Genomic DNA, 288,358 nt, shown 5'->3' with positions numbered 1-288,358 from the left:
CTGAACCACTTGCTAACCGGTTGTGATCTGAGCTACAGCATGACTTCGCAGACCAGCCTGTTGTGTTGGTACAACTGCTAAACTTTCTAGCTAACCTGGTTGAAGTCTAAATACAGTATATCTTGGGGGAATGGGTACCAAGTTGGGGAAAGCTATTGTAGACTACAACTTGCTTCTTTTTTATTTAATAAAACATTCCTTCTGGAATAAATGATGGTCTTGTTTAACACAGCAGATAACTTGATGCCAACCAGCAGAATGTACTGCGGTCCCAACAATTGCATTTCCCTCTAAAACTGTGGAAAATGCATTTAAAAATCAAAATAAGTGGCCATTTTTGAACTCTTCTTCCATAATTTATTTAATTTAAAATCTACTGGCCATCATCAGTCTCTAGGGAGGGAGTTCCATAAATAATTTTCATGCTATGTGACGAAGTACCTCATTTTTAATCATTCTTGAATTTCCTGCCAATCAATTCCATTCAATTATTACAATTTTTAAATTTTCCACATTGCATTATAATTCTCAATCATGTTTCCTCCAACTCTTAAATTAGCAGACCCTCTAATGTTACAGGGAAGACCTATCTTCCATAATACTAGGGTATCAGTGGCAGTCACCTAAGTTTTGTTTAAATATAAGGAAAAACTTCTTGGTTTGTTAGAGGTGCATAACAGTGGAAGTCTCTCTCTCTGCTGGTTGTTAAGAAGAATCTGGACAGCCAACTCTCAAGGATGGCTTAATTGTTTTTCCTTCACATTGGACAGCATAGGGCTCTGATGATTCCTGTGGTTCGTTCCAGTTCTATAATTCTATAATTCTTTTTTTATGGGGGAATGGAAGTTATTGGGATAATGCAAACAAAGCCGGAGAATTGTGTGGTCTCTATCACAGCACTGCAATACTGGCTGTTTTCACTGTGATTCCTTCATTAATAACCTCTGGCATGGAATTAGCCCTTTTCATAGTGGCTGCGGTTAAGCTGAGCTCACCATCGCATCTGGGCATCATTGCCCATTCATACTCCATTACTGTATTAGCAGCAACAACACTTGTATTTATTAACAGTAGTAACAATAGTATCAGTGGTAAAAGCAGCAACAGCAGCAGCCGCCGCCAACATTTAGCAATAAAGAATGGAACTAGAAAAGGAAAATCAGCATTTCAGTAGCCCCTTGTTTTTCCTGACTGATGATCAGGGCCAGGTTGGCCTCCCCTTTGAGCTGAATTTTTCCTGAGAAGAGGAGGGTGCTGCCTCCCAGTGGTTCATGGTGAACCACTGGGCTGTAACCTAGAACCGTGCTAATTTTTATATTTTTAATGATTAATTAAATTAAAAATACATACGTTGTTCACATGTATATACTCTACATAGCAGCCTTGGAATATATGGGACAAAGCTATATCATCTGTCTACATTTAAATTGGTTCACATCCTGGATTATCCTCAGATTATAGGAAAATGAGCCAAAAGAGGTCACTCAGTGTCACACATGCACCTAGATGGGTTTTTAATGACAACGTTTACAAAAAGAAAAAGGATTTGGAATTTCTTCAATCACATCTAGGCAATGTGTAGTGCCAAAAACAGATTAAGCCTCTTTAAAAAAAAAAGCAAAAGCATTTAGGACATGGCTTTTGAGTCTCTCTGCAGGGAGAAATCTGTTTGACAAAGTTTTATGTTTCAATGAAAATCAGAGGAATTAACATTCCAACCCTTTGGTGTGTCTCTTTTTTATTATGTTCAAGTCCAACCCAAACTGGCATTTGTGGTCAGCATAATTGGATACTTGCTGAGATGAAAAGAGAGCAATGCATTAAGCCAACATTGTCATTATTCTGAGAGTACCCAGGAAATTTGAATATAATGCTGACAGAACTATACTTCTCTAAATTCTTTATGTACACTGAAATAAACATAATAAATAATTATGTTTATCTGTTTTTCCACTTGCCTACCTTGTCTGCTCTTTCTGACTCAGGAGACCACCAATGAATCAACCAATTTATAAACTTTTGAAACACAAAAAACCCCAAGTTCCCTAATTTTGCTTCAAGAATGCCTTACTTTGTTTGTTTGCTTCAGATCCCTCTCTATGAATCCTCACCTAAAAAAATACCTTGACTGAGTTCAAAGTGAAAAGATCAACAAGCATTAGTATTAATCTAATGAAAGGCCAGTTGGGTGCTTTACTGCATTTCATCTGATGAAAATGCAAAATCCAGCTGCTTTTCTTTTCATGTATTAGCCTGGAAAAGAAAAATATTTTTGTACCTTCTCTGGAGTGAAAATAAAATTAAGGGGCCTCCTAGGAAGCACAGTTTAATCTGAATTTTGCAGATGTCCCAACAATGCAATCCATAGTGTATACAACATGGATTTATAGTGCCATTTATTCATATTTTTGACAGCAGGATATTTGCATAGGGCATATTAACGTGATGCTGTCCCTGTCACCCATTATTAATCTAATTCTGTTTGAATTATGGACTATGATACATTGGGAAACATATATATTTATGAAATAAATAAACAACTTTTAATAATTTCCCAGTCCCTGTCAAGTATTTGGAATCAATATGAATCATAGTTCCTCCCTCCTCATATTGCCAGTCCAAAAAGATTCAAACATGACGATTACCATCTCTGAAAACATGAGTTCCTTTTATACTAAATCAATTCTAGTTACTGTTCAGGAGTGGTTTCCTCTGTCCTTCGTATGTGTTTGGTTGCAGCAGAGTTCTGAATTTATCCTAATTACTGGGATCCTTTTAAATACCAAGTTGCAATATTCTTTTCTCATTGATGAGGATGTTCACATAGATCATTTTAAATGTATTATTTTTTTCATAACACCTTAAACCCCCAGTGTGACTCAGTAATGTAGCTAGAGGTTTGCCATTTTTCCATTGCATGTTTATGAGGGACGGGGAAATTTTAATTCTGTTAATTATTGTAAGGATGGGACTAGGATGACACTTATGCCACTTTATACAAGAATATGATCTAGAGAGTTTTCATATTTGCCAAATCACTCATATCCATCTAGTTTATTACAGTGTGGCATTCAGCCATCCTTGTATTTTGGCAAACTGCTCTGAATGACAATATTAATATTATGTCTTACAGTTTGACTCTTTTGAATTAACATTTTCTTCCTTGTCATAACTCCTTAGGGTTACTACTTAAAATACGGTTTTAAAAAAGAGGAGACAGTTTTGCTTAAGTGAGTATTTTTGCACCTAAATATATATCTGAATATGTAGAAACAATAATTGAAATAAACACGCAAGACAGCTCACCAGAGTGGGGAAAACTAAGCTCAGCATGTTGTCAAAATGCTAAGGGTTGATAGAAAAATGTGCAGCCCTGCCTTTCCTGATACTTAAGGTTCTTTCGATCAGACATTTCTTTAAATGGAGGACCGTCCTCTATGATACAAGTCTCATGTCCACCCTATTCACAATGCAGTGGCACAAACTCTGCATTTCTCCCTACCTGTCTTGGAAGGCAGGATTGCTGTCAGGAAAAGTATGATAATTTAGGGCACTTCCCAAAATCCAGCCTTCCTGTTCCCCAAAGTATCTGATTTCACAATAAAAATGAAGCAGGGCTTCAGTGGGCTCCTCTGACTATTTATGGTTATCAGAATGCTAATGGAATGGGCACCTTTACTTCTTTGTGAATCTGCAGCCCTCACAGAGAACCAACAGCCAATCAGCTGTGGCTCACAGAAGTGATAGTCCACCCACTGAGTTCTGCACTAAAACAGAAATTCCTTTCCTTTCTATAAAAAAAAAAAAGTAAAAAAAAACAGGCTTTGCAGTACTCATCAGAGTGGCAAACTGACGAACTCTATCAGGAAGAGCTCTTAATTAAGTAACTTTTTTTTTCTCGGTAGCTAAGGATACAAAGAGATAATATCAGTATCTGAGGGGAAAATGTAGTTGGGTGCCCAGTGCTCCATAACCACACCCACCCCATAAAATTAAATGCAAGTCTGTTTTTCCATTCCTACGTCACTCTGTAAAGATACACCTTTGCTTACAGAGTAATAAATGTAAGGCTGATAACAGCTTGTAAAATTATGGACCAGAAGATTAAACTACATGCACATGGGTAAGAAAGGCTGAATTTACCCCACAGCTACTTCATGTTTCCCATAAGCTCTTCCATCTCTACTCTCCACCCAAATGCTTTTTGTTTTTGTTTTCCATGAAACACATGAAGCTCAGTGGGGTTGGGTTGGATAACGATGAGAAGGAGAATGCAGGGAATTAATCCATAGATGGAGGAGAAATTAGATTTTCCTTATATCATTTACCTCTTTACTCTAAAAGCAGCAAACGTATTTCCTTCACGAATGAGTGGAGAGAGCCAAGTTTGAAAAAGAACCAATTTGCCATACACTTGGGTATCAAAGATTTAAAAGAAAAGTTTCCCACACCATTTCTCCACCATGAAGCAAGAGACAGCAAGGAATTGTTTAAAGTGTTTCAATTGTTTAAATCACTTAAAGTGTGCTTGTTTTCTTGCAAGAAACAATCACGAGGGCAGATAATAAATGACTGGAACTTGGTTACTTCTCACTGAGTCAGCAGTGTGGACACAATGAAACTGAAATACTTAGCTGCAGAAATTATTGCTGAAATCAACTGCTGTTGTTTTGAGGATAGGTGGAAAAGTGTACTAGGCAGAACTGCAGTTTTAGGACTCCAGGAGATGAATAACATCTGGGATCAGGAAACCATAAGCAGTTGTAAGAGTGTATAAAAATATCTGTTCATAAAGCTGTCATATGCTGAGTCAAATCCTTAGGCTATTTGGCCTCTGCATCCTGTTCATTGTTCATCAGCATCATGTGTCCTCACAAACCTCCCATGTCATTTGTGTTCTCAGTCTCTCTTCATTTTTTTTTTTCATTTTAAAGCTTAATTAAGTTCTTCTAAACTAGCCAACTGCATCCATGTCCAAAGCCATCTTCATTTCAAGAAAACCTCTGGGCTCCAGATGGCCCTCAGCACATTCTGTGAAGAGAAAAATGGTGGATATTTATACTCCTGAACTTGTTCTGAATTTTGTCACTCAGAAAAATTGTTCCATCAGGGGGTAAAAAAGGATATACTGCCAATGCTAAGAAGTATCATGCAAGCCAACAGCAGGCGATAAAGGAGTATCTGGGGAAATCTTTGTTTTTTCTGTGTTTTATCAGTGTATTGGGGGGAAGTGCATTTCTGTTTTTGATTGCTACCATTTTTAAAATGTTCAAGCATGTTTTGGCTGAGCTTTCTGAGCAAGTATTTCTCTGCCTACCATCAGTTTCTTTTCTCTGAAACTGATATATTGTTGAACCATATTGTGGTATATCTTCGAACTTGGGGCTCAAGCGTGCTTTTCCTTTTCTGTCATCCTCATCAGTTTCTCTTTGGCCAGAGCAGAAAATGGTGTGATGAAAAGCAAAACTTTTGTGATTTGGAGTCAGACCCTACTCTGTTTTGTACTTCGATTGATTTTATTTAATCTCTCCATTTGCCTCCAGGAAATTAGATGTTTTTGATATCATGATGTCTAACATGGCTACCATTGGGTGAATGGGCAAATAATTATTTCCCTTAGCAGCTATTTTGTAAAAGCCTCCACCACTGCTTTCTCAAATTCCAGATGGCCCCCTTACTAAAAACAAGAGGTAATCCTGCTCTGCTCCAGCATCTACAAACAGAAGGTATCTGGAGGCTCAGGAAGACTTTTTTCCCCCATTACTATGTCTGATCCTGAAGACTGGGATTGGTCAAGGGACTGAATCTAGCACGAGCTGTACTACTGAGCTAGGGACCGTTCCCACAGGGACAGTGCTTAAACTCGGAAGGAAGTACAGGGAGGTAGGGGGCTGGACTCTCAGACACTGTAGCACTTCTTAGATTCCCAGGCAAACCAAGCATTCACAGCCTAAAACCTAGATTTGCCTAGGAAATATTGGATGAATCACTAATTTAGATTCATCAGTTAACAAGCACCACACTGTAGGAGGAGAGCCATGTTAGTCTATCTTAGCAAAAAATCCAGAGATTAGCGGCACCTTTTCTTACTAACCAATTTTTTTAAAGGCAGAAGCTTTCATGATAAAATAAAATAAAATTTTAGTCAGAAAAGATCCTACCAAAATCCTTCTGATGTTCAAGTACAACATGTATGCAGATTCCTGTCTTTGTCCTCATGCGTGCAGTGCGTAGCTTCTATATCACAGCTGACCCCAATATATCTACCTCAGAATTCCACCCTCCTTCTCCATGTTGTCTTTTGGCATTCCCTTGGCCTTACTGTATTACACTTTTTCTTTTTGGTATTTGCATCATAACATAACTCTGGTGCCAGGGTGTGGGGGAACCCCAAAGGGAAGACTTGGAACTCATACTTCGTCTATACTAATACAAGCTCTGCAGTAAAGATAATAGCACCAGCATTTGATAAGCCATTTTTGTTACTAATTTGGGAGATGTCTTCTTGGAGAAGTGTGGGAGCTGCCACACTTCTCTGTTGTGCTTCTTCCCCTCTCCACAAAAATGTGACTCTTAACCTTTCATCATTTACAGACCAGATGAATATTGCCTTGAAACCCTTCCAAATGACTTCACAAACAAACCCTTGACCTCTAAAGAAAGTAGAAAGGTATTCTTAGAAATAAACTGCTGGGAACCTTGTGGAGGGGTGGTGGCGGTTACAAATCTGTCTTTTCCACATATATTTAGTGGATCTTGATGATTACTGTGCAAATATTTTGAAAAGAAGCAGCCAAACAACCAAGAGATACACAAGAGGCCAAAGCCATTTTAAATTCCCTGTAAGACCAATTTTTCATGGTTGCATATACTAGTCTCAAAGGATTTGTTTCAGCAAGCCATGAAAAGAAATGTATTGCTTTCCAGCTGATTTGGAAAAAAAAAGAAAGAAAAAGAAGAGGCTTTGTGGTATAGACCAAAGGATGTAAAAGCAGCTAGAGAGAAAGTGTAGAGCCTTTTTTCTTTTTTTAAATCATTTACGTGTTGGATGAAGCTGAAAGCTGCCAGATAGCTTCTTTTCAACAGCTTAGAGTTACTGTTGGGAACAGATCCATGTATGGAAGCAAAAGCAGAAAAGCAGAGATAAGCTGCTATCCAGCTATGCAAACCATGTTTTGAGACACTTAAAGGACAAGTATGCAAACTCCTTTCTTTCGGGTAAATTTAGAGAAGCGATCATATGAGGCTTTTGTTCTATTGAACCTACGCAGAACTGCTGAGTCTTGACAGTGGTAAGTGAGGAGAGAAAAACTCATTTGTGTTACTTTCTGTGAATGTGTAGGCTTTAGTAATCCAGAACCCCCAGAAGCAGCATTTACTCTTGAGGCTTTCAGATGTTTCATAAGAGAGAGCTTTTGGCTGAGACCTAAAGGAATGGCAGGAGTTGGCTGCTCCCCGAGAGGCAGAGAAAGTTTCTTGGGGTTAGTCTCTGTTGAAATTTCTGAATTAGCAATTTCCAATTCCACTGTATTGGGAATAAGACAGAAACCTACTGTTGTATGATCTTTTATGTGTCAGCACAATGTAAGAACCTTAGCAGTGCAGAGCATCTTTGCTTTCATTTTAAACCTCTAGCTGAACACTGAATACGTTGAACAAAAGAGCTGTAGGATAAGCTTTTCATTTTCATCAGGAACCATGTGTCTCTTGGAGTTGAGGCACCCTTTCTGAGTACATCCTGTTGAGAAACACTGTCAGACTGCTCTCATGAGCATTGTGCTGTTGCGAACAAGCGAACTGGTTTAAAACTGCTGCAAACATCTTGTCATGCTCCTCTCTATGCGAAGATCTCAGGAGTGCTGGTACTTCTGCAGGAATATTTCTCCATGACATGCTATATTTTATATTCTGTATAACACTATTTTTTTAATGTTTCTATGTCACAATAGTAAGAAAGACTCAGTCCAAGTATCGTAGGATTATTATTCCACAGAAAACCTGTCTTTCAAAACTGTATGTATACTAAGGAACTTCTCTTTGTGTGTGTGTGAGAGAAAGAGAGAGAGAGAATAAAAGTCATCTTTTAATTTTCAAAAATCTTAAGTTAGACAGTTCTGATTCTTCATGGTTTTAGATGTGGGAGCATGAAACACTGATGGAGATTTAAAAAGCTGTTCTCACTGAATTATTAGTACTACAGAAAGGTGAGGAGGCAGTCAAAGCTGTGTGTAGTAAAGGGAGAGTTTCCTCTTTATCCTTTCTACAAAAATCAGGTATTGTCCAGATATGCTCCCAAATTTCTGCTTCCATTTTGAATTCTTTGTTGGGCAAGTTTTAGTGCATTGGATTCAGATTTAAACATACTTTGAGCTGCCCTATTTATAACGATTAGTCTTACATTAATCATGACTAAGTAACTTCACTGATTTCAGCAGATGTTATTTATGACTGTCAAGATCTAACCCTATAGCTCAAATATTTACATTTTCTGTGTCCTAAAATTCTTACTTTATTCTGCCAATATTTAAAATATATTTTTGCAAAGGAAAAATGTATTTTTCGAAGCCTTACAATCTTCCTTCTTAATAAGGCACACACATTTCTGGAGCCAAATGTTATTGGTCACATTGGCTGGATTTACCAAACAAAATATAGGATTACACAGCACATTAAGCTATAAATCATGGTTTACAAAACAATGGTTGACTTCAGATAACACACTAAGCCAAACACAAATAAATCTCATTATGGCTTTATGTCTATGAAATGCATAGACAAAAAACCCCCTATAAATTAATGTAAGGTATTGTCTCACAGATGAATCTTAATCCCAAAAAATAAATAGCAAAGTCTATTTATTTCATTGACTTCTAGGAAAGTCTCTTTAAAATTATGATTTCAGACCCGAGAAAGTAATATTTAAAACACCTGTATCCTAAACTTGCTAGGCTGCCCCCTGAATGCATTTTTAGTCCATCTCATTCAACTCTCCAGATTCCCTGAGAGATAGGTCATTTGTAATCTGTAGATCTGGACTAACTAAGATTTTAAAGTATGAGATTATGACTTATCCCAATTAAAGCTGAAAAGTTTACATTAGGCTGCATAAGAGCACCACTCATGGTGCACTGTAAAGTATATAGTCTGGAAGGCCAGATCCACATAAGCCCACCAAAGCTTGCCAATGTCCTTCCAAAAGTTGCCATACAATTGTCATGTTTAAGGTGACAGAAGAGGAACATTCTCTAATTTATAGAAAATAATCATATTGGCTGAAATGTGGGGGTTGTCCTGTTCCTGCCCATGTTGGGGGAGGTTTCCAGCATTTAACATCCATGTGTCCTAGAGAGAATTATCTCATATTTTGGATGTGCCTCATAGTGTGTTTGTAAAAAGTGCTAATACTCTACTCACACATATGAGAAAGCAATGTAATCCTGAAAGAGAATTACATTGCCTCTTAACTCAACACATTGGAATCAGCTCATGGACTCATGTACCTGTTGCTTTTTAAAAACTTATTATTTGCATATTTTAAAATGTATTTTCTTTGAATTGCTTACAAGAGTTTTGTATAACATATTTTCCTCAATGTTTAATATATTCAGGTTATTGCTGAGAAGTATTTCTGAAGCTGTGGCAGATAAATTTGCAATATGTCTTCTAAATGACTACATAAAATAATCTTGAAAGAATCTGCTGCAATAGATGATTTTGAGTTTCCATCTAGATTTAGGAAAGTTCACAAAAGTATCTTAAAGCAAAAAAATAATTTTAATTCCTCTATCTATTTTGAATTGATATTATTTATTTCATAAATAAGAAGAAAACTTGGATATAGACTAAAAATTTCCTAAGAGCAATTACTGCTTCTTATGGGAACTGTATGAATATATGATTTACAATTATCCACATTAGCAACTTATAGTGTCCTCCAACAACCACTCTGGTGATATTTCATAATGCAAACAAACTTTGTATTGGCTCAACAATTAGACAATGCTATAAAAAAGTAGTGTGGACAGCCCTTCTTGTTAACTTTTTCTGAATGAGCCCTATAGTCCATACAGCCAATTATTGTATGCATTTATTGGCCCCAACCAGACACCATCCAGATGTATTTTTTTTTTATTTCAGCCCATGGAATTCCCCACTCAGGATAGCCATTAGACATGGTAGTTGAACATTCTGGAAATTTTGGCCCCACTACAATGGAGAGCAACAGGCAGAGGAACATCTGGTTTATTTTAAGTGGCATCTGTAGGCTCTCAGTGGGTTTTGTTTGCTTGTTTGCTATCTCCTTTTATTTAATTAGAAATAATCTACCCACCTATCTCAAAGTTTCCCTAAATGGCTCCCTGTCATTCCAAAATTGCAGCAGAAATGATGATTAAAGTATGGCAACATATATAATGGCTATGTTTACAAAATCATTCTTGAAAGCACAAGATGTTGACAACAGGAACTATGGAGACTTTGCAACCTTTTTTAAATTGAAAAGGTAGCACTTTTTGAAAGATGAAATAAGGGAAAACATGTAGACATTCAGTTTGACTGAATTCTACTAATGACTAGAATTCTTTCATACAGTAGTTGATTTATTTTTGAGGTCAATAGATTAAACTCTAATGAGGATGTCCAAAAGGTGGCAATATTTTTAAACAATGCAAGCAATGAAATTCTCCATTAACAGCTTTGTCAGATCAGAAAAAAAATGATTGATTACATGCCATCAAGTTGTTGTCAACTCTTAGCAACCACATTGATAGGTTTTCTCCATGATGATTTATCCCTAACCTGGTCCTTCAGCAATTTCAACAGTGCACTCATGGCTACTATAATTGAGTCCACCCTACTGGTCATCCTCTTCTTCTCTTTCTTTCCACATTTCTCAGCATTAGAGCCTTCTCCAAAGAGCTAGGTCTTCACATAATGTGTCTGAAGTAGGATAATTTGAGCCTCGTCATTTGTGCCTCAAGTGAAAACTCTGGGTTGATTTGTTCAATGATCCATTTGTTTGTTTTCTTGGCTGTCCATGGTATTCTCAGGAGTCTTCTCCAGCACCAAAGTTCAAAAGCATCAGTACTCTTCCTATCTTGCTTCTTCAAAGTCCAACTTCCACTTCCATAGAGTGTCACAAGGAATACCATGGCTTGCACGATTATGATCTTTGTAGGTATAGTCACATCATGGCATTTGAACATCTTTTCCAAGGCTTTATGGCTGTTCTACCAAGTGTTAGTCTGCAGCATACTTCTTGACTGCTTGTTCCTTTACTGTTGATGGCTGATCCTAAAAAGCAGTAGCTATTCACCAGTCTGATATCTCCATTGTCAATTCTAAGGCCGGTCGTTCTACCTGTTGTTATTAGTTGGTAATCTTTATATTTAATTTTAGTCTCATTTTTTTCACTGTGTGTCTTGACTTTTATTACTGGGGCTTGCAAATCCTTTGCATTTTCAGCTATCGGGGCTGCGGCATCAACATACTGCAGGTTATTGATGTTTTTTCCTCCACTTTTAAAACCACACTCATCTTCTTCCAATCCAGCTTCCCTTAATATATATTCATCATATAGGTTGGATAAATAAGGGGAGAGTATACAACCTTGTCTCACTCCTTTGCCAATCTATTTAACCATTTTCTGTCCATACTGTGGCTTCCTAACTTGTACATAAGTTTCTCATGTGGATGATAAGCTGTTCTGGGATTCCCATTTTTTGAGCACTTTTCACAGCTTGATGTGAATAACACAATTGAAGGCCTTTCTGTAATGAATGAAGCAGAAAAAATATATAACCAAATAATTAAAAGGTTTCAGAACTACTATGTTTATCAAAGAAATGAGAGCTTTCTGAAAGGTATGGTATTCATACAGGATTTCAAAAACTGGATGAATCATTTTCAATGTATTTAACTGCCTCTCTTTCAAGTGATGTTAGGTAAAATATCTCTTCCATTTCCACACATCCATCTTTTCCCTACATAGCTGGGAAGGAGAATACTCTAGTTTTCAGGAGGAGGTGACTTCATAAAATGATTATCTTACCTTAAATATATAAGTTGTCTTGGACCTGCCTGCCTGCCTGCCTGCCTTCCTGAAAACTCTGTTGACACTTTAAATGGCATGCAAGCTCTCCAACAACATTCCTGCAGTAGGACCAAATGCACTTTGGAAATAGCTTGATTTTGTGCAGGATGAGGAGCCTGTAGATTCCAGATGTTTTTAGATTACAGTAATCTTCTCCCCATAGTCTGCTGTGCCTATAATGGGACATTTCAGATTCTACAGGGGGGCTCCAAGTATAGGCTGTGACCCAGTTGCTAGAGTTTGCTTGTCCCATTCCAAAATATACATATATTTTCCTGTTTTTTAATAAAGGGAAAGTTGGAATGATTATATACCTTTAAGTATTTAGGATATTTAATCTTGCTTCTCCATGCACTACACACAATTTATCTTGAATGTGGTCAAAAGCCCTGCTTGATTCCTTCCAACAACTTTTATATGGCTTATCAACAGCTGCTGCTGTTTATTGAAAGACTTTGCATATCTTTCTGTTTAGCCATTAGCTTGGTTTAGCCTTATGGTTTCATTGGCCTGTGACTTCCCCCTCCTAATAAGAAGACAAACCAACCTCATGAGATGCTGACAGATAACATACAAAATTTAAGCAAGTTAGTGCCAGATGCTTGCAAAATTTGCAGGGCTGTTGAGAGGAACCAGTGAATTTGGAGCATGTTCATGACAAGCCTTAAATCAAGGTGAGCATGCAGTGTAAACATGATAATGAGTTCACGATACATCTGTGATGTGGCTATACACCGGAACCCAGCATCATCTCTTACTGAACTTCGAGCCAGTTGCATTCCTCTGTGGGGTCATACCAAAGTGATGCAACCTGCTGCTTTGGTCTGCCTTTTTAAAAATATATGTATATGTTTGGGCCAAGGGCAGCCTGCCATAGATCACAAGAAGACACTGCTATTTATGAATGTGCTATGCTGCAGGACCTCTTAAAGATAATTTTTGCCAGCTGACATGTAGTGTGAGAAGATCTGCTATACTTTTTCTCCCTTTAAATGAATCAAATCTGTATGTTATAAATTCAAAAAAGAAAGTTTAAAATGATTTCCTTCTTTTAAAGAATGTACAGCTTTGGAAGGATTGTACAGTACATTTAAGAATGATATTTTCCAATTCCTAAATAATATAGTATTTGGAGGAAGACATTCTGTGTGTGTGACTGCTTGTTAATAATATTATTTCACTTTCTTCCAGTGCTATTATTTTTGCAAAAGAAAGAACAGAAACTAAAAGTTAATAACAACAAAAGAGTTCAAAAAAATAATCCAAAATAAATAAAGAACAATAAAGAATTCCGAAAGGAACTATAAATGTATGATCTTCAGCAGAAATAAAAACATTTTAAACATCCACATTCAATATTTATATCTGAAAAACTATTTGTACAAATACGAGTAATCTACTAGGAAAAACATCATTAATCCTTTTGTCAATTTGTTAGCCATGCCAAACACTGCGTGGGGTTAGCTAGGCTGAGAGAATGACTGCCCCAAAGTCACCCAGTGAGTTTCCACAATGAGTGGTGTATTTCAATGTGTCCAAGTCCAACACCTTAACCATTATTTCACATTGGCTTTCCATTATCTTCATTATCAATTACTGATGACTTGCTGAAATAAACTTTAAAAGATTACATAATTTTACAAAGAACTCTAATGAGAAAGAGATTTCTCAAATTCAGAACCCAGATTGTCTTTCCAGAGTGTTTTGAGACCTTCAAGAGAAACTCTCATGGTTGGTATAAAAGATCGATATAATGTTGATGAAATTATCTTGCCATTAAATAAAGTACTGTAGATATACGCCATTCTTCAAATGTTAACGGTTCTGGCTGACGCTTGATAAGACTGTTAATAGGTATCAGAAATTGTACTGCAACTCTTTCTACTTCCTCACCCTCTGCTACCTCCCTTCATTTGACAAGTTATCTGCTTCTCCTAAAGTGGAGCATAGCTGTAAAACAGAGGTCTGAAACTCCTTAATTAAAGCCTGCTTGCCAGCCAACATTCCAAACAGAACAGCATGTGAACAAGGCTAAGATCTGCATTAAGGATATACTTGGCATTCCAGAGTAAATACATGGTATATAGCACTGTGTCTGATGTTTTGCTTTCTGTTTTGCATCCTGCTGAGAAATATTTTCAGACAGGTCCTTGGCAGAACAAACTCTTCATTTTGTTAGCTTTCCTAAGATATAGTGCAAGCTTGGAAGTAAGGTTAGTTATCTGATTCTTAATATATTTATCTACTGCAATTTATAAGCTACAGTATTTTATGCTGAAGTGGATAGAAATCTTTGATTTGTGTGTGTGTGCCTGTGAGCAGGTCCATGTATGTGCATGCATGCTGAAGAACATGAGAGGCAAATCATATTTTCAGAATTATGCCTTGGAGTAAAACCACGCTATGGCTACTAGTCAGTCATGAGTATAATTACATATTACGTCCAGACTAAGAGAGGCAATGTGTTTCTGAATCACAGCTGCTGAGAAACATGGATGGCACAACTACATTTGTAGGCTTCCTGAGGTAATGTTTGTTGGTTTCCAGAAGCATCTGATGGGCCACTGGGGGTACAGAGTGGTAAACTCTTACGAGTTTCAGTCTGATCCAACAGGGCTATTAAACTGTTGTAGGTTTATGCAGACCTTTAAATTTTACAGCAAATGTTCATCTCTCTTTTACCAGATTATTGGCAGCTTATCCCTCCTTCCTTCCTTTCTTCCTTCCTAGAATATTACAGTGAATTTGTACTGAGCTTCATTTCCAAAGCACTTCCCAATCAGCTCAGCTCCCAGCTACAAAGAGCAGTGAGATATTGCCAGAACAGTGTACTAAAGGGAGGAAATCTTTGATTTAGAGAGAAAAGTGTGTATGTGTATCTGCTTAACTGTACCTAAATATGCAGTCTGGAAAGAGCAAGATTCAAAATTGGGGTCTCACAGCCCCCTTTTCCTGAGAAACACAGTGTGCCGCACCCCTGAAACTTCCTCAGAGAATGAGTCACATCCTCTACAGTGGAGGAAACAGCCCCAACCCGAGCAAAAGACTGAAGCAGACGGTGCAGCAGCTGATGCTGCTATTCCTGTTTTTTTCATAGGTGCTGGATAGGGAAAGAGTCAGAGCAGGAGAAAGAACATTGGTACAAACTGCTACCAGACTCCATAGCTAAGGCATCACTAGCCATGGTCAGTCCTGTGTTTCCCAAAGGGTGTCAGTGAGATCCCACATGACTGCTGCAGCTTTTCCTCCAACCAGAGGATATAAGGTACATGTCCTTGTGAAGAAAAAAGATGTGGAGGAAGTTTCTCTCTGAGTGATAACCTTTTCGTCTTCCATAACCTGGCACTCAGAAGCAGCTCTGCCTACTCCTATATCTACCTGTCATTTTCCTCATTCTATGTAAACAACATCTTGGGATTTTCTGGAACACGTTTTTCTGGTGGGATGACTCCTCCAAAGCTGTAATTGTCCTGGACAGTCCTCATGTATGATTAAATTCATACACACATTCACCTACCAGCCTTACTTAACCTTAGGACGAGTACACAAGTCTGTGGTTACTTCACACCTCATAGGCTTTACAAGTATGCCTAAAATTTTTAAATTTCAGCTGTTGACAACTTCTGACAGACTTTGTTGGAAGGAAGGGCTTGAAAGCTAAACAGGGAGAGCATTTGGATTGGAAACTACCACAGAATACCAGGGCTATAAACTAGACTAAGAGAGCCAGTTTGGTGTAGTGATTAAGGCTCCAGGCTAGAAACTGGGAGACGGTGAGTTTTAGTCCCACCTTGGACATGAGGCCAGCTGAGTGACCTTGGGCCAGTCACTCTCTCTCAGCCCTAGGAAGCAGGCAAGGGCAAACCACTTTCAAAATCTTGCCAAGAAAACTGCAGTCACCAGGGGTCGAGACTGACTCGAAGGCACACACACCCATAAGCTAGGCTGGAAAATCAAACTGTATCCTCAAAAAAGCAATGGCAAGCCACTTCTGTATAGCTTTCAAGAACATCCTGTGACTAGAAGATTTTATCTTTACCCCCCACCTCCCAAAAAAGTACATACAACAGCAAAATACAGCTGTGAGAATGGCAAGGAGAGATAAGCCTTAGGTTCCTCTGACCTCAAGTGAGCAAAATCCCCCCAACTCTGTGCCTTTTGTCCTTCCTGTGCTTGAGGTTCTTAAATTCACACCACTGGTGTGCTATCCACACTTACTTTAAAAACACATAAGCCTTTATTTGATGATTGTGTCTATAGAATCTCATGAATGAGTAGAATGAATTCCAGCTCCCACAACTACCCCTAGAACTTTTTCAAAGTTTTGCTTAAATCAAATGCATGTTTAATTTGATTTAAAAATGGCTCTCCTTGATCTTCTAGTTGACATTAACAAGACATCCCCATGGCTCCAAAAAACAGAGAAACGCAGAGTTGCTTTTTAATGTGAAGTGTGAAAATGCCTTTTACTGTAAATAAACCTTGAGCTGCTTTCATCTTATTCAACAGCTAAAGCACATCACATTACATGTATTTCTCACTAAGGCAAACAGTACGTAGCTAAGAGAATAACAAGTATCAGTTGGTGCCTGATGAAACTAGTCGAACAGAGCAGTTATCACAAATCATTTTCTCTTATCACAGCAAGCAGTTACACAACACTGAGTGGGTGGGTGGTAAGGCAATAAGCCTTATAAATGTTATTTAAACTGTTCTGAAAAGGTAAGCTTAATTCCTTCCCAACTCAGTACACATCCTCACTGTTTTTATGAATTATAAGATGGCAGCTGTTGCAAAGATAAGGGTTTGGGGGTTCATCAGTGGGGAAAGTAGTCTGGTGGGCACATGTGCCATTTCCTGAATGCATATATTGTTACATGCTTCCCACATTCTTGAGTGGTGAGATTGTCTAAGGACAATGCTACCAGGATTTTGTTTCCTTTGAAAGAGAGTGCATAGGAGATTTGCAGCACTTCTATAATATTTGGCTTATTTACAAATATTGAGGGAACGTAGGTGGGAACAAGCAGCATAGAGACAACAGGCCTAGCTATAACAGAGGTTCTAGGAGGTCTGGCCCTGAATTATAGGAGTTAATCACCCATTCTCAGTTTCTATGATTCTCAGTCTCCAATTGCTGTTTTTCCTTATAACCCTGTATCAATCTGTTTTTCTTTGTTTATAGTGCTGGAAATTTATTTATTTGTTTTAAAAACTTACATAAGTTTTTAAACTCATCTTACTGTATGTACCATGACCCTAGGTGGCTCACACAACAACAATGAAATCATAAAAAACATAACAAACTCCTGGAACCCCAAAAGCAACACTTCCCCGTATATCCACATTCAACTGTGCTGGGCTCAAGCCTCACTCTACCTCAATGCTAGGAGGGTGGGGGGCTGTTGTATCTCAGGGGGAAGGCTGTTTCACAGGGCAGGGGCTGTGGTGGGGAAGGTACACTTCCTGAGTCCTCTAAGATGACAGCATTGAAGGGAAGGGATCTGGAGAATGCTCACCCTATCAGACCTGGTGGAATGGGCAGATACCCTCAGGAGAGATGGTCCTGGAAATAATCTGGTCTCGTGCCATTCAGGGCTTTAAATGTGATAATCTTGAATTGCACCAGGAAAGAAACTGAAAGCTAGTGCAACTCGCACAGCAGCAGCATAATTTGGGAGAACCATGGAACACCCAGAACTGCATATACTGCTGCATTCTGCATCGGTTGTAATTCACTGGGGATATTTAGGCAGAGGCTGAGAGTTATCTATCACAAATGCTTATTCCATTTGCATTAAAGAGTGAGCAGGAGCAGATGATCCCCAAAGTCCCTTCCAGTTACAGCATAAGCACTGTAGCAATCCCCAGTAAGCAATTAAGACATCATCTTCACTTCCCTCAATACCCATAGCCTGGTCATAGATCTCCTTCTAGTTAAATGGACATTTCATTTTCACCTAGTTCATACCCTGCGTACATTTAAGATTCCTTCCATGTGATGTTACTTTGCCTTATTGAGAACTCTCCCTACCCTTAAGAAATGAGGAATCTCTGGAAGTTAGGCAATTAATCAACAGGGATATCACTTTACACCATTCTAGCTCTTCTAGGAAATCATGGTTTCTTTCTTGGGAAATACTTGTTATAAATGTGTGTGCTGATTTTTTCTCCACAACGTACACCAAACTCTGATTTGGATAAAACCCTAACGCAATTATAAAAGAACAGTGTTCTCCATATGGGGGGAAAAATCTGGGAAATCTGTTGATTTTTCTATCTCAACCTTCTCCTCAGATGCTCCCACTGAATTATTTTCAGGAAGGAGGGACTGCCTCCACAGCCCCTTTTTCTTATACTATATCCACATCTTCAGGCCTGATATCCAAGTTGGCTAGGTAAAACAAATATAGGTGAACTGGGGCTGGCTGCCTCTGTCACATTTTTAATAGGGTGATTAACTTTTAGCTGACTATCTAAGCAAATAGTTGTAGGTCAGGGTTGAACTGTGGAGTCCTTGGTGCTCTCTGAGCCTTGTTGTTTTCTTGCAGATGTTTCATTGCCAGACTAGGCAACATCTTCAGTACAAAGAGGGAGTGGGCCTTGCTCTCAGTTTATATACTGTGGCTTGCCCTGCTTGTGTTGGTAGGGGTATTGTTCTCTCCTTGGGAGTTCTTTGATTGGGCTGTTGTTTGCTGCTTGGCTGATTGCCTGAGTTAATAGTTCCTTGATTCGGGTGTATTGTGCTGTTTGATGGTTCATCTGGTGTTAATCCTAGTGTTGATTTTTGCATATCTGGGTGTTGATTGCTGGCAAGGGAGTGTACTGGTCTTTTGGCTGTTCTATTGTCTCTTATGAATGGTATGTAAATGTTGTTTACCTCTATGTGTCTATTGATGGCTGCTTGGTCTGAGTGCCAGGCTTCCAGGAATTCTCTGGTGTTTTTGGATTTGGCTTGGTTTAAGATGCTCAGTTTCCCAGTTGAAACTGTGGTTGAGTCTGTCCATGTGTTGTGAGATTAAGGAGTTCTCATCATGTCTTCTGAATGCTAGTTGGTGTTCGTGGATGCGCTCTGCTAGTCTTCTGCCTGTCTGTTACAGTCTTTGCATTGTATATTGTAAATAACTCCTGTTTTTTCTTCTTGGGCTATTGGGTCTTTTGGCTTGCTTAATATGTTTTGAAGAGTTTTAATTGGTTTATGTGCTATGGTGATGCCATGTGGTTGTAACAGTCTGTTGATGGTTTCTGAGATGTTTATTGAAATTTATTAATTTCAATAAACATTCTTATTACCCTCCGTCATCCCCACTCCAAATATTTTAGGGAACATTAGGTAAAACATGGAAACTTAAAACAAAATATGCTATTCATTGCTAAAAGGAAAGGGATCCAATGTTATTATCCATGTTATAGTGGTACACTAGAAATAAACAATTTCCATAAATAAAAATCTCATCGACTGTAAAAACTAAATGGGTTTGTTCATTGCCTGGATGGAAGACCACTTGGAAATGTTAAATATTATATTTTGAGATCTATCATGGAAAAAAAGTGAGCTATGTCTTTGCCAACTATCAGGCTCATTAATTTATGATTGAGCCATTCAATAATAAATCAAAGCATTGACTGAAGTCTAAATTATGCATAATTCTGAAATGCAAGATGGCCCCTATGCTACCTAGTCAACTGGACAGAGCCAATATTTCTCCCTGAAAATGTTTACTAACAAGATATATAATAATACACTTCAAGAGCAGAAATAAAAAACTGCAGCCAGTCATATTCCAAGGCACCCCCTGAGATACCCTTTCCTTTGATTTCCAGAAAAATCCCATTTGCTACTTTTGCCAATGCCATCTCTAATCATTTTCAAATGAAACCCACATACTCTACTTAAGTCCTCTTGCAATTAAAAATCTGCTTCCTATCAGACAAGTAAACTTAGATTTTATTTCTAGCATTTACCTTCCCAATATATATTTTCCGATGCCTATGTAAAGCCAGAGAATGCCTTATAAAAATCCCCAGTGGATCTTTGAACATACATTTAGAGACTAAAGTAGAGGTCTGCCTGCCAGTGCATTAATTTATTGAACAATTGAAGTAATACAGTGGGCCAAGGAGTGGGATGCAGGGGCCACATAAGTCCATTGTCCCATGGCTAGCTCCAGGACAGACAGAAATTCAGTGGTAGAGAACGTGCTCTGCATACAGAAGTTCTCCCAGGTGCAATTCTTGGCAATTCCAGCTCAGGCTGCAAATGGCATCATGTCTGAAACTGTCATGAGTGCCGTTGAGCTGAAGACATCAGCACAATGGCACACATGACAATAACAAGGAAACAGGGGAAGGGGCTCAAGATAAGTAGCCATCAACTTACAAAGACTAAAGGACAAGAGACAATGGCTAAGCGGATCGCGAGGCACACCCAAGCTGTTAGCGCTAGCGCAACGGAGATCGCCCAGCTGACAGCAATCACCGGAGGAATAGGGAAACCGATGATGGGTGATCCCGGAGCGCCAGCGGGGCCTCGCAACCCCTCACCTACCGGCAAGACAGCGTGTTGGACAAAGGGGGGTGACGTAACCGCGAGTGAGGGGGCGCTGACCGGCGCGGGGTATTTAAACCCCGCACCGGCGCGCTCCTGTCACTCTCAGCTTTTTTCCTATACTGTATCTACACTGCGAATAAACCAGAGCCTGTTTCACGGAATCAGCGTCTGTGTATTACTCGGAGGTAGGCAGCGCATGACAGAAACCATGGAAAATTGTTGCTCATTCATGTATAGAGTACTAAATTAGATTTAACAGTTGTGTAAAACAGCTTTCTGTGTTCTAAAGAGTATGAAGGAGGAACATTAGGACTGGTTCAGAATAGGGGTATGAAGATAAGTAGAAATGTAATCCCTATTACTGTCTCTTTTAGTAAGACTGTATTGTGATATGGTGGGTTTTTAAGAAATTAAAGAAAATGAAAATTTCATAGACTTTTATAATATACCAAACCTTTGTACCCATTTTATCCTAACTTATATATTTGTCTGAAAACTAGGTTTTTTAACACAATTTTTTGTTTTTTGTTACATAGATTTCAGAATAAATATTAATATATTTTTCTGATATAAACTCTTTTATGGAACTATTATGGTCACCAATTCTCAATAGCATACCTCCTTTTCAGAGAAAGACAGATCATAGCTTGACTTCATTTGATGGTAGTAGTGGGAAGTCTCACTGGAATCTGTAGCTAAATTCTTTTACTGTATATGTTTACTTCATATAGTTAAATTCAGAGAGGGAATTCTGTATATTTTAATACAGGGTTTTTTCAATTTTCTGTGCTACCTGTTACCTGTTTTGGGTTTCATGTCCTAAAGAACTGGGGCTACAGATTGCTGTCTGTTGGGCTCAATAGGACAGGTCGCCATTCCTATTTTTTCCTATTTGGTGAACACATGTCATAATGCACCAAGCCATGAATGAAACAAAGGCATTCTACAACTTTGATAACCCCATCATATCCACTGTATGTTATTTAACCTCGACAATGGAGAAAGAACAATATTACCTTGATGTAGAAAAGGAAGAATGTAAGTTGGGATCAACAAGTCGGCCAGTTGTATCCTTTGGGGCATGCTGGCGGAGAGCTAGGAAGAAAGGCAGAGAAGCCACTTTGGCTACTGACACACTTCCGGTGCTACTACAGAGCAGAGGCAGAAGGACAGTGTGTAGCTCTGTCACTTTATTCTTCAGGCAGGACTGGGTTTGACTGTTCTACTTTGCTGCAAAGGGTAGGATGTCATTAGCTGTGTTTGCAACTTTTTAATCTTTGGTGATTTATGGTATACCAATGAAGGTTACTGACTCTTGATACCAGAATGCTAACAAGTATAATTAAACGTTTTTTAAAACTATGTCTACTGTGACTGGCCTTATACTAATTGTCTATCTCCTAGACTCAATGTTTTTCATTTGAAAAAAATTAATATTACTACAGTAGAGTGCCTTTGATAGGTTTTTGTCCACTGTGAGAGAGTTTTGAAGGGGGTAACCAACTTCCCTGTGCTGACCATTCATTTGCACAAGCTCTTATTAGTGGACCTCAGGGTTCAAACCAGAAGTCCAAAGCTTATCTGTTCCTACAATTGATTCCTTTGCTGATCTCTGTGTGCCAATGATTGCATATCTTAATAGTGTTGGTACTAGAATTTGTCTAGGTGTTGTTATTGTTAGATATATTCTCTTCCCTATTGAAAATAGATTATTAATTATTACTAGAATTCTCTGAATTTGCTGAAAATGATGTTAGCTTCTGACAAAGAAATGTACAGACTGAGTAATATTTTTTAAAATGTAAAAATAGCAAAATCCTACAAAGACCCCTTTGAATTAAAAGTCATATGCAGTTGGATCTAATAAACACATGAGTGGAGAGCAGTTTACACATCTGTTCTTCCTGTTTCTCCCCCCCCCCCACTCCCCATACAGCCTTATATCCTCCTTCGATCCCAAAAATAATTTCCACAGATTCAAGAAGCCCTCTTGGAATGCCATGATTGAGTTGCTCTGAACTATTGGTATATTGTTTTCTGCTACAGATTAAGGTTACTATGGTAACTATTCATTTTGGCCAGGTGAAGAGGTTGAATTTAATTGTCCTCTTTTTAGGTGTTAATAGTTGCATAGCCTGAAGCAAGGGCAGTTTGCTTGTTACTTAGTTCCTTCTCTTTAGGCTTGCAGAAAGTATGCAGCAGAGAGAGATCTCTCCTCTCTGAGAGCCTGTGAAAATGCAAAGCCTGTAAATATGTTTTTGTGCTTTCTGTAAATAATTTTGTGCTTTCTATAAAAAATTTTTATAGAAATGCCTGGTATGTGACTTTTCTGATCTCTCCTGGGCAAATGCTTTCTAGCACTCTGCCAACATGAACTCCTGTGGGAAAAATAATCACCTAAACTTGGGCAGAAGAATCTTGAATCATTATAAAAGGTCTTTGGCATTGTTAGAGGTCACAGCAAATCAGCATGCCTCATTAGTATGTGGATGAGTTCGGTCTAGGATGCAATTCTCCATGTGCTTCTGGAGGAAGCTATTTGTTGTCCCTCCCACATTCTTTACATCCTACCTTCTTCTACCATCTGAGAAGGAAGCATGATGCTGCTCCTCCTTCCATCTGGGGGCCATGCATGGGCCTAGAGTCAGGAGGTTCCCCCTTTCTGCATGCAGCCTTTAGCAGCAATAAGGGCTAAGGGTTAATTCCGTTTAGGGAAAGAAAGAAGAACAAAAATCATTTTTCCTGAATGGATGTAGCTGGACCAAATAAATGAGTAAGACCTTTTTCTTGCTTACTTTTGAACCTACTTTGTCTAAGTGTGTAATTCTTTACGCTTGGGAGGGCTAAGTGTGTAAGATCAATAACCTATATTTCTCTAATGTGCTCATTAATGCTATTTTAGATAATATTCTTTTCTGTGCGCATCTTTTTGCTGTATTAAGCTCTGCTCCATTCAGTGGTCCTAGCTGTCCACTAATGGCTTCAGGCATGATTTTAGGTTGCCACAGTTCCATGCAGTGAAGCTCAAACTGCTTAAGTGTGCTCCACTGTGGAATGTGGCCTGGCAGTTGGGGAGGGGGGCAGGGGGATGAGGTATCAAGGATCGCAGAAAGGGAAAATTCAATGCAATGAAGAGAAAGATTAGTTGTATAAACTATCTTCCATCATCAGATGTCTTTGGTTGTATCCCAAGGTAGACTAATTTTTCCTAGAGGGAGTACCTTGTAAAGAGATGTAAGAGCCATTTTATAGATTTTCTGTCCCCTGCCGTTCCCTCCATCTCCTGAAAATCAGGCCTAGAATGTTGCAAGATGCTTTGGAATAGGGGTGCTACCAAGAAGGGAAGTAATCAGTGAAAAAAATCCTTTTTCTCTACAACTTTTTATTTTTGTTCATTCACTTCACTCATTCTGTTTACAAGGCTTATCAGTTACTCCAACTGAAAGTACTCCTCTGTTACTTACAGTTCCCAGTTCCCTGTACCTGATTTACACGGAGTACAAAGTAGGAAGGTAGAAATCATGAAGGGTGATTTTTATAATCTCATAACATTGCTTGACCTGCATCTTGCATTTCTCCTTAGGAAAGGGATAATAGGATGTGAGCAAAGCCAGTAGAAACTAATTCTACAAATGTTCCTGCAGAAGTGTTGGAAGGACTGTCTGATTTACCCGCAACCCACTTTTTCCTCTCAAAAGGGAAGAAGTGGTATGAGTGAAATAAACCAAGACCTCAGTGCAGAAGGTGAAGCAAGTGGAAGCCAGTGCTGTTAGAATTCCTGATCCTGGGAGAGGTTTCTATGTTTCTTATAATAGTGGGGGGGGGTTGTTTTTTGTTTTTGTTTTGCTGTTCAATCATGTCTGATTCTCCGTAGCTGTCTGGACTAGTCCCTGCAGTTTTCTTGGCAAGATTTCAGAAGTGGTTTGCCATTGCCTGCTTCCTAGGGCTGAGAGAGAGGGACTAGCCCAAGATCACCCAGCTGGCTTTGTTCCCAAGGCAGGACCAGAACTCACAGTCTCCTGGTTTCTAGTCTCATTCCTTAACCACTACACCAAACTGGCTCTCATAACAGTAGTACCAGAATAAAAATGATGACTGTACTACAGTGGCATCTCCACTGTCATCCCTTTCAAAGAGCCTGTCTCTTGAAGTTGTTTGCTCTGCTCTGCTCTTGTTTTCTCTGCTCTAAAAACTACACTCCCTTATGGTGGGGCAGGGAGTACAGTTGTAGGATACAAGACAAAGATTGATCCATTGATTCTCATCTATATAATGCAAGTAATAAGATTTAATTAGGTGGTGTTCTTGAAGACTTTCTAATATTTTATAATACTGTACCTTAACAATGTAAGATGGACTTCTAACCAAGAGGTTAAAACCAAGAGTGTTCATGTAAAACCTCATTAATCAGCTGCATGAAAACCCCCGGAGCACCTGCCAGACCAAATGGCAGAACCTTATATTGAAAAGACCCCAATGGGCAATTAAAAGCTGTCTTCCATTCATCCCCCTCCCTAATGTGAATGCGATAGTAGGCCTCACGGAGATCCAATTTGGAAAACACTCTGCCCGTGGACAGATGTGCGAGCATGTCCTTGACGAGGGGCAGAGGGTATTTGTTGGAAAGTGAGGCGGAATTCAACCCACGGTAGTCCGTGCAAAGTCTCAGGCTGCCATCCTTCTTCTCCCGAAATAAGACGGGAGCCCTGACCGGCGAATTTGCCGGTTCAATGAAGCCACGAGCCAGGTTCTTGTCAATGAACTCCCTCAAAGCGGAAAGTTCCTTCTTAGTCATGGGGTAGATCTTAGGCTTGGGCAAGGGGACATCTGGCAGAAGTTCAATGGAACAGTCCGTCTTGCGATGGGGGGGTAACTGGCCGGCCTCCTCCTCCCCAAAAACATCAGCAAACTCGGAGTAGACGGCAGGAAGACCCTCCAAAGGGGGTGGGGAAGCCAGAGCGGGAACCACTTCAGCCCTCCCAGCGGTCGGAGGCATGGCACGACTCAGAAGAGGTGCTTGATAGAAGCCATCCTCAAAAGTAATGGAGCAGGACCGCCAGTTGATGTAGGGATTATGAGAGGCGAACCAGGGAATACCCAAGACAACCAAAGGGTTCCCTACTGGGGTAACGATGAACTGAATGAGTTCGAAGTGGGATCCCATACGCAAAGCCACTTCTCCAGTAAAGTGGGTTGCCGCCCCCCCCCCCCCCGCAGTGGAGCCATCAAGCTGCTGAAAGATTAGCGGCTTGGGGAGGGGAAAGCACGGTAAATCCAACTCCTTGACCAAGTCAGGATGGATTAAACATCTGGAACAGCTGGAGTCCAGTAAAGCCCAGACTTCGACGGATCTGGATTGAAATCCCAAGTCGATTTTGACAGCTAGGATAGGGCAATCAGCACTCACCATGTTAGAGTTGCGCCCAGATTCTACCACCTGCCCAGCGGCGCCGGTTAGGACAGGTGGAAGTCGTTTCCCGCCGGCTGTTCGAACTCTCCCAAAACATCACCCGTTTTGTAGATGTCCTCTTCCTCAGTGGTCACCAATGCTCCCGTCAGCCGCCTCGGGGGTTTGGTAGTTTTTCTTGGAGGCTTTTGCGGTGCTTTGCTGGGGCGTTCCGGGGCCTTGGCTTTGGGGCAGTCAATGGCGCGGTGACCAGGCTTTCCACAGGTGATGCATTGCCCCTGGGCAAAATGCCGGTGCCGTTCCGCATCCCATCGCGCGGTCGGCGGCAGTGCCGGAGCACGGGTAGCGGAGACAGGCTTGTCTTCTTTGGTTGCCATCATGAAAGTGCGCTGAGCATGTTCTGCTTTACCAGCTAGGCAAATCCAGTCATGCAAAGAGTTTGGATCATCACGTCCAAGCGCCCAGCGCAAGACTTCGCGATTGAGGCCATCCTTAAAGCGATCAATCAGGGTGGCCTCCGACCATTCAGGAACTTTACCCGCCAAAACTTTAAACTCAAGGGCATAATTAGCGACAGTCTGCTGCCCTTGCACCAGTTGTTTTAAAGCGTCCTTAGCCCTTTCCTTGGCTAAGGGATCCTCAAAATAGCGCTTAAGTGCAGCTAAAAAGGTGTCGAAAGTGGCTAGCGCTGGTGCCCCAATCTCCGAGAGCTGCACATACCAGTCAGCAGCCCTGCCCTTCAGCTTCGTCGCCACAACAGCTATTTTCTCTTCTTCCAACGGGAAGAGGTGCCCATGGCGTCTCATGAAACTGGCGGCATTAGTGAGGAAGAAGGACAGGTTAGCAGGGTCGCCATCAAACTTCACCGGGAAGTCCCAGGGAGGACCCCCAGCCGGAGGAACTCCAAGAGGCGGCCGACTAGGCGCGACCCCTATAGGAGTGGAACCCTGGGGACCCAATGGAAAGTCCCATGGTGGAGTTCGACTGTCAGCCCCCTGTGATGGGGAAGGCAGGAGGCTAGGCTGCCTAATTGCCACAGGACCACGGACGATTTTCACGAGGTCCCCAAAGGCAGCAGACATGGAATGGAGAACGTGTTCCATGGATTCAATCTTGGATTCCAGGACCCTGATTCTGTCCGGTGTAGCGGAATCCTCCAGCGCCGCCCCCTCCGGCTGCAGGCTTCTCAACACCCCGGGGTGCACCTCTGATGGGGTGTCCAGCCAGCGGAGCTTCCATGTGGTATGGGACGTGCCGGCCCGGGGATCTACCAAGGCATCCCACAGGAATTGTTCCTGACCCGTCACGTCGTCATCCGGGGGAGGGGGAAGCCGCTTCTTAGATCCTGCGGTCGAAAAAGAATCGCCCGACGGAGGTGTAGCTTGGGCAGGGACAGGGCTTGGGTCCCGGCTCGGGAAAGTTGATTCTGGCAGCTGTTCCGTCTCCTCCTCAAACTCCACAGGATCCTTTCCGCCTTCAGCCATCACTAAATCCCCTTTCGCAAGAAAATTTTCCGGTAAAGAGTAGCGAGGTCGGTTAATACAATGATTCTCAGCTTTATGTGATGATTGCCTTAATTCAAATAAAACTCCCAGACTCAGAATCTTGATTCAGGTTCTTGGTTTATTTAGAAAAGAGTGCAAACAGGTAAAAAGCTGAGAATGAGGAAAGCGCGCCTAAACTCAAACTAAATAGCGTCTTTGCAAACCTCACCCCACCCCCTCCCTCACAGGCAACCCTCCCCACATTCCCAGGTGCTCCTAACGAGCTCTGCTGATCAACGGGCTAAAAGATCTTGACATTTCAGAGATAGTCTAAACACATTCCTCTCTGGCACAATTCAGCACGTCTCCTGTACAAGGTTCCCAGCAGCACCCTCCCAGCCAGTACACGTATCAGCACCATGGCAAGCGAACCGTTACGATGTAGCAACACCGGAACGGTGAACATGACAGGATAGCCCTACCTCCAACCTTACATAGACAGGAGATGCCTAGATTTATTTATTTATTTGTTTGTTTGTTTATTTATTAAATTTATATTGCTACCCATCTCCCCCAAAAGGGGGACTCTGGGCAATTTAAATAAAACAAACAGTTATAAACATAAAACCATAATTTACAATAAAAACCATCATTATGAATAAATAGATATAAAATCCCTATGGTGATAAGCTCTCATTCAATAGGGAGGGCACTACAGCACCAGTCAACCCCAAGATGAACTGGTGCCCCTCCCACCCCAAGCGAGGCAGCAGAACCAGGTTTTCAATTTTTTTCGGAAGGTCAGGAGTGAAGGGGCCAGCCTCACCTCCAGGGGCAGAATGTTCCAAAGGGCGGGCGCCACTGCAGAGAAGGCCCGCTTCCTGGACCCCGTCAGATGGAATTCCCTTGCCGACAGGGTCCATAGCATGCCCTCTCTGCATGACTGGGTGGGATGGGACGATGTTCTGGGGATGAGACAGGATAGATATTTGACAAAGGAACATTGCTTTATCTGTTGGATGTTATCTGACCACCTATGTTTGACGTTACTGCAACCTGACAGTGAATGTTTTAATTCTTGTTTTATATATACTGTACTCTGCTTAGAGTCACTTTGAACACAGTAGGGTAGATTTGTTCAATAAATATATAAATAACCTTTACATTTCATGTAAACCTATAGCAACCTATACTGTAGCTCTATGATGCATGCATGATCCATGGGATAATGTAAATTAGATAACCTGAAATTAATGGTGCATTAATTTACATATTTATGTTCTAGGGAAAGAATAAAAGAAGTCTAGAACAAGTCAAATTTCTATCCCACACACATATACATCACACCACCATTACAACTCTACATATCTCATTCCATTATGTCCTTCTAACCACTAAGAACAACAAAATAGTTACTGATTTTAACAGCAAATCTACTGATGCCGAGATGTACAGTAATCTAAACTGGAAATAATGCTACCCTAACAAAGGAAATTACCAAAACAGAGCCAATATAATTTAAATTAAAGATAATTTTGCAAAGACATAATCAATGATAAGTGAAGATATCTACTTCAACAGAGCAACCATCTTATAATGGAAAATTCTTCATGAAAGTGGTGAGTTGGGCAATAAAAAACAAGCATCCCACTGGTAGGATTTCCATCTAGCAATTTCTATTACTGCTGGGCATCCAAAGAAAGCTACTCATTGTTAGTAATATTTGAGCATCTCGCCAAAGCTAACAGGAAGCATCCCGTTGTAGCATTTGGCTAGTCTCAAAATTTACGCAAATTAATCAAATCATCATCAAATTGGGTGGTCACCAGCCATTAAGGAAGAAGACACTGGTCCACAAAAAGCCTAGCACTGCTATAAATTAAAGATAGAAGAGACTCTGCCGTCACCTTGTATATATTAGAAAAGAAATGCAATTCCTGTCCCCCCTCACCTCCCCCCACCCAAAGTAGAAATATAAGCCTAGCTTTGGTCCTATTGCCATTCATCCTACCATGGATTCATTGATTCCCAAATTCACTCCCAGCAGGATCGGTCACAGAATTCTATTCACTCCCAGCAGGATCGGTCACAGAAGTTAAAAGTCCAGAAAACCTGTTGTTTGTCTGATAGTGCAACAATTTTGCTAAGTCACAGGATTTCTAATACATAAAAAATTCTGCACTCCAGTATATGCATATACAGTACATCTACAAGGGCTCTTCCAAAGGAGGAAAAAGATCCACAAATGCATTTGTTTGTGCACATGTAAATATGCTGTCTCCACTGGAAGAAATAGTGCTATGAGTCAATAGCTTGGTGGATATATTTGAGTACAGGTAGTTCTCACTTACCAACTGCTCGTTCAGTGACCGTTCGAAGTTATGACGGCGCTGAAAAAGGAGATTTATGATTGGTCCTCAACACTGATCCTGCAGTGTCCCCAAGGGCATGTGCTTTGGGATGTTGACAACTGGTGCACATTAACAATGGTTGCAGTGTCCCATAGTCATATGATCACCCGTGGCCTTCACAGCCAGATTCTCACAAGCAAAGTCAGTGGGGAAGCTGGCAGGAAGTCGCAAGTCACGGTCATGTGACATCGCCCTTAACAACTGCAGGTGATTTGCTTAACGACTGCAACCCAAACTGACCTTGTAAGTCAGTGCAGATACATGATGTTTCACTTTATGACCATGTCACTTAGTGACAGAGTTACCAGTCCCAATTGTGGTTGATAAGTGAGGACTACCTGTATATTATTTTTTTAATCAATTACATTCTAGAGTGAAGGAAAAAAGCATATTGTCTTGATTTGTAAAATTTTAGAGTAAAGTATGTGAGATTTCAATATCATGGGACCCATATAAGGCTTAAAAATCTGTTATAGTATTGTTGCTGTTGTTTTGTTGTTATAGATAGTTCTGACTGGATTTGGTACTTTTGACTATCAGATCCTTCCCAAGGATCTAGAATAGTTAAAGATAACATTGTAATATATGTGCTGTATGCAACTTTTTGTAACTGACAAGTTGAGATGCTATCCATTCCTATTGTGTCCAAGTGCTTTTGGTATGGCACCAAGCGCACTAACCTTTATTGGCATCACTGCTACTTTTTTTTTCCACATTTACTCAAACCCTATTTGAAGGTCTTTGTATTTCCCATTTTTTCTAGCTTTTTGTCCTTGACCCTTCTATCCCCAGCTATTGCAATGTCATTATTACTATCATTATCATTATCACTATTCCTGAAATAAAATTCTGCAACATGGAGTGTTCCCTGTTTCAGGTACTAGCCATGCCTTCCTCTCTGATACTTATTTTCCCCTCTCCCCATATTTCTACTCCCTCCCCCCCCAAAAAAAAACCACATGATGCCCATGCAATATGCTCAACACTCCTTACTGGAATCTTTTGGGATATTCTTTACTTTTCAAGCAATGACTTCTTGGGTTTTTACAAACTTTGCAATTTGTTCCCAGACTTCACTGCCTTTTGTGCTTCAGTGGTAATGCTTTGGCTTCTGAAGGATTCATACTGTTTCTTCTCCTTGGACATTCAATATTATGGCAACATAAAGATCTTAAATATTTGTTCATAATAATAGTAACTTTTATTTTAAGATCTTTACAAATTACTTTTCTATATAGTATATATATTCAAATTATGCGAAAGTCAGTGGATTTCAGTAGTTAGCTTTGTGCTTGACTTTTGTTCCTTATGTTCCTTTTCATGTCAAATTCTTTGATTGCCCAAAGTGTAGCTTTTGCAATACAAATTGTATGAATTTCCTTTTTAAAAAGTGAAAATACTTACTCAGTCCTGGAAAACTAATTTTATGTCCTCTGCTGAAGACATAACATTTGCAGTTATAAGTTCCATGAGCATGTGATGAACCAACAAAATGAAAATAGGATGCATCCAAAGCGGATGGCTGTGGGAAAGAAAATATTCTTTCAAGGTGAGTTGATAAAACCAAAAAGGAAAAACAGATCAATCCACTTCCAATTCATGTCACTTTCACCCATATTGCATTGTTTATTATGTTCCATACCATTTCTTCATTAACGTCCCATTTTTAAAAAATCTGGAGATTTTAAAAAAAGAAAATTGTATTTGAATATCATGTAAGTACACACTTACAGGGTAAACACATTTTCTCACAAAATACACATTTCCAATGGATTTCCAATAGGTTTTGGAAATTTTGGTTTATACTAGTACAAGCAAAACCTATCATTATAAGCAGAATATTCTAGATAAGCCCAGAATGGAAAGTTTCTCCTGTGGTCCATGCTAATCTGGATCCAGTGATCCAGTTGTTTTCCAGAACTTCAGAATCCTCTGAACCAAAGGTGGTTTGTAGTATTCCAGACAGGCTTCATCCCCATTCTGTCCAGAACTACTTCCAGTTCTGAGGATTCACTTCTAGAAAACTGCTAGCTGTTAACTTCAGAAAACATTCCTGAAGCAGCCAGATTGGTGTGGTTAGGAGGACAAATGGAACATTCTGAAGTTCTCCAGATGTTCTGTTCCTGTAGTGGAAGGTTTTGCATACACACAGATTATGGATATCAGGAGTATCTAATCTACGAAATAAAAACCATTTAGGATTGTTTGTTTATAAATTCATTAAAATAACTTCAAAAATTAAACACAGTATAAAAACTTTCATAGGTCAAATATAGTATAATTTTAATAAAATAGTTTAGTAAAATATATTTTTTAAATGTTCACAACTTTCCCTAATACATGCAGCTTTGGTGCGCAACTTCTCCTCATGAATATAGTTGTTAATATGAACTCCCCAGGAAACCTCCTTTTAATGCAAATCTCCCTGATGTAATTCTTCATTGTGTAAATCTCCCTAATGCAAGCTTCTAATGAGTTTTCCAAATGTGTGTTTTTTTAATGTAACTATCCTTTCTTGTATACCTCTTTGAAAAACATATGTGATATTTCAGACTCACTGTTATTTAACTTGGGGGTGGGGGTAGTAAGGAAAGTCTCTGTTCAATGCAACCATTTATGAAGCCATTTTTAGAAACATGCAAATCCTCAAAAACTAGTAACTTTCAATGGTTATGAGTTTTGATAACAGGGGCATCCACAGGAGGATCAAAAATTCAAGATGATGGCCATAATCATATTATTATTACTATTACTATTCTTTTATCATTCATATATATACACACACACACACACAAACACACAATAAATACACACACACACACATACTGTTTGTATATATGTATGTATATGTGTGTGTATATATCAAGGCGGCAAACATACCTACTGCTCTTGCCTGCTGTTTTCCCCACAACCACCACCCTGTGAGATGGGTTGGGCTGAGAGAAAGGGACCAAAGCCCCAAGTCCCCCAACTGGCTTTCAGGCCTAAGGCAAGACTAAAACTCACAGCCTCCTGGTTTCTAGCTCATTGCCTTAACTACTAGACCAAACTGGCTCTATTCCTTTTTTATGGGCATCCCATGTGCAATGTCTGGAAAAAAAAAGGTAGGGTTTCAGTTTACCAAAGGTTTGAAAGTATTAAGATTTCACTGTTTTCCAAGGCTTCATCATGATGCCTAATTCATATTACTTCGCCTAATCTTGGCACAAATGTCTATTTCTGCCATACTTTTCATGGCACAGTGTCTCCATGAAATGGTTTAGAAGTGTGAAAGTTACAAATATATGAAAGCAAAATACATGTAGCAAATCATAATTAAAATAATTAAAATCATCTACAGTTAAAACTCTTGGCACAGCACATCTGAGCTGAGATTAAAAGTTTTTAAAGCCAGAAATGATAAGGACAATCCAACCTGTCTGAGGAATGACAAATATCTGCATCCATCACTGGAAATTCCCTATTAATTAACTTTGGCAGACATTTGGAAGGAAAAACAAAATGTTTTCAGATCCCAAGAGAATCTTGCAGGGGACTTGCATGGGAATTTAAAGCCAGGTCTAAGAGTCTGGCTCCAGAATTCCTTTGCTATGCTGAAGAGAGGAAATGAACACTTGGATCTAACCTTCCATCTTTCAATTAAATTCCAGAAAAGTATATTTGAGGAATCTTTATCATGGCTATTTATTCTGTGACCTTCATAATAAGTTGAACAGTTTAATCTTCTTCCTTTCCATTCTTAAACAAAGGGCTTTGTGTCACTACAGTAGCACGAACACTTAGACAGAGATCCATTGGCATAGGAGAGGACCCCCCAGGAGGATACTTGACTAAAACATCTTTGAAAGTTAGCCCTGTCCCTGAATATGAGTCCATATCATTTTTTTCTTCAATAACCTTCAATAAGAAGAATCCTGTATTACATGGGCCTTTCTCCTGAAGACACTTGAGCTGACTGTGCAGTACCTGCAAGAGCCAGGACTGCAGAAGGGATATTGGAGAAGGATGGAAGTGGTCTGTCCGGAACATTCACTGGTTGAGCATTCTCATATAATAGTACCTTAACAGGACTAGCTGCTTAGAGCAATTTGTGAATCCATTCATTGTGAACAAAGAGATTTTGAAATTAGGTTGCCTGGCCCAGCTGATCATAAGTCACCTTTCCTCTTGGAGAAAGCAAGAGGAAGTTCCAGCTCTTTGGGCTGGGCTGAAGAGAGCATAAGTCTGGTTTAAAAACAACAATAACATGGCAGTAGTAATTAAATACAATAATAAAAAATAAACAAAGCATTACTATTGGTTATTGCAGCCCATCCTTCTTTTTAGTACAACTCAGCAAGGGGAAAATAGTAGAAAAAAGAAAATAAGGATGTGTTCTGATGAGATAAATACAAAGAAAATCATTTACAAAACCAATGAATACGGATCCATTTGAGGCTTCAGCACAGCTTGGGAAAAAATAGCTGAATTCAGTAGATGCTTTACAAAATGAATTTGTGGAGTCTCTAGAACTTGTAATCTGATGATTTTAAAAATGTTATGTACAATGTGCATTTTGTCACCTTCAGAAATTCATTCCATAGCTCTATAATTGGGCCAGGCACTACTTGGGGCAGCCACACTCAAATCTAGGCTTGGGGACCTGATGCTAGAATGCATCCAGTAGATGAGGTGCCTAGGTCAGTGTTTCTCAACCTGGGCAACTCGAAGATGTGTGCTGGCTGGGGAATTCTGGGAGCTGAAGTCCATCCATCTTCAAGTTGCCCAGGTTGAGAAACACTGGACTAGGTATACCCTCTGCCTGGGTAGGTTTTATGGGTCTTAGTTAAAATAACATTGCAAATATTTAAAGCAAACCAACTTTCTTTAATTGGAACCACAGAAATACAGAACAATGCAACAACTGCCATACAGAGTTATATGGAAGGGTTTGAACAAGGAATAGTGGTAGTCCCCCTCAGTCCAAAGAGAAAAAAGTGGAAACTATTTGTAGTCTGCCAGTACAAATATATCACCCATCCTTTGCAAATAGCTCCAATCCCAAAAAGACAATCAAGCACAACAGACAGCAAAACTGAAACTGGAAGGAGATATAATTGTTATAACACAGTTTTGGGAGTTGAAGTCCACACAGCTTGAAGTTGCCAAGGTTGAGAAACATTGCTTTATGCTGCTTGGCCATTTCCCCACTAGTCACTTACATTGTCTTCTAGCATCACCTGTGGAGTAGAGAGGCAGCCCTGGGAAAGGTACACAGTAGCTGTTTGGAAAACACACGCTTAGCCCAGAAAGACCGGAAGGGGTGAAGAAGAAACTCAAGACTGCCCACCTTGACTCTGTTTGGCATAGGAAGGAGGGAAAACAGCTTTCAAGGTTCTGTTATTTTACCCTATAATTATAAATAAGAGTTCCAGAATTGATGTCTATTTCCAAACCTGGCCTATCTCCAACTGTACTGCCTGCTCAGTACATGTCAGCAGAGTGGGTACGCTCCAGGTCCCCCCCATTAAACATTGCCATCTTGTGGGACCTCAGAAGCATGCCTTCTGTGTTGCAGCCCCCACCCTCTGGAACAGCATCCCCCCAGAGATAAGGACGGCACTCTTTTTCCTGGGGTTCCAGCAAGTTTTGAAAACCTGGCTTTGGTCCCATGCCTGGGGTTTGTTCAGTGGCCCTGGTTTTGTTCTGTTGTTTATGCTGTCTATTAGATTATTTTAGCCTGGGCTGCCTGTGTGATTCAATGTTTTTAGCTGTTTTTATGTTTTCCCTAATTTTGTCTACTGCCCAGAGCCCACTGGAGTTGGGTGGCCAATAAATTTAAATCATCATCATCATCATCATCATCTCAAAGGCTGATGTCATCCAACCATCAGCAAGGCAATATAAAGCTTGTCCTCAAGACAATGACTGGATATCTCTGGAAAATGTTGCAAGTAATTTGAGACAAAATGGCCTCTTGCAGCTTGAAGAGGCATATGCAGGGGCAGGCTGTCCTTCTTGTTTTAAGCTCAGAAGAACAGTCCAGTAACTTCTTTGAGAACAACTGAGCAGGAGCAGTACTAGCAGTCATAGGCATGGGAGTGAGGGAAAAAAGGAGAGGCAAGTGATGAAATGGGCATTGCAATCTTGTGATGCAAACTCTACCCCTCATGTTAAAATGGCACAAGCACCCAGCGACACAACACATACTTTGGCATCACTGTGGCTAGCTGCAGATTCCTGTGCTTGCAATAACACATAGGAATGTGTCTCCACGCTGTAAGAAGATGACACCCAGGCCCCAGCTTGTGCAGCGTAGGGCAGTTTAGGCTTAGGGTAGCAGGGGAGGGGGATAAATTTAGGACTAGAAAAGGGATAAAGGGCCATACCTTTGTTTCTCTCTCTCCTCTTGCCATCTGTCACCAAATAATGTTGAATTTCTCTCTATAGCCCTACAGAAAGAGGGACCCTCCTTCCTGTCCTTGCTCTATTTACCTGCTGTCTCTTTGGTCTTTTACTGTATCACCTTTATCTAACAAACAAATCAAACACACAAGCAAATAAACTCAAAGAATGCAAAAATAGGATTTTTTAAAAATTATACCCACATATTTGTAGGATAATTTCTTTTTTCCAAAACTGTCATTTCAGACAAGACAGCGTAAGGGCCGGCACTTACAGTAGTTCCCCATGGCTGGTCACCAAACTGTGAGCCAGACTCATTAGTGGGATCCCTGGCGAGGCCTCATCAGTTGATTTTAGAACAAGGGTTGGGTGGTATTGAGGTAAGTGACGTCCTGGGCCTTGTGCTGTTCAATGTTTTCTATGCTAATACCAGTGTCTTCACATTGGGCACAATAGCCTATAGGCCAGTGGTTTTCAACCTTTTTTCATCTTATGGCACACTGACAAGGTGATAACTTGCACAGTCGCACATCTCATAGGTGGGACTTCTGGGTCGCAAAATCAGAAGTCCCATGATGTCACAGGTTGCGGGACTTGGGAGGGGAAATGGAGGCAGGGTTCTAGGTGCACAGCACTTCCTATCACTTACTTGTGGCTCACTGATGCAGCACACCTGTGGACCTTTCGCGGCACATTTTAGGTGCCGGTGCAGCACTTTTAGGAGTCATTGCTAAGTAGAGTAGCCATTTAGCTACCCTACTTATCAATCAAGCAGCTGGGTTCTGAACCAGTTCTACCTTTTGTAACATCTCCAAAGGTGGTCCTATGTATAGTACATCACAGTAATCAGTCATGAATTTACCAAGGCATGAATCATACACATATGTCAATAGGAGCTTCTCTCCCATGTCAACCACCAGCTTCATGCAAGTTGGTTTTTCTGTGCACAGTAACACAGAAAGAAAGCAGTAAATTAAATTAAAGCCACTCCAATCTCCGTGCTTACTATTGTGTTAATTTCACCCTAAACCGGAAGTAGACAACCTTTTTCAGCCTGGGCCCATGCTTTCCATTGTTCTGTTCTTGGTGCCATAGGGAGCAGAACTGATGACCTGGGCAGTTATGGGTGAGAATGGGTGCCCAAAAATGGCCATTTAGCCCTTGAAGTTTGATGGCAACTTTGGTGACTTAGGATCTGGAAGGTGGCATGTTGTTTTATGCCGTTTTTCACGTACATGTATTTATATGCTACCATAACTCATTTACTGGCCCAGAAAGTAGGAATATACTTTTGAAGGAGAGAAAACAAACTCATAGACCTTTCTTTCACATTCATTTGCTATAAAACCAGGATAGCCACCCTTAGAGAAATTAAATAGTAACCTCTCACTTTTGTGTGGGGTCATCTTGGTTGTTTTCCTGGAATGGAAAGGGGTGCCCTTGTTTAAGCAGATTTCCTTCTTGTGGGCATGGCAACCTGGTAATAACTCACGGCTAGGAAACTCTGAGGCAGCTGCCAAATTTCCCATCTAGCATTGTCCTATAACCCACTTGGTTAGACACACCCACACTATAAACAAAGCAGAAGAGTAATCGCCCCCCCCCCACAATCCGGATGAAGCCTGATTAGACCAGTTGATGGGCCATTAAATCTTACTGATTTAGATTACTACTGCTGAGGCTGTGGAAAATTATTTGCTGTGAACAGGGGAGTGGAACTGGAGGGTTTACTTGAAGAAAATGGTTTAAGGGGACAAAACAAGCACAAATTAGAGAATGACAAGGCAGGAAATAAAGCAGAAATCCAATGTGGTAAGCAATGCTTCAATCACTGGATGACCTTTAATTGGTCACTCTCTCACTTTCTCTCTTTCTCTCTTAGCGTAACAACATTCTTCATGGGTTTATTGTGAAAAGAAATATGTAGATATTCTGGAATAGTATCCTTAGGGGAAGAAATACAGGGTCAAGAAAACTGGACTAAATGGATTTAGCAGAGATACTGTGAATTGTGGGCTCCTCCGTCCCAATCCTTATTTTTACTAAGAATGAGAATAATTTCAATATAGGTCATGTAGCGTAGAATTTCCTTTTCAGTGTCATCATTTATTTCATCAACTTTAGTTATACTTTTAAAATAATATTATTTTATGCTGCATGGTGAAATGTGGAAAGCTTTGATGCTAGACATACTTTACAGACATAGTTTATAAATTTTACCTTCCTAAAGTATAATTCACTGATAACTATACACAGATATTCATCATAACATTCTGTGTACTCTAGATTATATCTGCCCTAAGTCCTTCATGTTCATGCCTTCCAAATCCATTAGTATCTGGTAGCAACATTACTTTTTAGGAATTCAAGAAATTATTCCAATACATCTAAAGGGCATCAGCTGGAAAGACTGAATGTAAGGCAGATATGATCTAGCATGAGACCCTGTTTCATAGGAAATAGTACAAAATTTGGAGGATACTGCAGAAGGGGGTGATGATACACTTGGGATACAAATCCTATTGACAGACATATTAGTAAAATAATACAGGTGTGCCAGAAAAGCAATTCTAAAAGAAGGAAAAAGCGAATCACTTGGAAAATCCTTCCCAAATGCAGTAACTATTAATTTCTACACACGACTGTAGCAATTGAGAAACTGAGGGCATAACAGCTGCCTCATCCTGAAGATATGGGTGACAAAAAGTAAGAGAGATAATGATATTCCAAAAATATGGCACATGAATTCCTGATATTGCCATAGGAGGGAAACAGTGAACCAAAGAGTCAGGGCTATAATCAAGCAAAGGCCAGAGCTGGACAGATGCCAAAACATGGTTAGCCAGTTACAGGGAGGGCAACTTGCATTTTTATAGGGTGCATAAATCCATCCTCAGAATCTTTTAAATTCACAACCAAACATATTTCCTTGGAAATCAAGCCTCGTTCACTGCACAGCAACTTTCTTTCAGGTAAGTATGCTTGGTTTTACAGCCTATAGCTGCTGTTCTTATTTTCTGTTGGATTCCATGCTTGCACCCTACCCAGCACAATGAACTCCAACTTACGCTGCAACCTTTCAGTGTAATAACAATAATAACGATGATCTGTGTTTCTTCTCTCATCTGCCCTGCTTGAGCCTGGTCCTCCCTTGCTGGGAGAAACTTGCACCCATGTTGGGAAGCAAGTGAAATTTGAACTGCCTCATCTTCTCTTCTCTGTGGTTTCTGGTGTTTAAAAATCAGCAAAAGCAAATACTGGCATATGGCTCTGAACCTTCACACCCTCTGGAACTGGCCAAACTGGAGCCCCTGGGTGTTTGCAGAAAGGGCAGAAAAATAATGGGCTGTTCATTGTAAAAACATAGCAGCCCATTTCATTTTGGTCAATAATAGGTTTTTTTCACTCCCTTTTGGGCACAGTGAATTTTGTTTTGCTGTGATTTTATCCTTTTCTTTGCCTTCTGTACTTTTTCCCCAATATCTCAGCATTCTTTGCCATTCTCCTCCTTTCACTCTCCATATCCTCTACCAAATTCATTTTTAACCCCTTCACATCTCCATTACCCTCTAACTATATGTTAGAGTTTACAGCCTTGTTAAGTAGAGCAGATGCATTAGAATTCATTGTTAATTACATGCCACTGAGACAGGTTTGACTTGAAGTGACTGCATGGACAAAGCCTTTTTCTTTCTTTTTTCTTTTCTGGAAGCTGAAGTTTTAATATGATGCAGAAATAAAGAGGATATGGTATTCTCTTATAGGAACTCTTTATCCATTTGGGGTTGCTGTTCTTATTTAGTATGCAAGGTTGAATATTCAAGCGAACAGTGGCTCTGTTTGAACTAAGAATTACATTCCTTTTTACAACCCGTACCATCTAGTCTGCACTCCCTATCCCTGTTGATTACAGGTGGTCCTTGACTTATGACCATTTGTTTAGTGACTGTTCAAAACTACAACAGTGCTGAAAACAGTGACTTACAACCAGTCCTTGCACTTATGACTGTCACAGCATCTCCACAATCATGCAATCAAAATTGGGATGCTTGGCAACCAGCACGTACTGTATTTGTGACAGTTGCAATGTCCTGGGGTCATATCATCACCATTTATGACCTTCCCAGCTGGCTTCCAACAAGCAAAATCAATGGGGAACTATGCGATTCACTGTACGACCAAAAAAATGTAAAATCAGGTGCAGTCACGTGATGCCTCAATTAACAACCACACTGCTTAATGGTGGATTTTCCAGTCCCCATTGTGATCGTAAGTTGAGGACTACCTGTACATACTCAGCCCAGCTATTCATGCCTCTGGTAGAAGAGGTCCATTTACACATGCAAACACCTTTAGGTTGTGCCAAGACAACTTCAGGTAACCACATCCCCTCCCCTCATAAGCTCCTAAGTTATTGTTTCAATTTTAGTTGTGCACTTAGACAGAGAAAAGCATCATACACTAAGCTTTTTAAAAAAATAATCTAAGAAACAGCAATTCTCAATGTGTCAAAAAGAGCCTGCTGGGTCAAGCCAACAGCCAACAAGCCACCTAATCCAGCATTCTCTGCCACACACACCTTGATTCTCATCACTTAAGACTGTTGCTGTCACAGAGACAGGAAGTCCTTGGTGAACTAGCAGGTTTTTCCATTCCCCAGGGCAGGAGGAGAAACTAGGTAGAGTCATATAATTGCACTTGTTTTTGTATAAGAATACTCTGATGTTCTTGCTAAGTTCTCAGATTGGCCCATGCCTCCTGATCTTATTTATTTGTTTATTTATTTATTTATTTATCAAATTTGTCACCGCCCATCTCCTCCCACCAGGGGGACTCTGGACGGTCTACAGCATAAAACAATAACTATACAATAAAATTCCAATATAAAATATAGACTAAAACAATTTTAAAAACTACCAAATATAATAAAATCCTGATGACTATGGTCTCATTCAATCCTTGCATAGGAGGGGCACTTCAAGGCACTAGCCAACCCCAAGTATGATTATTCTCCTCCCTGCCCCAAGCCTGATGGCAGAGCCAGGTCTTCAATTCCCTCCGGAAGGCTAGGAGCGATGGGGCTAATCTCACCTCCGGGGGCAAGATGTTCCAAAGGGCGGGTGCCACTGCAGAGAAGGCCCACCTCCTGGACCCCACCAGATGGAATTCTCTTGCAGACGGGGTCCGCAGCATGCCCTCTCTGCATGACCGGGTGGGACAGGCTGATGAAGTGGGGAAGAGGCGGTCCCTCAGGTAACCCAGTCACATGCCATGTAGGGCTTTAAAGGTGATAACCAACACCTTGAATTGGACCCAGAAGCAAACTGGTATCCAGTGCAGCTCGCAAAGCAAAGATGTTATATGCGCCCTTCTAGGGGCACCAAAAAATAGCCCATGCGGCCACATTCTGGACCAGCTGAAGCTTCCAGATACTCTTCAAGGGTAGCCCCATGTAGAACACATTGCAATAGTCTATATGGGAGATAACAAGGGCATGAGTGACTGTCCGAAGGGCCTCCCGATCCAGGAAAGGGCACAACTGGTGCACAACATGCAGCTGTGCAAAGGCCCTTCTGGCCACAGCTGCCACCTGCTCTTTGAGCAGGAGCCGTGAGTCCACAAGGACCCTCAAGTTACACACCAGGTCTGTCTGGGGCAGTGCAACCCCATCCAGAGCCAAAGATGACGAAGTCCCGAATACGGCAGAGCCCTTAACCCACAGCCACTCCGTCTTACCAGGGTTCAGCCGAAGCCTGTTGTTCCCCATCCAGACCCCCACAGCCCCCAGACACTCAGAGAGGGTGGTCAAAGCATCACTTACTTCACCTGGGATGGAGATATACAATTGAGTATCGTCAGCATACTGATGATACCTCATCCTATGGTGACGGATGATCTCACCCAGCGGTTTCATGTAGATGTTAAATAGGAGAGGAGAGAGAACTGAACCCTGCAGCACCCCACAGAGGAGGGGTCGAGTGTCGGAACTCTCACTCTCAATTTCTTCGTCAGAGGTTAATTTTAGAAAGTAATGCTGAGGGACATGTTCAGCCCCCAAACATTGGCATATGGTATTTCTCAGGATTCAGTCTTTCTCAACATTATGTAACATCTATGTGAAAACCTAGAGAAAAATGAAGAGGAGATTTGGAAGTCACTCCCAACACTATGTAGGTGACATGCATCTTTATTTTAGTTTTTTGTCTACTACCAGCTATTATCTAGGATGCTGTTGATACTCTGGATCAAAGTCTAAAGGCGGTAATGGCTGGATGAGGCTAACAATCTGAAACTTAAACTAGATAAGACAGAGTTGCCCCAGGTCTGGATCTGAACATGGGATTTCATCTAATTCTGGTGGAAGTAGTACTCATTCTGTAGTTTCCCATCTGGGCTTGCTTCTGGATTCAGGTTTGCTCTTAGAGGCTTAGCTAGCAGCTGCAACTAGGAGTCGTCACCCACCTTAAACCTATTTGCCAACAGCATCTGCCTGTAATGAGTCAGGCATCAACTATGGTAGTACATGCCTTAGCTATAACTAGACTGGATTATTGTAATTACAGCACACTCTACTTGGGGGCTACCTTTGCAGAATCTCAGGAAAGTGCCATTTGTCCAAAATAAAACAAGGAGAAGGTTGCATTTGTTTCCAGGCAGACTTCAAAGTCACTGATGGTGACTTTTGAAGCCATAAAGGATCCAGAATCTCTTAGGGACCACCACTTCCCTATCTTTTAAAGGAAATGTTGAACTTAGTTTAATTATTGTAAGCTGCCCTGAGCAGTGCATATGCACTAGAACAGTGTTTCTCAACCTTGGCAACTTTAAGGTATATGGACTTCAACTTCCAGAATTCCCCAGCCAGTATTCCCATGGCTGGCTAGGGAATTCTGGGAGTCGAAGTCCACACGACTTAAAGTTGCCAAGTTTTAAAAACATTGCACTAGAAGGGCATGACATAAAAATTTATAATATATCAAGTAAGACCAAGGACACATGTCTAACTTCTCCGGTAATAAGGTTATATTGAAAAAGAAAAACAACCAATAGCTCCTTGATGCAAAGAGTATTTAAGCATTTGGGGTCCTTCCAAGACGAGATACCTTTTTGCCCAGTTGTGATGTATTACCTGTATCCTTTGGAAGGGTCTTCCTAAGTTAATGCCCTCTAGATGTGTTTGAGCACAGCTCCTACTATCCCCTGACAATAGGGTGAGCTGCTAGGTGAATGCCTGCCTCTGTCATGGGCAGGATGAAACAGGAATGTAGCTCAGGTAAACATGTTCTGTCCGTGGTATTCCACTGGAGCATACGAGGACATTTTTTAGGATATAACTGGCAGGACGATCAATTTTAGTAACATGTATATATGCAGTGCTCATCTACTGTCAGAGAACGTAGTGTAGAGGACTCCCACACAAGAAAACAAAGTTTTGCAAGCTATCTAACCTAGTGTTCCTTAAACTTCTCAAGGCCACAGAACACAAACCATTTTTAATTACTATTTCTTTAAAAAATTAAAGGGAATATAATACCCTTTATTCTCCCATATATTATATGAAGTGTGATGGAATATTTTGAGTGGGATTTGTCAAAGAAAGACTTAGATTTGCTGTGACATTCAGCCCATTGATATTTGGTCTAGGCTGTATTAAGTGCTGAAAACCCATCTTCAAAAAATAGGTTGAAAGAAAGGCTATAGGACCTTTAGTGTCTTTTCATTTAAAGCTCATATTCTCTAGAAACTTTCATCCAAACATCTTCTAGTGTTATTTCTTTTTTGCTGTTGTTTCAATACAATGTGTGAGAATGGAAATCTACCAGTTTCTATTCATTCATTCATTCCTTTTTTTTTTTTTAAGCTTCTCAGGGCTGCAGGGGAGTGGCCAAGAAGCAGTGACATCATCAGGGATGGGGCCATTCTTCCTTTTTTTTTCAGGTTCAGGTTTAAAAGTAGAAAATAGGACTATAAATTATGCTACTGAAATTAGGGTCAGTCTAGAAGCTGTAAAATGGGGTCGGAAGACCACATGTGGTTCTCAGATAACTTATCCTTGCTTTAGATAATTTTTTCCACTGGCAAACTCTTATTATTGAATTCTCTTAATGTTTAACCAAAATCAGTTCCCTGTACTTACATCACTACAATCCTGTCCCCGAAGGACAGCAGTGAAAGTCTTTGACCTTTTATTGGTGACAAGCCTTCATATTCCCTTCCCCTTCTATTTTCCCTCCAGTCAGCATACTCAGTTCCTACAACCTTTGCACATGACACTTTTTCCATGCTGCTGACCATCTTCAAGCAATGGTTATGCAACACGTGTTGTGTGGTGTATGCAAGCTGAAACGCTGACTTGTGTAACCCAAATACATCGAATCTACTACGGGCATTATTGTGCACAAGGATCAATAATGTACTGCAGGTAGAACTCGCCTCTGCCTCGTGGGTGACACTACACTACATAGGAATACAGACGCCCTAGCCACTTTGCAAAGCCATGAGCGACTCAGAAAAACATACTTAGTCCGAAACTGCATTCATTCACATGGTCCAATGAAAGAGTTCTTTGGGGGTCACTTGAGAAAACTCCCTTGCAGCAAGAGGAACGCGTGCACGTGCAATGGCTGTGGCCATTCTGAGGAGTGGGTGGGAGGGCCTCGTATGCTGACGGCGGCGGGGGGGGGGGGCTTTCCGTCGCCTTGTATTTCAAAGCTTCTGGCAAACAAGCTGCTGTTCTTGCGCTATAATAGCGGCAGGAAATAATTCTCTGCAGCACCGACAGAAGACCCGCCCACCCAGCCACCCACTCCCGAAAAGAAAAGGAAAGGAAAAGAAAAGAAGCACGGGCAGGGAAAGCCGAGAGAGAAAGTAGCTGAGCTCTTTCAATCCCTCTCTCTGAGAGCCGGAACGGCCGCCGTTATACGCGCGAAAAACTCGCTGTAGACTTCAGCTCAATTTGCAGACACGTGGAAAAGGCGGACGACGGTCGGTCCTCCGCCCGCTGCCCGCCTGTCCCGTCTGCGGGCCAGGGCAACATGAGGGAGCGGGGACGCCCTGGCTAAATCTCGCGTCGGGAAGGCGGGAAGGGACGCACCGCCTCCGGAGGCGCGAGGAAGGAGCTCGCCAGTCCTGCGGCGCTCTGAGAGGAACGCCGCCGCCGCGCCTCCTTTAAGCGCGCGTCTGCCCCCGCCTGCGACTCCTTCCTTCCAAGGAGGGCGCTTCTTGCTCTCGTCGCCGCGCTGCATGGGGCGCCAGCGCTTGGCGCTCTCCAGATATGGTCTCGGTGGTGGTGGAGGGCTCTCTGTGATCCCGGCATCCGCGGTGTCTGGCCCGGCGGGCGGAGGAAGCGAACGAGGTAGCAGAAGGAGGCGCGCTCGTCTGGTGCCAGAATCAGCCAGCCGGGTTGCTGCGGGCGACTCGGTCTGCAGGTAGGTAGGGAGAACGGGAGGCTGAGAGGAACGTGGAGAGCCTTTTGTGTCCGGGCCACAGCGCTGCCTGATCATTAGGAGGAACCTGGCGGGCGCATCCGCCGGCCCCTGGGATGGATGGCCCTCCTTCCCTCAAACGTCCCTCTGTCTCTGAGTGTAGCCGGACGCCTTGCAGTCCAGCCAGCCTGGAGCGAAAAATGCGGACGTTTCGCGTCGAATGAATGGAAGCGCTCGCTGGGTGGCTCGCGGTTGCTAGCCTGGCTGACTGGGCAGCCATCATCACACAGCAACCCTCTCCCCCTTCCGTGCTGCCGAGAACCCACCCATTGCAGCTGTGTGGGTGCTTTTATGAGTGTGCAAGAGAAGCTTTCGCGTGGCCTCCTCCTGCTCCTCCAGAAGTGCTCAACTGCGGAGCCCATCGCCCTCAGCCAGTAGGCTTTGTGCTTCCTCGCTACGGCTGATGGGCATTGTAGTCAAGACCTCTAGAGGGAAAAATTGGTCCCTGAGGGAAGAGAAGCACTTGACCCAAAGACCCAAGGTTGTAATAATATGTAGTCATATTTAGAAGGTGTGATGATAGCGCCGTTTATGGGATTGAACTGTCTCATGATAAGCTGCTCCGTGGAGATACTGGTTAGTGAGAGAGAGCCTTTCTTGGAAGTTCCCAAATAAGAAAGACAGAACCGGGATAGAAAATCAGAGCTAGACAGGCGTCGGGTGTGGATGCTTAGTGTCAAATTGGTCCTGTTTAGAAGGTCCACTGGTTCCTTTTCAAGTCTGCCCCCTTTTTTTCCTTTGCACACATCTCTTTGTAAACACACCCACTTCCCCTCCCATCTTCCCTCCCCTTTCCTCCTCTCCCTTTACTACCTGTGTAGCTGTCCAGGGTAGGAACTTTCAGGGGATTTGTGCTGCTGCTGGGATTCTCCCTTGCATCCTAGGGACCTCTGCTGCAGAGAAGGTAAAATAAATCCAGCTGGCTGTGGGGATTCCATGCCTGTCTTTTGGAAGAAGGGACCATGCTCAGCCTAGGATTCCTCGGGCAGCTTCTTCGGGCATGTTTTCTCTGTGACAGTGCTGCAGCAAGGCTGATGAATGGTTTGGAGCAAAGATTTGTATTTCCTTCCACCGTGGCAGGGAGGGAAAGTGGCAAGTGTGTGTGTGTGTGTGAAAGGATAACAATAGCAGCATAACAATAATAAGAAACTCCTTAGAGAAAATGCGTGCACGCGCACACACACACACTGCAACAAATTAGAGGTGGTAGTGCAGACTTTGCCATGACTGGAAGATCTGTTTATGCAGATAATATTGCGAAGAGGGTTTTTAACTGCAGGTTTTAAGCAAACTCTCTAGAGAATCATAATTTTCCTATTCTTACCGGCTGATTTGATTTGATTTGATTGTCTGCAGAACAGGGAGGAAAAGCATGCGATCTGCAAAGGGAGGCTGTGGGTGTGCGTCCTATTCTGGGGAAGAAGGGGAACAGCAAACAAGAAATGATAATCCTAGCATATTATCTCACTGATAAAGACAAAGGGAAGGATGGGTTGGTTTCTAACAAAAATGCTCTGCTATGAAAGAACAGTGAGCAAGCATCGATCCAGGTAGCCCTTTCCAGGGTGTCTGCAGAACACACCCACTGGAAGGAATCCCCCTTTCTGCGCTCCTCCCCCCTCATCCCACATCTCGAAATGGAAGAGTGGTTGGATAGCACTGCTGCATTGTGGAACTACTGAGGGGCTGGGGAGGGGGCATGGCTGGGCTCCCTTAGGCTGGGTGATGTGAATGCAGTGCTTCTCCCAGACTGTAGAAGAAGGGCCGGGATACAAAAGGAAAGTATTTCACATTCTTCCAACCTCTCAGGAAAAAAATCCTCATAGCTGCCTTGTCTCAGTTGTGCTCTGACTTCAGTGTGTAAAGCATTAAATCGGCACTGAGTATTCAAAGGTAGACTTGCCTAGATGCAAACCCGCAACAGAGCCAAGGGCTGTAGCATCACCATGCTTTTACCAGATAGTAATATCCATGACTGACACTTGAAGGTGGTTTTCAGCCCTGCCCCAACCATGCTGAAGCTCATGGACGACAATGCACAATATTCGATAGATAGATAGATAGATAGATAGATAGATAGATATGTGTGTGTGTGTGTGTGTGTGTGTGTGTGTGTGTTAAATATGCCTGTTTCTAGTAAGATGCTTGAAGTGACATCATCCAAAGTGTCTGCAGATACTTCTTTAAGCAAATAATCAGCAATTGCCATGCCAGTTGTATGCTTGCATGCATGAATTGGGTAAAGAAAGCTAACCTGTACCCAAACCTGCAGAGTTTTAGTAGGGTAAGTCTACTTCTGAGATAATGTTTGCTATTTAATTAGCTATATAATGCAGGAGAGAGAAAAAATGAGAAGATACAGTACAAAAGTCCAAAGAAAATGCAGAACTTAAAGAGAATGTCAGTTTTTTACTATAGGATGAGATCAAGTTGAGGATTAACTAAGAAATGTTATCATGTCACCATGGTTTACTCCAGTTTTCTTCATTTTTCTACAACAGTTACTCAGCCTTACAAGCAAAAGCAAACTGCTGTCTAAATCTTGTTAATTTTGCTTAAATTAGCACATTGGACATTTTTTCCCTGTGTGGTAAACTCACTAGCTTTCTATCCTTATCTTTTTTTCACTTTAAAGTATTTATTTAAAAAAAACTCCTTAAGTAAAGTAAATAATTAGAATCACCTGCAGCCTTGAGTTCTCTTTCTAAGTAATGTGAGATTGGTGTGTATTTGTTTGTTTATCAAATTTGTATAGCTGCCCATCTCACAGAAAAGTGACTCTGGGCGGCTTACAATTGTGTAATCACAATTACAATAATGGTGTTATTCGGGTTCTATTTTTGTCAAGGAAAACCTTGCATAGGTGGCAGCATCTTATTAATAATTTTAGTTTTATTCTGTAATAGCAGCCTGATTGGTTTTTTATCTTGGCTCTGTGAGACACTTGAACCATCAGAGGTGGCTGTAGGTGGTGACAGAAGACTGAAAAACTTCTGTAAATTGATAAGGGACAAGAAACAAGCTATTAAAAAGAAGTGATAACTCCAAGGATACATTTAATGTTGCTGCTTTATTCATTCCAACTTTATAGATAGTCTGTTCAAATGCCTTCTTATATACACAATCAATCTCTTTATGTCTGTCTTTTCTCTTTTAATCAGCTAGGTAGATGGCTGATCTTTTCCTCCCACTTTCCGTCTGTTTGATCTATCTGTAATCTATGCCAAATTTGCATTTGTCCAATGTATTCTGAAAATAAGAGTCTCTTATAATACACCAAAATCTAATACCTAGCAATTGATGCTGCCAGACGTCCCACACTTTTCTGTGTGATTGTATAGTTTTCCTTCCCACCTTGGGGCAAAATATAGAGTGCCATGTTGGCATCCTATAAAGAAGTTCCCAGGCTGTCGTTACTTTACCGTGCCTTTCTGTGTCATGAAACACCAGGATTTTGTTCTGTGGTTTACCTAACTCAGTTCTGATAATGGCCAGTCAGCTGCCTCAAGGACAAATGCTGGAAAGATTCAGAGGTATGGATTTTTCTTTAAAAATCAGCTGTTGTAGCTCCTGAAAGATGAAACATTAATATTTGAAATATCCTGCCCTGGGCATCTAAACATTTTATTTCAGTGTGTAAGAATATTTTTGCTTATTCTCTTTAGGGAAGATCATAAACAGGGAACATAATCCACCCACTGCCATTGTTGCCCAGTAGCTGGTACTTAGATATACACTGCCTTAAAGAAGGGATGTTACGACTTTTCCTTTTATGTGGCCTTTGACAGCTGTTTAGAACTCTGATGTGCTCTAAAATAGCTTGAGAAGGCAACTTCACAAGGCCAGTAGTGGTGATAATTCCTTCCTTGAGCTTGAATGGTGCTGCTGCTGATTACAGTAATGAGCAATTATATACTATAATGTGAGTATCTGTAATGTTTCACATGTCCTATTTCAAAAATATTCAGGGGTGGAATGAGCACAACTTATAGGCAGTAACCAATGCTCTAGGCAGCAGCTGGCTTTTTTAAGCCTGGGGAATTGCCTAGAATGGTGTTTCTCAACTTCAGCAACTTTAAGATGTGTGGACTTCAACTTCCAGAATTCTTAAATCATCTTAAAGTTGCTGAGGCTGAGAAACACTGGCCTAGAATATGCTTTCCTTAATGTGGTAACTTAAGGTATTTGGGGGCTGCAGCTCCAGGATTCCAAGTGGTATAGTTGGAAAGCTGCATTATGTGATGATGTAACATAACTTTGGCAAGGTACTAACCTCAGTCACAAAGCATTGGCCTTGGTGGCTTCTGGGTAAAGAAAATGGCAGGTGCTAACTAGAACTTACTAACAGGAACACCACAAGTTTTTTTTTTTAATTTAATTTTATTCTCCTCTTCTGACAAACTTTGGCCCAAAATTGGCAGTTTATTCATTTTATATATGGCTTTTCCTCCTAAAGTGGCTTGGAGACATGTATAAAATGGTATACAATAAAAACAGTATAACAAGAAAATATATTTATTTGTATGATGACAGTTAAAAGCCTATCAGCATTAACAAAAATACAACTATATAGAAAATGCTTTTTGCATTTCAGAATATGCCTTTCTTCGGTCCCAGTGCAATCTGAATTAGACACAGATGGATCATGGCCTTCTTCAGTTGAATGTTCATATATTCCTCAGTATCTCTAGATCTGTGCTTTCTTGGTTCAGGTTGAGGTTACATTTGAAAGACTTCTTCATGAAAGTAGTACCTTTGCTAATACGGTACAACCTTAGACACAGCCTACTTACAACTATTGGCGTGCTCTTGAAAATGCAGCCATTATTTGATGAGTTTGCATGTTGTGCCAAACCACAGTTTATTTAACCATGTTAAGTTAATAAACCATTCATATAACATACTAAGCCATAAGCCATGGGATAAAATACAGAATGGCAGGGTTCACACAGCATGGTGAGCCAAAATCAAACAATCTACATTATGGCTTAATGCAGGATGCAAATAAGCCATTAAGTTAGTGAAACAGATAGATGTTGTGGGGTGGAGAGGTGATGGTACTATCATTTTTTTCTGGCACTATAAAGTTGGAGAGTAACTGGCCTCATCTTATAACTGACATAGTTCTCTGGAACTAGAACAGGTATATTAAATGATACTTATACTGCTCTGCCATATGGATGAGGAAAAGTGAGAAAAAGTGCCAGCAGAAGTTCCAAGTACAGTGGAATTATGTCAGTCAAGCCGAAGAAGTATAGAGTAGCACCAACTTGTCTTTATATACTTGGGGTTCTTAGATCATGCTTCTTGGAATGAAGAGATGGGACCCTCTAATTTTTACTTCTAAAATTTTAGCTATTACAAACTTCTTTATGGTCAGAACAGTTACATGTTTTGTGAACAGTTCAGCGTCTGTTCAGAAAAACATGGCATTTGGTGCAAAATTCAGCTTCCTTTCAGTCATAATTTAAAACCATTTAAAGCTGGAAAACAATTCAAGAACCAGGCTGGTGACTGAATAAAACTTCCAGTGTTCAAAGATTATTGCTGATTATTTGTGCTGTTTTTTTTCTAGTTCTGCTAGCCAAATAAATTACAGCAATAAGGTAACAGAAATTTGAATACTGATACATGTGATTTACATGTGATGGGGGGCATGGTGGCTCAGTGGTTAAGACGCCAGGCTTGTGGACCGGAAGGTTGCAAGTTTGGTGGTTCGAGACCCGAGTGTCGTGTGGCGGAGTGAGCTCCCGCACTCACCCCAGCTCTTGCCAACCTAGCAATTCGAAAGCATGCAAATGCAAGTAGATAAATAGGTACCACTTTGGCGGGAAGGTAACAGCATTTCCCTGATTGTCATGCTGGCCACCTGACACGGAAGTGTCCTTAGACAACGCTGGCTCTTCAGCCATGGAAATGGAGATGAGCACCACCCCCTAGTGTGTCATTGTTGTTGTTTATTCGTTTAGTCACTTCCGACTCTTTGTGACTTCATGGACCAGCCCACGCCAGAGCTTCCTGTCGGTCATCAACACCCCCAGCTCCCCCAGGGACGAGTCCGTCACCTCTAGAATATCATTCATCCACCTTGCCCTTGGTCGGCCCCTCTTCCTTTTGCCCTCCACTCTCCCTAGCATCAGCATCTTCTCCAGGGTGTCCTGTCTTCTCATTATGTGGCCAGAGTATTTCAGTTTTGCCTTTCATATCATTCCCTCAAGTGAGCAGTCTGGCTTTATTTCCTGGAGGATGGACTGGTTTGATCTTCTTGCACTCTCAGAATTTTCCTCCAACACCACAGTTCCAAAGCATCTATCTTCCTTCTCTCAGCCTTCCTTACGGTCCAGCTCTCGCAGCCATATGTTACTACGGGGAACACCATTGCTTTAACTATGCGGACCTTTGTTGTCAGTGTGATGTCTCTGCTCTTAACTATTTTATCGAGATTTGTCATTGCTCTTCTCCCAAGGATTAAGCATCTTCTGATTTCCTGACTGCAGTCGGCATCTGCAGTAATCTTCACACCTAGAAATATAAAGTCTTTCACTGCTTCTACATTTTCTCCGTCTATTTGCCAGTTATCAATCAAGCTGGTTGCCATAATCTTGGTTTTTTTGAGGTTTAGCTGCAAGCCAGCTTTTGCACTTTCTTCTTTCACCTTGATCATAAGGCTCCTCAGTTCCTCTTCGCTTTCAGCCATCAAAGTGGTATCATCTGCATATCTGAGATTGTTAATGTTTCTTCCAGAGATTTTAACTCCAGCCTTGGATTCCTCAAGCCCAGCATGTCGCATGATGTGTTCTGCGTACAAGTTGAATAGGTAGGGTGAGAGGATACAGCCCTGCCATACTCCTTTCCCAATCTTAAACCAGTCCGTTGTTCCGTGGTCTGTTCTTACTGTTGCTACTTGGTCGTTATACAGATTCTTCAGGAGGCAGACAAGATGACTTGGTATCCCCATACCGCTAAGAACTTGCCACAATTTGTTATGGCCCACACAGTCAAAGGCTTTAGAATAGTCAATAACACAGAAATAGATGTTTTTCTGAAACTCCCTGGCTTTTTCCATTATCCAGCGGATATTGGCAATTTGATCCCTAGTTCCTCTGCCTTTTCTAAACCCAGCTTGTACATCTGGCAATTCTCGCTCCGTGAATTGCTGAAGTCTACCTTGCAGGATCTTGAGCATTACCTTACTGGCATGTGAAATGAGTGCCACTGTTCGATAGTTTGAACATTCTTTAGTGTTTCCCTTTTCTGGTATGGGGATATAAGTTGATTTTTTCCAGTCTGATGGCCGTTCTTGTGTTTTCCAAATTTGCTGGCATATAGCATGCAAATATAGTGTGTCATTAGACACGACTAAATGGTAATCTTTTACCTTTTTTTTTTACATGTGATTTATACATGGTTTTTCATTCCTTGGCACAGAGTTTGGTTTATCAGAACATACACTGCCTTGGACATAGTCTTTTGCGCAGTAGCATGGTGTTAACCTTTTTTTAACAATAATCAGCATTCTGTGAATATAAAATGTACTCTTCTAATTTAATTTTATTACGATATAGTTTCATAGTAGACAAAAGTGCAACAAATAGAAACATTACCAGCATTACAGCATCATTTTTTTTATAACAATTGAAAGCAATTAAATGAAAGCAATTAAAATGAATTCTTAGCAAGCAGAAGTCTGCAAATGTATGGAAATTGATGAATGGTGCTAAATTTACATAACTGCATTCTGGAGGCACACATGACCTTATTTGGATTTGCTTTCTTGTATGGTGTGCTGCAGTGTTGCTGGGATGTTAGTTTTAAATGCACAACAATAACAGTAACCACAACAGAGATTAATTATGGATATCAGGTCCTTAGCCTAGTCAATTTGGCTGTGGTTCCAGTAGAGAGGATGTTCTAAACTTTTAATTTTGCATGCTATATCCATAGTGGGTCATATTTAGGTAACTATGTTTACATTTTGCTTGTTGATTTTATTTTGAACAGTTACGACAGGCAGGCAGGAAGGATGGACCTGTCATGGCTTGGTAATTGCTCTAACATAAAATATCCAATACAGGAAGAAAAAAAGAAAGATTGTCCAGAAATGTTTTAAACTGAAATTATGTTCAGTGAGCTCTGGGCCTTTGTCCATTTTTGGAAAAAGCTTGGGTGGTTATTTTTATATAAGTCTTTGCTTAATTTTGGTATTACTGAATTCATACAGAAGATAAGATTGCAAATGCTAACTGTTCCATTTTTGCAAGTCCTAAAACTGCTATCTTATCAATTGAAGAATAAAGGTGATTGGCAGTGGGGTGAGTGGGTGAATAATGCTTTTTCCATGGAAAGTTGAAAGTTAGCAATGCTAAAATGTTCCAGTCTAGGTATGTATTCAGCAAAAATTGTCAAATAGCATGATTACAGTATTGTCTCAATAATTTATCTCTAATAAATTATTTTCCCAATCATTTTCCTTGGGTGAAGCCCGTAATCTGAATCTATTACAATCTGGGTTCAAGCTCATTTTGCAACAGAAACAGCCTTGCCTTGATTGCCTTTATAGATGACCATCAAGACACGGATAGGAGATTGCCTCTCTGTTAGTTCTTCAACAGCATTTGACCTAATCAACTATGATAGCCTCCTGAGACATTTGGCTGATCTTTATTTATTTACTTGCTGGATGCATTTCTATATAACACTGCTTTTTATCTTGAAGTTGTTTACATCGTTCTTTAAAAAATACAGTAAAAAACAGTTAAAATGATGTAAAACATAACACCTAAAATGGTCTGAGGAAAAGGAAAACTAAACAACCATTCAATATTCGTACAGGGAAGCATGTAGGTAGATATCTTTACAACCAGAAGGAGAGCTTTCCAGAGCATGTCACTAGAAAGAAGTCTCACACACAAATAGTCACAGGATGACATTCTGCTGTTCTTAGGACACAAATAAAAATTACATATCTAATCTAGATCACTGAAGGTGGTTACAGCTAATTCAGTTCAGTAGTTCAGCAGAATGTGCATAGCCAGATAGTTCAGATAGCCAGTTCAGACTCAGCAATGTGATTGTCACAAACAATACCAGTAGTTACTTCCGAATTAAAGGGAAGGGTAACACCATATGAGAGCCAGTTTGGTGTAGGGTTTAAGGCACCAGGCTAGAAACTGGGAGACCGTGAGTTCTAGTCCTGCCTTAGGCACAAAGCCAGCTGGGTGACCCTTGGGCCAGTCACCTTCTCTCAGGCCTAGGAAAGAGGCAATGGCAAACCACTTCTGAAAAAAAAAACTTGCCAAGAAAACTGCAGGGATTGTCCAGGCAGTCTCCAAGAATTGGACACAATTGAACAGATTAAAAAACCCCCCACCATATATAGCAAATTATAATAGTCCAATCTGGATTTACCAGTATGTAACCAGCTATAGCTAGATTATCCCATATCTATATAGGAAGTCTATATAGTTAGATAACAAGTGAAGCTGGCAGTAAGTGCTCTTAGCCACATAAGTCACTTAGGTATACAGTAACAATGAATATAAGAGAACCCCCAAATTACATGTCTGTTTTTTCTGAGTGATGCAAACCTGTTTAGAACAGATAATTTCCATTCCTTTTTTATAATAATTTTATTATAAATTACAATTAAAAAGATAAAAACTAATACAAACTAAAAAAATAAAAGAATAAAAAGAAAAATTAGGAAGTGCAGAAAAGAAAAAAAAATTGAAAAGAAAGAAAAAAATAAGAATATAGTAAAGAAAAAGAAAAGAAATATATAAAGAAATTACTTCCCCCTTCATCACAACAAGTATGAACAATTTTAGTAACTTCTCTTAAAATACAACAAATGATCTCTTCCTCCCATATCCCATCTCTTATCTGTAAACAAATACTAAACGCCTCATTGTTCAGTCCCGATCAGCAAAAGTCCATTAAGGGTTGCCAGAGATAACAACATATCTATTTTAACCTTGATCAAATAAACCAACTTTATATTCCTTCCTTTTACTTCTAACAATCTTGATCTTTAGTCCCTTCAAATAATGTTGTAGGACTTGATTTCTTTTCATTTTTTCTTTGTCCCTTCTCACAAAATTCTTCAAAGCTTTAACAAGCCTCTTTTGTAAATCCAATATAGGAACGTTACCCAGGTCATTCTTGGTTTGTTATTTGTATATCCCTTTTAATTATTAAGACATCAGCCACTTTCATTTGTGAGTCCAGTGTAGCAACTTTTTCCAAAAAAAATGACTTTTTAAAATCTACTTTCAGATCAGTCTCAGTTTTGTCCAGTAAAACTTGTTCCACTTCCATAACATCTTTTAAACCAGTCTATCTGTAGAGGCAGACACACTTAAAATTAACTTCTGGGTCCATTGTTCAAAAATATATTTCAATATGTCCAATGTTAATATATTTTGCTCCATTCTGTATTAGTAAGTCAAATATACTTAGTGTATAAGTCTCTCTGGTGAGAGGAGATGGGCGGTGACAAATTTGATAAATAAATAAATATTTAAGTATTCTTCTCCTTTAATTGTAATCTTTAGTTCTTTCTGGTTTCTTCTAGTGTCCAACCTTCAAAGTCTCATCCTATCGTGTTTTTTTAAGAGTGTTCAAAACAAAGGCATTTTCCCATGGGAAGGATTCTTATAATTAATTCCAAAATCTTATTTCAAATCCATCTGGACACTTAGTCCATTTGTAACTTTCCAAAATCAAAGTCCCAATCACCCTTTTGCTGTTTATTCCAAAAGAAAAAAAAATTAAGTCCTTAAACTTGTATTTAAAACTTCTTTCACTAAGGATTGAAGGAAATTCACCCAGTGCTATAAAACCTGTCAGTCCAAAGGTTCCTAATAGCTGAAAAGCAGTTAACAAGCAACTTCCAAAAGTGATAAGAAAAGGAAGTATGCAAACCCTGTGTCCTTTTGAAGGAGCTGACTGCAGTTTGATCAAGAAGATGGCTATTCCCTTGTCTCCCAAAGCTCTAAACCCGCTGGAGACTGCTGTCTTGCAGTCTCCTTGTGAGGAGCAACTGTATGGAGCACTTGTGGGCCATCTCAAGTCCTCTCCTTGTCTGGAGAAGAATTACTAAGAGCCAGTCTACTCACCAGCTCTTCATTCCACCATGGTTGTCGGCTCCGCTTTTAACAGAACTGCCTTCAGTTTGCCATTTCTTCTGCGGAAGTCTCTAGAATGGGTAATTTCCATTCCTGAAATTACCCACTCATAAAGTCTCTCTCTTGTCAAGATTCAGTCTTCTATTATTGGCCCTTACTCATTTCATCATTGTGTTTGGGTATTGCTTCCAAACATGCACAGCTTCTTTTGATTTAGCTGTACTGAGAAGAAGAACTGAGTGTCATCTGCATGGTGGTGATATCTACTCAAGAAACTCCTCATGACTGCCTCCCACAATTGCACTGAGGATAAAATAGCTGCCAGAATGCAGAGAAAACTCACATGCTACTTCTCTCTGAGGCTATTTTTACAAGTAGAGGTGGAACTATTATAATCTAGCACCTTCAGGTCCAGAGACAGCCCAGGAGAATTCTGTAGTTAGTGATATCAAAAACTGCTAAAAATGAAGCAGGATCAATAAAATCCCTCTCCCTTTGTCTCTCTCCCACATGAGGTCACCAATCAGGCAACTAGGAGTGGACTACTGTATCTGTTAAAGTCTAGTGACACTATTAATTATATAAAGATGTATTTAGTAATCCTTGGATCCACTCAGTCCAATTGACTCACTCAAATAAGGCAAGATGGGCAGAGGTGAAGACAATATGTGGTAAACCAGACAGGCACAAGCATCTTGTCCACGTTCTCAGACCTCAAAATCTGAAAATGTTCCCAAAGAATTAGATCTGTGGAGTCCTTGGTGCTCTCTGAGCCTTGTTGTTTTCTTGCAGACATTTCATTGCCAGACTAGGCAACAACTTCAGTGCAAAGAGGGAGTGGGCCTTGCTCTCAGTTTATATACTGTGGCTTGCCCTGCTTGTGTTGGTAGGGGTGTTGTTCTCTCCTTGGGAGGTCTTTGATTGGGCTGTTGTGAGATTAACCCACTACAACCCAACCAATGGAAACTATGAAAAGGATAACACTGCCATACATCAGAAACATCTCAGAAACCACCAACAGACTGTTACAACCACACGGCATCACCGTAGCACATAAACCAACTAAAACTCTTCAAAACATATTAAGCAAGCCAAAAGACCCAAAAGCCCAAGAAGAAAAAACAGGAGTTATTTACAACATACAATGCAAAGACTGTAACAGCCACTATGTAGGACAGACAGGCAGAAGACTAGCAGAGTGCATCCACGAACACCAACTAGCAGTCAGAAGACACGATGAAAACTCCTTAATCTCACAACACATGGACAGACTCAGCCATACTTTCAACTGGGAAACTGAGCATCTTAAACCAAGCCAAATCCAAAAACTCCAGAGAATTCCTGGAAGCCTGGCACTCAGACCAAGCAGCCATCAACAGACACATAGAGGTAAACAACATTTACATACCATTCAAAAGAGACAATAGAACAGCCAAAAGACCAGTACACTCCCTTGCCAGCAATCAACACCCAGATATGCAAAAATCAACACTAGGATTAACACCAGATGAACCATCAAACAGCACAATACACCCGAATCAAGGAAGTATTAACTCAGGCAATCAACCAAGCAGCAAACAACAGCCCAATCAAAGAACTCCCAAGGAGAGAACAACACCCCTACCAACACAAGCAGGGCAAGCCACAGTATATAAACTGAGAGCAAGGCCCACTCCCTCTTTGCACTGAAGATGTTGCCTAGTCTGGCAATGAATTGTCTGCAAGAAAACAACAAGGCTCAGAGAGCACCAAGGACTCCACAGTTCAACCCTGAGCTACAAATATTTGCTTGGATTGGGAGAATTAGATCTGATAGTGTACTAGATACCTCAGTGAGAAAAAACAGGAGTTATTTACAACATACAATGCAAAGACTGTAACAGCCACTATGTAGGACAGACAGGCAGAAGACTAGCAGAGCGCGTCCACGAACACCAACTAGCAGTCAGAAGACACAATGAGAACTCCTTAATCTCACAACACATGGACAGACTCAGCCATACTTTCAGAAGTAACAAGCAACATTCAAGTCAGCATGAAAAGTGATTCTGTCCTCAAACTGCCTTGCAAATCTGTCACAACAAATACTTAAGGCCTTCAGTAATGTTTTGACTCTGTCTCCTCTCCGTGCAAAAGCCCTGCTGTACAGCTCCTTGAAGATGTAGTGGAGGCCACAAAATAGGCCTTCCTTGTGGCCTTCCCTGCCACACAGTAGACAGGACCGTGCACACTCATAGATATCTGGTCTGTGTTCCATGGTGGATCTTTTACCATTTGTATTTTAGCATCTCTTTGCATGTGTTATTGCCCAAAGCAGCAAAGAATGTCAAAGGCTACCAGGCTTCATGGTACCAAATATTGTGCAGGTATGTCAGTGACCCATTTTGTTTCCCAGTTCCATAGTCAATAAATGTCACAACAAGATAATCAGCTCTGGTGTCTGGAAATTCTACCAGAGCATTCAACAATCCATCAGATTCCATAAATCCCCAGGGCAAACCATCTTACTGGGTTACTGAATCCTTCAGGATGGAAATGATGCAGTGAACCTAAACATCACCAAATGGTAGTCTGGCCATGATAATATGGTAACTAACTTCCCCCATACATAGGCTATCTTCAATACTGTCTCATGGCAAAAACGAAATTGAGAATATTCCCAGCCTTCTCTTGGTTCAGTGACAGTTAAAAACAGAGTCATGGTTGCCATCCCAGGTTGGCCAGTGTAGGGCACCTTCAACTTACTTAACAGTTCATATAGCTATCCACCTCACTACTGTGACTCTAGTACAATGGGGTGGGGGGTACTTAAAATAGAAAAAATGCTTCTATTTAACAATTTTAAAAATTATTTTGAGTGCATGAAATATGTGATTTCTCAGTTGAAAGTGCTACCTTGAAGAAGTCTGTGTAGAAGGAATATAACAGAGGTGTAAAAATAAATATGATTGTGTGGTCTGGTTCTATGATAATGCTGCTAGAGAAACTGTGATATCACTAGAATTAGCAGAAGCATTTTACCGGGGAAACCCCATGCAGCTAATTTCTCAGTGGAACCAGATACATGAGAGAACAGGTAGCCTTACTGTGTTCTGAATACAGCCCTTTTAAGCAGTTCCATATTTCCTATAAATATGTGAATTGAAGTCCTGACTTTACACAGGAGCCAGCAGAGTTTGGTATCTCTAGTGTGCCTAGTTCAAGCATGTTTTAAATAGACACTTTTGTAAAGTGCATATTAAGATTTCTATTTATTTCTATATGTGAATCAGTGTAATGAATCTCTAAGTAGATATTCTTTTTCCAAATCTTGCAACTGCAACTGAAGTACACCTGTGAACTCTCCCCTGGGAAATGGCCTCCCAGGGGAAACTTGCCTGGCACCTGCTTTGTTATTCTTCTGGAGCGAGACACATACTTAAAAAACAACTCAGACTTTTAAACCCTTTTAAGTTTGATTTCATTTTATTGATTAGGCTTGTGTTTTTTAATTATCTAATGTGCTGTTGCTAGATTGATTTCTCCCTTTTGATATTGAATATTATATTTTGTTCTGAGATTGGCATTCCCAAAGCAGCTTACAATGTCATACTGAAGAGTGTGGCATGCATATGTTGAAGATTAACAAAAATGTGCTGAACTTTAATATCTATAATTTTTACAGTAGAAAGCTATTGTAATGTTTGTTAAAAGGAAGAGAATTCCTGAAGGTATTGATGTTTATGAGCCACACAATAGAAGTGTTTTTGTATGTTTGTTGTGAAGCTATGCTGCCTTGAAGTTTACTTTTCTCTAAATGCAGACACGGTGACACTTAAATAAATGGCCTGGATGTCAGCTTCCCATCTATGAAGTTTATTTATCTTGCAGATTCACCAAGCACAGCTTGAACATCTTCTAGGAACCGTAGGCTACATTCTCACACTTCTGCACTCAGATTCTGACCAAGAAATATGACTGGCCTGGTGAACAAATGCAGACAGCCTAGTGATTGACTGTTTTGTTCCAAAAATGCTTTTACTTAAGCTACAGTTTAACCATGCAATATTCCCTATTCCCCCAAACTTTGCCGACCCAATGAGAAAATGACTATGCCTTCTTCTGCTTTATGAAGACACCAGTTTGCTGGTGGTTGAGTACCCCTGACTAAGTGGAGGAAATATTGATTTATAATCCACATCCTTAAAATGAACATTTATGTTTAGTTTTAAACTGGGTTCATCATTTGTTTGTTTATTCATTTATTCAATTTATATGGCTGCCCACTTGCCAGGTGACTCTGGGCAGCTAATAAGGGTTAAAGACAATAAAAGGAACATGGCAGAAAACAATGAAATATTAAAAAACATACTGCACTGGGGACTAGACAAAGAACCTATATAGTTACAACAGGCTTATTCTGGCCCAGGCCTGGGAGAAGAACCCAGGTCTTCAGGGGCTTTTTAAAGGCTGACAAGGTCAGGGCAAACCAGATTTCAGGAGTGGACTATTCCATAGGGCAGGTGCTACAACAGAGAAGGCATGTCTCCCAGGTCCCATAAGGTGGAATTTTTAATTGACAGGATCTGGACCATGCCAGATCTATTGGAACTTAAAGCACAGAGATAAGTAGAGACAGCCCCACAAATATCCAGGACCCTGTGCCGTGAAGTCATGCTACATCATAGCATATTTAAAGTGTATTAAACCATAGTTGTATGGGTTCTTACGACATCCTAGACCAAACACAAACAATCACATTGTAATTTACCATGATGCATGTACCTAGTCATAATAATCTTAAAAATAAGGAACCATCTGTCAGTTCATGCTTGGCAGTTCAAGACAGGTTAAACCATTGTTTTGTTTTATTGCATTTTGGCTTTGTGGCATACTGCTATGGGAGAATTTTAACTTATAAAGGGTCATTTATAAAATGCTTCGATGGATGGATGAACCAATGTATTAAAGAATATTAGCATCTGGTTTTCAGTTTCAGCCTTATTTGAGTCCTATCAGATTCTGCTGGACAATAGTAAAAGCAGTGTCTTCACTGTGACTGCCTCAATCTGTTGTATCATATAGATTTTGTATAGGTGGCATGCATGCATGATACAATGCAGCATGTCAATGCATACGAAAGCCACAATTTTCCTGGATTATCAAGATTAATCCATATACATAAAGACAGAGATGAAAAAAAAAATAGCAGTGAGCCCTGCAGAGGCATGGGAAGTAGGTCAAAATTCTTAGGTATCCAAGCCATACTTGTAGGCAGCTGTTTGACTAGCTGCTTAGAATTTTTGCAGCATTGCCTAAAACATTGATTCCCTCCCTGTTTGCTATTTTATTGTTTCATATTTAGTAAGACCAATTCCAGCTTTGCCCAAATCACAGTAACAAGACAGTGGCTACACAAGATAGTGGAATTTCAGCTCATGAAGTCTTGAAGTAGCACCAGTCTCTTGACTGTCTTTCAGAAGTCTGTAAAGAATTTGTGTTCTAGAACTATAATACTTTGCCTATGTTTAAGTTATGTATACATTGTTACATATTTTAGTTTAGCATTGTCCATGTTCAATTTGCAGAATTAGTTTGATTTTCATCATTTAGATGTGTTTAAAAAAGAAAGTTTCATGAACTGTAGCTTGTTTTGTTGCCTGAATATGACAAATTGTGGTTAGTCCTGAGTGTGGAATTACTTTAAATAAGTCAATTTCAAATGATGGACCATGAAGCTAGATTGTTTCAAGAAAACATAATTCAGTTTAATCATGATTTAGGGATAAGATATAATGGTTAATTATGATTAATTTCAAGAACCAGTTTGATGTAGTAGTTAAAGCACCAGGCTAGAAACCAGGAGACTGTGAGTTTTAGTCCCGCCTTAGGCACAAGGCCAGCTGGGTGACTTTGGACCAGTCACTCTCAGCTCTAGGAAGCAGGCAATGGCAAACCACTTCTGAAATCTTGCCAAGAAAACCACAGGGACTTGTCCAGGCAGTCGTCAGGAGTCAACACTGACTTGAAGGCTTAAAAAAAAAATGGTTAATTTAAATTGGAAGAGATAGCTACTGATCTCCTTGCAGCCATGCCAGAGGAGAAGAGGGATGCACATGAGCCAGAGAATTGCCTTGGCTTATTCTAATCATGATAAATCATAGATTATGACACTGTCTGAATGCAGTTTTAGTGTGAATTGCAGTTATATGGCTCTCCAGGCATTCCACACCAGTAAGAAACTAGAGGTTGGATGTAGAAATCAGCAAGACGGAAAATTCACTTATTTAGCTTTTCATTTCATATTTGGTTTTACATAAAATGCTAGTATGTAAAATTTGTAACTGCAAAGAAAGCTTTGATACAGAAGCAGTCTGAGGTTACTGTTTCATCTGGTATATGAATCAGGAACCATCTGCATGCAAAGCATGTGCTGAGTCATTGAGCTATGGCTCTTTCCACAGCATAGGATTTCACAGGAGGCCATTAGTATCTTGCATACAGCCCTGACAATCCTCCTGCCCCTCCCGCCCCAGTTAAAAGGAGTATTGCAAATTTAACCAATTTGCTAGATTGATCAGATGTATCCAAGATGCAAATTTCTGCATTATTTGGAGCATAAATATCTGGGACAGAGCACACTGAGATCCAGAGTTCACACACTACTTTTTTCCTCATTTATTTTAACATCTTTCCTTCTCTTCCTCCTGTCCAAAGGGGATAACAGAAAGGCAGCTAAGAAGGTACAATGTCTTTTATAACTTCTGTCAAAATTTGATTCAGAAAGTTCTGGGATTAAAGTGACTCACGTAAATAAAGCTCCAAACAAAGGTTGAGGTGATTTATTCATCAACAATTTTGGCCATAGCAATTTTGGCCATAGATACATAGGCCAAATCTTTTAAAGGTTATGGAGTTGGTCTAAATTGTGTTATAACTCTACTCATTTTATACCACCTTACATACTGACGTTATATAAGTGCAATACTTCCTTTTGGAACTTCTTTCCATTCTTGCCATAGGGATTTCACATTAGCACCAGCTTTGCTTCTTCAAAATTTTGCATAATTTTGGGACATGCAAAGAGGATCTGAGCAAATGTATCAGAAAATGTACAATGTTATAGTCAAAGATAATTGTACATGATGGCCAAATGCATTATTATTACTGAAGATAATTTATTTAAATAATTTCCTGTGCTAAATTGTTTTCTCTTTCTTTTCTTTCTCTCTTTTTCTGCCACTCACTCAAAATCACTCACAGAAACACACAGCTACCAGTTAGAGCTGATTCATTATATATGATGCAACTGAACACCCAAGCTTGTAAAAATAACTTGAGATGTTATTATGTTGTTGCTATCATGTTAGTTCAGCTACTGAAATGAAACATAACCAGAAGCATCTACAGCTGCATATAAAATAGCCTCCTAGGATAGATAGTGGGACAAAATATTCCTTCCATTATTTCTTTTCAACTACAAAATTAAAGCATGGAATTACTCTCTCACTTTAGATGAGAAAATGATTGCTACTTCAGTCATCATTTTGATAGCTTCCAAGGTAGCAGTCACCTTCCATTTTCTTTTCTCAATACAGTATCTGAATTTGGATAGCATGAATTTTAGAAGGATCATCTCTTATTTTCTGTGGAGCTCCAATTTCCTCAGGATAAATCTGCTGGAGGCTATATGCCAATAGTGGGAAGGTCTAAAGCAAGTGGTGGCTGCAGCCAAAGACAAAAGTAGACGTTAGAACTTTGGACCTTGTCAGTGATCGACCCATACTCTGAAAGGCTCATCCCAAGAGATGTATCTAACCCTGGCTCCCCTTGCTTTTTCTTGGCAAGACTTTCGGAAGTGGCTTGCCATTGCCTTCTTCCTAGGGCAGAGACAGTGACTAGCCTAAAGTCAGCCAGCTGGCCTTGTGCTTGAGGCAGGACTAGAACTCATGGTCTCCTGGTTTCTTGCCTGGTGCCGTAACCACTACACTAAACTGGCTCTCTCATGTACCAACATTACTAAATTGAAAAAAAAAGTACCTATTCACTTTAAACTCTTCCCACTGTTGAGTATATATAGTGAAAGCAAAGAGATTGTGTGGTGCTCTAGAATTTTCCTGGAAAAAGCTATATAGTGACAGACTTTGAATGCAGCCTTTGCAGACAGACTTTGGATGCTTTGAATGTGTTTGTCATGACTCTTAAATACATACTACAGGAAATAGTCTTTTCCAAGCTATGGACCCAGAGACAGCTTTAGGCTAAGTCCAAGTAGGCACTGGCCTAGGGTGCCAAAGCTTAGGGAGTGCCAATACTGCTCCTCCTTCTGAAAACAAAGGCCACATGAAAAATTGTTTACATTTCATCTACCTTTAAAGATCAGGTTTTCATGTTGTTAATACAGGATTTTAGGTATTTTTGCAACAAGGCTTAGCAATTTTCAATAGACAATAGTTGGCAACTCTGCTCTGGTGCACTGATGGACCAAGCTGTAGCTGCCAAGATCACATCATGCAGAGCAGATGTTAAATTAATCATTCTAAAAACATTCTAAAAATGCAAGTCTTTGCATCAGCAGGAGATGGCACCATCAGTCAATGTGGCCTAGGGGTGCCATATACCCTTGAGCTGATATTGAATGGACATGAATTTGATTAAGTGCTAGACTGACCATGCTTTACACATCATTCTCACAATTTGTACTAAAAGAACAGTGTGAATAAAAGTATTACCTCTGTACTCTATGAGACAGAGATCTCAAATCAGTATTTTAATTATTATATTTGGACTCTGGCTTTAAAACAAGGTGATATTCTCTTGTATTTTATAATGGCAGAGACCTTCACTGACATCCAACACAGTCCTTAAGGTTTTTTTCCCTCTGTTCTGAAGTATTTGGGACACTGTACATCAAAAAGTGGCATTACAGTAGTAGAAATCTGAACAGTAGAGTACTATAACTGTGGTTCTGCAAAGTAGCAGATATATAAAGGCTGAAATAAGGAGAAATTTCCTGACTGTGAGAGCTATTGAGAAATGGAACAGCCTGCCTCCTGAAGTCATGGTTGCTCCGTCACTGGAGGTTTTCAAGAAAGGATTGGACAGCTATTTGTCCAGGGTTGGTATGAGGATTCCTGCAAAGGGCAGTGGGTTGGACTAGAAGGTCCTTTCCAGTCCTATGAGTCTACAATTCTATGTCTGCATACAAGTCTTCTGCAACTTGTTTTTGTTAAACTGCAGCTGCTATGCTTTCCTGTGGCCCAGAAAATTTGAGAATTCAGCAGTAGAGGATTATGTAATGTTTGATGTGTTGTATGAATGTCATGACAATGATAGCATACTACAATTAATCTGGATTCATCAAGCCTTTACAGTAACAGAGCATCCCAACTTGTGTTTTGCTAATTTAATATAAACTAGAATGATACATCATCAGCAAATGAAAGAAGGATCCTTATGTTTTCCCAGTATCCCCCCCCCCCCCCAGTGGATATAGGATTTAATTTTGATTTCAGAGCCCCATCCAGGTAGAAATTGCTGCGGAAACAGTTTTAGGATAGAAAGAACAGGCTTAGGAAAAGTAGGCATAAAGTCAGTGTTGCAATTTAACATTCCTCTCCCCCCTCCCCCCATACAAACACATATTGATATTTTATACTAAACTCTGGCTTTAATGGACTGGCCTATTGCCATTTGTTGTACATTTGTTTTCCTAGCTATGCCAGTCACAGTCTGTTGCAGGTTAAGTTTACAGACTATGCTAATTATGAGTTTTCAGTTCTCTTCCATTTGCAACTACTTTCCAGGTATATTTTCTGCCATGTATGTTTGTATTTAACTTCACAAATAGTATTGGAAACTCTTTAGCATGTAGTACCATTATAAAGGATTCACAAAGTTCTGTACACAAAGCATTTCTTATAAAAAATAACTTTGAATAATAAGGAATAAAATTGATATATCTCTTATAGGGTACATAATTGATTCCCAACTTGAGTCTCAAAACGTAATTGGAATAGAAGTCCTTAGTTGGAAAGGATGTATAGGTCTGTGAAATGAAAAAGCAGAATATTTAAAGAGGCTTCAAAGGCATTAATTGAATTAATAATGGATAATTAAAACAAATTGTCAATAAAATAAGGTACCCTATTTACAAAATAAATTAATTTCCATATGCTACCAGCCATTCTTTTTTCACACATAGACTTCTCTCACACACAAACAAATACACATACTTATATACAAGCTCACCTCTCTTCCTCCAACAGAAACAGCAAGAGAGGAAAACAACCAGAATGGACATGGGGTAAAAGAAGGAATATGCACTGGAAAGGGGAGGCAAGCAAAAGAAAGGATGGAATAAGGTTGGAGAGAAATGAGGCGAGTGGAAGATGGAAACTTGAAAGGGAAGGAAAGAAAGAGAAATAAGATCCATTTAGTCCTTCCAAAACAGATTAAGTTCACCAGGCAAACAGCCCCTCCCTCCCAAGTAGGAGATCATCTGGCTGATGGTCAAAGGCATCCACCAGTCTGCAACACCATGTGTGCAACTATTTACACTTCTTGCATATTCCTTACTTTTCAACAGCTTCTTCTATTCCTATCATTGAATGTAAGAACCCTCTCCCTAGATTCACAAGTAATTGGGGGAGGAATCTTCCTTTTACTATTCAGTGATGAGCTGGATTTTTGCTCTCTTTGGCCAAGATCCATCCCAGCAATATGAACAATTAACTCTGGGTCTCCAATAAGCTTTGGCTCAAACATCTTGAACAATATCCTGCCCAAGACAGTAGCAAACAACTTTCAAAACTGGGAGAACTTTCAAAATCAAATTAGATGGGGGTGGGGGTTGCTGGAGTTTTCTTCCCCTTGCCCCATTAATTTACAAAATTCATTAGGATTGACTAAATCTGTAGTCCCACCCAGAGTAACTCCTTGGGTCTGAGCCTTTGCCACAACCTTACTTTTGTATATTTCTGTTGTATGTGCTGCCCCATGAGCCCATGTTAACTAAGTGCTGTAGGTTAGAATGACCTCTTTGTAAGCAGAAAGCAAATGCTCTGCTCATCTGCAACTTCAGGTCTCTCAGCCTGAAGCCAGATTTTCCACCACAATTTGTGTAACTAATGGAGTGCCAAAGATAGCATCTATTAACACCTCCTATTTTGCCCCTTCTATAGTTCTCTTATGTGAGTCTGCATTGTTGCTTGAGTTAACATTGTATTTCAGTTGGGAAGATCCTTTTTGTCAGCAAAAATCAGCTTCTCTGGTCATCTGTGTATTTTGAGCCTGTCAGGAAAGCTGCTTTCCTAAGCCACCTTTAATGCCACAATTTACATAAATAATAGTTAATTGATGCCACAGATGGCATCTATTAACACCTCCTGCTTTCACCAAGAGAAGGAAGTAAGCAACTTTTTTTTGGTCAGCAAATTTTCCTAATGCTGCCTGCAGTATGAACAAGAGGAGCTACCAAACACATTAAAAATAAGCACAGAAATAAGTAGATACTTACTTTCACAGAATTGACAGGATGGTAAAACCAGCTCATTTATTATTTAAGAGACAGGTATCCTTTATACAATGGTGCCTAAAAGTTTGTGAACCCTTTTGAATTTTTAATATTTCTACATAAATGTGACCTAAAACATTATCTCTTCTCCACACAAGTCCTAAAACTAGATAAAGAGAACCCAATTAAACAAATGAGTCAAAACCATTATACTTGTTCATTTATTTATTGAAGAAAATTATCCAAAGCTACATATTTCTGTGTGGCAAAATATATGAACCTTTGTTTTCAGTAACTGGTGTGCCCCCCTTGGGCAGCAAAAACTACAACTAACATTTTCAATAACTCGTGATCAGTCCTGCACATTAGTTCGAGGAATTTTAGCCCATTCCTCTTTGTTGAACATGTTGATGTTGGTGGGCTTCCTCACATGAATTACCCACTTTAGGTCCTTTTACAACATTTCTATAGGATTAAGGTCAGGATTTTGACCTGGCCATTCCAAACATTAACTTTCTTCTGCTTTAATCATTCTTTGGTCATCTGTAATGGTATATCAGAAGACAGGAGGAAGAGCCACAGCCTAGAAAACTCTCATGCAAAAGGTATCTCAACCCACAAAAGGAAAAGGAGCATGGGAAGCATCTCAGAAGGGACCCTCCCTCATTTTCTGAAAAGTAAAAGTAAAGGAAGGGAGAAGTGCTTTCAGACTTGTAAGGATCTGTTACTGTAACCTTACAATAAAGGTAGCGTTAGTATTCATGGTTTGTGCGTCTTGTCTGGACTACCTCAAAGGGCTGACATTGTATGACTTGTGTGTTTTGGGTCACTGTCCTGCTGCATGACTTACTTTCTCTGGAGCTTCAGTTCATGGAGAGATACCCTGTCATTTTCCTGTAGAATTTGCTGGTACAGTTCAGAATTCATTGTTCTATCAATCATGGCAAGCTGACTGGTCCAGAGGCAGCAAAGCAGGCCCAAACCATGATACTGCCACCGCCATGTTTCACAGATGAGATAAGGTTCTAATGCTTGCCTTTCACCAAACTGCATTTTCATTCAAGCTGAAAAGTTCTATTTTGGTCTCCACAGAACATTTTCCCAATAGCCTTCTGGCTTATCCACGTGTCTTTCACAAACTGTACACCAACAGCAATGCTCTTTTTGGAGAATGGTGGCTATCTCCTTGCATCCCTGCCATGCACATCATTGTTGTTCAGAGTTCTCATGAACACTGACCCTCGCCAATGCAAGAGAGGGCTTTAGTTCCTTAGATATTACCCTGGGGTTCTTTGAAACCTCCCGGAGTATTACGCACTTTGCTCTTGGTATGATCTTGGTTGTTCAGCCACTTCTGGGGAGGATAACAATGGGTCTGAATTGCCTCCATTTGTACATGATCTGCCTGACAGTGGACTGGTGGAATCCAGACTCTTTGGAAATAGTTTTGTAAACCTTTCAAGCATCAACAGCTGTTTTTCAGAGGTCCCCAGAAATCTCTTTTGTTCAAGCCATGACACACTTCCACATACCTGTGTTGTGAAGATCAGACTTTGATACTGAATGCCTAGAATTCTGTTCTTTAAATACAGCAGGACCACCCATACTAACATCTGATTATCATCCCATTGAGAGAAACACCTGATCCTAATCTCCCCTTCAAATAAACAGGTAATACTAGAAGTTTACATACTTTTGCAATACACAAATTTGGATCATTTTGGATCATTTTCCTCAATAAATAAATGAACAAGTATAATGTTTTTGACTCATTTGTTTAAGTGGGCTCTCTTTATCTAATTTCAGGACTTGTGTGGAAAAGAGTTCACATTTTAGGTTACATTCATGCAGAAATATTGAAAATTCAAAGTGTTCACAAACTTTTAAGCACTACTGTATTTTCCACAGTTTTTACTAGATGATCATTATTATTTTTGTTGGAAAGAAACTGTGTGCAGCATAGTGGAGAGTAATGCTCAAAATGGTATATGAAGACTAAGGAGGCCTCTAGAGGTGCTTGGTTTGTGACTCCCAGACCTCCTGTTCAGAACGAGCAAGGTCCTTGAGCAATTGCTTGCTGATCAGCACCGGGCACACTTCAATGAAACTGAAGTTGTAGATCCTGTTTACTTTGGTTTCAGGCATAATTTGTAACAGAAACTGCCTTGGTTGCCCTATTGGATGACCTATTCTGGGAGAGGGACAAGAAGAGTACAACCTGATTCAGTGTCTTAGACAACTCTTCAGTCATGGTATCTTTTGGGACAAGAGAACCATTTGGGACAGAACCATTCTAGTTCTGCTTGTGCTTGAATGGTAGGTTTTAGAAGATGGAGCTAAAGGATTACTGCTTTGCATTGTGACTGTGATTAGGACTGTGATTATGTTTAGGACTGTATTATTTTTAACATCTACATGAAACCTGTGTAGGAGGTTATCAGGGATGGGGTGGAGTGTCACCAAGTATGCAAGTGACACCCAGCTTTAGTTTTCCTTTTTATCTAATATAGATGAGACAATAGACATTCTGAATCAGTGCCTGGGCAGGGTAATGAGGGCTTATCAACTGAGTTTCAATCCAAAGAAGATGGAAATAATTCTTTTTGTGAGTGGTTTGCCCGCCCAAGTAAGTGATGTTTATCCTATTCCAGTGGTAGTTGTGCTCCACTTAAAGGAATGGATATTGCCTCAGTAGCTCAGAGTGCCCTTTATCAGCTTAAGCTGATATACCAACTGTGCCCATAACTAGCCAGATACAGTTTTACCAATAGAAGAGAATATATCTAGCTTAGGGTTGAACTGTGGAGTCCTTGATGCTCTCTGAACTTGGTTGTTTGCTTGCAGACATTTCATTATCCAACTAGATAACATCATCAATGCTAGTGAGTGTGGGGTTTGTTCCCTGTTTATATATATTAGCTTGCCCTGCTAGTGTTTTTCTGTGGGGGTGTGGTTTTCTCCTTGGTAGTTCCTTGATTAGGGTATTGTTTTTCGTTTGATTGTCTGGTGTTAATCCCTGCTTATCTGGGTGTAGGCTGCTGGTGAGGATAGACCAAGCTAAATCCAAAAATGCCAGGGAATTCCTGGAAGCTTTCCATTCAGACACATCATCCATCAATAGACACATAGAAGCACACAGAGATAGACACATAGAGATAAACCACATTTACACACCATTCAAAAGAAATAGTTTAAAAAGCTAAGAAGGAAACAAAAAGACCACAACACATCCTCTCCAGCAGCCTACACCCAGATAAGCAGGGATTATGTCCTGACTAAGCAAAGACCATGCCAAGACGAGGAAAAAGTCTCTAGTGTTTTATTACTGCTATTATAGACAGAAAATCCTACCAAACTGAAGAAGCGTGGGAAAACCCAGACAAATAAACCCCAAAACTCAAGGTGGGTCTGTTCTGGGTTTCTTTGAATGACAGCTCAAAGTCTCTAAACTACGCATGCGTTTTTCCCCCCTGGATAGGGGCCCCCTCCTGCTCACCATCAGTACTCATGACAGATTAACACCAGACAATCAACCAAGCAGAGAACAATACCCTAATCAAGGAACTACCAAGGAGACAAACAATCAAGCAGGCAAAGAATCAAGCAGACAACAATTCCCTAATCAAGGAACTGCCAGGGAGAAAACCACATCCCTGCCAAAACACTGGCAGGGCAAGCTAATATATATAAACAGGGAGCAACCCCACACTCACTCACACTGATGATGTTACTTAGGTGGGTAATGAAACGTCTGCAAGCAAACAACCAAGCTCAGAGAGCACCAAGGACTCCACAGATACCATCTTACAACAATTGTTCATATTCTGGTAACTTTCCATATTGACTATTGTAATACGTTATACGTGGGACTGTCTTTGGAAATGATCCAGAATATTCAGCTACTTCAAAGCAGGACAGTTAAACTGCTAACTAGTTAAACTGATAACCCTAACCCTAACCCTCTTTGCTACATGCATTGCAAAGTCGCATACATCTCAAAAGGAATGAAATTTGTAGTGTGAAGGTGCAACACTCCTTTGGACATTCCAATGAAGGTAGAAAGAACCTGTGGATGCTGCTGCCTGGGACGGTGTGTTATTTCCCCTTCCAACCATATTAATGAGAATCTGTCTTGCCTTTGTTGTGAGCAATCTACAGCAAGTTATCAAGTGGGAGCACAAATAAATTGCAGCAGAGAGAGGCAATGGAATACCTTGCTAAGTGCTTCTTTCAGATACAGAGCATTACCATGCTAGAGGAGGGACTAGAGGTATTTGTGATAGGAAAATGTGGCAATTTCTCCAGAGTCTTGTTTTCTTTTTTAAAATCAGGCTCAGTGAGTCCTTCAGGGGCCTAGATTTCCTCAACAATGCTGGGAATTGATGAGGTCCCTGCTGTTCTCGAAGAAGCTTACCTAAAGGTTTCAGTGAGGTCTTTCTGACATAAGAATTCTTAAAAATATGTTTTTAATCTTTGCCTTGAGATATGTCTTTACATTTGCATGGAATTTTATTTCTACCTAGGATTTTGTACTTTCTATTTTATCTTTTGTATTTCTTTGCTACTTATCCTGAGAAAGCTCAAGGCAGGATATAAATATCCTAAATAAATAAATTAGTTAATTCCCCTTCATGTCTGAATTGCATGAAGGCATATCGTACCTACAAAGGGACTGTGGCACTGTGCTGCTGATTTTAACCCCTAGTATGCCTAGCTGCTTGATCCTGTCTTCAGTGTTGTAGCTTTAGCCATGGAAGTTTATGCATGTGTAGGTTTTACATCAGAATTATTTAAAATCTGTCAGTGAAATTAGAGACATGAGCATTTCTGGAAAAATGTTATTAAAAATAAAATACTGTTTTGTATATAAGTCTTGCTGAGGAATAATGAACATGGTTCATGTCAAAAATAAGCCCTTTAGTCATTAACATTTTAGAATTCTTGAAAGGTTCTAATAAGTATGCAGCTAATGCTTTTATAAGTCCTTGTTTACTTAGACTTTTCAAAAACTTTTAATTAACTTTTTCCCCAAATATTCCTAAGCAAACATTAGCGGCCATGATATAAAAGAGGAATGCTTGTTATGGATCAGTTAGTAGATAAAAGACATAATGCACAGAATAGAGATAACTAGTACTGGGAATGGTTGTAGAAGGGAGTTTTGCACTCATGCTCTGCTTTGGGGATTTTCATACATATCCAGATACTGTGGGAAACAGTTCCAGCTTTATCTCTTCTAGCTGGATTATTTTATATGATCATACATGTTACTGAGTATTGCATTGTATTTTATTTATTTATAAAAATGATAAAATACAGTTTCAGCAAAGATGAACTTATGCCTTCAATAGCTAATACTGTGGCTAACTTATACCATTGTTTCAATGACTTTAATTTGAATATAAGTTAAACAGAAAACTATTATTTCAGGGCAGATCTATAGATTTAAAAATATAATTAATCAACTGAAAATGACTTTATGGATCTCAGTTTTGTAACTGCAGCTCACAGAATGTAAAAGATTCTGTAAATGAGTGAGCCTTACACAAAGATAAAAGCTGTAACTTTCTTCAGTTGAATGTTGGTAATATGTTTTTACACTTTTGTATTCTGCAGGTTAGAAAAAATTTGGAAATTGGTCTGACAGAACAATCATGATGGGATTAAAGAATCCAACTGCCTTGCCTGGTGGTCTTCTTCTTTTAAGTGTTGTTGTACTTTTGCTATGCCATGTGGACAAAGTACACACAGAACATCAACCTGAAGAAACCAATCATTCTGAAGAATGTACTGGTTCCTATATCTGTAAGAAAGGTGTGATTTTGCCCATCTGGGAACCTCAAGATCCTTCATTTGGTGATAAAATAGCAAGAGCTACTGTATACTTTGTGGCCATGGTCTATATGTTTCTAGGAGTGTCTATTATAGCAGACCGCTTCATGTCATCCATAGAAGTGATTACATCCCAAGAGAGAGAGATAACAATCAAGAAACCCAACGGTGAGACCAGCAAGACAACAGTAAGAATTTGGAATGAGACTGTTTCCAACTTAACATTGATGGCTTTGGGCTCTTCTGCACCTGAGATCCTCCTATCTGTCATTGAAGTCTGTGGCCATGGCTTCAAGGCAGGGGACCTTGGGCCAAGCACTATTGTAGGAAGTGCTGCCTTTAATATGTTTGTCATTATAGCCATTTGTGTTTATGTTGTCCCTGATGGGGAAATCAGGAAGATTAAGCATCTTCGTGTGTTTTTTGTCACTGCAGCTTGGAGCATTTTTGCCTATACTTGGCTTTATCTAATTTTGTCAGTTATGTCACCTGGGATAGTAGAAGTCTGGGAAGGTTTACTCACTTTCTTCTTTTTTCCTATCTGTGTGGTGTTTGCATGGGTTGCTGATCGAAGGCTTTTATTCTACAAATATGTCTACAAGAAGTACAGAGCTGGCAAGCAAAGGGGCATGATAATTGAACATGAGGGTGAAGGGCCACCATCCAAAGCTGACATTGAAATGGATGGAAAGATAATTAATTCCCATGTTGAAAGTTTCTTGGATGGCACTCTGGTTTTAGAGGTAGATGAGAAGGATCAAGATGATGAAGAAGCAAGAAGAGAAATGGCTAGAATCCTTAAGGAATTGAAACAGAAGCATCCAGACAAAGAGATTGAACAGCTGATAGAACTAGCTAATTACCAGGTGCTGAGTCAGCAACAAAAGAGTCGCGCCTTTTATCGTATTCAGGCTACTCGGCTAATGACTGGAGCTGGCAATATATTGAAGCGACACGCAGCTGACCAAGCACGAAAAGCAGTCAGCATGCATGAGGTCAACTGTGAAGTGGCAGACAATGACCCTGTCAGTAAAGTCTATTTTGAGCAGAGCACCTACCAGTGCCTTGAGAACTGTGGCACAGTAGCTCTAACAATTGCCCGTCGAGGTGGTGATTTGACCAAAACAGTCTTGGTTGACTTCAGAACAGAAGATGGTACAGCCAATGCGGGGTCTGATTACGAGTTCACTGAAGGGACAGTGCTATTTAAGCCAGGTGAGACACAAAAAGAAATAAGAGTTGGCATAATTGATGATGATATATTTGAGGAAGATGAGAATTTCCTTGTTCACCTCAGTAATGTGAAAGTGTCAGAACAATCTGAAGAAGGTGTTCTAGAGGGCAACCATGTTGCAGCTGTGGCTTGCCTGGGATCACCTGCTACAGCTACAGTTACAATCTTTGATGATGATCATGCTGGCATATTTACTTTTGAGGAACCGGTCACTCATGTAAGTGAGAGTGTGGGGACCATGGAAGTGAAAGTTCTACGGACATCCGGAGCTCGAGGAAATGTTATTGTGCCATACAAAACAATTGAAGGCACAGCCAAAGGAGGCGGAGAGGACTTCGAGGACACTTGTGGAGAGCTTGAATTTCAGAATGATGAGATTGTGTAAGTATTACTTAAACTTTTGTGGCTTATCAGCAGTGTGAATTTGTTTGCTCATAAAGTATTATATTCAAAGCCTTTTATAATTAATGCTGTATCAAAAGCTGAAGACCCTTGTGGAGTGACATTATCTTAAAATGCAGCACAAAAATGCTATGTTTGACTGTGTCCTGAAGATTTCATATGTGTCATGAAGCAGTATGTATGTGAAAGAGTGCTATCAAAAGGAGTGCATTCTGGAAGTGCATATATGAACAAAAGCATATGTGAATTGAAACTACACATGACCTCATCACCCTTTTGGATATTCTAGTCATTATTAATTGAGATTAATATAAAGCACTGCAGAAAATTGTGGCAAACTTTTGTAAGCACAGACACATTTTGAACTTATCTTGTAATCAGGAAGGTCTATATTCAGAACTAGCTTAGGTTGGGTCTGCTATTTATTTTACAAAAAAGAAAGCCCATGACTAATAAATGCAATTAGGTTGGAAGTTCAGAGAGGGTTGTCATTAGCCTTTGTGACATCATGAAATATTTATGGTCTGCACTTTGAAGTGAATGTTACCACGTGGGGGAAAGTCTAATTAGGCAAGGCAGCCAGGTCTGACAGTTTACAAATGGGAAAGCAGTTAGAAAGGAAGCATTGCTGATAAGCATTTCCTGGCTGCTAGGACTAATTTTTCCACTCTCTTTTTTTTCCCCATATATATATGGAATCCATACACACAAACACACACAAACATCTTCTTTTTTTTTGCTACTACTTTTGCCTGTGTTCTCATAATGAAGAAAAAGTATGCTAATGTGTAGTTGTTTAGGTACTGACTCAGGCTATGGAGGCCCAAGTTCAAGCCTCCACTTGACTATGAAGCTGACTGAGTAACTTTAGGCCAGCCCAAACTATCTTACAGCATGACTGATGACAGATAATGTTAGAATAAAGAAGGCCAAAGCCCTATAGCCATTTCTTTATTATGAGGAGTAGGGAAGGATATATATGTCATCCCAAGGCTCACGTAACTTCAACAAAATAGCCGGACCATTTGAATGGACTCTACTTGCTTGAAGTCTAACACATGCAGCACATAATCTTAACACATAGTCTTAATAATAATATGAAACATATGCACTGTGCTGACCCTAAGAAAGTTCTGTATAATCCTGTGCAACTACTGAGCCTTATTAAGCTGTGAGTGTGAAGGACCTGAGTGTATGTATAAAGGCCACACAGCAAATAAACTGAGCCTCTGATTTTCTTCTTCAATGTGTAATATGTTAGTGAAATCAAGATGAATAAGGACAGTAGGAAATTATGTAATATTTTAAAACATTACCTTTCCTGTATTCTGAAGCTTGTGTGGAAAGAAATAAAAAGAGAAACAATGCTTTGTATTCTATAAAATACAAAGGAAAAACAACAATACCAGGATGTAAAACTATTAAATTATAAACAAATTAAGATAAATGGTTCTGCTGTTATATTAAGTAGAGTGCATATAAAATGCAATCTGTGTATGATCACTGAGGAGTATTAGAAAGGCAGAAAATCTTTGTGAGCACCAATCTTTGATCTCAGGACTTGTCAGCTGACTCAGTGAATCTGTGCTTCATTTTGTATTAAAGATTCATGACCTTTTATCAGATGTAAGTTAAAAAAAACATCTAGTCCTTTTGAAAAGAAAGAAAGGAAATAAGAAGACTAATAGTAATACCTTCTATAATTTTATGGAACATTTGCTGCTAGCTATAAAAGAATGCAGTTTATATCCATTATAGCTAGCAGTATGCTTATAGCAGTAGAAAGGGAAAGTAGGAAAGAAAATGGCATCCAACATAGTGAGGCATTTAAGAGATCTTTGCTAGCCAACAAACTTTATTTTTCAAAATAAACAAAAATTGTGAGTCTGAACTTTTTCACTGGGCCATCTCCTTTGCTATGATTTCACACTGTCATGGATAATTTTAGCATTATACAGAACAACTCTCTGCAATTTTCTAGTTGGGAATTCTGGAAACCTAAGTCTGAATATGCATGGTGAACACCGGATTGGAAAGACTAAAACAGAATATTATAACTACAGAGTAGTTTCTAGAGATCTAACTGCAACTTTTCCTAGTTCAAAATATATACCCACATGTGGATACTGTATAAGTAGTGGTTTTGATGATGCTGTAGCAATGATACTCTATTGATTGCTGTAAGATTTTACTTGCGATAAGAAACTAATTCTAAACTATAGGCATCTGAACAACAAGAGATCTCTCAGGTCAGTGAATAGAACTCTTTTAAAAAGGGAGGGGAATAAGGAGGAGAGCATTCTAACATTAGAGCTGCATGCTGGATGAGCTATAAGTCAAGAACTCTCAGTTAAAAATCTATAGAATGTATGGGGCCCAGCTGTTATGCATATGATTTCCCTTAGTCTGTAACATTTTTTTCACTGGGGCCCAATTACATAAAACAAAGTTGCCTCATCCCGTCTATCATGATATATTTTGTGTTTATTTTTTCCTCACAGTATATCGAACAGATTCAGAGTAAACTTAAAGTTATTGCTTATGTTTGAGAAAAATCTGTAAGAGGGAACTTCTGAATTTATTTTCATTCCAATTTCAACTTACACTTTCTTCTCCCTTCTCTATCTCCAAGTCAGTCGTGAGGTTTGTTGGTCTACAACAATGACACACAGTACTTCAGTCTCCAAAATTTATTATGGGTTTGCAAAGCCAAGTCAAGCAGACTTGGACACATTCAGTAACATTCCATGGGCAAGACCCCAGTACACAGGAAACAGAGTGTATTTATTATCAAGCAACAAGAAACTACAAATGTGTAAAAATATGATTGGTTACAAAGAAGCCCAAAGACAAAATACACACCATGCTGTACCTGTCAAATGCAAAACCACAATCTTCAACTACCTCTGTTTGACTAACTTCCTCTTGAAGCCCAACTCCATACAGAGTTGAAACTATGCTATGTGCTTGCTCATTAATGGCTGTTATACTTAAAACTCATATTAATGTTCAAATTGCTTAAAATCTCCCATATTTACACAGGCGCACCACACATTTTGAGTGGAACAGGCTTCTAATATCTCTTGTCTTGCCAACTCCAAATATGGGCAAATGTTTCCTTTCAATGGCTGAGGATCACACCCATTTGGGAGGGTACAGCAGGAGCTGCAGTGGATGGGGCAAAGCTACTATAATGCGGAGTGGGAATCCTGTTTCTTCCTGATATGTGTTTGGCAGGTTTTATTTGCTTTCAAATCTGTATTATGCTTATTTCATATCATATACTTCTTCTGAGGGTATATGTGTGTGTATCCAACTTCAGAATAGTGGGAAACTATTGATCTATTCCATGTTCAGTAATTGTGGTAACCTGTTCCCTTCTTTCATTTTTAAAAATTCTGCCTGAATGTGAGAAGTTTCTTGGTGATGTAGCAGTACAGTGTATCAGCTCTGTGCTGAGGGCACTTCTTCTCTGAAATTGTTCCTCAGGAATTTGACATGAGAAAGGATAATATGTTTGAATCTTAAATGCTCCAATGAAGGACGAAGGATATCTGATTTCTTGGAAGGAGAGGACCACTAATGAAAGGTGGGGAACAGATTTCACCAATTTCCCCTCTTATCCACTCTCTGCTTCTGTAAGCTGAAGCATCTTTCAAAACAGCATGGGACGTGGCATCAAAGGTGGAAGAAAGAGAGAATATTGACAATAATCCTGTCCTTCTCTTTTAAGTAGAAACCTTCCTTATATTTTCAGTCTCTCTGTGGTTTGATGGAGCCCGTCTGCTTATAGAAAAGCTACCCTGGATCCAAAGTACTATATACATATCACTCCTGAATGATGGTGGTAGCAATAATGATATACAGATATTTGTGTACCACTTTTAAAGAATGCTCTAAAGGCATTGTGTGTGTTAGTTTATATCATAGGCTACTATTACTGCTTCAAAATTGCAGCTATAATGCTTCTTAACTGTTTTTAAGAGTAAGCTGTTGAAGAAAACTACTGATTACATTTCTATTTATATGGTAGAAATAGTGTTCAACCAAGCAACTGGATTATGGTATTATCAGATGGGATAAGATTCCTTTAGACTTCCTCTGATATCCTATCATTTAGTTTACACATATAGCCGTAGCACTTTCTCCTAGTTCCATGAAAGTGTGTCACCTCAGACTTTGATTTCCCTAGTTTTTAAAAAGGAATAATTTCAGTTTTCTGAAGTAGTTTTAACTGATATTTCTCAAACATCCTTTTCCTAGCATATTCTATGACCCAGTCCTCAACCGTCATTTTCATTGTGGGCCCTGTTTCATTACTGCAAGCTTAACTCGTGTCCAAAAGCATGGAGAAGCTTCCAGGAGATACGCTGGGGAGAATTACTTCTCAGAATTTTGCCATTTCCCCTGGCAGGCTCCACAACTGCATTGTGTATATGTGTGTAAGATCCAGAATTTAGGTACAGTTCTTGATATAACACAGACAAGTATACAGTGTGTCATACTTAACAGCTTCTTGTGTTATCATAGTGTCAGCTTCATAGCTTCATTCAGAACAATGAAAAATAACATTTCTCATTTGGGTATACTAAATTATTATTACACTGTTCAGTAAAACGATTTCAATTATTCAGCCTGTCTTTTTTCTTTTGTCCTTATGGCTGAGAACTGTACTTGGCATTTTAGTGGCCTGTCAGGCATGGTAACAGAAATGGGCCAGAAAAAGAAGTGGATGAGGCTAAGGAGAAAAGTAAATTTGATTAGGTTTAGGTTTAATTTTATTTATGTTTGATTAAACTAATTTGATACAGGGAATAAGATTACCCCACTCTGCATGAGAATTTTATTTTCTAGTGTATTAAAAATTGCAGCAGCTTTGGAGGGGCTGTGGCCCCACATCTGGGGGGCTGCCTGCAGAATCTTCAGTTGGGGATCTGTCTTGGTTAATTTGGCCACTGCAGCCAAGCCCCCTATTCTGTCAATCCAAGCTTTCTGGGAATGTAGATTTGAATTAAATTGATTCCTCAGTGTAATTTAAGAGAAAGAATGTCAAGTCAGGTGGCCACTTATATATTGCCAAAACAAGAAAATTGCATACATTAGTTCTGATTCCAAATTAGTCATATGTAAATCAAATTACTAGCTATTAATTTAAGCTATATTGATTCATCCAACTACTGTACAGAATGACTAATTTTAACTGAAACAGGCTAGGGGAATATATCCATATAAACAAGGCCTCGTAGGCCTAACTCAGCCTTTTGGCTTAATATGTTTTTTGTCTCTGCTTTTTTTGACCACATTTTGTATCTAAATAATGGTCATTGTTTTTTGGATTGTTAAGATAAAATAAATAAGGACTCTGTTGCTGCATTGTCCCACAACACCCATAATTTGGATGCCTTCCCCCACCAAACCTGTGCCAAATATGGCTTTAATCAAATAGGAGACTATGGTATGCAGGAGAGGAGTTGAGGTGGTGTTAGCCACCATACAATCAAAGCCCCATCCCTTTGATTGTTTGGTAGTAACTGCCATTTCAACGTTTTTACACCCGCCCGCCCAACCTTAATAGGATGGCTTGCTTTATTTAATAATTACGTTTTGTTGGCAGCATTTATCATAAGGTTTGTCTGTGTTACAATTAACTAAGAAAAAGGTCTGGTTTTTTTCTTTTTTCCCCCACTTAAATTCCATGCTCTTCCAAATGCTTATTCTCCCCCCTGCCTATCCCTGATATCCATTCCCTAATGATTCAGAAACAGCTGTGCAGTGTAACTGCAAGATTATCCAAAGCGTCAAAGAACTAAGTCCTAAAGTGTTCAGAAAGACTTACCTTTAAGAAGGTACATGTAGGCATTTAGTCTTAACATTTCAGCATATTCTTAACTAACTGTTCTCCACTATAGCAATTCACTTTAATGTAATAGTTGAAATTGAAGTAGGGAATCTAAAATTCTAAGCTGATATTTTATTTCATCGTCATTTGTTTCTCACTTTTTAAATCAGAGGGCAGAATTTTATTTTTAAAACATTTATATCCTGGCTTTACTCCAGGCAATTCAAGTTGGGTAACAACTGAAATCATATATTTTATAGTTAAAAACATCCTTGCAAGCATTAAACAAAAAATAGCAGCAGATGATAAAGACTATGACAGCAGTCAATTATTTAGATATTCAAATGAGAGATACCAGTTAGCTAACATATTAAAAATTGCACATTAAATGATTTCTTAAAAGGGAAGGTCTTCACCGGTTTCCAGGAGATCACCTGTTTTTTACATTTGTCATTGTTTAAATGTAAATAGATTTATGTATTATTAAAACATTACTATATTTTTAGATATTGAAGACAATGCAAGAAAACTCTCTGTCACTCTCTTTTTTGACTCTGTGTATGTGTGTGTCGTGTGTGTTTGTGTGTGTGTGTGTCCGTCTATCTCCCATCCAGATTGCTTGAATTAGGAATGATCTTCATTAATATTTTTCTTTTTACTTTTTATGAAGTTAACTCAACCTAAAATAGCTTAAAAATTGTTTTCAGACTTGCTAATTGAAATTTGCCCTCATCCATTACACATTTCATTATTCTTCTGACTAAAGCCATTATATCTTCCAAATCTAATACATACCATTTAAAAAAACCCAGTATTGCAAGGCATACTGCAAATCACTTTTCAGGATTTCTACTTTTGCACAAGACACAATTTTTGTTTGTAAGCATTTTAAAAGAAAGATTAGCTTTACATCACAAGGAAGAGAAAATGCCACACAGAGCTAAAATAAGATGGCTCCAGATAAACTTATTTGTGACTTCTACTTAGAGGATCCTAGGCTATCCTCCAATGAATTAAGATACAACTTTTTAAAATACTGCTTTTGACAGCAGTATTTTGTTCATTCTGGAACTGATAAGAGAATCATTACAGAAAGCCTGGAGGACTGTTAATCAAATGGAATTTATCTCCATTTTTGGTTTTATATACAGAAAGTGATTCTGTTGTTTTTTTTAATCCGTTCAATCATGTCTGATTCTCGGAGACTGCTTGGACAAGGCCCTGCAGTTTTCTTGGCAAGGTTTTTCAGAAGTAGTTTGCCATTGCCTCGTTCCTAGGGCTAAGAGAAAGTGACTGGCCCAAGCTTACCCAGCTGGCTTTGTGCCTAAGAGGGGATTAGAACTCACAATCTCCCAGTTTTCTAGCCTGATGCTTTAACCACTACACCAAACTGGCTCTTAAGTGATTCTGTAGGAAAGGCTAAATTTAGGCTAACCGTATGTCCCATTTTGAATGGGACAGTCCCATTTTTTTAACATTTCTAGACCATCCCATCATTTTAATATAAATGTCCATTTTGTCCCGTTTTCTTAAAAACCTTACTGAAAAATTTGAAAGTTCCCACAAACCTGTCAGAATGCAGTCTGAGTTTGACTGGAAGGAGGGGGAGCTCAACAGAAACGGGAAAAAAGCCACGGAGCTCAACCCGGCGGGAAACCTAAAAAGAAAAAAACAGGATCAGCTGATAGATGGTGATCAAAGGGTGAGCCGATTGGCTCCTGCCTTGAAATGGCAGGAAGAAAAGAACGTAAAAGCACAGCCAGAGGAGGAACGGCTTGTTGGGCACAACTGTTCACTAGACTCTCCAGCCCAGCTTTGCCTCTCGTAAACAAAGGAATCTGAAGATTCCCAGCCTGAGAAAACCGGAGAAGTTCCTGCCTGGCAATCCAGCCCATCACCCAGCCCTACCCCGTTTTGCCATCCCAATGTCCTGTTTTTGTTTTAAAGGAAATATGGTCAGCCTAGTTAAATTGGAACTGTATCTGGAGCTCTGATGGAAGGGCTTGGGTGCAAGAAACTAACTTTGTGGATGAACCAAAATCCAGCAGGCAGAGGGGAGGGTGATAGTCTATACTCCTGCCATGCCCCTAAAACTGAAGTACCAAATTTGTGCTCCCTCTATTATTTTTCTGCCCCTCTAAACATCTTTGTTTCAACTGGCAGTTTATCACCCAGTGCATAACACTACTATAGGGGCAGCACTAATCACGTATCTTCTGCATAGTTGGAATCCTGCTGCAGGTGTTGATTAGATGGCAGTCAGTGCTGATGGCCACCTGATCATATTAATCACGCTTGCTCTCTCAACAGTGTTGACACAGAATGCGGAAGTGACCAAGTGCCTTGGTTTGGTATCTGAAACAAGTCATTGTTTAGCATTATATCTGCCAAGTAAGTAGGAATGTGAGTATAGTCCTGAGATGGCATTGATCACACTTGTGGTTTACCAAGTGATGCTGCCAAAGTTCTTTCTCAGTTTCCAGAGGCTGTTAAGGTCTGGATGGGAAGGAACAAGTTCAGACTCAACCCTAGTAAGACTGAGTAACTGTGGGTTTTAGGGTCTCTCAGTACTGTGGATCTTCCATCTTTAATTCTGGCATTCCCCCAGGCAGAATTGGTGTGCAGTTTGAGAGTCCTCCAGGACTCTCAGCTCCTGCTTGAGTAGGTGACAGCCATGGCCAACTGAGCTGTTCCTTGGATCAGAAGGCTCTGCTCACAGTCATTCATCAGTCTCCTCCCATCTGGATAACTGCAATGCATTCTACATGGAGCTGTCTTTGATGACCACTTGGAAGCTGCAACAGGTCCAGAATGTGGTAGCACAGATAGTTACGATTGTTCCTTGGTATAGCCATGTTACACCACTACTTCACAAGCTGCACTGGTTTCCAGCAGGCTTCCAGGTGCAATCCAAGGTGCTGGTTGTCATCTATAAAGCCCTTCAGAACACAGGGCTGGGTTATTTGTGAGACTGTCTGTTGCTTTTTAATTCTGCAGACCCCACCAGATCTAACAGAGTTGGCATGCTCCATGTCCCTTCTATCAATAAATGCCAACTGATGAGAGGCATGCCTTCTCTGTCGTGGGCCCCTGCCCTGTGGAACAGCTTTTCCTCCCAAATTTGGACACCTGACTCTTTTTAAAAGCACTGAAAGACCTTTTGAAAGGCACTGAAGACCTAGCTTTTCTCATAGGCAGTGGGGCCAAGGTATTGAATGAGTCCAACTCTGAGAAATACTTTTAAGGACTTTTATGGACTTGAGAGATTGTGCTTGGTTCCTAGCTTTTTTGTTTTTTAGTTTTTTTATCTGATTTTAAATTTGTTGTAAGCCCTCCCAAAGTCATTTTGAATTGAGTAGCCACATACATTGAAGAATACATACATACATACAGGTAGTCCTCACTTAACAACCACAATTAGGCCCAGCAACTCTGTCACTAAGCAATGCAGTCATTAAGCGAGGTGTCATGTGACTGCGATTTGTGATTTTACTGCTGGCTTTTCCATTGACTCTGCTTGTCAGAAGCCAGCTGTGAAGCGCACAAATGGCAATCATGTGACCACGAGATGCTGCAATGGTTGTAAACACCTGCCAGTTGCAAAGCTCCCAAACCTCGACCACATGACTCTGGGGATGTTGCAAAGGTTGTAAGTGTGAGGACTGGTCATAAAGTTTTTCAGCGTCATAACTTCAAATTGTTGCTAAACAGGGCAGTCATTAAGTGGGATCCACCTGTACTTGAAGCATAGCAGCAGACATGTGTGCCATGTTGTTTCAGGATGTGCAGAAGTAGTGGGCTAGTTTGAACAGCTGTAACCTTGTTGCTGTGATCACTGTAATAAAGGAAGATGTTGATGAAAGTGAGATAATGGCAAAGATGTGTAAGTGATGAAAGCAAGTGATTGAAGCAGAATAAAAAAGGGGGAGAAAGGTTCTTCATTCCAGTCTACTCATGGGAGCATGACAAGAGGATATCCAGGTAGCTGATTAAATAGGACCAGTTTAATATTTTATTTATTTTATTTTCTATCAAGCCTTTATTATTTTTATGAATAACCCAAGGTGGGGAACATGCCTAACACTCCTTCCTCCTCCTATTTTCCCCACAACAACAACCCTGTGAGGTGAGTTGGGCTGAGAGAGAGTGACTGGCCCAAGATCACCCAGCCAGCTTTCAAGCCTAAGGCGGGACTAGAACAGTCTCCCAGTTTCTAGCCCAGCATCTTAACCACTAGACCAAACTGGCTCTAACATACTTAACCTGCTGAGAATAAGAGCCACTGTCTTCAATGGGGCTTGCTACAGAGTAAGTATAAAATGCTTGCTGAGCCAGATTTCTGCAGCCTTTCTCTGTATGAGTATATGATTATTACTGTCAATATGTCCATAAGAGGGTAGCTTAATTTTAATCAATAGTGAAGTCATATTAATTTAATTTTGTCCTGGCCTTGCTGGGCTTTTGTAGGATGGCTTCTAGCCAGTGGAAGTGGATGGTAGATGAATAGAAGACTGACGGACATTCACGTACATTTTGCCCTCATTCATTCTTGGCCATGTTTCTTCTTCTTTTATCACATTTTAAGTACTCCATCCTGACTACATTCAGCTTGCTTTTATGTTTCTCCTGATGTACATAACTCTCCCTTCATATAACAAAGTGGGCAGAAGCATGCTCTTATATAGCACCATTTTTACTTCTTTCAACAAGGTTTCATTCCTAGCAGCAAACCACGTTCTATGCTTTCCTTTCAAAGAAATATTGTAAGTTGAGGGGAGGGAAACTGACAGATGTTGCAATGTAGCAACTTTGGCGGTCTCACTCTGGCCTAGGATTTATCATTTGCCAAGCTCTGTGGGATACATTGAAAAGTTAAGGATACTTTCTTAAATCTAGTGTAGAACTATATTCTCTGTTCATAGCACCTCAGAACTGAAGAACTTTGGCAGGCCCAACTTCTCTTGTCCATAGTGTTAATCTTATAGGATAGGGTTAGGCAGCTGTTGAAGCACTGTGGGACAAGACTCTGTCCCAAATTTCTGATTGTTTTGGCCTGTTTCTTGTCGTTTTTAAAAGTTTTTTTTAGGGTGGAAATAAGTATAGGAGGATTCCAAGAGATAATATGATTCCCATACCCTACTTTAGCATCCCACCTCTAAATAAAACTTGAAATTGACCCCCTCAAAGCAGCAATTTTGGCTAATTTTTAAATATGGATTTAAGATAGGACTGAGATTGGGAGAGTCTAGGAGACCATTACTTCCATGCTGAGCCAGTTGTAAGGTTCCCAGAGTCAATTTCTGTGAGATGGGCAGCTATATAAATGTGAGTGAGTGAGTGAGTGAGTGAGTGAGAGTGAGTGAGTGAGTGAGTGAGTAAATAAATAAATAAATAAATAACACACACCATGCCCAGATTATTCCAAATTGCCATTTTTTAACAGGCTGATTGTAGGCCATTTTTTGAGAAATTGGGAGTGTTGACCTTGGAAATGTTCTCACTCCCATTCCCATTCTTAATTTCAAACAAAAGCAACAAAAATGTGCTGTGAAAACTTGGCCATTTTGTTCAGTTATGCAATCTTGGACCCTGGAAGCAGCCTGCTAGCTACAGATTACTGGTCCCTCTTATAGAAGAAGAAAGTTGTCCACCGAAGATGTATGATGAAGACCTGAAAGACATAATATTTGTATAAAGATCCATGTTTTCAAGAAAGGAAGACTCATCATAAAGATGAAAGCATGAACAAATTCCAAGTCCTGCATATATTTATGCATTTGATTATAGTGGCTCACTTGACAATGCCCCACTCTTCTGATTCTGAGGAGTCCTTCTTAAAAATATGCAAAACGAAGTTCCAGAGGTTCTTTCCTTAAAAAATACACAAAACAAGTGCAACCTTATCAATTTTCATTTGGAGTATTATCTAAGATTTCCCAAATCTTATTTTTTGTATTTGTGTATATTCAAGATAAGTGAAACTATATTGTATTATCACAGCGGAAAAGTTATAATCATACAATAAATGAGCAACTTTGATATTCTCCATTTTTGATCCTTCTGGTTTCACTGACAGTGTATTACTACATTCCAGACAAAATCATGTAGGATGCTTTCTTTTAAGTTCATTGTCACTATCTGTACACTATCTTCCCTGCATTCCTTGTGGCCTACATGTCCACTTGGAAGGCCTATAATACTCACTCCACTGCCTATCATGGCTTTGATCAAAAGAGGCTTTCAGTAACATGAGATTGAAAAGGTTATTGTAACCATGATTTCAACTTGGAATGTAAATGGTGAAAAACAAGAATTAACAAATTAACAAATGCAATAAAGAAAAATAAATATGTAGAGTGTCTGTGAAATCAAGAGAAAGGAGAAGGACATAATAGATCTGCATGAAAATAGGCTGATCTTGTGGAGTAGAGTTGATGAATACATGTAATTAAGTTAAAGTGTAAGTTAAAATGTATCTCAGAAAGTATGAACATTGTCATATAGGTTGTGTACGCATATGAAAGTAGAATCCATAGATTGGAGATAGCAGGATAGTGATAATGGAAGAAGAAGAAATGAGTTTGGGGAAAATTGTGCAACATTCTAAATGAATGTGATCCAGGAGAAAAATTATTCTGTTAGGTGACATAAATGGATGGGAGGGAATGAATTTAAAAATGACCTCATGTGTCTAAATGATAATAAAAATAAGTATTGTATATATTTCACATTTTCCCTAAATGTCAGGATTCTTCACTGTTTCGAATTTTCCAGAAATTTAAATGTTTAGTCAGTAGTACTTACTTCTACCTTTCCTTCTTCCTTAACTCTTCTCTTATTGTTGAAGAGAGAAATTAGTATAGAAGAAAACGGTAACAAAACTGCAATCAATGGAGTTCTCTTAATGCTGAAATCTGCTTTTTGATAGGAAAAGATTAGCATAAGAGTACAACACATGCTTGGAAAGGATGAATAGGAATGATTTGGACATTCAAAGGACATTACAAGGAACAGCTGAAATGTTACACTGTTCAGGAATGTTTATTGGCAATGAAGTCTCTCAGAGAGAAATAACTTCCCTAGGGAAGCAATGGAAACTCCATCGTTGAAGGCATTAAAAAAAATGGGAAGGCATGAAGAATTTATAAAAGGCAGGCGTCATGAACTGTTATTCAGTGTGTATCTTTGTGAGGAGGACAGGAGGGCAACATGATCCAGATCCAGGAATTCCTTCTTTATTCTGCATGAGAACTGTTGTGAGTTTATGTGCCGTGATCTCATTTTACTCTCAGGTGACAGCTAAGAACACTGTCTTATTGTGTATTCAGCTATTATTAGATAATTCTGTCCAGTGACTTCAATCTGTTCTTCCAGTCTCCTTGGAGAATCAGCAGCACATTCTTAACCCAGAAAATGAAGTTAAGAAAATGTCTTGATAACAATGAACTTCAGGTTGTTTCCTAGAAGTTAAGAGCAAGTAATGAGGTTGAGTTGTTATGTGGAAACAAACACAGGACTGCCATTGGCACATGCGTTCATGCACGCACACACGCACACACACACACATACTGGAAACCTTTTTATTCTTTCCAGTCCAATATAATGTTGGAAAGAAATTATGTAAACAGAGTCAGAATTCTTTCTGTTGGAAGGATAATACCCAGAAAGCAGAGCAGAACCAAATTTGGTCTTAGGGGAGGAGGCAACAAAAGAAAAATCAAGCATAAAATGGGATGTATTTGGCCAGAGCTATGGAGAAAAAAAAAATAAGAAAAATTTCCCCAGTGCATACCTATGGGAGAAGGAGTTAGGCAACTGCTCAGAATGGTGGCAAATGTTTTATTCTAAGCCCCCTTCCCTCCCAATCATTTGACCTAGATTGGAGCTAATATTGATGGGTTGGAAAGAAATCTAGAAGACATGTTCCAAAATGGTGGAAAGAAATACAGTATGTAAGGGGGCCTGGGACTCTCTTTGTCTTCCATCAGGAGGATAACTCTTTAAAAAAAACAACAGATTACAAACAAATAAGCTGACATAAGAAAGATCCAAGTATGAAAATGAGCTGGATTTGCTGCGGGCTGTGGAGAAAAAAAATCCAAAACAAAATCCCCAGTACACCCTTTTGGGAGAGGCAACTGGGCAGTGACTTTGAAAATTGGTTCTAGACTAAACCTTTTTGCTCCCTAGTGCACATAGTAAAGGTAAAGGTTTCCCTTGACATTAAGTCCAGTCGTGTCCGACTCTAGGGGGCGGTGCTCATCTCCCTTTCAAAGCCGAAGAGCCGGCGTTTGTCCGTAGACACTTCCGTGGTCATGTGGCCAGCATGACTACACGGAACGCCGTTACCTGCCCACCGAAGCAGTACCTATTAATCTACTCACACTGGCATGTTTTCGAACTGCTAGGTTGGCAGGAGCTGGGACTAGCAACAGGAGCTCACCCCGTCATGTGGATTTGAACATGAGGGGAGAGCAGAAACACATATGCACAGATATATGCAACACATTACTTTGTTACTTAGAAGAAAACATTAAACAGCTGTTTAAACAACTGGAAAGAATCCTAGAATCCTGTTCTTCATGTTTTCCCTGCCTTACAGCCTATGCTAGGTACCACGCACAGCCCACTGAGGTCCTGCAATCCTCCCTTTCATTGCTTGATTCTTTTTTTAGTCTTGAAGGCAAACTACTTTTCTCCTTTATCTATAATTAGATACTATCCTATTTTCTTTTTAATGATATATGGGAAAGGAACAACAACTGTCCCTGCCAGTTCAGCCATTTATAAAATGTACAATATAAGAAGGAAGAAAGGAATCCTTTAGAGAATGTATAATTTAGGGACATCTTACGAAGGGCATCAGCTAGCTTTCCAGTTGGTTGTTGGACTCATGTATTTTTATTCCGATTATGTAAGAGGGATGCAGTATAAATCTATGCAAATGGAATAGATCCAAGAGCATGCTCACCCTGTTCTCCACTATAGGGCAGAATTTGGAATGCTCTTCAGTGGTCAGAGATCCCGAAGAAGTAATCCTAGGCCAGATGTTTCAACTTTGGCTATTACTTGCTGCCTCCATAACTGACCATGACATTACTGTACTGTGTGGGCAGAAAAATACCTGCCTCTCTGGACCCATCCTATTCACTTTCTGGGCTGTGCGTATTTCTGCAGGTATCATATGGATGTGCCCTTTTATTAATTCATTTCATTGCTTCAACACTTTGGCTTTGCCTAATGGGTCCCTGTATCTTTTCTATTAACTTACATTTGGTACAAAGCAAATGGGCGAGCTAGCACAGCCCCTTCTTCAGCAATAATTAGATATGGTCCAATTTTCCCTCCAGGAGGTCAAGATCCCTATGGCAGAAACAGGACTGCAGAAAGACTTAGGACAGCTAATTACAATGGGCGGGGGGGAGCCTGGAGCGGAAACATTAAAAAGAGGTTTTAGTCTTCGTAAGGCAAGCTGTATTTAATTATATACAATTAAAACATTATATTTTAAACCCCGGAGGAACTGCGGGCTGTAGGAGACCACTTACTGTGATTGAAAAGGTGCTAATGAACTCTGGAGACTTGAAAGACATCAAAACTACATAAAGAACTTATTACAGTTGATCAGGAAGACAAATCTAATTACTTCAATAAGTGGAAGGAGAAAAAAAAGAAACGGCAGATAAGGAAATTCCCTAAGTTTTTGTTAGAGCAGTTTGAAATATCATGTAGGTGAGAGGAAAGAAGTGTTTGAAGATGCTTGAAATAAATAGTTCTTTAAAAAACAAAAAACTTTCCAGAAGGTATGCTGCAACATCTATTGCTAAACATGAAAAAAAAGTGTGGAAAGCAACACTAGGTAATAATTATATTGATGTTTATAAAAACATAATCTAACTTGCAGACACAATTGATTGTTCTTCCACCAATTGATGGTTACACATGAAAATAATACTGTTTTCTTAAACTTAATTGAGAATGTCATTTAAACTTCTTGAAAATGAGTTTCACATTTTAGCTTTAATTTCATCTGGCTGATACTGAAGAAAGTATTTTTGCAATCAAAAGAACTTGTTCTTTAGTAGCAAAGGTAAATGTAACAAAGCTAATATTTTCATTCCTTTTATCACTAATTTGCACCCCACCCCCCAGATTCTTCTTTCTTCTATTTTGTTTTGCAAAGCTAAAGTGCAATTGCTGCATGGGAGAACATCAAACATAATTTGGTTTCATACTGTTTTCGAGACAAATTAGCTTAAATAGTTTGAACATGTGATACACACACACACACATACAAAATAACCTGCATAGCATCCTAATATCCCAAATATTCTAAATTTCCAGAAGTAATACAGGATTTTTGGCATCAAAATAAAAGCTTAATATCTCCATCCAAAATATCTCCATCCATCCAGCATGAATCCTGTTTTTATGTGGGAGGATATCAGGGAATAAATATGGCAGCATCATGGATAAGTTTCATCTTTAGTAGAAGTAAAAAAGCATGATATTGTTAATGTGAATCAGTTTTCAAAAAATGCAGTAACTAATCACCATCTAGATATTATCTTTTCCAGAGAGGAAGGCCACCAGGACCACTATTGTTGCTCATATAAGTGCCAATAATCCATTCAGCTGCATTCACAGGACCTTTCTCTGTATTAGGGAATATTCCATTTTGTCCTGCTTTCTTATTTTATTCATTTCCTGCCTGTTATTTTATCTATTTTTGTCATGTTTGTGGGACCATAAGGTCTTACCCTCCATTGCTGAATGTTATATTTAAACTGGCTCTGGGTTTAGATTTATGTTGATATTTATTATTTTACCACAGCTGCAGAATAGCTTGGAAAGCTGAAAAACCATCCCAGAACTGCCATATTGTTGGAAAGAAAATTGCATGGATATCTCCATGAAGTCCCCAAGAGCTGAGCTCAACTTGGAGATGATGATATTATTTATTATTAATATTATTATTATTTTGTTAGATCCATAGAAGCTCTATGCATGACTGAAAGTCTCTTAATTTAGTTTAAAGCACTATTATGAACTTCTCAGTTCTTTGGGAAATGGTGGAAGAGAATTTGAAATACATCTTTAATGGTTATATGTACTGAAAAGTCTTGTTTTTGAATTGTGGCTGTCAGTTTTGCCCAACTCTGATTGGGCAAATCCTATCATAGGGTTCCCATCTAGAAATTTGGGCATTATAATCCCAACATGTCTGGAGGCACAAGGTTGGGGAAGCCTGCAGTGGAATATAGAGTCACATGGGCATTACAGTAAATCTATGGGCCTCCTTCTTTTTAATGCAAGATCCCCATGACTTGCAAATGACTTTTGTTTTAACACTTATAGAGAGTAGCAAAAAAAAACCCCTCATAAACGAAGTGTCTCTTAGAGGAAAAATCTATGAAAAGCAATTCTGGACATTGCTCAGCATTAATGGTCCTTTTTATGCCACAAAATCCAATAGATGAGAGATGGGGAAAAGGTTTAATCAAAAGATGATGAATGCCCACTTTTCTATCAGATTGCAATATTGCGGTAATATTTTTATGCACTGACAGGGGATAGAGCAGATAAGGGATTTGTGAAAGTACTGTATGCTGCATATAATCCATCAGATACAGCTGAGGAGATTGCAGAAATTGTGTTGATTATGCACTGTTTGCAACATCTACTGAACTCTGTGTCACTTTAGCTGTGCCAACAGTACTTAAGCTGTTAACTGAGAACCATTATTTTAGAAGGTTGAGTCTTAGAGGTGACTTTTACAAACATTTTTGTCATCACCAAAAGATGCCTCTTTTCACTATTTTTCTTTGGAACAGTAGTGTGAAAAATAAAGAAACAGGTGTCTGACCTCCATGAATGTGTGGTAGTTGATCTCCCAAGGAATTCCTGGGAAGACACGTGAAAATGACTATTTGGGGGTGAAGGTTTTCTTTACTATTTAGATGAGGTGATGAAGGCTTCATTTTCAATTTCTTTTTTTTTTTACACTTTAAAACAAGCAGCTTTGGTTTGGGAGAGCATTCAACAGCAGGGCTGGCTGATGGTATGACTGGGAAGATATGTAATGAAGTTGATCTTCCCTGATGGATGGATGGGCAAAAAGATGTCTGCTCCAATAGGCTTTTGGTTCCTGGAAATATCTTAGAATACATTGTCATCTGTTTTCTGATTGATCCATAATTGGTTAGTATCATTTCTGTGACAACTCCTTGAAGTATTGCGTTCTTCACATTTGGCTTTGCCCATTGTAATAACAGAACATAGCCCAAGTCCATCTGCATTGCATCATTATAATAGAACCACGTTCACTATATGGTACCTGATTGGATGGGAGTGCTGTAAGAAAAGAAGGAACAAAGGAAAAATGATGCTACAGCAGATAAGGAGAATAATTGGCAACAAATAGGATTTCAAAACCATGAAGATTTGCAGTGTGTTCTGACCAGTCACTGTGCAGTGGAAGAAGGCAATAACACCTTTTGGTGCATCTGTGAAGGATGGGAGATGGGGCAAATGGCACCTTAATAATTGGTAGGAGGAGGAAAATTCCAGAAAAGGTTTCCACTAATGAGAAACAGCCTGCCCTACAGCTCCAGAGGGAAGACTGCAAAACTGTCATCTCAGCATTTCTTCTGGAGCAAGAGCCAAGCCTCATGGAAACTCCACAAAATCATAGGGACACAGGGCAGCACTGGTTTTAGATTAATGCAGGTCCTTCATGTGTAAAGAGCCTCCTATCCAGTGTAGCTGGATTATTTGGGGAGAACTGTGGATTTCTTTGAAGTACATGACCAGGGATTTCTTTGAAGTAAGGCTGTGTAGTTCTGTAAGGTTCTGGGAAATATTCTGGATTAAATTACAAAAAAACAATGAGTATTATATAGTATAGTCTCTTGGATTTTATTCTTCATAACTTTCACAAACTGCCAACACAACCAAAGTCTAGTTTTATGCAAGAATATTCCATTCTATATTAGCAAGTTTTGATTCCGTTAATAATTGGGATTAGAATAAATACTTAGATTTCACTGCATTCTTTTTTATCTTTTCTTCAATTTGGAAAGGCTGTAATGGATTGTCTTCACTAACTTTAAGAGACTTCTATTATTAAAATGTGTAATATTGGCATGATTCTTTCTACTGCTTTAGAAATGAAGTAATTAGAGCTAATCCATTACTGACATGTTTATTTTGCCAGTTTTAAATTACTTCTCTCTCTGTTTGTGTGTGTGCATGTTTAAATATGTGTGTGGATAAGTGTGATGTAGCAATTCTACTGGCTTCTTATTCTGTTTGTTTCATTGCCTAGACAATAAAATTTCTCCTTAAATGATGCTAAGAGAATTGGGGATTTCTTTTTAGGTAAAGCATATGGGGAAAGTTGAAGGAAAATAACAATAGCTTGAAAAGCTTTCTTACTAAGTTTTGAAAAAACAAGAACTTGGGAGGTTTGTTTATTTTTACTTCATCTCTGATAGTTTATTGGTTAAAGCTTTAAAAATAATAAAAAAACTTTGCCATTCCAATGAACTTTTTATTAGTAGTAGGTAAAGGTAAAGGTTTCCCTTGACATTAAGTCCAGTCGTGTCCGACTCTAGGGGGCGGTGCTCATCTCCGTTTCAAAGCTGAAGAGCCGGCGTTTGTCCGTAGACAGTTCCGTGGTCATGTGGCCGGCATGACTACACGGAACGCCGTTACCTGCCCGCCGAAGCGGTACCTATTAATCTACTCACATTTGCATGTTTTCGAACTGCTAGGTTGGCATTAATAGTTAACACAGGACATATTGAACAACCTTTGTCTTTATTATGATGATGATGATTAGACACTTCACATCAGTTATCTAGTTACAATCCTTACCCCTAATCCTTTAACATAATCAGCATTGTTATTCAATATATTACAAACTGGGGGAGACTGAAGCTGAGAGAATGTGAACTGCCTAAAGCACAATTTGCTATTTGCTGATGCCAGATATAACAAAAACATCTGCTGAAGTATATAGCACAGCACAGCAATTAAGCCCATAGGTAGCCCTATTGTTTCAGATTGATACGCCCATAAATGTGGGACTTTAAAAGCCTTTGGTGAAATCAGATCAGATCATATTCAAAACAATCTTCTCTGCAAAAGAAAAAAATAGGAGTTTTCTTGAACTTACTTTTGCCCTTCCTAATGATAAAATGTCTCCAACCTGGATCAGTTAGAACTGGAAAAATCTGATTTCTGTCAGGCAAAAAGCATTGTTATTAATATTGCATAATAATAATAATAATATTGCATGGAAATTATTCTAATTTCCCCAATTACTCAAGTGGAGAAAGCATTCTAAGTCAGAGTAGGCATATTCCTTGTGTGAGGTAAAAGCATGACAATGTACATGTATATAAAACACAGGAGTTGCTTAAGGTTTTGTTTTGAAATGTGAAGCCAAAATAGCACTCCACTTATATGCCATATTAATCTGATTCAGGAAGAGTTCTTTGGCCCTTTAAAGACTGTTACCATTATGAAAATTCAAAGTCTTTGCTATATAATTCAAAAGTATATTCACATCTTTAAACTGTACTGATCTTTTAAACTCTGTATTAAACCAAAATGGGACACTTGATGACAAGTCCATATTACTAGGATTTAGTGTCCCCCATTTTATTCTTCCAAAATAATGTGGTTGAGAACATCCTCTGTCCAAATGTGGTAGTAGAGAAGAAAGTACTTTTATAGCCCCCAAAAGCAGTTAGTACTGTGCATTTTTATCTATACCCTGTATTACATATGGGTTGCATATCAGATGCTTCATGTTCAGATACCTCTTACAATGCAGATGTTCACAGAGTAACCACAGCTGGGAGCTGCTTTCCAGATGTTAATTTTCCATCCCAGATTGGACTAACTATTTATAAAACTGGCTACATAAGCATGTGCTGAACAAAATAAAACTTTAAAATTAAAGAGCAAAGACAGGTCAAACAGGATTGCATTTTTTTTTTAAAAAGATACAGATGTGTCTCTTTAATCTCATAATCTCCCATTCTGAGAATCTGCAGCTGCCCAGACTCAGCAACCAATCTCTGTGTGATCTGAAAGAAGGGACTGGTGCGAGAGCGCTGCCAATTGATGAGCAGAGTTGCAGAAAATTTGAGGCAGTGCCTGTAGGTTCTACAATTCCCCCTTCCTTTCCTTCTGCATGTAAATATATTTAGGCTGGGGGGGCAGTCTGTGACTCTGCAGTTACTGACACATGCAGCACAAGAAAGTCAGAGTTGTGTCAGTCCACTGTGTCTGGTAGACCTTGTTGAGGTGTTTGTGCAATTTGCAAGAATCCTCATGCAGTGGCATCAACTATTCTAAACAGAGATCTTTCTTCCCATTCTGTAATGAGCAGAAGTGTGTTTAAATAGCTGACTGAACTGAACAGAGCCAAAGGAAATGCCTGATTAAACTGCGTTCAAAAATGAGGTTTGTAATCTCAGAATGGTCCTTAAACAGAATTTCTCACTAATTCTCAACAGTTTAACATATACTGTAGCAGGATCAAAGTTTGGATGGCTGGATATTATGGGTCAGCAGGAGACTTTACTGGTATTCTAACTGGAGAAGGGAGGATTTAAATTGACTACTGGATTGGCTTTTTGCTCTCCCTCCCATTTGAATTTCCATTAGCAAGTATGTGTTAGAAAGAAGAACAGTGAGCACTTGAGAGCCAGGAAATGGTAACAGTGAAAGTTACCCAAGTTACAGAAACATAGACATATCCTGCTTGAACTGTCAACCTGGACTTTTCAAGTTTGAAAAAAAGCCAAGGAAGACAAGCAAGAATTCTTACTGTAACAATTAATCCATTACTAATGCTCGAAGGTGTGAATGTATATTCCCTTTGCCTAATTTTTCCTGTTTGTCTCATTTTTATATAAAATGTCTATTTTTATTGTGTACATGGAATTCATATTTCAGTAGGCATGGGCAAAAGTTTCTTCTGATGCTTTTAGGCAACCACTAGAAGCCTCTTCCGGCCACCAGAAGTGCCAAGGCAAAGTTCCAAGGAGACACACAGCACCTCTTCAAAGCAAAATATGTCGCCTTGTCTCCTTGAGGTGAATTACGTCAATTCCATGGTGTGAAACATTTAATCAAGGCAAATCCAGGCCAAACCACACAGACCTATTATACACTCAGTTTTATCTTTTTTCATCCTTCTGATATCTTTGAAAAGTAGCTTTTGGGGCACATATGATCTACAACCATTTTGTATAAACAAGTAATAGGCCACTGTATGCATAGCTTTTTTGTTGTTTATTCATTTAGTCGCTTCCGACTCTTCGTGACTTCATTGATCAGCCCACGCCAGAGCTTCCTGTCGGTCGTCACCACTCCCAGCAACCCCAAGGATGAGTCTGTCACGTCTAGAATATCATCCATCCATCTTGCCCGTGGTTGGCCCCTCTTCCTTTTGCCTTCCACTTTCCCTAGCATCAGCATCTTCTCCAGGGTGTCCTGTCTTCTCATTATGTGGCCAAAGTATTTCAGTTTTGCCTTTCATATCTTTCCCTCAAGTGAGCAGTCTGGCTTTATTTCCTGGAGGATGGACTGGTTTGATCTTCTTGCAGTCCAAGGCACTCTCAGAATTTTCCTCCAGCACCACAGTTCCAAAGCATCTATCTTCCTTCTCTCAGCCTTCCTTACGGTCCAGCTCTCGCAGCCATATGTTACTACGGGGAACACCATTGCTTTAACTATGCGGACCTTTGTTGTCAGTGTGATGTCTCTGCTCTTCTCTATTTTATCAAGATTTGTCATTGCTCTTCTCCCAAGGATTAAACGTCTTCTGATTTTCTGGCTGCAGTCAGCATCTACAGTAATCTTTGCGCCTAGAAATACAAAGTCTTTCACTGCCTCTACGTTTTCTCCGTCTATTTGCCAGTTATCAACCAAGCTGGTTGCCATAATCTTGGTTTTTTTTAGGTTTAGCTGCAAGCCAGCTTTTGCACTTTCTTCTTTCACCTTCATCATAAGGCTCCTCAGTTCCTCTTCGCTTTCAGCCATCAAAGTGGTATCATTGCCTCCAATGGCTGCCATTGGCTTAATTGCTCTGGTGTCATTGACTTACATGCCCTGGGGTCTATGTATCTTTGTGAAGAAGTAGAATGCTAAGTAGGATTAAGGAAGCTTAATTTTTTAAAAAATCATTAAATTTGGGCTAGAATTTATTTATCATTGTATGGGAATAATCCCTATTCAGGTTTCTGTGCCTCCTGCTGTAGGTTAGGCTACACATTTCATAAGCCTAGATGATGTGCTTCTGTGTCTATGTAGATGGGTTTAGTGTAGATGGGTTTGTTGGGAATTAGGGAAACTCAACTTATTTGGAGGACATGGGATTGGGGAAGGATATATAACAGCATTCAAAAGACGTTAAATGGTGGGTGTTTCTGGCTCCGTAAGTGAATATTTACATAAATAAGGAGCTGACAATCTAATTACTGCCTATGAATATGGAAATAGCAGGTGAGCAAATATTCTGTATTAATTAAACAGATTAAGGACTGTTTTCTGCATGTGATGTCACAGTTTGTATAATCCTATGAATCCAGAAGAAAATTACTTGTTAATTAATAAAGACTGGAAAAATGCTACCCCAGGCACTATTGAAATAGTGGGGATAGGGAATGGGGGAGAATTCTACTCTCACGTTTGCACACATGATTAAAATGTGGTCATTCATTTATTTATGGTGCAAAATCCACAGAAGGCTCAACAATTCTCAGAGATTTCATTTCCCCAGTCCCTGAATATCAACACTTTAGACTGGTTCTGCAACAGTGAAGAGAATACAAATGTTAACATTCTTAGACCTTAAGTTCTCATTTTCAGAGTGTCAGCTAACTAACCCTTGACATTTTACCAATGTTTGCCTCTGCTTTTCACTCCTAGCATTAAAAACAAAAGGGCAGCAAAAATCTTGCTGATCTTGAAAGAAACTTTTGAAAATTGAATATTCCCAGTCCTTATAAAAATGCAACTGCCATTGAAGAAATAAAAAACAAACCAAGATTGATTCAGAAAGGGTATCCCTCCCCATTTCTTAATTCTAGAACATGGGAGAAAATGAATTTGCATATATCCATATAAAATATATTAAGTACATGAGGAATGGTTGGATATACCCCTTATTCTTTCTGTTCAGGACATATGGCTAGGCTAAAATGACTTTTAAGCCTTAAGGAGAAGAACTGCACTAATCAAATGTGTAGACTTCCTTTGGAGTTACAAGCACCTGAATGATCCATTCATCATGTACTCCAGAGAAATGAAGCAGCCAAAGGCTGACATACTGCAGAACACAGGCTTTGCTTATAATCTAGGCTCCCCTATTTATGAATTTGTATCTGCCCTTCTTTCATGGTTTACCTCAAGTGTGCTGGTTGTACTTTTTCCATTACAAAACAGAACCCTATTTAGGGGTGATCTCAGGGTACATGTGAACAAACATTAGTGTACTGGTGGGCCATGTCAAGCTGTCACAGAAATTGAATTAAACAGGACTCTTTATTAACTTATTTTTTGTTGTCAGCTACTTTGTCTCTGCTCTATTAATAACAGATAAGGTACTTAATGAAGCCATTACCTTTGCTAGCTGCCTGCCTTTTCAATTTCTGCATAGCTGTTTTTTATTTCGTGATTGTTATTATCTTGTCATAGTATTTTACTTTGTAGGAAAGTAACTTGGTGTGAAATAAGGGCATACAAAATATTTCATTTCAAACCATTTGAAATTTTCAGCAGGTACCTTTGAGAAACTTTGCAAAACCCATTCTATTGTGTAACTGCTGTCTTGAGTGTGAAACAGGTTGTTTTGACCATGATTTGAGCTGAGAAAAGGCTTATTCCAACCTCAAAACATTTCCAGCATGCTTGAAACAGCCCATTTACATTTGAAAGTGGATGTGTGTTGCAAAATTTTGCACTGAGGTTTGAAATGGAGCATCTTGCACTCCCTATTGGTTTGCGTGAATATGCAAAGATCTACATCTGGCATAATTATTACTGTGTGGATAGAGGTGCTCCATTTTTGTTAAAACTAGTAAAACACTAGTTTTACAGGCTGCTGCAAAGTGGGGTATACATTTAAAAAGCCAAAATCCAACCCTCTTTCAAACTGGAGGGTAAATTATTGCAGCCTTATTCTTGGCGCTGAATTTGCCAGGGTTCCTTATAAAATGTTAGTTTAAAATCACAAAGATCATCATATTCTCTGCACAAAAATTGTGGTTCATTTCTTTTAAAAACTGTGATCATGAAAACTGGCTGTAAAATTGATTGGGAAAAAGTAGTTTAGTAAAAAAAAGAAACCCTGCTGCTTTTATTTTTATTAGTTCACTTAAATGTTAGAAGTGTACCTCATCTTTTCCTAATTCATTTCAAATGAGGATATTTCTTATATCAGTTACCAACATAACTACATGTATGAAAACGTATATATGGTGTATCAAAAGTCAGACCCCATAGATAAATTAAGCCTTGTAAACAAGTGATTATAAAAACTACATTAAATGTTTTAATTGGTTGCAATTTCCTTCTAAACACTCCTTACTCATTTGATGTATCACCTTTGCACATTCCTAAATACAATAACATTTTCTCTGGAAAAAAAATTAATAAAACCTATTGTGATCAGTCTATGGGGCCTGACTTTTGGTACAACTTGTATACTGTCAGGTATTCTTGAGCTTGCAGTCCCCTTGAAGAAGATCGGAGAGGAAAAGACAGGAGACTTAACATTCAGCAGCTCAGTCTGGTTGCTCCCTGTCACTAGATTTGCCTGCACAACTCTTATGTCTTTCCTGCAGGCCTGCCGATATGATTTCTTCCAACCAATTCCCTATAATATTCCTCTATTTTGGCTTTCCCTCTGTGGATGGCAGGTGCCATCTTAGAAGAGGAATTCCTCCTTCTGTCTCACCCAGGATGCCGCTTCCAAGATGGTGTCTGCTGTGACACACATTTACGTCACCTAAGACCCCAAGGCAGCCTTCATCCTTAAGACATATCACTGCTACTTCTATATTTATTTATATAAGTAAATAAACGTTTAATTCAGTGACAGCCTTACTGGAAAGAAATCAAATTAGATGGCTACAGTTTAGATGTACAGTATACTCCAGAATCATAAGTCAGACCTTTGATAGTCTTTTTTCCTAGAAGCATCAATGATTCTTCCATAATGACTTCCCTGATTTACATGCATATGAGCATCATTTAAGTTCCTTAGGTGTAATAGACAAATGATACCTGGTCTCATAATGACTTGCATGAGCCAACACCTGATAGGGCTCATAATAAATCATGAACATTTCTATAGTGGCCTATCCTGAAAGATCCAGTTTGGGAAGTGTTACTTGAAAGCAAGTAAAGCTGCAAAAGTTAGACATTCATATAGGACAGACCATCTGTTAAGGAGTTTGGAGAAAGGAATTATATCTTAGTAAACTGATGCAAGATGATATTCTAGAGGTGACGGACTCGTCCCTGGGGGAGCTGGGGGTGTTGACGACCGACAGGAAGCTCTGGCGTGGGCTGGTCCATGAAGTCACGAAGAGTCGGAAGCGACTAAACGAATAAACAACAACAAACTGATGCAGGAAATCCCAGTTTTGATCCCTGACATTTCCAGTTAAAAATAGAATAGTTGTAGGAAAGATCTGTTTCTGAGATACCAGCAAGACTAAGCTAGATAGCCCAATTGTGTATTTGGTATCAGATTACTTTCTGTTTTCTTATTAGAGATTTCTGAGATGAAATGTTTTTTTTTCCCTAAAGGTTCCCTGTCAGGTTGCTTGGAGTAGATTTTCACTCACCACAGGTGGCCAAATTTGGAATTCCTGCATAGCAAACAAATATTTCTGCAACCAGATCTATTGGCTATGATCTGGCCTAAATATGCAGCAGGACAGGAAATTAAGATGTATCTGACTATTTTAGGCTACAAAGAGTAAGATAATATTGTAAATTTTTTAAAATTATTTTTAAGAAAATCTCTGAAAAGAAAAAAAATGAAGATTTGGGGATAAAGGTCATTGTTTAGCCTGTTTGCTAAACTAGTTTTCTTTTCTCCTTTTTTTTTTTCTTTTTTTTTGACATAATGTTAAAATGTAAAATCTTCCCCACCAACTGCGGTCTGGACTGTTAACATTCATTCTATTGCTTCAGGATATTATTTCTACCTCTGTTTGGAGTGTAAAATGGCACAATCCACTTTAACATTTTAGAATCTTATCCTCTTGCCTGAATGTCAACCAGTATGTTTTATAAACATGTGATTAGCTGCTACCTCCCTTTTCTGTTTCATTTAAAAATTAGTTTGGACTGGTACCCTAACGTGGAGGGATAGGAAGGAAACGCGGATTACATCCCTACCCCCTGCTATTTCAACGCAGTGTGCAGCTGTATATTAGCTAATATCTGCAACTACCAAGAATTATTTACCAGGGCTGACTTCCAGTTGTTCGCTAAGTGATGAGGAAAGAACATTTACGTCTAAATTGTAGAATCTTGGCTTACTGTTGAATAATTGTATTGAACGGACTACTATCAAAAGATTCATGGTGTTGAGAGATGTGTTGCTATAACTGTTCACATGTATTGTAGAAGTTGTTCCCCTGTCTGACGTTTTGCATAGCATAGCAACTATCACAGCAATTTCTGTAAGGGAATGGTTGATGTTGTTTTTCAGCATATATTTTTGCCAAGGAAAAAATCGTAAAAGGAACATTTGAAACTAGACTGGAAGAAGTAAATAAATAAAATCATGTGTTTTTGTTTTTAACTTAAGAAGAAATCAATTTGCAGCATAAACAGTATGCAGCATTGTTAGAAACTTGATCTTTTCTGAAATGGAATCATCCAGAAATATTTAAACTTCCTTGTGTTTCGCAAGAACCTCCAGCATTCTTCCTAACTACAGTATCGTTATCATTCTAAAGTTTTCAATGAACTGTCTTCCTACAGTAGTTTGGTTTCATAGTTTTTACAGATCTGTGTTAGATGGTAAATTATCATAGGCATGTTAATGAGACTCTGGGATAACCATTCAAGGATTTTCAGTACAGCAGACATTTTAAATTGCAGAAAAGTAATATGTGCCTTCAAGTTAGATTCAAACCTTGTGCTAAACCATACTGTAACGTTTGGCTTGGTGTACTGTATAAAAATGCGGTTTGTAAACCATGGTTTCTGGCTTAGTATGATTTGTATATCCAGACCATTGTAGCTTTCAGGAAGCCTTGATGAAGTAAACCAGCATTAGTGTAATGTGTGAATCATAATTTCCTCTTCTTCTGTAGTATCATGGATCTTAGGACAGGTTCTCATCATCAGTGTACATATTTAATCAGATTCATATTTAATCATAATCATACTGATTCTTAATTGCTAACATTATATTCTACCTTTCTTATGTAAGATTTAGGCCTAACATATCCAGACTACAAAAATCTGGATGATCACTGTATGGGAGCAAAGAACTAGGGTTTCCTATTTTTCTTTGCTATGGTTGTCCAGATTTTTTATAGCTGAGATATGGTAGGCTTAAAGGCATTCAAAGCTGCTTAAACCACAGAATTATAATACACAAAAACAGATAAATGCATCAGAATCAATAATGTTTCAATAATACTTAAAAGGCATCAGGCCATGTGGGTCCTACTGGAATGTACTGTATAGGGTTTTGTGGGTTGGTTGGAATAACAGTAATTCTGGATTAACTGAATGTATTTCCTTTTCTCTTTCTTATTTCATGCCTCTAACTTCTTTGGCATACTATTTCTTTCTCCATTTCAGTGCTTTCTTCATTTTGCATATCATTGCTTACCCTGAAAGGGAATAGCATGGTAAGTGTATAAATATGCACATATCACATGAAGGTGTGATATTATAAACGTGCCTATTACTTACGGACACATTGTCTTTATTGAAGGAGTTGATTGCAAAGCTGAAATAATATAAAAGGGCTTTTTTTGGCATCTCTCTAGAAAGAAAAATATTTATCAGCACTTAGCTCTCTGTGGGTTCAGGAATCTCTAATTCAAAATAGAGCACCCTGATGTGAAAGCATTCATGGAATATTTCTCATCCTCTGTGAACTTGCTTATTCTCTTATAAAAGTCATTCTGCATCGTTGTAAAGAAGGGGTGCCTCACCCAAGGCTCCAGCGTTGTCTGTGTCCCCCCCACCAAAGTCTTTGGTAGGGCCAAAAGAGATCTTCAAACATTATCATCAAACATATAATAGAATGAGCAAGTTATTATATGCATAGTTGAACAGCAATCACATTAATTATATTTAATTTTAATTAAATGTAAATAAAATGAGATGAAATTTAGTTTTTGGGAGAGCAGCACTGGTATTCTACTCAAAGCCCAAGTGTGGAAAAGCTGTGCTTCCTTCTTATAAAGGTTCAAAGAATAGATACCAGGAAAGAAAAAATGAATGACCCTTTAGTTTTGTTTTCAAAGACCTGACTTTTTCCTCTCTTCCAGTATCTTCAGTTGGCATTTAAAAATGTGCAGTTATTTTAGAGTGCCAGAACAGTTCCCACAGGCTGAGTTGCAGTCATAGAGCATGGAGCATGAAGCATCACTCCTGTATCATGTGAAAGAATATTACCTCTGCTATAACACAACAGCTGTTTTGTTTAACCTGATTTGTTGAAAGTGTTGTAGTTGGGTCAAGTCTTGGAATTCTGAGATGATGCACAGATTAAATCAGGGCCTCTGCTGCATTAAGACAGTTCAGACTGACTGCATCTTGCAGGTCCGTATCAACTAAGTGTAGCTATATGCAGCTCATAGATTACATTAGTTGTTGTGTGTATTTTTATTTCCGGATTCTAGAAAATTGATTTTTCCATTTTAAAATCCAGATTATTCATTTTCTCTTTGAAAACCTGACTGCACAGTTGTAGGAAGTTGGAAGTGAAAATGTGATTTAAAAATAAAGCCTATGTTAAAATAATTTTTTTAGCTTCACATTTTCTAAGCATGCTTCAAATGAGGTCTATTATTTCTTTGGAGGATTTTAGGGTAGGAGCAGGTATTTGTTTTTATGTCTTCCTTGTGTCTTCCTTTTGTCAGCTTGTCATATTCTTCACTACTTCTTCAGTCTTTTTACTTATCTTTAAAGGAGGAAAAGATGAACAGTTGCATGGTATTTTGTCCATCTTAAATATACAGACATTAAATTGCAGTAATTTTGACAGTGTGCTTCCTCTGGTGCATCAGCAGCGCTGTAGCACATAGGGTATGGGAGAAGAGGATTTCTTACCTCTCAAATTATCCATGTGGATTATGAGGTGTTTCCTTTGGGCATTAAGTGGAGTGACAGTAGAAAATAAAAGTTCGTAATTTTGCTTTTGGAGGGCACTTTTGGAAGGGAAGTGCTTCAGGACTGAGCTGTAGGCAATTATTAGAGATGAACTAGCAAACAGCAAACAAGACGGCCACTGGTTGCAGAGGCAATCTTCTGAGAGCCAAGAAGCTCATTGTTAATGAGGCAAAGCTCCAAACCAGACAGAAATCTCTTTTTAGTTCTTCCTATCTTAAGTGGCCAGTGATTAACCCTGGGCAGGTAGAGCCAGGCTGGAGCTGAGAACTCTTCACAGGCATGTTGGAGAGAGTCATATAGTTTTTCACAAGTTTTCAGTGTTTGCTTTTGTTTGAAACAAGCCAAGTGAAATCGAGAATTGTTTGCGCTGTTATTAATACTTTAAAATCAAAGCTTCATCACATTATGACAATACTGTAAAAATGAAATTAATTGAATTACTGACATTAATACAAAGAGAACATTATTTTAAATATATTAATAGTATTAAAGATGTGTAAGAAGGTTATTGCCAAGGGCTTGAAAGTTACTAATTGCATTTTAAAAGTGTGTTTTGTGATTTGTAAATTGTACCTTTTTAAACAACCCTTAAGAGAGCTACCCCATCTTTTCATAACATTAGGAGGGAGAGTTGATGGATTATTCAAAAACCTTGGTGTAAGGCATAGATGGATATTTGGGATCACTTTTGTGTAACCTCCACAGCATATACAGTCCAAACTCCAGTTCATATCTGGCCAAATAAGTTTTAACTTTAAACTGAAATATTGGGCCTATTGTTACTAAGGCAGGAATGAGCAATTTGTTTGGTGCTATGAACAACCTCAGAAGTATGCATTAGAGAGCTATTTATGTCGTCATATTGTATGCCAAAACCATGATTTACATTTGAGATTCAGAGACATGACAGTTAACAAACTTGGACCCCTTTCTAAATTACTCTTATTTTTAATTTCTGAAATATAGAAAATGTTAAAATTCTGTTTTAATGTTTGATTAGGCTATTCTTATCTCCTAGCAAAACAAAATGGGAAAATGTGCATACAGACATCAATGTTGATACACAATAAATGAATTAAGCATTACTGTGTAGTCCTATATTGTATTTTTTCATTATTTCTTTTGTGGAACATTTGCCATCAGGTTTTAAAATTAAATTTGCTTTAGAATAGCCACCCCCAACTTAGTGCTTTGTGGGTGTGTTGGAACAATAACTGTCATTATTCCCAGACAGCTTGGCCAATGACAACCTTGGCTGGGAATTCAGGGAATTATATTCCAAACCATCTGGAAGACACCATATTGGGAAAGACTGCCTTACGATCCTATTCAAGCAAGATATTACTCACCATTGCGCTGCACTATTTGTCTTCAGAGAAACAAGATAACAATATAATTTCAGCTAACATACTATACATCAACAGGGTTTAATCTGGTGACTGAAATTGTCTGGAATAGATAAAGAATGTAGTGGTTGTGCATTGCAGTCTCAGATTTTATATTCAAATTAGAGAAGACCTCGCCATGTTTAATTTTATTGAGCAGTGCAGTATGAATAAAAATAATCATCAGAAACACAGAAACATTATAAAAAAAACCTCATAATTTATCCTGTGAGTCTTTGCAGACTGTAAGTTTGCCTAGTCCTACATTAGAATTTGGCAGATTCTAATGCATTTAGATTTGTGTTACTGTACAAATTGTACTGTATTCAATTACAGTGATTTGTATATTTGTATATTTTTGAATGATTCATGTTATTGCTTCTGTTAATGAGAAAGATAAGATTCATTGAAATTACTGAAACATCACTGATAGAAATTGTAGATGGATTCTTGGGATCATAAGTCTAGAAAGTTGATCTATTTTTAAATTAAGACTAATTTAATTTTGCCCTGTAGAAATTATGCGTTGTATGGATCCTGAAGCCTCACAGAAGCTTACTAGAGTTTTCTGTAGCTTTTTGTTAAAATGTTATAGAAGCTGGATTCTAGCATAGATTTTCAGAATGTTTTCCATGATTTCTTAGATGTGAATTCTTATGCACCAAGGCTTTAAAATTGACACTTTCCAGCTGTTAATTCTGCCTCTTTGGGTCTGTTTCTAGCCTGTTGTTTATGTGTGGCATATTTTACTTTTTGTAGCTAGTCATATATAACACTGAGGGGAAATGCCATTATCTCTAGTGCTGCTGTTGCTGTTTGAACGAAAGTTAAACTAGCCCCTCTAGGTAAAACAGAAATGGCTGATGTGTGTTTGGAAAAGTCTCAACAAATAAAGAAAAAATAAATATATATTTGAGGGAGGTGGAATTCACCCATGATGCAAAACATCCTGCAGCTAGCTTAGCTGGAAACATTTGCTCCCAAAGTAAACTTGGCATGGAAACTAAGGAATCCTTATTTTGCTCAGTCTAACTTTACAGAGGATTGCAGTATAAATGCTTGTAGCTATGGATGTTTTTGTAATCCTGTATTGAAACACACAGCCTGGACTATAGGAGAACACTTGCTCATTTTTCTTTCTGTTTTACACAATGTTGGTGTATTCCAGCACTTTTGAGCTTAGTCGCATAACCTTTCAGTTTGTGATTGCCGATCAGGATGAGCTTGAGTTATTAACTTAGAAAGATGTGCCAAATACATTTATGTAAGCGCTATTGGAGTATTACTAAAGTTAGTAGAGTCTCTTACTGCTACTTTGGAATAGCATGCTTATTTGTGGACGTGACAGTAGTCTTGCTTCCCCTTTCAAGGAATGAGTGGCAGTTCAGTGGCAGTTCAGTGGCAGTTCAGTGGCAGTTCAGTTCAGAACTGTTCAGTGGCAGTTCAGGTCTTGTGCATAAAAAATGTCCCAGGTTCCATCACTGTAGCCACGGCTGATAAAGATTTCTTGGAAGACTGTTGTTGTTTGATATTTGGAACTGAGCTACATGGACCAACTGTCTGACTTACCATATTTATCTGAAAGAAGAACAATAATCAGTTTAACATGTCTGACTTACCATATTTATCTGAAAGAAGAACAATAATCAGTTTAACATGATGCGCCATAAAAGGAAGAGTAGAGAGAAGAATCAGCAACACAAACAAAAATCCTGTGTAATGCCCAGCTTGGCCATCTTCCCAAATTTAGGGATGTCAATCCCAGTTGAAAACGATCCTGGAGATTTCCCCCTTCCCACAAGAAAATGAAAATAGGGAAGGAGGATGGGGTAGCCACACTTGGAAGAGAGGAGAAAGGGGAGAACAAAGCTGTGGAGCTGAGGAAATGGGAAGAAGCAACTGGACAAGGATGGATAAAAAAGAGAGAAAAGTGGTGTTTATGCCTTGCAAAAAGATTTAAATTTGCCAGGCAAACAGCTCTTTCCTCCAGGCTAATCTTCAGGCTCATTTGCAAAGGGAACCATTCTTTGCAGCCATATTTCATGATAATTCCTTGTATTTTCAACAGTTTCACATTAGAGGATATAAGAGGATACCTACAACCACAGACATATAATTCACAGGCTTTTATTCTGGAAAGAAAGGTCATCTTCCAGTAAATACAGAATACAGGAAATCTCCCAATACTTTCCCAATGTGTCTTACTGCTGTGGATGACCTCTCCCAAAAATACACGTACACATATGCACTGTTTCCATCAAATATTCTTTGTAGACATCTTGCATATAGTGTTTCAGTGTCCCCATTGTTCTTTCTTGATAAAACGACATAGCAAACTTAACAAAATCAGAAAGTAGTGATGGTGCAGGTGCAACCTAGTTTAGGAAATAAGTTCAGCATCGATTACTAAGAACTAATTATATATCAGTGATTTAAATAATTGTTTTGACTGATGATATAGTTCTAGAGGCTGGTTCAGCAGGGCTGTGTAATTCTAATAATTTTTTCTTGTAAATGAATAGAGAACATAACAGTGTCTATCACATATTTATGAAAGGTCTTTACTAGTGCTCCTGGCAAGCATGAGCTGCTAGTAATCCTCTTCTGCAATGCAAATAAGTTATGTAACTCTCTTTTCTAATTAAGATATGCTTTAATTACAGTGCAGGTTCTTGAATCATTTAGCAATCAGTTAATATTGCTGTGTAACTGTAGACATATGTTCAAACTATCGAACAGTGGCACTCATTTCACATGCCAGTAAGGTAATGCTCAAGATCCTGCAAGGTAGACTTCAGCAATTCATGGAGCGAGAATTGCCAGATGTACAAGCTGGGTTTAGAAAAGGCAGAGGAACTAGGGACCAAATTGCCAATATCTTCTGGATAATGGAAAAAGCCAGGGAGTTTCAGAAAAACATCTATTTCTGTTTTATTGACTATTCTAAAGCCTTTGACTGTGTGGACCATAACAAATTGTGGCAAGTTCTTAGCGGTATGGGGATACCAAGTCATCTTGTCTGCCTCCTGAAGAATCTGTATAACGACCAAGTAGCAACAGTAAGAACAGACCACGGAACAACGGACTGGTTTAAGATTGGGAAAGGAGTACGGCAGGGCTGTATACTCTCACCCTACCTATTCAACTTGTACGCAGAACGCATCATGCGACGTGCTGGGCTTGAGGAATCCAAGGCTGGAGTTAAAATCGCTGGAAGAAACATTAACCATCTCAGATCTGCAGATGATACCACTTTGATGGCTGAAAGTCACGAAGAGTTGGAAGCGACTAAACAAATAAACAACAACAACTGTAGACATACTGTAGATTTGCAGTTGGAGTTGGTTTTGGAAAGCAACCTATCCTCTCAGTGAAATTGTAACATAAAATGTAATTCAAAGGACTGTGATGTATCTTCCTTTTAAGGAGCTGCAGACAGGTGCTATATTTTCACCTCCACACACTCCAAAGGACCTTGTTGCTTTCAGATGTAAAAAGCTGCACAGCCATACTTGTGAGTGTTATGAGTTTTCAAAGATTTGAATTTGGATCTCTGACAAAGGTGCCAAACTCTCAATGCCAGTGGATTTTGAAGTGTGAGGTGAAGATGCCTGGCTGGCTGTGGACACAGTCCACCTCAATATTATGGTCTTTGACGAATCACTATTACAGGAATAGAACAGTGATTATAAATCTCTGGGATCTGTGAAAAAAAAATCAGACTTATCAATGAGAAGGCCAATAACAGCAAAAAGCTTTATCTGAAAGGCAAATTTTTAACTTTATAACCTCTAGAAGATATAGCTGAAAAGGAGTTGTGGGGGCAGTCCAGATAATAGTCCATTTCACTATGAGTGTTGGCGTGGCTTAATAGGCAAAGCAGCATTCCAGAACTCCATGTGAGCTATATGGAACTTATCCTGGGGTTCATTCATTCCTTTTGAAATGTGTAGAAGGTCTATGTGGTAAATGACTTATTGGGAAAGCATTTCCAATATGTAAAAATCTTGAAAAACACTGCCAACAAATATGCTGATAAACCAGTGGATGTTTCCATCAGCAGACAAAAGTTGTGGATATCAAAGTATACTGAATTTAATACAAAGCTCTGCAACTTCCTTAGGGTACAGCTCAACATTATCTCATCAAGTACACTTCCTAAACCTGTTTTTCCCAAAATGATCCTGGATAGGAGGTTAAAGGGGAGAACACCCTGGAGGGAGGGCCGTTTAAACCTACATACTTGCATATTATTCCCCCCAGAGGTTCTTTGGCTATTTCCCTCCCTCCCTCCTTCTCTCTCAAGATTTCTAAAAACTAGGATGATATTACAACAAGCAGAGAGAAGACTTTTCAGGAGAGAAATAAGAAAAGTGTAAATCTTCCTTTTTTTCCCCCCAGTGGTTCTTTCTTATGAATAGTGTCACCACATAAATTTTATAAATGCAACATGGGCTTGAGGACCTGCTCTTAAAAAAAACCTGATATTTATAAATATCACACATACATATACTCTTCACAGCTATTCTTCAACTATATTTAGCCAATATAGCTATTTACAGAGCTAAATATTACGTTTGTTTACAGGAGGTTTTGCAGAAAGAACAATTCATATTAATATTTCTTCTATCTAATAGCAAGATTACTTCAATCTTTTTGAAAGTATTTGCTCAGATTTTACCCTGACGTAGATGAATATATGGGTAGAGGCTGCTAAATTAGCTGCCTCATAAATGATGGCTGAGATAGGAAAGGACACAAACTGCATACTTAAAATTTGAAAATAAGATCATATCTGTAAACAAAGATGAATCTAAAAATGTACTCTGTACCTTCACTGAAATATAATGGTGCCTGAACTGTTGCAAACCTCCACAGTCCATCTTGTACTCTTCTGTTGCTTTGCTGTGGGACTGCTGCTAAGGCAACAGATAAACATACAATGTCAGAGTTGAAGAACCTTAATAATCCAAGAGAAGCATATTCAAGTAGCATTAGAAATGCACTGTGAAAGCACAAAAGATCACATATTTACCCTATCCTCTCAGAATAACCATAAATCTGTGAAGTCAGAAGCAGATTTCTATGCAGAGATGTTAGAGTAAGGCTCTTATCGTAATTATAAAGAAATTAATAGAGTAATGAAATTAAACAATAGTAATCCCCCCAAATGATGTAAAATAAAATAACTAATATGGTCTATAATTTGAAGCCTTTGTGAACTATAAGAACTCTGGATTCATTACACTGAACTCCTCTAGCCATTCATTTGATTGATAATAAATTTACAGAGTGATCCATTTAAAAGAACTCAGCAAGGTATGTGCTTTGTTGTTTATTCGTTTAGTCGCTTCCGACTCTTCGTGACTTCATGGACCAGCCCACGCCAGAGCTTCCTGTCGGTCGTCAACACCCCCAGCTCCCCCAGGGACGAGTCCGTCACCTCTAGAATATCATCCATCCATCTTGTCCTTGGTCGGCCCCTCTTCCTTTTGCCTTCCACTCTCCCTAGCATCAGCATCTTCTCCAGGGTGTCCTGTCTTCTCATTATGTGGCCAAAGTATTTCAGTTTTGCCTTTAATATCATTCCCTCAAGTGAGCAGTCTGGCTTTATTTCCTGGAGGATGGACTGGTTGGATCTTCTTGCAGTCCAAGGCACTCTCAGAATTTTCCTCCAACACCACAGTTCAAAAGCATCGATCTTCCTTCGCTCAGCCTTCCTTATGGTCCAGCTCTCACAGCCATATGTTACTACAGGGAACACCATTGCTTTAACTATGCGGGCCTTTGTTGTCAGTGTGATGTCTCTGCTCTTAACTATTTTATCGAGATTTGTCATTGCTCTTCTCCCAAGGATTAAGCGTCTTCTGATTTCCTGACTGCAGTCAGCATCTGCAGTAATCTTTGCACCTAGGAATACAAAGTCTTTCACTGCTTCGGTAAGTGGTAGTGGATTTCAAAAAGTGAAAAAACAAGTCAGTGAATCAAGAAAGAGAAGAAGAGAAGAAAGTAACACAATTCCAAGATGTAGGGATTGCAAAGTTTACATAAAGTCATTGACCATCACACTGGGGAGAAGAAGGCAAAGGTACTTGAATCATATGAACTGTTTAAGGATTGGGACACCTGTCCATCTCCTGGCAGGCCAGCAAGCCTTTTAGCATGGTTTGAGTTTTCAAGTTGATCACTCTGAAAAATGCTGATAAGCTGAAGGGACCATGTTCCATTTATTTCCCAAAGTTCTTCAAGTTTCACCAACATTAAAAGAAATGGGGGATGAGGCTTGGTAGTGATGCAAACAGGAAATCATTGGTTACATTGATATTATTTGCTTTTTAAATCATCCATTTGGATCATTTTTGCACTAACTCCAACTGTTGTTGAACTTTGGGGTGTAGTATGAGCAGTGTAGAAGTCTGGAACAGATGCAGTGCATGTACCTGAGTCACTTTGAATTTCACCCTACTTGTTATTTCAAGACTCTTTGGGAAAGTAGAAGTTGTTTTACCATAGATCACATTCTTCCCTTAATATTTTTTCCCATTTTAAAAACTGCCCTCCCCTTGTGTCAGGCATCCACAACTATTTACACTGACAAAGTAAAATCTTTTAAAGCCTAGATCACTTTGAATTCTCCTACAGATCATCCTTCTTTATTGATGGACAAGCTGGGCAGCCGCAAAAATTTCCATACATCTAGTTCATCTATAAAAAGAGTAAAAACTTTTTTAGACCAAAACCCCCAAATATTTGCATTTTTATGTATTCATTAACATCAACCTTTTCTGATAAAGACAACACTAGTATAAATTATAAATGAAGGTGACCACCATGGCATGCCTATACTTGGATTCTTAGCAATAATAACTTAATCTTATAGATACTGTTGCTATTAAAAACAAGCTAGTGAAAATAGACACTACTCTAAAATATTTATTATTATATTCTTTATATTATATACTTTTGTCAAACTTATTATGCCCATAAAGGCCCATAAAAGTTTGTGAGCAGAAGTAACCAAACAAAACTAGCAAACAAAAAAGGAAGAAAGCAATAAAGACTATATGCTGGTTATCTAGCCTTCCTAGTCATGCTTTCTTTTCTCAGCAATTTCATTGTGTTTTGTTTTGTTTTGTTTTGTTTTTTATAGCATGGTTGGTAACCTAACCTATACCTTTTCTATATTATTCAAAAGCATTATGTGAATGCCTCAATTGACCAAAGCCACAGTGGGCACAGAGGTCAATATCTTTGGGCACAATTTGATGATTACCCTAACATATATATAAGATTGAGACTTGGAATATAATAGGATTAAATGGTAAAAAGCATGAATCAGCAAATGAAATGAAAGAAAGAAAAACAGATATGTTGTGCTTGTGAAACTAAGAGAAAGAGGAAGAATGTAATATATTTGAATGAAGGTAGTGTGATTTCATAAAGTAGAGTTGATGAATACATGCAGGGTTGTAAGTGAAAATGTAGGTTTCATCATGAATGAAAGGCTAAAATTTACTGTATGTCAGAGAAAGAGGAAGTTGTTATGGCATCATATGAAAGGAACAACCCATAGGTTGGTGATAATTACACCTTATGCTCCAGGGAGTGGTGCTAATTGAAGAACCAGAGATGAGTTTAGGGGGACAGTGTGCTTGATTCTGAATCTTTCCTTGATGTGAATCAACTTCCCTTGCGTTCAGCTGTTCAGGGAATAACATTTTTTTAAACATAAATTTTATTAAAAGTTTTAAAAAGAAGATAAAAACTAACAAAAACTAATACAAAGTAAAGAAAGAAAAGAAAGGAAAAAAGAGAACGGAAAAGAAAAAAGTGCAAAAAGAAAAGATTTTTAAGAATAGAAAGAAGCTTCCGATTTCCCTTGCAGCAAATACAGGTATGATTACAAAATTATCTCTTACTCTATAGTTACAAAAAAACCATCTCTTTTTTCTATCATCTAATATTTTCTAATCTTCAAAACTACCAATCAAAATTTCATTTTTTTTTCTGCCTCATGCAAAAAGTCTGTAAGGGCTTTCCAGTCAGCAATAAATGTAGATGTTGTCTTTTCAAAGAAGTCAATCTCTGCAAGTTCCATCATCTTCACCAGCCATTGCTCCATTGTGGGTAGTGCCAAACCTTTCCACTTTTGAGCATATACTGTAATAATCTTGCTGCAGAGCTGTTCAGGGAATAACATATTGGAAACTTTACTAGGAAAGTATTTAAAAACAGAGCTGACATGTTGTTACTGAGTTGGGGTTGAATTTTCAACCCCAAACAACTTCAAAGAAGTTAACTCAACCTTTTCTTCTGAACTCTGCAGTTGGCAAAATCATAAATCTGGCTCTTCATAACTCAGAGATCTGCTTAGCACATCTCTCTCTTTCTGCATTACACTTAAGCTGCAAAGATGTGCATCACCCCACTGAGCGTAACAAAATTAATTCCTAAACTTGAACAGACTTGCACCGACAACAGGCTTTTTAGTGCCTAATACTATTTGTAATGATATAGATTTTAAAATGGAACAGTGTGTGGAAGAGAATCGTTTTAAAATCAAATGTACATTGTTTACTAAGGTAGAAATTTTAACTATTGGAGCACAAAATGAAAATAGCTCAATCCCATTCAGAGATACTGAACTACAATTTCTATAATCTAGCCAATAGGTTATGTAATGCTATATCACAGTTTGATATGTTTCCATTGTAATTTAAATTTACTGAATTACTTTTGCTTCTGTATTCCTCTGTTTCCTGATTTATTGTAAGGTTTAATATTTTAGTCTGCATTCCATCTGAACAAATAAAATAAAAGGTAGAGGATGCAATTTCTTAATTTGATGAATAAATAAATGTTAATTATTCTTGGATGTCACATACTCATCTTTTTGATATTACTTAATAATTCCTTCAACTTCCTGGTTCTATCATATTACTTTCTTATCATTTTTATATTATAACATTTTTGTGATATAAAGATTTTGATGTTTCAGTGTAGCCTACTTACTAGCTTTATAATTTTACAGAGATTTTTAGGGGGTGGAGTAGAAGATAGTAGTGTGGTGGAGAAAGGGATATATCCTTTCTCCATTCTTTTTTTTTTTTTTGCAGAAATTATGCCAGTCTGTTTTATTAAAGCAAGTTTGCATATATTTTCTTCAAGATGTATTTCAGTAGAAATCATGGAACTGGATTATATTAGTACCAAATTGGCATTTTCAATGAGAACATGGACATATGCTCCATCAAAAACATATGTTCGGTACAGTTTTATAAATTTGGCAACCAACAAACTATATCCTGTATTTTTCCTCTGTAAAGTCAGACAACTTCAATTAATTTTATAACTAGATGATTTCTTCAACTGTAGTTGCATCATTAACTTTCCTGATTTTGTCAATAGACTTCCAGAAAGGAAAATTTTCTCCATGTGCCCCTTCTTCTCATTCTATTCACTCTTCCTTCGTGTGTTTGTTTTGTGATTTGATTCTCATTCATTCTCTTTATATAACTAAACCGTTTACTTTTATATTCAATCCATATTCATTCAGCACCCATTCATTCTTTGCCGTCTTTCCTGTTTTACCACAGAGACTTCTTTATTAGCCTATTCCTGCTGCATTCAACAGATTTTCATGTCTCTCCTGACATACACAACTCTCACTTCCATCAAATAAAGTAGGTAGCAGTATGCTCTCATACATAGCTATTTGCATTTCTTTTACTGAAGATTTACTCCTCACCACAGACCACATGCTATCCACTACCTTTCTATCAGCATTTGTACATCTTAAAATTTGTTCATCCTTTTCCATATCTTCTGTAAACATCATGCTAAGATACACCAATTCATTCACTTGCCCTAGCATGCCCTAGTATTTATGTATAACTTGCAATCATTCACTTCATTTCACATCATTTCCCAACTTTTGGCTTTGATACATTGATTTTCAAATGCATACTCATAAGTGCATCATACAGTTTAGCATTCACCTCAAATCATTCAGGTTCTCATCTAATGACATATCATGTGCATAGAAAAGTGCATGTTTATATCCCTACCCAGAACATCTCAAACATCACCATATTCTGTACATTCTTTTGTCAGAGCACCCTGGAATGGCTTGATTCACAATCCTCCAAAGACTTCTCTTTCTCCCTACCTCCCTACTCCCAGTAACTAGCTGACAGCAGAATCTTCAGGGACTCTTTTTCATTAAATTAAGGCTCTCTCTCTCTCCCTCCCTCTCCCTCTCCCTCTCTCTCCCTCTCTCTGCCACTCTTCCCAGACTGGACTATGGTGGGCACCACTATGCATTTACATGATCTTATCTCATCTGAGGTTACTTTAATATTTACTTACTTACTTCCTTACTGACTGACTTGCTTCTTGCTTTTCCAACTTCAGCCTTAAGATTCTTAAACCTGAATCCATACATACACTAAATAATCAAAGGGTCATCACAGATCTTATTCTGTACTCATTGTTGAACTATTCACTAAGTATTGCATTTAGTTACAAACATTACTCTCATCTGATCATATTCAGTGACTCACCTCCGATTCTGTATTCACCCAGAACTTTCCTTAGTTTAAATCCTAAGGATTGAAAAAGTACCAATAATCTTTAGAAAATTCTAAAATAGCTCAATTAATATTTAGCATATGTTTCATGCTAAATGGCCAATGGTTTCATTAATGGCCACAACAATCTTTGAATGGATTATTTATTTATTTATTTATTTATTTATTTAACAAATTTATATAGCTGCCCATCTCATTGTTCTGGTTAGACTCAGTCAGCCAGTAGAATTCAGTAAGAATCTTTATTTACAAGCAAACTATTTACTGTAGCAATGTCCTTTATTAAATATTAGTTCAAACCCAAGTAGGCAATGGAGTGCTGGGCAAAACCATGTTGCTAGGATCAACTGAAAACTGTGGCCAGGCGACAGGACAGGGCTTGACGAATGCTGAAGGCAAGATGACTGGAGCGGATGCCCTCAGGCAGCGGCACAGGATTTGGCTAATGAAGGTGGCAAGGTACTGGATAGGACTTGACTGGAGACAGCGGCAAGACAGCAAGGCAAAACTCAGCTAGGGATCGCAATGAGGCAGCAAGGCCCGGCTCAACTGGGCTCCATGGCGGCGCAGCAAGACTCAACTTAGCTGGGCTTGTGGGCATGGCAACAAGACGTCACTCGGGCTTCTGGGCAAGGAGGCAAGACTTCTCGGCTGGGCTTCTGGATAAGGCAGCAAGACTCAACTCTGCTCGACTTGACTCAGCTAGATTTCTGGGCAAGATGGCATGGCAAGGCGCGACGGGACTTTGATACAGGGCAACCAGATGGAGTTCAGAAGGCTAGGAAGGCTCTGGTTCCGTAGCGGCACAACCGCCACCTGCTCCTCAAGTAGGAGTCGTGAGTATAGGAGAACCCCCAGATTACAGACCAATATCCTAGTACATGTTGTAGACTTTGTTTGAATTCATTTTTTAAAAAATAAAGGTAATTCTCATAATGCCTTTCATATACAAAAAACAATTTTGGAGAAGGAATATTTTATCTCAGAATAATTTTTAGAAATCTGTAAAAAAGGAGACAAAATTAACTGAAAATAGAACTATGTTGGTGCACCATTCAGAGAAGCCTTTCCCCAAGGCTACCTCCCAGATGAGAATATAAATACAAGTAAATAAGAAAAGCCCATGTGTTCCAATATGGCGAATCACCGTGTCATTCAGCAAGGCCACAAACAGGGACAGGAAAGCACTACTCTTCTTCCACGGTTCCTCCTTAGCAGCTGCTATTCAAAACATTCTGCCAGTGATTCCACTGGTAGTAAACAGCCACTGTTAGCTCAATCTTCCATGCATTATTTCCAGATTTAGGAAAAGCTACTGTCACTTCAGTCCACAAATAATGAAATTTCATAGGATTACTTGGCATTTTGAAGGAAATGTAAACATGCTTATAGTTAATTAAGCTAGAGAATAAGAGAAAGGGATGAAATGAAATTGTGATTCCATTTTTCAAAACTTCTAAAAATGTGGTTGCAGAAACACTAATGGAAGGGCTGATTAATAAAATGGGTGGAAATTAAGAAAATGTCTATACAGTAGATAATTTTTATTTCTCTCTCATTCCTAATGAGGGAATTTCAGGCAGGATTTGGTCCAGTCCCAAATAAATAATAGGCATCTCACTTGTGTAACAGTGAGTTATAATTATTATTATAAAGGAGTGAAGAGCTTCTTTCGCTTATTCTAATCCTGTTATTTGTCTGGGCAAACATGAGTTATAAAAGCAGCACCTGTTCTGCATTACTGATAGCTTTCATGCTGGCAATGCAGTACATGTCACATCCTCTCTTCTTGCCTGTTTCCATATGTCACATGTACCTTCAGAAGAAAACCTCAAATGGTTCTTTCCTTCTCAACAGATGGCACGGGCAGGGCAAACAGAGCCATGCATCATGGATTCTTTCTTAACAGCTTTCCTAACCAGTTACCTTCCAGATGTACTGTCATCCTCAGCCAGGCTACAGTACCAAATCATATGGTATCAATAATACACTTCAAAAGATGGTTATGTTATCATTTGAGATTTTCAGGATTTTTGAATGGGAAAAAAACTCAGCCTTCAGCTCTCTGTCTTCTTCAGTTTTCTCCATTGCTGCCACAGTGACTGCCACATCTGAGCTCTTTTTAAGTAGCACAATTATAATAATTTCTGGGGTTTTGTTCTTAAATGCAGAAGTAAATTAATCTTAACATTCTTTTCATCAAAAGTGAAAGAATGGCTGAGTCTGTCAGTTTCAAACCTGGTCCTTCACAGATGCATTAACCATTCATCCATTCTATTCTCTGCCACAGTGGAAGAAAAGAATGAGTCTGGCATTGGTATTGTTTCCCTTCTTTGGTGTCCAAAGAGTTCAGCTGAGTTGGTTTGTTAGCTTTCCATCATGAGAAAAGATAACACCTTAGTTATAAAACATAAACTCACAGTTACATATTGTATAATAAAAATATCTACAAGGACATTAGGAATTTTTCCAGACAATTAAAATGTAGATTTTCCACTTAGCTCACCACTTGCATTTATTCCATTCCAGCATAAGCAATGTGTTGTTCTGTTTCCATGAAATTGCTGAAGAGTGCTAATAAGATAGTCACACTTGTACTCAGTTCAAAGTTATTTTTTAATTAGCATTAAAATGCATTAAAGCATTGTTGAGGAATGCATTAAGCATTGTTGAGGAAAAATCAAAGAGCCAGACTTGCTTAATCAGAAGCCAGGAAAAAAAATCAGGCTGCTTTAATGAACAGAAGAGAAGTGCTGTGCTCTCTGCTTTGCTCTGGTTGCAGTTGGGCAAGGTTCAAAGCAGTTCTTAAACACTTTTGAAACATGTACAGCCCTAGTATTATGCACCGTTTTAAACAGAACACCTTTATACAGTTTGAAAACCAGGGTAGGATCACTTTTATATAATTTGGGGTGTGGTGGGGGAACTGTCACAGAAAAAAAAAGGAAGTAAATCAAGAGTTTAGACCTGGAAGAAATTCCAAGTAGCAGCTTTATCTTTAAAAAATGCTGTACCAGAAGATACACTTATTTATAGCCTTCCAAGGTTTACATTAAAATACTATATGAAATTTTTTCACAAATGAAAATCATGACTGTGGAGTTGTATAGATCAGTACCATTATTTGTCTTCCTTGAATCATAGAATCACACAGTTGGAAGGGACCATTCAGACCAATGGCTGTGTAGCTTGTGCTTGAACATGTCCAGCGTAGAGGAGTCTACCACCTTTCTAGGAAATTGGTTCCACTATTGAACTGCTGTTATGGTTAGGAGGCATTTTGCTAACATTCAGTCAGAAATCTGCTTTCCTGTAACTTAAATCTATTACTCTGCACCATGGAATGAGAGAAAACAGGTTCTGATCTTCTGTCTGACATTCTTTCAGGTATTCACACACACACACACACACACACACACACACACTTTTCTCAAGGCTAAACATAGATGCTGCCCACTGTACTGCCTTCAGTAAGAGCTAATGACATTTATGCAACCTTTTATACACAGAATATTAGTACAGCTGACCCAACGAAGTATTGTTCCATTACTGGAAAAATGCAGTTGTTCTTCAATTGGATCTAGATTTTGAGCAAAGTTACCAGGAAACCATGGATAACAGTTCTTACATGCACCAAACAGCATCACTGAGAATACTTAGAATGTGATTGCCATTAGATAGCCAGTTCCCATGAGACACTAAGGTAGGGTAAAGGCTTCCTGACTTTTTCATTTAATATTAATATTATTAATGAGGAGGGGAAATGTAGCATCCATTTCTCTGCCAAATCTCAATGTAGCAATTAAAATTTCAAAGCCAAGAATAACAGCACGTTTAATTCTGCCAAAATAAGATCCATGCATGTGGTATCTAATAAGTATACCTGGGGCACAATTAACCAACACATTTAAACAACTGAGAGCTGTATAAACACTTTATTCTGGGTTGGGCCCAAGTATAATTAGGAATAGGCAAACCAGTCTGCTCTGTTCTCTGATACGTTAACCAATACTGGAGGGTTTTTTTTAACATTGATTATATTACCCAAGTGGCAGCTGAGCCACATGACTCAACCCCATGAATATATGGTTCTGGAGCAAAACATAAAAAGGACAAAATATGATCTCCTTGAAAACTAAAGGTTCTTCACCAGTGGTTAAACTTTAGGTTTATTCACAGATAGGAATGTGTATTGATTTTATTTTCTTACAAAACTGAGCAACAGAGGTCTAATTTTTAAAAAAATTAACTCCAAAATATTTGTGCATAAAATGTTCAACCAACAATCTTAATTTCTATTTCACTGTTTGGTGTTTTCTTAAAAAAAAAAGAAATTACCTATATATTCTCAAGTAATTGTCAGAGGGCTGTAAAAAAATTTGTGGAGTGAGTCACTTCAGTATATTGTTAATGAATACTTGGCATTTACTATCAATAACATTAACAACAAAAAACGAAGTGTTTTGCTTTTTGAAATCTAACATAAAGATCTTCTATTTGCTCTTCTGGAATGTGACTAATATTGTGCCCACATCTGTACTCTGGCTCCCTGAAAGTGTTCTCCTCTTATGAAAAAGGCTTCTTTTTTTTTTGCCCTCATTTCTCAGAGTGCTTTAGAATTTATTTAATATTTCTTTGCAGTATTTCTGAGTTTACTTGCAGAGGGCAATGTGAATTTTTTTTTTTTTTTTTTGGCACATGGATGTTACACATTTCTCCATCACTCTGTTGTTCCCTGTCAATGAAAATGAAGGAAACCAAGACAGTGGCAGTCCACTGGAGAGATAATTGTATAATAACAAATAACAATAATAAAAAAAATAACAACACACATGAAATTTGTATCTCGTTTCATTCAAAATTTCTTCTCCTGCAAAAAAAAAAAACTTTTCCCAGGAGAAAATTTAGATCTGCCTTTGACCTAGTCTAAATTGGCTCACAAGTTGCAGTGCTTTATGGGCTTTGTACCTTATAATTGCACAAATGTCAGGCCAGTTTTATGGACATAGCTAAGGCTTAGTTTGAGATACAACCCATCAGGGTTTTGTTCCCAAATATAACTGTAGCACGTGCCTAAACAATAAGTAAATGAGCATTAAATAGGAATAAACAGAAAGCAAATGATAACATGCAAAGTGCCATCTAATCACCAGTTCTATAATTAAATATAATTATAATTAAATTAATCCAGTTATATAATTAAATTAATCCTTGGGGACAAGGATTTCTAGGTCACATTGAGTCTGGGACTTTTCCTCACAACTGCGTCAAGGTGCTTTCTTCCGGTCCTTGTGTCAGGAAGGAAATATATCGTCACAAACTGTGCTGTCACCACGGCCTGGCTTTACCGTCCTCAGCCACAAGGCCATGCAGTGTTGCTGTCTTCAAACAATTTAAAGCAGGGTGGTTTCAGGGCAGTGATTGGTGGATTCCCTGCTATCCTTTCTTCTTCCATCCAGCATCATCTACCAACAGGAAAACCAGACACCTGTCACTGTCCTGAATGTGTGGTGGGAAAGGGTTGGAGATTTAACCCTTAATTTATATTATTTATTGCATGCATCTTCAGAGAATATCAATATACCCCGCAGGCAAACACAGTTAATTCATACATCAGCCTGCCTGAATTATCAGAAGAGCTGATTTGAATGAAGTAGAGAAGCCTGAACCAAAGAGCTCTCAGTGTGATGTTGTCTCTGCATCTTTCTCGCCGTTCTTCCTTCGGGAACCAGTTTGCCCCACAGATAGATTTTCATCAGGCAGAGCGCCACTTCTCTCTTCTACCCCCATTCCATAATTATGCATTTGCACGTGTTTCTCATGTGTTTCCCCTATTTTATGATCTTGCCAACACCCATATACCCTCACACATAATATACCCAAACACCAAACAACAGGATTTCTGGCTGACAGATCTATCACTCTCCTGGGAGTTTGCTATTCCTGGTGAAGCTGAGCATATTACTGCTGCTCTGGCTGTGTCATCCCCAGGCTCATTCTCAAGGCTTCCTGTCTTCTGACTGTAGTTCCAGTCATCTTCTGGAGGAATTATTAGAACTTTAAAACTTGTGTGATAGTTAGAATATCCATCTATAGATTCTTGAAGATGAAATAGAAAACAGTTGTGACATTCTCCAACTTCCGGACATGTTCTTCCAACCAGTCCCTTATTTCCCAGCTTCAACAGAGGCAGAACTATAATGAACTACAGAGAATCTGAAATCACCACTGCCATTATAGATATAGCCAAGTATGAGCCAAAATACATCAGCACAGTGGTTCCTAAAATGTGGTCTCTGGCCCAGTACTGGTCCTTGTAAAATAAAAATAATGGCTCTTTTAAAATGTGCAAATAATTGCTCTCTTTCTCCTCCAGCCAGAGTGTTGCAGTTGCCATCTCTTAACCTCTCTTGTTGGAGGGGAAAGGGGAGATCTTTCATCTGAAGCATCCAGCCACTGTGCTGGCAATCAAGACAACCAAACATTTAAAAGCTTATTTTGGGCACATGTAAAGTGACACAGAGAGAGATACATACACAAAAAAGGCAAAAAGAAAATGATACTGACAAAAATAATCACCAGCCATATAAAGTTTGGGAAACTTTGGAGTAGGACAATGCTTCTATTTGTGTGTAGTCTGGAAAAATGGTCTATTTTGGTTATCAGTCTGGAATAACCATTTTTATGTAGCTGTCTAAAAGTCAAAGAAGTGAATGAACAAGTTGAGAATTTGTTTCTTGTTAAAATGTGAATCTTGCCATAGTTAAAATGTGAACTTTAACCATGTCAAGCAAACAGTGAGAAACCTTTCCATTTTAATGCTAATCAAAGATGAATCGTGCATTTTTTTACTTAGGAGTAAACCCCCAGAATAGTTACCGCTGCTGAGTAAGCAGTTTGGAGTTTGTTTTCCCACTGCCTTCTACTTTATGGACTAAAAAAAGGCATGTGAGAAATAGCACTGACTGATTTTTCCATTCCTTAAACTTGCTCCACATCAGCTGATTACTCTGGGGATTCCAAGGCAGATTTAAACAATGTTGGTTTTGTATGTATGAATCTTTTGACATGTTGCTATATTTTGCATTTGATTACAAAGCTGGAAGGCTGAAAGGTTGGAACTTGAAAGATTTCTCTGGTCTGTTCAGTGTGTTCAATTCTTAAGTTGCTAAACCACAGAATGCACTAAACCAGTCCCATTGTTTTATGCATGTGAAGTTCTCAATGCACTTTAACCAGGTGAATTATCTTATGTATATGTTTTGACATGTACTATGCAACTAGAAGAATCTCCTCTCTGTAGTATAATACTGTATTAGGACTATTCAGTTTGGAGTGTAAACTGCCTATTAAGCTTGCTATGAAGTGAAACGAAGGAAACAGCAAAGGAAGAAAACTGACACCTTCCATTAGTAAGAGGTTCATACCTCTTCATTTATCAGATACCTTGGGTGACATCCAGAAATATTTGCATAATCAGGAGCTGACATAAACTGGACTGGTATACACAGTGTTACACTGAGACAAGACGAGGTGATAGAAAAGCGAAACAGAATTCAGCTAAGTACTGCCATCTGACTGAAGATGTGTGACTGACATTCTGGAGTGGAAAGGAATTTGATTAGAAGTGTCACATTTGAAGAAGTGATAGGGAAAATACTGAACTGGCTCCTGAAACATTTGGAAAGACATTATTTTGGACTCTGTTATTGTATCTTAACCAGTCAGGGCTGGTACTGTCTTGCTTGGGCTGGTGGCTCGACTCATAGTCAGCTAGTGTTGCAGCTGTTTTTCCACACCAGAATTTTGTAGCCTTTCCACCCCAAAGCAGACTGTTATCTTATGGAGAATAAAGCTATTAATGGCTGATGGTCATTAAGACTACATATTATCATCAGTAATGGAGGCAGTAGGATTCTTCATAAGTGCTGCTGGAAAACATGAGCAGAAGGATGTTATTGTACTTGGGCACAAAGTGAGTGTTCACACTAAGTATTTAGTTGCCTCCGAGAACAGAATGGTGGATTATTATGTATTATTTAAATTATTTAAATTATTTAAATTATTTGTAGACTGAAATAAAAATAATAATAAAATCCCTAATCCATACAAATATAACATAGGAATAGTAAGACACAGAGAGAAGCCAAGTAACTTGAGTCTTCAGGGATTTCTAGAACGCTTGCAATTATGAAATTTGATGAACCCCAGATAACAACCCATACCAAAAGCTTAGGCCATAGCAAAAAAGGGTCTTATTCTTATATACAACAGCCCTCAGAGGTGGGTTTAAGATAACAATTTCTGTTATATATCATAAATTGTGGACAGGTTGATACTAGGGACAAAGGTAGAAACCCTGGGGAGCACCTATGCATTTTGCCCTAGCTGGAGATCAGTGCAACATTTTTCACACTGAAAGCTATACCTGTCCTTTAGATGGCATCCTCTGGGGAAGGGCAAGGAAAAAAGTGGGCAGGCCAGGGTGAAGAGAGCTACAAATAAATTAACACAGTTAATATGATTATTCTACAGTTAATATGATTATTTCATAATTTGGCATATTAAAAGGTAATACAGTATTGGATAACAGATTTCAGGAGGACTCTAGAAGCCACATTTGAGGTTTTCAGGTGGAACAGCTTATGTATTTAATATTTATTATATCATTAATTTTAATCACTATATTTAACTTTTTATAAATTTAACCAACTTGAATGCTGAGTAGCAGGAAGTAGCAGGAACAACTGCTCCTTCATACCTTCTTGCTCTCCAAACTCCAAAATTGTGCATACTTTGTTGGGAGTCTGCCATAGTGAATAGAGTGGGGGGTTTAACCAGGTTTGAAAGTAAGTAATGTCAAATGCTGCTCCTCTTTTGGAATACTTCTGTAATTTTGTGTATGTTCTCTTTTTGCTCATTTGGAAGAGAACTTCTTGAAGATATTGAAAAATTCCAGGAAACAGGTTGCATAATCATTCTGAAACAAAGCATATGTGCAGGATTTATCCAGTTTTGATTAAATTGGCCATCTGTATTTCTTCTAATCAACAGGGAAGTGAGATAAGAGACCACTGGATTACTGATGAAGCACTTAATGTTGAGTGGTGGCATCTTGAGACTAAGCCAGGATATGTGGCAGTGGCAGCCTGCCATCCCTAAGAGATTTTAACAGTCTCCATCCATAAAGTCAGGAGGATTTCCAAGCTGGTTTTCAACAGCTTTCAGAAAAGTATATATGACTCATAAGAGGACATTTCTTGAGAGACTTAATTGCTGGAACATTGAAAACATTTTGTGAACATTCATATGATGCTAAAGAAAGCTGCTCTTCAGCCTGGCATCTAGTCTATGCCCATTTTAATTTCCCAAATATGTTTGTTGTTTATTTGTTCAGTCACTTCCAACTCTTCATGACTTCATGGACCAGCCCACGCCAGAGCTTCCTGTCGGTCAACACCCCCAGCTCCCCCAGGGACGAGTCCGTCACCTCTAGAATATCATCCATCCACCTTGCCCTTGGCCCCTCTTCCTTTTGCCCTCCACTCTCCCTAGCATCAGCATCTTCTCCAGGGTGTCCTGTCTTCTCATTATGTGGCCAAAGTATTTCAGTTTTGCCTTTAATATCATTCCCTCAAGTGAGCAGTCTGGCTTTATTTCCTGGAGGATGGACTGGTTTGATCTTCTTGCAGTCCAAGGCACTCTCAGAATTTTCCTCCAACACCACAGTTCAAAAGCATCGATCTTCCTTCGCTCAGCCTTCCTTATGGTCCAGCTCTCGCAGCCATATGTTACTACGGGGAGCACCATTGCTTTAACTATGCGGACCTTTGTTGTCAGCGTGATGACTCTGCTCTTAACTATTTTATCGAGATTTGTCATTGCTCTTCTCCCAAGGATTAAGCGTCTTCTGATTTCCTGACTGCAGTCAGCATCTGCAGTAATCTTTGCACCTAGAAATACAAAGACTTTCACTGCTTCTACATTTTCTCCCTCTATTTGCCAGTTATCAATCAAGCTGGTTGCCATAATCTTGGTTTTTTTGAGGTTTAGCTCCAAGCCAGCTTTTGCACTTCCTTCTTTCACCTTCGTCATAAGGCTCTTCAGTTCCTCTTCGCTTTCAGCCATCAAAGTGGTATCATCTTCCCAAATATAAAATGTCTAATTTTTTAACAGGTGAACAATTTCCAGAGCCAGTTATCTGCTTTTGGGCCCCCAGGGTTGGCATGAATTTTAGGCACTCTTGAGAAGCTTGACCTCTGTAGCTGCCATAAATGCTTATTGCACCTTGTCTTCTCATCTATTCTTTGTTTTTATATGAATGAACCTTTAAAAATATTTGCTCCATTCCTCTGTTAATCAGGTGAAACAATCAGAGTGAAGGCAACCATTTCAGTTTGTTTGTTTAATACTCTATGCTATTTTACTCATTGTGCACTGATAGCAAGGACATTATCATCACAACAGGGAGGAATTCCCTGGGATTAGAATGATTATTTTCTCCTTTGATACAGCATCCTCTCAGAATGAGTCTAACTGTGAGGTCTCTATCTCCCTGTGGTCTGTGAAATTCAGCAAGCACAATCTTTGAGGAAGAGTACCAGTTTGGCCCAGCAGATGTTTACTGAGAGCCATTCCAGGTACAGCTTCTCCAAGCCATGGAGTGAGGTATCATCAGCATGCTCTGTCCCTGGTTACATCTACCCATCCCATCAGGTCTGGCAGGAGAGGCATGTTGCAGTTCCTGTCGGCCAGGGAGTTCCGTTGGGCAGGACCTAGAAGGAAAGCTTTTTCTGCTGTTGCCACTGCCCTGTGGAACATCATTCCCCCCAGTGTGAGGCTGGCCCCAACCCTGTTGGCCTTCTGGAAAGCCCTTAAAACATGGTTCTGTCAACTAGCTTGGGGATCCCATGACAAGTGGAGCCTGCTAGATGGTTGTATGAGAGTTAATAGAATTCACTCTTTGAATGTTTTGCTGCCATTCTGGTTTTTTAGTTGTTTTTATCTTGTCTTTTTCTTTTAATTTCACTTGGTTGTTTTAATGGTTTTTATATATTTTGATTGTTTTATTATGTACATCACCCAGAGTCACTATGTGAGATGGGCGGCTATACAAATGTGATTAAATTAATTAATTAATTAATTAATTAAAGAAATGTTCAAGTTCTGCCCCAGTATATTCATCTTTAGCATATGTCTCAGTTCCTGAAAAAGTTTCTAGTTCAACTTTGAAATTGTACAAAAGGATTTCTACCCAATAGATTACTCTTCCCTCCATATAGCAAAAATCTGTTTCAGAGGACTGAAGGACCCACTGGAACAATTTTCAGAGGAAGATATGAAGTGGAACTCTATTTAAGCATATGGCCATATGTATGTTCAAATACATGGAAAAGGCAATTTTGTCCAAGATACGCTTTCAACATTCCCAATATGCCCATCAGTCTAAAAAGATTGCCTGTCTCTGCTCCTGAAGTTTCAGATTGCCCCTAAGCCAACCATCCAGTTTGCTGCCACTGCTGTATTTGCAGTTAGTTCTCCTGCTTTGCTCCTGAATTTACCCTTCCACCTCTTCATATCAGATATTCATTTAATATTGTTTCAGCTAGGTGAAACAATATTAACCATCTAGAGAGGAATAATAATCTATATCCAAAGTATTTTTAATAAAGGGAAAATCAAAATGAATTAAAGTGCCTGCATCTTTTTCCAAAATCCCGTGGCTGCTATGGGGAGGCTTATTAAATCATGAAAAATCTTTTAAAAAAAATAAATTAATAAATGCAGCAACATAAGAAACAGCAACGTCCCCCTCCCATCTAATTGAAAGAATTACAATTGCTTCCCTCTCTATACATAGGAAGAGAAAGCTCTTGTTAGATTTTCCTGGGCAGCGGTTTCCAAAGCTATTAGAAAGACTTTGCTGTTGGGTTTTGCTAGTTTATTATCTGCTAATGGAGCAGAGATAAGAACTCACACACCAGAATTCAAGCCTAAACAGGTTCATTCGGCTAAAGGCCAGAATAATCTGGTTGTAGGTGATATAGGATTTGAAGAACATTTGTACCAGATATTGAACCTAGAAATGTAATCAGTACATTACTTCCTTGACATTGTTCTCTAGCAGTTAAGTTGTACATATGCAACTGATTTTTATTTATCCTGAGTCTCCACCAGTCAATGGTGATTGGTTTTATTGAATGATCCTGTTGTTAGATCTGAAGAATGCCACTTTTCTATTAGCCTCTCTGTGGTTTTTATAATTCTATAAATCTCTGTCATATCTTCATCCAACTTTATCTCACATCAAATTACCCACATTTATTCCTCGGTGAACTTTATATGTGAACAGTACAGAGATATTTCTACGAGTAAAAGGGCAAGTGGTGTATGATTAACATTTATTATTTCATTGCTTGGGAAAGCTGAGACAAGATTATCTGTCAAGGGCAAATATATGTGGTCTCACAATTTTGTTTTCTTTTGGTTATTTTACTTTAGTGTGGATTATCACCAAAGCTCCAAGAAATTATGCAGATGGAAAATTCCAGTGCCCTGAGGTGTTTGTGGAGACTGGCATAATTGCACAGTTGATCTTGTTCCACAGTTTTAAATTTTGGGGGTTCTGCAGGACAGATAGGGCAATTCCTGTTCTTTTGATGAGATAGTTTCTAACTATGATAGTTAAGCAACTAGGATGCTTAAAATTTGTTTTGTGCTTTAAGAACTGAGACACATCTGTCTGATTTTAAGTATTCCAACTGAATAGATTTATAATTTAAAACTTGATGGCTTTTAAGATATACAGTAATACAGAGATGATTTTTTTTTCTCCTTAGCTGTTGTTCTCATTCAAGAATTACTGTACAGTTAAGAATACTTTCCTAAATTTCACATGTTCTTTTTTCTTCAAATATTATTGTGGTTTTTAAGGTGTTCAGCTTTTTCCTTCAGTAAGTCATAAATTTCTGTCAGGGAAAGCCAGGTTCATGAGAGCCAAAGACAGGGAAGGCAAATGTTTAGATCTTACCTTTCCAGGAGTCTATGTATCTTTGCCCAGAGTGGAAAAAAAAGTCACTTGGTAATATTTCTCCCCCACCCACCCATTTTCTTACAGATCTTCTGAGATCAACTCTATGCTGATACCTTAAATTTTCTTTGATTATACAGAAGTTTTTCAGGTGGTTCAAAATTTAGAAGGTATTTTTTTCCAGTGACTTACTAGGGTATCTACTGTTTTGTGAAGTGTAATTTAAAATATTCATTCAAGTGACTTGCAGAATAGCAGTTTCTTTTTTTCTCCTTTTTTCATATTACTCATAATGGCAGTTTGGCCACATAATGAGAAGACAGGACAGCCTGGAGAAGATGCTGATGCTAGGGAGAGTGGAGGGCAAAAGGAAGAGGGGCCGACCAAGGGCAAGGTGGATGGATGATATTCTAGAGGTGACGGACTCGTCCCTGGGGGAGCTGGGGGTGTTGACGACCGACAGGAAGCTCTGGCGTGGGCTGGTCCATGAAATCACAAAGAGTCGGAAGCGACTAAACGAATAAACAACAAATAATGGCAATAGGAATTTGATAAAAGCAGTACAATGTATATGTCTCCTAGTTAATGGAATGTGAACAACAGTATGTTGGTTTCCAAGGTAGTTTTTAGTGTCAGCATGTGGCTGGTAAAACTGGGTTTGGTTGTACTTGCCGCATAGTAACCAAAGTGTCCCAAAACTTTACCATTCTTAACAGTAGCAGAGAATACAGCTTCTGGCATGGGTGCAGTTAAGGCTGGTAATCTAGTGTAATCTTTCTTTATCTTAAAAAATGTTTTGTGAAAGTTTTGGCTGACTAAAGCCATGAAGGGTAGTAAAAGTCAGTATTCATGGGCCCATTTATGGACAACCATAGTATATGGAAAATTGTGATTGAAATTAGGAAAAATGTGTGGTAAAGAAGGTGAATTAATAAATGAAATGAAGATAGACAGACAGACAGACATCTTATGGAATGGATTGGACTTAACAAATACATGCAGGGAAGACTAACTATAGGGTTAATTATAAATGAACTGTAATACAGTTAAACTGTATTTCAGATGGTTGAATTGGAGTCATTGAGATTGCTGTGGGTACATGTAAAAATAGCAATTCATAGTTTGGTGATAATTGCATGCCATGCTCCAGTGAATGATACTAATGGAAGAACCAGAAATAATTTTGAGAAAAATTGTGCAACATTCCAAATGAATGCAAATTGGGGGAAAAAATAGTCTGTTATGTGACATGAATGGACAGGTGGGTGGGAATGAGATAAGAGAATACAGAAAAGTGATAGGGCCAATTGGAGACCCAAGAATAAAAGAATGGTGACTGATTAAACTCTACTTAGAAAAAGATCTGTTTCTTTTGAATATATTATTTAATATATTATTTAAGCATATTGTAAGTATGTTCATGTATACACATGGCAAAAGAATCAATCAAAAAGCATTCAATTGTGATTAAAGATTGAGAGTTAATGAAAGATACAGGAGTCATGAGAGTTTTTGAGTGTGGGACAGACCATTATTTGTATTTTAATATTGAATCATAGGAAAAATAATGAGCATGGGGAAAAGAAGGAAAGAAGTAAAAGCAACTTCAGGAGAAAGTACAACTCCTATATGAAAAAGTATAATCTCCCAACAGAATGTATGGAAAGTAGATGTACAGAAAGAAGATACAGTATGGAAGCTGCTTGGGACAGAACAAAAATATTTATTACCTATCAGCATTTATATACTGTTCCAGCTGATACAGACTCTGAGTAGTGTGCAACAGCAACAAAATCCTAATTAACCTCCCTAAGATACAATAAAACAAGAACAATAACCAGACAATTATCCACAACTTCTCTCTACAGGGCAAAGGGCTGTTGAAAAAGAATGGTTTGGAGGCCCTTCCAATATGAGAAAAGGATAGGGGGCAAGTATTCCTCCAGAAGAAGCTTGTTTCACAGTATGGGGGCTACAATGGAAAAGACCTGCCTTCTGTCCCAATGCCGCTATGATACCTTCCATAGATCCTCTCTAGAGGTTCAGGCAGGATAGACAGAATCACGCTTGGTAAGATAGTCCCTGATTGTGTTACAAAATGCTGTAAGTGTGAAATTATGCTAATGGGAAGTCTGGAAAAGGATGTTTGGTGATATGATGGAGTAAAAGAGACTGGATGTTTAAAAAAATGTATAAGAGAATTATTTGTGTCAGCCCTTCCATCACAATTACTGAAACAACGACCAGAATGGACAGACAGACTGACAGACGTAATGGTTAAGGCACTGGGCTAGAAACTGGGAGACTGTGAGTTCTGGTCCCATCTTAGGCACAAAGCCAGCTGGATGACTTCAGGCCAGTCACTCTCTGTGATCGAGCAGGTATATACACTAGGAAAATATAGAAAGAATTGTTTTAAGGAATTGCTTTAAGGAAATAAGATAACCATAAAGGGAGACACAGGTATCCTTCATGGTGTGAAAATATTGGAGACACATTCCTAAAACGGAAGGGTAGCAGTTTTGATATGTAATGTAGGTCAAGGCTCTAACTGTTACTCTAAAAGCAGTCCCTGTACTTGACTGCAGAAGGAAGAGAAATAAGGAAATGCCTTATGTCTACTGCCTTCTTCCAAGTTGTGAACTCTGTAATCAATTTACAGGCACAGATTTGGCACAAAAATAAAATCCCACTCTTAGGGATATACAGCCAAGAACATGTAAAGAAACATATGCACATATATGTATGTGCATATAAATAAAAACTACATCATATAAATAGCATAAGCATGATTATACCATTGATGAAACTGAATTCTTATTCCAGTTTACCACTCTACATATTGCAATATTTCCATTAATAAATTAAAATTAAAAACATGCAACTCAAAAGTATTGCAAAAACTCAAAATTAAAATCACTGAAGTGCTTCAGAACCTCTATATTTAAAAAGAGATTCAGAAGGACATGGTTTTAATTGCTTAGATTCCTGACATATTTAAAAAGGATTATGAAAAAGGAAAAGGGAAGGAAATGAGCATCAGGGAAGCCTCTCCAGAAAGAATACCGCACTGTCAGGAGGCCACAGCTGAAAGAGTCCTCTCTTCAGGCGTCATTCCCTCCAGCCTCATTAGGACGGTATCATTATGCATTTCTTTAAACAAAAGTAGTGTGTTATAGTAGTGAAATCAGATTTCGTTTCAGATTATACATTTCAAAGAAAACAGATTGAAATCAGGGTTATTGTGCAATTTGCATGGGAGTTTTCTTTAGTCTCAGGCACATTCCTTCCCAGAGTCTTCTGGTTTCATTTTTTTATTCACTGATTTGGTCTGGTTAAATCTCCATAAAAAAAGCTTTCAGTTTATCTGAACCTGACGGTCTGACATGACTTGTCTCCCAGGAAGTTCCAGTGGAAAATGTTTTTATTTACAAAATTCCATGTTACCTTATTGCAATGTTGTGGCATGAGATTTCGTGGACAAGGACCAACCAATTAAATAGGTGAAGTGATAGATATTACTATCATAATGAGCATTGCAAGTATTTATTTACCCAGATGTTCTTCCTGTGTCTATTCATTATCGTCAGCAGCTAATGAGGGCAAGGTCTTGACCATGATGACTTTTCATTAATTTAATCAGAATATTTATTCATTTGTTCTCTGCAAAGGATTATGATGCACTCTTGCATTTCTTGAACTTGGGCTTTATTTTCTATATTTGCCCCTCCTACTTCTTTCTGCTTACCAGGCTTTGGTGACCATGCCCCAGGAAGCTTTCCTTATGCCATTACACCCTGCAGTATTGTTACTACACTGACAACTATCCTGAATCTGACATTATTCTCATACTTAACTGAAATTTTAGAAGGGAAAAAGCAGCTGAAAGAGACGTCAGTCCTAAATATGTTCCCTGTCTGTATTGGGGCTGCACTGATTTTTTTTCTGTATTACTTTTTGTGCCCCCGCCCTATCCCCCATTCTCTTGACAAGCGTGAGCTCCTCAGCTAATCTTAGTGTATGGATTGGATGATATTGAAGGAAGTAAACTTTTAAGTAAAGGTAAAGGTTTCCCTTGACATTAAGTCCAGTCGTGTCCAACTCTAGGGGGCGGTGCTCATCTCCGTTTCAAAGCCGAAGAGCCGGCATTTGTCCGTAGACACTTCTGTGGTCATGTGGCCAGCATGACTACACGGAACGCCGTTACCTGCCTGCCAAAGCGGTACCTATTAATCTACTCACATTTGCATGTTTTCGAACTGCTAGGTTGGCAGGAGCTGGGACTAGCAACGGGAGCTCACCCCATCACACGGATTCGAACCTGGGTCCTAAACCATATACAGTTTTACAGAGTAACATAACGCCATAAATTAGCAGCTCAAAAGCAAACAGTGCTCTGCTTTCAGGGTCTGTTATATGGTCCCATTTCGTTTCTTAAGTTAAAAATTAGGCAGATCTGTTCTTTACCAGTTTCAGTTTCTGAAACATCATCAAGGATAATCATACATAGATTGCATTGTTGTAATTCAGTTAAAAGGTTAATAGGCACAGATCACTAAGTCTAAGCTGGTTCAGGTAGGGTAGTAGCTGGCACATCAACCAAATGGGCTCTCCTGGACATTGATGCCACCTTTACTTCTAGTGACAGATGGAAATGAAGGTGAACCTCCAAACTACGTACTTGCTCATTCCAGAGGGACTGTTACCTCATCTGTAACAGGCCACCTTCTTAATTTGTATGCTTGAGAACCATACATCCATAACACTTCTATTTTATTTGGCTTCAGTTTCAGCTCATCATCCAGGCAACTGTCAGGTATTTGCATGGTGTATCTTGACTGAGGTACAAAAGGAGAATTATAATTTACTGGTGATATTATAGTCTAAATCTATAGCAACTTCATGTAGATAGCAACTTCATGATATTGAACAGTAGGTAAGAAAGGATAGAAACCTCTGAGATACTGCAGCTCAAGCACAAACCAAATAGAAATATATCACTGCCATTCTGTGGTAGCAGTTCTGTTAAAAATCAAATCACCATAACATAGTGCCTCCAATTTCTAACCCGATGAGCCATTCCAGAATATCCCATATCAATTCTATCTAAAGCCACTGAGAGATCCAGGAGAATCCTATGTCTTTCTCCGAGTAAAAATCACTGAGCAAGGCAACCAAGATTGTTTCAGCTTGAAGCCAGAATAAAATGGATCAAGATAACTGGCTTCTAAATATGCTTGTAGCAGGATAGCCACCTCTCCAGCATCTTGCCTAGGAAAGGGATATTTGCAACTGGGGAACCTCAAGTTTCAAGGACAGACTCTTCCAGAATTTGCACTATTGCCTCCTTCAGGCAACTGGCATATCATGTAATATGGCACTGAGTATTCCCTGTATCCTCCTGATAGATTTGAACAGCCACAGTGGAAAGGGCTCTAAAGACTCAAAAAAAATAGTTTGCCTAATCATCACAAGGACCTTTGCCACTTCCTGAGGCTGTGGTAGTTGGAACTGGTCCCATAAACTGACCAGGCAAAGCCCACATAAACTCAACAAGATCCGTAAATACTGCAACATCTAATCCAGAACAGATTTGAGTGGCATACTGTAAAACTGTATTGCAAACCTACTTTGACACTAGGTGTTCATGTAATTTTATTAATGCAAATATGAGTGCATTTTCTAAATATTTCAAAAATGGAGGCAAATGATGTGACTGTTTGCTGGTTTCCTAGCGTCCAAAGTTTTGATTTTGCAACATAAATGTTTCTTACTGCCAAGAATATACCAATAGATGAATGAATTATTTAAATGGCAATCCAATACTGAATTGTCCTTTATAAATTTGGAAATATAGAAGCTTTTAAGCAGGTCTCACAGTCCTACAATATTTTGCTGTGTAAAATGCTATCTCCTCAAACTTTTCCTCCTTTCTCATTTTGTCTCTTAGTATTCTTACATATTACAACTTTTAAACTTTTTCTTTAAAGAGAATATTCCAAGAAAAATTAAAACAATATTTTAGGTACATTTGTATGTCTTCCAGAATATTATTACCTTCAAAAAAGTATAAAAACATTAAGAAAATTAACTCCATTAGGATTAGAAGCTGATCTCCAGACTTTTCTGTTTTAGGATGTAACTATGCTGGAATTTTTTTCCTTGAGACATTTTTATATTTATTTCTATTTGTCCTTTTGCATCTCTGTGTACAAATTCTTTCTGGAAGATGCGTTTTTCCCCTGAGATTAGGCTTCAGATTTAGGGATAGGAAGGGAAACAAAAGTGGAAGTGGGAGCCTCTTCATTTATGTCATTTTCCAGGCAAAGTGAAGTTTCTTTATTCTTCCCATTGAAATTAATAGGATGAAAAGTGCTTATATTTGGACTGGATTCTGTTCCAAAATTTCAAAAAACTTTCCTCAAGTAATCTAGATGCTCCCCTAGATCCCAATTACTTCTTTTTTTTAATTAAGTTGAATTTAGTGCTAATCTAGAAATAAAGCATTGGCTCCAATAACTGTTCCACATACACACACAACTCTTGTGATGGTAATAGCCTGAAGTGACTGGCCTCAGACTGCTGATCCGGATACATCTGTGTATGTTATGTAGAATCTAAAATAAACCAATTTTGTACATTTGGAGGTGACCCTTGCTCATCACAGGTGACCAACCAAATAGCGTTTTATACTGTAAGCCTGTTTCATTCCAGAGTAAAATGTAATGGCAAAAGTAAAACTGCTGCCAAGAACAAGTTCTGTGCTGTGTCCTTCTCTCTCCCCTAATAAAGTTTAATAAACATGCAACATGAAATCATCACATTTTGTTACTTTGCTACCATGGAAGCAGCATCAAATGAAGAATAGAAGGGAGTGGAAACTTGAAATAACAGTGATGGCATGTAATAGGTATGGGTGTAGAGCACACGCTCAGGTCCCTGAGTCAATCCCCAGTTGCCCAGTTAGGGCAAGGAAAGGTCTCCGTTGATTACAAATGCCTCAGTTGTGGAGTTCGCTCTCTTCTCAGATATTATTGGCATCAACCCATTTACGTTTCTACAACAGCTTTACATATATCAATTTACCCAAGCATTTAGTTACACTAGTGCTTTTATTTATTTATTCACTAACTAACTAAATTTATATGCCTCTCCAATCATAACTGACTCTGAGCAGCTTAAGACCTATAACCCATAGGTTTAAGACAATATAAAAAACCTTCATGCTAACAACAAAATCCTCAACACTGAGGGCTATTCCAAACAGATAAACATTCAGCCCTGCAGAAGGGAGCAAGACCATCCTTCAGAGGTCTACTGAAAGAGCCAGATCTTAACAGTTTTGCAAACTACCAGGAGAGTAGGAGCCTGTCTTGTGTCAGAGAATGCTATTCCAGAAAAAGGGAGCAGTGAGAGAAAAAGTCTGATGCTGAAATCCCTGCAGGTTGCACTCCTTGAGGGATAAGATCTTCCCTACTTAGGAAGAAGGAGAACCATTGCAACACAATGTCCCCTCTCATTATCCTTGTAGGTGATCCAGAAAGATACCATGATTGATATTATCAAAGGCTGCTGAGAGGTCAAGCAGGACCAAAAGGGTTGCATGGCCCCTATCCCTGTCCCACTATAGATCATCTACAAGAGCAATCAGTGTGGATTTAGTCCCATACCTGGGCCTGAATCTTGACTGGAAAGGATCTGTACAATTTGTTTCCTCCAGAGTGTCCCCCAAATGCATCCCCACTTCTCATCACCTTTCCCCAAAAAAGGGAGGTGGGACTTGCCTAAGAGGATTCCTTTTTACCTTCTCCTCTTCCATAAGCCTTACCCAACTCCTGTAGAATTTTATTTAACCGATCTTCCCCATATGTTCCATTCATATCATCTGGGTATGCATTTGACGAGTCATTCAGCAATCCCACTGGCTAATCTTCCATCAACTTCCATCTCCACAACTCCATTCCACCATACATCCCAGCCCCATAACTCCCTCGCATCCTGGCTCTCACCTATCACTAGGGAGAATTTCACTCCAAAAGCCTCTTATCACTCCAGAAGCCTCTTACCACTTCCTCTTTGCCTCTCATGCAGAGGGACATCCTTTCTGACCCACCCCACTACATGCCACACACCTCCTCCTCTTCTTCCTCCACGCTTAATCTTCTCTCTTTCCTCCTCCTTCTCAACTACCACCAGTCAGATTCTGTGCCAGATCCTTACTGACAGTTACTTTTCCCCATATGGTAATTCACAGGAACAGGAACAGTGACAGCACAGCCATTTCTTCAATGTTTCCTGCAACAGAGAGAGGTGGCCAGCAACTAATAGCTCTGGAAGATACACCTGCTGCAGCAGCCAGTGTGCTTGAGTAAACAAATCCAGCTCTGCTCTCACTACCTACCATATTGAGTATGGAACACTAGCAGCCTCTCAGCCTTTGGTGGGCTGCTAATCTTAACTGTTACCTTTTGAGGCTAACTCTCGTAAAATGGCTTCTTCAGCTATGGTACCTAGGCTCTGTCATTGGCAGTAACTGCTTCTCTGCACAGAGGTTCTCTGTCCTCTGCCCTCCTTCTGCTCAGGTCTACTCCAAAATGTCATTAACTTTTCAAATGCCTAACATCCTAATATCACCTTCAGGAACAATTCCTTCTAATAATTTTTACCACTTTCACTCTCCTCATTTTCACTTCCCTCCTATTTAGTATGGGACTCTTGCCATGCTTTCTGATCTTGTTTACATACAAACAAATCATTGTAAAACTCTGCTCATCCATGTGGATTTCCTCTGGCAGACAAATAGATTGTTGGAGCGTTATTAATGTTTACACTAAAATTAATTTGCTAATATTTCAGGTGTCAAAGACTTGGGTTTTCTGCAACATATTAACACACTTACTATCCTGAAATCTAATATTCAGATTCAGGTGTAAATTGCTGTTTGATATTGATTGAACACTTTTTCTGCTAGCATTTAATGATGTTCCACATAAAAGCAAAAAGAAAAAGAAAAGCTACGGACAAGCAATAAATAATACATTTCCAACACGGCCTGAGCAAAAAAAAAATTGGTAGATTTTGACTTTTGATCTCCAGAAGTAATGGGTTCTGGTTAAAAAAAGGAAATACCTCCAGCCAGGGACTGCTGCCAAGAGTCTCTAGATTGTGGCAAGGTAAAATGGTGAAAATAAATAAATAAAATGTAGTTTAATGAAGGTGCCTAATTTCAGGTCAGAGTAGATGCGTCATTGAACTAAATCTCATATTACTTGAGAAGATTTCTTGGCACGCAAGAAGAGCTTTCTTTTCCTCTTCCACAGGAATCCCTCAGTATGATTCCAAAATCTGCTCAGGAAGATCTTCCGAGTCTAATAAAAACACAAGATTGCTTATTCTTGTTTTCAAAATTCAAATAATGTGAAAAACATTTCTTTTACAGATCAGAAAAAGGACACCCCTGCAGTATATTTCCCTCTGTTTGGACCTTCCGTTGCCTTCCCCCGGCACCTCCCCTTCTTTCTCTTTCACCTTCCTTTTTGTGCAGGATTTGATAGAAAGGCCTTCAGCAGGAGCACACAGGAAATATAGTCCTAGGGACATACTGATACTGCAAACTTATATTCAGCGTATATCAACTGATCTCTCTTGATTTCTTCCAAAAATTATGGAAAATGTGGTTTGGTAAAAATACTGAGAATTCTGATGTTCTGGAAACAAATTCTAAAGGCTTCCCTGAAGAAAATAAATTATTTCTACAAATTGTTTACTTATCTTAACCCAATTTTCAGTATACATTTCCAGAACATTATAGGATATAAAACCGTAATAACAAACTCATAAAATATAATAATATAAAACAATTAACAAAATAAAAACTTATTTCCCCTTTGGTCACATTTCCAGGAAGTTCTTTTATATGGTTCATGTATTGCTAAGCTACAGTTAGTTTAAATAGTTTGTGGAATAAACCACAATTATATGGATTTTATGTTTCTTTCTGCACATTGCATAGGGTTGGATTAGATTATCCTTGTGGTCTCCTCCAACTCTGTGGTTCTTTAATTCTGTAATTCAGTGAATTTATACAACATGTATAGACCCAGTTTGGTCTAGTGGTTAAGGTGCTGGACTGGAAACAGGAGACTGAGAGTTCTAGTCCCGCCTGAGGCATAAAAACTGGTTGGGTGACCTTGGGCCAGTCACTCTCTCTCAGCCCAACTCACCTCACAGGGTTGTTGTTGTGGGGAAAATAGGAGGAGGAAGGACTATTAGATATGTTCGCCGCCTTGAGTTATTTATAAAAATAATAAAGACGGGATAAAAATTAAATAATAAATAAATAAATATAAATACAACATGATAATTAAAAGTAAACAAACCCTATTATGATTTAAATCAATATGGGAACCCTACGACTATGTTCCTGATGTATTGATACATAATATTCTGTAAAGCAGGATGGTTTCTCAGATTGTTTTAATTTTATTTACATTTTTAAGGAAAAAAAGTGGGATTTCTTGTATTTTTTCTCAGTTTTATTTAACTTCATCATATGAAGCCATCTTTGAGGCCAACGATGAGGAAATGGAATTATTTATCTCATTCCCTGGTCAGAAACTATTTTTACTCAAAAAGGAAACATCATATTCCACCCAGGAGTTTCTATTTCTTTGTCTTATATTAAGATGAACATTTTTTTTAAACTAAATAAAATTTAGAGTCGACCATATTTTTAAAATGCTATGTTCTGACTACCCTGTCATCTCAGTTGCCTGTCATAGGAAGAGTATAAAGATCCAGCATAACTGGCATTAATTTTCCTATTTATAGTTAATATTATACAATTCATATATAATACTGGGTGCTTTGAGATTAGTCTTTCCGAGTGGAACATTTAAAACACTTCAACCAGTCAATAAGACTTTGATTTAAAGTCTTTCACTCAGAATTAAGAGGGGGGGGGCGGGGAAATGTCCCTACAGCAGGGCCATGTTACTGGTTTCATTGACGTATTACCCTTTGCAGAAGTAGTTAGACCAATTTCCCTGAAATTAAATCACGTTTCATGGGCACTACAATGAAATCCCATGGCCTCAGGCTTGTATCAGTTTGGTGTGTGTGGCAGCAACGCACATCACAACCTGGAAAGACGATTTCTATAGAGGGAAAGCAGATAGGCCAACATTGTAGCAACTGTATGTCTTGCTTGCATAGCGTAGGCCAGCATCAAAAGGAAATTAATTCAGATAATGATGTGGGTATGTTAAAGAGCAGTAGTTGCTTTTGCTGAAATCTAATCCTGAAAACAAAAATACCTGAAATCAAAAACAGGAAAGAAAAAATCCTCTAATGCACCCCTGCAAGGAAAACAGTTGGGCAATGGTTTGGAGTGCTGCCAACTCCTCCTCCATTTTACCTCCCTCCCCTGCCTTTTCTGGTCACATACATACTGTACCAATGGACGCAACATGAGGGAAAAGCAGAAACTCAGAAAGACGCATGGATACACAGAAACTTGGAAACTCTGTAACCCAATATCTACTTACACAAAATTAAAATACAGAGGCCTCCCGTGGTCCTTGCTGGTAGCCTTAGGTGGCTTCTGTGCAGTTTTATTCCAGTGGCTACTGGCACTGGCACTGGCATGGCACTCCTCCACTGTCTGATACTTACCACACTCTGCTCTGCATATTTCCTCTATCTAGTTGCCTACAGTAACTTAATTATTCAGATATTAAGCTATGCAAGATATATGAAGCTTGGGTTTAGCCTTTTTACTCATGGATGTTTAAAATATTTCTCCTTCAGCTATATGTTTATTATGCCAAAAGGTTTGTCTATTCTTGGGGAAAGCAGCCAGATCTGGCATTTGGTACAGAACCCTCCCTCCCTTCCCCAGTTGCTATTTCTATCAATTTTCATGGCTCTAAAGTAGCCTCTACATTTTGGCATTAACAGAGAGTTCAGCTTTGTGTCTTTTTATAACAACCACATCAAAGAGCTCATAATTCTGAACCAATATATCTTAAGAAAATGAAAAGAAAAATATGAATCGAAACCCACCTTTCCATTACAGCTGTACAGTGTGGCTTATTTATTTTGCTGTTTGATTTGTTCGATTTATATTTCACCTTTCCTTGAGGAGTTCAAGGCAGCATGCATAGCATTCCCTCCTTCAGAGTTTCACACAGCCTTGTGAGATAGGTTGGGCTGAGAGAGAGTGGCCCAAACAGGGATGCCCACAGTGACATTCACTGGCTTCAAAATGGTGGACATGACTGAGTGATCAAAGCCCCACCCCTTTTTAAAATGCATTGTGCATATAGAAAAAGGGGCAGGGCTTTGATCTACTAGTCGCGTCTACCATTTTGAAGCCATTGACCTTGTAAGCTCTGGTGGCTGAGATTGGACTTGAACTAGTGCAACCCCTTAACCACTGCACCAAATTGTCTTACTAGATTAGATGTTTTCATGCTTATAAAACCACTTATATAGCATCCTCACAGGAGACAGATTATTATTCTTACCTGCAACTAGAAAAACCAATTAAATTTCACCACAGCTGCACAGAATAATTATACCAAGAAAGTTAAAAGGGAACAACAGATTGCAAAATGTATTGAAAAGAATAGTGTTCCAAAAAGTTGGTAAGAAAATTGAACACCTAATACAAAAGAGTCAGCATTCCCCATTTCTATTTTTTTAGAGAATCTGTTATTCAAAGCACACAATTCCTTTCCATGCATCTTGAACTGAAATCTCACTATCCTGATTGTCTTGATTACATCTCTTACCTATCTATCGTTCTGATTCAGACTGAGAGCTTTTACTTGGCTCAGGGCTTTGCAGTAGGACTATCAGAAATTCTGGAGGGTAAACCTGTTGCCACCATTTCTTTTGCATGCTGGAACAAACTTTGCCTACTAGATTTCTCCTTGAATGCTTATATTTAAGTGCCCTGGAGTCTTGCCTGAAAAAAAGGGCAGTCCAAGTTTAAACCCATAGAATTTGATTTGCCAGATTCCAACAGATCACCCATCTTTCCCCTTTCTTTTCATATGACTCTTCTTTAAAATGTCTGTGGTTCAAAGAGATGTCTTCTGAGATCTGTTTCTTCAATGCACTTCATACAACATTTCATTTATTTCTTTCAACACCCACTACTTACTGCTCCTTTTTTGACCCCTCTTCAAGCTTTGTCACATGGAATGAGAGATGACAGGAGCAGAAGGATGGTACTTAACTGTATTTTGTGTTTTTGCCTTGTATACAGTACTAAACAGGAAGAACTTGTTGCTGAAATATGATTGCTGGTTAAGTGAAGTATGGAATGCCCTTGTTATATGTATGTGAATGAATAAGTTTGTGACTGCATGTAAACATCAGGGAAATTGATTTTCTGAGGATGGCTTAGGAGCACCTGTTTTATATCAGCCCTCTCCAGTGGGGAAGCCTCAAGTTGAGACCAGACCACAACATCTGGAATACCCAGCCAGTGTCACTGGCAGCTGTAGTGTTGTTACAATTGAAACAGATCTGGAGAGCAGTAGGCTGAGGAAGGCTGCACTAAGTCACACATTAATTCAGTGTGAAGGAACTCAAGCAATTTTTAGCCTCCATAAGATTTTAACTGTACAACTGTAGACCTTTAAATCAACCACAGTTAATTTAAGGACTGTTTAAAGTTGGAAGGTAATTTGTGTTAATTAGATACTAATGTTAATCACAGCTAGGTTTGTTTGTTTGTTTTTGAATATCATAACAATGTAACTAAAAGCAAAAGTTGAAGTTTACAAACACCCTCTTTCCACATAGGAGGAGAGGTGGGGGATGTACTAACCTTGTGGAGCACTGCAGCTTGTTCAGATTGCATTAAACCAGATTGCAAACTGGGAGAGAGGGGGACAAATATCTGGTGGTACGATGTTTGCAGTTACACTTTATGCATCTGATGATGATATATTATCATACAGTGATGAATATTTACTGAAACACTTTATGCATCTAGTCATGACAATTCTTTCAGCTATGGAATAAACTCACTAGGGAAGGGTGAAAAACCCAGCAGTGGAGTAATTTATAACCTTTGCTTTAAAAACCACAGGAGACCAATTCTGCACTGGTGCGTGGAAATGATGTAATTTTTCCCCCATCACTGAGATTCAATAAACAATCTTCATAATCCTGTTATTCAGTAATTCCAGGTAAATAAGTGAAAGGCCAAGCAGTACTCAACACAGCAAGCATTTGTCTTTTCAACTAGATTATTATATTTGCACATGCCCTATCTTGTTGGCAATTAAATCATTCTTATGTGTCTTAATTTTCTTTTTAGTAATTCCTAGACTGAGTCATATTTTAGATGATAGTTTCATTTGCCATCAGTGACTATTGTGAAAAGTTTGAAGGGATATACATGATTCCAGCAACCTGGAGAAATATGTCGGAAATTGGATCTTTTTATGTACATTATTTACATTTAGGACAGGGTTGGGGAACCTACAGATCAAGGGGGAAGTTCATGTGACCTTTACCATAATTTGCCTTTCTAGATGCTGATATCCTACTCTTGTTCTCTGGATTGCAGCTTCTGTTTCTATTGTGTATGAGCAAGAAATAGAAAATGCATGAATTAGCATAGAGAGACAATGAACTATGCAGTCTTAAGACTTCTACTTTTGGAGTTCCATCTACTACTAAATTTGGCTTCTAGTTGAGTTTTCCAAGGAGTTAGCAATTCTTAAAAAAAAAGTACTCACATTTATTTCAGAGTATTGTACAATCCCATAGCATGTATCTCATTCTTCACAAATACCCTGCTTGAACTGTCCCATAATTGTGTGGGATCTGTTCTGGCATAGGCTACATCACACCAAGCACTACATAAAACAGCCTCCTATTGCACAAAGACCTGTACTTAAATAGCAAACTATAGTTCCTTCATCACGTGATTCTAAACATTTGCATTTTGCCTTTAAATTATAATTTAATCATATCACAATGCATGTGGGAGTATCTCTTCAGATACGTATCTACAGTGGAAACGTAGGAACAGCTGCTTTTATACATAGGTATCTCTGCTGAAACACAGTGATGCTGCCTAATAATAGCAGTAATGCTCACAATGGAAGTGTTGTTTGCTGTCATGGAAAACAAAACAAAATGAACTCACTACATTTCCATGTTTCAAAAAGACCATCAGTAGAAAGTGCATTTCTTTTTATTTGATGAGATATTTGTACAAGCAAACATTAAAATACACAGCATTTGAGAGATTACTGAGGGACTGTGGAAGAAAAGCATAATCACACCACAGATGTGCAGCAAGTTATGCTAAAGAAAAGAGAGTCCATTTTGATTAATTTTGATCCCTTTCTGTATTGCAGAAAGATGTATCACAGAAACAGAACTTTAAGGCAACTTGATTTTTGACCTTCTGCATAGATTTCTTTCTGGATTATTTTGTTTCTGCAGCACAATATCCCTCCTTGCTGAAGGGCAAAGACTAACACAGTTACAAGAAATATGTAGGTCCCTGGAAATAATCCCCCAAACAAATACATGGAATTAAATTATTTGTTTATTATTGATGCATTTAATATTTCAATAGCTACAGATGTGTTGTATGGTGTGATGACCATTGGAGGCCATGGCTGAATACTGACTGTAATCCAGAATTATATACTTGAGTTCCCAAACTGCTCCCCTTCCACCTCCCTAAATTGCCTTTTAAACTCAGCATATAAAGCATTCTGGAAGCTGCTCTAAATAGTTGAGCTCACTCAGACCTAGCCAACTGTCATACCGTTGCCCTCCTTTCTCCGTTTTCTTACTGTAAAGACGGGTGAACTCATAGGGCTTACTGATTTGTGGAGAACATTATTTCCCCAAGTTTGAAAGATTAAATTTTAAAGAATCTTTCAGATAAAGGGTGGACCTCTCAGTTGAGATGGTAAGTTTTTCAAGACAGTATGTAGTTACAGGAAAACTTTTAAAAAGAAATGGGTAGATTGATAGTGACCTCTGAATTGTTTGCAATGTTAGCAAAAGGAGACAGGTGGAGTTTTGTTTATATAGTCTTGCAGTGGGAAAAAAACTCACTGGGCTTTTTTCTGTAATGTCAGCAAGAAGTAATCATGAAAATATTACCTTGTCTTCATGATTCTAGAATAGGCTTACCTAGTATGTTATTCCTCAGAAATGTTGGCAGTGAATTATGGACAAAAGAATGGGTAGGAAAGCATTCGTGCCAAGATGTCATGTCAGTGGCCTGTCAGGATATGTTGATCTGTTTCCTAGTCTGGCATGTGCTCAGTCCTAAACTTTTCCCATTTTCTACTTTTTAAATATGGCACATATATATCCCTTAGATATTTCTTTCCCCAGCATGCATTTTTGTAGGAATTTTTCCATAAAATACAAGTTTCATATACATCTTTTGAGCTGAGAACTGCACTACCAAAAGAAAAAGGTAGGGGGGAATAGTACAGTTTATGACAGTCTTCCTCAACCTTGGCAACTTTAAGATGTGTGGACTTCAACTCCCAGAATTCCCCAGCCAGCCATGAGTGTTGAAGTCCCCATGTCTTAAAGTTGCCAAGGTTGAAAAACACTAGTTTAGGAGGATCAGTTCATTCTGCTTCCATGTCCTGTAGTTTTCTTTTCAACAATATAGAAATGGTTTGTCATTGCTTTCTTCTGAGACATGGTTTGACTTCCCACTCTAAACTGCTGCCCTGGGAATTCCTGCTATCTCCTGTCCAGAGGTACCTACCAATTCTATATGATTGTGGTCAGTTTTCTGAGATTAGTCATCTGCAAAATAGTTTGGAGTTACATCAGTCAGTTTTTAAAAATGGAGAACAGCTGAAATTCTACAGTATCTTTGAGAGCCAAATTTTTAAAAAATAGATTAAGAGGAATTATTGTTGTCCTGCACATCTTGTGAAGAATTATAGACTTATTTTTTTGCATTGCTGTGGTAGAAAAGAGAGTCTGATATTGCATGGCAAGTGTGGGAAGGAAAGTAAAAGACAGAAGTGATGGGTTATTATTGGTCCCTAATTGTATTAATATAAGCAACATTTTGCTGCAGGTTCCACTTCTATAATAATCATATTATAATTGTAATTGATATAGTGAAAAGGAGTGGAATAGGCAGGTAACTATGTCAGATTTATTAGTTGCCCTGCAGGATGGTGCAATTTTCTAGCACTGCAGTAGACATCTTGGTAAAATCTGGATTAAATCGCATAGTACAGCAAGAATTGTCTCAGAACAAGGGATGTTTCATTCATTAGACATAGTTATTTTTTATTAAAAAAATAATAATTAGGTTTGCACTAACTTTTTAAAATTATCATAACAGATTTTTTTCTTTGCTTAACATTATTTCTCTTGTTTTGAAAAATAAATTTAAGGCATTTTGATAAATGAATGGGGAAAATGGCCTAGCGTTAGAATTGTTACTCCGCATCTGTGTCCCTGGCTGAAATATCACTATCATTATTAATACTTTTCACTTTCTCCAATATTTGTTTATTTCACTGAAGGAATTTTTTCTGTGATTCATACAGGCCTAGCATACTGAAAAGTATCCTGCTTACATTCTTGAGACTTTAATATGACTTATAGCTGACATGTTCTCTGAGTGTTGTATAACAAGCATGTTAAGCATAGTTACATGTACTTCAAATATTAGTTTTCAGTAATCACTGAAAACAAAGTAACCTCAAACTGCAAATTTGGTAAATGTCTTCTGTTAATTTTGCAACTCATATTATAGATGTTGTACACTTATCCCCCAAGTTAGAATTTCAAAGCAAATATCATCACAAATATTTTCACCCTGGAGGCGGCCGTGGGGGTGGGGAACATAGGACGAAACAATCTTCATGCCACTGAAACAAAAGCTCTGAGCCTTTTGTGCATGCATTGTGACATCACATACACATACATAAGGGTCAGAGCTTGCATCTCACCATCACAACACTTCATCATTCTGATGAAACTAGGATTCTGTGGACAGCTCTGTCCATACAACTTGTTTTTTTTTCTGAATTACATTACTCTGACTCAGTTGTTCCAGAGAATCCAAGCAATGTTGCCCCCAAACCATTATATTAATTTGTTTTCCCTGTTCTCCCTCCATTTTACTGCCTTCTAGATTGTTACACAATCTCTCCATACTTAAACTGGCATTGTGCCATTGCTTCACCTTCTTCATCCAAGCATTACCTGATGTCAGCCTGATTGTTGGCTGTGCCTTTATCATGTATTTTCTCTGGCATCTTGCTTTAATTCCATGCATGTCTCTGCTATTTCTTACCTGCAGGGAAGCTTCTCCTGCCATCATTGCTTGCATCTCTATTATTAATGTGTGTGCATATTTGCAAATGTTATACTTCAACCCAAGTTTAATTTTAATAAACATTTTGATTGCATTTGTACATGCACAGTGATGTGCCATCCAGTTATAGATTTTGGGCTCTTGATGTATTGCAGGAAGATATGTATTTATTTATTTACAATTAGTGATCACAAACCATTCCTCACCTTTAAATGTGAATTTTAAAATAATGAAATCAAAACTCTGTACAGTAATATACTATACTATACTACTCTGTACATGCTATACTATGCAGCAAAAGAATACAATCCCACATCAAACTCTAGCAGTGATTGAGAAAAAAATTGCGCTCCCCTATATATCTAACTGATTTAGCAAATCAGTTAGGAAAGTTAATGTCTTCTTCTGAATTCTGATGACCGTTGGCTAACAGAGGTATAATTAAACCCTTAATTCAGTCAATGAAGCATGACAGGAACAATTCATTTGACTTCCCCCAGTGGAGAAGGGCAGAGGCATTCTTGCAGAGGGATACCATTAAATCTCCCTTCTAATAATGATAAAGCCGGCATATTAAAAAAAGGGAACGCTGTCCTGTGTGTTGGACAAAGGATGTTGGCAAGATAGGAGGCTGCTGAAAAGGGTCTTCCAAATAAACCTGAACTGTAGAGTCCTTGGTGCTCTCTGAGCCTTGTTGTTTTCTTGCAGACGTTTCATTGCCAGACTAGGCAACATCTTCAGTGCGAAGAGGGAATGGGCCTTGCTCTCTGTTTATATACCGTGGTTTGTCCAGCTTGTGTTGGTGGAGGTCTTGTTCTCTTCTTGGGAGTTCCTTGATTGGGCTGTTGTTTGCTGCTCAACTTTATCGAAAAGTGCCTGACCACTCGACCCACTATAATCCAACCAACAGAAGCTATGAAAAGGATAACTCTGCCATACATCAGAAACATCTCAGAAACTACCAACAGACTGTTACAACCACACAGCATCACCGTAGCACATAAACCAACTAAAACTCTTCAAAACATCCTAAGTAACCCAAAAGACCCAGTAGCCCAAGAAGAAAAAACAGGAGTTATCTACAACATACAGTGTAAGGACTGTAACAGCCACTATGTAGGACAGACAGGCAGAAGACTAGCAGAGCTCATCCAGGAACACCAACTAGCAGTCAGAAGACATGATGAAAACTCCTTAATCTCACAACACATGGACAGACTCAACCATACTTTCAACTGGGAAACTGTGAGTATCCTAAACCCAGCCAAATCCAAAAACGCTAGAGAATTCCTGGAAGCTTGGCACTCAGGCAAAGCTGCCATCACCAGACACACAGAAGTCAACATTTACATACCATTCAAAAGAGACAATAGAAAAGCCAAAAGACCAGAACACCTCCTCGTCAGCAATCAACACCCAGATATGCAAAGATTAACACTAGGATTAGCACCAGATGAACAATCAAACAGCACAATATACCCTAATCAAGGAACTATTAACTCAGTCAATCAACCAAGCAGCAAACAGCCCAATCAAGGAACTCCCAAGAAGAGAACAACACCTCCACCAACACAAGCTGGACAAACCACAGTATATAAACAGAGCAAGGCCCACTCCCTCTGAAGATGTTGCCTAGTCTGGCAATGAAATGTCTGCAAGAAAACAACAAGGCTCAGAGAGCACCAAGAACTCCACAGTTCAACCCTGAGCTACAAATATTCACTTCAACTGGTAAACCTGAACTGTAAAATGTTGGGCTAGAGTTTAGAACTTTCTGTAGATCTAGGTCAAAAGTCTACTGTTTCAGCAGGATTCTCTTGAAACCAATCAAACTCATATACCAAATTAAACTCTGATTTTATCATCATTATCTATGCAGATGTAAAATTATCCTGGAGGGCCAGAGAGGCCAAAGGATTGCATGTGGGCCTCCAGTGAAATCAGGCAAGCTTCTAGCCTTAAAAAGGAGTTGGATAAACAGTGGGGCACACATAGACATTCCCATAAGAATTCTGATTGAACAGCTTCAAAGGAGTCCACATTGTGATATTTACAATCTCTTGGGCCATAGATTAAATAGGTCAAGGCCTTCTTACTATAGAATGTAATGGCTGCCTATATCTGCCTATGCCTTTGTGGGTAGCAAAACACAAAATAGTATTTATAATACTTTAGGCCCACATAGAGACAGTGATTTTCTGTTCACTTCTAGTGTCGAAGCATAGAAAGAAATTCTCAGATATTTGTTTGATTAATGTTAATGCCATCAGTTTTCCAGGCATGACAATATATGAGAGTTTCTGGAGAGTGAACTACTTTGGTGTTAAACATGATTGATGACAAGGCCATTCTCTTTGCAGTGAAGAACTAAGGCTAGAAATGTAATGAGGATGGCCATGTCATCTGCATACAAGAGAATCAGGACAGGAACTCTGATCTTGACAAGACATGCACCAGAAAGTTTATATAGAAATTAAAAAGAATAAACGTAAGAATACATCCCTATTTCACTTTTTTCAGAAAACACAAAGAAGGGGAAAGTAGAGGATGCCCTTGACAGCCACATCAGACCTGCAATGAATTGTTCTCATGAAATTTCATCATCATCAATATTATTATTAATTAGATTTAATATAGCCGCTCACTCCAGTTAAGTAAAATGAGGAGATGCCAGTCAGTGGAGGAAGCAGTCAATTTCTTCCAAACCCTGTTTCTGGAAAGTAAATCAATTGCTGCCTTCAGATTAATGAAGGCAAGGCTATACTTTTCAGCTAAATGCTGAAGAACTAAGCAATGGAATAGAGTTGTCCTACTATTTCTAAAGCTGTCTTGTTCCTCCAGCAGAATATTGTCTTGCAACATTCCACTCCACCAGTTTCCTATGAAGGTGTCAGACATACAGCTTATTTACAACTTATTTAATAGTTTGAAATAAGACTTTTCCCCCCTTTTTTAAATAATAGGACATTGATGGATCTACTCCAGTCTGCTGGCATCTGGAATAAGCAATCTGTATGTATAAATAGATTTGCTGGTATTGGTGCCCTGTCAACAATGGCCTTCAATAGTTCTGTTGGAATGAAATAGCTCTCAGTGGCTGTGTCTTTTTTCAAACTGAGAAATAAGTTTGGTGGTCTTGGAAAGAGAAGCCAGTGCCCGATTTGTAATATCTTCAGGAGACAGTAGGAAGAACAATAACCATGTGGATTCATAGTTACAGTATTAGTTCCATTTAATTTTGGAAGTCTTTGACTGAAGTCCATTATGTCTTTATGTGGGAAAAAAATCTATATAATACATTCTAATTAGAGAAATAAGTCTTGTTGGGTTATGCGTGTTGGAATAGAGTCTCAATCAAGAACTGCATGTAATATACTTGTTTTTAATTTGTATTTCTTCATAACAAAACTATTCTTTTAAATTAAACTACTCAGTGACTGTGTAGCCTTGGAATAGCTGCTCTGAATTTATTTTCTGTTGCAGACTATGTGCATTTTCTAACCCTATCAAAAGCAAATCTTTCTCTCATATTTCATTGCTGTAACCCTTTTTAAGAGAGGGAGTTAAAAGTAAACCTATGCTATAATATTATTGAAGAACACATGAATTTGGCTGTCATGAGAACCAATTTTGTGCACATTTAATACCAGAAAGAAAGCATGTGTTCAAGGAAAAAGGTCACAAGATCTTAATTTGTTCTCAGCATGTACAGGTCAAAGTAGTAAAGATCAAAAGACAGTTCTGCTTTTTTAAAAAGACATACAATTCCCAAGTGTTTTGATTCTGAGCTATGTTTCCAAGTTAAAGAGGGAAGTAAACCATCTTTTTAGCTCACTCCCTCTAGAATACTTTTTCCAGGATTATTGACCTGATTGGAGAGTAGACCAGAAAGTATGTTACTGAGTGTGCACTCTGGGAGGTTACTACAAACTTCTAACCAGGTTTGGACAGTACTTTGCCATAGGAAATCGTGAATGTAGATGACGTTTTGGATTTTACTCAAAAACTGCAAGCTTACCCTTCGTGCAGCTTGAGAATAATTGCATTTCCAAATGATCTACTGACTTATTCTTTTCTAGTGCAGTGATGTAATTAAGCAATAAGTAGGTCAAACTAGAGCCAAAATAGAGTGAAATTTAGAGTCAATAATTTCTGCTGGTAGGGTAACGAATGCCAAATACATCAATCTTTTGTGTTCCATACCTAGCATACAGTTGGAGCTTAATTAAAAAATTAAGTATGTTTTTTTTATTAACAGTAGTTCTAAGCAGCTTATTTACTAAAATACCCCAAAGTTTGTGCAAAACATATATAGCACATAGAAACATAAACTGAAATCCTTTGGCAATAAGGTTGATCTGGAAAACAGCTAATTTTTTTGACCAAACAATGGTAAAGGACCAATGCTGGGAATAATTCAGCAATGACTAGACTGCCAGAAATTCACCGTCTCTGATCTAAGGGCTAAGAACACTATCCAAATAGTTCCTACAACTAAAGCCTAATCTCTACCTAAGTTTTTTTTTAATAAAACTTATTGAATTTCTTACAATAATCCTGTGATTCTAGATTCCTGGCTGTATTTACACACCAAATCTTTGCTTCAAGTAGACTTTTATGATTAAAAACAACAGTAGAAGCAAGACATATTTAATACCCTTCTGTGCTCATCCACCTCACACCAACCATACATGGATGAATTGTGAAAAGCCTAGTACAGATAACTCATTTATTTTCATATGCCTCTCATGTCCAGGTAGGCATTAAATTTCAGTATTGACATAACATTCAAATAAACTCCAATCATGGAAAAAATAGCATTTTGGATGCAACAGAAAAGCAAGGAAGCCTATCAACTGATGAATTACAATAGAGCTATCATATCTGAGCTATAGAAATCTGGTAGCAAAAGCGTTTTCTTCTACCATCCAGTGGTTGTCTGGATTTTTGTAATCCAGATATAGCAGCCCAATATTACACAGCATGAATAACATTTTGTCAATCACATTTATCAGAATAAGTATTTTGCATCATCCAAAAACAGTGCTTATCCTATGACCTCCTTAATCAAGCCAAAATCAAATCATAGTACAAGTTGTTAATAAGGAGAAAATATTCCAGTATGGCATCTGACAATCCGAAATGGGTATAGCATGTGCATCCTTAAATTGTGATATAGCTAAAAAGAATCATTATATATAGCAATGTCGAGAGCACATTAATACTCATTTCTGATTTGCTTCACTTTGGCTACAAAGATGTTTTTGGGGGGAGTGGGCTAACTGCTTTCTCTTGATGCCAGATTCAAGTATCCAGCATCAATATTTAGCTCATTTGAGTGATTTGGATATTTCTTCAAAGTCACAGAGGAAACATTCTGTTGCACCAATGGTCACCTCTCGCCTAACTGCTACTCTTCCCATGTTTGAAGCCATGGAATGGTGTCGAGATGTCCTTTATCCTATGCAGTCCTTGTTTGCTGGTGAGCCCATTTCAGAATATACAGTAGTCTGGACAACTCTGTTTGCTTCATTTACAATGAATTTACATTGATGCAGTCTTATGCTCAAAGATTTATGGAGCTTCCATAAATAGCAATGTATCATCTCCATCTGTGAAGAGCTTATAAACCAACTGTTTGTTTGCTTGCTTTAACTACTGGAGTAAATCAAAGGAAAAGGCATGCAAAGTCTCTCTGAGTTTCTTCTTTCTGAGTCGAAATTGAAGATCCCCATACATCTGTGAGGAAGAATCTTTTAATATTCTCTTAATTAAAAAAAAAGTTGGACTTCCTCTGCATCTTTCATTCCTTCAAACCCCTATTCATTAAAAAGTCTGTTAATAAAAATGTCCAAAATGAATTGGGGACTGACTATTTAAGGTGCAAAAAACTCCTTTCTTTGTGATCCATATTTGACTGTTTCTTTAAGATAAATATGCCCTGTTCACTTTAGCCCCTAGATTTTGTTTTTTAGAACTGGCATTCAAAATTAAATGCAGTAACATGAGAATAGAGCAAGGGGAGTAGTGGAGTTTGTCATAATTCTGAATGAATTCGTTGATGCAGAATGCTTCATGCTTTGGAGCTCGCAATAATCTATCTGCATATCTGCACAGTTCTTTTTGATAACATTGCAAGGTGAGGCAAAAAACATTTCAGTAAGTGCCTACCATTAGACAATTGGGTTCCATCCTTGGCTTGCTAAGAAATCTCCAGTTTCCTTTTTTATTATTTTTAAAGCATTGAAGTATCTCTTAACATGGTATTGTTTTTAGGAGTCTAATTTTGAAGGTTTCGTAGTTTGAAATGTGGTCTTTTAATTAATCAGTTGTCATGTTCATCGTTTCAATGTTCTGTATACATCGTAACGTTTCTCATGTCACTTTTCTAACCCGTGTTTGCGGGTTGGAAATTTCCAGCCGTGCCAGGCTGTAATCTTCTTACTGCAACTGTGGAATGTATGTTTGGGTTAGTGACTCTGTTCAAGGTTACTTTCTCAGGCCGATGTGGGTAACGGTTGCTAACACCTGGGAGGGGGTGGTTGCTAGGAGGGAGGAAGGGCGGGGCTGGTTTTGAAGCGAGGGTTTTTAGTTTGTATTTGGCGCGCTTTTGCTCATTCTCAGCTTTCTTCGTATTTGCATACTATTCTTTCAATAAATCAGTTTTCATTAAGAACCTGCTTGTGAGGCTGAGTATGTCAGAATAGGCAATCATTACATCAGTTTTGGGTGCTACTAAATTTCAGTTATAATGATATTTAAGTATCCTTAAGTGAAATAAAAATTTTAAAAAATCAGTTCATGTACAAATGCACACACATATGGTACATTTTTTATCTATCTCTTATGCAGTTTGTTCTTTTTATGGTATGATTTATTTATTCATTCATTCATACTAATATCCTGTATTTTTATTAGTTCAGTCATTCAATTATTCATTAGATTCATAACTTGCATTTTTATTCAGGAGCTCAAAGCAGACTATATAGCACTCTCACTTCCCCATTTTCCCCACCATGACCCCATGACGTAGATTGGGTTGAGAGAGAGTGACGGGCCCAAAGTCATCCATAAGCTGGAAAACCACTTGGAAGTCAACCTCCAGCTTACAAGTAGGCAGCTGTCCAAAACACACAACTACTTTCCCAGCTGTGATCAGGTGCTATTAGCTGCACTTTTACTGGAGTTGAAAAGATTCTCTTCAGAATAAGAGGAATTTATACACCGTGTTCCACTGACGTATTATTACAATTAAAAGCAGGCCATGATGTACCCCCTTGCAGTCCATAGCATAATGTTCCAAGCTCAAAGAACAGATAGGAGAGCAATGTTTGGGCTTGTAGTTTAGAATGTGATTTGCTAACATCATATTAGCAAATCAGGAAAGTTGTTATTTATTACTCTTGCAGAGCTAGAGTTTCCAAGAGACTTCCTGGCTACAGGCCAGGGATAGACATGAGGAGAGAGATTTACATTAACAGGAGTTCAGCCATGTTGGCTGCAGTTCACTGTAATGGGCTTCAACATTCTTCACATGGAAAAAGCAATTAGCTCCCTTCCTTCCCCCATTGATACAATCTGTATCTTTGGATTGACTGATGGAGATAAGAAATGTATCCTGGATGAGGAAAGGAAGGGCATCTCTCCTCATTATTTGATGTGTAAACTGAAATAGCTGTAAATCTGAATGCTGCAATTATGCAACTCAAAGAAGTAGATACTATCTGTCTTGGCTTCTGTGTAAGCAAAGCATGTGCACCTAACAGAAAGGTAACACAGCCAGAGGAGGAGGAGGAGGAGAAGCCTTTCTAAAACTAGTCTATGTATTAATGTGCCAATAATTACTATAAAGATTCTAACAGATAATGCATGCAGTCAAGAGTCTGGTAGCACCTTTTCCAACTAACAATTTTTTATTAAAAAACATAAGCTGCATAGAGTTTGTTAATTGGAAAAGGTATTACTGTATCATCTGTTGTAGATATTGTAGGAAGACAGCCATGTTACCCTGTGGTGGCAGTACTGCCATGTCATTATTGAGCAAATATCCCTTGCAGGTGAAAAGTAAGTATTGAAGAATCTAATTTTAAAAGAACTAGCTTGGTTTGAGTTGACAAGTATCTGAGTATGGAATTACAGTCTAAATGGAGAAGAGATTTACTTTTTACTTTTTAAATATGATGACATTTCATAATTTTCATCCCTCTCTTGTAAAACTCAGCAGGAGATGTAATAAATTCCAAACTGTATTTTCCTTTGAAGCCTCTCTTATTAAGTGTATTATTACTTTAAGGACATTTCCTCTAAGGAGCTTAGGACTTCCATTCCAAAGGCTTCCATTCAAAGCTGGTCAGAATCCAGTATTAGAGCATTCATGAATGAGAATAAAAATATTTTGCTGCAGGTCTGATGTGTGGCTTTATATTATTCATAACACAATCCTATGCATACTGTGTGCATGCAGGAGCATATCACACTGAGTTTAAGGCATACCCAGGCTCAGTCCAGAAACAGTACAGTTATGATAGAAAACGATATGGGTTGCTATCATTGTATTATTTAGGCCTCTGCTGCACTCCAGATTCAGTCTCCAAAAAGTCCAGTATTTCAGAGTGGGTGGGAACACAGACATAGCACCTGTCTGTAATGTCATAAAGCAGTTTCATCTTTTTACAGGTTCACATGGCTGTGCTCTATGATTGCTGCACAACCTTGTGAAAGGGCACAGCTACTTTAAGGTGTTGCAGAAAAGTGCTGCGTTTGCACTCTTGCCTGCTTTAAAACATCTTGGAGATTGGATCCAAAGTAGTGCACAGTCCTAGTAGTAGTATTAGTAATACAACAGGAACACATGATCCTAAGAAAATTACAATATGAAGTAAACTATAGTAACAATAATCAAATGACCAATAATATATCAACAGAAGGACACCAGTTAACAGCTACAAAATTTATCAACTGAAAAAATGCAAAGTAGTATTAAAAATTGGTGCTGCCCACTCATTTTTACAGACAGTTCTGTTTAACAGGCTGTAATAAAAGGGGAAGTTATTATGGATGGAGTTTGCTCATTTTTGTCTGGGTAAAGAATAATGTGGTTAAAGAAGAACCAGTACATATTTCAGTAATAGATAGTTGGTTGGTTGGTTGGATGGATGGATGGATAATTTGGCTTCTCTTTTTTTATACTGGGAACAGGAATGTCTCTTTAGGATAGTAGTGAGCTGCAACAATAATGATTCACTTTGCATCCATTATTACACTTACTCTCAGTAAACTCCTTCATATCGTACTCCTTTTACATTATGAACAGAAAATGCATTGCTTTCTGTAATAAAAGTCTCCAACACTTTTGCCTACTGAGCATATTTGGAACCTTGAAAACATGTTCTAAATACTGTGACTGCCATTTAGGATGCACATGGCCATCCACAAAACAGAAGTGTTAGGTAAAGCAATCTGCCTGACAGGTTGAAAAAAATCTGTACTCACACCATATTAAGCTCCAGATCTATAACTTGCCTGGTGTAAAAGGGAGCCTTCTTTGTGAGGAGTCACAAAAGGGCGAGGGGGAGAGATTCTTTCAACTGTTGCAGTTTTGGAGTTTGGTAGTGCTGCTGAGTACCTGCTCCTTTTAGTAGGTGACTTCCTTTAAAAAAAAGCAGGTTGTAAGGTAAATAATTCTCCACCTCATGATGTATGACAACTTCCATAATCCCTGACCAACATCATTACAATGGGCTTGAGAACATGAAGATGTCTGAAAAAATTTTAAGACATTATGTGTTTCTTAATTTACTTGGCAAAAAATATGCCAATGAAAATTTATGCTGGAAAGTATTCTGGAAATAATATTACCTCTCCCTGCAAAATCTGTTTTATGGGTTATCCACTACTGTACCTAACTGGAATCTGTGCCTAAATTGGTATTTTGTTTCCTTTTACAAAACAAACTTTTAATGGTCACATATCTTGTTGACCACAAAGCCCCCTATGTATAACCATTCAGTTTTGAAAACAAATGCACAACTAGGGGTCATTAATGTTTTTCGGTCTTAACTCAGTTACATATGATACACCCTTGCATCTACAGCTTTCTTTTTCTGTAGGGCTGTCTTGTTCAGAATATTACTCTCTGGTTGCTGATTTTCAGCTCTTGCCCTAGTGTACCTTAGAGCAACTCTAGTAATAGACTTCAGGGAAAAATTTACCTTCTTTCTTCCTTTCTGCCACTTTGTCTTCTGAATTAAATCCCAAACAAATGTTGACGCTCAACTAAACCAGAACTTCATAGCCACAGCAAACATTACATATGCGTTCCTTGTAAACTTTTAAAACAAAAGCCGTTGTCTGCAAATTAGAGCTGTGGAGAATTTTCAGTACATGCATGTGTGCACACAGAGACACAAAGTGCAATGCAGTATTTTCATTCTTGAGAAAATTTGTTTATAAATCCTTGATGATACAGTATGTGCATAGTGATTCCTCTCAGACAGAGAAGAGATAAGATCAGCATACACTACAGCTACAGTTTATAGTAGATGTTTTCACTAAAAGTTTCATTACAGTATCATGATGCTAATCTACAGTATCATGATGCTAATCATGACTTTTACTATTAAGGAAACGAGTTTAAAATGTTTTAGGAGAGAATTTTAAGAACAATTCCTATTTTTTTTTTAAAAAATTAAAATTCTGATATTGATCAGTTCATGGATGGATTGACTAGGTCAGAAAGAATAACAAGCCTCTGTATTCAAAGGAAACTTCCTGTGTCACAGGTGGAATTATTTATTTATTTATTTATTTATTTATTTTTATTTAATTTTATTTTATTTTATTTATTTATCTAATTTGTCACCGCTCATCTCCTCCCACCAGAGGGACTCTGGATGCTTTACAACAAAGCAGTTAATAAAACAATAAATAATTACAATATATAAAAATACTCTATATAATATACAATTACAATAACTAATAAATATATATAAAAATAAAGTCCAGATGGCTATGATCCAATTCAGTCCTTGCATTGGAGGAGCATTTTAGAGCACTAGCCATCCCCAGGCATGATTATTCCCTTCCGTGCCCCAAGCCAGGTGGCAGAGCCAGGTCTTCAAATTCCTCCAGAAGGCCAGGAGCAATGGGGCTAACCTCACCTCTGGGGGCCAGATGTTCCAGAGGGTGGGAGCTACTGCAGAGAAGGCCCACCTTCTGGACCCCACCAGACGGAATTCTCTTATCAACGGGGTCCACAACATGCCCTCTCTGCATGATCAGGGGGGACGGGTTGACATAACGGGGAAGAGGTGGTCCCTCAGGTAGCCTGGCCCCATGCTATGTAGGGCTTTAAAGGTGATAACCAACACCTTGAATTGGACCTGGAAGCAAACTGGTACCCAGTGCAGCTTGCTCAGCAGAGATGTTATATGTGTCCTTCTAGGGGCACCAAAGATAGCCCGTGCAGCCGCATTCTAGACCAGCTGTAGCTTCCGGATACTCTTCAAGGGTAGCCCCATGTAGACCCATTGCAATAGTCAATATGGGAGATAACAAGGGCATGAGTGACCATTCAAAGGGCCTCCCAATCCAGGAAAGGGTGTAACTGGTGCACAACACGAAGCTGTGTAAAGGCTCTCCTGGCAACGGCTGCCACCTGCTCTTCAAGCAGGAGCCATGAGTCCAGGAGGACCCCCAGATTACACACTGGATCTGTTTGGGGCAATGCAACCCCATCCAGAACCAAAGATGACAAAGTCCTGGATATGGAAGAGCCCTTAACCCACAGGAGTAAGAGAGGCTGCATAGGCATGATCCTGTCCAAGGCCCCAGCTGCCGCCCTATTCCAGGCAGCAGCCAGGGCCTCCGCTGGACTGTGCAGCAGATTCTTGGGAATAACCCCCAGCTCCCTCTGGAACCCTGCCGGATCCATCAGTTGCCGGGGGTGGACCAGTTGAATGGGTCCGGCCTCCCTGCAGAGGGGGGCGGCATAGGAGAATCTCAGGGCCACCAAGCGTGATCTGACCATCTAGTCCTACTCCTGGGCCTCCGGAGTCCCTGGTTCCTCCATCCACGCACACACCCTTACACATACTCAATTACCCACAGGTCAATGTCAGGTCCTCTGGCATACCAGCTTTATAATTATAAATTATAATTTATAAATTATAAATTATAATTCCCATTACATTTCATAGTCCAAAACACTAGCCAAAGATAAGAATACTATTAAATATTGGATTTAATTTTCGTTTCTGTGTTATTTCAGGCTTCTGTTTTTTGTCTCAACTTTGAGTTGTCACTGTATCGTTTTGTATTATTACTGTTACTGTTTTCAGAGACCTCCTATGTGCATCCTGCATCTTCTCCAGGTAAAATGTCTTGCTGTGATTAAGGCAGGTTGCTATATTCTAGTTTTACATGTTTTCCCTACATGTTTTTAATTTCAAGAAAGCCTAATATAAAGATACTAGAGGGAGACAATCCTCTACCTACATATTCCATGTAATTCCGCACCCCCACTTCCCTGGTTTCCAGCTCCAGAGTTGCCCCAGATTGCACTAAAAAGCCAGTAAACATGCTGGTACTTAGAATTTCATTGATTGATTGATTGCTAGAATAAGGGGAAAATACATGTAATTCTAGGTAATTCTACTTTAAAAAAAAAAGGAAACATTGCCACAATAGCAAAGACTGTGTTGTGTTGAAGCAGCCTTTTGCTAATTCAAAGTAGCAAGAAAAAAAATTCAGCAAGACTGGGAGCAATGGCTACCTTGTACATCTCAAAATCTTCTCAGATTAAGTATAAAGAAAAGTCCTCGGACAAATTCTTAGGTAACTCTACTGTCTGTTTATTATTAAGACTTATTTTGGGGGGAAGTTGCTTATTTCATTTTTGAGTGTACTTAGGCATTACTAGCTGCATTCCCTACTGAATGTACCCCTCTAGAAGCAGCTGTTAGCAACCTGCACATACATCTATTCCTAAGAAAAGACACAGGTGGAAGACCAGCTTGTTCTTAATATATTACAAAAGGAGACTTTATTATTGGCTTTCTCAGATGGCATGCTTTACTCAAGTATTGCCATGACAATAAGATCCAACTAGTATTATATGTTGCTTGAGAGAATGCAAGTTTTTGAATAAAATGTGTCTCTAATAGCAACAGTGCTGAAGCAGAATGGTTTCAGTCTTAATAGGATTCCAGTTAGATCTGTAACTCACATATTGAAAATTACAAGTATTCACAACCAGTATATCTGCAGTTGCGTATATAGCCTATACATGTAATCTGGCTCTTAACTGAGACATGAGGCTAATAATCTTACTAGGATAGAATAGTAAACCATTCTTTGTTTTAAATATGGTATGTTGGACAAGCTAGGATGAATCTTTGCAGTGAAGGAACTACAATGTCTGATTTGTCTCATTCTCCTATATTCTGTGCCAGAGTTTGGTTGGTATCCCAAATGTTTCTTTTCTGCTTCCCCAAGGGTAGTATTTTCTACCATCCCAGAGGAAATATGCCTTATTATTCTTTTCTGCTATCCTAAGAAAATCATTTTTTCTGTAAGCTTTCTTGCAGCCCAGTGGGTATTGCAAGAAACCTATTGAGTCTCCTTCAGGTCAGGCTCAACTCCTTGTAACTTCATGGATACATCCAGGTAGTTTTCTTTGCAACTGTAGGGAAGTAGTTTGCTGCTGCATTCTTCCAGGATTTTTTTTTTTTACTTCCCAGCCTAGGGGTAGCCCTGGAATTCTCTGGAGGTTTCTATTACAGCTTGCAATAATTAATCACTTTAAAATAGCTTGTAAATACTTATCACCTTGACAGCCAACCGCCCACGATTAAACCCAAGTGAAATGCTTTTACAGTGTTAATTATTTTTGTTCAGTAAGGTCATAACTATCTTGCAATTATCAATATTTCTAGGGATTTGTTTTACTGCTATCATAATCAGGATAGCCAGTTTAAGCATTAAATTGTGCTTCTAAGCTTAGATGTATACACAGTTCTGCAATTGATGTTGGTGAAGTGTCAATAGTCCTTTTCATTTTTTTTCTCCTTTGCAAAGTGGCAGGGAACCTGATGACAGACAAAATGAGGAGGAGCCTACTTTAGTAAAAGCACAAAAAAAAAGGTGAAAGGTCCCCTGTGCATGCACTGAGTCATGTCTAACCCTTTGGGGGGATGCTGCTTTCGTGATATATTCTTGGCAGACTATAGCGGGGTGGTTTGCCATGGCCTTCCCCAGTCGTCACCTTCCCCAGCAAGTTGGGTACTCATTTTACCGACCTCGGAAGGGTGGAAGGCTGAATTGACCTGAGCCGACTACCCAAGAGAGAATTTAGCTTCCGCTGGGATCAAACTCGGGTCATGGGGAGAGTTTCAGCTGCAATACTGCCGCCTACCACTCTGCGCCACACGAGGCTGTTTCAGTAAAAGCACAAGGAACAGCTATTTTGCTTTGGGAATGGTTTCTGTTGTTCTTGTTTCATGCCTCTGTCTCTTGATGAAGAGCTACAAGGGCGTGCTGAAATGTACCATGGAAAAGCCAGAATCTTGAGGTTGAATATGCCAATAAGCTGTGGTTAAAAAAAGCTACCAAGTATAAGTCAATAACAAAAAAAATATTTTAAACTGTGATATATTTCTTGAAATAGGTGTAGACCAATGGTAAACTTCCTTTTTGGGATATGGGCATATTTTAAACTTTTAAGAGAATATTGTGGTCAAACTTAAAACATGGGAAGTATTAAGTGTTTATGTTATCACTCATTCATGCCCACTATAATTCACATACACACCACAGGAAAAAAAATAATTTCTTTTGCTATACAAAGATAAGAACGTTGTGATATAATTCATATATACTTTAAGGTCATTTAGATTCATGAATTTAAAAATATCTTACACTGTGGGATGTCCATGCCAGTCTGTTTTGAACTGAGGAAGAGAGGACCAGAAAGAATGAGCCCATTTTAAATCATTTTGCTCAGAGTCCTCAAATCTAACTATGAGTCCTTTTGCTATGGTACCACATCTATGTTTTCTTTGTCCCTCCTTCTAGCCTTGAAGTTTTTCTCAAGTTGGGAAAGAAAAATCATCATATGCCCTTCTAGTTTATACATATGGAGTTGTGGATTGCATGATATTGGAGTAGACATCATGTCAGCCACCTCTCTTGCATTTCAAAGGTTGTCTGAACCAAGCCTTGAAAATTGACATTCATCTGTGGCATCTGGAAGGACTCCTCATAGCTATCTTCCTTTATTACAGAGCTATTTAATTATCCTAAAAGTGTTTTTTTAATTATATAAATTAATGCACGTTGAATACAAAAAAGCCCCCAAGTTATAAGTAATGCTGAAAGGGTTTTGTTGCTGTTCAAACTAGACTAAAGGAACTGCTGTAAATTGTTGTAGCTTCAATGACCCATTACACTGACAATGAGAACTCAGGCAATATGTTTCTCACATTTTTACCCATGGGAGTATTTGCATGAATCTGACTATGAGAACCATAGATTCACTGTTTTGTGATGTAACTAAATGTTTCTTGGTTTCCATAGTTTCTGTGTATGATAATGAACTAGATTTCTCCTGGAGGAAAAATTGAATTTTTAAACTTTTTGCAGAATCATGAATCATACAGGCAGGAGGTTAAGAGAAGTGAAGTCCAACACATATGGTGGCATCTTGGTCTGGAGTAGGGCAGTATTATCCTGGGTGTATATATTCATTCTGCTATCCTCTTTCATATATAGAGAAAAATCCTCACCCTGGAAGTGTATTATCTAGCAACCATGATCAAGTAAACCCAGCTGGGTTGGTTCCTGGATGGTTGGACATCTCCTTGTTTTATAGCTAGATTATCTGTAGTTCTAGCTGCTTTCCAACAGAAGGCAGGCAGCCATGCAAGTGGCTTGCCGAAATTACTAAAAAGTAGCTAAAGAATATGACATATGCCTTGTGTTTCTCTCTTCCCCATGTTGGCAGAGTGCTAGAAAGCCTTTGGCCCAGGAGAGATCAGAAAAGTCACACACCAGGCATTTCTATAAAAATAATTTTATTTACAGAAAACAAACATATTTAAAGGCTATTTGCTGAGAGGAGAGATTTCTCTCAGCTGCATATTCTCTGCAAGCCTACACAGAAGGGAAACTGAAACTAAAACAAGTTCAGACAAGTTCCTCCCTTAGGCAATGCAACCATTAACATGTGAAAAGGGGACAATTAAATTCAACCTCTTCACCCGGCCAAAATGATTAGTTACCATAGTAACCTTAATCTGTAGTAGAAAACATATTAACACCCCATACCCCACAAAACTTTGATATTTTTTTACACTGGGGTAAGTGATGGGACACAGATGATTTGGGGCATGGATAAATGTTTGCACAGCAGAGATGTTCATATCAACTGTAGGCTCTGGTGTTCAGCCCAGTGGATTCTTTTTACTTTACAGCTGTATGGTAAAAGAATGTCCACTCACTATATTTTAAAAACTGGTCAGTTTTAATAAAGTATAATCACAAAAAGACTCAATAGCCATCTAAGCAAGAGCACAGTGAATGAGAGAAATTGTTGTATAATTTTGTTATATTATTTTGGGTTGAAAATTTAAAAATAGATTCAGGTATAGACAAATCAACAGAAGCTAGAATTGTTCTTGTGAAGTGATTAATAAAAAAAGAGCTATGAATGGGAAAAACCCTGATAAAAGCTCAGCCATGAATTTACTTGATACACCTCATTTACATCTCACTTTAAAAAAATAACGTTCAAAGCCACTGACTAGACTAGACTAGACTAGACACATACACAACACATCACAACTCAGTAGGGCTGTATAGTGATTTGAATTCAAAGAGAAAAAGATGACTTGGAGCTCATGAGCTCATGCATTGCATATATTGGCAACTCCTTAGAGAGTTTCTTGACTTGAGAAGGTTCCAAAAACAGTGATGTGCCTGCCCATGTGCACTCCAAATCACCTCTTCCCCTTCAAATCCAAATCACTGCACTACTCTACAGTTCAATACACTAATAGCACACTAATTCTGGGGCATGGATTAAGCACCATTCAAGCATTCAAAGGAGATACTGACAAATTCAGTAGAGGACTGAACAGAAATCAACAGGCAGGCTTTTGAGGGCAAAAAATGGCCTGAGAGTTGACATGGACATAGCAAAGGATGCTTCCATATCCTAATTAAATGTATATGTGATATTTCTGGGATACTCAAGAGAGTCTAGTTTGATTTCCTTTGTGTGCAGGTTGGCTTGAATGAGAGAGGGTGTTTGTTTAAATATAATCAGACTTCAAAAATTGAGCTCATTTCAATATAAAAGTGCAATAAAGATACATTTCTTGCTGGAGTTGCTATTGTTCCCCTTTCCTTCCTTTCGTCTAAATAAGCAATTATAATGAACAAAGAGTTTTGAAAAATAAATTACAGGCAAATAATGGTTAATACAGTTGGCATTAAACTGTATTGAAGGAATGAAGTATCTCAGGTATTTGATATATAACTTCATATATAGAGCATTGAAAGGGCTTTTTCAGGCCACATTCAAGACTAGGGAGATTACCGTGTGCTACCACATGTACCTTATTATTGTATTGTATAAATAGAAAAAGTGTCTGCTCCTAACATTGACAGTAAAATGGTACTGTACAGCTCTTTCATCTTTCTATTGTTGTTAGATTTTCTGTAGTAAGGTAAATAATGGAAAAACCCATGAAAAAATAGTGAAGGATTGCAGTTGGGCAATGGTGATGTCTACACTGCCCCCCAAAGGATTTTATGCTTGAGGCAGGTTGATGGCACAAGAAATATATTGTTTAGAAGCACTCCCAGCTACAGTGTTGGATGAGAGTCTATTGCTTATTGCTGAGTCTTGTTACTGAGATAAAGCTGAAATGTAAATTGAACTGAGATGTGTCGTGGTTAAAACTAAACATTTTAATTCAGAATGTAAAGTTTAGAGTATTAATTAGGGATTTGTAAAGATGGGGAAAATATTGCTATAATACTGTTTTTAAAGAAAGTAATATTTTCTCAGAGGAGATGGGCGGGGACAAATTTAATAAATAAATAAATATTTCAGAGTTTCGGTACATTATTTACTGTATCTTGTCTTCAAAGGAAAACAAGAGGCTTTCTTTTTTTTAAAAAAAAATTACTTTTAAAATAGTGTTACAGCACTTGGCCAGACTTGTCTGGGTTCAGAAATTAAGGAAGGTTGGATTTGGTTAATATTTGGGAAACCTCCAGGGAGTCCCAGAGTTGTAGACTAGCCTAGGAAGTTTTAAAAAAAATCCAGGAAGGTGGCAAGAACAAACCCCTACTATACTGTTACCTTATCTTTATCTTAGATTTGCTTAGTATATAGTAATACAGGCAGGTGAGTTTTTCAGTCTAATTTTCCTTTGGGAGAGAATTGTCTTAAATTCAGGGTTGTTCTTCTTTTGAGAAATGCTATCTCAATATTTCAAGTACACTTTTTAATAATAGTGGGAAAAACAGTACAAAGTATATAGGAGCTTAACCACTTCTGAAAAGCTTGTGTTGAATTTGAAATCCTCCATTTTTAATCTATGTTTTATTAATTCAGAAAGACTTAGTGGAGTAGATGCAGGAGAGGAATTAATAGATGAAAGTCATTTTGTGAATGAGATTAAATACTCTATTTCCACTGCTGTAAGAGAAAATCAATGCAGTATACAGTTTTACATAAGTGGTATTTTAGTCCAGTTAAGTTGGGAACCAAACATGTTGCCGGCACAAATGAAATGATGACAGTATGGTATGTAATGAATAAAACCTGTTGCCAAGAGATAGCAGAAACTCTTAGGGATGTATTTTCATGCATAGATTGTCTCCCATAATGTAGCAATGTAACCTTACTGCAAGTAAGGTTTATATATTACTTGGCAATGGAGAGGATTGATATAAAAAGGATTTGTCACAATGTAATAAATGTGGTAAGAATTCCAAGCTGTTTCCAGTGCTGCCTGTTCTAACAGTGGAGTAGAAATCTTTGTGACCTCCAGATTGGCTCTGGAAGTTTGGAGGCTTCAGGGGTGAGTGCAGAGATGAAATCTGATCATACACCTTTGGCGATAGCTTTGTTTCCCCTTGTAGACTGAAAAACACCAAAAATTCCCAACCAATATGCTGAAATAGATTATCCTTGATCAAACTCATATATCTTATATAACTTCATAAAGCACAGGGGATGCTAATTACTGTATTATGATTTATTATTGTAGAATAGATTGTTCAATCAGCATTTATCCTTGAATTATTACCATTTTGACTGACTCAGGGAAACATTTTCTTGACAGATGTTATCTTATCTAGCAAATTACTTAATGCCTGCAGGTTAATAATTAGTTGCATGTATTCATTGTATAGAGGATGCTATCTACTACAAAAATACCAATGTTTGGATTTATTTATTGCAGCAATTTATTATCATAATGATTTGTAGAATACAAAGGTAACCCCGAAGGAAAAAGGACATTTGTGTAAAATTGCTTCTGCATAGTTAGTCTTACCCTCTGTGGTTAAGCACTCAGGTCCTGACATAGCAAAAAAACATTTTGTAAGGAAGACCTTAATGTTGATTTTTAAAATTTCCTTTATTTTATCAAACATTGATGTTCCTCATGGTAAAGCTATGTTATGCATGTTCAAGGTTAAGGTCCCTAGGATTTTCTAGTCTATAATAATGTAAAGCCCACTATCCTTGACCAGCAGCAATATGCCAATCCATTTCTCTCCAAGTGGCAGGAGTGTAGCAAATAGGCCATGCCCTGCCTATTCTTCAGGATAAAACATAAGATACTTTACATGTAATCACTACATTTCCAAGGACTGTTATTAACAGATTAATATCTCACCTTTTTATCCAGGAAATTAGCAAAATAGCTTACAATGTTAAAGACAAAAAATATAGAAGAAGCTACATAAATCTATTTAAAATATACACATATATTAAATTCATGGTAAACACTGTTCGAACCATCCCAAGATTCGAAGGCTTGGCTGAAGAGATGTGTCTTAATTCTCCTTCTAAGGTTAAGGAGAGTTGGTGCCAAATGTAATCCCCAAGAATTGCATTCCACAGCTAGGGTGCAAGAGAACAAGGAAGTCAAGTCTGTGATTTAAGCACCCAGAACTTAACACACACACAAAAGGGGGAGGAATGTTCACTTCGCCTCATCAAAATCCCTCTATCTGAAAAGCTGCTCTTCTTCTGCATCTGCCTGCATCATCAGAACTATCAGAGATAATCCTTGAAATAATACATGGAGGAATTTAGATGGATTGGCTATAGGGACCACATGTGAGGAAGTGCAAGTGCCAGATTTGATTAAAAAAACATGTTGCCCAAGGCATGGATGAAAACAGTACACTCTATTTTTCTTGGGTGTTGAAGTCTACATTCTGTACAGAACTGGCACCCATTTCAGTTGGCTCACACTATGTATTCCTTTGAAATTTATTATTGCCACCATCATAGTGGAATATACCCTGGTTGCAAGCTGTATATTTTCTGATTTTGAGTTCACCTAAGCTGGATGAGTGACTCCATGGACACACATTTACTCCCAGGGAGCATATCTGTTCTGGCTTCTCAAGACTTGTTGTTGTTGTTTATTCGTTTAGTCGCTTCCGACTCTTCGTGACTTCATGGACCAGCCCACGCCAGAGCTTCCTGTCGGTCGTCAACACCCCCAGCTCCCCCAGGGACGAGTCCGTCACCTCTAGAATATCATCCATCCATCTTGCCCTTGGTCGGCCCCTCTTCCTTTTGCCTTCCATTCTCCCTAGCATCAGCATCTTCTCCAGGGTGTCCTGTCTTCTCATTATGTGGCCAAAGTATTTCAGTTTTGCCTTTAATATCATTCCCTCAAGTGAGCAGTCTGGCTTTATTTCCTGGAGGATGGACTGGTTGGATCTTCTTGCAGTCCAAGGCACTCTCAGAATTTTCCTCCAACACCACAGTTCAAAAGCATCGATCTTCCTTCGCTCAGCCTTCCTTATGGTCCAGCTCTCGCAGCCATATGTTACTACTGGGAACACCATTGCTTTAACTATGCGGGCCTTTGTTGTCAGTGTGATGTCTCTGCTCTTAACTATTTTATCGAGATTTGTCATTGCTCTTCTTCCAAGGATTAAGCGTCTTCTGATTTCCTGACTGCAGTCAGCATCTGCAGTAATCTTTGCACCTAGGAATACAAAGTCTTTCACTGCTTCTACATTTTCTCCCTCTATTTGCCAGTTATCAATCAAGCTGGTTGCCATAATCTTGGTTTTTTTGAGGTTTAGCTGCAAACCAGCTTTTGCACTTTCTTCTTTCACCTTCATCATAAGGCTCCTCAGTTCCTCTTCATTTTCAGCCATCAAAGTGGTATCATCTGCATATCTGAGATTGTTAATGTTTCTTCCAGAGATTTTAACTCCAGCCTTGGATTCCTCAAGGCCAGCTTGTCGCATGATGTGTTCTGCATACAAGTTGAATAGGTAGGGTGAGAGTATACAGCCCTGCCGTACTCCTTTCCCAATCTTAAACCAGTCTGTTGTTCCGTGGTCTGTTCTTACTGTTGCTACTTGGTCGTTATACAGATTCCTCAGGAGGCATACAAGATGACTTGGTATCCCCATACCACTAAGAACTTGCCACAATTTGTTATGGTCCACACAGTCAAAGGCTTTAGAATAGTCAATAAAACAGAAATAAATGTTTTTCTGAAACTCCCTGGCTTTTTCCATTATCCAGCGGATATTGGCAATTTGGTCTCTAGTTCCTCTGCCTTTTCTAAACCCAGCTTGTACATCTGGCAATTCTCGCTCCATGAACTGCTGAAGTCTACCTTGCAGGATCTTGAGCATTACCTTACTGGCATGTGAAATGAGTGCCACTGTTCGATAGTTTGAACATTCTTTAGTGCTTCCCTTTTTTGGTATGGGGATATAAGTTGATTTTTTCCAGTCTGATGGCCATTCTTGTGTTTTCCAAATTTGCTGGCATATAGCATGCATTACCTTGACAGCATCATCTTGCAAGATTTTGAACAGTTCAGCTGGGATGCCATCGTCTCCTGTTGCCTTGTTATTAGCAATGCTTCTTAAGGCCCACTCAACCTCACTCTTCAGGATGTCTGGCTCTAGCTCACCGACCACACCGTCAAAGCTATCCCCGATATTGTTATCCTTCCTATACAGGTTTTCTGTATATTCCTGCCACCTTTTCTTGATCTCTTCTTCTTCTGTTAGGTCCTTGCCATCTTTGTTTTTGATCATACCCATTTTTGCCTGGAATTTACCTCCAATGTTTCTAATTTTCTGGAAGAGGTCTCTTGTCCTTCCTATTCTATTGTCTTCTTCCACTTCCGCGCATTGCTTGTTTAAAAATAATTCCTTATCTCTTCTGGCTAACCTCTGGAATTTTGCATTTAATTGGGCATATCTCCCCCTATCACTGTTGCCTTTTGCTTTCCTTCTTTCTTGGGCTACTTCTAGTGTCTCAGCAGACAGCCATTTTGCCTTCTTGGTTTTCTCTTTCTTTGGGATGTATTTTGTTGCCGCCTCCTGAACAATGCTGCCAACTTCTGTCCAGAGTTCTTCCGGGACCCTATCTACTAAGTCCAGTCCCTTAAATCTATTCTTCACCTCCACTGCATATTCCTTAGGAATATTAGTGAGCTCATATCTAGCTGATCTGTGGGTCTTCCCTAATCTCTTTAGTCTGATCCTAAATTGTGCAAGAAGAAGTTCGTGATCTGAACTACAGTCAGCTCCAGGCCTTGTTTTTACCGACTGTACAGATGTCCGCCACCTTTGGCTGCAAAGGATGTAATCAATCTGATTTCGGTGTTGTCCATCTGGTGAAGTCCATGTATAAAGCCGTCTCTTAGGTTGTTGGAAGAGAGTGTTTGTTATGCAGAGTGAATTGTCTTGGCAAAATTCTATCAGCCTGTGTCCTGCTTCGTTTTGTTCTCCCAGGCCATACTTACCTGTAATTCGAGGTGTCATTTGACTGCCCACCTTAGCATTCCAGTCTCCTGTGATGAAAATAACATCTCTTTTAGGCGTGTTGTCCAGTAGGTGCTGCAGATCCTCATAGAACTGCTCTACTTCAGCTTCTTCAGCATTTGTGGTTGGGGCGTATATTTGGATCACTGTGATGTTAGATGGCTTGCCCTGAATTCGAATTGAGATCATTCTGTCGTTTTTTGGGTTGTATCCAAGCACTGCTTTAGCCACTTTACTATTAATTATGAAGGCTACTCCATTTCTTCTGTGGTCCTCTTGTCCGCAGTAGTAGATCTGGTGGTCATTTGATGTGAAGTGGCCCATTCCAGTCCATTTCAGTTCACTGATGCCCAGAATGTCTATCTTTAATCTTGACATCTCACCAATAACCACATCCAATTTGCCCTGGCTCATAGATCTTACATTCCAGGTTCCGATGGTGTGTTGATCCTTAGAACATCGGATTCGCCGTTCACCACCAGCACCGTCGGCTGCTAGCCGTCCTTTCGGCTTTGAGCTAGCTGCGTCATCACGTCTGGGGCTAGTTGAGCTCATCCTCTGTTCCTCCCCAGTAGCATTTTGACCATCTTCCGACCTGGGGGTCTCATCTTCCGATGGTATACCGACATATCTCTGGTTGTACTGATCCATTTAGTTTTCACGGCAAGAATACTGAGGTGGGTTGCCATTACCTTCCCCAGGGATCGCATTTAGTCTGACCTCTCTGTCATGACCTTCCCGTCTTGGGTGGCCCTTCACGGTTTAGCTCATGGCATCATTGAGGTGCTCAAGCTCCAGCACCACGACAAGGTAACGATCCTTTGCTGAAGTCTCAAGACTAACTACTCAAATATAATTACAAAGGTAAATGCAATTAAGTGAAGTCAGAAACACTGGAAGAAGCAGGAGTTATGACATCCTCTTTCATTTACCTAGTTATCACTGAGGTGTATTGATGGGGGGATCATTTAATTAATTGCTATTATGTACAAAATAACATAGAACATTAGTATATCAGGAAGAATGCAAGATTGAAATTCCTTTCTGCTGCATGTTTAGGGGTTTTTGTAGCAGCACTTACAGTAGCTGTGACCGCCCCCACCTACAACTTGAAGGACTACAGATAGACCCAAATTTAGTGCCTCAGTGACAAGTAAACCTAGACACCTGTCAACCTCACTATGTACAGAGGGGTTGCTGTCCCAATCCAAAACTGCATGCCAAGTCATACTCTAGAACATGGAAATTTTGTTCTTTAGTTATTATAGGAATTGCAGAACTGCATAGGTTCAGTTCTGGGAAGAATTAGGTTTGGGGAATAGGTTTGGCTGTTTCTCAGCATCTGACTAATTCCAGCGTTTGTAGTTGCAAAAAGATTTTCCTCTGGATTCCACTGGCTTGAGACTTTGAAAGATTTTCTTTTGTAGCATATAGCTTGCCTCTTGCTTGCTTAAGTCCCTTAGAGAATCCTTTTGTGGAAACATTTCTGCAGCTATGCACCTGCTCTCTTCTTGAGACACATTGATGACCAAACCCAATTTCAGCAGCATGATTTCTAGCGGTGAAGGGAATATGGGAGATAAGGGAAGAAATAAGAGCAATTTGCCTTCTAGAAGCCCTCCATGTCATTCCTTACCTTAAAATCCCAAGTGGCCCCACTCTCCCAGTGATGTCATCACATAATCAGAAGGCATCCTGCAGCCTTCCAGCTACTCAATGGAGCAAATAATATCCTGCTCCAATAAAAAGTTGCCTATTTTGGCTTAGTCCTAGTCCCAGGACAACATGACCAGAATTACCCAAAGTGGAAAAGATGTCCTAAATGTCTGTATGAGTTGGGTTCCTTGAGGATAAATATTACCCACCTTCAAATATACTATTTTCAGATGTAAGGATGTTTGCTTCCCATTTGCATTTTTTTGGCTCAGCAGTTGGAAAATTTAGAAATGTTGCCCTAAAATGTGGTGATTAAAAAAAAACCAGCACCTATGTGGGGTGGCCGGATTACAGTATTCTTAGTCCCTATATGGTTGTACAAGTAACATTTAGCTTTTTTTAGTTCCTATATGGTTATGTAAGTAACATTTGGCTTTTCCCCCCCCCCTCTCTCCCTCTGTATGGTTGTATATTTTTATTCTTGTAACTGAGACAATTTGTAGAACTTGCAAGATTTAAGCAAATTTCCTGGTTACTGATTATATATTAATGTGGAGGAGAAAAAGAACTGGAAATGTCATTTCACAGAAAGTATGATGACCCTTCTTACCTTGTTTTTCTAATTACATCTTTTACAATTTTGAGTTGTGAGGAAAGTTAGCCAGAAGTGGGATGTGATTGCCAGGCATTATTTTAATGAGCCTCAGAATGCTTAACTTTCCTCCTTCCTTTTTTTAAAAAAGTTAATGAAGTGAAATATAAATACAATTGCCCCTTGCCGGATTATGTAATTATTGGATCTGATTGAAGAGTCAATCTATTATTAATCAAATGATAGTAGATACAAATGTAAGTTTCTATAGGCTACTACTGTACATGGATTGAATATTGAGAGTCTCATGTCTCAAAGGATTCCTTTTCTGAAAATCCTAACTTGCCTGAAACCCTATAATTCTTGTTTCTTGTTTCTATAAAACCATTCTTTTTTTTTTTTATGATTCTTCTGTTGTCCTGGCCTCACAGGCTTTACTGAAGTCATTAACTATTTCAGGTCAAAATCAACAGTGGTCCTTACAGTGAAATTAATCAGCGAGGTCTTGGTCCCAGTCCAGCTGAGATTCAAGATAAGTAAAGCTCTAAGATTCAGTGAACAGAGTATAAAACATTGTCAGGCCTAAGGAAAGGGTTAAGATAAGTATGGTTTAGAGTCAAGATACAGAAGAACCCAATGTCATGTCATCATGTATGTTGTTCCATAGTAGACTGATGGTCAAAACTTCAAATCAGGAGTCAGTCTACAGTGGGCCATGTGTGAGGAGGTAAAGTTAGGATTGGTGTCTGCTCTTGGGAACAGCAGCTGCAGCCAGGCAGAAATGTTTCCTACCCCCACTTCCCCAAGGCTCAGTTCAAACCTTTTCCCAAAGGGCTGTAAAAGTTTACAGCCCCAGAAACTTGAGAGATGGGCTCATTCATTCATTCCCCCATTCAGTTTACTCACAAACATCCACACCTGCGTTCTAGCTGCCTGGCTCACTGATGCACCCCTGGCATTTTCAGACATCCATAGGCAGCCTCATCCCACCCAGGCCCTTAGCTTACAAAAGCAAATGCTAAAACAGAGTGTGTGTGGGTGTGTAGGAGAAAAGGAGATAAGAAAACAACAAGCAGACAATGAAGCAGAAGGCAATGTCTGGAAGTTTACAACTATTACAGGCAGGCAAGAGGGCTATCAGTCAACTGCCAGGAATACAGCTATGGTAAGCAGCATATCCTGGTGGGATTCCTGCCTGGAGCTTGGCTTAGGAGCTCAGCTGGAGTGCTCCAAAGCAACACTGCTCAAAAGCAGAGCTTGGAGCTTGGCCTGGAGCTCAGCAGCAACCAGAAAAGGAACAACCACACTGAGGCAGCACTTAATTCCAGCAAGTTCAAGAACCTTTGGAGGGAAACAAAGGTTGTATGTCACTTTACAGACTTTGAGACTGTTGTTCATTTTAAGGACTGAATATTAAAGGCATATTTACATGGCTACATCAACTTGCAACACCTAGCAGGGTAGAGTTAACCCAGAGCAACAGCCTATTTTTGGGGAAGGTGTGTGCCACAATAAAGCACTGTGTAGTTATCTGCTACGCTGTGGTATGACCAGTCCTTGGAAAAACAAAGAACCCTCACACCATGATACTGCCTCAAATCCGGTGCTAAATGCCCTTATTCAAAGATAAGTGTCTGAATTCTTGTTTTGGTTCTCCCCTTCCTCCTCCAATGAAGATTAATATGCCAGGGGGAAGGTATCTATACAAATTTACCGACAAGTATGTTCAATTCAAAATGATTGACTCCCGGTATGTTTTTGTAGGATTGCAACTGTAGATATTCTGTCTTTCAACTGAGGAAGTATCTAGTCTTTTTAAAAATATTTCTTCTTAGTTAGCTCCACCACTCCCACCTCACACATTGCTGCTCTCTCTCTACCTGGACAGAGACCACCATATCTCAAGCTATGTAGTCTGCAAGTTGATATTTTATTTAATAAAATTAAATATACCTTACTTCTTAGATAGGCTTGTGGACTTCCATACAGACAGCAAACCAGATTCATGCTTATTTAGCCTCAGCAGAGTTGGTTCAGACCACTTCCATGGGTCTTTTTGAGGCTCCAATGGTAATAGCAGGGTGAGATACCTTCCCTTCTTTATCTCTCCTTTATACAAACACACACACACACACTACAAGCCCAGCAAAGATCAGTTGTTCATATCATTTGAATCAACATTTGTCAAAAAGGTTTAAAAGCTTCCATTGTACAAGAAACTCTTTTGATCTTTTTGTTCATTCTTCCTATCAACAGTAAATAATCAATTGAAAGATGCTGATTGACTTTTTTGTGCCTTTGAAGAGGGAGAAGATACCTTCTTAGTGAAACATAATGAATCCTCTAATACACCAAGCATCCTTGGCATATGGGGCTATTTTTAGCTCTTTGATTATGGGTTCTGTTTGCTATATACAGCACACTTTTCTTTTCTTCTTAATCAGCAACTCAAATTCATGTTTGCTGGATCACTGTACCTTATTAAATGACAGGCATATGCTCCAACTTTATTTGATGGAGGCAGGCACTACTTTTTTTATTTCTTCCTAGTCAAGTGCTGTCTCTTTTTTGTCCTTATTTTGCCTTTTGCAACAGTTCTGGGAATGCTTTTCATGTACATAGGCATTCCTGAAGTGTTAGCATTCCCTGAAATTCTAGAGCACTCTTTCCTCATTGGTGTTATTCAGATGTGTTGGATGAGGGGAACTGTAGTCCAGTATTTCTTAAGGGAAATTAGGGAAGGTTGGTTTAGTCCATATTATTCTATTATTCCATATACATTTGACCAACTGTGAAATTAAATACTATAAAATTAGTTTTAAAACACAGCTTTAATAGTCTACTAACATATCCTTCTTTTTTGGAATAATAAGTAGAATCCTATTTACCCCATGGATGGGTGAGCAGTGCTTAATTAGGACCAGAGAAGAGGCTTTGTACCTGCAGTTCGGCTGTAGAATTCCGGATCTAAGAAATTTTGCCTTGTTACTTCTGTAATACTAGACAAGAGAAAGTGGAATTTCTGAATCTGCAAATATGCTTTATGTGGTGTTACCCACTTTGTGTCATTGCGGTGCCTACTGTGACCATCTCTCCCCTCAAACCTAAATGCAGTCTGGGCAACAAAGGTTGCACACTTCTCCTCCGCAACATTATGCGAAGTCATACAGTAGTACATACTGCCTAAAAATGCTGGCTCTTGTTTTAATCTTTTATTATTTTATTATTTTTCTGAGAAATTATAGTGATACTTTAAATTAGATTTAATGTTGTTAGAAACTCTAAGGCTGACAGATCAAAATGCAGTTATCCTTTAATATCCACACTTCTTTTAAAGTATTTCTCAGCTTGAGAGATTTACCAAAATCCCATACAATAATGTATACACATATTTGGTGAAAAATACATTTTAAAATAGTGCTGATTAATGGAAAAAACTGGATAGAATGGAGATGATTGAACACATGAAAACTAAAAGATAAGATTGACTCATCCAGCCATTTGTATCTTAAAATTTTATTTGGAAAGGTATAACTATGTCAAATTAAAAGTGACAGCAAGGGGTGTGGCAGAGATGATTCATGTATAATGACAAACAGGTCATGAGCCTTTGGTAAGATAGAATGAGAGTGTTTGGGGCCATTTTGTAGTTTTAAAGCAATATGATTGAAGGACACAGAGGACACGAGGGGTGAATCCTGGGGTTCTCCTTGCTCCGGAGAACACTTCTGGGCTCTAAGGAAGTCTGCCTGAGCCCAAAAAAATTGCCGCACTGACAGGTCAGTCTGCAGATAGCGGAAATTCCTGCTCAAGCTACCATTGGTCCCCACCAGAAGTCCCCAAGCGCCTGAATTTTGATCTCGTGACTGCAGGGACACTGTGATGGTCATAAGTGTAAAGAAAGGTCGTAGGTCAGTTTTTCTAGCACTGTTGTGACTTTGAACGGTCGCTAAATGAATGGTCTTAAGTCGAGGACTACCTGTATTTGAGTTTTGCCAATAAATAATTAAACTGCCACATTACATATAGAAAGCTTTTAGATAAATAAAAGGCTTGTATAGCCAGAAATGAGTGTTCTACAGTGTTCTAAGTATTCTACAATACATACTGTAGATAGAGTGTGCCCTCCAGCTACCCATGGTATGAAATTTTGAATACTGTGAATAGTTTGACCTGATCTAGTTCTCACACATTCATCTTCCAGAGTACTTTGCAGTTTGAGTATTCGGGTCTTATAATTTATTTTCAAATCTTCATCTTTGCAGAATATGATTAATTAATGCAGAACATCAAGGGAGTATAATGTTTGTTTCAAACCCACTGAATTCTGTGACAATATAGCCCCACCATCAGCATAAAGAAAAAGGAAATAGATTAAAATCAATCAATTGGGCCCAGTAATTATTTACAAATCTAAAATATCCAAGAAGTATAGTCTTAAAATGTTTGACCAACATCCCCTCTAAAACCTGGCCTTGACATTGGGCTCTGGATTAAAGAAGATTTCTGTACAAAAAGACAAGTGTAATAGAAGAATATAACTCAGCTCCAAACATGGCAACATACTTTTGGGGATACCTGCTTCTTGCCTTCAACACTCTGGATGCTGCTCACCAGTCTAGCTTTTAAGGTGCACCTGGCAAGGGAACGATCATGAATAGCATTAAATGGACTCCAAGTTACTAGTTTAATGAACAAAAAAAAATGCATCCAGTATTTCACAATTAGTAAAAAAAAAATAGAACAAGATGAGGAATACACAGTTTTATCTCTGAACTACGTACAAACTTTAGGAGGTTGCAACTTTCTTACCAAAAGTGAAGACCAGTATGTTTGACCTAGAACAAATGTCTTAAACATGGAATGCAGCCAGTCTAATTACTTACCTTGGTTCTTTGCCCAGAGTTTATTCCATGATACATCTGAGAGACAAATGTTTTTGTTTCAAGAAACTTTCTAGTATTTTTTTCCATTCCTTGATGCAATATAAACACATGCCAGAGATTGCACAAAACCCAGGTGTAACCCTCATCCATTGAGAGCAAAGCTGGAAAATGTCTCAGTATGGTATTAATTACTACTGCCTTGAGAAATAATTTGTGTAAATGAACCCAGTGATTTAACCTTCAGACAGACAGAATATGTAGGAGAATTTTTTTCCCTGCATCCAAAAGATGCTCAGATTTATGATGAATGTCCAGGGAAACTAAATTTCAGACTTGAAGAGCAGCCATCTGGAACTCCTGTGTGATTTTGGCTGCAATTAAAATATTGGTGGTGGTATTTATTATTTCCTGCCTTTCTGCTGTGAGGCAGAACAGTTTGGTATGTCTTAGAGTGCAACTGGATGGGACAGTAGAAATACATTGGAAAGAAAGGAGGAAGTCAGTCCTTTCTCCATATTATTTTACTAGTCAGAAGGCCTTTCCACACTGAAAGACATGCATGCAGAAAGTCTCTTGCCTCTTCCTTTTCTGTAAGATGCAGTAAAAGAAAACTTGTGCCACAGTGAGAATTGTCCTGTTCTTTGCTGTCTGATGCCAAAACAGAATGAGAGAACTTCCTCAGCCATCAGATTTGGAGCAACATAAAAGAAAGACAAATGGTTAGATATAGGTTCAGCTTCATCCTTGGACCCAATAGTTTTAGATAACTATCATCCTGCCTCCATTGCTCCTTTTTAGGGAAGAGGGTTGAGAAGGTAGTTGGTTTGCAGTTGATGAGAATCCTGGAGGAAGTGTATTATCTAGACCCATTTCAGTCAGGTTTCAGGCCAGGATTTAGTATGGAGACAGCCTTGGTCACACTTATAGATGACCTGTGGCAGAGCCAGAATGAAGGTGGTACTTCCATCATGGTGTTCCTTGATCTCTCAGCAGCTTTTGATATTGTGAACCATTGTAATGTTTCAGGCTGGCTCCAGGGTTGGGAATAGAGGGCACTGTTTTACAATAATTATCTTCCTTCCTCCGGGACTGGTTTCAGTCAGTGTTGTTGGGGTGAAGAGGTCACTCCCTAGATCCCTCCTTTGTGGGGTGCCACAGGGTTTGACTCCCTCTTCCTTCCTATTCAATGCCTACATGAAACCTCTGGGTGAGATCATTCATTAATTTGGGATTTGGTATCATCAGTATGCTGATGATACACAGTTATATCTTTCCACCCAGGCAGGCCAAGTGAGGCTGCTGAGATTCTGTCCCAGTGCCTGGAGGCTGTGCAGGTTTGGATGATGATTGGCCATCTCAAACTCATTCCTAACAAGACTGAGTGGCTATGGATGTTAGGGCAACCTAGATCTGGGGATATTCCATTTTTAACCTTGGATGGGGTAGCACTTCCCTGTTCAAGAGCAGTCCACAATCTGTGGCCCTTCCTGGACTCACAGCTCCTGCTTGATGAGTAGGTGGCAGCTGTGGCCAGGAAGGTACACCAGCTGTACCCTTTCTTAGATTAAGAGGCCCTTCAGACCTCTTAATCTAATGCTCTAGTCACCTCACGGCTGATTACTGCAATGCACTCTACATGGGGCTGCCCTTGAAGACCACCCAGCACCTTCAACTGATCAAGAATGTATCAGTGCATAGAGTGATGGGTATGCCTTAGTATGCCCATATGATACCCTGCTTCAGGAGCTGCACTGGTTGTCAGTTTGCTTCCAGGTGCAACTCAAGGCAATGGTTATGACCTGTAAAGTCCTACATGGCCTGGCTACTTGAGGATCACCCATCTCCTGTAGTGTTGGCCTGGCTGTTTGATCCAAAAGGATTGGCGTGCTCCGGGTTCCTTTGGTCAAGAAGTGCCATCTTTCGGAACCCTGGAAGTGTACCTTCTGTCATGGCACCTGCCTTTTGAAATGAGGTTCCTCTGAGATTTGGGTGGCTCCCACCATGATGGCATTCTGGAGGGCCTTACAGACCTGGCTCTTCTCCAAGGCTTTAGGCTTGGGTGGCTGGAACCCTTTGCTGAGTGCACAAAATGCATTGTTGACTGAATGCACCATCTTGTTTATTGTTATGTTCTCTCTTTGGGTTATATATTTGTGCTGTTTTATGCTATGAGCCACCCAGAGCCATCTGGAGTCAGGGGGCACCTAAGTTGAATAAAATGAATAAATAAATCCCCACCTAGTGGATGATTGTGAGCAGGTCCTTTTCCGTCACTCAAACAATCTCACAGAGGTGCTGTGGGGGGAAAAAAGTAGAGTTCCTCCCTCGAGTTCCTGAAACAAAAATGTAGTATAAATGAAGTGAATAAATATGCTATATCCTTTACTGTTCTTATATTTTTACAACCAGGGACAGGAAGTGGCATTTGTGGAATCTTCTGCCACCTGTACCCAAATAATCTGCTTGGTTTGGGGTACTCTGCCTCTTAATTCTGGTGATTAAAGGCTGCCATTTGATAATATGCCACAGAATGCCTTGGCCTAGCCACTTAATGCATCCTATCCTCACATTCTTTGGCTAAATGGTATCATGAATAAGATTAAGAGATGGAAAGCTTATGCTCTGGGTACCATTTACACCAGCCTTTGTCATATATTTACACTTTGGAGGCAAAATTGCAATCAGAGAACCAATTACCCATTTCATGTTTTCTACCTCTGTGGCCCAGAAAATCCCCCAGGCAAGCTATCACCAAATGAAATAAAAATAGGGTTTTTTTTGTCACTATGCCCAGTGAAATCAGTGACATAGCCAGATTTTTCCATTACTTCTTCTCCATCCTTCAACTGTAGTGTTTTGGATAAAGTCCTGGTCTGCTGGAAGTCCCCTTTTTACAATGTCACTTTCACACACAGAGAACATTTTCACTCTATCATCTCATCCGACAACTGCCTGTGGGCTAACTTCCTTTTTTCATTCAAGATTTCAAATCCACTCCGAGGTTAAAAATATATTCCCAATGAAAGGCAGCTTGCTAAATTGTCTACACTGTAATTGCATCAGCACGTATTATTCATGCTGTGTGCACACACACACTTATGTACACATGGAACAGGACTGCAGCATCTGTTGCTAGCCTACCTTTCTGGGCTCATATGCCTATGAAGGAGGGAGTCAGGCAAACATCACAAGTTAGACCTGTTAAGTCAACAAGGCTGAGAGCTCACATCATGCTGGAAATGTTGGCAGTCATAAATGTACTTACCATAATACATTTCTAATGAGGCAGACAAAAGCTATAGTTTATGGTTCTTTTTTACCCGTTTTGAAATGGCATTGACTGAACACATATTCATGAGAGCTGCCATAACACTTCTAAGCAATGTCTTAGAAAGTAAGAGCCTATTCTCTATGCTTCAGTCACTCCTTGTCTGCAAGTTACTTTGTGGATAAAGTGGCCTTCCACAATCTCAACATTGTCCCCAAATTCTCCAGAAAGCTAATTCTAGGCATCTTACAGGTGTCCAGGCTGGGGAAGCCTGAATTCAAAATTCAAAATCCCAGTTAGCCACAAAACTCACTTGCTTACCTTTAACCAGTCCTTATTTTAACCTAATAGTTCTGACAGCATTGCTGTGAGTACAGGATACAAAGAGGAGTACACTCTTTGATGGAGAGGTTAAAAATGTTAAATTATTGACAATAGAGTATAAACCAGACAACATGAGAAAAATAGCAATAGATAAAAGCATGGTTAAAGCACAGCAGTATAAAATGTTTCCAAATACATATATATCAAAAAGTCTTCAAAGTCTTCTAATAATGGACAAAGAAATGGTATTGCATGTATATATATGCATGTGTTTATTTTATTAAATCACTTTATATAGCCACCCAATCAACATGCAAGTCAAGGTGACATATGGGGTAGAAAGAGATAAATTAATTGCAAATCCTGCATGGCATAAGGAAGTGCAAACAATAAATTGGCAGATTTTCTACATTTTCAATAAAAGTTCCTTTGAATCAGATTCAGCTCCTGGTGATTAGATTGCCATGTTGTTTTCTTGACAATAATATAGAAGTGTTTTATCATGCCTTCTTCTATGGTATTTTTTTCAACTTCCCAGTCTAGCCTACAACCTTGGGATATCCTGGTGATCTCCCATCTAAGAATTCATCAGATCTGACTCTGCATAGCTTCTTGGGATCAGGAAACCCAAGAATCTTTCGTAACAACATCTCCCTCAAGTATACCTCAGCTTCTGGTAACAATAGGAACACACCCATGGTGTTTTCTTGGCAACGGTACAGAAGACCTATGTCTAGTTACAGTTCTCAATTTATTAAAATGTATTACAAAGAAACACATTGTATAAATATTTATTTGAAGCTGCACTTAATACAGTAAGAAATGTCTGTGTTGCTTATCATCAGAGAAAGTACAGTGCCGGTTAACAATCATAAACAATAATAAGAAAAGGGAAAGATGCTACTTCAGTTAAAGTACCTCTCTAAGAACACAGGGATATTGAAGGTTTGGTTATCTTGTGGAATTTGGGATATTTAATTTATTTTTTAAGTATGTGTAAGATAGTGACCTGGGTGCCGTTTAGCAATGTTGTGTGTCATGTATCTTGTGGGTACTACTTTGTTTGATAAGACAGTTTATTGTCTGATTTGTAGCCTATTCTCTAAGCCACAGTGCTTCTTTGACTTGTGAAGAAAACCCTCTGCTTTTTACTTAAAATTTTGCTTATTTAAAAGAAATATAGATAACGGATTAGTAGCATTTTTGTCCAATGTCTGAACAATAGCAAAGACACTGATAAGAGCTTGCCTGAAAAATTGTCTAAGGCACCACTACAAATTAAGTCTAGAATTCGACCACTTTATTTCATGGATGTTTTATAAATCATAGAATACTGACACAGAAGCCAAGTGCTAAATATATATGTTTGACTTGTTAGTCAATGTGTTCTTTGTATTTGTCTTTACCTACATTTCCCACTTACACCCTTCCATATTTATGGATTTAGATGCATTTTCTTTTTCCATAATGGTGCTAAAATCTCTGTAAATATTCTTTTCCACAAATACTAATAGGGAAGTTTTATCACTGCTGTTAACTAAGCAGGTTTCTTGTTGATTGGTTGGTTAGGTTGGTTGATTAGTTACCTTTTTTAAATATTGATTATCTTCCAGTTTCTCTTGGACTTATTGTGATATCTGGCAGCAAAAGGTTTCTGTAGAAATAAGTAAAAAGATGGCAGCTCCTATTTTCCAGAAAGAAAAATTAAAGCTATTTGTTAAAACGGTCTTATGAATACAGGCCTCTTTTTGTAAGAGCTGTCAAAAGGTTATCCTTTGTCTGAGGCACCTTTTGGATTAAAGTTTAAACATAAAGACTAAGAAGGCAGAATGAAGAATCTGAAGATGTCCATCAGCAATTAGCACTTGAGCAGCTGACTGAGCCATTACATAGGTCCTGTGGTCAATTTTTCCATCATGGTGCAAATTACGATGTTTCCATTTAAATTACAGTACTTCTTTCAACATTTGCATCTTTACAATTAAATGAATTTGTACAAAATTAACATAACATAGCACCTCTGCCTTCAATTGGAAGTAACAGGAAACTTGATATGTTTGAATTGGCAATCCAAAGTTATGGCTTTGTGTAAAACTCTGCCTTTGGCAATGGTATGACTTGGTGGAGTTCTGGTTAATCTGCTAATAAATGTCCAGGAGGTTTTACAGAAAAAGCTGAATGTGATAGCATTACAACAGCATCAGCGGCTTTACAGGCTAACAGGCAAGAGAAGCAGTTTATGTAAGCAAACAGATTTCCAATGGTATGCCTTCTGTGTGATTGAAAACTTGGAATATTTATTGTACCAAGATAATAGAAATCATAGAATTGCAAATGCCCACTTATGTCAGAGTTTCACCCAAGACATGGCAATAAATCCTTCTGAAAACTCAACTAGCATTTAGGAGCTAGCAGCTCATTAGTCAAAGACAAGCTTCAAAACAGATAGGTTGCTTTTCTTTCAAATACAAGAACCCCCAATAATAATAAAGGAAATCAACTACTACATAATTTAGCAGTCCAGCTCACTATATATGAAACCCTCTTACATCTCTTTCTACCAGACACATGTAGTAACAGATTTCTTGCTACTCATTTCTCAGCCTTGGATGTAGAAAGTACTTGCACTATGTTCTGATAGCTTCAATGCTCACAACTATAGGTGCACAGGTTGTTATTTTTTCATCAGTCCTTCCAGTTGAGGGCCACTGTACCAGAACAGAACACAGGATCCTGGAAGTCAACCACTGCCTACATAGTTGGTGAAGGGTTTGGACTCTATAACGGCCTATGCTACCTTCCCAAATGACTCCTGGAAAGAGAGGAGCTACATCTCACAAGAGCTGAGAAAGAAATGTTTGGCAGGTACCTCATCAGTCGCATCAGGAAGGCATTAAATTAGAATGAAAGGAGGAGGGTGGCAAAGGCCTATGCAGCCAAGAACTGGGACCAAGAAAGCAGAAAACAAAAGGAAAAGCAGGAAACCAAAGTGGGGACTCAAGAGTTTCACAAGAACCTACAGAGAACCCAGTAGGTAGCACCACTCAGAATCTCAGATATTGATACTCCAAGGCACAGAATATGGAAAATAAACAGAGAGAATTAGAGATCCCAACTCAGGAAGACAAATATGATATCATAGACATGATTAACACAGAACACTGGAAGGCTACATTTTATTCTAAAGGAACAGATCCAACAAAAAAGTGGAGGTGTTGAGAAATCTTATATGGACTTTTTGCTGAAATAAGAAAAAAAATGAATTATTTATGGTTTTGAAGTTTAAGAAAGATGCAGACTAAATGAAGAGGTGAGGGCATTTGTAAAATATTTAAGAGGGAGGAGGGATAATAACATTGTAATTATCTATTGAAAAGAAGGTCCAAAGTCATTTATATATTCCTTAATTTTAGTTTTTTCTTTTCTTGCACTTTTTTGTTTTTCTTTTTTTCTTTTCCTTTGTCTTTTATTATATGAAAATTCTTAATAAATATAAATAAAACAAAATAGAGGTGTTGCAATATAGGTAAAGAAAAATATACTTATACAGAAATTCAGGAATTGGAAAATTGAAACTGTGTTGAAAGCATTTCAGTAAGAATAAAAGAAGAGAGAAACAAAAATGATAATGGTTGTGGGAGTTTATTATAGGCCACCTGGGCAGACAGAAGATGCAAATGAAGTGGCATGAAGTAGTAATAATGCAGAGTTTCAATTATCATCTGCTGGGAATTTAAGTCTGTCAAGAGCAGAGGTCCAATAAATTCTTGCCTTCATTTGCTGACAGCTTGATTTGCTAGAAGATGGGGAAAAGAACAGGGGGATCTGCTATTCTGAATTTAATTCTTACCAACAGGGAGGAATTGTTGAGGAAGTTGATGTGACTGGCATCTTGGGGAAGGTGATCGTGTTATCTCTGAAATCATGATATCCAGAGGAGGAGTAATTGAGAAGAGTTGAATCCTTCCACTTCAGAAGAACAGATTTTGATGAACTCAGAGGAAAGATAGGTGAAATCAAATTACTTCAAGGAGAAAAATGTTCAGGAAGCATAAGAAATTGTACCAAATAAGATACTGAAGGCTCAATCACAAATAGTTTTCACAAGAAGGAAAAGTGGAAGAAATCTAAAGTGATCAGCATGAATATACATAAATTTCCCAAAATGATGAAGAGAAAAAGGATGTGTTCAGGAAATGGACGAGGAGAATGTAACTAAAGAAGAATGCAACATTGTATCCAAAAACTGGTTGTGTTGCTAAGGCTTAGAATGGCCTGAAGCTTCCAAGAGATACTGAAAACAGCAATATAGGCTCCTTTAGGTACATTAGAAATAAAAAGAAAGCCAAAGAGGGTGTAAGTTCATTATGAGGAAAAAGTAGTAAATCAGTAATAATGATCATGAGAAGGCAGAACCTCTTAACTCCTTGGTCAGCTACAAACAAGACATTTTTGTAAACTGGAACAATGGTGTAGCAATTTTTAAAAATCTTTGGTAGTTTCTTTGAAAGGAATTGCCAATAGTGCTCAGTTAAATCTGGAGTAGATGAGTATTTTACCCCACTCAACTGATCTAGTAGGCAATCTACTTTTGACATAGGGTAGCTATTAAATTTGGTTACTTGGTTTAACATCTCGATATGGCTTCAGAACTAACACTGTAGGAGAAGAGCATTCATTTTTCTAACAGTTATAGCACATTTTGAAAATCCATTTCTCTAACCTGTCAATCTATCAAGATACTCTAGAAGACAGAAATAGAATTCAAGACTATTAGCTATCTAATTTTGTGTCATCTGCAATTTCATAAATGTTGCTTCCACCTCTACAAATTAATACAAATATTGAAGAATAGAGGGTTGTACCTTGTGATTCCCAACATATTAGCTCTCTTTACTACAATAAGAAACCATTGATGAACACTCTTGGACTATGATTTTCAGGCCAGCTATATATCCACTTAATAGTTATGTCATCCAGGCCACAATTAATTAGCTCATTAAACAGAATGTTATTGGGGTACTTTATCACATCCTTGTTAAAATCAAGATATATGTAAGTTTAGCTTGTAGTTATTTCCCTATGCATAAAGGAAACACAAGAGAACTGGCAATTTGTTTTTGTCTCTTTTGCTATTTGAAATGTTAATGTGATACTTCACTGCAGTAATTGTGACTTGTGCTAATAAGAAAACAGAAACCGTGAAATTCTGAACTTTGCAGTGAGATGAACATGTAAAAGATGTTCCTTTTAACAGCCTTTAAACAGTTGTCATACAATTTGTCCTCTGTCATTGTCAAGAATTATATTAATGTTTTCTTTGAACTATCCTGCCTTTCATTTCAGATGAAGACAGTAATAAGAATCCTATTTTTTTTCTTTATCCCAAGAGTAAATGCTTACATCTGGGCCTTTCCCCCATTTTTTTTAAACAAACAATAAAGAATTCTGTAAATGCTTATGCGTCCAAAAAGCTCCTCATTTCTAGGGCTACCATATCTGGACTGCAGTGACCAGACAACTACTAGGTGGCAGCAAATATATACAGCAAACTCTTGGTTGCATGGGGGTTTGCAGCCCAGCTCTGGTGGGCTTTTTGGCGCAAGAAGCCACACTCTATCAAGCCCCACCTAGCTGACAAACCAAAGAAGCAGGAACCACATAAATTTCAGAAAGGCACTTTTAATATCAATCTGGGGTAAAAACACAATCTTAAAAACTGTAAGAGTAAATTCCCAGCCAGAGTTATAGTGAATTAATTCAGGCAGAGTCTCTCTGAAGTACTTGCTTCCCACGGCTCTCATGTCTAGGCTGTGTTGCCTTTTCTCCCCTAAACTGAACTCCTACCCTGTTTCCTTGCCACACTTTCATTCCATCAAGATTTTCACACGTCAGTGGAACTAATGAAGTGGAGCAGCCATTAATGGGGCAAGATATGTTCACTCCCATCCACAAACACATTTTTGTGCCGATATTATCCATTTCTACAGATACACACACAGAGCTCATTATCTTGCCCACTGATGACTCATTGCAGGCACTGGGTGAAGTCCTCCTGCTGGTTCTGCCCAGTCTTCAGTGGACTCCACCTGGCTGTGTTGTCACTCTACCCAGTGGGGTTCTAGCTGCTTCAAACTAGGGCTGTGCAAATCTTTCTCAAGGCAACTTGAAAGCAATCTTCAACCACACTTTTGCAGGCTCAAAAGACAGTGAAGGGTAAAGCAGCTGTTTGTTTATTACATTTATATAGCCACTTCCCTACCCAAGGAACTGGATAACCATACAGATCCATTAAAAATAAACTGGGTTGAGGCCCCTAAAAGTCATATCAGCTCATCAAACAAACCACATACACATCAGAGCTCCATCAACATCCTGGCCTCAATACCTGGGGGAAGAGCCAAGTCTTCACAGCCTTCCTCAAGGCTGACAGGGTCAGGGTTATCTGTATTTCAGGAGGAGGCTGTTCTACAAGACAGGTACCGTGGCAGAGAAGGCACACTTCTTGGGGCCCACTGGGTGACTCTGCTTCACTGATGTGACCTGGAGCATGCCTGCTCTGCCAGATCTAGTAGGATGGGTAGAAACCATCAGGGACAGATGGTCCCACAAGTAACCTGGCCCCATGCCTTGTAGGGCTTTAAAGGCGACTACCAGAACCACAAATTTTACCTGTAAGCCCTATGCAGCTCACGTATCAACCCTGTTATATGGGTGTATTGTTGTATGCTGCTGCATTTTGGACCACCTGAAGCCTCCAAATGTTCTTCAAGGGCAGCCCCATGTAGAGCAGATTGCAACAGTCCGATAGAAAGGAGAGGATTAAACTGTGTGGATCTATTCAAGGTCTTTCGGTATTAGTCGGAGCAAATGAAAAATTACAAATAATAGCTTGTTCACAAAATTCTGGATATCATTGAATAATATGGTTGGGGGGGAAAACTTGCATGGTTATAATAATTTTAAAAAATTCTAGCCTATCAAATTTCTGCGAACAATTGGAAGTTTTATCATTACTATTTATCACATCAGTAAGTTTAATTTATATTTACCGTGGTTATGAATTTGGAAAAAATTCAGAAAGTTGTTCATAGAGAGAAAATGGCCTTGATAAGACAAGCTCATCATAATCTATATTTAGAAGTAGAGTTTTTGAGTCAACACAAATTAAGACGGTGTAATTACAGTGCTTCACTGTGGAAAAAGGAAGTTCTTTAAGACAAGAGTTTTCTCTTGGGCCGATCTTTAAATATAGAAAGTACACTGAGAAACAGAATATCTAATAATCACTTCTCACAGCTGCTATTTTTGTTTGAAGCTACACCTGCAGGAGGAGCTGTTTTCAATAAGAATGTTCTGCATGGTCTCTTATGTTTGCTGTTTGCTTTGAAATAAGCCTATGTAATACAGCCAAATAAGATAGTAAAAATAGAAGTCTCAGAGCTCTCCTCTCAGTTCTGTGTTCCTTCTTCTTTGTCCTCACTATCTTTTACCATACATTTGATCAAGAGATTCCATTGTTGGGATTAGGACCCGAAAAATGAACAGAATAGGATACATTGGCTGTTCTTGCCAGTCACAGGATATGCTTCTGTCAGAGGAACTAAAGCAGATGCATATAATTGGAAGGTCTGTCTGCTCTAGCTATTAGAAAAATCTTTAGATTGGAACTAGGAAAAAATCTCCTCTCCTGGCATTAGATGCTATGAATCCATTGATTTAGTTACCAATAATAGAATTGTAATTTTAGTAGTGAAAGTTTGATAAATGTAAATTGCCAGCTTTGGATGACCTTCCTTCCCTTCATAAGCTATGATTGATGATGCTGAAAAGTATCAGGGCCAATATTCCTCTTCCCCCCTCCAGAAAGCTCTTATTACAGCTTATTAACCTAGTTTATAAGGAAGAGTTCACAGGATTAGATGTAAGATGTAAACCAGGAGTAAAAGGCAAAAGCCAGTGCACAATGGAATGAGGAAGGAATAAAATAGGTGTGTGTTCTTCTGACATTCATTCCCTGCTTTTAAAACTTTGTTTAAATTATCCAGATTCAGACAATATGTTTTTATATTTTAAAATGAATATATGAATTGACATTGTTTCAGTTACACATATCAGTGTATCTCTACATTCAAAAGTGACAAAGAAAAAATGAGAAGAAATCAAGTTCTAGGACTTTGGGGGGATTAAGGGTTAAGATTGTTAAAGGTAAAGGGAAGCGATATAAAAAGATCAAGATTGTTAAAAGTAAAAGGAATATAAAGTTGGTTTATTTGATCAAGGCTAAAATATGTTGTTATCTCTGATAACCCTTAATGGACTTTTGCTGACCTTGACTGAATGACAAGGTTTTAAAGATTTGTTTATAGGTAAGAGATGAGATATGGGAAGAAGAGATCAATTTGATGTATTTTAAGAGGAGGTTTCTTCTTTGCACTTTCTATTCTTTTTATTCTTGTATTTTTTTAGTTTGTATTAGTTACCTTTTTAACTGTAATGCTCAATAAAATTACTAATAAAAATACATTTTAAAAATGAAGCATGTTAAAGTTAGACTTAGGTAATGATAATCCCACCTAAGCAAATCAGTAGGAAAGCTACTCTAGTTCTTCACTGTAGAATGATAAACAATTGATCCAAAAATTCATGGTGACCTTAATTTTAAAAAGCATTCTGCACATATAAAAGTGCTTGACATCATCAATCATTATAGATTTATATAATTAAATCCATTTTTTCAGTTAAAATATCAGTGTATCTTTATTTTTAAAAATTAAAAAAATACTTTTCACTTTCTGGTGACTTCATCACTGTTAGATGTTCTCAATCCATTATAGATACGAGCAAGAATCAAAATTTAATTTAAAAGGAAAAGGTTCCTGTAAACTTATCTAAATCTATGGTTTGCTAATTGCTTAAAGATTGCTTAAGCAAGCACTCTTTCCAATGAGAGTTGTTGTATTACAGTTAGGGTTGTGGTTAACACTGGATTTTCTCTTTCCAAAATTGGGTCCCTAACTGAAATAAAGTGCTAGCTGGAATTACTGAACTTGATGTCGATCCATGAGGTTGGCATTACAACCTGGCTTACAAAATCAGTTAATTTATTTATTCAACTTGAACTGATAAATTGTCAGCAGTTCCACAATAAATTCTGTTCCTTAGATGACTTTTCCATGAGGTCTGCCTCATAAAAAGTTTTAAAACAGGCTTCTATGTTATGGGCCTACCTTGCACACTTTCTGGTTGTTTGCTAATGGAAAAGTTAGAGGGAAGAATGTTGATTTCTGACACAGCAAATTTCTAATCAAAACCACTCTCTCCATTTTGCTTGAGAACCAAAGTGTTTAGTGTGTAATCTGCTTGAAATATATTAAGCATAGGTATGCTTCACAAGGCCCTGAAAGCAAGCAATTAAAAAAAAAATCAGTTTCTGACTTCTTTCTCCAGAATCAACAAGAACTGCTGGCATTGACAATAATAACATAATTGCATACATAAGTTAATTAAAATGTCCACAGTAAACAGTAATAAACATTAAATTAATAATGTAAATTAAAGATAAAAATGGAGCACCAACAAAACAAAAAACACAGTTGTCATCACCCATACTGGATAAGAAGTTTATAAACCTTTTTGAGATTATGACAAGAAATATATATTTTCAGGGGTTTTAAGAATTAGAAGGTAGTTTTTTTAGTCCACTTCATCATCAATACCATACTAAACAATAGGAACTATGTTCATGTGCACAGACAGCAAGCCGTGATTAGCAATACTAAGATAACATTAGCAAAGCAATAGGAAAAATGGGAAAAGAGTAAATTAAAGAGAAGCCACAATAATTCATAGCAGCTGAGAGCCTGTCCTGCACTTTTCCCAGTACCATACCTCTGGCTATTTTTTTAAAGATGAAATTGTATGATGTGGAAATCTAATCTTAGAAGCATTTTCAAGTAATAATCAGGCCTCTGATTTGATTCATCTGCTTGGAACTGCCATAGCAGAAGCAACTAGCATAGTCATATTCTGATATAAGAAAGAGCTGCAGCTGAGGTAGATTTCCATTATTATGGGGATGCTGGTCAATTAATTCATCAAAGATTCCAATTTTATAAATACTGACCTGCAATAGCATCTCAAAGTTGGATATGTGGAGTCCTTGGTGCTCTCTGAGCTTAGTTGTTTGCCTGCAGATGTTTCATTACCCAACTAGGTAACATCATCAGTACGAGTGAGTGTGGGGTTTGCTCCTGTTTATATACAGTAGCTTGCCTTGCTGGTTTTGGTCGGGATGTGGTTTTTTCCTTGGCAGGTTTTTTCCTTGATTAGGCTATTGTTTTCTGCTTGATTGTCTGGTGTTAATCCCTGCCTGTCTGGGGTTGGCTGCTGGAGAGGACATGTTCTGGACTTTTTGTTTCCTTCTTAGCTTTTTTTATTGTCTCTTGAATGGTGTGTAAATGTGGCTTATATCTGTGTGTCTATTGATGGCTGACCTGTCTGAATGCTAAGCTTCCAGGAATTCACTAGCATTTTTGGATTTAGCATGGTCTAGGATGCTCACAGTTGAAACTATGGTTGAGTCCATGTGTTGTGAAATTAAGGAGTTTCCATTGTGTCTTCTGACTGCTAGCTGGTGTTCATGGATGTGCTCTGCTAGTCTTCTGCCTGTCTGTCCTACATAGTGGCTGTTACAGTCCTTGCACTGTATGTTGTTTTTTGGAGGCACTGTAGTGGGGAGTTGTAACATCTGCAAGCAAACAATCAAGCTCAAAGAGCACCAAGGACTCCACAGTTCAACCCTGAGCTACATACAGTATATTCTCTTCTATAGTTGTAACAATGCATATAGATATGCATTGTTACATGTAAATAATTAAATAATTTAATATACTATAATTATTTTATAACGGCAAACCAGGGCATGAGGATTAGTCTCTGCACAGGGAAGGAAAGATTGGCATGGGGCTCAATCCCTTAGTTCTCCCTTCCGAATCACCTTGGCTGTTTAATAACATGGAATGTATATAACATTATCATCTCATTCTGGAATTCTGACCAATAAATTACTAAAGTTAAGGCCACAACCTGCAAGTTATTTAGCTACTTAAGTAGAAAAGTGAAGGCTGACACAGAAGAGAGACAGGGCTTTTCCTTTCCATCTACTATAGTAGTAGTCAAAGTGTGGGTGCCCATGCTGACACCTCAGAATTGATAAGGGAGAGAGTTGCTTTGAGTTCTGTGTGAATGCTAATAGTCTCACCAATATTAAGTTCTCCTTTTTGTGGTATGTTATTGTTTTATGCTTTAGATTAGGGCTGTGCAAAGCATTACAAAGGGGTACTTTGCAAAGGGTCCTGGCAAGGCATAGCACCTTCCTGAAAATGTTAAAGCAGCTGTGTTCTTTGCTGGCTATTCCTGGCTATATGCATCTCTGCTGGAACCACAGAAAGAGAGAGATGGGGAAAACACACTGGAGCAGCCACTCAAACACTCCTGGAAGCCATGGCTGTTTTAATGCTCTGGACAAAGCATTTTGCTTTGCTTTGGAGATTTGAAAACATTTTAAAATTAAATGTTAGTATTTAAGCAGACAGTTGTCCCATTATTTTTCACTACTCCATTGAACTTTGAACTTCACTAATAGCACTGGACATTTGACATCGGACTTCACTAATACCACTGGACTTTGAATAATCAATGTTGTTCCAAAGAAGTAATAGTTGTCTGCAACAGTGAGCATAAATATTGCCAATTTTTCATAGGCTCTAGAATATTGAGAAAATTCCAGTTACTTTTAATAAGAAGGATGCTACAGATGAGAATTTTCTTCAATATTTTGGGGAAAAGCTATAACTCATGGCTTTTTTAGAAACCAATTTGTTGGGATGTCATTATTTTTATTAATTTAAAATATATATATAGTATGTTTTATATTTATATAGCAAAGTATAGAGCCATCTGTTCTTTGAAGTGATAGAATTCCAAGTACAGGTTTTTGATTCAATTGCTGTTTGTAAGAATTAAGCCCAAACCTTGGTGGTGGTCTCAGTGGACTGCAGCATCTGCCCTTCATCATAAAAGGCAGCTTCATGAATGTTGTAGCTAAAATCATTGGGAAGAATATCATTACCCATAGAAATTGCACATCTGGCAATTGCTACATGGAGTGTGAGGTCCTCAGGCTAAGGACCAGTGATAGATTTTTTTATTTGTAAAGCCTTACTCTCTGTTGGTGTTTTATTTATTTGATTTCACTGGATCCTGATATGATATAAATATGTAAATAAAAACAATATGAATCTCACAGTTGACATTTGCCAGGAAACTAAACCTTTCATGATGTGGGGAGGGGGGTGCCTTCAAGTCAGTATTGACTCCAGGTGACTGCCTAGACTAGTCCCTGCAGTTTTCTTGGCAAGATTTTAGAAGTGTTTTGCCATTGCCTGCTTCCTAGGGCTGAGAAAGTGACTGGCCCAAGGTCACCTAGCGGGCTTTGTGCCTAAGATAGGATTAGAACTCAGAGTCTCCCAGTTTCTCCCTGTCACAACTGTAACTGAGTTTATCCACCTTACTGCTGGTCATCCTCTTCTCTTTCCTTCCACCTTGTCTAGCATTAGAGCCTTCTCTAAAGAGCTAGGTCTTTGCATAATGTGTCCAAGGTAGGATAATTTGAGCCTGGTCATTTGTGCCTCTAGTGAAAACTCTGGATTGATTTGTCTGATTATCCATTTGTTTGCTTTCTTGGCTGTCCATGGTATTCTCAGGAGTCTTGTCCAACATCATACTTCAAAAGTGTCAGTAAATCACAACAAAACATAAAATTAAACATACATGTAAAAAATAAAAGATAACACCCGCCCCCAAAATCATTAAAAAAAAAGATAAATATCTAGTAAGAATTAGGAATGGTCAGAAGCTGGAGATTGTGTCTTCTAATATTTATGTTGCTTATGGAGAGAATGCTTTCCTAAAATACAAAAGTAATAACCATTCAATGAAATTCCAGCCAATTGAGGAGCAGTGTGTCCTCTCAAAAAAGGAAGCTCTGGAGATTAGGTGTGGCCACTTAGAAAGCTTTTTCTTGTCCTAATCAAACATTCTTCTGGTATAGTTGAACTACAGAGAAGAGCCTCTCCATTGGATCTTTAGAGAGTGGGCAGGCACATGCATAAAATGTATTTTTTAAGGATTCAGGTTAGGTCATCCATACTCCTCCTCCTCGGTCATTTTTGATCTCACTGGGCCTGTTTGGTCATGAGGCTCTTATGGTAACTGACCACCTTCTTTGGAGTAGCTCACTTGACTGGAGATGGAGAGAGCTGTCCTACTCAAACCACATGGCTCACACTGGCTTTTCAACTCTGTGGCTCTTTCAGGGTCTCAGTTGGGGAACCTCTCAATCATGGATGCTAGTGTTATCTGCAGACCTTTCATGGCTGGTTTTGATGACTGTGTGATGGTTGTGGCTGGAGTAGTCCTCTTTCCTGTGAAGCTTCTATCAACACTGCAAGCAGGAAGAGAATGATGATTGTCAGTGCTGTGGTCAGCGGCTTCAGAGGAAAGAGGTCTACTCTAACCACAGGTACCACATGGTCATCAGATCTAGCTATAAGCAGTCTTCAGGCAACACTGGCAAAAAGTAATGCAATCAAGAGGCCTCTTCTACATTTGGAAGGGCCATATGGAGTGGAAAAGCAAGCAGGAGCCATATGGCTCAAACAGGATAACTCCTTCTGTCATCAGCCAAGGATGTTGTTCTGAATAAGTCCAGCAGTTGCAAGGAAGCCATACAGAATCTCACAACAACAACACTGTCGCAGTGGGATCTGCCATTACCATACAAGGGGAAGCAGGAACAAATGCTTTGCACAAATTACTCCTATGAGGAGAAGAAGAAGCGGGAAGTGCTCCCCCAAGTCCCCTAGACTCACAGTGTAATTATTCAGTTTCATTATCCTCAGCTTTACACTAATTCAGAGGGCTACCTGTATCAGGGTGCTGAATGCAGTTCCTCCAGCACAGTTCTCTGAAACCAACCTCTGACCACCATAAAACAACTAAGTTCAGTCCTGCCAGGCAGTCCAGAAGGATACCTTGTTTGATAGTAATGCTACTGAGAGATTTGGTAGAACCAATGGGGCAAATTCCATCTGTCTAACTGTCAGTGACCAAAGCTGCACTAATCTGGAACTTAGGACTGAAGCCAAAAGGCACAGATTGTTTGTTCAATCCATACACCCCCACCCCACCCCCAGTGCTAATGTACAAAGGTCATACATACATTAGAGTAATTCTCAACTGGGCACTTACCCAGACATATTAACTAAATCCTTTGCATTTATTTTTTCCATGTTTAAAATATGCATAGGACTCTAATAAAGCAGAGATACTATTTCAGATTACAAACTGTTTCACTGAAAACTGATATACAGGGCCAAATCTTTAACCATTTTAGGCATACACCTAAGATAAGTATATATTTGAAGACACAGCTGTAAACAAGGATTGAGTACAAAGTAACATTTTTCAAATATTCTTATGAAGATGTTGGATGAGCATCTTGCTGAATGATTTAAGTGGGTTTGCAACTGCCTAGATTGGGCAAAAAGGCTCTCTATCACATGGGAACTTAGCTCTAATCTAGGTAATGTCTGAATGGACTCTCAGTTAGCTTGATAAAGAAGTGAAGAACCATTTTATTTTCCTAGAGATTTTCTAACTGGGCAGTCTTTTGCTGCCTCCATATAGATGAAATGCACACCTGCCATCTGAAGAAAGTTTTTCACATTGAATTTATCCCATGAGCCCAGTAATTTCAGTTCTGCCAACACAATCTATGCCCTATATTTATATATAATGGAAGGAAATGACTGAAATCACTTGAAATCTCAAGTTGAGTTGCTTCTTATAAAGGATTCTTTCTTTCATCACCTGATGCCTATATAATGGAATAATAAACAGATCCTTCAGTAATAATATGTTGTAATGGTCATACACAAAACTGTATTTGACTTGCAAAATTATATTCTATTAGAACAATTAAATAAGAACTACCAACACATGTTTATTGTAAAAATAGCCCCATAAAGCCAGAAAGTGTTAGATTTTTTAATTCATCTGCAACCAGCTGAGCACTAGTGAATCAAACTTATTTGCAGATAAAGTGAAGTTACATTTCCATCTGCACAAATATAATCCACAATAAAAGCTTTCCTTACACAAACTATTCTCTCTGAAAAAACATCTGGCACTTGGGTATTTTTATTCCACACTCCAAGCAATACCTAGAAAAAAAGATAATGCTTTTTCAGCATGTATATTTGAAGTACCGAACATCAAGGAAAGTTTTATAGTTGGAAATGCTAACTTTTAAATTTTCCACTGAACAATTTTACATAGCAAAGTGTGGCTTTTGTGCTTCAGCGACGTTGGTGTGTTTTCTTAAACTGTGCATATTCCATGTTTTAGAATCTAATTTCAACAAATAGGCAAGATTCTTTTTACATTTCTGTCCTGCTTTACTGATTCCACATAGGTGTGGTCATAATTTGCTGACAGTGTTATTGTCTGCTTTATTGAGCAGATACAAACATACATCATCATCATACATCATTTAACCAAACCTTTTTGCTATTGTAGATCCATTATTTGCTGCAGCTGCTCACAATTTTATTATACCCATTTACACCATTAACATTTTAATCAAATCTTTAAGGGTGTTTGGAAGACTCTTCTGCAGTATTTATATCGTAGTAGGTAGTTTTTAGTGCTCAACGGCATGCCTTAGTCCTCTGCTTGTTATGTTCTTCCTTTTTCTTCAAATTCCACTTTGTGCAGTGCATTGCAAAGCAGAATTCCCAAGATGGTTTTTAAATTAATCCCACATAGTGAGATACTTTGTGATCTACCAGGTAAATAAGTTTTCTTCTTACTGGTTATTCTTCATGACCTACTTTAATACGTTGTGCCACCTGAAGTGTGGAAATTCTCTATGTGTCACTGATAGCTCTTAGAGCATCACCTTTTCTACAATAGTTGGACCTTTCTGAGGTCCTGATTGTTATCTATTGAGGCCTGCCCTTCACTTGACCAGCCTGACAATGTGCACTTATCCTGATAATCCCCACTTGCAAGCCTAAAATCTTAGCAATAAACTTTCTTAATTAGATAAGATTATTTTTGAGCCAGATGTATGTGTGTATCACCAGCCTGCCTGTACCTATTATTTAACAACCTTCTTCCTATGAGTCACTCAGTGACCCATGGCTGCCCACAAGGCATATTTTACTGTTTTCTATATGTTGTATTCTGAAAATACTTTCTAATTCAGGAAAGTTGCTGGTGTTTCTAGGGCTTCTTACTCCAGCACAGTTAACTACATATGTGTGAAAGAACATATGAAAACTCATTTTTCTGTGCTGAAGCTAACTTTATGTTATTTATAGATCCTGGAATGGTAAGGGAGAAAAACAAATATCCTGCCTCTTTCCCAGAATAAAATGTGCAGAATCTATAAGAACAGTATCCATTTAGCATTAATTGTGTGCATTTTTAGCATTAAAATGTCTGCAGCAATAATGGGCAATATAAATTTCTAAAACAATACCCAATACATTTGAATAATATCTTGGAGAGAAGTATTTTTACTTTTAGCCTCACATAGGATCAGAATGAATGAGATCCCACCTTCATAATAAAAGAGAATGGTTTGTTCATTGTGTTTTCTTTTTTTATCATCTATATTGAGAAGTTTTTACTTCCCAGTAAAAATTTATGGAGCATGTGAGTGTGCACACATGTGAACCCATGTAGGATGAGCCTTCCTAACTTAGAAGTGTTGGGGCACAAAATGCCAGACCATGAGAAATTCTGGGGTTTGTAGTCTATCATATCTCTAAGGCCTCTGCTCGGGGAATATTGTGCAAGATCATTATGTAAGATGACTCATACATGGCTTCCATGTTGCTTCCTATGAAACATTATTTCTAATGTTTATTGTATTTTTAACAAGTATAGAGCTATATCAATTCAGCAAATCAATCTTCCGGGATTGCATTACACTTTAATGTCAAAAAAGTAACCTTACTATGTCCATAAATCCATTCTTCCATGGTGTTAGCACTGATATGCAGTGTGATTATTGTGTAACTAGTATGTTGAATATTGTTCTTTTGTCTGAAGACTCTGCCTTCTGCGATACTTGAACAAAGTCATTTTTTTCAGTGATCGTAACATTTGTATTGTGAAACAGTTCTTTGGAGCTAGTGGGCTAATGTTTATTCTATCTAAATAAGCATTTCTAAACAAGTTTCGAAATGCATGAGGATGTGTATTTCACATATTTTTGAGCCAAGAACTTGGTTCAGAATATCTGGTAAGTAAGTACTGTAGGTTCCAATTCATTCCACACATTCATCAGAGAAGTGTACGTCATGTCAGTTCGTATGAGAATTCCCAAATACTGAATTCCTAAACCACCCGAGACTCTCAGAGCAGGGGTAGTCCACTCTTAGACACTTTTTTTAAAACATCTTATGAAAGGGACCTAGTAAAGGTGGCAAGGTTGCAATGTTTGATCCTTTTTGCATTTTGGAATTTTGGGGGATTTCAGTAAAATAGATGGATTAAACCTAATTAAAGTTAGTGCATGAATGTTACATGTTGTAGAACTTTTTACTCCCTTCCCTTCATGCATTCTGGAAAGCAGTCCAAACATTTTTTTTTCAACTGGGTATTCAGTCTGAGTTTATTGTTTTGTGGGGAAGGTGATTCTTTTTTCTTTAACGATGGTTTCAGTTCTTGTTTGTTTTGTTTTTCTCTATATTAGTATTAATATTACTCTGATGTATGCCACCCAGAATCTATGGATTGGGATGGGCTACAAAAACTGTTAATTGGAAGAAAGATTGTGCTGCTGAATTTCAGTGTTTTCATGATAAAATTTGGTGCTAAATTCTGGAGGAGTTTCAGCTACCACAAAGAGAAGGCTGTGCATGGGTATGGTAAATGCATGGTAGCTGCTGGATTTGTGATTTTATTTTCATCTGGAAAAACAAGGATATTTCCCAAAGTTTGGACTAAACCCAGCTTGCAAATTGTGTTTTTGATATCCTTCCTCATGTTGGCAGGAGACTGTTCTCTCTTCTATGCTATCTGTAAATAGTGATGTCAAAATCTCAGTAGTGTTTTGTTTAAAAATGGCAGACATAGCACATGGCTCAAATACAGGATAAGGAGTTAACTTCCAGGTTTTATGTGCTCAGGACCAATTTGGTATCAGATAGGGCAGCTAAATTTCCAAAAAAGGAAGGATAGACCTGGAAAAGACAGATTCCACAAAACTAGGAGGTTGAGGAGAGGCACAAGCATACTGTTAGTACTTAGGTAGCAATAATGTTTATTACATTTTCCAACCCTTCCTTCAAGGAGATCAGAATAATATTAACAAGAAGCTTGAGGAGTAATTTATACTGACAAGACAGTGATTGCGCAATGTCACTCAGTAGACCTGTTTCTGGATCATCTATTGATTTCTAAGTAGTTGCCCCATATTGAGCTAATGGGAAATTGGTGGGTGTTACACTGAATACTCACTGAGTAGGAAAGTTTGGTATACATTGAATAAGTGGAGAGTAACATGTCATCTGTAAATGAAGCAGCTGGTAATGCTGTTGTCAAGACAACTTTTGCAAAACATCCTTGGTTCTAATCCAAGAGGATCAAGTTCTGCTGCCACGTCTGTTTTAATCAAAAGATGCATTCTTTCAGAATATTTGGACCTTGTCCATACATTTTGGTGATGAGAAACAGAAAACAAAATTCATGGCAGGCAGCAATGTTATATGAGTTTTTACAACTTTAATTATGTAGATAATGACAGATGGTGCAACATTTATATTTCACACATTCGTTCTCAGCATGTAATTTTATTTCTTTTATTTAAAAAAAACCTGCAATAAAACCATCTGAATATGTACAACTATATGCAACAATTATGCACATCATTTCTCTTAGAATGCCAGGTTGAATGGATGAGCGTATGCGTTTCTCCTCCTTCAGCCTATGGTCAGGGTATGTTTCTTGACGTATCCCCTGTGCAATGAGATTTAATAGTAGGGACATACATAGACATTGTGAAGGCACAGATTATGCAACATATAACCCCACATTTATTTTATAATGCTAATGCACAGCTTGAGATTTGCAGGGCAGAACGGGCAGTAGGATGAATAGGAAGGCTATCCCCCGCTGCTCAGCTGTTTGAGATTGGAAATAAACTCAACCTGAAGAAGAGGTTGTAGAAAATTCCTGCTCAGAGATAGATTAAGCATGCCTTATTACTAACACAGGAAATGCCTTATGTTACCTTTATCTGGAAAAGATGTTTGCCCAAGGTAACTTGTAGTATAACCTCAGCAGCTTATCCCTGCTTTGGCATTCCCTTTAATAAAATGCTGAACATCATGAGAGACCTGTAATTACATAGCTTTAAAAATGAGACCTATGTTCACTGTACATGCCATTGCCATGTCATTCATATAGTGCCTTCGCCGTGTTTTTAAAGAGATTCAGATATGTCAGTAGATCTTACCCAGAAAGCTAGCTCTTGGTTTCTGATATGTATGCATGCATACACCTCCAAAAATGTTTGCAGCGTGCTAGGGTGATGGCTTATTCTGCAATGCAGCAGTCACATTGCAGATACCTCTCAGTAATGTGGTACCTCTACCAAGGAAATATACTATGTGCTGAGCTACGTTTCATCATAAACAGAATATTTATATGAGAAGAAATTTGTTTATGTAATATTGTATACTCATTTTTAATATTATTCTCAGCTTCAAAAGGCATGCCAAAATCCAGAAATAATTTTATTTTTGTCAAATTTGAATTGGCATGAATTGTCAGGTTATAGAGTGAAGAACCACGCTGAGATCAGGAATTGTACTCTAGTGTTTATTGTTGTACCCTACTAGACAGAATCCTGCTAAACTGAAAAGGCACCAGCAAACCCAACCAGAAAACCCAGAAGTCTAAGGTGGCTCTTTCTTGCTCCTCTTGATTGGGAGGGAAAGAGATTCAGCACTGTGCATGTGCTTTTCGCCCTGGAGAGGGCCCTTCTTTTGTTCCCCAGCAATCTCCATGACATGAATTGAGCCAAGTGAAATTTAACATTTGTATTAAATTAGAGAGGAACCAAAACCTTCTTAGAATACTTTGCTAATAACTGTGTTATCACTCTTAAGTAAGGGTGTCCCTTTAAAAATCAGTAAAGGAATCTTTCATTTCTGTTATCTGGTTGGTTGGAGAATGAAATAAAAAAAAACTAGTCTAATCACCCAAACCTTTTAAATGGTCTTGAAATATCTCTACTACAGTGAATAATTTTCAAAAACTTACTGTTTTTTCAGAATAAAGGTTACTTTTACTTGTGCTGATTTGACCATTTTCTCAGTGGAATTAGGTTGCTATAGATCAAACTGTTGAAGATAAAATCTTGACAGAAATAGGTTTCTCATCTTTCTTCAAGTCCTGGGTTGAAACGATCCCATGAATACTGACTATGCCTAGCAGACTGAAATTGGAAGTGGGGGAGATAGGCTCCAGGAACAAGATGTCAGGCATCTGTGGTAGGAGCCCCCAGTTGCAGATTTTCCATTGTGATGATATTCTACCTTCAGGCTTTCAGTGGGCATCTGCATGGAGCAAGAATGACTGCTTCACCACCAAGAAGCTTCCCCTTTTGCTAACAATGCCTGTTCTACAGCAAACAGACACTCAAATACACATGTTTACTAAAAATGAGGATTTTTTCCCCTTCTTATGTTGAGCAGGGGAAAAGGGATTTTTTTTTTACTCCAGGACTCATAGTGCACTGACTGAATGTTTTCTATGTCCTCCTTTTGGTCAGTTGGAGGGCACCAATTGATTATCTCAGTATGTTCCCCAAGTTTCATGGCCAGCAGCACTAAAAGTAATCGTGGACCCTTTTCTACTTTTTTGGGAATAGAGAGTAAGAACAGACAGTTTGGAAGTACCCAGTAACTTTAAACCTGCAGTTGAATAAGTGCTGTTCAATCCTTCATGGCTTTTTTTATCAGGCTCTTTGGGGCAGTATATAGCCCAGTGGCTACCTCCTCTGTTCGTATAAGGAGTTTTGTGTCTTTGGTCCTGAACACTGCCAATTAAAGACTTGCAAAGACAGTGTTTGTAACTGTCAACTAAGCAGGATACATTACTGTATACAGTGCTTGACACCTCTGACACCAAAGAACACTGTTTGTTTCTTCTTTGCCTTCAAGCAAAGATTGCAAAGGCCTTTCTACCTGCTGCTTAAGCAAATGTTTTGTCCCAACAATTTATTTAGTTGGAGGGAGGGAGGGAGAGGAGCTCACCATTTCCTGCAACAGATAAGATTAAAGTTGCCTTATATTAATATCACAGTCCTAGCCTTCCTAGCTCACTATTTATACTCCCCAGAAGAAATCCTGCTGGGTTTCAGGCAGGAGTCACTTGTAGTTCTATCTCTAGGCCTTTTGCATGCAAAGCATAAGATCTCCCACTGAGTCATGACCCCTCCTATCACCTCAGGTGACTGCCTTGCTGAAGTTCAAAGCAACAGAAACAGCCCATCAGTGAAGTTGTCAGAATTACCATCACTCAGACTTTCAGCACGTAATTTCCCTGCAGGTCACTTTTTAAAGAAAAGGAAAATTTTCTTTTCACAGACTATCAGTGCCTTTTCTCTCTTCAGAGACCCTCTTAGCTGCACAGTTGCCTTTTCACATCTGTCAGCACAGGATGACTCCAAATCTCCAGTCATCTGCCATCAGGCCAACAGTTCCAGTCCTTGAAACTGGTTGGTGGAGTGGATTTCTCAAATTCCCATCTAAGGCCCCCTTAAAATAGACAGAATGCTGCTTAAACCAAGAGGCAAACCAATTTATGCTAATGAAACCTACACAGAGAGGCAAGTTCATGCCATCATGAATAGGCTCCAAAGCCCTTTTGTGCCTGTTGCTCAAAAGGTGTAGCCACCTTCCAATGTTTAATGAATGACCTTAAATAGTTATTCCAAAGTCTGCCCCCTGCCTCTCAGTTCCTGCATGTAGAATGTCAACACCAGATGCTTGTGCTTCCTCTCCAGTGTGATGGTTATGCAACTCATTCATTTGCTGCATGCAATACTACTGTGATAAATTCTGAAAGAAGACATCATCACTTGGTTCCCAGCAGGGAACCAAATATGCTGTTGCCCCCTTGGCCATTTGATAAGACAGATGGACTCCTGCACATAAGAATACTGAGAAAAGGAAGCAGTTGAGAAGCATTTTCTGTGATGCAGGAATTGTATGTGTTTAAGGGATCCAAGGTGACGTATATGACTGCACTAGGCCTGCAGTCAAGCAGCTGCCTTCTAAGTTATAGGTCAAGCCACAATGGCTTGGAATTGTGGGAGGTGATCCCAAAACAGCTAGAGAGTGCCAGGTTGGAAGAGGCTGATTTATGGCATCAAAAGTCAGAAGCTACATAGGCTAGGCTTCTTTGGATCATCCTGAAACCAAATATACAGTGTATCACTAAAACAAAAAGGCACAACATTTTCTGCGAGATAGATGGATCCCAAAAACTGCAGCAGTAATTTTCTGTGTGCTGCTGGCAATTGACTACCTTTATTTTTGTGCTTTTTTTTTTGCCTCCCAGCTAAAATGAATGACAAGCAATTTAACAGGATGACCTTAAGACAAAAAAATAGGAAAAAATAACACCTATATAATAATTATGTTCATACTACTGATAATTTTATATTTCTACTTTATTCATCAAAGTATTTGAAAAATATAGACTTTTCCCTCTTATAAATGTACTGATAAATTATTTGGAAAGACTGATAATGATATTTAGTCCTGACATCATTTTAGAAAATGGTATAACAATATACTTAATAAGACTTGTGAGGCAGTGTTGGCACAATGGGAAGCTACATCCATTAAAGATGGGGCACAGCCTGTGTACATTTCAGTGATTTGACACTAAGTGCACGTTTGATGAAGTAGACTCTACTCCAGGAAAGTGTATGTTCTAATAGAAGCAATTACAAAACCAGCAAATTTTCCCATTCACAGACATGGACTTTACATTAAAAAAATTCATAATAATTGCAAAACTGGTATAGACTAAATCTCACATTGTTGGTTTTCCCCGTCCACATCTGTATCTTCTTCTCAATAACAGTTCTATTTTTTAACCCATACATCTGTGTATATATACACAGACACACACACACACTGATGCTATCAGTCATGCCTCCGGCTTCAGGATGCTTGAAATCAGTTGCTTTATAATTCTGTATAGAGCTCAGTTCCTTGAAGTTAACCACCCACAGACATATGGGTTAATGATTCAGCATTTATTAATTAAAAGATTGACTTAAACTGTATAATGAACTTCTGGAAGGAGGATGCAAGCATGAAAGAAAATGAGAGGTGATTATTTCCAGATTAGAAAGAGACAGGAAAATGAATACATTGTAAAGTTCTAAAATGTAATTTATTGTGGTTATTATGTTATTTCAGTTCAAGACTGCTTTTTAAAAGAACATTTATTTTTATAATAAAGACAATCTTGATCTGAGATGGTTTGCTCTAAGTGCTCTCCATTTGCCAGGTTCTCCTCCAATGAAAGCAATGAATTCAGATGTTCAAAAACCAAACTGTATGTTTTATACCCATCTGACTCCACAGAGCAGTATGAACTGCATCCCCCTCTGGTGGCCCTACTCACTTCATGGAGAACTGCAGCCTGTTGAGTTGGCTTCTCTTCTAAATTAAAATTAAACTCATAACTGCCATCTTAACTGCAGCCGTGGAAATACTCAAAATAGCAGACAAGAATTTGCTTAGACAAATTCAGTAAAAATGATATGTCACCATTACATACAGAATTTTGACGCATGAGAGGGGGTTTGCTTTTCATACCCCTCCCACTCTGATCCTTGGCCAGATAGAATGTACTAGTATTCTATGATCCATAGAATACCAGTACATTGTGACATCACCAACCATTACATACAATGAAAAGGCTATCAAGTTCATTTTGGGATTCAGTAGCCAAAATTACCACAAGATCTGAGACTGTTAATAGGATAAAAAGGGAGATTCTCTAGCATGCCTATGCTGGAAAGTTTTAAATAAACTATGGTTACCACCATGGGTAAACATGTCATGCAAGTATAACCAATAGGAAGATTTAAAGGAATAAAGCAGATCTCTGGATTGCAACCTGGCAATCCTAGGCCAAATTAAAAATGATGTACAAGAAACTGCCACAACAGGATGGAGAACATAACAAGAGCAATATACAATTGTTTATTGTTACACTCCTAGATAAATAACATCCAACAGAGCCATGGAGTAAATTGAAGAATGAGCTCAGAAATCAGCTCTGGAAGAGGTGAGGCAGGGTTTGTGGTGTATAGTAATGATCAGGTTTTGTAGGACACTACAGGGTCTCTTTTCTGACTGTGCAGGTTGCAGTAGCTTTGTGTTTAAGAAGCTAATTTTGCCTTTCCTCGTACATAACTTTTGTCTCTCTCACTTGATTCCTTAGAGCTTTCACAAGGGATTTTCTGAGCTGTCTTCAGTTGTGGGCACATAGCATGGAAATGAATGCCTTCAGCTTTTTTTTAATTGTTCTTTTCAAAATATGTATCAGAAGAATATTTCTTGGAATTATGATGTGAATATAAATGTCCCTTAAGGGTTTTCTTTTTCTAGACCCAAATCTCCTGTGTATGGGTTAAGGCCGTATGGAATTGTTGTGGAGTGGTGACTTCATCTCTGTCTAAAGAATTGGTAGAAAAGTGTAATTTTTCCCAAGGCTTGATGTTGTGAACACCAAAGAACCTCAGCTGAAAATATGGAGTCAGATTCACCCAAGTACATCAGCCCAGACCCAGGAAAAGTTATATGAGAAGACTAATTACAGATAAAGAATTAGGCATAACACTGATCTCTAAAGGAACTCCCCTACATACATACAAGCCAACAAGATAAATAGGTCCTTTCTATTGTTGCCTCTTGGAAAGACAGGCTGCCAGAAGTATGCAGATTTGTGGTCATTCATCTCTTTTTTAATATTGATTTGGGAAGTTGTGGTAGGGGAGTCAAGTAGGCCCAGCCATAAAATGTTACAAAGTAGAGCGTTCCTGACCAGGATTCAAGACAGCCAGTTATACTCTCCCATGATACTTTATTTTGTTTCCCATCACTTTTTGTTTTTCCCCTCTCAATAGCTTGTTAGCATTTTATGATCAAACTACATATTCATTCATCTGTTTGGAATGGGGGAGAGATTTCCTCTTAAGTTTTCTTAAAATTCTTCAAACTTTTATATTCATCTTTCCTCCTTCCCCCTTCTTCTAGAAAACTAGTCAACATGAATTGAAGGGTAAGTTCACTGTTAATATGTTGTATCATACATCATTATATAACGAAGGCAAACAAACCTCTTCTGACACAACTGCACTTGAACCTCAGTCAGTCTTTTGCTGGGCTGCATACTATGGCTGCATAGGTCACCTTTCCCTGGCAATTCCTGCCAGAAGAATAGGGGTATTGTACTTGTATGTTCTTTGCTAGTTGAAGATCATAAAACTGAAATTGTCACAGGGTATTAGCAAGATCTTGGTCTCAAACTGTTCATAAATTCTTGTCAGGGAGGTGCACACTGGTTTAATTCCCCCAACTAATCACTTTTAGATCCTGCAGGTTTTAGTTTCATTTTAGAATTTCAAGCTTGTGGCATAAGAAAGTAATGAGACTTAATCCTTTACATCTGGATGCTCTCCTTTCAAAGCTATTTGAGCTAAACTGTTAAATGTGCTGCAGTTTGGTTTGTTTTACATTTTTGCAGAGTGATAAATAAACTGAATATGCTTTAGGTATATTAGTCTTTTAAAATCTTACTTTTTATGCTGAACTATTAGTTTTAAAATATTAAAAATGCATACCACTGATGTTTTATTACAATTTATTGATAGCATAACCACAATTTACTCTTGCCCCCAGATCTTTTTCAAAGATCAATCAGAAAAAGAAGGCATTCTTCAAATATTAAGAAACATTATTCAAATCCCTCATGAAAATGTTACTGTACAGTAATATTTATTCCCCCCACTTTATAAACAAGAGTGACCCAGTTTAAAAATGATATTCTCGGTCCAACAAAGTGTGATAGAAGAAACTACATGGCTTAGTAGTTTGATAACACAAACGAGAAAATGGATTTAAACCTTCACTATAGAACACAGTGGCAAAATATAGTTTGCTTTATTGTTTAATCAGACTTAGGGCTGTCCACCTCACAAACACATGAAATTAATGATGGCTGAAGTGTATCTAATCAAAGTGTAACTGTATTCCTAGTGAAACAGTTTCTGGCCCTTCATTCATCTCTCTAAGACATAGCTATGGTCTTCATCCAAAAGCTGGAACTAAAAGCTGTAATACAGGAAGATTAACACTGTAGAAACACAGCAGCATGTCTTTGTTGTCAGACTGGTACTAATACCATACATAGAGGACCTCATGGTAGTACATCTGAAAGTAGAAGCATGAAGCTGATCTTAAAGTCCTGACAGGTTAATATGGTTGAAGCCAAGGAATCTTTGATATAACTTAATCCCAAACCATTCAAGATATATATGGGTAATTAGAGCCTCATGTGGCACAGAGTGGTAGGCGGCAGTATTGCAACCAAAACTCTTCCCACGACCTGAGTTCAATCCCAGCGGAAGCTGGATTCTCAGGTAGCCGGCTCAGGTCGACTCAGCCTTCCATCCTTCCGAGATCAGTAAAATGAGTACCCAGCTTGCTGGAGAAGGTGACGACTGGGGAAGGCCATGGCAAACCACCCCGCTATAGTCTGCCAAGAAAATGTTACGAAAGCAGTGTCCTCCCAAAGGGTCAGACATGACTAAGTGCTTGCACAGGGGAGCTTTCACCTTTCACCTTTTCACCCTAGAAATGAATCAGATCTGATGTGATAAACTGAATTTTGCATTAGCTGAGGTTCCTGGACTACCTTATAAAAACATTTTAAAAGTCTAACTTGGAAATAATTCTTGGGTGCATAATTATGGCCAGGTCCACATTCTTCAACAGGATTTGCAATAGGCATCCTAAGATGATGATGATGATGATGATGATAAAAACCGTCTCTAGTCTGTGCCTTCCCAAAACACATACAAGATCCAGCGCTACTTTCAAATGTCATATATGATTCTTCAGGTAATACAACGGATGGCACCACCTCAAGTGGCACAGTGTTCTACTCTACCACCAGATAGGATGATGGTACCAGAGATGCTGCTTCTCTACCACCACACCTTTAAGATTAGGACATAGCTGGTATTTTCTTTGTCTTCATTTTTGTTTTAGGTGGAGGGGGAATTTTCAGTTTGTTCACTTAACACTCTCCAAGTGTTGAAATCAATACTGTAATTACAGTCCAGATATATAAGGCTACCAATCTGTGCATGTTTATCATTCAGACCAGTTAAAATTGCTGGATGTTAATATTGGTTCCCAATGGATTTTGACCCAGAATTCAACCCACTTTGAAAACTTTTCTGTTCTCATATTGGACAGACAGCTATTGACAAGTAGCAAAGCTTTGTGGACATGGGGTGCTTATAAAGAACAGCCTGAACAAACCAGTACTTATTTCTCTCAGTGGAAGTGACACACCATTTGGAAAAAACCATATTGAGTTTTTTCCTCCAATTTAGCCACTCTTCTAAAGTAGCTTAAATATAATACTAAACATAAGGTATAAATTGTTCTAAATAAATGAAAACTACATTTTCCCCAAGTGCTAAATTCTCATTCATTTCAGTGGATTATTAGCATATATTTAGGTAAATCCTAATAATTTAATGGAATTTACCTGAGAGTAAAGTCCATTGAACCATTACTACGAACATTGGAATGATAAAAATTGAATTGAAATTAATAGGTTCTAAAAGTATTCAGGGATTGTTGGGCATTGATACCAACAAGGAATTTCCTAGCAGAATTATATATTGTATGGAACCTTAAATTTCTTCTCCATGCCTATACTGATTACTTTATTTATGAATCCATGCCTTTTCATATGAAATGCAAAGTTGCATTTAATACCACTTGTAGTTTAGCTCATAAGTAACTAGATTCAGTATGTTCTCTGTTTATAAAAGTAGTTTGGGGTTCCTGTCATTTTAAGTAATCTAAATACTACACCACATTTAAAGTATAATACTGGGAAGAAACAGAAGAGGAGCACTGTCATGTAAGTTTTGATTCTCTGTACCCAAGGCACAATGAACAAAATAGACTTATAAGTTATCATCTGTGTTTTTGGTAAATTTGGCAAATAATCCTTCTATCTCACATATGAGAGCAAGTAGAAAACAATACTAGGTTAGGGTTTGAGAGTGCTAGAAAACATTCCTTACAGCCATTAATTTGTGATGTACAAATAACATGAATTAAAGAGAAACAATGTCAATATCATTTTAATGAGTCTGTCGATCTCATGGCAACAAGTTGAAATCCATCTGTGTGCAGAGATTAATAACCTGGGGAACGGTGTGATGTTAATAGAGCTGTTATTTATGTTCTTCATCCCTTTACTTTTTTTCTTTGATGGCATCATTCTTTATGAAACCATCAACTGTCACTATCTTCTTGAAAAAATATTCTCTTCTTTAAGTTAGGAAATATCTGAAGAAAAGAATATGTCACTGGATAAAGTATGAATTGGCCACTTTATTTCTTTGATCGATGTAATTTGGAGTAATATTTATTATAATACTTTTTTTTAAGAGCCATTTTGGTGTAGTGGTTAAGGCATCAGGCTAGAAACCAGGAGACTGTGAGTTCTAGTCCTGCCTTAAACCAGCTGGGTGACCTTGGGCCAGTCACTTTCTCCCAGCCCTAGGAAGGAGGCAATGGCAAAACACTTCTGGAAAACCTTGCCAAGAAAATCTCAGGGACTTGTCCAGGCAGTCTCCAAGAATTGGACACAATTGAACAGACACACACACACACACAATTTTTAGTTTATTATTTATTTTACTTATAGGCTGACCAACTCCCAAACAACTCAAGACAGCTTATGGCTAAAAACCGACTTATTAAAAGAAAATATAGCAGACCAGAAAAGCGAAGTATAAAAACAAAAGCTAAACTAAACTAAGCTAAGCTGTGAGGGGCTCACCTGGTCTCCAAGTAACTGGGTCTTCGCAATTTCCTGAGTGATATAAGGATGGAAACCACATGAATCTCTGGGGGGGATCATTGCAGAGGGCAGGAATTGTGACAGAGTAGGCGTGCTTCCTGATGACATTCGGTAATTGACAGTCGGTAATTGATAGGACCTGGAGGGCACCCACCCTGCTGGACTGAAGTGGATGGGCAGAGACCACTAGAAATAAGCAGTCCCTCAGATAGCCAGGCCCTATGCCATGAAGGGCTTTAAAGGTGATAACCAGCACCTTGAATTGCACCCAGAAGCCAACTGGCAACCAGTGTGGTTGTATTTAATTACTATGGCATTTATTAAATGTGATGCTTTTATTCTTAATTATTAAAGGATGCCTTTTTAATACAATAGATGGAATTAGATTTCAAATATTTTTTTAAAAAGTAAATGGACTTTCTGTGAAAATAATTGATTGAAATACTTTTAAGACATGTTTTAACAACTGGATGATTATAGTGTTTCTTGAGGGTGGGGGAATGAAAAGTTTCAAAAGAAAATTTGGAAAACAAATTTAAAGAATTTTCAAGTACACATGCAAGGCAACATGCATCAGAACTAAATCAGGTTTTTCTGTCTTTTAAACTTCTGTATTAAGTACAAAAACTTTTCTTTTTGTCCTTGATACAGAACATTTATTGATCTGTATAAAGCAAAGAGACTGTGAACAAGAGGAAAGACCCAGCAAATCATTGGCCTCTCCAGTGAAACATCAACATTAACATAATATAATTTCTATTATTAAGAATGCCATGAATCAAGTATATAATGCATCGTCTTTGTTTGTTTTTATATTTCAGATTATAATCCTAAATCAAAGATTACTGAGGAAAAGATTAATCTTTTTTAAATAATAGCTCTTCCAAAGATTACACATGATCAAGCTGCTTTTCTAATTGTATTTGTGACTCTTCAGGGAAAAATATATACTTTTAAATCTATGAAAATAAGAAAAGCTCCTGATCCTGCTGTGTATAAGATATATATTAATTTTTTGCTACTGTATTGCTTCAGGTTTATGGTTTTCGGAATAAAGTTTTTCCAATTTCCTCTAATGAGGTTTATATAACAGTGATTTTGAAGGCCAGTAAAGATTAGGCTGATTGTTATTAAGTTGTTTAGAGAGTTTTTGTGGGAAAAAAGAAAACTTGATTTTCTTTATCCAAATTACAATGATCATATGAGGATGGGGTTTAACTTTCCTGGCTTTCAGCTTTAGCACTAGAGCTTTTTACTTAATTTTCTCTGTAGAATCCAAGAGATCAAGTTCAAAAGCCACTGGGATACCAAGTAATTATATAATCCCTCTGATACCTTGGTAGGGGCTTGGTTCTTTCTTTCTTTTTTTCTTTAGTCCCAAATCAGTGTTATTTTCAGCATTAAAGGCTGCAAGACATACTTGGAATATGTTGCAATGGAAGTATAATTTTGATCCTTATTCATGAAATAAATTTATACTTAATCCCAGTTTGGAAATTGCAAGTAGATCTTTCTTTCATAATCCATGGGCTAATAAGGGCATGAAGACTTTAGGTCAGATTATTTTAATAATGTTTTCAAACCATTTGAGTTATTGCAAAAAGTATCTGGGTTATCTAAGCACAAGTCAACACAGACTCCTTACTAGGATGGCCCACTAACTTTTCCAGGGACATCTCTACCACCACCTGTATCTCATTGTCCATCTGTACCTGAACCAGTCTAAGGACTGCCCTCATCTTGGAAATGGTATTTTTCCCCTCTCAATATGGGGCATGTCAATACACATGGGGAAAATGGCCCAAAATAGTGTTCCATGTCAGCAAACTCCTATTGGTTCTGTTTCCTTGGGACTACCCCTTTCCACCCAATCCATGATATGTTCTCAGACCCCTCAATCCTCTTTTGGCTGTGGGGTGATCACAATCTTAATTTCAGTAGCTACTTTGTTTTTCCTTTTTGAATGAGTTGGCCAACTGGTCAGTCTTGCAAAGCCCTGAAATTGACTAGATTGCCCCTAGCTTAATGCATGTAATTGGAAGCATATCTGAAAGAATTCTTGTACTTCTGTAGCCTGCTTGGCAGGGAATTTTGTTTCTAGTGGCCACTGCTCCCAGAAGCCCCAGTTTAGAGAGTAAGGGAGATGACTTTGATCAAAATATGCAAGAACTGTTACATAAGCAAAGAAGGCTGAAACATTCTTTAAGTCATGGGAAGCAAGCTAGCATTTGGAAGTGACTCAGGCAGGCTCCCCCCCACCCAATTCCCCAAGGAGGGGAGGTAAAGCACAATCAGGCATGTAAGATTGATGTCAGCCCCACTAGGTAGACCACATCAATCAACTCCATGGGAAGATTAGAACTATATTTTAATTGAGGTAGACTATAATAACAGAATCTTTGCATGCACATACAAAACGAGTGGAGTTTGCATCATTTTGGCATAATGCTGCTTTCATTGTTTTGATGACAACACTAGACACTATAGACACCTTGCCTCTAGGTCTAGACTTATTTTTAGCTGTCCACAGCCTCATATTGTCCTTCGTGTTATTTTATTTCTGAACATACAGCCTTGGCCCATAAAAGGCATCATTTTATAGGCTGATCCTATTTTCATACATGACAATCAGCTTCAAATTTGTATCACTCCTTTCTTTCAGTGAGTTATACAAGAAAAAGAAAATTTAGATTAATTACTGACTTCTTGTCTGTCCAGCTGCTTCTTACTTGACTAAATTTTGCAACTGTAATCATCCAGCAGAATGATTCACTTTCAGGACTAGATTCACTTTCAAGATTAAACTTAATGTTGGGTCAAGGTAGTAAAATATAGGTTTAGTGCTGAATAAAAACTGTCTGATTGGCAAATTAAATACTACAGTTGTCATATTTTTATGCCTTCATTTCCCAAATTTGCAGGTGTCAGATAATTTTCAGTTATGACAGTACAATAAACTAAATGTCCCAGAAAGACTTTTTGAACCAGTGAACTGTGGAAAATAAATTGTCACAGTTGATTATGGTGCTCAGAAATGACAGGCTCTGAAAGTTAAGGCACGCCAGGAAAGAATGTCAGCAATCGTCACTGAAGGCTTCTATCTGTGAGGACCCGGAAGCTTGGTCATAATAAAGAGGAAGGAAACGTATTAGAGCTGCATTGAACACTGTCTAGTTTCCAGTTACAGACTACAAATACCAGTTGCTTTGGTAGGTGCATAGGCTTTTTCTGAACTTTTGATTACATTGTTTTCCTTACATTGTCTCCTCACTACTACTTCTTGAATTACTCATATGAGTGATCCCAACTACTCCAGGATCATGTAGTGAGGATCCAATCAGCAAAGGGGGCAAGATAATAAACACTAGATTTTTTGGACAGTTCATGCAAAGCGGTGTATAGAGCAAAACTAGAGCATATCAACTTCCAAAACTTTATTTCCTAAATCTGCAATCTCATAGCCAGTTGTGTGGTTCACCACATGCTCTTTTCAAACAGCTAATACCAACTTGTGAGAGCCAATTGTTAAATTTTCTAGAATATTGCAAGCTGGTTGAGATCAGAGCTGAGCTGCAATGCCTAACATGTTGATCAGCTATTTGGTGGCTAGCAGCAGGGCATGGAGTCAACAGCTGGTTGTTACACATTTATCAGCACATCACTGCATCTACCTATAGATAGGTAGATAACTTAGTTGGTCTTGGGGGGAGTTAGGAGAGACTGATCTGGTTAGAAGAAATCCCAGGTCTGTAGGCTATAAAATCATCATCATCATCATCCTGGATGAAGACAGTGGCAAATCATACCTACGTTGGCACTAATAAAACCACCAGGATGTGTCCCTGTGGTTAGCAGGAGTGAAACAGGACTCAAGAGAGATTTAGCTTTACCTTTCGTCCTTAAGTCACTGGAATATATTTGCATATAATCACAAATTAACATCCTGCACCTTTCCTTTGAGCCTATTTATAGATGGGCTTGATAATTATTACTGCAACAAGAAAGTGGCCAGAAAATACAAAGGTGAAGTCAAGCTAACTTTACAAATACTTATGAATCTGAAATATTTGTCCTATCTGAATATGGTAGCTTACTGAGGATGTGTAAAACATCTTTCTGGGATTTCTGCAAGTTCCATTCTTTCACTGAACCCTCCAAACACTATAACCTGCCTTTATACCTTAGTCCAGCTTTGATAATCTAGGTGGTCTCCAGATAGGTTGAATTATAACTTCCATAATAACTAGCTGGAGGGTTCCAGAAGGCTGGTTTTAGCCAAAAGGATTGGGTTTGCTTCCCATCAGCTACAGTTTCATAGCTTCCTCTAATATGTATGAACTTCTTTCTGTTTAATTCAGTGGTAATTATCATCATACTTCTGGAGGGTCGGTATTTGTCATTTGATAGAGCTTTTCTGTACTGCATTTCCTATCAGCTGCTGGTATTAAACTATAACTACTACTTATGTCTGGCAGAGGTTACTTACCATGCTGTTAGTTATGGATGATTGTTTGGGAATGCCGTTGTTAGAATGATAGAAGATAGATAATTGTGGAACTGACATGTTTATGGATTCAGCAGTAGGGTTTGCAGACCCTAGAGTGCAATTATTTGGGTTGGATGGCACAATAGAGTATTGTGGAGTAGAGACTGAAGGTACAAAGAAGAGGAAATAGAAGAACTGACCAATGGAGGGTTACAGCCTTGGAGATCTATTGGTCCTGGAGGAGTTTTGCTTTCAGCTAAAACAGAGTGCAGTGGTGGTGTTGGAGAAACAAATCCCAAGTGGACATGGAAGTTGCACTATAGTGTGTAGCTGAAGCTGCATGGGCTTCTCAGGCAATGTGGGAGCCATCACCGTCACTGGAGCAGCTAGCTGTGACTAGAGCTGGAGGCTGTTCCAAAGCAGAGATCTGCAAAGGGCTTGGCCCTGGAATGAGGATTTCTGTGTCAGCAAGCTCCATATTCTGACAAAAGAAATTTATTTTATAATATTTTATCATTAGGACTATGTCATTATTGCCTGGATGGAAGTGGAGGGAATCCAGGACAAATTTGTTCTCCTGGGCCCAGTGGAGAGTAAGGGTGGAACACGGGACAGAGGTGGCTGCCACCTTCTTAGCCTGGGTGATCTCAGATCTGGGTGATAAGCAGTGACAGACACTGCCTTATAATCTGGGAGACCTTGTAAAGAGAACCTTATTGTCAGGCTGGGGTACCCAGTGCTTGATAGGTGTTAGTCTCAGAGGCCTAATGTTAGAATGTCCCAAGCCACTACAGGTTAGGCTGCATCGACCTGCTGATATAAGTGGTTCCAATTTTAGGGTAGCTACATTGTCATATCAGTAAGGAGCTATTACTCATGTGTGCCAATTGAAGTACTAGGTATGGCCAGACTCCCTTATCTGAGATGAAGTAGCTGGGAGGTACTGAAATCAAAGATGGTTATGAGATCCTTTGGGCATTGGTGGGAGAGTACCCAATTGCCATAAGGATCCCCCTGTTAGCAGGTAGGGTGAAGTAGGAGGGGAGAGGAAGTTTTGTGGAAGGTTGGTGTGTCAGTTTGAGTGTTGTTGCCAGATAGCTCAAATGATTGGGTGACGTGTTTGTGGAAGTGGGAACAATTTGGTCCCAGTTGTGGCAGGTCAGGGAAGATACTGGAGGGAGATGCCAAGTTTTCTGATTCAGGAGAAGGGAGATTGACAGTTCAGTGGCAATTTCCACTTCCAGGCTGGAAGCCTCTGTCCTGAATCCTAGTGGCCAGATCACTGGTGAGTTTAGCCTCAAGTACCTGAGGGTAAACACCAAGTTCTTTTGCAATGGTGGTGCTTGTATTGTAGTCCCCTTGTCTTCTGGCATTGTGTGACTTTACTCTACATACCCTAAGGGTCCAGTCTGGAAAGGCTCTGGAGTTCATAGCCTTCATGGCAACCATGGGCTTGCCCCAGGTAACCTCTGGCCTGACACACTCAGGGAGTCATACAATTCAGCTTGATTTTGCCATGGAGCTATTGTGTTGCAATTTTGATATGGAGGATTTTAAACTCAGCTATTCCCCATTGTCAGATCATTTCCTGGTCCTTATTTATTTGTTTGTTCGATGGATTTAGAAGACTGCCCAACTCCATAAGATTCATGAGATTGATTGCTACCCAAAATCTAACAAATCCAAAGGGATTCTGGTGGGCACTGGAGAAGTTTCTCAAGTGATCTGGCAGGCAGTTCCATTGAATGCCCAGCTTTTGATAGCAAAAGGCAACTCAGGCTCTTGAAGCGATTGCTGCTGAGCAGCCTCTCTGCTGACCCAGACAACTCCTTGGTAGACCTTAGTTTACCAAGGGTAAATGAAGGGTAGATTCATCTACCAAAGGTAGATGAAGCAGCTCCCACTAGAACTCCTACTTGCGTTCAGTCAGGTTCACTTTCTGTCTTCCTCCACTAGTAATGAATTCCAGAAGTTGTGCTCTGTACACTTTCTCAGACGGGCTGTAATCTGACGCATCTGGAGGGAGCCACATTAGAAAACACTTCCTAAATTGTCTTGGTTCATCCTCAGAATTTACTCCTCAAATAATCGTCGGAAGGAACAAAAATAAAGAAAATACTGGAATAATTGCAGGGCTTTTGTTGCTGTATCAGTGTTGAATTGTATTACTTTGGAGGGCCTTCTTTTCCAGATGTTAATAACACTTTGGCTAGGCTCACACATTGCAAAAAGCCAAAAATACACAACTTTTTCCAGGAGTACTGTGGTTTGTGTCTGAGTGTTGTGTTAGAGATTTCATACCAAAATATAAGGGGTTAACATAAGAAAAAAAACCTGTATTTTACATAATTTCATTTGTAAATCTAATTAAAAAGAAATATAAGAGGGTTGCCCTCTAGTTATGTATTTAATAATTTGTCTATACCACCTGTGTTCCCTCTGAAATGTATGTGTGTGCACATGGTAAAAAATTGAATGCACGCAAAATTAAGTTACCCCAAAATAATAATGATAAATTTAGGCATCTCAAAACTCTGGGCTCCCGACTTGCAAAACGTCCTGCATAATCTGGCTGCCTCAGTTTAACTGTAGCCGTGAAGGTCACTTGGCAGCACTGCTGCAGGGACTGAGCGGGGCTCCTGGGGAGGCGCCTTTGGCCCTGGACAGCAGGCAGACTGTCCTTCCAGCCTTGCCGTTTCAGCCCACTTGCTCCAGGTCCATGATCATTATTAGCTGTATAAGCATTTTGATTTTTAAATTACTAGTAATTAAACACTTAAATAAGTTCAGAATACAAGGGAGGGAGGGAGAAATCTAAATGCTTTTTGCATAACGCTTTTCTTTTTTTTTTTGCTTTTTCTTTCATTTCATTATCAGATCCCCACCCCCAAAAAAACAATTTTAAATGCTTACAAAATATAGATTGAAATTATCACTTCTCAGTGACTAGTGAGTTTATATTACAATCTGTATGCATATATGTTTGGAGCCAATTTGGTGTGCTGATTGAGGCATCAGGCTAGAAACCAGGAGACCATGAGTTCTAGTCCTGCCTCAGGCACAAAGCCAGCTGGGTGACCTTGGGCTGGTTCCTCTCTCTCAGCCCTCCGAAAAAGGAACTGGGAAGTCACTTCTGAAAAATGGTGTCAAGAAAACTGCAGTTGCCAGGAATAAAAAAAACTTTGGGCCCAGGTCTGGGGTCAATGTGTTATTCTAAGTTTGGGGCCCCTGTTTTTTTTTAATTTCTGTTGCTTTTAAGATCATTTTACTCCAGGCTGTCTGTGTAGTTTTATGTTTTATTTGTTTTTCTGGGTTTTCTAGTTCTGTACGCCACCCAGAGCCTGCTGGAGTCAGGCAGCTATAACAAATTTAAATAAATGAATAATGCATTAAAGGCACAACTATTAAGGGTGTATGTGACATCCTATTATATTTTCTAGTTTTTATTTCTACATAAACATTTTAACATGTTGCTATTACATGTATTTGCAATTTACTCATGTTGCGCTGCATAAATTTGTACTTAGTTTGGGAAAAGCTGCAGTCAACAATTTTTTCTGCACACATCATATCAGAAAGTAGAGGAAACATTGTATACCCCTATGTTAAAAAAAATTGCCATTTTTGAACAACCTTTGGAGGACTCCCCAGCCACACCTACTATTTTCAAAAGCCATATGTGGCCCTAGATTTTCAGGTTGTATACTTCTTTGCTTAACCATTGTGTGGCTTGTTCAGGATGACATTGTGGAATGTGTAAACTCAAGCATTTGATTTGTAAGTCATGGTTTGTGGTTAGCATTACATGTGAACTCTGGCTTATTCAATGTACCATGTTTCAGTGAAGTATATACGCTGCTTAATTTTTAAATTGAAACAATTATTTTAGCTGTATAGCTTCAGGGTTCATGCAGGTATCAGTGCAGTGACTTAAGGATTTTCCTCAAATTGTCTCATATATATCTTATGCTGACAGATAGCATCAAGTACAGTTTGATTAGGGAAAGAAGCCAGGTATCAGCCAGTTTAGGAAGCAAAGCCATTTTTTTCTACCTTAGCAAAAGTAATGGCCTTTTTTATTCTGGCATTTTCTCTCAGAAAAAGAGCAAAAAATTAAACCACCGACTTCAAATATTTTGTCTCCTACTGAGATTTGAAACGCTTCTTGTAAATAAAATCCAAATAAGCAAATGCATTTTCTTTTTGCTCCCTTCTCTTTTAATAGCAAATTCTGTACTTTCTGCATTAGATCTTGACAGCCTGATCTATTGCTCAGGAAATCTGTCAGCTATTTATTTATACTCGAAAGTATATACTGAGATCCAGAATTACTCTGCACAGGCATTTTTCTTTGTAAATGGTGCTACCATTCCATTTTCCTCTGAATTTCCGCTGCAGCAACTCTTTGGCTCTCATGCTGCAGTTTCAAAAGTGGGAGGGCAGTGGACTGCTTCAGAAAACAATGTGTTTTCACTTGCAAAAACTATTGAAGTCTCTGCCCCAAGCTTTAAATACATTTTGTAAACATAAATCTCCTCTTGTATATGATTTTAAATAGCAGCTTTTCTCATTGCACTTTATAGGTTAATGACAGCAAACACTTTGATACACTGGCATTTACTGTTGTTGTTGAACTAGTATGTAACTGTTGAGAAAAAGTTATGCAAGGATAACCTCACCTATGTGATTACTAGGTTGGAATGAAATTTACAAGATTAAGATTGCAAAATTATTTTAGTTAAAACCACAGTATATAAACAACTGAGGTTATCATAAACATAAACATGTGGTCTCAGTGAACCCAAACAGTGCAAAACAAAGTCCTTCTTTGTCCAAATGGAGATCTTGCTTTCAGTTTTATAGTCAGATAAACTAAATGTTCCATTGGTTGATAAAAGTGCAAACAATTCAGATCCAGAACGTACAGCTGGTATTAGCAATGGGCAACATACAGATTTTAGCTTGAAATTATACCTCTGCAAGTAACCTTTTAATAAACCCAACATCAGCAATATAAACATAGATTGCCCATCCCCTTTCAATATAACTATATACTGTACATCTACCTGTTCAATTTATTTTTTTCAATATTTTGTTCAATACTATGTATACATAGTTGAAAGGTGAAAGGTCCCCTGTGCAAGCACCTAGTCATGTCTGACCCTTTGTGGGGACACTGCTTTCATGACATTTTCTTGGAAGACTATAGTGGGGTGGTTTGCCATTGCCTTCCCCAGTCGTCACCTTCCCAGCAAGCTGGGTATAATGCTAATAAGTATTAAACAATATCCTTAAGTATTATACAACATTTTAACAATAAGGTTCCAAGCAAACGTACGCCAACCTTTCCCCCTCCCTTTTTCCAGGCTTCTCCGTGAATCCTTGAATAGTTATTCCATCCTTCCAGAGCTAAGCCAAACAGATCATGAAGAGTCATTGTGTACGAGATGAGCGGCAGAGAAATTTAATAAATAAATAAAATAAGACTACACACTCACACTAGAAAAATTATTCGGTACTAATCACTGCATTGCAAAAATAACATTGTGGAGTTCATAAAAATGCCAAAAGGGATGACCCAAAAACATTCTCCAATGGGAAAGAATTACAACACATGGAGCTTTTCAGCAGGAGCAGGGTATGGGGAAAAGAGACATGAAAATCAATGCTTAAAATCATATTGTAGAAAACATGGATAGGGAGAAGTTAATATCAAAACCTAGAGTAATTATATGAAGTTGAATGGTGAGAGATTTAGGACTGATATATACCTAATCAGTGAAAACAATGAGCAATCTTTATATTGCAATCAATTTCATCAGATGTGCTGAGTATAACTTTGAGAGATAAGTACTGTATTGCATATATTCCTTCTTTTAAAAATACTTTTTACTGAAGAATTTTACAACACTAAAAGATAATACAAACTGAAGTCAGAAATAAAGAGAAGAAATACAAAGTGCAAAGAAAAAAAGAAAAAGAACAGAACAGAACAGAAAAAACAGAAGAGATAGAAAAAATAATATTTAAAGAAGTGACTCCTGATCTTCCTTGCAACAGGTACAAGCAAATTAATATTTTCTCACCCCCTATGTGGTTAGATACATAATTCATAATTAATCTTTAATTCATCAAGTTGCTGTTGTAGGGTTGAATCTCCATTCGAACTTTCTTTCTTTCCATCTCAAAGATTTCTTCAAGGCTCTAGAAACCTTCTTTTGTAAATCCAATAATAAGTCCTTGTCCATTTTCCATCTCTCAATTTGTCATTTATATTTCTACTCTAACAATCATCTCTGTTTTATAATCCACGGTTTCTTCATTTTCCATATTTCTACATTGTTTGGGATTTTCTCTTCTACCTCTTTTACATCTTTGACTTCTTCTTTAAAATCTTCTTCAAGAAATATGTTGGCAGGTGTAGAAATTATTGCTGTCAGTTTAGTTATAAGTTTCTCTCCCAGGTCTTCAAAGATCCTTTGAAATGTCTTGAGCACCATACCTTTATCATTTTGCAAGTTTCTGCCTGGAACTTTAGTCCCCTCTAGTGTCCCATTTCTGTATTCACAAAATCTCACCTTCCAGGTGAGGAAAATGGGGAATTAGATGTCTCCAAATGAGCAGAGATGCCGCTGCAGCAACAACCAACAGACCAGCGGCAAGCTGAGTCCCATGGAGCCTCTCTGGACAAGGAATGGATGAGAGATCGCCCACTTCTGCTCCAGATGGCTATTCTTCGCAAGGAGACTGCAGAACAGCAGTTGTCCCATGGGTCTGAGTTCCAGGAGACAAGGGAAGACATCAAGCTCTCTGCCGCAAAGGAGCCTTTGAGGACACTAAATTTGTCTAACCTCATTTTCTAATCACTTTTGGAGTTGCAATTATTTTAAAATTAAAAAAGATCTTCCAAACAAGTCTGAAAATCTACCTGGTGAGTAAAAACTTCATCCCAAAATAGAAGAAAAAATAACTTACACTTTAAAGAATTTAAGAATATAAAATAAATGGCAAAAAGCTAAATAAATATTTAACCTAAGAAAGTTTTAAACAGATTAAGGGACCAGATAAATTTGGAATATTAGGACTTTTGCTAAGACCTTTGAAAAATTGAATAAGTAAAACAAAACATTTTTGTGGGTACGTGTATTGCTTAGTCTATGAGGAAAGAAATTATTGGTGGAAAGTTCAAAATAAAGAAACTGCATTGCATGTATTCCAATGGCTGGGAAGAGAGATACGAAAACTAACATTGGAGAAAAATAGAATGTATTAGGTTGGCAAAGATAATTGCCTATTGATAATAGCCATTCAGAAAACAGTTAATGGGTATGACACAGATACTCTTATGTTGGAGAGCTTATTAAGAAATGCAGGATAATAAGAATACTATTTATTAATATTAATTAACACTTGAGAAATGGTGTTAAGGCTAATAAACTCCAGGTAAGCTGTTTCTTTATTAAATCAGCCTTGGCTTTACTGGTGAATAGCCATCTTGTGGGCAATAACAATAATTCTGGAGAGTGGAAGTATTTCCCAACTACTTTAGTTATATTTTCATGGCAAGCAACATATATTTTCTTTCTCTGATATATGAAAAAAGACTCTCAGTGGGCAGCCAGCAACAGATATATTATTGCTTAATCTGCAATTCCACTCAATTCCTTGTAGAATAATATTATTGTTCCACCTTCATTGTTTCACTGAATACTCCCTTATAAGGACCTAATCTAATTAATTAACTGGTTTTAGGAATAGCAGGTATATTTTAAAAATCAGTTCAACTGCTTTAGCAGGAATCTGAAAACATGTGTAAGAACCAATAGTCTCTATTTTATACTGATGTTTTTCTCCTCCAATGTCATTTGAAGGACACATACTTTTGCTTATTTCCTTGCAGCTTTTTCTTTACCTTTTTTCAGTTGTTTGCAAAGAAAATGTAGATTGTCACCATTTTATGACAAAATTTCTGTTTATATTGTATATGAGCATTATTCCATATCTGAATCATCTAATAATCCATCATGGCTTAAATCGGATGGATGGATGGATTTTCTGCACAGCAGTACCTTCATAGTGAAATACAAAGGATTTAATATACCTTAATATTCCTGAGTTGAGATACTGCTACAAAATGATTCCTATTTTAGCAACTTAGCTTTTCTTGGAGATAAGAACATACCAAAAGGCCTTCAGCAAAAAAGTATATTGCAGGAAGATTCATAGAAAACAGCTATTTAAATTGGACTCAGAAACTAATTGAATGACAGAGTAGTTAGTTCAACACTGGTGATATATATTCTCTAATCTGCATGCCAAACAATACTCTCTGAGTGAAGAAATTTCAAAGTATTTTTAAGGAGTTTCTGACATAAAGCTCATTTCAGTTGTCTAAACAACAGGTAACTAAGACATGGATCATGGTGGTTGGATCTACCTTCCCCAGGAAGGAGAACAACCAGCAAAATTCAAGGTTGAACTGAAGTTCTCCTGGCTACAATAGTCACCCGATCTTTCAGAAACAATGTGGACTCCAAGAGCACCCACATACGGTGAAGCAGCTTCCCAAAAAGAATTTAAAAGAAGTTAAGTATAGGCTGTATTCCCAATCCCAGATTGACATATCTACGGTATTAATCAAGCACTTGGGCTAGATATAATAATAATAATAATAATAATAATAATAATAATAATAATAATAATAATAATAATAATAATAATATAAAGAGAGAGAGAGAGTTGTGGAAAATCCATTGTGAGGATCACAATGAAATCTCAGAAATGTAGAAAATGTAATTCAAGAATTAAAACATTATGCATTCTTTCATGGTACAGGATGGATTAATGGAATGAGATTGTGGGATAAGTATGAAAATGATACAGTAATGCCCAAGAATTTGTTTGTAGTCCCTACAGGGCCCTGTCATTCATGCAATTATACGTATATATGCAAGTATTTCTAGAGACACTTGTGTGCCACCTGGTCTCTCAGTGGCTCAGGGCAGCCTGCAGCATACCTCAGTGTAATCTGCACAGTCACATGAGTGACAAGATCAGTGTAATGTATTTAACTTTAAAACATAATCTTATATAACTTGTCCATAAAGAAAGCAAACTAAAAATGTTTCAGAATTATAGCTAGTTTTATCAAGCTCAATCAGATTAAAAACAAAAGGTGTGCAAAGTTTCATGTTTTTTCAGAACTTTCCTTTTGGATGCAAATAAAAAGAACACTGAATGAGGAAGATGGAAGAAATAGTGGTTGAAGCCATGAAGTTAACAGTTTCTAGTCAGTCTTGAGATGGAAGCTGTGGGTTGAACGCAGTCACTATAAGTGTTGTGGGTCTAGTTGTGGCCTTCATGTGAGGGGCAAAGGAAATGTTAGCTCTGCATAGCTCTGGAAGCATAAAAAGCAAATAGTCAAGTCCCCATTTTGTTATGAGCTCCTTGGCCTGGCAGAGCAGAAACATGGAAACATCACAGCCCTTATAAAAATAACACTGAGAAGTAATTTTGATTGGTGGGTATGCTGAAGTCTGAATTTTACTGGGCAAACAGAACAGATTAGTTGTCTCAAAACATGCAGTCCTTTCTTAGACTATAGGATCAAGACAAAGTTTAGATTCCACCTTCAGAAAAATGAGTAGCAAGTGGGTTTATTAGTGTAGAATTCTTTCATTTTGGTCCCTTCTCTGCTGTAAAGAGTTTGCGGGGAGGGGGATTGTCTGTGGGGGAAAAGTGTTTATTTTCTTTTAAAGAACTATTTCAACTCCTTGAAGCATTCAGGACCATTGCAAATAGAAACTCGAACTCATGGGGAGAAGGAAGAATTAGAGAGAAGGGACTTTGGGAGAAAGGGGGCAGTGGGAGAAGATGGTATATTGTCTTTATTACCTCCTCATTCCCAAATCTGCTTTGCAATATGGAAGAGTTTGTTAGGGCGTGGCTGCCATGTAACATGTAGCCTTCCCATTTTAAGTGATACTACGATTAAATTAACTCTAACCAAATTATAAAATCCATTTATACAGATTGGTAGCATTCAAAATTATTTCTTATAAGTAATCAGACTTAAACATGTCTGAAAGAGATTCCAATGTAGTTTGAACAGATGGAAGACTCCTCCCTAGTGAATATACAATGCCTTTTTGGGTAGCAAAAACAATTCATCAAATATGTTCTGTGAATTATGCATGAATAATCAATTATTCTCAGTCTTTTGTTTTTCAGTTCTGTTTTAAAGGAGACAGTTCCTTTTGTGGCATATCCAGTAGGTTGAGATAAAATTTACATTGGGCATTCCAAATTCCTTACTGTAGGAAAAGGGCTAAAAAGAGAAAGGTGATTTTGTATGGGATGAGTGCATGGAAAAATAGGCAATGATAGAAATAAAGCAGGTGACCATTAATATTTACATTCAACATGCGGGATGCAAAACATTTTCCTAAATCATCCTTCTCTATGTTGGTGCCCTCTTTTAATCGCCAAACAGTGTGTTATCTTATCATAAACAGCCTGAATTTTTTAAAACCCCTTTGTAGGAATTTCCCTCACGTGTTGGAATAATGGTTCTGCCAGGGGATTATCCTGCTGTTATATATTGGGAAAAATTGGATGTAAACTAGATCTGTAGATGAAATACCATATATGCAGGGAAATATATAAATGAAAATTGTCCACATCTTCCTTAGAGGATGAATTAGTTGCTCTTCCAGACACAGTTGCCATCTGCACTAGCTGAAACATTTCATTGGAGGGAACATCTGTAGAGCTAAAATAAAAGTAAGCATCCACTTACTCTAGAGAGCATTTGATTGGAAATAATAGTTTTAACCAGTTCCATATCAGTGTTATCTCTGAGGAGCCAGACATACAGACCCCTTGATTCCTTGTGGTTTTTATAAATCATCAATCAGTGCCATGTGTTGTGTTTTGAGCAACCTGGTGGAAACAAAAGCATGGAGGTGTGTTGCATGTTCATGTTCAGGTACTAAATGCCTCTACTCCAATGTTTCTCAACCTTGGGAACTTTAAGATGTGTAGACTTCAACTCCCAGAATTCCTGGGAGTTGAAGTCCACACATCTTAAAATTCCCAAGGTTGAGAAACACTGCTCTGCTCCCTATAATCTCCTGTAGTCCAGAGTCCTTTACTGCCCTCAGCACTATCAGATGTTATCCCTTGTTCAAAAGTGGGATGGGGGGGAAGAGGAGCCCTCCCTAAAATGTGAGCAGTGCCCTGAAAGTCAGCAGTGCCAGAGATCTGTTTGGTGATGAAACTTTGGAAGATATATGACTGGGTTGCTGTTATATCACAAATATTTCTGAACTAGAGGCAGTATTGTTCAAGGGTAAGTTGTATATGCTAACACTGTGTCATCTCCATGTCACCAGAGCTGCAGAAAGAAGGACTGCTAAGAGCTGCACCAGTCAAGTGTTAAACAATGAATCTGTCACCATGTTATTTAAAAGCTTAATTGCATTACAATTTAACGGCAGAATTTGCGTAAACCCTGATTGGCTATGCTTCTGCCGAGATGTGCTGTAGAGGCTCATCATAATTCTGTAAAGGTGACATAGAAATGATAACCTCAGAATAGATGGCAGAGTAAGGAGATACATTGTTTTATTGCCTTTGAACAAAAAGTGCAAATGGAATAAGCTCTTTAGCATTAATTGCTTCCTGTCACATCCGCTTCATCTCATGCTCTGGTTCAGCCTCCAATTATTAGATGCTAACAGCTGCCTAACAGCTTGTTAGAATTTAGACAGTGGATAAATACACTGATAGCCTCTTCCACATCTGGTTATATTGATCAGATTGTCCCCACTTGAGAGGCTACTCCACTCCCAGGGGAAAAAGAGAGATTAGAAAATAATTCCCTTAATACTTGTTTTACAAGGTTACATTGACTCACCAACTGTGTTTGTCCAGCATGCTAATCTTTGTGGTTTGGTTTAGTATGGCATGCAAATATGAAGATTTAGTCTATCCAGAAACCAAAGATAGATAGATAGATAGATAGATAGATAGATAGATAGATAGATAGATAGATAGAGGAACAGACACAAAGGAGACCCTTTTATCAGTGGTTCTTTCTGTTCCATATTCTTGTGGACTCAACTCTTAATGCACAGGGTATTAATTTAAAATTATAGGACTCGGTGAAAAGGATTGACCTTCACCTACTCTGCACAAGGTAGCTGTGATCCTGATGGGATCACTCTTCTGTGGTTAAAAAATAAGAAAAACATTACCAGAATCATCTTGCATTCATGATCTTGCATTATTTCCACTCTCAGCAAAGCCAGCTGTGATATGTATACTCAGAAGGCAGAAGATTAGCGCATTTGCTAAAGGCTGCATAGATAAACGAATAAATACGTTTCTGTTCATGGTTAAGCAAGTTTATGATTTAGCATGTTGTAGGAATCTGCTCACTGAATTGAATTCTAGATCAAGTGGATATGTAGTATCATCATACAGTGGAGTACAGAAACAAGTATTTTGTTCATGGAGCTCTACAGAGGAGCACTGTGATGTAAGGATGTATTTAAAATATTCATACCTTTTTTTTTGTTCTCTGGAACATTGGCATGGAACCACTTAAACACAATAAAGCTATGAATTCTAAGAAATGCAAAGGCAAACTATTGCTTAAAATAAACCCAAACAATATTGAAATTCACCAAAGGCCATCCAAATCCTGCAAAACAAACAAGTTTTCCCTCTTAACCAAAACTCAGCAGGAATAAGTCAACCTGGCCTTCCGCAGCTGTAAATTCCGTAGTCAAAATGGTGATATAGATATAGTTTTGATTTCTTTCTCATCAATCTAACTTCTTTTAGGAAATGTAACTGGGCCTCTAAGGATAAAATAGAGGGAGGTTCATATGTTCATCTCAGTAAAAAAGAATTGAGCATTATTGTAAGAACAAAGTTGGCAATAATGATTGAAAAAGTACTGCACAGCTATAAACAGAAACATAAGCCTTTCACTCACTATCTGCTCTGTTTTAATTTGGAAACAAAACAATAATTTCAGATGGCACAGAGAAAAAGATAACTGTATCTGGTGGCCTGTTTCATATGAACACTATACCATGTGAAGCAGCAGCATCTAAAACCTTTCATATCATTACACAAATTGTCAGATGGAAAAGATGATAGATGGGCAAATCTGATTTCCCATGATGTATAGCACAGTTTTGTTTGCTTCTGGTCAGATGAGTTTTTGAAGCAACACCAACATCTACAAGAACTGTTGAGTCAAAAGCGGGATGTGCAAATATTTTACAAGGAGTGAACCAAATCACTTTCTGTTATCTGAACAAATACTTCTCTCTCTCTTTCTCTCCAGTATTTTTTGTTATGGCAGCAAATCATTGGGGGAATGAACTACTGCATAAGATTTGGCTTCTTCATCTTGGTGCTTTCTAGATATATTGGGTGATCATTTCTAGCCACTATGGCCATATTGTTTGATATATTATGGGAGTTGTTGTCCACCAGATCTGGAAAGCAATGGGTTAAGAAAGATTGTACAAGACCATCTCAAATAATGATAGTATAAAATTACGGGGGAATATTATGTTGGCTTTGGAGGCAAGCCATTGTCACAAATATTTTGTACTGAGGTGCTATTGGTAGCTTCACGATGATACGTAAAGATATGGAAGAAGAAAATTAACACATTTTTGTACTTTCCCCTAAAACATCATTTGATTGTCTTGAAAAAGTGTGAGACAATGGTAGCTTGGTTTTCTCTTTTCTTTCCTACTTAACAATATGCAGTTGCCTGGAAACACAATTCAGTACCATGTGTTTGTTGTAAGCTATGTAGATAAGAGGATGGTCTGTCTCCAGTACTTCTATTCTTCTGAATATAGCTGCATTTGTCATTTCTTTCAAGAACATATGCCATCTTTGATAGTGCATCAGTATGTGTGCATGTTGTATGCTTCTCAGTTTTTTAATAATGCACCAACTGTAGAATTCCTGCACAGCTATTTATGATGTCAAAAGTAAGATTAATTAGCAAATTACATAATAAAATCTTCACAGACAAGATCTGTAATACTTTCCTCTGTTTTATACAGTATTTTACCAGCTAGTTGTAATGAGGAGATGAAAGAAATTTCTTTTACTTTTCTTTTATCAATTTTACTTTCCTAAATTAACACAGTAGGGATTTTTTTCCAGTTTAGGATTAGGGTTATTTTCTGATTGTCACATTTAAAAAAAAACAACTAAGATTGCAATGCTGCTGAATGTCTGTCTGACACCCTTTTCCCCTCCTGTGGGTACTGCTGCTTCAGATTATAACAAAAAACAACAAATCAAACAAAAAAACTTATAAGCAATTCCCTGGAATTTCCAACCTGACTTGGAGTTGTCAGGCATTGAACCTGATATAGAACTTCCAAAGCATCTGATTTACAGCCTTTTCTGTAACCACGTACCAGAAGAACCAGCAAAAAACCTAGTTATAGTCTTGCCATAACCTAAAATCTCTTCCCCGCAAAAAACCCTTCGGAGGCATGGATGGTGTTTGTGGCTTAGGCAAAAGGATTTAGGAAAGGTTCATATATTTGTGCCTGGGATTTAAAGAGAATGTTAATGCAAATAGTATTGTATGTGTGGCTCTGACCAATATTTAACATTCAGCTCTCCATATTCCTTTGAAGAACTCCATTGGGGAGACACAAATATCAAAATGTATACCTGATTAAGAGAGACAAGTTAGATAGGCACCCTACAGATTCCTCTCCATCTTTAATAACCCACATATATCCCTGCCATCTCTTCAGACTGCATCTCCCCATTACTACTTGAACTGCTTTTCTCCAGTGATCAGGATAAAACTCTTCCTTCTTTGCATTTTAGTCTCTTTGATAAACAACTTTTTGTTAGAAATTTACCAGTAATAATTAAATGTAATGACCAGATATCAAAGGTGAAATGGTATGCATCAGCCCCACAGTGATGAAAACTGTAACAGAAATGAAAGCACTCCAATAATGTAAGAGGAAGAACAGGATAGGATAAAATATCCAGGAGATATTTGCAATGCTTTGCTTCTTATGTTAAAAAAGAGGTCTTTGCAATGGAAGAGAATTTTTAATGTACTTTTACATTTATGTAAATTATTCTACATAAATTGGGAGAGACTTCTTGATGCCTTTTCTATTAGCAAAGAATTAGTAGTCTGGGCAACAAACTGTCGTTCTTGGATGAGTTTACTGCAGTGAAGCTGTTTGTTTGTTTGTTAAAATGAAAAAAAAAATAGTGGTGGTTCAAGATAAGAAATCAAAGGAATTAGATCAAGCATCTCCATTAAATTATTAGATTTAATGATAACTGAAATCTTCCCTGGATGAAAAAGAACAAAATTAATTACTGCTTATGAAAAAAAAAAAAACGTTCCTCTGCAAACTTTCTTTCTTGCCATTTTCCTGTTACCAGGAAAAGAAAAATCCATCCTTTGGCATTTCCAAGTGTGAAAAGTCTGACTGTGAATATGCAGCATTCTATGGATGCTTGTTGAAAAGCATTATCTTTTTATAGAGAATACTTTTTATAGAGAATACTGAATGCCCAAATTTCATGGATGGATGTGATAACATCCATCTGTTCTTTTGTGCTGTTTTTACTTAATTTTATGGATACCCTACTTAAACACATCCTAGGCTAATTTCAGGAGTCTAGAAACAGCAGCTTTTATTTACTTCAACTTCCAGATGTCTTTTGTAGCTTGATGAGTTTATCAAGCAAGGTCACTAACATCTATCATTTCCAATAACCCTCAGGCTGGGCTAAGCTGTTCCACTGCTGTGTGTCACAACAATATGGAAATCAGTGCAAAGTATATTAGTAAAAAAAAATAGCTGAGCCCTAGCATTCCTTGTTCAAAGGGTTGAATAGTTCAATCACAAACTATTCCAAAGTATTAACAAGACAAACATAGAAAGCTGCCTTATACCAAATCAGTCCATTGGTTTGTATAACCTACTGCTATTTACACTGTTTATCAACCCTTTTAGAAGGTCTCAAGCTAAGATCTTTCCAAACTGTGATAGGACCTTCTGTATTAAAAAAATATGTGTGTGTTACATCACTGAGAAATGCCTCCCTCCCCAGAACAGGTAGGATGGAGGAACCTAAAAGAGAAAATAGGAAATAACTGTAAATTTCTCTAGGTTATCCAAACTGAATTATAAGTTTTTAAATGCCATTGTGTTGAAATCCTCATACATAAATCAGCAGTTCTCTTCCCCTCTGCTCTATACTTTTGGTTAATCACAGAAGTTACTGGGGATTGTTTCATATCAAAAGACATGAACTCCATTTTCAGAATGTATTTATAAGCTTTGATCTGGTTTCACACACATATGCAAGAATATTCCTATTCATGCAATTGAGAGGTTAGTAGCCTAGGATAATGGCCAGAGGCTATAATTGGAATGGTGAGATACCATGCCATATTGCCTTGAAATAACTTAGTAATATACATGCCATGGAATGTCACAAGATAACTATGTGGCACGGTCTACAGAACGAGCAGAATCAACTGGCAGACTGGAAAAAAACTGCTATATATGGAGCCCAAGGATATGTATAAGTGAGAGAAAGATTGATGAATGAACAGACTGATTGATTTGAGGGAATTGAATTTGAACACTGAATTCCCACTGTGTATGTGTGTGGTTTTTGAAATGAATGTCTTGTTTTCCACTCTATTTTATTGTAAAGGAATCTGGTTTTCTAACTTACTAATGATATTGCTATTTTTGTTGTATTTTTCTTTGTGATTTGGTTAATGGTTTATGCTAAGCCCTTGTAACTGAAAAATCACAGTTGACTGGGTTTGCACAAGTCAAAACCAAATCAACCATACTATTACTTAACATGATGTACAAACCCAGCCAATAAGTCTACTTTTCTCAGGGAAAAAAGAAGGAAGATAACCTTCCACCTGTCGCACAGTTGTTCTATGGGCCATATGGGTCTCACTTTTCCCAGTCTTAACATACGCATTAAACAATGAAGAACCATTCACTGTAATTTCTATTCAGCACTGCACAGTGTATATATTTTAATTTCCTTTGGGATATACACTATAATACAAAGATAATAATGGTTGAAACGTGCCAGATTCATGGACAAACTTTCCTGCTTCTCTGAACTTTTCAAATGGATTTTAAATATAAAGGAGAGAGATTGCTGTGCATAATTAAATCTGCAGGTGGTAGCAGCCTTAGTATGGGGCATATGCTAACATATGTCCTCTGCAGCCTCATGTAGAATATGTGAATGTGAGGTGTCAGAACCTGTTTGGACTAAAAGAATCACATATACAGTAGACTCCAAGAATAATAGCATTTAAACCAGTAAATAAAAGCAAATGCAAATATAATTTGATATAATTCTACATATAGTCACCAAAATAAACAAGTAACTCAGAGAAAACAAATGCAAAGGATATTTCATAGCTACAAGAAGCTAACTCTAATCAGGAAAGCTGTAGGAAAAGGAATGGGACCAAATGGAAAGGAGGAGAGGGAAGTCTTTTGGTAATCCTGTTGAGACAGCATTGGATGTCTAGTGGTCTGGTGCTCTTCTACTGCTCTGCTGGTGTTATTGAGAGGAAGTGATGTTTGAAGACTCCCATTCTTCTATATGACTCCAGACACTGAAGATCCTGAACTATCTTTGCCATAAGAATAATAGAACTCAGCTCCCTTTTCAACACTAGTCCACTGGTTTTCCTGCATAGGTAGAGATATGTGCATGTTCACGCTTATGTCTGTGTTTACCAGAATCTTGTGTCTATTTACCTGGGAGTAAATTCTATTCAAAATTGGAGGATCTACTTCAAAAAAAAATACACAGCATTTTGGGGCAGGTGTACACTTATGAGCACTTACATGATTGTGTGGCCCATTGAAATCAAAATCCAACCTCTAAGTAGATTTGTTTAGGAATGCAGGCACTTGGTTTGCTTCCAGCAAATGGGTTGTAGAGCTATCAGTCAAAACCCAACTATTCCATTTTTTCCCCAACCTAACACATTTTAATCTAAAAAAAAATAACAAGTAATGGATTCCTAGTAAAATGCTCTGTGAGATAAGACATTTGTGAAATAAACCCTGTCTAGAAGTATCTTTGGTTGTAGCAAGGATCTCATGTTACATAAAATGCTTTTAGAACAGCATTTTGAATAGTGTTTGCTCTCCCTTTTAAATACAAAAGCTAGCAATTAACTTGACATAATTCAGGCATTAATCGAAACGTAAGGGACATTTCTATAACTAAAAAGTTATAGAAATGAAATCAGAAGACGCTTAATCCTTGGGAGAAGAGCAATAACAAATCTCGATAAAATAGTTAAGAGCAGAGACATCACACTGACAACAAAGGTCCGCATAGTTAAAGCAATGGTGTTCCCTGTAGTAACATATGGCTGCGAGAGCTGGACCATAAGGAAGGCTGAGCGAAGGAAGATCGATGCTTTTGAACTGTGGTGTTGGAGGAAAATTCTGAGAGTGCCTTGGACTGCAAGAAGATCAAACCAGTCCATCCTCCAGGAAATAAAGCCAGACTGCTCACTTGAGGGAATGATATTAAAGGCAAAACTGAAATACTTTGGCCACATAATGAGAAGACAGGACACCCTGGAGAAGATGCTGATGCTAGGGAGAGTGGAGGGCAAAAGGAAGAGGGGCCGACCAAGGGCAAGATGGACAGATGATATTCTAGAGGTGACGGACTCGTCCCTGGGGGAGCTGGGGGTGTTGACGACCGACAGGAAGCTCTGGCGTGGGCTGGTCCATGAAGTCACGAAGAGTCGGAAGCGACTAAACGAATAAACAACAACAACTTTGTAATATAAAGATATTACAGAATGATTTATTTTACTTTATTTATTGCTAATACAGTAACACAGATCCAGTTTGCCGTTCCTGCCCCACAGTTGGAATTACTTTAAATAGTGTAATAATCATTCTCTCTTCTTGAAACAGATAGGAATCTCTAATACAGTTCCAAGATTCTCATCGATGTACAGTTCCCAATCCAGGCCAGTTAAACTGGGCTTTGACCAACGTAAGCTTCTTGTGTTAGTATGTCCTAGGATGAGAGTACAAGTAATATGCCTGCATGAACTTGAATAAGTTTTTCACAAAAATATGGCTTTCACAAAGACAGTTATGATCTTATGACAGTTTTGTATATACATTATCATAGAAACAGTTTCTCTTAGGTTCACAACACGGTAAAATATCCTTTCATTTCTTTAATTTTTTCTTTCCTCTTACAGCTTTGTCCTTTCCTTACATTTGCTGTCTTCCCATTTTCCTCTTCCTCCCTTATTCTCGAATCTCTATTCTTCTCTGTTGCAGCAAAACGATATCTATCAAAGTAATTGATGATGAGGAGTATGAGAAAAACAAGACCTTCTACATTGAAATTGGGGAGCCCCGTCTGGTGGAGATGAGTGAAAAGAAAGGTGGGGGATCGGCTATATGGGGCTGAGCCCTACCTGTGTGCACCTGTCTTGATCACTCATGGATGCCTGGCACACCCCAGCTCATAGAATGTCAAAACACACATTCCCATTATCTATGTAAAAGGGCAGAGAGCTGAGTCACTGACCAGAAGTGTCATTGCTAGGATATCCTAAATTCCATTTGCTGTCAATTTTAGACATAGCTTTAGCCAGAGAAGAATCTAATTAAATTGTCATGCTCTCTGAATTCTCTGGGACCATCAGTATCTAATCTATCTTGTACACTGCTGTAGGTACAAGCTGAACAAAAACTGTTTGCTTTTGACTCAGTAACACTATGTGACAGATCAGGTTCAAATCTCTCTTCTGCAGAGTATCCTTTGGCAAGTAACACTAGGTCCCTCTTTATGTCTTCATTCAAAGGAGGCCAAACATACATTGAGTGTGGGAGAGACAGGCATGCCTTCAGGTGCTGTAATGAATTCAAATATACCACAGGCAAAGTCTGCCCCTTAGTTTGCTGCACACAATCACCACATGTATTCATTCTTCACGAAATGAATGCCTGAAAAAGAGTGTGTCTCATGTTAAATTACTTCATAAGATTGTTGTAATAAAATATGTTCATTAGCTCTTGAGGTACAATGAATAAGACTGAAGTAATAGTCAAAAGCAAATCCATTGTCTTTCAAAACAAATTAACAATGCCACTCTTGTTTTTCATGCCCATCAAGGCTTAGCGATATAGTTCCAGTGCTACATGTTTTAGGGTGTTCTTAACTATATTGATCAACCAAAAAAGTTTCCAGAACAGAGGTTTTCTGCTCTCTTACATACATAAAAGATAGGGATGTGTGGATCAGTTTCCCCCATTATCATCACCATCAACCGCCACCTCAACTGGGTCAAACTTAAAGCATGTGTGTGCGTGTGTGTAACACCAACCATTTGTTTTGCCTTTGTCTTGTGTTCCCACAGGAAATTCATTACCCTTAGAATACTTGACCGTGAGGAATATGAGAAAGAGTGCAGTTTCTTCCTTGTGCTTGAGGAACCAATATGGATACGAAGAAGAATGAAAGGTGTGAGAGTAAACCCAGGCACCTCACAAGAAACTGGGACCATTCCCTGTGTGTGTCTCCCTCCTCTCACAACTTTCTTACTCAGCTTTCACTTAACTTGTCATGACCTCTGTCGAGCTTAGCAGTTTTAATTTTGCATCTCTCTCTTTCTCTCTTTTTAAAAATAATTCTTGATGGTTATTATGACCCACTTAAACATACCATGGAAATTGTTTATATAATATCCTGTGATGTGGATAATGTAAAATCCAAATGTTATGACCACTGCAGTTATTTTTCTCAAAGAGCAGATTCTTTAGCCTCCTTTTAATTATTCCAAGTTACATCTCATTTGCAAACAGTAGGCTAAAATATCTAGTCGTAATGAAATAATTGTATCATTAGCTATATTCGCTACAGACTCGTACCTTTATTTCAGGATTGTGCACACCTATACATCTACAGTATAAGTCCATTCCAGTCTCCTCTCAATGATATTTCTTCACTGAATAGTTAGGTTTTGTTCTTAAAAAATAGAAATCTCCTGGTTTTACTTTTGGAGATACAGAGAATTCACTTCAATTAAAAATAATACAATTAAATGAATTGCACAACAGTTACATATTATTAAGCTGTTGTTGCTTTTATTTATTTATCTGAAGCATTCCAAGTCTACATTTCAGCCACAAAGTCTCCCAGTGAACTTTACAGATCAATAAAAGAGAAGTCAAACTAGCTGGTTTCATATTGAATATATTTGACTGATTCCAAGGCCCTCCTCACTACATTTTCTGCTTAAGTCCTTGAGGTGAATGAATTCTTAACCAAAGAATTTTTGTTGCAGCTCGGTGTTAACAACGCTGCCAGGATAAGGTACAGAACCCAGCTCAAAAGAAATTTTGATATGGAGCCTAGATACAGTTATGAAGTTTAACAGAAGTTGCATGATGGCCCTGTCAGAACAGGCCACAACGGAGAGGAGAGGAATGTTTGATTTATTTTATTTATTTATTTAAACACATGTATTTATCTTTAGCTTATAATATCAGATGAATATTGTGTTTAAAATATTTTCTTTGCTCATTGTCTATTCCTTGAGGACTGCAACATACTATAGATTTGATGCACATATCCTGTAAACACTTCACTTAATGTGAATATAATTTGTAACATGTAAGGCAGATGTATGAATTTATCTTCACTCTTTGCCCACATGGCTAAGAACAGAAGCTAACTGAGTTGCCTGCTGCCTTAGCTTGCAGATAGATAAATAAACAGATAAATGTGTCCATTCTATCTGTTATGGTACAAGGAAGGCTATGCCACAAGTACACTGCAGTGTATATACTGACGTGCATCATAGATTGCTTGTTTAGTGAAGTTCATTCAAAGAAATCTATGTAACTGTAACAGGATCTCTGTGTGGACGTACTTCACATGAGTTTTGTGGAACAAAAGTACTCTGCAGCATAGTAAGGTCTAGAGGTAAATAAGCAAAATACAGTTTAAGAAACTGATGAGACTGATTCCTGAACCAACACTTAATGCTAACAATTGCTTACTGCTCCCAAAATACCCCTCAGGCATATTTTACAAGAAACCAATTGCTTCCTTTAAAAAAATCAGATTTTAAATGAATAAAAACAGGAGTTATCTTGTCTTGGCTATAGAAAATAACTATATATGATACTCATAATATATCCCAAAGAATTGGACTTGCAATTTTCAGATTAAGAGGAAGCACTGATGCTGAAAATTCAATAGGCTTGCTGTACAAACTGGATCTTAAACTGTAGAGTAGATCTCCCTAGCATAGTTTGAAAAGCTGCCAGGAGATCTTCAAGCAATCTGGAGCAGAAGGAGTCACTTCTGCCTTACTCACCAGACAGCATGATATTTGGAAGAATTAAAGGCTAGAAGACCTAATCCAGCTTTCTTTTTTAAAAGCTTCTTTGCTTGTCACATTAGAATTCCAAATAGAGTCACACTTGATTAAGAAAGTACCTATGTTTTATAAAGTGAGGATGTTCACACATTTATGTTTCAAATACAGACTCATTTATATCAAGCATGGTTGGATGATTATTTTTTCTTTCAAATAATTAAAATCATTTTGAAAGAAGAATCCATGCTTTGAATAAGTATATTCATCCAACTTTTTCCTCTGCTCAAATAGGTTCTACATATTAGTTCAAATATTTGCCAAATCTATTGACCAGAGGCAAAATTAAAAGAAATGGTTATGTGTTGTCTTTCCCCAGCTGGCCTCCAGATATGTTGGGCTGCAACACACTGATCCCCAACCTTCCATGTAATTAACCATGGTGGTTGTAGATGGTAGGTACTGTAGTACATCATATCTGGAGGGCAGTACATTGCGGCTGGTGTAACCACTGGAAAGAAATCCTCTGTCAAATTAGTTTAAATTGTCTTGAAAGCTATAATTTGTCTCCAGTTGTAGAAGTACACCATGCTGTATTTACATACACAAGTGAGTATATTTCAAAAACTGGAATGATTATAAGTGCTAAGAGTCAATAGTGCAGTTATTTTGAAATATTTGCTTCTCATCCAGGGATGCTTTTGAGCATATTGGAGAATATATTTTGAACACTTTTCACTGACCAGAGCAAGCATTATCAATCAAAATACTTATGCTTGTTTTATTTCACATGCTCATTACAAATTCCCAATGCATCCCTCCAACTGAGGCTGTGGTCTTAGGCAGAAGCCCCTACACTCTTTACTAGTGCTATCAGATCTGGGCTTCAAAAATCCAGAAGTCCTTTAAATGGCAGCAAATCACTACAGAGAAGCCTAGCTCTCTGCTTCCGGTTAATGGTCATCTGGATTTTTGCAACCCACATACTGTGTGGTATCCCTGTTCATTACAACAGAAGTCTTCCCCTTGTTCAGATGTAAGATGCACCCTTGTGCCTAGAAATGATAAAGGGACATAGAGATACATTAATTTAGCATTGTAATTCTAGATATAGGAATGTCTTGATCAAGCTTTTTTTTAAAAGAAAAGGCAAAAGTAAAGCAAATGTTCACAGATAACCATTGTGACATATTATTTCCTCAATCTCTGGCAGAGCTGTCAATGAAGCAAAATTAAAATCCTTGCATATATCCAAGAATATGGCCTAAAAGTTGGGAACATGGAATGAATTATTAAAGATTTGTCTGTTACACCAAACGTAATAGTGCATTTAATATTTTTCCACACTTTCACAGCTCATTCTCATGAAACGCGTCTCTTTTCCATTATTTCTCGTGCTATTTTTCTTTGTAGTAATGGTATCCTGCAGCTTTGCAGACCTGTGCTTTCTGGCCTCCTGGATCTGAGGCTTTTCTGTGGATGTCCTCTTTACTTTCATTGCTCATTATTTTCTTCTGTGTTTGTCCTTCTGTGTCTTCTCCACAGCCCTGTTGTTGAATGAGCTTGGTAAGCCCTGCATTTCTTGCATTTCTTTTCCATATGGGGAAGTCAATCAATGTATTTTATGTAAATTAATTTTTTCAATTTCTTTCATGCTTTGTTTTTCTCAAAAGATTCAAGGAGGGTCTGCCCTTAAAGATTATTAAAAACAATTTATGTCAGTTACTGATGTCAATTTTGTACTTAAATTCATTCTCAATATTTACTGACTTGAAAAAGATCCTTCGGATTCAGTGTGCCTTTGACTGAAATCAAGGTAGGAAAGATCTGATGAAAAAGTACAAGATATTATATGATAATTGATCAGAAGTTCTTATCCTAAGAGCTTGTTGGCAGAAGCATAGATTAATCACGCCAAGATTCACATTGTATTCAATCTTTATTTTGGCACATTAATGAACAGCAGATATCTCTTTTTATTTATCTTCTGTTTTGCAGCATGACATAATAGGTCCCTTTCTAAGCATACCCTTTAAATTGGCTTTCGCCAGCCTAGTGTCAATAAATATTTTGGATTACAATTTCCATAATTCTTAATCAGATATCCTTGTTTATCCTTGGCTGAGTTGTAATCCTTGATGGCACTAGAGGGCTGCTTTAAGTGATAAGACAGCCATTTATTTTCATATGTCTTTTGAAGGAAAAGACATTTCTGCATGTCTTTGGGACTTGCTACAGAAATAGCTCAAATGGAAATTACTTTTTTATGATCAGACATTTATTTGTTTTGGTAAATGAAAATGTGAGAAATTCCAATCTCTTTGGGAAAATATACTTGCAACTGGACCTGAAGCATTTTCCCATTCTAAATTCCACTTTTCTGAAACAATTTGGTCTCTCTTAGACAATATCACACACACATTTGCCATGAAGTACAATGTGTCCCTAAATTCAGACAAAATAAATAAAAATTGACAAGAGCAGCTCTCATCCATCCCAGTGACATTCACATAGGATAGATTTCCATGCAACTCTGCCCTTCTTTATAAATAAGCTTTCAAAACATTGAGACAAAGGATAAACCAAAGTTTCATTTGGAAACCTAAGCTCATTCAATAAATACAGCTTTCTGATACCAACCTTCTCCAAGCTGCCAACCTTCAGTTATATAAAATCAATATCCATAAATCCATTTTGGCTGGGCTTTACAGGAATTAAGTCCAACACAAAATGGACAGGTACAGTTGGGAAAGGCGGTCTTACAACCTTAGCATAGTCAGAATATTTGCCTGAGTTTATGTATCACTAGCCCATTCTTTTACTGTTTTAAAACCAGATCACATATTCATTGTCTTGAGAGAGAACAACAAAAGTAGGCCTCAAACATACATATCCATCCCAGAAGGAACTGCTTTATACAGTTGAATGGACATCATGACAACAGAATGTGAAGGGATCTAGAAAGTTTGGCATAATGCTTTAGGGAAAATGGAATATGTAACAGATGGTATATTATCCACTCAATGCCTTTGTCTATTTATGCATACATACAGAAAGTAAAGGCTGAAATAAGCATAATTTAGACTGAGAGACAGTTTTTATAAAATAAATGTTGACATCAGATCATGCAGTGGCTTTTAGGCATTTTTTAGCCCTGCTGTTTGAGGTCCCTTTTATTTTGAGGTCTCAGTACAGGCTTCTGCACCCAACATCCTCTAGGTATACTGGACTGTAGCCATCACCGTCAGCCAGGACACTGGCTGCGGGGGATGTGTACTGATATCCAGCTCATTTGCAGGGTACCAGAGTGATCTAGGAATTGGGTCTGGGGTCTTTTGCATGAAAAATAAGTATTTCCTGCTTATACAGTGCTTACTCCATGAACTTTTAAAACAACCAAGGAAACATTTTCCAAATGCAATACACTGTATTTTTGTTTCAAATTTGATTATTATAGTCTCAACACATTTGAAGAGAAACAAGATAGAGAAGATTATTCTCTAATTTCTAATCTTGTCTTTAAATGCTTCAGCCAACTATGCTTGGCAAGGGTGTGATTTTCTACTTTTTATTTGATGTTTGTATTTGGGAAATTCAGATAATCTTTTTTTAAGTGGCAAGTCGTGCATATACACACAAATATACTTTGATCATATTCTTATTAGGAAATACTGCACGTAATTCATATTTAGAGCAAAGGTTCAATGATTTAAGTAATGCACAGTGCAACAAAACATTAATTTCCTTTCTTTTTCTCTCTGTTTTGGCATTCCTTTAGGTGGCTTCACAATTACAGGTATGGCTTTTCAATTATCTTTCTGCTCAAAGATACAATTCCAGTTTTATATATTTGATTTTTTTTACTTCTGCATCTAGCTATCAATTATTTGCTAGCAATATGTACTGCTGCCAAAACCAGTGTGGTATGATGATCAAGATGCTGGGCTTCAACCAAAGAGACCTAAATTTAAGCTCACTTTCAGCTATGAAAGTTCACTGGGTGACTTTGGGCTAGTCACTCCAAGTCCTAACTACCTCCCCGTATTGTTGGTAGGTGGGGGAAAGTTTTGAGGGAATACTATGTACAGGTAGTCCTTGCTTACCGACTGCCTCATGCAGCAATCATTCAAAGCTACAACAGTGCTAAAAATATAACTTTGTGACCAATCCTCACATTTACAACTATCACAGCATCCCGCAGTCATGTGATTGCTATTTGTGTGCTTCACAACTGGTATGCATTTTCGCTTGTTTACAAGCAGACTTAATATGAAAGGCAGACGCAAAATCGTAAGTTGCGGTCACATTATTTTTCACTTAGCGACCACATCACTTTGCTTAACAACTGAAGGGAAAGTAAGGTCATGAGCCCAGTCGTGGTCACATGGTTTTCTGCTTAGCGACCAAGTTGCTGGTCCCACTTGTAATCGCTAAGCGAGGACTACTTGTGCATTACTTTGCACTCTTTGAGGAATGGTGAAATATACATCTAACAAACATAAAATAAAGTAGCAGTGGCTAGCAATCAAAGATGAGAGAAGTCTGTTGCCCCCAGTGCCTTAACTGTAGGCTTTGGAAGGGCTTCTGTTTGGCCACTGTGTATAAGAAACAGGATGGTGAACAAGATGGCCTTTTAGTCTGATCCAGATGGAACTCTGTTTTGATATTAAGAAAGCTAGTTTAATCTCAGGCCTTTCAAAGTTTAATATAGAGAGAGACTTCCAAAAGTGTTGCAGTTCATCTCCTTGGGGGCCAAGTGCAAAATTTACTCCACCATCACCCCTCACAAAAAGTTAAAAGATGTATTTTGTAACATCAGACAGACCTATCTATGACACAGGAAGGAAACTGAGCCAGCCCACCAAGTGCTTCTCTTGCAAGAGTCCTATTAAAATGTATGAGGACATGTTCATTTCCTTGAGGGTTGCATAAAGCAGTTCCCTTAATGATTATTCCCTTTTGTGTTTTGAACTAAAAATGTTATAATATTCTGCCTTTCAATCTACTGAGATTTAAAATATTATGAGCTTTTATTTTAGATAGAGAGAAGAATGTATAGCTGATTGTAGGACTGGAGTGGATCTTGAATACCTGACTTCAGAAGCATCACATGTCCTTTCTCAAAAGACCCAAGCTAACTTGACAACCCAAAATACCCCATATATATTAGGGGAGGTAGTATTTTTAAGAATGTAAAGCACCTTGAGGTATGTTTCTTGAATTTGCAGAGTATAGTTGTATGTCTTAACATCTTAGGGCTGGAAAAGAGCCAAAGAGCTTTTATAGATCAGAAATATACAGCCATCATATTAAAGCAACAATGAATGTAGATTGAACCAACAGATGTATTGGAAGAAGTTGGCACTGTAGACTATGTTTGTTAACATCTTGGCTTGTTCTTGTCATTGCTTTTATAATGAAGGGAAATGTTTGAATGGTAAGACATCTTGATTTCTTTTATATCCACATTCTAAGTAACTAGCACTTTTTGATTATGAGGTTCACAAACCTAACATCACATGTTTCATGCTAATGAGCTTATACTTTAAAAAATCCACATTTATTTTCTGAAAATCACTTGAAGGCATAACTTGAGAAACTAGATGATGATGTGCTTTAAGATGCTTCCAATCTGTTGACAACAAGGCTGCAAGAATAATGACCAGCAAAATACATTGGTGACTGAAGGTATCTTCAAGGAGCTTGATACCAAATTATCTTCAGCTGTATTTTTCATAGCATTTTATTTTGAACAAAATCTATGCAAAGTTAAAGCATTTAGTCATCCAGATTTCTTTTCCCAATGTTTTAAGTAAACAAAATGAAAATACTACTATTTTGCTGCAACTTCTACCCGTCACAGCTGTGAGAGAATTTAAATGCAAGACACAGAAAGGAACCATCTGGGACTTCCTATTTTCCAGTAGACAGGGAACACATACAGGCCATTGAGTGACCTTAGCCTGCTTATCCTACAAGGTTGTTGTGCAGATGAAGCAGGAAGAAAAAACCTAGATATACCTTGAAAACCGGATGTGATAAAAATATGAATAGACATTTAAATAGCAATATCAGCTGCCCAGCTTGTGCCTGATATAGGTTCTCATTCACCTTATATATGGACTGCCATTGACAAAGCATTTAATTCTAATTGGTTTAAATGATAAATTGCTATTGAGATCTATAAGGAGTCATTCGCATGCATGTTCAGGGACTCCATACTCAGCTAGACTGAGCTCTGAATTAATGATACGTTTTCTATAAAAATGTTGCTGATGCAACTAATTGCAATGCAGAGAAAATATGCAAATATAGCTGAAAAAAATCATCAAATATCTGCTTTGTCTTTGAAAATCCTTCCCTGGGGACTGAGGAGAGGGGGAAAAAGTTTCCGATATCCAGTAACAGTTGTATTTGTCCCAAATATATCATTAGTACAACTGTTGATATGAAACACATAAATGTTATCATGCAAAATCTTTCTACCAAATGATAATCTAAAACAGATTCTTATCCGTGCAGAGAAGAATGTCAGAAATATTAAGGCATACATATCTTGGTTTGGAAATATCAAACCTAATGTAAGTTGAACACATCCCCTCTCAAACTGTGATGCAGCTTTTAAACCAGTTTGGCTTCTTTTTGAGCTGTCACCATCTTTCCCAGAATTTGCAAAGTGCAAATTTTCCCACTGATCCTTATCAACAGAACTTTTACAAAACAGTTTTTCCCTTATCATTTAAGGAGCCTTCCTTCCCCATCGTTATAATTATACCTGTGTCGGTCAGTAAGGGCACTTTTTTTACATCCTCTTCATTTTCACAGTGACTGCTGAAACACTTGCCAGACAGAAGGCTTCTTTGCATGTCATACCAAACCCAAAAAGTTTCCGGCTTAGCAACACAGGCACTCATCCATGAGTGGGTGTAGTGAAAGAGCTATGTGTAAGGACAGGAATCAGGTTTTATCCATTTGAAGAACAAAACATTTAATAAGGTAAAATCAAATCAAGGCTTTGTTCTCTGATTCTTATGAGAGAAAGAAGAAGCCAGAATGCCATGTTCATATGTCACACTAGATTTGGCTAACCAAATCATGAATTGCAGTTGGAAACTGATTTTCACTGGGAGATTACTAATCAGAAAGTGACCATTGAAGCACTGAAAAAGACTAGTACAAGAAGGCAAAAAATGTATAACCTGCAGTCTTCTGTATGGTACATGTGATTCCATTTCCCATTATCCCTGATCAGTGGCCATGCTGGTTGTCACAGATGGAAGTTTGAGTTCCATAGCATGAGTTATTTCACAGATTTTCCAGAATGTCTGTGGTGGGCATCTATAGTAGCCATAACCCTGAGTGAAGTAGAAATTGCAGTTCACTATCTTAGTAGATTTCTCACTTCTAACAGACTCTAACTACACAAAGTATAAAATCCACTACTGAAACCCAGTTCAGCCCATTGACATTAACTGTTTTTGCCATTTTGTTAGGCAAGCCTGTCTTCAGGAAGGTTCATGCTAGAGACCATCCCCTTCCTTCTACTGTAATCCACATTCAAGGTATTCTGGTTTGCTAGGGTCCCAGTCTAACAGATAATGTGAAACCAATAACTCTGGACTTTATATGCATTGGTGTGGGATACAGGAAAGGTGGGATTTCATTTATTTTAATGTGTCTTTGAGAAAAAAAATTGCTCAATAGTTCCCCACCAATTGTATCCCATTTCAGAAGCAAAAATAGAGCTGCTTTCTCTGAGTCTTTCTTTGCACACTGTTCTATCCTAGGTGATCTACCAGCATGGATACAGGATGCTGGAAATATGAAATACCTCTTTCTTATACTAGTTATTATCAGGCCTTAGAGCAGCCTTATCCAAAGGATTTTGCTGCCTTTGTCAGTCTGCCCCACCCTTTGCTCACCCATAGATGCTGCTGCTCTGAAGCTATCTAGCTAGGCGAACAGGTGGCCACCATTTAAATCTTGCGTAATGCCCCAGAATAATAGAGTCAGGGATTCTCCTTCTGTACCATCCTTCTCAGTTACCAGAGTTTCTTGCCCATTTTAAAATTATTCTTTACCTCCATTTAAGATTAAACTTTGTGATGGGGTGAGGGGTGCTTCCGTTCTCCTCAGTGGCTTCCTTGCTGATGATGGAGAGAAAACCTTTTGATATTCTACAGCTGCATCTATGTTGGGTCCCTCTGCCAAGCTCTGCCCTGTGCAAAAATCAGTCTTGACCATTCAGTCTCATGAGCCTCTCCTTTATTGTCTCTCACTAGAACATCTGGTGCACTCACTTTCAGCAAAACAAAAATCAGATTGTTTCTACCCACCCTCCCCTCCATTGGCATTGTCTTGGATACATTCAAATTAACAAATTACTTCTCATTGTTTTTAAGCATCAATCAAGTAGTATTAGCACCTTCCAAATTCACTTTTATCACAAAACAAAAAGGAAATGAGAGGAGGCAGGAAAATAAAATTCAAGAGGTTGGTTTAAAGCAAAGAATTAAATTCCTTCCTAGCAAGAAGAACTGTGCATTCACAGATATGAATAGGGTTGCCAGCTGTCCCTTTCTAAAAGTGTTGAAAGGAAGGGAGCTCCTTTATTAGAGTTCTTTATGCCAAATTATCAGAGAACTAGAAATATAAGAGATGCTCCTTAGAGTCCTAATGTAGCATTATTACCCAACCAAAGCAATAATAAAAACACCTGCCTGTTGATACTTAGATAAGAAGCTTTCTTAAAACACAGGAGCTCCAAACATGTGCTATTATAAACTAGCTTTGAATAGGGCATATTAACCAAAGGGTGAAAACAGATTGCCAGATACCAAGGTTTTGCTGATTGAAAATGCCCCATATTTCAGTTTAAGTCTGTATGAAGTCAATCAGATGCTGACGTTCAGCTGGCCACATGTATAGAACATATAGGCAACCAAATTCCACAGAAAACAGTACCTAGAAAATGTGATTTTACTGACCCCATCCCTATATGACGGGATTTCCCCAAAATAATCTTGACCACCGGGCTAACCTGCCCAAGGTCACTTCATGTTCCTGTTGTTTATTTGTTCAGTCACTTCAGACTCTTCGTGACTTCATGGACCAGCCCATGCCAGAGCTTCCTGTCAGTCCTATCTATTCCTATTTGTACAATACTTGCCCATCTCTGGCAAAGTCCATGACTGAGTTACTAATTGGGTGGTCTGTATGGTCATTGGATGGCTCTGTCTCATGTAACCCAATTCTCCCCATATGCTGCCTTTGATCTGTTAAGCTGTGGGATCCTCAGATGATCCTTTTAAGAGAGTGTGAGATACTGTGTGCTTTCAACTTGCCAAAAAAACAGAATGGGGGAGAGGGGGAGCATTGAGTAAAATTTCCAAAGCTTAATTGCGCTTCTTCCAATTATTAGCTCTGCTTAGGCATTAAACTTCAACTATTACATGGAGGACTTCAAATTGGCTAAAGAATTTGGCTAACCTTGCCCCTTTCTCTCCCAGACCTTTGCATATTCAACCATGCCTGAACTGGAGGTATAGTTCTCTGCATGACTGAAGTCCCTATTAAAGCAAGGCCCCAGACCATATAAAGAGCCTGACCAGCATTCAAGCAAACAAGAATACTGCTGCCCTTCAGATCTCCAGCTGATTTTTCTCTCCAGGAGAGAAAGGGGGGGCGGGCTTGTGTCTATGCCCTGTTCAGCATCCAATCTGAGCCTTCTATACGTTTGCTTAACAAAATGTATATATCACCCCAATCATAAATGCATTATGGATATCCCACTTCTTTAAACGATAAAAAATTCCACTGGTTTCTACACTTCCCTGGCATTTTTGTAGCAATTTCATTAATTTATAAATAAACAGGTTGAGCATACACTGTCTGAACATTCACCTGCATTCAGGCAGAGAAGAATTCAGATATCTGTGTGTCTCTTTAAGCGAGGGTGGAAACTTGCAGCCCCAGGGCCACCTGCAACCCCAGATTCCATATTTGTAACCCCTAGAATCTTAACACACCATTGGTTTTTCTCAGTACAATCACCAAAAATTAACAATATAGTTTGCTGCCATTATGAAGTGAGAAATATAGGAAAACTACTGTAAAGCTAAAATAAGTTTTAACTGTTTTTTTTTTAATCAAAGGAATGATGGAAAGGAAACCATGGTAAATCCTGGTCCTGCTATGTATTATCACCTCATCTACTGTATTCTTCATCCCAGCTCACTCCCAAATAATTAAATATTTACACCACACATGGTTTTTAGCCACCCAGAATCTGCCTGTTCCTTTTCTAAATGCCTCCCTAGAAACTACAAGCTTGTTTTCCAGTTTAAACACAGACAAGGTTCACTTTACCCTCTCAGGCTGCATCCCCCCAGAGGGTCAAACATGACTTGGTGCTTGCACAGGGGACCTTTCACTCTCACACCTATCACTTAGACTTTCTTGAGCTATCTTAGCTCTTGCTGAACCATAATACCTGAATATAGGGAACTTTCAATCTTTTTGTCAAGTCTCAAGGCATTGCCTTGGGGCCATGCACACTGATAGCTATACCCACATAAATTTTAAGAAAAGAAGAACAGAATTGAAACAGATCCTAGAAGGTCATCCAGACTTAGTGGAAAGTGTGAACGTATGCCTGTGGTTACAAAAATATGAAATATCTCTACATGACAGCAGTGTAAGGTGAGAGGTGGGGCCAGCCCAGCAGCCACAATCTATTTTCATGAAGCCCTTCCTTTCTAGCCTTTTTATTCCAGCCAAGATGTGTAATGATATCAGAACCCAGTTGATGATAAAAATAACACAGAGAGGAACCCAGTTGATGATAAAAATAACACAGAGAGGAATGGATTACAGAGAGAAAAGCCATGGGCAAAAAAAAAAAAGATGGGAGGCCTTCCCCATATGTCACAGCAACATGATTATTAGGATGCAGACACACCTACAATAATAGTTTGAGGTACAACTGAGACTGATTCAGGTTAATATGAACACAATATATGTTGTGTCCAGCCTGGCCAGGAATATTAAATGTGATAATGTTGTGTTGAGCCTAATGTCCTCTGTGTCTGTCTTTACATAATCAAGGAAGCAAGCCTAAAGGTATATTAGAGATTGTCCTTTTTGTATACAAACCTAAATGCATGTCCTTGGGGAAGGGGCAGAGTTCCTTGCTATATTTGGGCAGAAATCTGGATGACTGATAGATGGCAATAAAGAGGTGCCAAAACTGTAACTCTTTGCTGCCTTCTAGTAGTTATTTGGAGTTTTGCTGTCCAGAACTGGTAGCCCTAATGTGGGTAGTTTGTCCAGAAATTTACAAAATTTTAGTGCTGATTTTTCTGGAGATTGAACAGCCTTTCATCAACAAGGAGTCTCCTGTTACTTTCTTATTTTTAAAAATAAGAAAGAAACACACTCAGTAACAACTAAGTTATTACTAAAAGTTGTTCATCCGGGAATTGCGGCTAAATGGTGGCAATTGTCAGTCAGTCCTAACGGGAAAAACGACTCTGTGAACGTGGAAACACATTAGCTGATATTGACCAAAGGTATTTCTTTATATTTCTCTTGTGGGTGTGTAAGATGCTTTTGTTTGAACATTGGACCATCAATCAATCAGATTATTTTAGCTGTCTAAAATTCTTGCTCATAGAAATCACTTTGCAATTTCAAAGATGTATAAAAGTTCCTAAATATTCTGTGGTGCCCAGAGAACTGTATAACTGTTGTTGTCACTGCATTAATCACTATTCCCTTTTCCTGCTACTCTGTGCCTTTTGTTTCTTATTTTGTATATTTTGTATATTTTGTTCTTTTTTTTCTTCAAAAGGACTTGTTAGGGATGTGTGCAGCACACAAACAGGGGTTACCACTGAGTCTACACTCAATTAGAAGCCACAGTTTATTTCATCACTCATACAGCAGGCAGACCTCTTACCAGCATCTGTTACAGTTGTACATTTTATATTTATAGACATACTCTAAAGTAAGTGTAGATCTATTTAAAAAACCATGTTGGGTGGTGTATCATATGGACCTGAGAATCCATAAATTGATGTTTCCTTTCTATTTCCCAGTTGCAAAGAGCAGCTCAAAGAGCCACCTGCTAAATTGGGGCTCCCTTAAAAAGCCCAAGTGAGGAAAGGAAGCACTTCTTTGCAATGCAGAGATAGTATGAGCCATGATACCATTTCCTGATTAGGCTGACCATACGTCCCGTTTTGAAGGGGACAATCCCATTTTTTAACATTTCCCGACCGTCCCATCATTTTAATATAAACGTCAATTTTGTCCCATTTTTTAAAAAAACGTTGGAGCCATTATTGGGAAAAGCGGGAAAAAATTGAAATTGAAATTGAAAAGGAGGCTGTCTTGGCAGTAGTTCTCAATCCGGCAGGAAACCTAGAGCGGGAACTGCAGGAACAGCCGATCGGCAGTGAGCAAGAGGAGGAGTCGCTGCTGCCAATCAGTGCAATGGAAGACGGTCGGAAAAATGCGCCCAGCAGAAAAGAAGCCGATTGGCTCTCAGGCCAAAATGGCAGGAAGAAAATAAAATAAAAGGGCGCGCCAGAGAGGAACAGGTTGTCGGGGACAACTGTTCACTAGACTCCTCCGCTCCTGTCCTCCCGTCCCAGCTCACCACCACCCTCAGCCCTCCGCTTCTCCAGCCTCCTGCCGCCTCGTTCCTGTCCTCCCCTCCCAGCTCGCTGCCGCCCTCAGCCCTCCTGCAACCTCTCCACCCAATGCCACCCCTGCACCAGCCCCTCCGGACCCAACCATTGCCGCACCTCCTCCTCCTGCACCTTCCCAGCTTACTGTCGATAACTTTTTTATTGTCTTTTTCGTGAATACAGAATATTATTCTGTAATTATTCTGTAAGTTTAACCCTGTCCCGTTTTGCCATCCCAATGTCCCGTTTTTGTCTCAAGGAAATATGGTCAGCCTATTCCTGATGCTTCTTGGCAAACTATCTGGAGGAGCAAACTCCAGTCCTTACAATGCAGGAGGCTGTCCTTGGTGAATGACCTGGTGGTGTCTTCCTTGTAATGGCTGTCTGCCTGTGTTTGCCACATTAATGGAGTATGTTGCTGGATAAATAGAAGCTGGCTGCAGAAAAGGGAACATTTGGGTTCACCAACCCTCAGCTGGTTCTCTTTGTCTCCTCCACCCCCAGAAGAAAACGAAGAGAAGCAGCCTCTGACAAGCAAAGAGGAGGAAGAACGCCGCATTGCTGAAATGGGGCGCCCCATCCTGGGAGAGCACACAAAGCTAGAAGTGATTATTGAAGAGTCCTACGAGTTCAAGGTGTAGTATGTAGACATAAGTCTTTATTACCATTAATTTAATTTAATTTCTTTGATTCAGGCGCTGCCTTGCACCAAACAACTATTAACCTATTACAGCTCTTCTCCCCACATCAGTCCAGTGTGAAATGCGGTAACCGAGGATTACATTTTTTTAGAACCTTCCCCGCCCCCTGCAAAATGAGAAATCTGTGCCGGTGTAATTAGAATTTTGTTCTATGAGAAGGCAGATTGTGCAATCTATACAAATTATGGAGTTGAAGTAATTTGGCTAATTATTCATTTATTCTAATTTTTTTATTGTTTCCATCCTTTTTCAGCTTCTGTTTTAAGGAAAGGCAAAGAGTCATCCTGCAGGAAATTTTATTTCAATAAACTTTGCCAGCTCACTTTTAAGAACTAGATTTTTAAAAATTGTTATTTTAAAGCAATCAAATATTCACAGGAAGCTGAACTGTGTAGCCAAAGCCATATTCTTCTCTCCCTCCCTCCTCCCCTCCTCCTGGTACCTGCTTAGGTGCTTCAAGCACACATCCTGAGAACATCCAGCTTTTTCCTGCCAGCTTCAGATTATAGAAATGAGTTCAAATAAGAAAATTACAAACATTTCTCAGATTGTAGAAATGATTTCAAATAAGAACATTACACACATTTTAAATTAAAATAAGCATAAACAAATCTTCCAATAGCACAGGTGCTTTACCCCTTCCTTTTATCCTTATGGAAATCCTAAAAATGTGGTTAAGTTTGTGATAATGCCTAACTTCTCACCCAATCAACTTTTCAGCTAAAGAGAGAGATAAATCCACATCTAATCTAGCTCATTAAGCACAATGTCATATTGGCTATTTAAAACATAAGCACCATATTATTTACATCACTAACAATTATAGGATCTTTATATTTAAATACAATTTTTTTTTCATTTGCATCCCTTGAAGACAATTTTAAGTTAGATATTAAAACTTTACACCATTCTGTATTCAATAGAAAGAATTTCATTATACAGGAATCATTAAAACCACTGACATAGGCAATCTTTTCCTTAGTTCTTTTTATTTTTTTCATGCAGCTTGCCCAAAATATTCCCTGCATCTCTAAGGTCCCTTAGAAAGTAATTTTGAATGGCTGCAGGCAGCCTGACTGAACTTTAATCATGGTGCAGCTCAAATCAATCATTTGTAAAGAAAATGAACTGTGAATGATATTGTATGTATTTCATATTAAATTTTCTAATATTATGAAGTGCATTCGTTTGGGAAAAAAGTTTTTACAACTCTGCTCTATAAGCACATCTCAAGTTTGTTATACAGAGAATCAATAAAAGTTGTAGACTGTCTAGTTTAGCTGTAGTAAAGCGAATATGTCAGTAAAAAGCAGTTTTCTGAAGTGTTGATACGTTTTCAGAGATATATCAATGTGTCAAGAGTTACTACACAACACCTTTGAACTATTTTTTGGTTGCCTCTTTTTTGATCCCCATTTCAGTCACTGGCCTTACCAATTCAGGAAGCCAGATAGGAGGTGATCTGAAGGATCCTAAAGAATCTTTGCCAGTCAAGATGGCCTGCCCATACTGGGCTAGGTGAACCAATGCTCTGGCCTCATATAAACTGACCTTTTCTCCCTATGCATAGTAGAATGGTCTGAATGAGCTCCAGAGTTTTCGGTGCAAAAGAAACCTTTAAAATAAACTAGGTAAGAAGTAACCTAGTAGCACAGATTTGTATTTAATCACTGTCCAGTCACCATAAACAACCAGGAACTCCAGGATGGCAGGTTCGTGGAATGTCATGAGGGCAAGTAGATACTCTCCTGTGGAACGAATGGAACTTTCAGCCTTTCTTGGCTAGCCTGTGTCTTTGCATGGTAGCCACAGCAAGCCAGCTGTTCCTAAGAACCAGCCCTACAAATGTGGTAGATTGGCAGAAGGTGAATAGATAATTCTGCCTTGCCCACAGCAGTCTGTTTGCCAGAAGGTTGCTATTGTAATCACAACTATTAAGAAGATGCTCAAAGAAAAGAGGACTTCCTCTTCTCCACATCAAATATAGATAGATTAATATTTTAATAAGCTATGAAAATGTGCAAGCCAATCTTTTTAATAGGTCTAATTACAAGGCATCATTAAGAAATACTTTGTACAAACATTTCAAACCTTTTTAAAGCAACTTAGTTTTGCATTTTTGTTTAATTTCATCTACTTGATGTTGGTATCTATGCTCTGAAGCTAACCAGCATCCTTTACATTTCCATCTGTAAGCTATAACCTCTGAATGGACCACATGCTTCATGTTTTAACATTTGCCTATCCATCTGCAGAACACTGTGGACAAGCTTATTAAGAAGACAAATCTTGCTCTTGTGGTTGGAACAAACAGCTGGAGAGAGCAGTTCATTGAGGCTATCACTGTTAGTGCTGGTAAGTTTCTATTTGTATAAATGCCATAAATTACAATTAGTCATTCCCCTAGCATGAAGTTGTCAAGTTAACTTAACCCCAATATGCACTTGCACCTGGTTCAGGAGCTGTGACAAAGGAAGAAGCAGTCTCCCCTTTCTTAAAAAGTAGATAGGTTTAGCACTATAATCCCAGCGTATTAGTCTTCACATGCATGCCTCTCTCTGATGGGGAAGGAGTTCTTTTAGTTTAGGCCATGGATGGGTAACCTATTTCTCCAAAGCCTGTCTCTGTTGGCAGTTTGGCAATCTAGCTTCCAAAAATCAGTATTGCAGCTTCATTCTGTTTTAAGCACAAAGCCAGAAAGAACCTTGTGTTTTGTGAGCTGTGAAATAGCTTAACTGTTTAAAAATGCAGAGAAAAAATAAAATGAATTCCCAAACTCCCAAACCGCCCCCCTGGCAACTTCTAGCCCCAGGCAAATGTACAACCCTGCTTAGTCTAGTATCCAGTCTAGTATCATTTCCCTGCCTATAGTGACTCTTATTTTCCCCCACCTAAACCATGCCAAAAATGTGTCCACCCTTGCCATCAGTAGTGATCTTCAGGGCTTCTGGGTAAATATAATTTTACTATTTAGAAAATCATGCTGTCCTTTTTACAGGGAGACATGGGGTGTAACAGTTAAGAACTGCAGCCATGTATTTCTATTTATTTTAATGGAGTTTCATAAGGCTGTTAAAAGGGAAGTAAAGCAATTATAGAACATAGTCACGTATTCTTTGTAGTTCTGAATTCAATTTGCTCCAGGTTTAAGTTAGTACAGCTACATTAACATTAAGCAGAATTTGGATAGTGGATAGTGACAGTTGGGAAATCCATGCAGCTCATCTTGAGTTCCTTCAAAGAAGAAAGGCAGGCAGGAAGAGGGACTGAACAATATATAATATTTGTGATTATAAAACATTTTTTAAAGTGTGTGCATGTGTGTGCACATGTACATGCACACATGTCCCCCAATACAGTCTTTTTTAATAACCCAATGTAATTATTTGATTCTCTGGCTTCACAGAATATTTGACAAATTAAAAAATTATCTCACTGTGGATACATGCTCACTGCAAGATGTTATCTTCCAATTTGCAAAGAAATTTCCATTTTTGAAATCATGTTGCTTTCTTTCTAAACTCTTTTGAGAACCCTCAGTACAACTGAAATGCATTTCCTTTTGTACTACTGTATCTGGTGTTTGCCAGAATGAGTGGACTGTCCTTGGATGAATTTTACAAGATCAGCCAGCTACAAAAAACCTTCAACAGGAATGATGTACTTCTACAGTACTTCTACAGTATACTTAACAAGTGCCATCAAGGTATCTGAGTGTGGTAGCTCCACTATATCAATGCAACTTCAATAAACTAGATATAAGATATAAGAAAATCTTACTTTTCTAGGCAAGACTAACATTCTAACAGAAGGGTTGAAGCAAAAATAAAAACAAGGGTATCTTATTTAAATAAGAAACATGGGCATCTTTGGGGGGGTTAAAATCTGTAAGATTGTGGGTACAGTATCATGATCAAAGCCCCACCCCTTTATACATAGACATGGCTCACTGCATGCACAGGTGGGGTAGCATTTCAGCCATGACCCCATCATCTCACAGATTTTGACCTTCCCCACAGACATCACTGCCATGAAGACAGAAACTAGATTCATAAATTGTTCCATGCCATAATGTAGTTTGATTTTAGATTAGGGTATTGTGTGAACTCAACCACTGTTTGTGACTCATGGTATATTGCTTAGGAGATGGGCAGGGAATAAATTTCATATGATGCAAATCCAGCCAGTTATTATTTAAGTAAACCAAAGTTAATAGAACTGTGGCTTAATATGATATACAAATCATTGACTACATTTCTTTCAGTTAAATTATATACCGTCAAATTATAGAACCCATAAGAGTAATGGAATGTGGGAAAGACCTTGGGAGACGGGGAAGAGATGCTGCCTAAGGAACAGTCAGATAAGAGACAGCATATCCCCCAGCTGCATAGTGGGCGGAGCAAGAGGCTCAGAAGGGACCCTCCCTAAGCTCTCGGACTGTATGGTGACAGCAGGAAAATTTTACTTTCAGACTTGCAAGATTCTGTTAATGTAGCTTTACAGTAAAGTAGAATTAGTTTATCTGGTCGTGTTTGTCCTGTCTCAGGCCAAGCACACACAAGTACAGGAAGAGGTAGTTGCAAACTTTTACTAGATGGTTATTAAGCAAATAGCAAGCAGCAGAGGGAAAGGTATGTACAAATGGACACACGCACACAAGAGAAATCAAGTCAAGTGGACTATGCTGTCTCTTATCTGACTGTTCCCTAGGCAGCATCTCTTCGCTTGGTCTCCCAAGGTCTTTCCCACACACCATTGCAATAAGTGATATTTTCACTATATACACTGCTTCTATGAGCAGGATTTTCTGATCATTGCTTCATAAAGTGAAGGCTCACTTTCATTGTTAATATTCGTGGCAAGCTCACCTGCATGAATCACTGTTTCCAGCACACCATGCCTTCTCCAAGGACAGGTAATTGTGCTGCTGCTTCTATGCATCAGAAATAATGATCGTATCACTTGTACCTCAGCATGATTATCTGCTATCCTACTAGTTGAAAAGATAATTAGAAGGAGGTCAGATTAGAGTAGTAGATCATATAGCAGTAGAGCTGGTAACTTACTCCATAGGAGCTTCAGCTCTCAGGAAATGTTTTGTTTATCCATTTAGTCGCTTCCGACACTTCGTGACTTCATGGACCAGCCCACGCCAGAGCTTCCTGTCGGTCCTCAACACCCCCAGCTCCCCCAGGGACGAGTCCGTCACCTCTAGAATATCATCCATCCACCTTGCCCTTGCTCGGCCCCTCTTCCTTTTGCCTTCCACTCTCCCTAGCATCGGCATCTTCTCCAGGGTGTCCTGTCTTCTCATTATGTGGCCAAAGTACTTCAGTTTTGCCTTTAATATCATTCCCTCAAATGAGCAGTCTGGCTTTATTTCCTGGAGGATGGACTGGTTTGATCTTCTTGCAGTCCAAGGCACTTTCAGAATTTTCCTCCAACACCACAGTTCAAAAGCATCTATCTTCCTTCTCTCAGCCTTCCTTATGGTCCGGCTCTCGCAGCCATATGTTCCTACGGGGAATACCATTGCTTTAACTATGCGGACCTTTGTTGTCAGTGTGATGTCTCTGCTCTTAACTATTTTATCGAGATTTGTCATTGCTCTTCTCCCAAGGATTAAGCGTCTTCTGATTTCCTGACTGCAGTCAGCATCTGCAGTAATCTTCACACCTAGAAATACAAAGTCTTTCACTGCTTCTACGTTTTCTCCCTCTATTTGCCAGTTATCAATCAAGCTGGTTGCCATAATCTTGGCTTTTTTGAGGTTTAGCTGCAAGCCAGCTTTTGCACTTTCTTCTTTCACCTTGATCATAAGGCTCCTCAGTTCCTCTTCGCTTTCAGCCATCAAAGTGGTATATCTGCATATCTGAGATTGTTAATGTTTCTTCCAGCAATTTTAACTCCAGCCTTGGATTCCTCAAGCCCAGCATGTCGCATGATGTGTTCTGCGTACAAGTTGAATAGGTAGGGTGAGAGTATACAGCCCTGCCGTACTCCTTTCCTAATCTTAAACCAGTCCATTGTTCCATGGTCTGTTCTTACTGTTGCTACTTGGTCGTTATACAGATTCTTCAGGAGGCAGACAAGATGACTTGGTATCCCCATACCACTAAGAACTTGCCACAATTTGTTATGGTCCACACAGTCAAAGGCTTTAGAATAGTCAATAAAACAGAAATAGATGTTTTTCTGAAACTCCCTGGCTTTTTCCATTATCCAGCGGATATTGGCAATTTAGTCCCTAGTTCCTCTGCCTTTTCTAAACCCAGCTTGTACATCTGGCAATTCTCGCTCCATGAATTGCTGAAGTCTACCTTGCAGGATCTTGAGCATTACCTTACTGGCATGTGAAATGAGTGCCACTGCTTGATAGTTTGAACATTCTTTAGTGTTTCCCTTTTTTGGTATGGGGATATAAGTTGATTTTTTCCAATCTGATGGCCATTCTTGTGTTTTCCAAATTTGCTGGCATATAGCATGCATTACCTTGACAGCATCATCTTGCAAGATTTTGAACAGTTCAGCTGGGATGCCGTCGTCTCCTGCTGCCTTGTTATTAGCAATGCTTCCTATGGCCCATTCAACCTTCCTATTCTATTGTTTTCTTCCACTTCTGTGCATTGCTTGTTTAAAAATAATTCCTTATCTCTTCTGGCTAACCTCTGGAATTTTGCATTTAATTGGGCATATCTCCCCCTATCACTGTTGCCTTTTGCTTTCCTTCTTTCTTGGGCTACTTCTAGTGTCTCAGTAGACAGCCATTTTGCCTTCTTGGTTTTCTCTTTCTTTGGGATGTATTTTGTTGCTGCCTCCTGAACAATGTTGCGAACTTCTGTCCGTAGTTCTTCCGGGACCCTATCTACTAAGTCCAGTCCCTTAAATCTATTCTTCACCTCCACTGCATATTCCTTGGGAATATTAGTGAGCTCATATCTAGCTGATCTGTGGGTCTTCCCTAATCTCTTTAGTCTGATCCTAAATTGTGCAATAAGAAGTTCGTGATCGGAACTACAGTCAGCTCCGGGTCTTGTTTTTACCGGCTGTATAGATGTCCACCACCTTTGGCTGCAAAGGATGTAGTCAATCTGATTTTGGTGTTGTCCATCTGGTGAAGTCCATGTATAAAGCCATCTCTTAGGTTGTTGGAAGAGAGTGTTTGTTATGCAGAGTGAGTTGTCTTGGCAAAATTCTATCAGCCTATGTCCTGCTTTATTTTGTTCTCCCAGGCCATGCTTACCTGTAATTCCAGGTGTCATTTGACTGCCCACCTTAGCATTCCAGTCTCCCGTGATGAAAATAACATCTCTTTTAGGCGTGTTGTCCAGTAGGTGCTGCAGATCCTCATAGAACTGCTCTACTTCAGCTTCTTCCGCATCTGTGGTTGGGGCGTATATTTGGATCACTGTGATGTTAGATGGCTTGCCCTGAATTCGAATTGAGATCATTCTTTCGCTTTTTGGATTGTATCCAAGCACTGCTTTAGCCACTTGACTATTAATTATGAGGGCTACTCCATTTCTTCTGTCGTCCTCTTGTCCACAGTAGTAGATCTGGTGGTCATTTGATGTGAAGTGGCCCATTCCAGTCCATTTCAGTTCACTGATGCCCAAAATGTCTATCTTGAATCTTGACATCTCACCAATAACCACATCCAATTTGCCCTGGCTCATAGATCTTACATTCCAGGTTCCAATGGTGTGTTGATCCTTAGAACATCGGATTCGCCGTTCACCACCAGCCCATCGGCCGCTAGCCGTCCTTTCGGCTTTGAGCTAGCTGCATCATCACGTCTGGGGCTAGTTGAACTCATCCTCTGTTCCTCCCCAGTAGCATTTTGACCATCTTCCGACCTGGGGTTCTCATCTTCTGATGGTATACCGACATATCTCTGGTTGTACTGATCCATTTAGTTTTCACGGCAAGAATACTGGGGTGGGTTGCCATTACCTTCCCCAGGGATCGCATTTAGTCTGACCTCTCTGTCATGACCTTCCCGTCTTGGGTGGCCCTTCATGGCTTAGCTCATGGCATCATTGAGGTGCTCAAGCTCCAGCACCACGACAAGGTAACGATCCTTTGCTGAAGCAGGAAATGTTTAGCTTTAAACAAAAAATCTGTTGATTTTTTCTTAACACCCTTGCATTTTTTTATGATATACAATATGGAAAATGATTGTTTTCAGGAAGTAGTTCCCAACTTGCATTACCAGCTATTTTTCCATGATCTCCTACTTGTATGGACAGTTGTCCAGAGTGACTGGTAATGATGTCCAACCTCATTTGGGGACCTAAGGTTGAGAATCAAAGAACAGGAACCTCTGCCTCCATTAGCCTTTGCAAACAGAGAAATGCCTTTCCCTCCACTGTAGAATCCCCTATGTGCAATGTGCCTTGCTCTTACTGGCAGGGCTCCTGGCCTTTTTAGAAGTGCCAGACTAGAAAAGAATGTCTGACTTAATCATGAAGATAAGGAAGTGATAAATTGTATGACAGCATTTTATCTGCCATTATTTTCCTGTGTTTATTCCAAAATCAGCCAAGTGCAAGACAAACAATGCAGAACCTTTCCTAGGCAAGTATCTAGGAGTACATAACAATCTCCTTTCTTATTAGCAGTATCTGCCCTCTACATTTAAATCTGTGACTGTTTTCTCTTGCCTAAATTGCAACCAGTGAAACTGGGTGAAAGTGAAACAAGTTCATTTATTTTAACTAAGTTTATTTATTTATTTATTTATTTATTTATTATTCACATTTCTATTACCACCCATCTCCCCCGAAAAGGGGGCTCTTTAATTTAGAAGAGTGACCTTGAGCCAGTCACTTTCTCTCAGCCCTGGAAAGGAGGCAGTGGCAAACCACTTCTGAAAACCCTTGCTAAGAAAACTGCAGGGACTTGTCCAGGCAGTCTCTGGGAATCAGACACAACTGAACGGATTAAAAAGAAAATGGAAGAATGTATTATATGACCTGAGTCAAGTAAAGAACAAAAATGATAAATAATCCTAGAGTACTTATTTAGGTTGCAAAGTCCTGGATTATGTGTCAGGTACTTCTCAGGCATTTCCCTGCTCCTAATACTATTGTGGTCTGAGCATATCCACAGACTTTCCGTTCCTAACATGCAGTCCACAACATTCAAGTCTGCAGAGCTCGCGGGTTGCTCTGCAAATGTCAGATGTTCTGTTGATTCCCAGGTGGCATCCTTCTGTGAAACTGTAGAATAGCACCCATAAAAACACATGTTTCTAATGAACCTAATAGTTACTGGTAGAGAAAACACAGTTTAACAAACTGCCAACACTGTTCATTGTAGAATAATTTTTTAAAATCTCTGCCTCATCTTTATTTCATGCTTCTACACTGTGAGATGCAAATGTGCGCAACAAGAATCATGTTCCACCTTTCTTTTTTGATTAGGAAGGCATTTCAGAGGAGAACTACTGCAGTGCAATTGGAAGAAGGCATTCACCCCTTTTCTTGATATCACCATGTGCCTGCATTACAATTGCTCCCAGATTACCTTTCCACCAATAACATTTCAAATATATGTAATGTGTAATTTAATTCCCAGTAATCGTATTGGTTGGGCAGCAGTAGACAGCCCTTAAGACAGATTCAGCTGTGAAGTACATACTTCGCACCACCAGACCTCTGCCTGAAACAGTAAAAGTAAAACCCTGCACTCTAAGTTAAAAAGAAACAGAACAAAACCCCACACCTCAACCACTTGCATGAAATCAGCACAATGCAAAGAGAGGTCAAGGTTATTAACAAGGCCCCTGAAGTAAGAAAACAGCCAGTCACACAGTCTTTAATCAGAATTGGTAGCCAAGGGTCAGAATCCATGAAGAAGTCTATAATGCAAGGCAAGATCCAGAAGCTGGAAGCAAAGGAACAATGACATCTACTTCAAAAGGAGCGTTTCTTCGCAGCCTTTTGAGTTCTCAGGCAGAGCAGTTGGTGAGGTAGGAGTGCAGCTACACACAGGGCTGATCTGGCTAACTGGTTACCTCAGTACAAGTAATGGTCACTAACTGTTTCTCAACAGCAGGAACACACAACATTGTCCTCTACCCACCCACAGGTCACTGACTTGTGCATCTTCTACCCATCTTTTCCTACTATGTGTCAGAATAGTGTTTTCCAGTTTGCACTGGCACTAGCGATGCTGTGTTTTGCCTGTTGCATGTCAAACTCCTCCATTCCAATTGACTGCCGTATGCTGTGGCAGGAACAGTCCCTCCGCACCTGTCACCCTAGCTGTGCCTATGTTGTCCAGGGCTGCTGGACCAGTAAAACAGCACACTTTTTTAAACTGTTCCCCTGGTGATATTTTTTGGTTTTTGTTGTTTGTTTATTTTTGTTTTTACTCATCCACTTTTCTTGCCCACCCATGGGTGGAAATAGAAACAGGGAAAGAAGGGTATGTCATTGAGTGAATTTAAGTGTTCAAGGGACCTGACTGAAAAAGACAGGGTCTCACAGGTTTCCAGCAGTGTTGTTGCTGTTGTTGTATTCACTTAACAGAGACAGAAATAAACAAGTTCAGGCAAGCTTTAGCAAAATAGTCAAACAACTTCTCTTCCCTGGCTAATTGTTTTGCAAATAATTCTGAGGGCAGTATCCACTTGTAAAAGTGTAGGAGACAAGCATTTTTTTTCTGCACTCTGAACTTCTAGCTCAAAGCCATTTAAAACATGAATTACTTAGCACATTAAAACATTGATTTAAAGTATGTGTGTACCTAGCATATATGCACCTCTATAGATTGCTAAATTCTAAAATTATTTCTATCCAGAGTTAAGAAATAAGCTGATAGAACTTATTGGCAATTCTCCATCTCTCACAGTCAGATGGCCTGGCAATTGGCCTGGATCCAACCAGTAACCCTCTATCAGGTATTTTCTATCTTCTGGCACCCCATCATGCCATCTGCATTTGTCCCACAATGCTTTTCCTCTTAGGTAAATCTTCTCCAGGTCTTACCTTCTCCAGGTCTTACCTTTGAACACCTTGCAGACTTTCCCCCACTAGAGCCTTTAGCAGTTGAGTACAAAAAACTGCCCAATCCATTTTGAGATCACTAGCCACCCTTTTTCTGGATTAAAACCCACAGTCTGTTTTAACAACAGCAGCCAGAGCTGTCTGTTTCAGCCCTTCTGGTTGCCATCCATCTCCTCTATTTCTATCCTTCTCCTCTCCAAGTTTCTCCTTCCCGAAGTTTTCTTTGATGGTGTTTAACTCCACTTCTAATGCCTATCTCCAGTCTTCCCTTTTTAGGAAAGGTTGTTGAGAAGCTGAGCAGATTGCAGCTTCAAAGGCCACTGGATAAAGTGGATTAAGTGGATCCCCTCCAGTCAGATTTCAGACCTGAGTATAGTACAGATACAGCATTGATCATGCTTGTTGATGACGTGTAGTTGGACCAGACTGGAGGTGGTGTATACATCCTGGCCCACCTTGATCTTTCAGAAGTCTTTGATATCACCAATCATGGTATCCTTCTGGACTGGCCCAGGGGGTTGGGAGTGGAGGGCATGATGGTTCTCTTCCTTTTTCCAGGGCTATTTCCAATTAGTGTTGATGGAGGGAAGAGATCTAATCCAAGGCCCTTGCTTTATGGGTTGTCTGCATTTTGAAAGGCATTAAAGACTGATTCCCCAGGCACTGGGTCAGGAGTAGTATGATCCCACCAGGTGAACTTTTCCCAGCACATTATGTCCTCATATTTTTGTGTTTTGTTTTAATTATTTGATTACTGGATTGTTTTACATAGATTTATTATTGTTTATTGATGATGAATGTCACCCTGACTCATGCCAAGTGGGTGACTGTATAAATTTTTTTAAAGGATTGGATTCGATTGGATTCGATTAGATTGGATTGGATTGGGTGCAATGGTCTTAAGGTGATCAAAATATCTGGGCTGGGTTCTTCTGAGCCTCTGGTTACCATTATTCCCCTTGTCATATTGGATCTTTTAGATGAAATTAGTTGAATTTCAGAATTCTGATTCAAGGATATTTTTGTTTCTTCTTTATGGTACAATCTTCCAAAGATCAGAATTTCATGTTGTTTGTGTACCATTTTTTACCCTGAAGTAAGTAGTCCTGTCTGCCACTATAGGAAAAGATAGAGAGGCTCCAGAATTTAGTGGTAGAGCACATATTCAGATACAGGGGCAAGGAAGAAAAAAGCCCATCTATAGAACATTTATTATTGGATAGATCAAAAATTTATTGATTTGTTTGTTTGTTTGTTTGTCAAATTTATCACTGCCCATCTCCCCCTCAAGGAGGGACTCTGGGCGGTTTACAATAAAAAACTATTAACCACAATGTAATATAAATACTGTACAATAATATAATATAAATAAACAAAATATAAAATATACATATACTAAAATGTAGTAGAATCCAGATGGCAAGGTTCTCTTTCAATCCGTAAGCAAAACAGGGCAGTTCTAGGGAGCTAGCTATCCCCAGGAGGAGCTGTTCTCCTTCCCGCCCCAGGCATGATGACAAAACCAGGTTTTTGAGTTTTTGCGGAAATCCAGGATCGAGGGGGCCTGTCTCGGCTCCGGGGGGAGAATGTTCCAAAGGGCAGGAGCTGCTGCAGAGAAGGCATGCTTCCACAACCCCACCAGATGGAACTCTCTAACAGATGGGATCCTTCGCATGCCCTCTCTGCCTGACCAGGTAGGATGGGTCGATGTAATGGGGATGAGACAGTCCCTCAGGTAGCCTGGCCCCATGCCATGTAAGGCTTTAAAGGTCATAACCAACACTTGAATTGCACCCGGAAGCAAACTGGAACCCAGTGCAGTTCACACAGTAAAGGTATTATGCCTGCCACCCTTGGGGCACCTAGAATTACCCATGTGGCTGCGTTCTGGACCAGCTGTAGCTTCAGGATACTCAAGGGTAGCCCCATGTAGAGAGCATTACAGTAGTCTATATGGGAGATAACTAGGGCATGAGTGACTGTTCGAAGGGCCTCTCGTTCCAGGAAAGGACTTAACTGGAGCACAACATGGAGTTGCACAAATATTATAATTAAATAAACCCTACCTGAAACTCTAGGCCACTCTTCCTCTCATTCCTTTTAGATGTTATAGAACTGCAACATCCATTATTTCAAGCCAGCGCTACTGAAGTCTAGGAATTCCAGTCCTACATATTTGAAATATGTCAGATTAGAGAAGGCTGCTCTGGAGAACTTTATACTACCTAGAACACAAGCTTGAATTAGTGTAAGGCAGCTGAATATCCAAAAGATTATGAGGATTTTAAACCATCCTCCTGATCCTTGCTCCCTGCATCTTTGACTTCAGTCACGCTCAACTTCAAACCTACTTTAGCAATTAGATTAAGGTATGGAGAATTGGTCCTTTTAGTCATGATGATGTTAATCAAATTATTTTATTTTTATAACACAAATGAATTACAAAGTCATGTTTAGAAGCAACATGTCATTGATTCCTGGTTACCGAGTATCAGCACTGTGCTACTAAATACAGTACCTGCAGGACTTGTTTCTTGGGTCCCCAAAGGCATTTTGATGGCTATTCCAGGAAACAGGATGGGGGACTGATGGGGGACTCTGAGGGACCTGATGCCTGACCCAATAGAATTTTTCATATGTTCTTAGCTTATATAAAGTCAATATAACTGGTTCAGATTTCAAAACATAACTCACTGCCAGGTTAAAGTAGATACCTATGTTAATATAGCCCTTTATCAAACTAAACTGAAGAATGCAGCCCATTATCTTACTGCGATGCTTAGTCACTATTTCTAGTTGCTTCCAAGCCATGTGGGTGGTCCTGAAAGATTAAGCCATGTGTCACTAGGTGAAAGAGAAATAGAAGAGATGCCTTTGAGAAGGAAACGGAATTTTATAATCTTGCAGAAGTTAGTTACTGGGCCATTTCTCATCCCTGACTGAGGCCCTGGAGAAATGACTATATCTCATTTTCTTTGTACCAAAACGATAGTTGAAATTTCTGTCCTAATAGCATTTTTTTTTTTTCCCAAGCAATATGTGTCAGAAAGACAATGATCTAATTTGCTGTTTATCTGGTCTTTTGTTAAATATGATTGTAATAATTTGGATAATGTTTACCATTTACTTCTTTTTAAATAGAAAGCTGGCTTTTCTATTCCCAGGTCTTGCATATCTGAGTTATTCACTCTGCTCTAAGAAAAAAGGTGACTTAAGATAGAGACTGGGAATTGCATTCCCAATATATCTGAAGGATGCTAAGCTGAAGAAAGCTGTTCTAGCCAAAGGGGAATGGGATTCTTATTCCATAAGACCCACACAGTATCTTTCTAAATGAGGTTCAGGAATGGCACTGCTTTCTAATGGCCTGTTTTGCTACCTGGCTGGAAAGCTCTTTTTGATTAACACATTTTGGAGTTCCTACTTTATTCAGCAGCAAGAAACTTCATCAGCAACTATTACTCAAACCATTTATAAGGAGAATAACATTGGGATTTTTTTTTTAATATCATTTTTTAAAAGTGTAACAGTTAAGCATAAGGAAGTAGGAAGGTATCCACACACCTTATAATACCAGTTTTGTAAGTAAGTAAACAATACGTATTTAATCCCCAAGAGTGCATTATGCCAGTCAGCTGCTGAATTCAGTGGCTGTGTTTGATCAACTTTTAATTTTTGATATGAGATTCTTATTTAACTCATAGTTTAAAACCCTAAGTCATAAAACAACTAATCAGAGTTAACACAGTGAAGCTTAATAGTAACCAAAAAGGCTGTTTATAACAATAGGACAAATAATGCAATAGCAGTCGGCTTCCAGTAACTATTTTGTTACAATGCCCAGCCACTTCTCCAAGGAGCAGAGGGCATGCTGGCCAGGTAGTTCTGGGAGGTAAAGCCCACAGATTTTAAAGTTGATGCAGCTGAAGTGCTTGACGGACACTGGGCTAGATTATAGATCCAAACCATTTACACCAAGCTTTAGTTTCTAAATATCCAGGGAGCCATCATACTAAGATCTTTTAATATTTACCAATACACCAAATTACTCATAATAACACAGTGTTTGATTCTCCTAATGGACATTTTATTGTACTTCATCTCTTCCCATAAAGTGCTGTGAGAGAATTTAACATCAAAAAGCTTTGTTCATGCGGTGTTCTTTTTTTAAAAGTACATGAAATCATAGTGATTAGTGATTTAAAACTATTTAAAGCACTTTCAGTAATCTCTTTTTGGTTACACCTGCAGTGCGCTCTCTGATCTTAAGTCAATTTAAATCAATTTGACAGTACAAAACAACTCAAGAATTTAAATTGGCTCTAACCCAATCAGCACAACTTTTGCTGGAGTACACAATTGGCAGTTCCCAAGTCAGACAGGATGAAAACCTTAGGGTCATAAAATACTTGTACTTCTGTTTAAACATCTGAATCAAACAAATGAACAGAATACCTGCTGGATCTGGGTTTTCCTAGACAAGAACAAGGCAAATCAGGACTATCAGTGGAAAGACTGTAAGAGCAGTGAGGATCCTTGGCCTTGGAGTTTCTCAGTGGCAATGTCCTGGTCTGACTGAATTGCCACACCGAAGAGTTGCATGGCTGGCTGGCACCTTTGGATGCTCCTCTCCACCCTGCTTCAGCGGAAGGAGATTCAGACAGTGAAGACCTGATACCAATTTGTCAGTTTAGCAGTAAAGAAGAAAGCAAATTATGAGGAGAAAACAAAAGTGGCCTAGCAAAATTCTTTAGAAGTTTGTGCACGTATCCATCAAAAAAAGGCAGTAAGTTCATTTATAGGGCCATGGTAAACCAACAGTTTGCATCCAGAGCAGCTGTGTCCATGCAGAGCATGGCCAGGAGCCCCACGGCAGTCCCACCTGCTCATCAAGAGAGTTACAAAGGGAATGTCTTGATGTGCAGTTCTCTAAATAATGTATTGGCAATATTACTCAATTTGCTGAATCATATCCTGCAATCTCTTAAATCCTTGTTCCTGTGTATTCTTCTGGTTTTTTGGCCTTTCCCAACCTGATTCCTCTCAGATATGCTGGACTGCAACTTTTATAACTCATTGCCATGATCACTGTGGATAAGGGTTCTAGTCTAAAACATCTGGAGGACAGGGTAGGGAAGGTACTTTATAACATAATTTTTTTGAACAAGTCGATTGGGTATGTAAATATCATAATTTATTACAATTTAATACATTTCAGAAATAATATTATTACAACTACATTTTTGCTACTAAGTCAATAAATTAAATACCTTTAGCTTATATTTATCAGGGTTGAACTATACACTGCAGTGGCATTATTTATACTTAATTGCAAGTTCGCCTTTATGTTATCTACCTGATCCCTTGCAATCATTGTTTTTCCCGAAAAAACTTTTTCCCAAGCCAGGCTTATTTCCAGAACTAAAAGCAGCTTGCAGGGGGTAGATATTAAGGGGGGGAGGGGGAGAATTGCTGGCCATGGGATAAGTTAAGCATAGACACCATAGATTGGCATTTGAGCAGGGGATGACAGACACAAGACAACAGTGTTCATTGGTATTTTGTTGCAAGAAATTCTTATCATGGGTTCATCCCTAGTCAGGAATGAAAAAACAGGCAGTTGCTTGAGCAGAGGTGAAAGTTTATTTCCCAAGAGCATGTACTCTGGAGCATGTACAGAGTATGCTGGTTAGAAGGTGGCCATGCGGGTATTTCCCCACCAGCCCTTTATATAGAGATGTAGACCTTTGAAGTTTTATGGAGATGTAGACCTTTGATGTTTATAGTAGGTGAGGGACGGTGCTTGCTTTTGCTAGATTTCTCACTTTGAAGCTTTAGGAATTCCTGTGGTCACACCCCATGCTGCTTTGTGGCTTCCTTTGATCAATTTAGCTAGATTGTTTGATATTCTAAAGGGAAGCCCTTTCTTTACTTATGCTAAGATGTTTGCCCTTCTGTTTGTGTTTTCTCAGTCTCTTGACTGGATCAGCTCATGGAGGATGAAGGTGTTTTCAGCGGGAAGCATCTACATGGTTTAGAGAGGGAGGAGAAATGGCAGTTTGTTAAGGAGAAAGAGAGAATGGGGGGTTTATAGCTTAAAACCTTCTAACACTTTGTTGGTGGATTCCATTTTGTCAGAGCCCTATTGAATCTGTGGTTAATTTCTCTTACATCCATACTCTCCTGCAGTGTTTCTCAACCTTAGCAACTTTAAGATATGTGGACTTCAACTCCCAGAATTCCCCAGCCAGCTATGCTATGCTTGCTGATAAAGTTTGTTTTTCTGTAATGGAGTCATGAAAGCCAGCTGTTGGAGAACAGTTGTTCTTTTGTAGGCAAACAAGAGGAAAACATTTGGGTTTCTTTCCATAACACAAACTTTCTTGCATTTAAGATAGCACAGACTGGCATTTTTCTTGGCTTCTCAATAAAAAGGATCATTGCTTCACTGAGAAAATGTAGCAATCACACAGCAAGGATACCTAAAAGCTTCAGACGTCAGCAGCTGTTTGGGGCTCCACCGCTCCATGCCTTTTATGAGATTATTATACAGTTTACATAAAGAACAACAGGTGGTGCAAACCAAAAAATCGGAATGTTCTGCAACAAACGTCTAGTTACATAATTGTATTGCTAGTGGAAAAGTAGTCAGAAGTCTTGTAGATAATTCACTGTGATTTGAGAAATGGTCATTTGTGGAGGAAAATATGGCGTATTACGTTGAGTCACATTTCCAGAAGCTTTCAGGATCAAGCAAAACAGATAGCACTGTCTAGGCTTTAGTCCTAAACCAAGCCCAGCTAGAGGAAAGCTACCAAAGGAAATAGCAGGCATCGGGAGGGTCCCCTCCAGTATCCTCAGACAACACTTTTGATCTTTCAACAGGGGCCTCTCCTGAAAGTTTTACAATGAGCTGGGCCATAAAGATGGAGGCACATGTAATGTTTTAACATTGGGACTGCCTTGGAATCATTTTTATGTATTCAGTACAACACATCTTTCCTGAAAAATAGTTCTGTTATTTTAAATCATAGCCCTGGTGTTCTCAGAGTAGAGGCAAACCTTATCGTACCCCACTCACACATTCCTGGTTCAGGAATATTATTCACATGGCATTTTAAAAAATAAATAAAACAGCTATGCTGGAACCAGTCTAGTTTAGACTAAACAGCAAAAAACAATACATGAAGCAGAGCTAAGAAAGGCAAAGATTTCTAGATTTTTTAGGAGATTGAACAGCTGGGTTTTACCCACTACCTCACTGAAGAATCATCAAAGAAAAACGCATAATGTGGGTGTATTCTGGTTTTGTTCCATTTCCTCTCTTTTTTCACCTTCTTATTCTTATTTTCTTCTCTTTTTTAGGCTTTTAGGGAGACTTGCTATATGATTCTAGCCATTTCTGACTAGAGAGATGTGGGCCTAATTTGGAAGAGGAATGTGGCATACTTGATGAGTCCTCTGACATAACAATAGGCACAGTTAATAAGAAAAATTAAAAGTCAGACCAACTTGGTAGAAATGCAAAAGGTATAGAAGAGTGAAAACAACTTGATCAGGAAGCTGGAGTAACTCCCTGTGACACTTTTTTTAATCTCTTTAGGTTAGAAAAAATGCAAGTAAGAGAGAATTCAATATAAAGTTATAAGAAATATATTTATAAAATGATGAAATGATATATGATGTGGGGAATACTTTTTTTTCCTCTTATAAGGAATGAAAAACAAAATGGCCTGTCCCTCTAAAGTGATTCATGGTATTTATTAAGCTGTTATCATATATTTTCTTTCATCTTTCAAAAAGGCAACTATATGATAATTATGCTTGTTTTTAACCAGTTAATCAGTAAATTTATAAAAAGTAGAAGTTATAGTAACTCACAACCCATTAAAATGACTTTGTATGTGTGCCTTTACTATCTTTTCAAATGCAATTATTTGACCTTATAATGTATTGCTCTTTAATATTGGTGTGTTTGCCTTGTACTGCATATCTACCACTATCATTTTAAGAGTGATTTATCATTTTAACTTCATCCTTTGAATCATTACAAGAGCCTGTGAATTTGGGCTCACCAACAGCTGGGTGTGCCTTGTGGGTGTAAAGTGGCATACTGTTTGATCCTATAGCCCAGGTGCCACATTTTCTGAGCTGGCTTTGGAAGCTGCCATGAATACTAATAATAAAGCCTATGAACACATATAAAGTAATCATTTCTTATTTCTTAGCCCATCAAAGTCAATTCTGTCTGCATCCCATTGATACCAGCTATCTTTTTCTCAGCCTTACAGTTTGGGAACCATCCATCATGAATGGGATAGTTGTGTGTTCATAGCTCTTAAGTGATTCCATTCTCTCTCTCTCCCTCTCCCTCTCCCTCTCCCTCATGTTCCTCTTCCAGGAGAGGATGATGATGATGATGAATGTGGTGAAGAGAAGCTACCATCCTGCTTTGATTATGTGATGCACTTTCTGACCGTCTTCTGGAAAGTCCTTTTTGCGTTTGTCCCCCCAACAGACTACTGGAATGGTTGGGCTTGTTTTGTAGTGTCCATCCTCATGATTGGCCTTCTCACAGCTTTCATTGGGGATTTGGCATCCCATTTTGGTTGCACAATTGGCCTGAAGGATTCTGTGACTGCAGTCGTATTTGTTGCATTGGGAACTTCAGTGCCAGGTAAGGAAAAAGAAAATAGCAAAACACTTTCTGCTATTGTTTTTCATGTCATCCACCTTTGCTGAGAAATGAGGATTCCCAGTAGGGCTGGAACAATCCAGGTTTTGGCAGCAATTACTTCAAAACAATTCCACTGGAATCTCATGGATTATTTCAGGGTAAATGAGCTTCTGTGGATTGCAGCTTTAGACTATGTTCTGTTATCTCTTACTCCCTATTAACCTTGCTTAAACCAGAAAATTTATTCTTGAATTATCTGTGGCTGAAAAGCCACTCCATCTTGATTACATTTTGACTCTGTGAACTAACTTTTATTTAAAGTGCTATTTCTTATTCCATTAGTTATTCAGAAGTGATGCATTCTCACAAAGCCTGCCAAATTTATAGTAACCATAATGAGATACCTACAGAATCAAAGTAGGCAAGATGCTAAATAGGTTTTGGTATCTAAAAGTCATACAGAGAAGTACTGCATCAGTTTTGTATTGCTTTAGAAAGCAAACAACCACGATCATGATCATGAAGCCCAGTCACAGCAGGGTCCATGCAAGGTATGGATAAAGGGATTTTTCCTCCCTTTCGTGGTCCCAGTGATGCATCAAGGCAATGGTTGTTTTTCTCCTGCTGTAAAGATCACTTTGGGAACTGACTATAGAACTATAGTAGCCTGTCTCCTATGGATTGGGCAGCCTAGAGGCTGCTATTTGCATTTTAATATAACTCTGTGGAAGATAAATTTTTAGTGCCACTTATGTTTTGTCTGTATATAGAGAAGTAGAGGGGGAAAAGAATTCAGGCAAGGCATAGTTAATTTTACTTAAAGGCAGAAGAAAACTCACTGAGACAAGACCAATAACAGTGGTTCAAGGAACAGTATAATCTAAGGATTACCTGATGCATTTTTAGGTTGTCCCCAGCAGTGGAGTTACAAATCATATTTCTCTGCACATAAACGAGGCAATCCATTTTCCAGGATAACCATTTTACATCTAAAATATTAAGTTGTATTTCTTTAAAATAACTTAATAAAGAAAGTGGCATAATAGAAAATCAAGACACATTCCTGGGTCCAAAACAAAGATCCTTCCATCTCCTGCCACCTGATTTTATAGATACAGATATAGATTGGAGATGGCAAATATTAATCATGGAATTTCCTCGCTATACAGCTTGTGCCCTGTCATTTAGCAATGGGCCTTCCCCACTATGAGAATGTCAGGGAAGTTTGCTTGCTGCCACTCTATCCATACATACAGTTTTCCATATAAATGTCACATACAGATTTGTATCATATCTGTTAAGAACAAATTCAGCAATTTAATGCAGAAGCTTTTCAGATTTCTTCTACTATATTGACTATAAGGTTACAATAATATTTTGGCCTGCAAGGATAAAGCAAAGCAGAATAACAATTCTCAGCAGGTCAGAGATCTTAAGAATTAACTTTCCTGGTTTTTCCAGATTGGCTACGATGAAAAGGCTTGCACAAGAGATAGTTGTAATCATTATGCTCAATTTTTCCTTGTATTATATTAGTGGCATTTCATTTTGAACATATCATTTTAATCACTTGTAATCAGTCCTTTGTCTTTCCCATCCCTGAGCTTATTAGGCAATTTTTCCTTTTACTAGTTTTACCTTTAGAGAGAATTAAAAATGAAAGAATGAAGAAAAAATGAAGACGAATGAAAAAAATATCCATCCTGATAATAATTAAACTTAGTATTAATACTTATTGGTTTTTGAAATCCTTTTGTTCCCTAGTCTGTTTCAAGATGGCTAACAGTAAGCATAATAAAATGCTTTATATATTGCTTAATAGAATCCATTAATGAGGAGGATCTTGATATATCTATGTCCAGTAGCAGGGAAGACAACCAAGGCTGAGCAGAGGAAGTGAGCCAGTGGGGAAGTCACAGCTAAAGTAGCCAGATGTAAGGGCCAGTTCTATTATTTAGCATTGTGAGGCAGTCACCTCGGATGACCAATGCTGGGAGGTAGCAGGAAGAAGTTGGAGAACAGAACTATGCATCATGCAGTCCTTCAAACACCCTCTAAGCTAGCTTCCTGCGAGCTGTGATTCCCTTGTAGCAATGAATCTCATGTAACTCCATGCCATTATAGGTTGTAACTCAGTGATAGAGCACATAACAATGTAAGCAGATGATCTTGGAACATTCCCAGGTGGTCACATTGCCAGTGTGGAAGAAAAATCCAAGTGCCTGTCCAGTCAGATTTTGTACATTCCCCAATTCATTGGCAATAATTTACTTTAAGTTGCCAAGAGAGGGAGCAGAAAGGCTGGCAGACTTCCATGTTTTCAGTTATGTAACAGTCATTTGGTATGCAGGAATCAGCAGCTTTTCATGATCTGGAGATAAGGTTATCAGCTACCAATGTCTGCACATCAAACTGCAGTTACATGACACAAATCAGTAAATGGTTGGAAGAAGTGCCTTTGTCATTGACCTAAGCTTCCTGTGAAGTTGCTAAAATAGGAAAGCATGACCTGAGGCCCCAGGACCATACACAGCCCCCGAGTCTTGGATATGGCAAGCAGAAGCCTTCCAAAAGTTGCTGCTGAATTCCAGTCAAAATGAAATAAAAGAGGGAGATTTTTAAATAAGGGCGAACCTACCACGTTTGAGTGGCGAAACCCAAAGAACCAACAAGTATTAGAGTGTTCTTTATTTCTTTACTGCCATCTATTGATCACCCAGATTTTTGCACCACAGTTATGGAAGGCCTAACTAAGGTAGAATACACAGATTTTTAAAATAAATAAATTCTTAATAGCTAGAGTTTATAGTTAAATCCATCTGTGGCCCAGTTCCGTGCTTCTCTAACAGTTGTATGAAACTATTTATCTGCATGTCAAAGGGCTGTTAAATTGTTAACCAAGTTTGTTTGTTTGTTTGTTTGTTTGCTTAATAAACTCATTATGTAATAAACAAAGATAAAAACATAATATAGTCATCAGAATAAATTTAAGGAAGGAAAAAAAGGTAAATCAAGGCCCTAATAAAACTCTCACTCCCATAGATCACACACAACCATGCCAGAGCAATATTTGTAAAATACAGTGGTCAAAAAGCAAAAGGTGCTCAGAAATAGCTGATTACCTAAGGCAAGCTTTCTGGATCTGGTACTTTCCAGAGGTATGGATCTGTAACTCCTAAAATTTTCAAAAGCGTGGCCAACATCCACACAGCTGAAGGGTCCAGGTTGAAGACAACATGTTCTCTTTTTTCTTTTCTTTCTTTTTTTTCTTTTTTTTTTTTTTTGTGATCACGGGCCACTGTAGAGGTTGCACATGTATACAACTGGTACTAAATAGCACTAAAGATTTACCCTTAGTTATGGTACAATCTCAATTCACGCTATATATCATTTTCCTGTAAACAAATTCAAGCAGTAAAGGCATTCTTGCTGCCCATTCTCTAGCTTTTTTTGTAATTATCAGATACATCTCAAACCTTCTGTGGGCAACATACGCACTTGCCATACTCTGATATTTCTATAGCTGAGGGTATGGTATCACACCAGGCCTGGGGTCATGAGGTGTGGCTGAGCCCGTATATCGGTTGTGTTGATTTGTCACTGTATTGATGAGTCAGTTTTTTACCCCATCTGGTGTTTTTTTAATGTATGTTGCCTTTCTGTTTTTGATGCTTTTATGCTGTTTTTTAGTATTGTTAGCCACCCAGAGCCCAGAATTTGAGATGGGCTGCCATGTAAATTGATATTATTAATAAATAAACTAACACATTTCATAAAAACCATCACGTGAATGAAGAGTATTTTGCGAGTAACCTTGCAACGCACTGCCTGCCAAGAACTCTGCTGGTTGGCTGTTGCCGAAGGACCTAGTATGAGCTTTCTCATTATGAGATCAGTTCTGCAGTCTAATTATTAAGTTGCTGTGGAGAGCAGAGGCAGAACTGTGAAGAACTGTGGCAGTTTAGAAATGTCCACAGTGCTGTTTTTATGAGTGAAAGCAGCTTTTGAATGTCAATGTAGATTAACATTCTTGCTCTACCTATTTGGCCTTGCCCATGCATGGGATGAAGAGCAAGCTGCCAGCTGAGGCTTCACAATTTTGCATTCAAGACTCCATAGGAAAAAGCTGTTTCTAAATTCCTGCACAAGTTCTATACTTTAAAGAAGTGCTTCTGTATGCTGAGCTACCTTTTCTTTCTTTTTATCCAAGATGATCTAAGGGCACTGTACTGAAAACATTCGATTAAAGCAGCCTGTAGTCTTTATCTTTGATTTTTTTTTCTTTTTTACAAAATACACCCACTTGTATATTTGGGATAGATTTTAAGTAACACTAAATTCTCCTTTAATGATAGTGAAATATTTGTGATTGGGGCATCATAAGATTAGCAATTGCTCCAGGAAAATAGAGTAATGGGAAGGGGGGAGGTGTAGATTTCCAACAATGCTTTGAAATAATGCTTTGAAATACAGAGAGAGACAATTAATGCACAACTTGGACCTCCTTCTAATCTGATTTTGCAGAATGGGAGCCAAGCTGATCTTTTCAAAGTAATGCCTGTTTCTTTTTTTACTTTAGGTTACATTTAAATTGGTATAGTGAAGCAGTTAAAACAATCTGCCCTCAGAACTGATTCAGAAGTTACCATTATCAGGAACTCACTAGATGTCTGCTTTACACAAGCCACTTTCTGAGCTGATTCACACCTTGTGCTAAGCCAAAATTGGCTGTGCTTTTGGTTTAGTGGTGTGATCCTGCCAGTCATGGTTTACTATTGTGCTATGCACCCATTGGGGTTTAGCATCATCAAACCATAGTGTTCAGAAAACCCGTTAAGTACAAAGTATAAATGTGAACCCAGACTGTCTCACAGTCCCTTACACTTCTTTTACAGTTTGTGCTAGGACTACAAGTAGACAGTGCGTGTTTAATACTGTTTTTATTATCATTAAAGTAATTAATGTTAACCATGAGCCAGAGATAGGAACCATAGTCTCGTTTTATATTTTAAATCACAGTTACAAGGAAAATTACACTGTATTAATCATGGTGTTTTTTTAGTTGTATAGTTAAAACTGGAAAAAAGAATATTATGCCAGAGAAGGAAGGATAAGGAGAGAGGCTAGCATCAAATTTGCAAAACAGATTTGTTTGTACTGTCAGGCACAGTGGATCCATATATAATGCTATATAGCTTCTAAAGTAGAACATGTGCAGGAGAAACGTGCAAGATGAAATTGTAGACTCAGCTTCTGCTTCTCCCATGCATCAGTCCTCCTCCAATGATTGCAGGTGCAGTTACAGGCAAAAAACAGTCTGAAATGAAGAGATATGCTACAATCCCCTTTTAGTTGTTGCTACTTCAGTTCCCTTAATATCTGAGCCACTGGGCTTAGGTGGGTTTAGTTAATATCTATTACTGCCTTACAGCCAGAAAACCCACTATACTTCAAATATGCATGTAAGATATATACTGAAATACATACATCTAAAATCTATAGATATAAATAAAAATAAGCATAAAATACAATAAAATGGCATAATAATGATGATGATCACTGATTAATGCTATCCTGCAGTTATAAGTGAGATGAATAGAACAAATAGAGGCACTGAATCGAGCAACAGGATACATCAGAGCCCTGATCAGTCAGAAGAAGCCACCAATAAGCTTCCTATTCCCCACCAGGTATTTCTTCAGAATGGGATCTGAGATTCCCTGTAAAAAGAGCAAAGACAGAAGCATATGGCTCAGGGACTCTACAGAGCCATCCCCACATGGCATATGTGCTGATGTGGAGGGATATTTTTATAATACTCCACAGAACTGCAGAGGGGAATACATCCAACCTGGCCAAGGTGAAGACCTGGAGAAATTTCAGAACTGAAAGGGAGGAAAGATAGGATGATAGCACATATCCATTTGGGGAAAAAAATCCATGGACTATAGGATTAGATACTAGGCTTAGATTAGTTTGAAAATCAATATTCCAGATAACGCTGTTTTAAGATCTGGCATTTCAAACCTTAATGGGCAGAGGCTTTCCAAAGAGAAACCTAAAGACTGCAGTTTGCTATTAGCTCTTTTTAGCCAAGTTGATTTAAAATGGTCTCTAATTACCAGTGGAGCCAGAACCACAGGGGAAAAAAGCCACTGGACTAAGGTTGGTAGAACATCAGTTCTAGACTCTGCAAGTCTGAAGCCTGTCCAGATCTGTGCTTAGGGCTACATTGTTTGTCGGTGTATTATTCTGCTATTGCTGGAAAACCATTTGCCAAATAAGACTGCAAATCAGAGTTGCTTGAAGATTACAGGAACGCTGACCAAGAGGAGGAACAAAACGTGAGAGTTGATCCAGCATTTGACTTCTGTATATGTACACATGTAAAGCAAGACCTCTGCTAAGAATCCATCTCCCTTTCCCCTATAAAAGTTAAAACACCAAGCTCCTTGAAACTAGGGACAATAGTACAAGATAAATAATAGTGTTTCTTTTCACTTTGCAGATACATTTGCCAGCAAAGTAGCAGCAACACAAGATCAATATGCAGATGCTTCCATAGGTAACGTCACTGGTAGCAATGCTGTGAATGTTTTCCTGGGAATCGGCGTAGCCTGGTCCATTGCTGCAATCTACCACGCAGCCAATGGGCAGCCATTTGCAGTCCAACCAGGCACCCTGGCTTTCTCTGTCACCCTCTTCACTATATTTGCTTTTATCAGTGTTGGCGTGCTCCTCTACCGGCGAAGACCAGAGATTGGAGGTGAGCTAGGCGGGCCACGGACTGCCAAGATTCTGACCTCATGCCTGTTTGTGCTGCTTTGGCTCTTGTACATATTTTTCTCATCTCTGGAAGCCTACTGCCACATAAAGGGCTTCTAAAGAAACTATTGAAGATAGTATCTATATGTATCTATATATAGAAAGAGAGATATATAGATATAGATCTAATATTATTGAACAGAGGAAGAAAAGACATTTGCCATATTCACTTACCTATTGATGGAATGTAGCTTTGTGGTAGGAGTTTGAAATCTGCAGGAGTCTTCACCAGGAGCAGCAGCATTGCAATGGAGACGTGGATGCAGGGCCATCTTTGCAACTCAGCCTACAAGGTCATGATGGAGTTACTTTGTATTTTCCTTTTCCCTCCCTCTCTAAGGAGCAGTTGGATCTCAAAGGAGGTTGCTTGGAAAGACCAATGGCCAACTTTAAGTTATATCATATTGGGCGAATGACTTAAATGGGAGTTCTTGACTTTCTTACCAAAATCTTTGTTGCCTTCTTCATTAACTCAAGAACAAGCTGAATCACCACCCTCAATGACACATGTGAGTCTAGAGTGACCAACACAATCCAAGGGGGTTCTAACCCCATGCTGTTTGTTGGGGAGGGTAGTTTTGTTTTGTTTTTTTGTTTTGTTTTGTTTTTGTTTCTGCTTTGATCCCTCCTTTACTGCTTGGTTCTTCAGATGTTGTTATACCACAGAAATCCCTTTCCCATTTTTTTCAGAACTCTATTTGTGACCAGCACCCTCTTAAAAGAAAAATAGCCACCTAAACCATATTTAACCAGTTCTCCATTTGCTCCAAACTGTGGATTATAGACTCATGCCCAAAGCCCTAGTATCCACCTCTAGCATTATTTTTTCCTGTATTTCTGACATATTTTGTCAGATTAATTTCAGTTTCCTCCCCTGCCCTCCCATCTGCCAATATTTGCTGCTATGCTCCTTCTCATACTCCAGTTTGGGAATGCTTTCATTGTACTTGTTGTAACACTTTGCATGAATGAAGCAAACCATAATCTGTAATATAGCATTGAATAGTGATAGTGAAGCTGACTGACCATTGAAGATGCAAGGGTGTTTCTTTCCACATCTTTTCTTTTCAATGAACAGGGTGAGAGTCCAGAAATGGCTGGTATCCATTCTGTTGCTCTATGTAAGGTTCCTAAGAAGCAATAACCAAGAGCTGGAGAGAGACCTATGTTTTAAAGGGAAGAATCTGTACAAGTTTCATTACATAAAAAGGAATCTGTTTGCCAGATAAGCATAGGACAGACAGAAAGTTGTTTGTACTGAGTCAAGCCAGTAACCTATCTAGTACAGGACTCTCACTGAGAGTGGTTCTCTGAGGTCTCAGGGAGTAGCTTATCCAGCCCTGTAACTATTTTAACTGGTGATTCCATGAATTGAACTAGAGACTGTTGACATGTGCTCTACCACTGACTTCTGGATGAATTAAGCCTGTTTGTGATTAGACTGTTGGAACTAAGTGGGACTTAGCATTGTTCATTTTAAGTATGAATAGCTGTGTTGAACCCTAAATCACCAGAACATCCTTGAGCTTTTTTTCAATCACCCATTTCACCCAGAGTATTCATGCTGCATGTGCTCCAGATGCCAATTCTTTCGTCTCTTGCATTGCTTATTCTCTCTGCTCCTGCTCCTGCTCTGTGGAAACCTCTAGACCTTTGTAAAGGGCAATCCACCATCAGAATACTGTAATTCAAATTTACTCCTTTGTGCTGGAGTTAAAAAGTTCTACCACCCATTGGCCTTCAGAACAACAAAGGGTCCTAACAGAAAAGTGGCACTATCTGAATTGTCTGGCAGTGAATTAGCATTTATCTCCATCAATTAAAAATATCAGTATTGTTGTTTATTATTTGATCATTGTCAACAATGTACTCATCAATGTTCAGAGTACATTAAGATACCAAAACAAAGCTTTACTTGGGAAGTATCATCCAGGGACAGTGCAACTGAACAGTCTAGTGATATTTATTTTGTAGCTGGTTTGTCTATTGGTTTTTCATGCTCCTTCCTTCTAAACTTTTCATTTATCAGTGTTTCCTCACCACCCACTTCTGAAATATCTAAAGCAGGCAATTCAAAAATGGAATTAGGGAGAATGAAACTATTGAAATAATTCATTTTTCTTTCCTAACTAAAGATAGAATCTATTTCTGGGCACCAGAGAAGTAAAAATGTGCATGACTTTGCTGCTCCCTGGTCACATGGAAGCAGTATGGATGCTCATGTGCGGTACAGGATGCTCACGTGTGATACCCTAAAAATGGACATATAAACACTTCCTTATTGCAGTGGTAAGCATGCAATAGGCCTGATTCTGAAAAAGAAAACTGACAGGTAATTAGGGGAAGAAGAAAGCTATTCACTGTTTCCATACCATAAAAATGTAGCCATGCTTACAATGATTAAGGAGCTGTTCTCTGGAGTAGCAATGGAGAATCTATGGCCCTTTGGATATCATTGGACTCCAGTTCCCACCAGTATGGCCAGTAGTTCAGAATCATGGGAGCGATATTCAACAATATTTGAAGAGTCTCAGGTTTATCTACTTCCAGTTGTGAAAATGGAAAGGTATACTGTATGTGTAAAATATATTTCTCATTGTCACTTTAGCAGTGCTGCTGGATGTCAAAGTTAAAAAAATCTGCAGACATTTTTCCAGGTTTTTCTCCCAAATATAGAAGGGGAATATTCTGGCACATCTTTTGGAGTTCATAATTTCCCCTTTATTCAGTTGGCTGATGCAACAATTCTTCTATAACTATGATATATTTTCACATGGACAATGATGAACACACCCAGTGAGAGCAAAGTGGCTGTATGAATTCACATCCGTAGAATCCTAGAAACCTAACATCATACAATCATAGGGTTGGAAATGGCCATCCAGGGCACTGAGCCCAACTACCTGCTCAGTGCATTAATTAAATAGAAAGGACAGAACATCAAAGTTGTAGAAAAAAGATCACTCTATAAAGCTTCAAAACATGAGACATATTTGATGCAGTGGGGAAAATAATTGTATTACCATATAATGACTGAGTGAATAAAGCAAAATATGGGGACAGAATGTTTTATGCACATAGAATTTCATACTAGATTTCTATCTGTATATGCAGCCCAGATGCATTGAAATCAATGGTAATTTTGCCAGAGTAACTAATCAAAACTGCCAGGAATGTCTCAGGTGTTTAGAGACTCCTAATGGGTACTCCATTCAATACAATGGCTACAATTTTCCCATTCATTTCAGTGCAAAGGCCACCTGTGCAGATGCAGGTTTATTTTTGCATGAGATGTGCACACAGAAAGCTTTAAAAGGCCTAGTCTGCATCACCAGTGAATGTAGATATTAACTATGGCTATCTCAGATCCTTAATAGCCTCTTATGGTCTAGCTATAAAGTCAAAAATGAAATTGTTCTCACATCACATGGTTAAAAGGATGGAAGTTAGACTAGGCTTTCAATCATTTTGAACAATCTGTGGAATGCTTGAATTCTGAGTTTTTCTTTAATTTTTTTTCCTGTAAATTGTTTTTCACTTTTGAAGGCTTTTTGTTCTCTGTTTAATTTCATTTGATTTGTCTATTGTGGGCTGGGGGGAAAATAATATTTGGGTTGTTCAGGGATTATTATTAATAGTAATAATATGATGTTTGTGTAAAATTATTTCATCTATTTTCTTTCATTTTTATTGATGTGTGTAATGCATAGTAACAGAGGCAGTGTGTACACTAATTGTGATCAACGGTACACTGAGACACAGATAATAAAATGTATAATTAGTTCTGATTTAAAGATCGGTACTGCTGCATTTTCCCTCTATACTGTCTCATTTCTTTTTCCATTAATTCATCTCATTCAGTTAATTTTGTTGTTGCATTATTAAATGACATATTATTTTCTTAGACTAGAAACAAAGGATTCTGCAAAATCTGGGAATTGCATTTAACGATCAGAAATTTTCTGATGCCTCGACTCCAGCTAGAAAATGCAGTCAGAGAAACAACTATATTATTTGTTAATTCCCCAGAACACACCCTTTTGTTCTATTTAAAACACTACTACAAAATCATACTAACTCAAAATACATAATTTTACATTTAAAATTATCATATTAATAGGCTTTCATCCTTCAAAATGTAATGATTTTATATAAAAAGCTTGGGCTGTAAAGTTTCAAAGTCTGACCTCTTTTTCATTAAACACATAATCAAATCAAAGAATTTACCTCAAAGTTCAGATAATTACACACATAATGATTTTTCAACCAGCAAAACTTGAAATAAGCAACCTTATTAATTTTTTATATAGTCATGTTGTTTTGTTTCCGTATTGAACGTTAAGCTATTTTTAAAGTTCCATTTCATGTATTTCCTCATCTTCAATTGCCACTGTCCTACAATTAGATACTAACATCTCAATTAAACAAAAAAAGAATGCATGCCAAAAAAAGAAAGATTCCCAGAGTTGTAATGGATGCAGGTGTGTCAGACTTTTTAATCCAAATAGATCAGAGGCAGTGTGTGGCCCAAGTAGGAAACAAGATCAAGGATGAAGGGACTCAGATGTAGGCATGTGCTCAAAACAGGAAGAGGTCATTATTCAAGCTAGGGAAAGAGGAAGGGAAGGTAGCCATTTGGGGGCAAGACATGCTGAATTTTGAAAGTGTTATGGGTGTTCTCACAAAATGGCTGCCACAGGGAATAAAATTCCTTAACAGCCAACAGAGTGCTGACTGCCACTACACTTTCCTTTGTCTTTTCCTCTGCATAGGTCTGCACACTGCAGACGAATGAATTAGCCACAGCTACTCATCATTTCGTTTTCTAAGAATGAATTAGGAAATGTTAGGGGCCTTTTGGTAAATAAAGATTACGTTTTGTGCCAGTTGTAGAGTACCAAAAGGGGGAGAAGACACTATAAACTGCAGAAAGGTTCAAGCTCCAAAGTAGTAATCAAATAAAAGTAACAAATATTTAGGTAGCATTCTCATACCAGAGACAAATTGTTCAGATGGGGGAGCATGCCCTGAAGATACGTAAGGTTTTATAAAGCCTGGCAGGCCAGGATTGGCCCTTGAGAGATGGTTGCCGCTAAGATGATTTTCTCAGCTGAGTTTGCTAGGTGGCAGCAGAACCAGAATACAGAGGAAGTAGGTTGAGGAAATAATGTGCTGGTGTATTGACCCAGGATCACCATCAGTCTGGCCCTTTAAGAAATGTTTACTCCTTCCATCCTCATTATGCCAGCTTAAATCCTACTCCAATGCTCATGATACATATAGATGATCTCATTTTGAGATCCCTGGTTATTACCCAAAACTAGTAATGCCCAGCTGGAAATGGATGGCGGTCTAATACATACAAGTAATACACTGAAAATCTTACCTTACAATTTTACTGTAAACCATGCTCTCTAGCACAAGTCTGTGGGACAGAGGGAATAAAAATTTGATTATTTTTTTGTTATGGCTACTACACTGGGCTGCAAAAATCCAGACCACTACTATGGCAGTGAGATTTATTTATTTATTTAGTCAGTCAGTCCCTTCCCATCTCCTCCCATCGGGGACTCTGGGCAGTTTACAATAAAAATAATCAATTACAACAGCAAGATATAAATATAAAATTACTCTTAATAATTATACAAAAAAAGTAAAAAGTAAAAAAGTAATTATACCATTTCTTTGCTACTATCTAGTAATCTTTCTGATTTTAACTGCTCATATCTGGAAACACTAATTTTTGTAGCTCTCATAAAGTACAAGAACATTTATATAATTATGGAGATTGTTCTGTTTGTGGCTCCAGAGTCAGAAAGCTGTTTGGTGCTAATATTAAAAAATATATGTAATGATGCTGCTTCTCTCCCTCACACACAGAGACTTCTTTCTCCCATAAAGTTATGGGAGCATTTCTCAGGTTAAAAAAGGTCTGTCATTTATCTGCATGATAGCCTTTTCAAAGCATGCAGAAAAGATTCTCCATAGAAAGAATTTACATCTCCCATTAGCCATTCCTTTATTTATTTATTTATTTATCAAATTTTATCACCGCCCATCTCCCTCGCAAGGAGGGACTTTGCAAAACATATATATGATATAACATCTTCTGCCAAGAAAGCTTTATTTGTTTGTTTGTTTGTTTATCAAATTTTTATCACTGCCCATCTCCTCCCAAAAGGGGGGACTCTGGGCAGTTTGCAATAAAACAAAGTTTAAAATTAAGTATGAATTAAATACAATAATTATGTAATAAACAGTAAAAATATAAAACGTGATAAAATCTAGATGGCTACGATTGCAACTCGACCCATGAGTACAACGGTTCTTTGCTAGAAGCAACAGCAATGCCCAGCATCCCTCTAAGAATTAGCAGTGGTATCTTTGCCAGTTCAAATGAACAGAAGTTTAGCACTGCCACCCAGAGTTGTGGGGTGGGTGAGGTGGGGAACGGCCACAGAAGATTGCAATCTTCAGCACAGATGCACTAGTAGAGAAAGCCTCATCTGTGAATGATTATTCAGTGGCCCAGTTTCATGAGAGGCAGATCTGCAGCCCCATGCAATTCCCATGGTTTACTATGACCTTTTCTTCAGCTAAGTAGCTAGAAGAGAAATCACACAAAGGGACAGGAAGCCACATTAGAGTCTTGCTCTCTCTTAGGTTGGAGCCAATTCATGATTCAGTTGCCGAAAAGAAAAAAAGGCAACCACCACTTTAGAATCTATCTGTTTTCCTTGATCAGCGCCATCATGAAAAGCCACTAACTTTTAATTCAGTGTCAGCAGGAAAGCTAGCAATGGTTTGGAAACAACTGCTTCTCCTATTTTATCATTTATGCAGCATTTTAATTTGAAAAGTGCTTTGCAGTCTTCAATTTTGCAACATCTGTTGTACGAGGCTGCCCCAACACAGCTGAAACCGAGGCCAAGAGAAGTCTAGGCAGCATTAATCAGTAAAAAGTTAATAAATAGCTGGCAGTATAACAGTGCTCCTAAATCTTATGTTGGAATCACATCACCCTGCCTTAACACAGCTAATTATAACATCATGAAATCACTGCTGTTCCTGTTTTACAAAAGGAAACTTAGGACAAAGACCTGATTCAGATGTTAATCTATGATGTATGGATGAAAAATTAGGGCTGGCTAAGCACTATCGTTTTGCTGGGTTCCTATCCATTCCCACAGAAAACTGGTACAGGAAGGCTGCTTTAAAGGATTTCAGAGTAATATGCATTTTGGGAATAATCTGGAAACCCACTGGATATAAGTAAGAGGGGCTGCAGCTTTCATTATTGGGACGTTCAAGTCAATAAATGGCACTGCAGTCAGTAGAAATGTAAAGAAAATAATTAACAAATGGACAAATAAATTCAAGTGCACTGAATGCTAAACCAATGTTAAGCAAATTCCTTAGGTTGAAGGTGGGAAATGCCCATTCTCCCATGCTTTTTCATTCAGTACAAAGCAGCCAACAGAGAAACTGGACACTGTTCAGAAAATTCTGATAAAGTCTCTTGATACAAATACAATCCAAGGCAACAGCAGAACCACAAGATTCTTGAATCACAGGATATGACCACAGAAAGGGAACAGGGCTAAGCACTAAATTTGTTGCTCTTGAAGAGGGGTGGAGTATGGCTCCCAACTAAAGATAAACACATGTCAAGATGGACCAGGAACTCTAAACCAGTGTTTCTCAACCTTAAAACTTCTCTTAACCAGTTCCATATCAGTGTTATCAGTGTTATCTCTGAGGAGCCAGACCTATAGACCCCTTGATTCCTTGTGGTTTTTATAAACATCGATCAGTGCCATGTGTTGTGTTTTGAGCAACCTGATGGAAACAAAAGTATGGAGAGGGGTTGCATGTTCATGTTCAGGTACTAAATGCCTCTACTCCAGTGTTTCTCAACCTTGGGAACTTTAGGAATGTGTGGACTTCCAACTCCCAGAATTCCCCATCCAGCATGGCTGGCTGGGGAATTCTGGGAGTTGAAGTTCACACATCTTAAAGTTGCCAAGGTTAAAAAACACTGCTCTAAACGTTGCCAAGCCACATCCACTTCCTTTAAATGAACCACTGTGGCGATACAGTGGGCTTCCATCTGAAAAAGAAAAGCAAAGGGAAATCCTGCAGGAGTCAGACATCGCAATAATATATGGCTCTTGTTAGAAACAGATGGCAGTGTGAATCAGGAGGTGCCTGGCTGGAAGGCACATGCTTTCAATAAAATGTGTTAGTCAAAAAAGGTGCTACCAAACTCTTGATTTTGAGCTAGCAGAGACTACAACAACAGCATGAAAATCACTTTTCTGCTGTCCTCTTGTGCCCAAGAGGGGGGACAAGTTTCTTCTCCTCATTTAGAAATTCTGAAACTCAAACTACAACTCTAAATCAAACCTGTTTGACCAACAGTTTAAACACTTCTCCAGTCACTTAAAGCAAAATGACACAACAGAATGTTCCTTCCAGCAACTTTTCTATTTTCCAGGATGCATGATTCCCATTTAAATTAGGGCCAGTGAATACCTATCACAGGTTCTGTTAACTTCCATAGTGTTTGTACAAGACACTTCTCAATATATTTTGTGTTTAACAAGTCAACAACAGGATATTTTAAGAGAAGTCAGTCTGCAAGCCTTCCCCAGCTTTACAATTTTCTCGATCAATTTTAAGTAGACTATGAGAAAATTAAACACTGATGAGTCATCAGGCTCCCCACCCCCTTCTTTAGGCTAGCTATCTGCCATTAAAAGGACTAAAGTGAAAGGAAATCTGCGCAATTTGTGCATTTACACAAAGCAGTCTGTGCAGTCTTATTTAAAAGAAACCCAGAAAAGAGTTTAAAACAGTATTGTTTTAAACATATAAGTTGTAGTTTGCCAGTTGATTGCTTCCCACTGGTCTCATCCACTGTACTGAAAACTTGTTTCCCTCTCAAAGCTCAGTTTTGGAA

The 288,358-nt window shown here is 38.6% G+C and overlaps 1 protein-coding gene across 2 annotated transcripts; it reads left to right on the top strand.

Annotated features, from left to right (window-relative positions):
* The first annotated feature begins 45,533 nt into the window (after window positions 1-45,533).
* On the top strand, window positions 45,534-281,618 carry SLC8A1 (solute carrier family 8 member A1). 2 transcript variants are annotated; one of them, XM_063302070.1, is made up of 9 exons: window positions 45,534-45,756; window positions 74,050-75,880; window positions 237,522-237,625; window positions 243,265-243,282; window positions 246,980-247,048; window positions 252,683-252,813; window positions 255,135-255,234; window positions 272,296-272,571; window positions 279,080-281,618. In XM_063302070.1, exons 2-9 carry the CDS (start codon window positions 74,088-74,090, stop codon window positions 279,454-279,456), a joined length of 2,868 nt encoding a protein of 955 aa, XP_063158140.1. In that variant the 5' UTR covers window positions 45,534-45,756; window positions 74,050-74,087; the 3' UTR covers window positions 279,457-281,618. The 2 variants fall into 2 exon arrangements, with proteins under 2 accessions (XP_063158140.1, XP_063158147.1); XM_063302077.1 differs by lacking the exon at window positions 246,980-247,048 and having other exon boundaries at window positions 45,535-45,756.
* Window positions 281,619-288,358: the final 6,740 nt, after the last annotated feature.

This window comes from Candoia aspera, chromosome 1, assembly GCF_035149785.1.
Source record: "Candoia aspera isolate rCanAsp1 chromosome 1, rCanAsp1.hap2, whole genome shotgun sequence".
Classification (NCBI taxonomy): domain Eukaryota; kingdom Metazoa; phylum Chordata; class Lepidosauria; order Squamata; family Boidae; genus Candoia; species Candoia aspera.
Note: the sequence above shows the minus strand (reverse complement) of the source record. Positions and strands in the feature narration are given on the sequence as shown.

Coding starts and splice junctions, on each gene's coding strand:
- SLC8A1 (XM_063302070.1), top strand. CDS start 74,088: ATGATGGGATTAAAGAATCCAACTGCCTTGCCTGGTGGTCTTCTTCTT. Junction 75,881..237,521: donor TTTCAGAATGATGAGATTGT/GTAAGTATTACT, acceptor GTGTTCCCACAG/GAAATTCATTACCCTTAGAA. Junction 272,572..279,079: donor ATTGGGAACTTCAGTGCCAG/GTAAGGAAAAAG, acceptor TTCACTTTGCAG/ATACATTTGCCAGCAAAGTA.